Source organism: Sciurus vulgaris (assembly GCF_902686455.1).
Source record: "Sciurus vulgaris genome assembly, chromosome: 13".
Lineage (NCBI taxonomy): Eukaryota > Metazoa > Chordata > Mammalia > Rodentia > Sciuridae > Sciurus > Sciurus vulgaris.
Window position 1 is genome coordinate 57542097 of NC_136474.1, and position 255457 is coordinate 57797553.

General features: G+C 39.5%; 2 protein-coding genes across 5 annotated transcripts; one reads left to right on the plus strand and one right to left on the minus strand.

The window, feature by feature from the left end:
- Nucleotides 1-6293: 6293 nt before the first annotated feature.
- B4GALT6 (beta-1,4-galactosyltransferase 6) lies at nt 6294-123276 on the minus strand. 4 transcript variants are annotated; one of them, XM_079108753.1, is made up of 9 exons: nt 123142-123276; nt 107945-108061; nt 99396-99509; nt 87012-87136; nt 81079-81195; nt 72183-72370; nt 70746-70868; nt 70387-70488; nt 6294-6573 (listed from the first exon to the last, which is right to left on the minus strand). In XM_079108753.1, exons 1-9 carry the CDS (start codon nt 123254-123256, stop codon nt 6567-6569), a joined length of 1008 nt encoding a protein of 335 aa, XP_078964879.1. In that variant the 5' UTR covers nt 123257-123276; the 3' UTR covers nt 6294-6566. The 4 variants fall into 4 exon arrangements, with proteins under 4 accessions (XP_078964879.1, XP_078964877.1, XP_078964876.1 ...); XM_079108751.1 differs by lacking the exon at nt 6294-6573 and adding an exon at nt 65620-66230; XM_079108750.1 differs by lacking the exon at nt 6294-6573 and adding an exon at nt 66337-69893.
- TTR (transthyretin) lies at nt 35541-42025 on the plus strand. Its single transcript, XM_079108755.1, has 4 exons — nt 35541-35697; nt 36599-36729; nt 38759-38894; nt 41793-42025. The coding sequence occupies exons 1-4, from the start codon at nt 35629-35631 to the stop codon at nt 41898-41900; spliced, it is 444 nt and encodes a 147-aa protein (XP_078964881.1). The 5' UTR covers nt 35541-35628; the 3' UTR covers nt 41901-42025.
- Nucleotides 123277-255457: the final 132181 nt, after the last annotated feature.

Genomic DNA, 255457 nt, shown 5'->3' on the forward strand with positions numbered 1-255457 from the left:
ACAAGAAAGCTTTGCCTTAATGTGAGGCAAAGTAGCTTTTAAGACAAAAAAAAAAAAAAAAAAAAAAAGCAGATAAAGGGAGACATTCCAGAGGAAATGCTTTTTTAAAATTTTTATTTATTTATTTATTTTAATTTCTAATTTGAACTTAGCCTTACACTCCAGGGCTAGGCACTATTTGGCCAGAGGCTAGCAATTGGTGGCACAAATATAGAACATTTCTATCATTGTGGAAAGATTCTTTGGGAATTTAGAGAGGTTTTTAATTTTCTCTTTCCTTCCTGTGTAAGGCCCCCAAAAAGGAAACCCCAACTCTGTCCCATGGATCCACGGCAACCCCAATCAACCGCAGGAGGCGTCACTTGATGCAAACCACAAGAGGTGTTTATTCCAGCGCACTGGGACCCAACTCGAGGAGTCGAGTCCCTAGCAGAAAATCTTGTAGGTTTATAAAGGCAGAAACCACATATCGGGAGGGGTCGCACATGAAAGGGAAAAGGGGGACAAAGCTGCCGGGAAATTTCAAAGGGGGTCTGGGTTTGCTGATAACATGCAACATGTTTCACAATGTTTTACAACAGGGCGTAGATTCTGGTCAATAGTTTCTGGTAATCATACTGTTTGAGCACTATCTGGCTATCTGGCTCAATTTACCCTTTTATTCTCTGTTTGGGGCTGTTTCTTGGAACAGCTTTAAGGGCTTTGTTCCCATTACTGGGAGGGTGACCTTAGGGAGTTGAGATGACTGGGAGGGTGACCTTAGGGAGTTAAGATAACTGGGAGGGTGACCTCAGACAGCTTAAAAAAATGTCCATTCTTTCACCTGAAAATTTAGTAATTTTAGTCTATGAAATGAACTGACAATATACAAATTAACAGAAAAAAAACATACAAATTTATTACTATGCATAAACACAAAAGCCATACATAAAGCTTAAGGCTCAAGGAGAGGCAAGACGGTTGAACTTCATATAGAATTTAAGGCAGGGATGAGTTTGGGCTTGGGGCAGGGAGGTGGGCCGGCTACGGAATGCTGGGAGGTGGTGGAGGGCAAGCAAGGGACATCTTGTGATGCAGATGAAGATTCTGAAAGACCCTGCGGTGCTCTGTCTGGGCCAGGTCAGACCCTTAACCTCTTCCTGTTGAAAGATCTTTTCCAGGCAGAATCAGGGGTAAGAATCAGATTAAAAGCTTCTCCCTGCATTCTCTGTTTACAAAGGACAGATGTTCAAAGCTATTCTATTTCTTGGAAAAACCAACTTGAAATATGCTAAAGAAATCCACTTGGGGTGAAATATTTTGATCTCCCACAGGAACTTCATAGCTCTCGACAGGACAAACGCTCATCATCTCTTCTGTTTTCTTCAGTTTCTTCCTATATTCTGGTTACTTGGATTGTCAGAGTTCTTATTGTGTCGAAGGTGTGCTTATTGTTCTGTCCTTCAGGATGTTCATTAGGGTGTAATCTAGGTGTGACCCAGATGTCCTGCTGCCCCTCCTTACTGTTTTCAGCTGCTTCTAGCAGAAAGTTTGCTTTTACAATCCCTCTTGAGTTGAACCTTTCTGAAGTAATCTTGAGCTTTGCCATTCCCCCACCCCCTCCAAGGACCACCTCTTGCCCCAGTTTTAGTGAGATCTTTCTTAAAGAAAAGGCACTGGATTGGGGGAGAGAAAACAGACCTTGAGGTACTGATACCGTTGGTGATGCGAATCAATCAGGGACAAGTTCCATTTCCCCAGATGTGAAGATTGAACACCCAAGAAACACCGAGGCAAGCATTGAAATCAAGTTTTATTTAAAGGCTAGAACAGAGGTAGACTTCTCCACAGAGAAAGGTCCCCAGAGCCGGATATCCAAAAGAAGTGGGGATATCTTGTCCCCCTTATACATTTTAGAATTCCTTTATTCTCATGTCTTCCTTCTCCCCTTTTCTTGCTTCTCTCCTATCACCATCCTGTGTATGTGACCAGTGACCCAAAAGGTAGACCAAAAGGTAGAGTGATCAAGGCTGGACGGTAGCAGCCCAGGAGGTATTAATTAACAGCTCCTACAACTCCCTGCAGGGAGGAGCAATCCTGGGGCAGGTTACCTTAGCCTTAGATTGAGAAAGTGGGGGAAAGGCTTTGGAGATATCAGCATCTGATTTCCTTTCCTTTCCAACCAGACCCCATCATCCTGATCAGACCCAATTATTTATTATCTACATTGACCACCTTTTGTCCAGCAGCTTCAGTACCACAATAAGAGAAGTTGGAAATGCACAAAATACAAGCATCATAAATTCTTCTCAATGTATCCATCATAAATTCTTCTGAATGAGGCCCAAATGAAGTAGACTTGGCAATTAACTATGTGTATGTTCACCTACCAATTATTCACATTTCTTTGTTTAGAGCTCCTTTGAACTGCAGAAATATGGAGCGGAGTGGTGTAGCTCAGTAATAGAGTGTTTATCTAGCATGCATGAGGCCCTGGATTCAATCCCCAGCATGGGAAAAAAAAAAATGGAATAACAGAAGCACAAGTATCTAAGCCTGGAAAACATCCCAAAACAATCATCTCACCAAGTAAATACGAATGTTATATGCTCTGTGGCCACAAGATGGCACTATATATGAAGCAAAACAGGCAAACTTGATCAATATCCAAGCAAGGGAGAAAAAATTCATTACTTTATTAAGTTCATGAGCATTGCAAACTCACAAAGGTCAATACCTTCCTTCACTAACTATGCCTTCCCCAGCTAAAGTGAGATGTTTCAGGATTGCCTGGAAAATGAAGCCCCAATTATGGAATCTAATAAAACCTGTACTATTCTGTTTAGGTAATGAAAATACAAAAGGTCTTTCTGAAGGTCAGTCATGAATGTTTGGTTCTAATAAAAATGCTGCACTTCAGGGCTGAGGATGTAGCTCAGCAGAAGAGAGCTTGTCTAATATATCCAAGGTCTGGGTTCAATTCCTAATATTGAATCTATCCAATGGATTGATAAGTAACATAATCAGTCTGGTGTAGGCTAATTTTAAGAATAGATGATGACTATATTATTATTATTTTTTTTTTTTTTGCAAAACTAGACTCAATTAAACATTCGTAGAATTCTTACCATGTGCAAAGCTTTAGGTTTATTTAAAAAAAGACCCAACCCTTGCCCTCTCATAGCTCACACATGTAGCTTACTCTGAAAACCCAAACAGCCTGCAATAATAAACAACTCTTCAAAGACAGACGATACCGAGGCTAATTGGAGAGATTGTTCCTCTCTTAATTAGTCCCTCTTTGTCATCCCCAACCCCTCCAAGTGAAAAAGAGGACTATGTAGGAGGTCCTCTTAGAGGTAGGCTTTTCATGAAAATTGGAGATCATGTAAAACAGAGGAATCAGCCAGTTCAGAGGCTCATCTCGCACAGCTGAGGTCGACTAGTGGTGGCAAGGGGGATCAGGCAGTGGATGGACGGAGCAGAAGGTGTGGACAAAGAGGCAGGAAGAAAACATTTTGAGCAGCACAATCCCAGGATCAAGTCACAGAAAGAGCCATCAGCCTCTATCAGAGGGTGGGCAGGAGGTGGGAGGTTCTGTAGCAAGAGGTGGTGGGAGCAGAAGATAACTCCAACCAAAGGGAATGTTAACCATTAACCACTTTTTTTCTCTGACTTTTATTGATTTTTCCGTGTATTCTCGGTGCCTTTTTTTTTTTCTTTGCCATAAAGTAAATATTAAATATTATGTCAATAAGTTCACAGAACCAACAGAGAGGCAAGATATGGTTTTGGCAATATTTCCCCAACCAAAACTAGAAGACAGAATTTGACAAAAGGGTGTTTTCCCCCGCCTGACTTGTGAATTTGTTTATATGAAAGTCTTACAAAGTTAAGCCATCAAAATAATTCAGAGCCATTTATTTAGTGAATCCGTTCCATTGAAAACAAAGTCCTTGAAATTAGACTATTTCAGAAAACCATTGATGTATGTTTGGGAACATGACAATTTGGTGTTGCTTTGGTCTCCTTTATGAAATCACAAACTCTCCAAGTCAAGAACTTGGTTTTATTCATTCTTGTTCCTCAGCATATAACACAATGCTTTATATGGAATTTTTTGTTATTGTCAAAGTGCCCTCCCTCCCTCCCTCCCTTCCTTCCTTCCTTCCTTCCTTCCTTCCTTCCTTCCTTCCTTCCTTCCTTCCTTCCTTCCTTCCTTCCTTTCTTTCTTTTCTTTCCTTCAACAAAGAGTAGAACCCAGAGCATTACAAATACTAGGAAAGTGCTCTCCCACTGAGCTACATCCCCAACTCTTTTATTTTACTTAGAGACAGGGTCTCACTATATAACCCAGGCTGACCTCAAAAAGCTTTTGATTCTCCTGCCTCAGCCTCCCAGGCTGCTGGGATTACAGGTTTGTGAAGAAGGTGTATTGGTAGACATTTTCCCCAACATTCTTTTGGGAAACTTTTCACACACAAAGCAAATTTGAAGTAATTTACAGTGAATATTCACATTTCCACCATGAAGCTTTCATTGTTAACTTTTTACTATTCTTGCTTTATCACATACCTATTCAACTCTCTAGGTCTCTCATCATCCATCAATCCATATTATTTTTCTTGATGGATTTCAAATTTGAACAACATAGCCATAAATACACCTCCCCTACATACATCAGTGTGCATTTCATTAACTAGGGTTCAGGATATGTTTACAATTTTTTCTTCTGAGATAAAGTCGCATACCATGAAATACACCAAATTCAAGTGTACATTTGCTAGTTTGACAAATACATATGCCTCTGTAATCCCCAAAAGAAACAAAAAACCCCTTTCAAGATATAGAAATTACCAGCACCTTAGAAAAAACTAATGCTTCTTTCTGTTCAGGTTCAGATGCACTTCCGCCTCCAGAGACAACTTTATTTATATAATTAGCTAGCTAGCTAAGTAGCTAGTTTTCCCCTTCTAGATGTAAATGGAGTCCTACAGCATGTGCTTCTCAGATGGGCTTCCTTCGCTCAGCACGATGCTGTTGAGATTCACCTGTGTGATCTCTCAGCACACATTCCTTTTTGTTGGGAGTAGCATGGTATTGTATAGTTATGTCAGTTACTTATCTTCAGTTTGATGGATACCTGGGTTGTTTCTAGTTTTATCAAAAATAAAGTTATTCTGACCTTGTTCTAGTCTTGGTGGTCATATATTTTCATTTCTCTTGGGCAAATACCTAACTATCTGGGTCCTAGGGTAAGTATATTTAGACATTTTCAGAAACTCTTTTTTGCAAAATGTTGGGCAATTCTTGCCATGCTTTTTCTCTTTCAGTTTGTCAATTTAAAAGAAATCCCTGAGTAAGAGTCCCCATGGGTCTGTTGAATGCTATTCCCCTCACTTAATATTCCAGATCATTAGAGGTGAACAGCATCCACACACACTCAGCCAACAGCTGATTAGAGCTGGTGGGGGGGTAGGGGGTGGCGCTTAGTCCAAAAGTAGGCTCTTTAGAAATCCAGGAGGGTCTGGTTCAAAGATCTACAATGGAAAGCTAAAGAATAACTGGTCTAGTCATTCCAGTCTCTCTTTTTGAAAAGAGGCATTTGGTTAGGAAGTAGAGACAGAAGGAAACACACACACACGCACGCATGCACACATACACACAAAGCATTCATCAGATTTCTTTGAGTGACCAAATTGGTTATTGAAAAGATAGATAAGGACTCATGCTTTTCTGAAGAAGGATTTTCTTTTTTCCCAAAATCCAGGAGTTTCCTTAGAAAATTAAGAGAAATAAAATTTCCATAAAATCAGGTACATTCCAAGAAAGAACAAGAGAATCCATTATGTTATTGCCAGTGCAGGATTTAAAGCCTCAAACATCAGGAAAAGAACAGCCAAAACTGGGGTGAAATATAAAAACAATGAGTGAAAGATATATCAACACTACTCCCCCGCCATACTTACTCTACTAAGATGGCCATAATTACCAATCAGGGGACTAGAAAAAGGAGTAAGGTAAACCAAAATAAACTAGAAAGGAAACAGAAGGAATATAGAAGGAAACAAATTTTCTGAGTATTTCCTCCTCAATCCTGACATGGCCCCAATGATGAAGACCACCTGCACCCAGGTGTAGGATGTGATCATTCTAATGACCACCAAAAACTCGTCAGATTCTTGCAGTCTGGCTTCTACAATTTTACTTCAGGACATAATCGGACCATTATGAAAAACACGAATGTATACGGGTGTTCATCACAGCATTGTTTATTGTGTTAAAGTGTAACCAGAAGTTTACTGACAGTTCTTTCAAAATCTGCTCTGTGCCATGCAACACGTGGATTGAGGAGATGCTCTAGAGGTGAGACAGGGATACTGCCAAATTCTTTTTGGTGAGTGCAAAGATACAAAGGCACAGGGACTAGGTCTACCCACCACCACCCCTGGCCCACTTTTCCAATAAGCAAATCAAACGTGAAGCTCAAGTGGGTAGGCACACCTGCGCACGCTGCTAGGAAAAGCTTCCAGGCTCAGTGGCCTTTCTTGCTCAGTGGTTCTCATCTTGGTCAAAAACTGTTGTAGTCATCTTCTACAAAGGAAAATAAACATGCACTCCCTTCTGGAATAATGATCTGGAATAATAATGTTAGAGGATATCTAACACACAACAACAGTTACAGTGGTACCAATGACATGTGCATACGTCCTGCCTGCTTTCTCTGGACAGGCCCTTGCCAAGTGCTTCTCGTACCAATATCTGATATTATCCTCCCAGCCGTTCCAGCGCTGAATTCTATTTTCACCCCATTTTATGGATGAGTGAGCCGAGGGTTAGTGAGGCTACAACATATGTGAAGCTTGTGATTTGCTGCCTGTTTTTTTGCATCATTGAACATTCAGCCCTGGAGAAAGAAATAATGACAGGAACCAGAAAAAAAAAGCTAAGAAGGAGAGACTTTAGGAGCTAGGGAAACCATTTGTTTATTGCCTGTTCCAATCTTCGGATTTGTTGGGACAGAGACGGGTTCTTTAAACAATCCAAGTGCCAACGACATAGAAGAGGGTTTCTTTCCCCAAATACCCTCAACTATTTTTCAGCACTCCAAACAAAAGCACAGAGTAGAAATATCCATGCACCTATGATCTGCTAATCTGTAGCTATTGCTTAGCAACCAGTAACAAATAGAGGTGGGCTAAGGGCTGATTAGCATTCCTTTGCAGCAGAAAGATCAGAGTTATTACAAGGTACAGCCACAGCGGAGGCTGGCAGGGGCTGTAAAGGTCAGGCAAAGTCTCTGTTGGTTTGAAGGTTTTCCCTTTTTCTCCTTTCTTTTTTCTTTTTCCTTTCAGAGCAAAACACGTTTTCTTTGTTCCTTCGGTTTATAAAACTCATCAAAGTTCACAAATAAAAAAAAAATAATAAAACTCTTATATGATCTCTGAAAGAGAATAGTCTGCTTTTTGGACCAGTCCCTACTTGCTCAGTCTGAATCATTGGGAGACCTTGAACCCCTTTTTTAGACTCTGTAGCTGCTAAGTTTTCTATGCAGAGATCCACACCAGCCCATAATAATGAAAACCTTTTGCAAAATGCTTTGAAGTCTAAAAAAATTGAAAAGTCAGTGCTTTCACCAGTGGAGAAAATAACAGCAATGATAGCAATGATTTCCAACAAGTGAGGAAAACACATTTATATTCTCAAAGAGAGTTGAAACAAGCTTAGAAGGTCAACTAGCTCCATCATTCAATGGGGAACCACCTCCTCACCAGTGAAAGTGGAAGAGGGGGCCACTTATCATCCTTGGATATCCACTCCCAAAATTCACAGCTTCTGTATCCGGAAATTCTTCCTGAAGTCTCGCTGAAATTCCTCTTGCTAGTATTTCAAGCTAATCCCTTCTCATTCTCTTCATAAAGGAGGCATCAATCTTAAGATGCCTTAAGTGGTCCCCATGCACTATGTGAAGTGCAAGCATTCTCTGTTTTTGAAACTTCTCCTTTTGATGATCTGTCAATTCGAAATCTTACTTTCTTTTTTCCATTTCAAAGTTTCAACTCTATTTTTATCAGTAAAATTCAATTATTTCTTAAGTCCACTGATGGGGCGGGCAGGGCAGCAGTAACAGAAGGGATGTGCCACCTAGTGGCAAAAATGAGACAAAAAGGATACCAAACCCTGCTTTACCCTTGCGCCCACCTGGAGTAGAAGCAAATCCCGCCTTTCCTGTACTCGAGGTGCCGGAAACTGTAAAATACACCATTGGTTTAATATGAGAACAAAAAGGTCAAAAATGGAAACAGGTGTAATAAACGCATGCATCATCTGGATTTTAAAAACTCAAAGGAAAGTGAAGGGGTATTTAAAGGAAATACGGAGGTTGGTTTTTAACTGCTTTCCTTTCCAGCACTTGGCAGCTAATGAAGGGAGATGAACATGGCTGATGATGGTGATCACGACTCAGCAGAGTATTCCACAATTGTGCTGCAGAAAGAATGTCATTTTCCTGTGTAATAACCCGCGGAACGTGAGGTTCAAGAAAGGAGTTACCTTTGACCGAGGATCCAGGGTTTAGACTCAGGAGGTTGACTTCCAAGGTCCACAGTTGTTCTGCTCTCCCGAGTTTCCTTCTGCTTCCCCGCAAGCCCTCGGGCTTCCCAAGCGCACTCACAAAGTGAGATCACTCTCGCTATTCAGCTTTCCCTGTACCCCATTTCTGCTCCCCACTCCTGGGCACACCCAAGAACTTGAACTGTTCCAGCCTCTGGAACTGTTCCACCTCAGGCTCCTCTATGTCAGTCCTCTCTTTTCCCAAGATCTGGCTCAAACCCACCCCTTCTGCTACTCAACCTTCTGGTGACTTCTAGAGACATTTTCCTCCCCGCTTGTTAATTCTCCCAAAACCTGTAGAAGATCCCGACAGCTCTCTGAGTCCTTCACACTTAGGCATGGAGGACAGGAGGTCCCAGATGGGTGTGGAAGTGATACCACTAGTTACAAATGTTCAAGAACAACACCAGAGAAGCACCGAGGCAAGTGTAGAGTAGAAAGTAAGAAGTTTTATTTAAACAATAGTAAAACAGGCTTCTCCCAGGAGGAAGGAGATCCAAAGACAGAATCCATAGGATGAGACAGTCCTGTCCCTTTTACACATCTAAATTTCCTTTGTTCTCCTGCATTCTTCTCCCTTATCTAGTTCATTTCCTCACCCCCTGCACAGTGACTGGGAGGTGTGGGTGGAATGGCTGGAGGTGAGCAGGTGGGCTGGAAGGGCCAAGGTGGAGCGCTTGGCAGGGAGGGAGCGGCAGCCCAGGGGGCATTGATTAGCAGCTCCCTGACTGCTCAGGAGTTGCATCATTAACAACCTTTGGGGAGGGGTAGTATAGGCAGGTAATCTTGGTAATCACTCTGGAGACACGAACATTCCAATTTCCCAGCGGTGGTCTCCAACTTCCCCGACCCAAACTGGCCTCCATTTTCTCAATCCGACCCGATCACCTATCTACACTAACTGCCTGTCTTTGTTTCTTGCTTCAAAGGTACCCAAAAGACAGGAGAACCAGCAGATATATGAGGTCAGGAGATGAGAGCAGGGTAGGCAACTCATCAATGGAGGCAATATCAGAGGCCTTGGACTTCAGCGGCAGGGCCCAGCTATTGATCTTGTGAAATTAACCACATCTCCAGGGAGAGGAGCACAGGTCACTAGGGAAAGACAGGAACCAGCATGCTGGGGAGAGGCCTGTTCCACCAAGAGGGTAGGTAGGCTCCCCCTCACTCAGGAACACTTTAGAAAAATAGAGAGTCACAAAACAGTTTAACACAGCTCAGAAATTACTGCTTCAAGTCATCAGAGACAGAGCTTCTTCCAAGTTTTCCTTAGCAAGTTTAGTAGTCCCCCACTCCTTTCCCCTCCACTAATAGAAAAAAGGTCTCCAAACGTGAACTATAGAAAATAAATGAAGATGGGTGTGGAGACACACTCCTGTAATCCCAGCTCCTGAGAAGGCTGCGGCAGGAGGATCACAAGTTCAAGGGCAGCCTGAGAAACAGCAAGACCCTATCTCAAAAATAAATTTAAGAGGGATGGGGACATGGCTCAGTGGTGGATGGCTTGCCTAGCATGTGGGAGGCCCTGGGTTCAGTCCCCAGTAATGCAATAAACAAAGGGCAACTTTCTGTACATCTGAATTGCAGTGTGGATCAGTCAGGTCCTATTCAGGAGCAGAGAGTTCTATTCCAAGGGTATGGTGTGAGTTTCTCCTTTGGCCAACTCTAACTTTGGATCCATAAAGGATGGGAGATTCTGTAAAACGCAGTTCCTAACATAGCCAAAACTGACTGTGGAATCAACCAGTCCAGGTGTGTACATTTCAATCCTGCTACAGAATAACTTTCATGTCATTAGACACACACACACACACACACACACACACACATACACACACACACACACACACACACACGTAGAAGGGCTAAGAAGTGTGGGTTGAATTTAGAAAAAAGCTGTGGGAAGCCAAGGGATGAGGGGACTTGATACATTTTCTATCCAAAAGCCATAGATTGAACATTTGTCAGATGGTAGCTGGCATGTGACAGTCTCTGATGAGCAACATAATTCATGACTTAAACATGTTACTATATGCAAAAATGACCAAAATGGGGGCAATGCCTTTTATTAAGCACAGGTCAGTCAGGCATCAGAGGGGCACATTTTGGAGGGAGAAAATGGCAGGGGTCTGCAGCAAAAGTCAGAGTTTTATAGGGCCTTAGCAGAGCCAGGCCATGGGAGGAGATAGCTTCCTTTGGTGGGCTTTTGGCAGGCAGGTGAATTTCGGCTGAGTCATAGCAGGACAAATTTCAGCTGCAGCAGGGAGAGAGGCCTTGAGCAACCAGAGGTTACAGATAAGGGACATTGTATGCGCTCAGGGCCCATTGTCCTTCCTGGGGGATGTGATTTTCCATATCCTTCAGTCACTGCTACCAACATTTTCCCTAAAGCCTTCACTCTTCTTGCCAGAGTTCTCATTCCTTGTCAGTGAGCTCTCAACCAGTTCCTGCCATCTCCACTTACTTCACAAATGACTGCAGGATACAGGACACAGTGAGGAAGGAAGTGCCAGCTTCCTGTTTGTCTCCTATTTAGAGTTTTCGAGAATAGTTCTGGTGTGTCAAAATCTGTTCCTCCAACCAGGATAGGAAGCAGTTGAAAATCAGCGTGGCTTCGGTGTGAGAAATCACAGTGTGGTTGGGCTATATATTTTCTAGACAAGACCTTAAGGTCTCTAGAGCATTAAGATGCCCTGGCCAGCGGTGTCCTAATTGCCATTGCCCTGGACCGTCTTCCTTTCTGGCGGATACAAGCTGAAAACATCAGCCACTGGCTTTCCTACACACTCTTGCAGCCAGGACCTGCCTTGTGGCTTAATCCTGGCTCACAGGACCAGAGGAGAAGTCAAAGGTGTTTCTTCCTGATAAAAAGAAGCACCCTTCCTCTGGCCAGGCTGCTGCTGAACACATAATAGGGACAGTTGTGGTGATGGGTCTTGAGGGCTTTGGGAAAGCCAATAATCACAGAGAAACTGAACCTGGATAAAACGCATGATACAGTAAATACATAAACCCAACAGAGTCGTTTATGATCAAGTTTTAGGTGCTGTTCACGTATGTGTTTGACTTTCCTGCAGTCAGCAGCTCAGTAGGTTTGTTTACATCAGCAACTCCGCAGACTCATGAGTGATGCCCTGGGCTCTGATGTCCCGGTAGCCATGATGTCACGACAGCTATGACATCACTAGACAAGAGAATTTTCAGCTCATTTGTGTTCTGATGAGACCACAGACATACGTGTGGCCTGTCATTGATTGGAACATGGTTATGTGGCACATGAATGTATTCCCAAAGGGAGAAGTTTGAAAAGCAGATAAAACACCAATGAGAAATCAATGCCAGAGAAGGACAACGTCAAGTCCATTTGTATCCTAAACTCTTCTGTGGCAGCTCTAGTCGGGTATCGTATAAGTGGAAGTCACCTGCAGTAATTAAGGCGGCATTGCTGATGCCTGTCCATGGAGGATGTATTTGATGAGTAATTTTTATCATAGGACACGCTAGATGTTGTCATCATCAGTACAGGGAATGTAACTAAATTTCTAGATTTGGCACAAGTGGAAATTTCAGTGCCACCTATTTCGCAACTAAACCCAAATATTTAACCATTATTTTAAAGAATATTTATGAGTCATATGTAAGGCATTCGACTGTTCTTAATTCTGTGCATAACTGTATTTCACAATAAAAAGTAAGCAGGACCTTGGCACGTGAGTTTTGTTCATCATCCTTTTGGGTTGGGGACCTCCTTTGTGGTTGCAGTGCTGACACTGAATACACCTGTCTGTCACAGATCAGTCCAGCAAATTACCTAGGCTGAGCAGGAGGGGCCCAACCATCAAGCACTGACCTGTCACCTGCCTGTCCCTGCTCTCGAGCTGTAGCCTCTGCAGGTAGGTCTGCCCAGCAGGCCTTCAGTTCTGCTTCTCAACCCCAGGAATCAGTATCGCCGAGGGCCGCCCCTTCCTGTGAGCCCACCTGCAACCTGGTCTCTGACAGGGTCACCTTTTATGTCCCTACCCTTTATGTCAGTGTTTCCAAGCGTTGGACTGCACCTAGACACCAGGCTTGTAAACGTAGACATTTCAGGCATGGGTTATTAGAATACCTGTGTCACCAGGCTCCTTTATCCACATCACTAGGAAAAAAGCATCTGCCCCATTTTGTTTACTTCCACTCACTTCAATTCTACCTTTTATTTCCAATATTACCAGTTGGAAAAAAGGGGTAGTTTGATTCGATCACCCAAGAAAATCATTCTCAAATGGCCTCAGGAGCATATTTTTATTTTCATTTAAAGTTAACGAAAGATTATTGAAAACAATGGAAAATAATCATAAGAGGAAAAAAACCTAATGACTCAGAACGAAAAGTATTGCCATCACTAAGATGGCTCTTCAGGGGAGTGCTTTCTAGTAGGGCTATTTTTTTTTTTTTTTTTTTTTTTGAAGCAAATAAAAATCAAATCTTAAGCGAGAGAAGAAATGGCTGTGTGAACATAGAAGCAAATAGAAAATGAGACTCTTCCCAGTCTCGGTCCTCAGGTAAAAGAACAGCAGGACTGAGCCAACAGAGTGATTGCAACTTGGTGACATTTTCCATAACCCCACTGCCGATGGCCCCAGGGAAAGGGGGAAGTACTAACCATCCAGAAGTTTCCCTCTTGGTGTAGATTAGCTGAGATCCCTGTGCCCTGTCCCTACCCTTGATTGTTTTTTTCAGTACCCGGGACTGAACCCAGAGACTCTGTCACTGAGTTACATCCCCAGCTCTTTTATAGTTTTTATTTGGAAGCAGAGTCTTGTTAAGTTGCTGAGGCTGGCCTCAAACTTGTACTCCTCCCACCTCGGCCTCCCAAGTCACTGAGGTTGCAGGCAAGTGTCACCACAACCAGCTTTTAAAAGTCTTTCTTAACAGTTCTCACAGTTGCTCTTCCAAACCTGAGCTGTGCCCTGGAGAACGTCAGAGGGGAGAAGTAGCCCTTTCCTGAGTCAGCTGCAGGAGAAGGAACAGTGGGATTAAAAGTCCATAAGAAGCCTGCTTATGGCCAAAGTGCTATGAATGACCTGCCATGTTCCAGAGTCTTCCATGTGAGAGCTTTCTCTAGGTGAAAGCCCCTGTGGTAGCTGATTGCCCTGAGAGTGAGGAGCTTTCCTACATCTAATTAAGTCTGGGGACCCATGGGGTCATTATGTGGATCTGGGCCCTAAGTGGTTGTCAAGTCCCAGAGTTCTGCAATTCATTTGAGTTCTGCAATTCCTCTTTAAATGAGGAAATACATGCTCCAGGAAGGAAGGAATTCCTGTGTTAGGTGAAGCAAACCAGATAAAAAAAAATCCATGTAGTTGGAGAAGCTGAGGTTATTCTCAAAGCTGGGCCAATTATTCTAGTTACCAAACAAAGACATTTCCACCACACAAAAACCTGCATACGAACATCAATAGCAGTTTTGTTCTAATTTGTCATAGCTGATGCCAAAACTTCCATAAAATGAAGATGTCCTTCATAGGCGAATGGGTGAGCAAATGGTGTTGCATGTACACAATGCAATACTATTCAGTGGTCAAAAGAAATGAGTTGTCAAGCTATTCAAAGAAATGGAGGAAGCTGGGACTGGGGATATAGCTCAGTTGGTAGAGTGCTCGCCTCGCAAGCACAAGGCCCTGGGTTCAAATCCCCAACACCGCAAAAAAAAAAAAAAAAAAAAAAAAATGGAGGAAGCTTAAAAGCATATGGCTAAATGAAAGAAGGTTATCCCAAAGGTCTACTATGTGATTCCAACTTTAGGGTACTTGGAAATGGAACAACTATGGAGACAGTAAAACAAGAAGAGCAGAGATGGCCAAGAATTAGAGGGAGAGAGGAAAGAAGGAAGAGGAGGAATACGGGCAAATGCTCTGTATGATACCATGATGGCGAACACAATGTACAATGGTACATTGGCAAAACCTAATGTGAGAAATGAACTTGAGCTAGTAATTGTCAATATGGGCTCATCATGTTCCACACTTATAGGACTGGGCATGCAGCCCAAGTGATGGAGCACATGCCCAGCATGCATGGGCCCATCCCCAGCACAGGAAAAAATTTAACCATACTGATACTAGGTGTTAATAAGGGGAAGTTGTGGGGTGGGGGATTGGAGATGACGTGTGGGCTAAATGGAACAGATGGTATGTAGGAGGTGAAGAGCAAGGCCTGGTTGAAAGAGGGCAAGATACTGAGAAGAAGTTTCATTATAAGCCATTTACGTGTGAAAAGGACAGGACAGACTGTTTTTTAAGCAAGTGCTTTCCACACCTGGTTTCTTCCAGTCTTATCTCTGTACTTCCCATTCATATTTCTGTAAACCTAAAACGACTCTAAATAAGTCTGGCAATTTATTTTTTTATTTTTATTTTTTATCTATTTTTTGGTCCAAGGAATTTATTCCAGTAGAGTCCTACCACTGAGCATTTTCCTGTTTGTTTATTTATTTATTTATTTATTTTTGGTACCAGGTATTGAACCCATGGGTGCTTAACCACTGAACCACATCCCCAGCTCTTTTTAATGTTTCATTTTGAGGCAGGATCTTGCTAAGTTGCTTACGGCCTCACTCAGTTGCTGAGGCTGGTTTTGAACTTGAGATCCTCCTGCCTCAGCCTCCTAAATCACTGGGATCACAGGCATGTGCCGCCCACCAAGAGTAGTAAATTCTAGATGTTTCTCCGTAGATGATACTTTCATGGTTTTAGTTAAGGGCATTTTTGACCTCAAAGAAAGTAGCTTGCAATGAGCAGTGAAATGCAGGCAAGATTACAAGTGTTCTTTGAATTTCTTTAGGGTCTTCTTTAAACTACTTCCAAAGTAGATGAGAAAGCATGAGAGAGGGTGGGAGTTAATTCGTAGAAAATAAACAGAAGCAAGGGAGCTAGTTGTAAATCACATCAAGAGGAAAGAATTAACGGAACTAACTCCTGACAGGGTCCACTGAGGTTGATGTGAAGCTAGGAATTATGGCTCTAAGTGTCTCCAGTTGTCTGGGAAGGAAGATTCCTTTAGTAGCGCAGGTGCACTAAGGTAACTTCTGACCAGCTATTGACCCCAGTGCCACATTAACATGGGATTGACTTGTAGATGAAGCCCCTCTAAATAGGATGCCCCCATGACAGTTCTGGAAAGAACCCACTAAGATCAAATACTGCACCGCCTGAGGTGAAGGAGGAGTTGAACACCTGATGGACAAGGAGTACAGAAGGTGGTCCCCAGCTCTCCTGGTAAACATCAAATGGTAATAAATTTGGAGACAGCATTGTCTTCTTTGTCGTTCTCTGCCCAGAGATGGCCCACTCCGTCTTGAGTGTGCTCTCTGCTTGAGCCTCACTTTGCTTTTACTTTACTTTCACCTATAATAAAGTTCTCTTGCATGACTTTTCATATCTGACTTTACATTTTCTTTCATTAGAACACAAGAATTGATGTTTGGAGTTTCAGCCCCCTGCCTTCCTGTGACATATTGACCTGGTGGTGGACTGTCCTCTTCATGGTATGGAAAAAGTAACCAAAGTAACCGTGAGCAGAGAAAGGATGAACTTGATGTATTTCTGGTTTTTCACTATTTGCGTGGCCTTTAGTGTATAGCATAGGTTAATTGCTCAAATCTGGTGTCTCTGTTTCTCACTGGTAAATTGAAGATGAGAAGAATAACCACTTCACAGCGTTGTTGTAAGGAGTAAGTGTGCTGTGTTGAACATGTAGCAAGCCCCAAGCTTGCTAGGCATTGCTCTTCACAAGATGCTACAGCTCTCTGAACCTCAGTTTCTAATCTGGAAAGTGGGGAGTTTGTACTTGGTAATTGCTAACCTACTTTCCAGGCTGGGCATTCTCAATAAATTTCTATGATTTTGCAACTAAAGAACAGGTCTGAAGCTGGGCATGGTGGCTTGGAAGGCTCCTGTGATTTGGGAGGCTGAGGCAGCAGGATGGCAAGTTCAAGACTGACCTCACAAGGTCAGCAACTTTTATTTTGAGACCTTGTCTCAAAATAAAAAAGGGCTGGAGATGTAGCTTAGTGGTAAAAAGCCCCTGGGTTCAAACCGCAGTACTAAAAAGAAAAAGGAAAAAAAGAACAGGCCTAGCTGAAAAAAGGTAATATTAAACAGAGGCCTTCTGAGAAGTCATTCAAGGATACAAATGAAAGGGGTAGCTGGGCATGGTGGTGCATGCCTGTAATTTCAGCAATCTGGGAGGCTAAGGCCAGAGGATTGAAAGTTCGAGGCCAGCCTCAGCAATTCAGTGAGACCCTGTCTCAAAATAAAGAATAAAAAGGACTGGGGATTGCAGGTCACTGAGTTGCCTGCCATTTAAAGGGGATAGGTGGATGCAGCTCAGTGTGAAAGCGCCTCTGGGTTCAATCCTCAGTACCAAAAATAAATTAAAATAAAATAAAGGGATAGATCAAGAATTGGCTCTTAAACTAATGCTTTCCAGAGCTTGTTTCCTCCAAACCTTAGCAATCTTCAGTGATGCAGAAGAGGAACCAGAAACTCTGAGAAACCAGAAGCCCTACGAGAGGGAAATTGGCATACACACCCAGACAGTGATAAAAGCAGGATTTAAAAACAAGTCTGCTGACCCACAGCCATGCTCCTCTAGGGGAATCCAGCTTGCCGTCCACGTGGGGCGGGAGGCATGAAAACTCTAGGAACAACTCAGCAATATGGTGTGGCTGCTTGAGGAGTTTCCCCCTGGAAGAACAGAATGCATTCTGCTAGCGAATGAGAGAAATCCCAGAGATACAAATGTCCCCCAAAAGTGCAAAGAAGTCCAGAAAAATGGAGCTGAACGAAGAATCTGTTTTGCCTTTTTTGAGAAGAGGAGTATTTTGTGAGAGCCTCTCACGCAGGATTTCTTGCTGATTCCGCAGCTCCAAGAACTAAGAAGCCAAACCAACTTCAGGAGTTCCTGTGGCTCCAGAGATACCTCCCGTTCTTTGTACGCATCATTTTCTTTGTGTTCACAGCTTCCACTCACCCAGAGTAGCCCCTGCAGTTTGTGTAAGACTTGAAATTGCACCTTTTATACATTCATGTTCAGATTATCCTTCTTAAGAGGAACCAACCATTGTGAAATCCCCAGATAATCTCCCAACCTTATTTGCACTATTTAAAAAAATACATATTGCTTTCCCAATTTTTTTTTTAATTGCTTTCCAAGCACTACACTGAAAGAACCAGTGAAGTAAAATTGATGGGTTTTGGATGCCAAATCTTTTTTTTTTTTTTTTTTTTTTTTTTGTGGTGCTGGGGATCGAACCCAGGGCCTTATGCTTGAGAGGCAAGCACTCTACCAACTGAGCTATCTCCCCAGCCCTGGATGCCAAATCTTAACCAAGAATCCCATCAAAATGGTATGCCAAGGCCCCAGAATGCTCCTAGTTCCCCTCTAGCTCCAGCTCCCAAGTCCATTCCTCTTTAGCTAACCATGGGCGCATGCAGACAGCCCTGAAGGAAGAGCCAGGCCCTCCCAGGCAAGAGGAGGTCTGGTCAAGGGCAGCAGACACGGAGCCTCCCTAAACCCAGGTCAGAGCACAGACTGGCTGCCTTAAGTGGTTGGGTCTTAATTTCTCATTCTGTTCTAACAGCTACTCAGGCAGCATCAAAAGCAAGAACCGAAGGGCAAAACTGTGAAGTATCTAACAGAAGGCTCCATAGTAGTTTTCCAGAACAGTCATGTCCGGAGTCCTACAAACTGAGTAGGGAGCCTATTGACTATAAGCCCTGGATGGTGCAGAGGCCCAGGTTCCCTCTTGATCTGTTCTTCCAGTTAGCAGGAGCACACTGCTTCTGACTCAAATGGGCTCACGTGTGTTGGAGCTACTTGCTCTGTGCATTCTCTGGTAGAGATACAAGGAGGTCATAGAAGAGAGACAACAAGCTAGCTAGATGAACCAGTGGGAGATATGAGGGTGAAGGAGGAGAGGGAGGAGAGACAGAGGGGAGGAGGGAAAGTGGAGAACAAAGACAGGCTCTCTGCAGGCCAAGAGTCAAGCCCATTTCAGTGGCAGAATCCACCTCTTCCTACTCCCTTCTTCACTTCTGGGTCTTTGGTTCTGATAGTGGACTCCATTCTCATGAAAAGCTTTCCTCCATAAAATCTTCAATGCCTAACCCAACATTGGCATGTCTGTTTCTCCTCCCTAACCCCAATACTGGGGAATGACCCAAGGGCCCTCTCCTAAGCTCCATCACCAGCCCTTGTCTCACTAAGGGGCTGAGGGCCTTGTTAAGTAGCAGAGGTTGACTTGGAACTCGAAATCCTTCTGTTTCAGGGTCCTGAGTTGCTGGGATTATAGGCCACCACCACACCCTGCGGCCATCTCTGTTTCTCAAGTGTGTTGGGCAGTTTCGGTCTGAACCACCAATCAAGCAGTTTATTGCACACCTCTACTTGGAAGTATATAAACCCAGTTCCTGACACACTCTCTCAATGGGTGGTTTCATTTGCTCAAGGACAAAGTTATCCTAGAAACTTTCCTCACTGCCAAGACCTAGGACTGCTCTTCACCCTCCAGATGGGCCTGACTCACTGACTGAACTCTTCCCTGGGCATGCTCTCCTGAATGCAGGCCTGGTCAGGAGAGCCATGGAGGGCTTCCTCTTCAGGACACAGCGCTCTATTTTACCATCTCTGGGTCTCCTGAGGCAGAGGGGATGCATAGTTATGGCAAAGGGCCTGCCAGTCCTTTACCTAAGCATTTAAGGTGACATGGAGGTGATATTCATCCAGAAAAGGGTCACTATTTTTTTTTTTTCAAACACACACGAAATTAATTTATAAAAAAAAAAAACAGTCCTTTCAAGACATTGCTTTTTATTAACTTCTTGCCATAGATTTGCTTTTATAGGGGCGAACAGTAGAAATTCAGGTTTCAGCATTTATTTGACATTAAAAAGGAATTTCCCTATCATATTAGAGCAGGTTAGAATCACTGATGCAATGCAAATGCAGGACTCCTCCCAACTCACACAGGGGGGACGTGGGCTGCACACTGCAGCCCAGAGTCCAGACTCTGCATTTAGAAACAGAGTCACTGAGTCTTCCAAAAATGAGCGTCTGAATTCACAGAAGCTCAACGCTGAGGGCAAAGTTTAAACACGACTGATGCACCTGTCACCCTCAACCAATTTGCTGGAAGCTACAATCAGAATGTAAAAATATGACTTAAACAATTCTATTTTCGCTTACAGTAAACAGCAAGGCCCAGCTTGGCCTTCTCTTTCCCCAGAGCAGATTTTTCAGAGTCCCACCTTCCCATGGCCAGGAAGAGGTGAGAATCAGACTCATCACCTATCACAGCATCAATAGCTCCTCTCCCTCCTTGACCCAATTCTCTACCTTGATTTTAACAAATTGTCATATGTGATAGCCACCCAGCACAGGGAGTCCCACTGAAATAACAGGGACATCACTTCAAAGCCATAATAATTCCTTGCATTTCTACACGCTTTGTAAACCAAGAGGCGACTACCAGGTTAATTAATATAGTCAAATTCCAAGGAACTTCTGTGTTCTATTTTGACGGTATTGGCACTCAGGTCAAAAAATAAAATGAGTCTTAAAGTGTATCATGATAAAGTGATTGCTATCTAAAAAGCTGGGACTTAGAACCAGACAGCCATGGGATAGCAACTTCTCTGAACAGTATCTACAAGAAACAGAGCCAAAGATTAAATTGCTTGATAAAATGAAGGCAGAACTGCCAACTTCCCATTACACCTCTACCTGACTGGACTAATATTTATAAATTACTATGGGCCATAAACTGTGCTGTGCTTCTTATTCATTATTGTATTCAATCCTCCCTAATGGGCAGATGTAATTCTTGTCACTGTTTAACAGGGAAAGACACTAAGCCTCATAGACTGTGTAAGAAATCCCAGGTAAAGCAGCTGGATGTGACAAACTTGGAGTCAAACCAAGATTTTCTGAAAATACAAAGTTTGTGCATTTTCCACTATACTATGTGGCCTCTCGTATGAAATATTGTTTCTTTGCCAGGTGAGTGTGTGCAGATTTGGGTATAAGAAAGTGGGAAGATGCTTAGAAGGTTTTAAAAAGTGGTGGCACTAAAAAATACAAACTACCTCCTTCACACAGGAGTCACAGCTGAGTATTTAAAGCAATGTTTATCCAACTGACACTGCTTTAAAAAAATCAAGTATGCACAGACATGTTCCACTTGCTCATATAGGTGATCTTCTTGAATAATGCGCCATGAGTCACCATGTGAAGCTCCAAGTTCAGATGTATTAATATGTGGCATCTCTCACCCTTGAGGCCAAATGGAGGCTAAGTCAGTGAAGGACTCCAGGGAAGGGCCCTGATGCTAGATGGGAGAGCTTACCTCTCAGGAGCTGGCTCCAGCCCCACAGCTCCCACAAGAATGGGGATAAGAGATTGCAGATGCGGTGGCGGAATGCAACTGTGCTATTAGGAAAACAATAATCCACATTAGCCCACAGCAGCATTGACCTTCATGATGACTTTGGAACAGTTCTCAAAACTAAGCAATGGGGAAAAAGCCAAATGGGGCGACACATGACTCAAACAAAGCTATGGATAAATTGATTTTGTTTTTTATGCAAACATTTGTCCCAATGGAAGAATTATAGTGTTGGCATGAATATGCATTTAAAGAATAGAACCCGATTTGTGTTCCAAAGAAATTCTATTGACTACACAAGCAGCTAATGCCATGGTTTTCTTCTCTGCAAGAATCAGCACTCATTTTCTGAGTGACCTTGTAGTTTAAACTCTTCAGACATAAAGCACAATGAACAAATTGCTCTATTGAATTCACAAGTAACTAAAACACAGTTGCACTAAGCCATTATTTGGGTATTCCTTTGCCTGTTGAAATCTGGGTTGATCTTTGTGCACCAGGCTTCCTGAGCTACTAATATCTACAAATAGTACTTTCTATGCAGGTTAGAGACTCTGGTACAAAAGAATTCACGTGTCATGAATGATTAGCTTTGCCTCTCTCAACTTGGAACTTTGGCACCTGATTAATGGAGGTAAGGAGGTTCCTATTTGCTTCAGACACCTAGCCAAATGGATTTCTTTCAGAGAAAGGCCAAGGGTGGCCATGTACCTGGCCACTAGTCAGCCTATCCCTTTAATACCCTGAAGCCCTTTGCTATTAACCTGGCAATTTGACATCATTGTCTTTAGAGGTATTCACAGAGCCATAGAATGTGACTACAATTGAGATCAACTGACTCAAAATGTTACCTTATAAGAAAAAAAATATAAGGTTCCAGAGAGGTTAAGAGACTACACTAAGGTTACTCAGTTAGGAAGCAAAAAACAGGTTGGATTCCATGACCCAGACTTACTCCTGAGCATTAACTGCATCTATGAAATGGTTTTTCAAACTTTAGCATCAAAATTACCTGATGGCTTCTTTAAGAGTACCAGGATTCCCCCCACCCACCCCAGAGCAACAAATTCAGTGTGTCCATAATCTAAGTTTCTGGCAAGTTCCTAGAGAACACTGATTCTCTTGGTCTTGGACTCACACTTAGAGAACCACTAATGTATAATGTGTAGGTAGGAAGAAGAAAGAAGTTGCCCATTTGACCTCTAAAACAGAAACGATTCGTATTAAAATTCAAAATAAAGAAGTTGGTTCCAGTAAATTTGGTGAATTTTTCTTCTAGAATGCATATTTGAGGGGTTACTTTTGCCCATCCTGCTGAACCATAATAAAGGAACTTGAATTAGACTCAAATTTACAGAAATGAATCCTAAAGCAGATACAGAAGCCCACAGGTGCCTTGGGCGGCCTTGGGAGTGGGTACAGGCCAGCAGAGAGGAGAGTGGGGGCACCATGGGGGTGGAATGAGGAGATTTGGGACTCTGAGTCAGACTGGCATGGGCAGTCGAGAACGCAGGAAACTCTTAGGCGATTATTAACCTATGGTCAGAATCGGGTGGCAAATGGAAAGGGCATCACAAGTTTCAAGTTTCCATACTCTGAGAGAAAAAGCAGTCTAGCTGAACCGGAAGTAACTCCATTCACTTACTGAATCATTCAGTAAGCATGTATGGGGCAGTTCCTGTGTGTAGGGCCCTGCTCTGGGAGTTGGGGTATAAGAACGCAGGAGGCCTGGCACTTGCCTCCAAGAAAGAGAAATCGTGAATACAAACCGCTCTGATCAAATGCATAACTGGTTTAAGAGGTTTGCAGCCAGGGAAAGTGGTACATACTCATAATACTAGAGGCTCAGGAGGCTGAGGCAGAATAGAAAGGTCAAACCAGCCTCATCAACTTAGGGAGATCCTGTGTCAAAATTAAAAATACAGGGCTGGGGAGATAGCTCAGTTGGTAGAGTGCTTGCCTTGCAAGCACAAGGCCCTGGGTTCGAACCCCAGCACCGCAAAAAAAAAAAAAAAAAAAAAAAAAATTAAAAATACAAAGGGCTGGGTGGTGGCTTAGTGGTAAAAATACCCCTGGGTTCTATTCCTAGTGCCAAAGCGGGGTGGGGTGCAAAGCATTCACAGGAGGATGAACTTCTGCCTGGCAAAAATCTGTTTCAGACTTCTCTTATCAGGAAGGCTGGTGTACCTGAGAGTTCTGTCATTGACTTTTTATTGTTAAAGTCTCTTGGTGATCTCCAAATGCTGAAATCTACCTCACACTGGTGACCCTGAGTGCGCATCTCCAGTCCGGTTTCTTCCAGGCGCCATCTTCCAGGCCCTCCTTCTGGGCTGCCATCTGGAAATAAATGCCTGCATACCAACCCCTCACCCTCCACCTATCTTCCAACTCATTTCCCTTCCTATTTCTAGACTAGCTATAGTTTTACTATTTAAATGTGCTCCCAAGCTAAATAAAGCACTCAGGTCATCCTTGGCTCCTCCTTTTACTCACTTTCCATGTCTGATGTCTCTACAACCTCCACTTTCTACCTCTGAAACTGCCTCTCACCTGGCCTTTGTATGAACACGGTCTTCACCGACACTTTCCTGATGTTCACTCCTTCCGGCGGTTGGCAGTGTGAGGAAGGATGGACGAGGAAGGGGATGAGGGCACAGGGCTGGCCTGTTATAGGAGTTTGCCCAGAGTTCAGCTGGTATTTGAAGGACCGTTGCAATAAACAAAGATGGAGCAGAACCAAGTCATGGCCCTCTCTGAATGTCAGACAAAGGACAATTGGACCTTATTTGGCTGACCATGGGGAGTGAGAAAAAGCTTCTGAAGAGAGATATGATGTAATCAGAAGTGTGCATTAAGAAGATTAATTTGGCAGTAGCTTATAGAAAAGATTATATGGAAAACAGATTAGCATTAAGGAGATCAGCTGGGATGTAATGGCAGAAAGCTATATGATTAGCAATGAAAGCTGGAACTCAACTGGCAGCTATGGAAACAGAAAGAAATGGAAGAAATATTTTGGAAGTCAAAATGATATTGCTTTTTAAAGTCTGGTTCTAGGAAGAAGGTTAATTCAAGCATAACTCCTGAGGTTCTAGCCCTGACTAACCACAGGAACGCTGATTCCACTTGGAGAAGGGGTGAGGGGGTGAGGGGAGAAGGCCTGGGGAGCTCAGATTTAGGCCTGTTGAACTGGAGGCCCCACTGGGATGGCAAGAGCGCTGGGAGAGTCAGAAGGTAAGGAGGGGCCAGAAAGAAGGGAGTTGAATGCCCTACACGGAGGTGACAGAGCAGCTCTGGGAGTTAATGACCAGGGTGAAAGACACAGAACACTGTTGGAATTGATGGTAATAATAAGATCTTGAAGTTGAGAAGTCCTAAAGAGGAAGGGGCCGGAAGCTAGACTGCCGGCACCACTGTGCATGATGAGAGGAAGAGGCAAGGTAGACTAGCCTGCGGCAGAGAGAGGTGGCATCCCAGTCAAAGGCTGTAGACAGGTGGAGAGGAAGGTGTCACTTTGAAGTGACATGAATTAATTTTCAGGCATAGCAAAAAGGAGGAGGGAGGGAGTAGGAAATACAAAGAAGAGTAGATAATGGTTTCAGAAGAAGACAAAGATGAAGGTCAAAGTACTATAGAAGGATGGGAAGACTGGGAGTCTTGAAGAAATAATGAACTCTGTTCTAAGTCAGGGGGTAAAAGCAGGAGGGTCAGGGAATAGTTCACAAAAGAAATGATGTTTAAATATTTAGCCCAACTCTTCTTGTTTTTGACACGAGTGTGCACTAGGTTGCCCAGGTTGGTCTTGAACTCCTGATCCTCCTGCCTCAGGCTCTAGAGCCACTGGGATTACAGGTGTGCACAGTGTCATCCAACTTTAACCCAAGTCTTTAAAAATAAGTAGGAAATGCTACAAGGAGTCAATAAATTATGGGTATGGGTATAAAATTGCCAAGCAACAAAGAGGCTACCTGATAATCGAATGCATTTTTTTAGGGCAGGATTAAGATCATTGCATCACTTCTCCCTTAAGTAAACTTAGCACATTGCCTCCTTCCACAGACACTCTCTAATCTGATGGTGTGGATGGGGGTCACCAAGGATGGGGAAATGGCAGAAGACAAAGACAGACAGCATTGAGAGTGCCTGGTAAGAGACAGTGCTAGAAGGACTGACCTTGGGTCACTGGCTAGGAAAGGAAGGCAAGCTAATCCCAAACAAGAATGATGAGGGTTCCAGGGTCTCCTGGTCAGATCAGGGAACTAGTACCATTGAAGACAACTTGAGAGAAGTGCAGTTATTGGGAGACACCACATTCCAATTCTGATGGAGAGGTAGAGAGAGCACAGGGCCCTGGCTGAGGATAAAGGGGAATTGGTACAAGGGCATTGAAGTGATCTGGAACTCAATGGAAGGAATGGTTATAAGCACGAAGTGAAGAAAGGCTGGAAAATTAGAGGGAGGAGTTTACATCTGTATGGATAAAGAAGCATATAGCTGGTTTGTTTGTCAATTCCTTTCGTTCACTTAGTAGATCTTGGTGTCCAGTCAACTGGAAAAATCAGTCATCCTTCTCCATCTCCAACTGATGAAGTAGATCATCCTAAGAATACACACTCCCATTGTTCATTCTTATGGTCCACTGGTCCAGGACCATACCTTCCAGAACAAGACCTTGTTTTGTAAAAGCGTGTGATTTTTGCAGGGACATCTAACTTGAGGTATACCTGCATTGTCTCCTTAGCCTCTGCCTTTAAATACTCAATTACTATCCTTTTCATAATGAAATCTCCCACTTACTCAATTGCTATTTTGATCCACTGCCTTTCTTTCAGAGAGTCCGTCTCTAATCCATTGAGGTTTATAAACTGAAGAATCATTTCAACCCCTTCATCTTTCTCAACACCCGGTCCCCCAGGCACCACTCCCTATTTACATTATCTGTTGTATACACCCCTTCCTTCTATGATCAGTGGAACTCCACCAGCCCAGATTACTATTGTTGACATTGCAAGAGTGGTGCTCACTGAGTTCAGAGTGTCTCCAAGTGGAGGCCAGCTGGCTCTTTCCCTAGGGGTGTTACCAGGGCAAGTTTGCTAATTCACTGGGCTGATCAATGTCCAAAGTCAACTGTGGAGGCTCAGAGCCACAGTTTCATCAGAAATCTCAGAGTTGGATTCTCAGTAACCAAGTTTACAAACACTAAAGTATATATAAGAATTCCAAGGTAGTAATATTCCATAAGAAATTCAGCAGTCAGCTGGGCATGGTAGTACATACCTATAATCCCAGCAACCTGGGAGGCTGAGGTGGGAGGACTGCAGGCTCAAGTCCAGCCTCAGCAACTTAGCAAGACTGGGAATGTAGCTCAATGGTAGAGCACCTGTGGATTAAATCCCCAGTAATGGGAAAGAGAAAGAAAAAGAAAGAAAAAAACAGAAAGAGAAAGGGAGAGGGAGAGAAAGAGAGAGAGAGAGAGAGAGGAAGGAAGAAAGGAAGGAAAGAAGGAAGGAAGGAAGGAAGGAAGGAAGGAAGGAAGGAAGGAAGGAAGGAAGGAAGGGAGGGAGGGAGGGAGGGAGGGAGGGAGGGAGGGAGGGAGGGAGGGAGATAGAAAGAAGAAAGAGAGAAAGGAGAGAGAAAGAAAGAAAGAAAGAAAGAAAGAAAGAAAGAAAGAAAGAAAGAAAGAAAGAGAGAGAGAGAGAGAGAGAAAGAAAGAAAGAAAGAAAGAAAGAAAGAAAGAAAGAAAGAAAGAAAGAAAGAAAGAAAGAAAGAAAGAAAGAAAAAGAAAGGAAGAAAGAGAGAAAGAAAGAAAAAGATGAAAGAAAGAAAAAATGAAAGAAAGAAAAAGAAAAGTGTCAATACAAATCAGCATGGCAAGTAGGTTCTCTTTCTGGCATATCTCCATGGGAAGTCTTTGCAGCATTCTTTCTTATTCCAGGGAAAGTTCTGTCAATGAAACGAAATCTTCAATCCAATTAAAAAAAAAAAAACCCAATGCTACGATTTCCTGTTTATTTCCCTTCCTCTACCAACCAATTCCTGAGATGACTGCCATTTTCTTTTTGCAAGCTGGTAGAGTCCATTAGATTGCAGTTAAGCCTTGCTGGCCTGGATGCTGTTCTGTCTCTTTGTTAGGGTCCTTAAACTTGTTTGCATAAAATTAAATACAGGGATTACAAAGGAAATCAATTACCTAAAAATGCCATTTACGTTTTTTTTTTTCAAATTGTGACATAGCAGTATGTTATATATCTATATTAATTATAAAACTCAGCGCCAGATCTATTAGCTACCATAACTTCAAAGCAGTGATGAGCATAGAGGATATTTCCAAATAGATCTCTTAACTAGATGAAAATATCTGTGATTTCTATTGGTGATAAATTCACAGGTACTGCTAGTTATGACTTTGTTTTTTTTGTCTTCATTCATACTTTAAGGAAATGCTGGATTTTAATCAGAGGTTTGTAAAAACAAATACGCAATATTTTTTCCATCCGATTTGAATATTTTCTGATTTATACCCACAAACACAACAATTTGTGGACCTCCAAGTGAAGAGCTACTATTAGGATGATTTAGCATGGCTCTGTTTTTTTGTTTTAGTTTTTTGGCTTTTTTCATTGCATAGTGATTTTGTAGTGTTTTTCTTACATCTCAATTTCTAAGTTCTTGGGCAACCCATTTCATTTTGTGTATACTACCTACAGTTATCAGATGTGTTCTTCATCTTTTCAAGAATGTTCTTTTTTACATTTGAAAAATTATGAAATAATCACCAAAATAATGGAAGCAACTAAAATGTCCATTAAGTAGAAATGGATGAGCAACTTGTGGTAAATCCATTCAATTGAATACTATTCACAAAATGAAAGTGAATTATAAAACATGCAATTTCATGGACAAATGTTTTAAAGAATTATGCTAACTGAAAGAAGACAGATTCACAAGGCTAGGAGGGTATGATTCTATTTATGTGACATTGTGCAACAGACAAAACTGAAGGGACAGAATAGAAATCAGAAGTTGCCAGGGGCTGAGTTGGGGGAAGGAATTCACTACCAAAGGGAAATTTTTGGAAGAAAACGTTGTAACTCTTCATTCTAGTTTCACAACTCCATATATTTGTTAAAAACTCATATAACCGTATCCCTAAAACGGGAGAATTTAACTGTATGTATACTATAATGTAATATATCTTTTAAAAGTATGAGAAAATATATGCAGGACTTCACCTAATAGAAATTGTACTTTTAATATCCATTCATAGAGAAAATACATGTGAAGATAGGCTCAAGATCCACAACTTCAGAAGGACAAGGGTACCAGTAACCTTGACCTACAGGCTGGATGTGTCATGGTTTAGACATTAGGTGTCCTCCAGAAGCTCATGAGACAATGCAAGAACATTTGGAGGTGAAATGATTGGGTTATGAGAGTCTTAACCCAATGGAGGAGTGGGTATTGAGGGCATGTTTTTGAGGGTATATATTTTGTATCTGACAAGTGGTCTCTCTCTCTCTCTCTCTCTCTCTCTCTCTCTCTCTCTCTCTCTCTATCTCTCTCTCTCCTCTTCCTGATCATCACATGAGCTGCTTCCCTTCATCACACCCTTCCACCATGATGTTCTGCCTCCCCTTGAGTCCCGAGGAATGGAGCTGTCATGAACTGAGGCCTCTGAAACAGGGAGTGCCCAAATAAACGTTCCCTTCTCTAAAATTTTTCTTGATGGGTCTTTCAGTCATAGCAATGAAAAAAAGGATTAAAACAGATCCCCTGATACATTAGACTTCTAAGTGGCCATTCAGCCTCTAGATTTTCCTCCTCCAGCCTCCCTCTTTCTCCTGGCTCATCTTCCTAGTTTTCATACTGTCATTTGATCACTCAAAGTTCTCAATAAACCCTTTATAGACTTGTTATTGAAAGGGACTCTGAAGGTCATATACTTCCAACTCTAACCACTGAGGAGCCCTAAACCCAGTAAGCCTGACTTCTGGTCAGGGAGCTCCTATAAGGGTGCCCAATGGACTTCCTCACCTCACAGCAGAGTAAAGGGGAATAGCCTGAAATTACCAGAAGGGTTCATGTTCTTTCTTACAGGAAAAACAGGAGTTTCTCAGGAAAGGCTCCACGATCTGCTTCAAACTCTTTCTGGCTCACCCAGTAGGTTCATATGACCCATATGGAGGCATTACTATACTCCTTGTCCTAGGGCCACACCTGGTACACTTTCCCACTTATGCACCTTTGCTCATTTGGGTTTCATGTCTGGTTAGGACAGGTTGCCTGTCCTATAAGCTCAGTCCAGAGCAATTTCTTATCCTTCTCTGAAGAGGCTCTGAGAGCTCAATAAAATCAAAAGTAACAACAGCAACTATCATGAACAAAATCTTTGAAGACCTCAGTGTGCTATGACCAAAATTCTCAATCCATGTGTGACAAATGTTACAAAGTGATGGTGCCTTCTGCTCTTGGAATTGCCAGGTGGGACTTCAGGTGGCCGAATTCCCTGGGTTCATCGCCTCCACATAGAGCAGTCTCTTCCATCTATGTGAAAGTCCTATCTTGTCCTAGTGTGTGTGTGTGTGTGTGTGTGTGTGTGTGTGTGTGTGTGTAATTATGTGTCTAATTATTCTTATGTGTGTTGAAAACTTAGGGCAACACAGTATCCACAAGCTTCTCCTGCCAGATTCCATCAGATCCCAGGTTCCAAAATTGATCCTACTTTTAACCTGCTTCATCTTTTGTCTCCTTACTATTCCATTGCTTCCTGCCTGCTTTAAATCTTTCTCGCCCTTTAAAACTAATGCTTTTGACAGATTCTATACTTGGTGTCTGATCCTAGGTTTGGGGTTTTACTTGTTCCCAGGTATAAGTGCCACTAACTTCACCTTCCACTCCAATCACTTGAGGTTCTCAAATGCTCCCCCACTTGTATGGAAAAGAAGTTACACACACTGTTCCTCTTCTGTTAGGCAGATTATATTAATCCTTGATAATCAAGCTTAAATCACAGCTCTTCACATAAGATTTCCATGATCCCAAAGTCATTACCTCCCTGTGTGAATTGCTACTTCCTGTTTAATGGACAAATATATTTTCTTAATAATTAAATTACAAGCAACTCTAAGGCATATGTTTCTCAATAACTCCCACTGGGTAATAATGTCTGTCTCATTCCACCATTTTTCATACCCACCCTCCCTCTCATTTTCCTCTACGTAATCTAAAGTTCCTCTACATGAATGGTATGAATCTACATCATGCACAACCATAGATATGAAATGATGTACCCCATTTGTGTACAATGAATCAGAATGCAGTCTGTAAAAATTAAAAAATAAAAAATAAAATAACTCCCACTGTAGTGGCTGGCATGTTGATGCTCACTGGTTGCTTTTTTTAATTAGCTGAACTTATCTCTTTACTAATCATATTTCCAAAGTCAAAAGATAACATAAGTGGTCAAAATTTAAATCCTGAATCTTGGGACTCTGAATTATGGCCACAGAATCAGCACAGCTGATTTTAAGAAAGCTGAGGATATAGAGATAAGATCAATCAAATCTTCTTTAATTCTAGCTGGTGTTTTTATCCAAACCCCAGTGCAGACTTCTTATAAACACACTAAGCTATAAAGCATCCCAAGGATGTGATTGGAGAGTTGTCTGTCCACTGCTATCTCTCCATCATCATGGTCCATGCTTATCCTTCACAGATCACAGCCAGATAGGCCCACCTAAGTGCCACACACTGTCGAGCCTGCCCTGCCACACTCGCTGCAGGAGAGCCACAGGGCATAACAAAAAGAAGCTCAAGGACTGGGGTTGTAGCTCAATGAGTGCTTGCCTAGCCTGTGTGAGGCACTGGGTTTGAACCTCAGCACCACATAAAAATAAATAAATAAAATAACAAAACAAAATAAAATACTGTGTCCATCTACAACTAAAAATATTTAAAAAAAGAAACCCAAAGAAAATGTGCCAACTAGACAGAGAGTCTTGAACCTCCTTTTCTGTCTGCATCTCTCCCCCTCACAGTGTAGGCGGGTGAGCTTTGAGGGACTCTAGAATCTAAAACTCCAACTGCATCTAATGCCTATTTATGGATAAAGTCCTTAAAATACATATAATCACCAAGACAGTTGAAAACCTAGACCAAGGCAGGGGTGACTTGATTCAGTATATCATCTGAGCTAATGATATAAAACAATTTAAGCTCTCCCAGACAGAGGCAGCGTAGGTTCTTAAGCCAACAATGGGGCTAAGATCACTGCTTTTGATGATGTGACCCTCAAATAGACAGCATGCAAGATATCAGCTGTGGAAGAGTCTCGTCTTAGGGATTTCTCAATTCCTGCTCCCAACTAGGATGACTCCTAAAATTCAACCATGGAAGTGAAACCATAATTACTAAAAAATAAAAAATAAAAAAAACACATAATTACTAAAAAATAAAAAATATATATATATAAAAAATAAAATAAAAAGTACTAAATTACTTAGTACACCCTAAGTAATGTTTGCTATAACTTGGATAGTTATCTAGGCAAACAAGGAAGGCAGGGGACATACAGGAAAAGACGTTCTCAGTGTTTATGCAACACTCCCTGAAAGAAAGTCACACGAGATTAGGCAGACATAGCATTCCCGGCCTGGGAAACGGTGTTCTCTGCAGTGAGGTAAGGAAACTTCTCTGGCTCTCCCACAGCCTGGAGGAAATATTTTCACAAAATTAGCCAGGTCCCTTTGCTCCAATTCCTTCCTTCCCTAGCAACCATCTGACCATTAATTAAATTGGTATTATGGTTTTAAAATGAGTCTTTTATGATTTGCTTATCATTAATCAAACTGCTAGGACTTATCTGCCTCAGGGGGAGCTGACAAAATTGAATTCTTTAACTTGCAAAGATCCAGGGCCCCCAACACTGTCACTGCCCTCTCCCTTCTCCCCACACCCTGAGGCCCAGTCCAAGCACTTGACCAGCCATGTGGCTAATCGGCTTACTCACAGTAATGTTAGAGAACACTCCATGTGGACAGACCCCTGGCTAGCCGTTTGACATGCGCCCTCAGAAACTGAAGGAAGGAGAAATGATGTATCTATGATATTAAAAAAATTATAACAAATAAGGCTGTTCATTATGAGGGAGAAGGCCAAAGAATCTTAAATCAAGAGGGTCCTGAGTTGTTCATTAACCACCACATATTCTAAAGTAGGAGGAAGAATGTTGTTGTCAACAAATCAGTCTTCTTCACCTCCATTAAACATCTAGGTTGTAGCCCTATGGCCAGAAAGTGAAGAAACACAGTACATAGCTAAGAGGAGACTTAAACTTGTAGCTTAAATGTTGCTGTGTTCTCCTCTTGTTTCCAGCCCTGGATCCTGGTTGCCTGTAGTGTCACCATAGCTCACGCCCGGCATCTATAGCAACCACTTAAAATTCCAGGAATGTGGTGACCCTTGACCTCAACTCATCTGTCTCGATGGATTTCATGTAACCATTCTCTGAGAAAGGCCTTCACAAATTCAAATAAACATGGGAAAGGCAGATTCTCTTCTTTTGGGGGACTGTGTTTATCCACATAACCCTCTCTCATCCACAAACTGCCTCAGGCAAGAAGTAATGGACTTCTCTTGTACATGTCATTGCTCTTTATTTCACACAAGCATTCCTTTGATGAAGAATGCATTTCTTCTCTCTTTTTTCAATTCTTCCTTCCTGCCTCAGCCTTGTTCTCTCACCTAACATGTGCATGCTTCCTGTCCGGAAACTGTCTGACTTGGACTGCAGATTACCTATATTTTGATCTTCGATCCTCTGCACAAATTTTCTCTCCTCTTGATATTAAAAATAATCTCTATTTCTGTATATTTTATCAATGATTTTCAAATCAGACTCAGAAACCTCCTGTATTCTGAATTACCTCACTTGCTCTCCACCTCCTTGTCTGGTTCAAATTCAAATTTTATTAATGATTTCCAGATCGATGATGGTTCAGAAGGCAAGCAAGTCAAAGTGTCCAAGGGCATGTTGCTTGGAGGGTGCCCTAACGCAGTGACTTACAGAATCAAGCATTAAATGATGTCAATAGGATGAGGTGGCAGGTTGGAACTAACTGGATGAGATGAATTCAAGATCAACTTGAAAATGAGCAAAGCACAGGATGATGGATACTCTACAGTTGTTTTAGAGTTTGTGACCAGAGAGTCACAATGAGTAATGTTATAATGAAGGGGTGGGTCACAGCAACTACAATTGTAATGCACTTCAGGTGTGACATTTGCCCTATTCCTTGGGTTGATCTGATCTTATCTGGCTGATGTATCCAGTTTAATGCATGGCATTTGAAGAGGAACATCGTCAAAGGGAGAATGCCAAAGGACAAAGTTCTGGTGAGAATTCCAGGCACTATATCTGAAGAGAAAGCATTCAAAGAAGTAGGGATATCTATTTGGCAGAAAGAAAATAAGCTGTCATCCACTACTTAAATTGCTACTGAAAGACCAAAAATCACAACACAAATTTTCGAGAGGCTGGACAGAAACATAGACAAGGAAAACATGACATGCATTTAAAAAAAAAAAAAAAAAAAACCTCAAGTATGACATTGCCATCAGAAATGGCAGGCCATTTGGCTTGAAGGGAGGCGTGTGAATGAGATGCTGCTGGTTGTTGTCCTGTAGATGTGGGCCAACTGCTGCCATCTTTTCTGATTTCTTAAGACAAGCCAGAAATCCAGATTTTTATGCAACATGTCTCAATTTTAATTTTAGTAACTATTTCAAACTGTTTAAAGAAACACTGTTGTCTCTGGGCTGGTGGCAGCCTAGCGTTGCCAGTTCACAAGGTCTATAGGAGGCAATTCTTAGTTTCTACAGGGGGTAGTGCTAAAATGTATGGGTGGAAGATTTTTCTGGGTTGTGAAAGAACTTTGGAATATTTAGGATTCATAGTCAGGGAACAGACTCTATCCAGGTTCTGAGTAGTGGGAAATAATCAAGAGGATACTGGGTGACAATGTATGATATTAAAGAAAGGATTTTCTTCTTAGCCTAGACGTGGAACCAAATCATGTTACAGTCGCGCTTTTATAACAGGATCATGGTTTGCAGTGTATAAAATGCTTTCAAATCATCTTATATAAAAGTTACTAGAACAGTCCTTTGAAGTAGAAAAATAGATGTTACAAATGAGTCAAATGAATGTCTGAGATACTAAATAACTTACAGAATCATCCAGGACACTGAGTAGCAAAACTAGAGTCAGAAGACTCAGGGCCCCTTACTCCAAATTTAAAACACTTTCCACTGCTATTTCATTGTCAGACTCAGGCTATCAGATTCCAGCCCTAGTTAATGTTCTCCACTGGACTTGCTCATTATTCCTTTGCCAACCCACTCTCCTGGAGTCTCCTGCACACTCCATATTCCTAGAAGGCCTTCCTGTCCCTTTCACCACATCCTGAAAGTTCTTACCCTACAGGATTTCTCACTGAATTTCCAACCTGACTCTGTCAGCTATGTGAATGTTCCCCCAACTCTAGTGCTCCAAACTGGACTCAACCCTGATATGTATTTATCCAAAATGTTTGTCTTCTCTTACATATTTGTCTTTATAAGAACAAAGACCTGTCTTAATTATCCATGAACAAAGCTATACACACTAGAGTTGGTACTTAATAATAAATCATCTAATTATTATAATTCCTGGACTTGTAGGTCATCCAGGAGGAAGAAATGTTGTCAACTATAGCTTCTATTTCTCACAGTCATCTCTACCTCCTTCCAGATATTTTAATTCTGACAAAAAGCCAGCTGGGTAGCCTTGTTCTTGTATGCCCAGTGAGGAGACACAGTAAAGATATAGGTCTCTGTATTTCAGGCTCATCAATGCCAAATTGAAATATGCCCTTATTCCCTGGGTTGAGGTGAAACTTATCTGGGAAACACACACACACATACACATACACACAACACACACACACACACACACACACACACACACGCACACACACAATGTAGAGAAATCACTAAGCAGGGTTTCCAAATGACTTAGTTTGACTAAAACATGCTTTTGAGAAATAAGCACTGCTGAGGGTTTTTCTTGTTGGTACATGGACATGTATCTAGTGCAATGATGTTTTCTAATGCACTATTATTTAAGCCAGTGCAAAGAACTGTCACTCAACATAAAAAAAAAAAAAATTACAACTTACATTTGTCATCTAAAATGAAAGCAAAAATGTATAGCAAATGGGAAACATGCATAGAAATAAAAGAGGGGGGCAAAAATCCCAAGAATGCTGCTGCCTTCTGTCAAGCAGGGAGAGGCTAATTTTGATTTGTTTGGGTTGTGATTTAGAGATCCAGCTAGTCAAATGACCAGTTAAGAATATTCCATAGAGCTAATGTTCCAATGCTCTAATCTCTGTAGACAAGGTTCATATTTGTGTGGGTTACTTATTCTCTCTTTGTTGACTAAGTCAATAATCAGAATCAGCAGGTTTGGAGTCAGATTGGCAGGGATCAACAGCCTGGCTTGGGAAAAGGGTGTATATAAACCCAAAACCAAGAGCAGCCATCACAGAAGCCCACTAGGTCCTGGCAGAATGGCTTCTCACCGTCTACTCCTCCTCTGCCTCGCTGGACTGGTATTTGTGTCTGAAGCTGGCCCTGCGGTGAGTGTTGATTCTGTCAAGTCTTTTTTGGACATTGCAGATGTACATTAGATGAAGTAGAAGTGACTTCTTCCAGCTTTGGCAACCAGCTTATGTTACTAGAGCAAGAGTACTCAGCACCTACATTTAATATCATTGATTTGAACTTCAAAAACAGCTTACTGAACCAGAGTTTGGACTCTACACTCTTTTCCCTGTTGCTTTGGTGTATTAAGTCTGCAATGTCTAGCTCGTCAGTGTTCTCAGACACATGATAGAAATAAAGATACAATCTTAATGAAGCTGCTAATATTGAATTTTCATGAAAGCGTCCCTTTATAAATATTGTTAGGGGGAAAACTGAAGAGATTATACTCTGGCCCTTTGGCTAATCAGAAAATGTTTATTGATTAATGTTTGTTGGTGAGCAACATTCCAGTTAGATATCTGATTCTTAAATCCTCTGGAATAACTAACTAATACTACAAAATGAGTCAAGAAATACTCTGACATGATTTGACAACAGATAGTAAGAGGGAATTACCATCGCAACCACTTATTAAAATGATCTGAGGAAAAACTATTTGGTCCTATGGCACATTGCATCTTTTCAGTATTTCACTCCAATGGAGAGGCTGAACAAAGCAACTGTTCTCAGAGGGCCTATTTTCTCCTTTAAAATTCATTATGCACGTCCCTGGTCGATAGCAATGTGTCTGGAGGCAGAAACCAATCTTGCTTTGGAAACAATTATGCCTGTAATATACTGAGTGGGGAAGCTCATTAATTGTCAACACTTAAGTCACTGGTAATGGGATCAGCATGTACTTCCGGCTTTGTTGCGGATTTCAAACACCAGAAAGAATAAGTCCTTTCATTCTGGTTGATTTTGTTGACTTCTTACATGTCTCTCTGTGCCCAGGGTACTGGGGAATCCAAGTGTCCTCTGATGGTCAAAGTCCTAGACGCCGTGCGAGGCAGTCCTGCTGTGGATGTGGCTGTGAAAGTGTTCAAAAAGGCTGCTGATGGCACTTGGGAGCCATTTGCCACTGGGTAAGCTACCAAAGAACCCTGCCATGGGATCTGGTTCTATCTTTCTCACCTTTTTACTTGTTACAGCTGGGAGGTGGAGACAGAAGGATCATGAGGTTAAGCCAGCCTTGGCAACCTAGTGAGACCCTAAGCAATTTAGTAGATCCTATCTCAAAATAAAACATTAAAAAGGGTTGGGGAATGTGACTTGATGGTTAAACATTCCCAGGTTCAATCCCTGGTACCAAAAAAAAAAAAAAAAAAAAAAAAGCTCTAGGAATAGATTAAAAATGTGGACAGAGGTCAAGTGTGGCCTAAGAAGGATGACTTCCTCTTACTTTGCTTAGCTGGAAGTGACCAGAGCATCATTTAGGGTTGATGACATGAAAAAGGAAAAGAAGGAGTCAGTGACTCCCTTACTCTAGCAGGAGTCAACTTTTTCAGGACACAGACTACTTGAAGAAAGTGAGAAAACTATAGACGCCATGCCCAGAAAAATGCACAGTAAACACACACATACAAAAACACGTGTAATTTCAGGATCTGCATAGATTCCTTGGTGCCCCTAAGGTGACACCCATGTTGGGAAAATTCTTAAAATTTTAAGCAAGATGTACAATGAATGTTACTATATTAACAAAAGGAAAGGAATTGAGAAAGAGAATTGACATGACAATTGCATGGAGTTTACTTGGATCATGTAGAATGCAGGGCTTTTGTGGAATGAACACTTGGGAGCACCTATTTGCAAGACTGGCTGTTGTCAAGCTTAACAAGAAAAACATCTAGGAGGCCATGTACGGCAAATTTTGGCCATAGACTAATCTCTCAATCACCCGTCAGCATGCAAATATGACTCCTCACCTTCATTAGCCACTTTACCATTTTCATGGAGTTTTTCTACCTCTACTAGCAAGAATTTCAAACAAAATCCCTATTAGTAAACCTGAACAAACTAACCAAAAGGAAGAGCCACTAAGAATCCCTCAGCTCTAAGCAGAAGAGAAACTATGAAGTATTTCATCTCCTGAAGAAGAATTTCTGTTGGGTTTTAATTGAATCCCAAGATCTACTTCATGAAATTTCTTCATTAGGAAGATCATTTCTCTCTTGCAGTTTTAATTGAGATTTTATTTTTAAACTCACTTATGTTTATGTAAAATGCCAAGTCCAACATGAAAAGTGGTTAAGAGACTATTCTAAGTGGGAGATAGACTGGACATTGAAAGTATTCAGATGTTCATGTACCAAGACACACACACACACACACACACACACACACATACACACACACCACATTAATAAAAAACAGGGGCAGGCATGATCAAAATCACTAAAGACAGCTTCCATTTTTGTCTGTCTTAGTTTTGTAGTCTGGGAGCTATTTCTAACATTTCAACTATTGAGCTGGTACCTAAGTAGAAATGGAAGTTGCCAAGTATTTCATTGTTGGCGAAGAAATGCCAAAGAGATTAATTGTATAAAAGGAATAAGAGTCAATATAGGCTTTTCTGTATGCTTTAGATTTCCCACTGTGTGAACAAACGGTACTCTTTGAAAGGCACTCACGTGCCAGGAGGACATAAGTGATATTCTGCTGTTCTGGGGAACTGGAGAGTTGGAGCACCTTAGGGCCACTTTCAGTGTCCTGAACTTTTATCCAATGACCAACCCTGAGTCCCAAGATTTTTGTTGTTGTTGTTATTCTGAGGATAGAACCAGGGTCTCACACATGCTAGGCAAGTGCTCTACCACTGAACAACTCCTCCAGACCTTCAAACTTTTAAAATTAACATTACACCTGTATTTTTTTCTTATACAAACAAAAATCTACAATGAGCCTTTCAAAAAGTTTCTACAAATTTCTTGCCATTTGATTTCAGAGAGTTACTAGTTTTCTCCCTCTTAGTTTGGTTGAAGGGAAATACATATACATAACACATATATATCACATGCAAATACATAACACACACGTATGCGTGTGGTGCCACTTTGCTGTGTCATTTATTCCCTTTGTGCTTAACTTAGCCTGGACTTCTGTACCTTATAGGAAGACTGGGGAAACGGGAGAATTGCACGGGCTCACAACAGAAGAAAAGTTTGTAGAAGGCGTATACAGGGTGGAATTGGACTCCAAATCCTACTGGAAGTCACTTGGCATTTCCCCGTTCCATGAATATGCAGAGGTGAGTACACAGACCCTGGAGTTGTTTCTGGTTTTTGTTTTTGGCTCCAGGAAATGTACGGTTTGCACTCAGCATACCATGGAAGTGTCATAAGGAAAGCACTGAATGACCACAGGTTCCCATTCCCAAGTTACAATCAGAAATCCACACCCTGAGAAGCAAGCCCTTTTCTGAGTTTGGTGAAAACTCATTTAGCAACATGACCTGAACTTCCATAATGCTATTATGGTCTATTCATCCTATCTCATATGAATATTTGTTTATTTGCTGAAGAATTTTTAATCTTTGGTTATGAGGCAACTCTCCAGTCCCTACTTAAGGTGTTAGGTAACAAAAGAGAGGATGCATCTGGTTCCCCAGAGGTTTGGATACACAATTCTTGGCAATGCATAGACAGACAATAAATTCAAAATAATAATGGCAACACAAGAGATAAATTCACCAAATGTACATCATATGCCAGACACCATGGTAAATGTTTTCCACTAACCCATCTCAACTGCATGACCAACCCACTGAGGTCAGTCCAATTATCCCCACTTCACAGATGAAAGTGAAGCATGGGAGGGTAAGTGACTCATCAATGGTCATGTGGCTAGCAAGTGAAGGAGCAGGCCTGTTTACTACCAGGGGCCAGGCTGGTTTGGCCTCAGTGCTGGTGTCCTCATGCTGCCTCAGGAAGACTTTTTCCTGTGAGAAGCCAAGTTTAAAAAAAAAAAAAAAACAAGAAGCAGAAGCCATATTTGTAAACTTTGGTTCATTCTCTTCTTCTTATGAGATAAGGATCCTCTAGCAGTTACACATGGGCCCAGTCTCCCTGCCTCCTCCTTGTCTGAACTCTGTAAGTCATTTAAAACAGATGGCTGTCATGGAAATAGAATCCAGACATGTTGGTCAGAGTTAAAGATCAAGTAATTCCATCAAAAATAGCTCAGCATGAAAGGGAACCATTCTCTCTGGCTTAGTCATGGATGAGACTTTCAATTAGCATAGAACAGTTCTTTCAGTAGACAGTGTAACCAGGGAAACTGTAGGGGCCTATTTGACTTGTAGGGGCCCAAAAGTCACCAAGAGAGTCCCCTTTATCAAGAAGCATGTCTCTGGCTACTCCTCAGCCAGGCAGCAAGACAACAAGCTGAGCCAGGAAGCGCAGGGTCAGCTTGGGTGCAGCACAAGACACTCTTAGCTATACCCTTCAGCACTGGATCAGCCTCCCTGGGCCCCTTGTCCACCCTTGGTCAGCTCTAGGGACCATCTGAAAAGGTTTACCACTATGTTGCCCAAGACAGTGCTGCTCCTATTTGACTGATATCAGCTACTATTCACTCTTTTAGTGATCATTTCACCAACATTTAAAAAATAAAATCCTTCATGTGTTGAGCACTCTGCGAGATACTAGAGATTTGAAGGTGAAACGTACCCCTGTCCTTGGAATGGAAGGGAAGGGAAGGGAATGATATCAGACATGTTAGACAGAGTCATAGTCCATCTTGAGCCTGAAAGAATAAGGGGAGAAAGAAAGAGAAAGAGAAAGTAGTGAAGCATGTGTCCTCACACCTCACTCAGGGACGATGCATGGTGACATCAGCCATAAATAAGCTCCTTTCCTGCAGTTTCTTCTAATAAGCACCTCCCAGAGACGCACAGCCCTTCAGAGCTGGTCCCTCTTCCTGGCCAGTGACCCAGGTGGCCATATTAGACTTACAAAGGAAGATTAGAAAACTTCCTATGGAACTAATATGCCTCTGCTTCATGGAATTTTTGTTGTTGTTGTTGTTACAGACTATGCCTTTCACAATTTTAAGGGAAAATCAGGTGGGGCCAGAGGACATTATCACCAAAAAAGCTAGGCAATTTTCCCTATTTACTTCTAGGAATGAACCCCTAAGGGGTTCTTTCTCTTCTTCAGAGAAGATTCTTAGCAGGTTCTCACCTCCTTGTGCCCAGATGTTCTTTATATGTTCAGTTTGGTTCACTTAGATATTTTTTCCTCCTGTCCCTAAGTTCTCAAGGTTTGTTTCATATTTGGAATGAAAAGTGTATCCAATGCTCAACCCAGGGCCTGTACACAAAAATAAGTAAAATTAAACACCTCGTCACTGCCTGCCAGTTTTCTCCTGAATCAAATCACCCCCACGTACCTCCCTCCCATCACCTAGGCCACCCCAGTTCCTGAGTCTCAGATACTTTGATGACTTTGAGAAGCATGACTAATGAATTACAACAGCACTTTGATCCAGCTCTTCCACCATCTTTGTATTATAAGTAGAATCCTATAGTACTTTTAGTCCATATTTCATTTCTAGTAATATACATTAAAATATCAATTTCTAAGTTAGAGAATGCAAAGAAAATCTCTGGACTTGGAGCCATGAGACTTGCCTCCCTCGTAGGGCTGTGTCATTGTATGAACTTGGGTACACACTAATGCAGAAGTCTAGGTTTACTTATCTGTAAAATGGGGAAAACAGTCCCTATAGCTCCTAATTTCTAGTTCTCAAAGTAAGACTGTCCGTCAGCCTTCTCAGCCAGTCTCCAGTCTCTGGATGCCAGTATTTACCTTCCCCTCACTTTTCTCTGAAGCCAAGAAAGTGGACAAGAGACTTTAGGCTGTGACTCCCCTCAGTCAGGCAAGAGCCACCCAGACTGTGGTGTGAATTTGCCAAACAAGAGACTCATCATGCAGGCCGTAGAGAACTTTCTTCTGAGAACTGCACCAGACTCCGGAACCTTAACCGGCCAGCGTATTTGAATTTTTGCTTTTTGTTCTAATTGTTCCCCCAAAATGAGATAATGAAGTAAAAATAATTAATTTTGCACTGGGCTTCCAGTGATCTCTGACGGTGCCTCAGACCTCTGGGCTCTGTTACAAACAGATCTCACTGTCCTCTCCCCTAGGTGGTGTTCACAGCCAACGACTCCGGCCAGCGCCACTACACCATCGCCGCTCTGCTCAGCCCCTACTCTTACTCCACCACCGCCGTTGTCAGCAACCCCAAGGCATGAGGGACTTAACGGAGGGACAGGATCTCACACACCGACAGTATTCCATTTGTACAAAAGCAGTGTTTCCACTCTATAAACTATGTTAGAAGTTCGGGAAGAGACAATAAAATATTCCCATGAAAGCACCTCCCATTTCATTTGAACTGATTTTCTTTTATCCTCGTTTTTCCCTTCCCCTATTCCCTCTCTCAAAAAATCCAAATTTTATACCAAAGAAAAAAAAAAAAAAAAAAAAAAGCTGACAATTTTCTAGTCAGAACTCTGGGAGAGATCCAGATTTCCATGTCTTGCAAGCAAAGCACATATTAAGCACGATCTGCAGCTGTTAAAAACACACACACTGCAAATGAGAGCATCTCATTTTTCTGTAACCTTCACTGAATAGCAAAAGATGAATTGTAAGGGCCCATTTCTTTACTCCAGGCATTTCTTTTAAGTGCTTTACTGATTTTAAGAGCAGCGCAGATCCAGTTGGATATCTCTGCAGCAACTCAGCCCCTCTGATCCATCTGGCACAATCAGCTGAGTAAGGGACAAAATCACAAAACCCTCACACCCTTGACACACTTCGATGAATCCAAAATCCACGTATGGAAAACTTATCACGTGCCAGGCACTATTGCAGGTGCTCTAAGCATCAAGAATAAGACCCAGTGCCTGCATTTACTTAAAGTGCCGACAATCTTTTGAGAAGATAACTATGTCATCCATCTTGGTTTGACAGGGGCTATGGTACAAGGCACAGAGAGGGTATGAAGGAGGCAGAAGCCAACAGCCCAAAGAAGTCCGAGATTTCAGAAGAGCCATCACTCAATCTGAGTTTTGTAGTTAAGTCAAAAAAGGAGAAGGCATTGTAGGTAGATAGAATAAAGACTGGAAGGTCAGGTCAAGGAAAACAATTGGATAAAAAGAGGAAAGAGCTTGATTTGGAATGTTGAAGGGTAAGGGTATTAAGGTGGGTTGAGGTCGTGCAGTTATAACAAACCACCCCAGTTCTCAGTGGTTAATTTTCACTCAGCCAGGTCCAATACAGAAGTTTTTGCTCTGGCAACACAGCAGGGCCTCTTTCTTGTAAATGGTGACTCTGGGATGCAGCTTAATTTAGTCTGTGACTTCAAGGGTCACTCTGGTCACATCTAGCCAGCAGAGGGAAGAGAAAGAATGCAGCATTAGGCCTCTGTGGACTGACATCTGATTCAGACTGGCATTTTACTGTTCAGAGCTATTTACTGGATGTCTAGTCTGTTTTCTGTTGCTAAAATAGAATACCTGAGACAGGATGATTTATAAAGAACAGGGGTTTATTTTGGTTCATGGTACTTGAGGCCGGGAAGTCCAAGAGCATGGCCTCAGTATCTGCTCAGCTTCTGGTGAGGACCTTCGGCTATTCAACTCATGACAGAAATCCAGAAAGCAAATGGGTACCGGTGAAAGAGCCAAACCATGAGAGACAGCCTTGCTTTATAACAACCTACTCTCATGTAAATAACACAGTCCCTGCAGAGGAGAAACTAACTCATTTTGAGCCTTATCCCAGTGAGAAAGGCATGAATCCATTCATGAAGCTCCGCCCTCATGACCCCACACCTCCCACTAGGCTCCACTCCCAACACTGCCTCATAGAGGAATTAAGTTTCCAACACATGAACTTTCATGGGATGCATTCAAACCACGGTCTCATCTAGATGCACTGAGAAAGAGGGTCCCTGGCCAGAGACTTTTCCCAGGACAACTCTACATTCTGGAAAAGCAGCACTAATCTGAGTTGGTCAACACTATCTCTGCCACAGTAGGGTTGGGAGAGGTAGGAAATGAGGCCCAAGTAAAGGCCAGCTTTACCTGTCATCCTCTAGAGCTGGGGATTTATCTTAAAGGCAATATGGATCCATTGAGGGGAAACTTGACATCAACCACCCGCTGTGGCAAGAGCAAGGAGAGATGCTTGCATAGTCTCCAACCAAGATCCCACAGTGAACCTGAGCCGGACACATGGCTCAGGCCTAAATATCCTTATGAAGTCTTTCCATTGTCCTCCAAATTCAAATCTAATATCTTGATACTATCTAGCTGGCTGCATAGAGAAAGCAAGAAACTTGGACAGAATGGAATGTAACTTTGGACTTTTTTTGTTTTTGTACTAGGGATGGAACTCTGGGATGCTTAACCACTGAGCCACATTCTCAGCCCCTTTATTTTATTATTTTATTTTATTGTATTAAGTTGCTTAAGCCCTTGCTAAGTTGCTGAGGCTGGTTTTGAATTTGCAATCCTCCTGCCTCAGCCTCCAAGTCATAAGATTACAGATGTGTGCCACCACGCCCAGCTGGACTTTATAATATATATTGAGATTTCCTAAAATATGTGGCAAATTGATGTCTCTGATTTTATTCAATTTTGTTAGCAAATCCTTGCCCATATATGTTAGATTAATCCATATCAAATTGCCATTTTTGCAGATCATCATTATTCCTCCCATAAGAGGAAAATCTGAAGGGAGACACAAGGAGAGCTCCCTGTGAGGACAGAGGCTGAGGATAAAGTGATGGAGCTTCAGACTGGGACTATCAAAGATTGACAGCCATCAACAGAGCTAGAAGCAGGCAAGAAAGGATCTATCCTTCCTGTACATTTTTGGAGGGAGGATGGCCCTGTAGATACCTTGATTTCAGAAATCCATTCTCTAGAACTGAGACAATACATTTCTGTTGTTTTAAGCCACTCAATTTGCGACACTGTCAATGTAGCCCTTGGAAGCTAATATAGACACATAGGCTCCTATGGGGTTCCTCCAGATTTTATTATGGGTTTGTATTCATTGAAATCTTTGCCACTCTAAAAAGCAAAAAATTACATTTAATATTTATTTCAACCTTTTATTTTTTTTTGCTTAGTAATGTTGAACATATTGTCTCATGTTTATCAGGCATTCAAACGTCTGTGAATTTCATAACCACAGACATCAGTCACATGATAGAGTCTATTTATCTAATCCTGATTTATAATAACTTTGTGTATATGAAAGATATTATGAATTGTATTTTAAAAGTAGATGTGTTATGTAGAGGAACAGTTGTAGTTGTAGAAAACCACATTAGTCAAGACACCTTATATATCTAGGAGTTTACATTGTCTGCTTTTGTTTGTTTTTGCAACACAGTGGATCAAACCCAGAGGTGCTCTACCACTCAGCTATATCCCCAGCCCTTTTTAATTTTTGAGACAGCGTCCCTAAGTTGCCCAAGTTGGCCTTGAACTTGCAATTCACCGGATTTACAGGTGCACACCACTGTGCCTGGCTAGGGGTTTATATTGTCAATATATCATATTCTGTGCCCCGTGTTTGATAACTAAAAAGTCGCATGCAATTCACTGGTGGGGGTGGAAGAAATAATCACAAGGCAACATGAAAGAAGAATGGGAGAGGAAGAACCTAAAAAACACGTATTGTTGCTGCAGAATTATAGGCTAGCGAGGATAAAGGACAAAATTCAACTAAAAATGGCAAGGAGAGGGTGGTGTCAATACTCCACAGCCCAAGTCCACCAGGAGCACATCAGTGCACGTAAACCAGTTGTGCTTATTACTCTTTCCAACAAGAGGAAACACACTCCCAGAGATCTGGGAGGAGGCTCACTAACAGGGAGACAGAGAGGAACTGCCATAAAATCTGGACTTTGTTTGGGTGACACTGGGGAGAGACTGAGGAAGTGGCAGTGCACCCCAGGTTGGGCGCTGTTAGGAAGTGGGTGCAAGTCTACAACTGGGTATCTCCACGGCCGACCTGTGGGGAGGGCAAACCAGAGCCGAGAAAGCTGGTAATTGGTCAAAACGGCAGCAGTTACTCACTTCAGAGAGATGCAGGTGTGTGGTGTTCTGCAGGTTTCACAGTAATTTTGTCTTTGTGTTACTTTGTCATGGTCTCAGTGATCTTGTTAGATGCTGATGTTCTGTGAGATTGTTATATCCAAGGAGACAACACGGCCAGCTCTTAGAGTTAGATTAGCTCATAATAACATCGGGGCCAGCTCCTGCTTTTTTTTACATTTCCCTCTTTTGCTCAATGTCTATTCGGAATAGAAAATCAACAGAAAAATCAGTAATAGTTTTGTTGTGAGCTGTGAGAAGATTAGAGGAGTCTCGGGCCTCTTTTCTGGCAAGCAGGTTGAATGGACCAGCTAGTGATTACAGGCAGAAGCACAGATTTGTAGTCATAGACATGAAGTTCAACTTTAACCACCTTGAACTTGAAGTAGTCAGGCCTGTTTTTAATCTCATAACTTTGAAGTTGACATTGTATGCACACACAAAAAAGAAAATTAAGACATCGCTTGAAAATAAAAATTATGAATATGAAAACACTTCCTGAAACATTTTGATAGTCCCTGTCAAACAAGGAAATGTAGGGCATTTATGCCTCCAATTGCATTTTTCTACCAAGAGTGACAGCAGACGCAGCACTTCTTGAGAATAATTTCTCATCAAACCCTCAGTTTTACAGTCCTTCCTTTTACTTCATGGTTCGCAGAACACACCACTCCCTTAGCCCCATTACTTCTTCTTACTGCCTTTCAAAATGGAAATAAGTTCAAAATCAACTCCATTTTCCTGGCTCCCCATTCTCTCTGGGTTAGAATTGCCCCAGTTAATTTAAAGCCAAGGCAGATGGTAATTCATCTTCAGCAATCTATGCAAATGCTGAAGGTCTGTTCCAGAACCACTGTTAGCAAAGAGACAGGTCACAAGCAGGCTTTCTTAAATAAAGCCTGGAGATGTGGAGCTGCCCTTGGGCTCAACAGTCACCCACTGTTGCTGCAGCTAATGTCACTCCCCAGGAGGCTGGAGGTTATGGAACTGGGTAAGAGGCAAGGTGCAAGAGACCCATGCAGCTGCTTGCATGACCAAGTGTACACTGCACCACTGGCTTCCTCAGGAAGGTGCACTTGGAAAATACATTGGACACATTTCTAGAAAATAGTGCCTAGCACATAAGTAGGTGATTAATAAATTTGGGAGGGATACCAGGAATTGAACTCAGGGGCACTAGACCACTGAACCACATCCCCAGTCCCTTTTTTGTACTTTATTTAGACACAGGGTATCACTAAGTTGCTCAGCACCTCACTTTGCTGAGGCTGGTTGAACTCACGATCCTCCTGTCTCATCTCCCAAGCTGCTGGGATTACAGGTGTGCACCACCATGCCCATCTCAGTGATTAATAAATGTTTGAGCCCACGGAACAGGATTCCTTTCAAATATGTAGAAGGAATAAATGTTTGGCTCCAGGTAGGCAAAAAGTTCTCATCTATGCCCTTACAGACCACCTGAGCTTTCCACCAGGGTGTTTTGTTTTGGTTTTGGATTTTTTTTTTTCTGTCACATAAACATGCAAGAAATAGAATCAGGACCCATCAATATACAAGTGATTGACCAGTTTGTTAGGAAACACCAAAAAACTACCAGCTCCTCAGGGTAACCTAGTTCAAATACCGAATGCCAGATTGGACTGATTTCAAGAACGAAGACATTTAGAATACTCAAAAATAGAACCAGTCTATTTAAAATGTGCTTCTGAGTAGGCCCGGGACCAAAAAGATTGACAGCTAAAGCCTCAGGAGAGGTTTTGGACCAGGGTCTTGAAAGGCAGAGACCCTCTGCTGTTTCAGGCCTCCTGGTGAAGAAGCAGCATGAGATGGGAGCCTGGGCTGAATTCAGCCCTGCTGGGGGCAGAGCCCTGCTGGGGTATTTGGGGCCTGCACAGGGAGTCCAGACCCTCACGGGAAGCTGTAGTTCTGCTCAGAGAGGTGAGTCTTTGCCTGGGATTCCATTAAAGTGGACAAACACACAGAAAAATTCACGCATGCTCCTTAATGAATGTTCAGCTCCGTTCACTGGCACTCATTCATTCCATCTCCTTTTCCTACTGACCAGCAGTGGAAGTGATCTTAGCCCTGAGCTCCTGGAGTGGGGGAGTGGGAATAAGAAGTTGAGCTGAGAAGCTGGTCTAAATCAGTTTGTGAAATCCAATTTGCTAAGATGTTTACGGATGGGCAGGGGAACTAAAATCACCAAATCATAGGGACACCTGGGACTTTTCTTTTACAGAAAAAAAAGAAAATGTGGTGCTTCCCTGGAATAATGCCACCTGGCTGACTGGAAGAGAGTCATCCTCAGTGGGGAGCCAATTCAGGAAGGCAGAAAGTGAGCCTGCTTTCCCTCTGTCCCTCCCCGCCTACACACACACACACACACACACACACACACACCTTTTATTCAGTACTGGAGAGTCAATTCCACTAAGCTACATCCCCAGCCCTTCTAATTTTTTGTTCTGAGACAGGGTCTTGCTTGATTGCCAAGGCTGCCCTCAAACCTGTGATCCTCCTGCCTCAGTGTCCTAAGTGGTTAGGATTGCAGGCATATGCCACTGCATCTGGCTTTCTTCCTTTTATTTGTAAAATGGGAATGATCATAGCGTCTACTCCAGAGGGTTGTTTTGAAGACAGTTGTCACAGTACATGCAAAAGCTCTCACAACAATGCATGGTACATACTGAGCTCTCAAGAACCATAGTTAGTGGAGTAATATTAGCGTATGAACACATTAATATGATAAGTTCTACTTCACGGCAACTTTATTAGTTCTGCCTATTAACAATGTGTGGCCACTTCAACAAACACACCATTCTATCCTGGGATTGCCTTAATTTTTTTTCTTTAATAAATGAACAGTTCTTAAGTGTCTTAACTACATGGTTCAATAAATAATTTTATAAAGTATGTCTAATATATTGATAGGGTAGGTAACTTAATCCACATGGGCACATGTATTAGTTTCCTATTGCTACTATAATAAATGGCCAAATTCAGCATCTAAAAATAACTCTCCTATATTTCTGGAGGACACAAGTCCAGAACTTACAGTAGTCAGGTTGGATTCCTTTAGGGTGCTTCAGAAGGAATCACTTTCTTATCTTTTTTGGCTCTTAGAGGCCACATGTACTCCTTGGCTCATTGCCCCTTGTTATAAGGAAACCTGTGATTACCTGGGGTCACCCAAGTATTCCAGGAATATCTCCCATCTTAAGACCCTAAACTGAAAATCACACCTGCAAAGTCCTTTACCATGGAGGTGACACAGTCACGGGTTCTGAGATTCAACATGTGAACTTTGGGAAGGGGGCATTATTCAGCCTATGACAGCATGTATGTTTTCATTCATTCACCATAATTATCAAGCACCTACTCTGGACCAGGTGCTGGAACTGTAAAGATGCATGAAGATACAGGGTCTGTTTTCTAGGAACATGTTACTAGCAAGAGAAAGAAAGAGAGAGAGGAAGGAAGGGAGGGAGGGAGGGAGAAAAAAGGGAGGGGAAGGAGGAAGGAAGGAAGGAAGGAAGGAAGGAAGGAAGGAAGGAAGGAAGGAAGGAAGGGAGAGAGGGAGGGAGGGAGGGAGGAAGGAAGGAGGGAAAGAAGGGAGGGAGGGAAGATAAGAAAAGAAGCGAAGCAAAGCAAAGCAAGCAAACTGAAGGGGATAAAAGGAAGGAAGGGTAGAAAGAAGGTAGGTCAGGCAGCCAACCCATCAACATTGCCATTTAAGTATTCAAAATGCTGTGGCAGCCTGGTGTGGTGGCACACACCCATAAACCCAGCAACTCCAAAGGCGGAGGCAGGAGGATTTCAAGTTCAAAGAAAGCCAGCCTCAGCAACTTAGGGAAGTTCTGAGCAACTTAGGGAGACCCTATCTCAAAAAAAAAAGAAACTGGGGATGGTGACTCAGTGGTTAGTTAAGAGCCCCTGGGTTTAATCCCCAGTAGAAAAAAAACCGCTACAGTTGTATAATAGAAAAATGTGTTCTGCTTCCTGGGAAACAAACGGCCTCGTAGAAGGGACAAAATTGTGCTCGTTCTTGAAAGTTTATGTAGGAGGCACCAGGTAAATAAGTAGGAAAAAGCTATTCCTGAACAGAAGATGAAATAACCAAGAGACAAAGATTTGAGGTGGAAATTGTCAATATTCAGAGAAAGGCAAGTGATTTGGCCTAGCCAAAGGTTCAAATATTTCGTCTTGAGGGACAGAAGATTGAAGAGCTTAGTTAAGAAATCAAAGAAACAGTCCAAGTGATTGTGACCAGTGATCACGCCCGTGTCCTCTGCTCTTCTAAGAAACGGTGTGAGTTATTGCTCAGCAATAATCCTGTTAGGAGTTAGCAACATGTCTGATTTCCCAATAGCAGTATTATGTTCTATATTTTTGTTTACTGTATATTTTGTGTGGCTTTATTTGGTATTTATTTGTGTTTTGAGGTCTTGCAATGTTTTTGTGTTTCCGATGCTAATAACTGAAGTTTCTAAGACTGTAGAATGCAAAACTTTGACATGCTAAACTGTCTTATTAGAGGAAAATAAATCTGATTAAGAAAAAAAAAAAAAAAAGAAAGAAATCAAAGAAGCTAGGGAAGCCAGGGAAGGTCAGAGGGTCACCCAGCGTTTTCAGAGGCCCAGTCCCATAGCTGGAGCAGTCTGACCAGGGTGAGCTGAAAGGCTGTACCACCACCCAGAGGAGGGGTGGAAGCTTCCATCTGTATTTCCTTTTGTTTTAATGGATAGCTATTAAAAAGTAAAGGAAATGGACTGGATAACTTTAAAGTTTCCTTCCCGATCTAAAATTCTTGTGATTTCAAGATTCCTATTCAATTTGTTCTTCCACTGGGATTAGTAATTATGGAACTTCAGCTTCTGTGTCTAGAGTGAAATCACATTTCCCAGGCAATGACTTTTAAAAGGTTTTTAGAGAAGTAGGTACTAAAAAATCATTATCGAAAAAATTACTTGATTATGCCTTCCAATGTAGTCTAACATGCCTTAGTACAGCTTTTATTTCCTTACCAAAATACACTATTAAAGTAATGCCATATATTTTTCTTAGAAGTAACAAAACCCTTCAGACTAAGAACAATAGTGTGTATTAAACAATAGTGTGTGTTTAATTCTTTGGAATTAAAGTCTAGAGTCAGGAAATTGTTTCTAGAAAAGTTTATATAAAAGCTTATAAATTGTTTACTTCTTGAATTTTCCATTTAGTACGCTGGGACCATGGCCGATCATGGGTACCAGAAACTATGAAAAATGAAACTATGGGTAAGAGGGCACTACTGTAGATGTAAAAGATGCCCCAGTGATTCTATGTGAATCAGCACTAAAACCACTAGCCTACAGTATTATTCATTTGAACAGTTCCAAAACTTGCATAGCATCCAGATCAGCTTTCCCAGACTTCCTAGTCACAGAATGAACTAGATTCCTAGAGAATTGTTCCAGAGTATGCATAGATCCTCAAGTCCAGCTGAAACTGAAGCTGTATCTTTGAGAGTCTATATTCTAGACAAAAGGAATTGAAAACCAAACCAAACCAAACCAAAAACCTGAATCCATATTAAAAGGTCAACAACCAAAAAAATGAAAATTTTCATTTACTAAATACTTATTGAACCCTAGTTAGAAGGAACTGGTAAAAATGAAAAAGAAATGATTCTTGTCCTCAAAGATGTCTCTTCATTCTAGTATGGCTATTTTTCATGTAGATTTGAACATACCTGGTCATGAATAGCATATCTTTTTGATTGATATAATCAATATTGATTTTACTGAGGCCAAAACTTCTCCAAAAGATAAATAAGTGCACCATTTAAGGATCATTTCATTTAAGAAAACACAAATCCAGTTCAGCTAACTTGAATGACAATGGGATAAAGATCCATAGGTATCTCACAGAACACAGACTGAGAGCACAGTGGTGCCCACTAGGGACTCGATGTGTTGTCTCCAAGGCTACACTGATTTCCAGGATGAGTCTTCTTCATTCTTTCTCTGTAGAGCAGTTTATCTGCTCATTTAATCACACAGAAGGAAATTTGGGCTAAGCTCCAGGTATCATTCCCTGACATACACCCCATCCCTGACAATTAGCTGTCTCTAGTCTCTGTCCCTTCAAATTCCTGAGGAGTTCGAGTGGCTTGGCTTTTCTGTGAACTGTGGTGCTCCCTCTGGGCCAGGGACTACCCCTTATCCAGTGAACTGTGGCCAGGAGAACTACAAGGTATGTGGAACTCCGCTTCTGAGGTAGTTAAGGAAGATTGTCCAGGAAAGGACTCTGGAAGGGTGTGCTAATCCACTGATAGGGCCACCAAAGGGTAGATGCTATCTTTCTCACATTAATTATCAAATAAACTGTGTATGAAAAGAAAAATGCAAAATTAAAATAGGAAGAAAAAAACCACATACAACAGTAATCAAATGGAAGATTTCTTTATACTTCCTAAGATTAATCATTAAGAGCAAACTCATTATTATTTTGCTTTGCTTTGTCCAAATACTTTCTAAAATTTGTTTTAAATCAATTTTGGGTTAGATTTTTAAATTTAATATGACAAGGGCAGGAAACCCAAATCCCTGGGTTCGATCCCCAGCACCGCCAAAAAAAAAAAAAAAAAATTTAATATGATAAGCAAAACCATTTACATGGTTCCAATTCACAACCATATAAAAGATATTTGAGGGCTGGGGTTGTGGCTCTGTGGTATAGTGCTTGCCCAGCATGTATGAGGCACCGGGTTCGATTCTCAGCACCACATACAAATAAATAAAGGTCCATCGACAACTGAAAAAATATTTAAAAAAAAAAGATATTTGAAGGAGTCTCCTATCTTTACTCCTCAACCCCACTGCCATCCACCCCAAGAGACTATCATTTTTATTAGTTTCTGGTTTATCCCGCCAGTTCCTCTTTTGTAAAAAGCAGCAAAATACACATGCTTCTTTTTATTTCTCCTTCTTTCCTTCACAAAGTAGCGTTTTATGTAAAGTGTCTAAGCCTTGTTTTTTCCCCCCAAGGAATTCTATGTTCTCATGTGGATTTAACCTGGAAACTAATACACCTCGTGAGAACATAGAATCCACCCCTCCTCCTTTAATTAGCTGCAGAGTGCTCTACTGTGTGTGACCAGAACTTATTCGACCAGTCTCCTCTGGAAAGACATTCAAGTGCATCCCATCTTTTGCTGCTCTAAATAACACCTCCATGAATAACCTTAAACATGTGGTTTCATTCTGTAGAGACATGTCTTTAGGACACAAGCCTAAAAGGGACATTGCTACATTTCCCCTGCTGAGACAGTGATGTGAAACTGTGAGTTTTTCAACTCACAGTGATGCCTGAAAGTGCCTGGTTCTCCATGGCCTCATCAACAGCGTTGGTGAAACATTTGAATTTTTGGCAAAATCCAACAAACCAGCATTGGTATTTCAGAGTAATTTTAATCTGAACTCTTATAGTGAGTGGAGTCAGTCATCTTTCATATAGCAGCATTTGCACTGACTACTTTTTTAGATGATTACAGATGTACATGCATTTATAAAAAACAATACAGGGAGCTAGGGTGCAGCTCAGTGGTAGAGAACTAGCCTAACATGTGTGAGGCCCTGGGTTCAATCCCTAGCATGAAAAACCAAACAAAAACACAGCGGGATCTCATGTACACTTTACCTAGTCCTCTTCCCCATAACATCTTGCAACATGACAATATACAGCCAGAACACTGACATAGATACAACTAAGATGCAGCACAGTTCCCTAACTCCCAACAGACAGTGCTGTGTAGGAGATGTACATTTCCCAACTTCCATTTCCTGGCAGGACCCAGGTGATGCCCCTCCCTGGCACAGTCTTTGGGGGAATTCTGTGGGAATTTCCCTTCTTTTTATGTCATCTGTTAAAGACTTTCATTAATTTTTCTACCAAGTTTACAAGTTGATCATAAAGCATTTCAAGAGGGGGTTGTCCCTGTTGAGAAGCTCTTGGCAAGCACCTCCCTTACTTGGTATGTGGGCTACTTAGGGAAAGAACTTTATCTCACTCACACGCCACACCCAGCACTAAGCACAGTAGGTCCTTAATAAATGCCCAAAGTATTGAGATTGGAGAGTTTAGGAACCAGATGGCCAGAAGTTACTAAACAGGCTGAAAGACTAGACGTCCATCCCATGCAAATGACATTTATACCAAGGTCCAGAGGAAGCACACAATAAAGTGATTCTGTTTTGCCTAAATGAAATGGTCCCAGTATTTTATGAAGGCTGCAGGAAAATCAATAGCCACCATTTTTCTTGGGGCTAACAAAGATGGTGGTGGAAGACAGAAGAAAAGGACAGGTGAAGACAAGCTTAGGAGGAGGGAAAACATGTCAAAGAATGTTAGAATCATTGGAAATTCGATACATTTTTAAAACCACCTTAGACAGCAATTATATTCCAGAAGCAAATGGACACCTTTTCTTTCATGAGCCAAACAGGCATTTTCATCACCTGCTCTCAAGCTTTTATCAAAATATTAGTGTCACCAATTTTTAAAAAGCTTATTAAAAAATCAGTCTCATGTAACACTCTTGTGAGAAGGGTATTTACTTCTTGTTTGATTTTTTTTTTTAATTTAATAAAAACTATGGTAGTGAAACCTTTGCTTTTTGTAAACAATATCTATGTTTAAGTTAGTAAATATTTTGAAACTTTTAAAAATACATTGAATTAAAGAGAGACTGGATCTCTATTCAGATATATTTGTAGGTGAACCACAGATTTTCAAGATGGCTTTAAGTGCAAAAGCACAGGGCACTGGGCAAGAGATTGCCAAGGGCCACCACTGGGTCCCTGCAAATGATATAAAAACACCTCAGAAGACTTCTGGTCCTGGGAAGCTGACTGCCCCCATTCCAAAGAGGGACTAGATTGGTTAAGACTCAAGTGGCACAGGCCCTCCGGGATGGAGAAAATGCATTGAGAATGATTGAGGATGCCCAAAGTGGCCACAGAAGCCCTCATGTGAATTCGCCATCTCTCCTGAGGAATCTCAGGTAACCTGGGACATCATGGGTAAGCAAATCCAATTTCTTGTAGCTATGGGGACTACTTGCTCTGCTCTGACCACTTATACTTCCAGCTTTTTCCAGGTCCATTTTTGTGGTAGGCCTTGAAGGGAGAAACAAAAGAAGATACTTTACTCCTCCCATACCTTGCCCGTTTGATAATCTGATTTTACTCATGAATTTCTAATCCCTAGCTGTCCTCTCCCACTGCTAGAATGAGACATAATGGCAAAACTAGGTGCATTCTTCAAAACCCAAACATTTTTTGGGATTATTTGTGACCTTATACCTGAGGAGATTAATTCTCAAGTAAATCCTTTGACTTGGTAAGCAGGAAGCCCAGGGAAAGCTATTTATGCTCCCCCAGTACATATAACCCTAAAGGATCCTGGCTATTACCCAAATAAAAAACAATATCCTTTAAAGGAAGAGGCGAAAAAAATATATGGACTTCTTAAATCTTGCCAATTTCCCTGTAGTATCCCAATTTTGCCTGTCCTGAAACCTGGCATGGAATACTGGCTACAAGATATGAGACTTGTTAATGAGGCTGTGTACCCCTTAGTTGAAGATCCTTATATGTTGATCTCCCAAATACCAGGAGACTACTTGGTTTGTGGTGCTGGATCTCAAGGATAGATTCTTTTTTATCTCAATGCATCCACCATCCCAATATCTCCATGCTTTTGAATGGGAAAATCCTTTAATAAGGAAAAGATAATACTGTACATGGTTAGTCCTCCCTCAGGGGTCAGAGGTAGCCCTCATTTCTTTGCCCAGGCCCTGGCAAGGGACTTGAGGGTTCTCAAGCTCAAGCAGGGAGTGATCCTTCAATATGTGGATGACTTGGGGATGGTCTCCAAACAAAACACCATACAAACAATTTCTTGGCAGAAAGAGGGTACAAAGTATCTAAAAAGATGGTCTAGCTCTCCCAACAGAAGGTGCAATATTTGGGACATATACTAACTCCTGGAACCAGAAAAATCTTCCCAGACAGGATATGGGCCATTTGTGATTTGGGTCCACCAGTTACTAAGCAATAGCTCTGATCCTTTTGGGAATGGTAGGTTCCTGTTGAATCCAGATCCCAAACTCTTGCCTCATCACAAAACCCCTCTATGGAATCATAAAAGGTCCAGAATCACAGCCTCTAGAATGAAGAAAAAGAAGTGGTCTATGGAATAATAACACAGTCCCTTAGCCAGGTCACGGCCCTAGGAATACCTACCTAACTATGCCATTTACACTTAATGTGGCAAAAAGGGAATAGCCATAGGAGTCCTGACCCTAGGCCTGGGGGGCCAACCCAGGCCAGGGACTTATTTCTCCAAGAAACTAGATGGAGTAACCACAGGGGTGGCCAGGATGTTTGCAAGGGGTGATTGCCACAGCTCTCCTGGTAACAGAGGCCACTAAGATTACTTTAGGACAGTCTCTTGGGGTCCTCCCCCCACCCCAGATTAAAGCCACCTTGGAAACAAAAGGGGCATTTATGGATGACAGGAGAGACTCACCAAATATAAGGCAGTTCTCTTAGATAATCTCGAGTTAAATATCAGGACATGTAATACTCAATCTAGTTTCTCTAATGCCCACTGACCTCCCAGCTGGACATTCATGCAAGGAAGTAACCCTCCAGACCTATGCCAGTCTCAGACCTACCTGACCAACCCCTGCCTAACCCGGAGAAGGAGGAGTGGTTCACAGATGGTAGTAGTGTTTGTCTGGAAATGGTCAGAGGAAGGCTCAGTATGCAGTAGTTAGCCTAGAAAAAAATAATAGATGCTCCTTGCCCCGGGGACCTCAGCTCAACAGGCTGAGCTAATTGCACTAAATAGAGCTTTAATGAAAGGATAGGATAAAGTGTTTCTCTCTCTCTCTCTCTCTCTCTCTCTCTCTCTCTCTCTCTCTATATATATATATATATATATATATATGAACTCCAAGTACGAGTTTTTGGTGTTACACCAAAAACTATAAAGGAACAAATCTTGCAGCTTTTGAAAGCTGTGATTCTCCCCAAAATGTTGGTTTTCATAACACTGCTGGGGACATCAAAAGGATGTGTCGAAAGCATTCTGAGGCAACAAAAGAGCTTATCAAATAGCCAAGGAGGCAGCCATAAGAGTAAGTCCAACTCTGGTTATGGCTTTTGCTCTCCTTCCAAAGTACACCCACTCTGTATTCCAGAGGAAGAACAGGCCACTCTCAGGGCAGGAGCCGCTAAAGGAAAATGGCGGGAAAGGGGTGGACAACTTTATTCACCCATGTCCACTTGAAGGGAGACCATTGAAACCTTACATGACTCTTTCAACCTAAGGTGAGGGGCCACTCTTCATGGCTACCCAACTTTTCCTGGGTGATGGTCTAAACAAAACATTTGCAGGGCTTGCTCTCTTTGCTTTCATAACAACCCAGGGCCTAGGCTCCCCCAGTGGTTGAACCTATACAACACAGGAGAGCACACACAGGAGAAACTGGCAGATGGACTTGACCCATATGCTTGCTTGCCGGGGATTAAATATCTACTTGTCCTAGTGGATACTTTTACTGGGTGGGTTGAAGCCTACCCTACTAGGACAGAAAAGGTCACAGAGGTAGCAAAAACCCTATTAAAAGAAATAATTCCTAGATTTGGGCTCCCCCAAAGCTTACAGAGTGACAACAGATCTTCTTTCAGTCCCAGTTCACCAAAGTCCTAAGAATTAAATACCACCTACATTCAGCTTGGAGACCCCAGTCATCAGGAAAGGAGGAAAGAATCAAACAGACCCTACAAGGGGCCCTAGCTAAACTCTGTCCAGAAACTTCTGAAATACAGGAGACCATTGCTCTTATGAGAATTCAAAATGTACCTAGGACCCAGCTACATATCGGTCCCTTGTGAAATGCTTTATGAGCAATCCTTTCTGTCAAAAGAACTTGTGGCAGATCCAGCAACTGCTGAGCTCATTAAATACCTAACCAATCTGGGCAAATTCCAACTGGCTATTCAAACCATAGGAAACCAAGTCCTTCCAACTACTAAAGAGGGATGGGTCCTTTGAGAAAAACCTAGAGAACAGGTGTTAATAAAAACCTGGAAGAAAGGATCCCCAGAGGATCAACTGGGGCCAAGATGGAAAGGTCCCTACTGCGTGACTCTGGCTACCCCACAGGTATTAAAGTCTGTTGAGGGTGAAGTGCGTATTGCCCTGGCCATCGCACAACCCTCTTGAGGAAACTCGGACCAGTGGGCCCGTTGAATACCTCATTCCTTCTCAAGAAGCAACCACCAAAAAATAAGTGAATGTGTCCTGGTCTCTACCCCAGCTGAGGTGGGCCCTAATTTGGATAATTATTATCCTCTGGGGGTTTATTGTGTTTGGGATTCTGCTATTCCTAAGACTAAATTCTCAACCATGAGACCTGTGCTGTCTCTTTAAGATGGGGTTACCACTCCAGAGGACTGCTGTCATACCGAAAGCCTCGTTCTGCTTTTCCCCATTTCTCACCCTGACTCTGGAACTAACCCTTACCCATGGTCAGTAACTGGTTCAAGTCAGCATCTAGGAGGATTCTTGGATCCAATTTACCTGTTAAAAACTTTAAAGCTGGGGCTTGGGCTGTAGCTCAAGGGTAGAGCGCTTGTTTAGCATATGCGAGGCACTGGGTTTGATCCTCAGCACCACATAAACATAAACAAATAAAAACAAAGACATTCTGTCCATATACAACTATAAAAAAAAAAAAAACTTTAAATCTTACCCATCATTTCCTAAACAAATCAAATCCTGGGTTGGCTAAGTTAGACTATTAGATATGTCTGTCCCTGACCTCTATAGAAAACACTGCTATCCCTGTGCATACCCAACTATGAGCTACCAGCAAAAGGACTCTCCCACCTAAACATGAAGGTGGTCATACATTTCAGCTAATGACCTTAGATGATTTATACAACTTCCAAAAACACTGTAGGGCACTTCAAATCTCCCAGTCCTTTCAAAATAATCTTACTAAAACTTCATCTTACCTGCCACTATGGAAACCTACTACAACCCAAATGAGGCTCAAGTTCCAGGTGTCCTTCTGTATCCAGAGGGTGTAGGATTCTGGGTATCAACTTGGGAACATTAGAAAGTCATGTTTGCAACCATACCTTAAAAACTATCCCACGGGCCAAGCGCAGTGGCACATGTCTATGATCCAGTAGCAGGGGTTTCCTCTGATGCTTTGACCATATCCCTTGTGACTTTGTTATTTTTGCAATCTAACAGTGCTGGGGACTCGAACTCCCTTGTGACTTTGAAACTTACATGTTCTTTTTCTCTTTCCCAACCTTCTTCTCCCAGACTTTTTCCTCCCTGATCTTATTTTCTCTGAATCACTCGTTAAAAACCTCATTCCTGTTGATGGACAGAATCACAGGCTTTGGGACAGGAGTCCCCTGTTTCTCCTGTACTAGCAAAGCAATAAACCTTTTTCCTTTTCCTCAAAAGTCATGTCCTTTTTATTGTACTGGCATCAAGCACAAGGACCAAGCTTTTGGCAACAACTCCCCTCCTAGTAGAATTGGTAATAGCTGCAGGAGTTGGCACAGGGGTAGGGGAGCTAACATTTCCCTCTATTTCCAGAAGTTGTCTGAAGATCTTTCTGACAGCCCAGAGGAAATAGCAAAAAACATAATCACACTCCAAAATCAGAGACTCATTAGCAGCAGTCACTCTCCAAAATAGGAGACTTCAACTGCTGAAAAGGGAGGGGAAATGCTGCTTTTATGCAAACCAATCTGGGGTTGTTATGGCTGCAACAAAAAAATTTAACAGACAGCGCCTCCCGAATCTGAGAGCAATTGTCAGTCATGGGGACCATGGTCAAAATCGTGTAACTGGATGTCTTGGTTACTACACCTTTTGATGCTCCTCTGGTTTTGTTGTTTGGACCCTGCCTGTTAAATCTACTATCAGGGTTTATCTCTTCTCATTGAGAAGTCCTCAAACTCCAGCTCATAACTGTAGTATGGCTATAACAGATCCTACAAACAGACCCAGGTACTCTGCCATCTCATTTTGATCAGATAGGGCAAGAGATCTGTGAGTTCCAAATAGGTAGGGATATCAGTCCACTGTCAGTCTGAGGTAGCAATAAGAAGATGAGACCCCCCAGTCCCTCAGTCACCCAAAAAGAATTTTGGATCACTTCTCTCTGGGGAAATGTTGGGTAGGAGTTCAGGGACACCAAGATGGCAAAAGCAGGATATGAGAAAAACGTCACTGGAGGACAAGACAGGAAGATGAGTCATATCCCTGTTTACTGGTAAATTCCATTACCATGACAACTTCCACCATTTGTGGACTTATCACTATGAAAACTCCTGCCACAAGCTCAGTATTTTAAATGATTATTGGGGGGTAAAGAAGGCAGTAGTCTAATGAGGTTTTTAAAAGTAACCAATAGGAGCAAATGGGGTAGAATCTTCAATAGGTCCTTATAGGAAAGGGAATGCCTCACAGCTCAGCATGTAAGACACTAATTTCCAGACACTAGGGCCTTGAGCTTCTTCTTTTCTCTTGGCCCACCTTACAGTGTTACATCCACCTTCACCTTCAATATATCTGTACTTTGCCTGTTGCTTATGTGTGTCTTACTCAGTTCTTTGTTTGGAACACCAAGGACCTGGACCTCAACTGGACACCCCAACAATGGACAGGGTATGAAAGATGGTGTGCAACAGCAAGCACATGACACTGGCTCCTGGGGGCAGCTGGCAGGTATTGAGATGGACTAGGAATGAGAAGGTGGCAGTCTCTAGAGAAGCAGGCAGAGGTCATGTCGTTAAGGCCTGATGTGAGAACCAGAAATACTTGGACCTTATCTGTTGGCTGTGGGACTCACTGCTTTGAAAGGTCAATTTCTGTGGCATCTGGAAGATGGATTCAAAGAAGAAAAAGCCTTGTGGTACAAAGATGAGAAAATCTGGGAAGTTATTGAGGAAACAAAGGGCCAGGTGGACAAACAAGTGAGGTAGGGTCAAGACTACAGAGGAGAAAAACAGATGACTCAGGGGTTTGTCTCTTGAGTTACTAAATGGAGGAGCAAACAGGAAGCAGACTGGGTTTTGAAGGGGAATCTTGACAGATTCAGCTAAGGACAAAGTGAGTTTTTGTTTTTGTGAACAGATGGGAATAACCAATAGAGTGGTAATATGGGACAGAAGATAGGAATTGTGAGCTGGGAATCTGGACTTGGAAGTTTCCTTTGTAGGGGGTTCATGCAGGTAATGCTTTTGGAAGTACAAGAAATCACCTGCTGCATTTCACTATTTTAATTTAGTTAAAATTCGACAAGATCCTAATCCAATTCTTCAGTCCAGCTACTCACATTTCAAAAGTTTAAGAACCATGTGTGGCCAGTAACTACTCCATTAGACAGCACAGATATTGACAATTTTCATCATCACAGATCATTCCACTGGGCACTGTTACAAAGTGAGTACTGATCAACAGAGACAATGGGAAGAATGGAAAAACTACTTTGATGGCAATTATGTACCAGAGATAAATGAACACTTTGTGGAGGACATTCCAAGAAAACTCAGGAGAGACAAAAAAAATCAAATCCCAAAGCCAAGGTAGGAAGGAGAAAGCAGATGCTCAGGCACACAGGGGACATTTAACTTCTTTGGTTCAGAGCTGAGAGAAACTCCAAGTAACTGGATGCCTCATAAGTGCTACATACCAAAACAAGTGCTTCCCATATTGTCCTTAATTCCACAAATCTCTGAAAACACAGACCCTGGAAGCCAGTATCACATTCATACCAAACCAGATAAAGACATATCAAGAAAAGAAAACTACAGATCAACATCCTTGATAAATTTAGGTGCAAAAAATACTTGAAATATTAGCAAATTATGTTAAACAACATATCAAGAAGATTGTACACCACAACTTAGTTTTATTCCAGAGACGCAAGAATGATTTACCATAAGCAAAACAACAAATGTAATTCATCACATAAATAGAATTAAAGATAAAAATCACTTCATCATCTCAATAGATGCAGAAAAGGCCTTTAACGAAAGTGAGCACCTATTCATCATAAAGACACTTAAGAAATTAGGGATAGAAGGAACCTACCCTCAACATCATAAAGGCTATCTGTGAAAAAATCCAAGCCAACATCATAGTAAATGGGGAAAAACTGAAAGCATTTCTTTAAAAATCTGGGATAAGAATGTCCACTCTCATCATTACTATTTAATATAGTGCTAGAAACTGTAGCCACAGCAATTAGGCAAGAGAAAAAAATAAAAGGGATAAAAATAGGAAAGGAAGAAGTCAAATTATCACTATCTGTAAATAATATGATTCTATACCTAGAAGATGCAAAAACTACATAAAAAGGCTGCTAGAGCTAATAAAGAAATTTGGCAAAGCAGCAGGTTACAAAATCAACATACAAAAATCAACAGCTTTCCTATATACCAACAATGAATCTGCCAAGAAAGAAATCAGGAAAACAATTCCATTCATAACAGCCTCAAAAAAATTTAAATACCTAGGAATAAATCTAATCAAGGAGGTGAAAGACCTCTACAATGGAAAATATAGAACACTGAAGAAAGAAATTGAAAGAGACCTCAGAAGAGAGAAAGACCTCCCATGTTCATGAACAGGCAGAACTGATATTGTTAAAATGGCTATACTACTAATAGCAATATACAGACTCAATGCAATCCCCATCAAAATACCAATGACGTAATTCACAGTCCTAAAATTCATTTGGAAGAATAAAAGACCCAGAGTAGCCAAAGCAATTCTAATCAAAAGAAGCAATGCTGGAGGCATTGCACTACCTGACTTCAAATTATACTACAGAGCTATAGTAACAAAAACTGCATGGTACTGGCATAAAAATGGACATGTAGCCCAATGGTATAGAATAAAAGACATAAGAGATTAAACCCACACAGATACAGTCATCTGTGTGAAAATATGCCAACAACATACACTGAAGAAATGACAGCCTTTTAAACAAATGGTGCTGGGAAAACTGGTTATTCATAGTAGGAGAATGAGACTAGACCCACATTTCTTACCCTGCACAAAAATCAACTCTAAATGGATCAAAGATCTAGGAATTAGACCAGAAGCTATGCAATTCCTAAAAGAAAGCATAGGTTGAGCAGTCTAGCATACAGGTACAAGCAATGACTTTCTCAATATAACCCCTAAAGCTCAGGAAATAATGCCAAGAGTTATTAAACAGTATTAAATAGGATGACACAAAATTAAAAAGCTTCTGCACAACAAGAGATATAATTAGGGATGTGAAGAAAGAACCCACAGAATGGGAGAAATTCTTTGCTAGCTACTCTTCTGACACAGGATTAATATCTAGAATATATAAAAACTCAAAAAAACCAAATAACCCAACTAATAAATGAACAAATGAATTAAGCAGACATTTCTCAAAAGAAGAAATACAAAAGCACAACAAATTCATGAAAAATGTTCAACATCACAGAAAATTAGGGAAATGCAAATCAAAACTACAGAGATTTCATCTAACACCAGCCAGAATGGCAGTCATCAAGAATACAACTGGGCTGGGGTTATGGCTCAGGGGTAGAGCACTTACCTAGCATGTGTGAGGCACTGGGTTCGATCCTCAGCACCACATAAAAATAAATATCTTATAAAAAACTTTTTAAAAAAAGAATATAAACAATACACGCTGAAGAGGATGTGGAGAAAAAAGAACTGCTTTCACACTGTTGGTGGAACTGCAAAAAGTAAAACCACAAAGGAAATCAGTATGGAGGCTCCTCAAAAGACTAATGACCATATGACCTCCCACCATACCACATTTGGTACTTATCCTAAAGAATTAAAGCTATCGTACTATAGTGATACCTGCACACCATGCTTATAATTCACAATAGCCAAACTATGGAACCAACCCAGATGTCCATTAACAAATGACTGGATACAGAAAATGTGATATATATACACACAATGGAGTTTTATTCAGTCATAAAGAAAATTTAAATCATGTGATTTACAGGAAAATAAGATGGAACTTGAGAGTATTATGTTAAGCAAAATAAGTCAAACTCAGGGTCAAGGGTCATTATGTTTTATCTCATATGCAGAAGCTAGAGAAGAAAGAGGAAAAGAAAGGTGTGTGTGCTGGGGTGGGGGTGGTCCTCATGAAAATCAAGGGAATATAAGTAGGGGAAAGGGACCAGAGGCGGAAGGTTTGGAGGGAAGGGAAGTTTGGGGGAGTGATATTGGCTAAATTATACTGTTATACTGTATGCATGTATAAATGTATAACAACAAATCACCTTGTTATGTACAACTATAATACACCAATAAAAAAACGTGGGTAATAAATGTCAACAATGGGATTACAAAATGTGCTTGGAACTCACACAATAAAACTTCTTAGCAGGTGAAAATACAGAAAGAGGGTAGGGTTGTGGCTTAATGGTACAGTCCACTTACTGGTATGTGTGAGGCACTGGGTTTGATTCTCAGCACCACACATAAATAAATAAACAGAAAATAAATATAAATATTATATCATTAAAAAATAAGCAAATAGATCCTGATAAATATTTGCCACATTTCTTCTCATGACTATTACTGACAAATTTTAACTGTGTACCTTTTCCAGTTTTACTATTTACATAATTTCATATCATCACTGACCTAATTTCCTAGAATTCAAAAATACAGTATCCTTCTTTAAATATTACCCAAAACAATTTACGCAAAAGAAAAGCTTTTTAAACTAAAGCTAGAAACAGACTTAACATGAACCATGTTTTTGTTCAATGGCAAGTACTGTGCTAAGTATTCGATTAGAATTTCCTTGTCCAATAATTTCAATGATCTTTCAGTTGTTCCTATCAACCTAGATTGAGAGAGCAGGAAACAGAACTATAAAGCTTTAAATTTTACTAATTTCTCACAGCTAATGTCAGGGAATCCCTGAGCTCAAACGTAGAATCTAAGTCTGATTCCAAAGTCTTAATTTATAATTCTGACCCCACCTTCCAGAGTCCTCCTAAAAGTTTACTGCAAATTGTTATGATCCATTGCAGAAGAACATTTCAACTACCCTTCTGAAACATATACCCTTCAGTTATATGTTCAGAGCTGAGAAACTTCATATGCCTGGAGAAAAGCTGCTCAATAAACACTGCATTAGTGAAATAAAGAAAAACATTGTTTACACAGGACACAAACTAGCACCTCATTTGATGGCAGGCAGTTCCTCAGATATTTCCACTCCATCGGTTTTGAATTAACAAGATAAAAAATACCTGTAGGATAGGAGTGTCTGATAACCACTTAAGATTCTCTAAAGTGGGTTTGGGGATATGGCTTAGTTGGTAAAATACTTTCCTCACGTACACAAGGCCCTGGGTTCAATCCCCAGCACCACAAAAACAAAAAAAAAAAATCCTCTAAAGTATAGGATCTCATGATGAAACTGGGAAGATTAAATTAGCCATGAGTATCAAGTCTATCAAAATGTTATACGAATGTTTTAAGAAAGATTCAAGTTTTATTTTTCAAACCATATATTTTTCTTTTAATTGCAGTACAGTTGAGTGATAAATCATTTTTTTCTGAAGTCACTCACATCAAGAATAGTACACGGTCCTTAAGAGCTTTCTCTAAAAAATATTTTGGTCCAGAATATGTTCACAAACTGAAATACTGTGTTTAAAGAATATATATGTAAGTATGTGTGTGTATATATATATATATGGTTATAATATTGAGTTAGCCTGTTCCATCAGAGAATAAATTACTACCATGATATAGGAATCTAGGGTAGACTAACCTAATTGAATTTTATGACTTTAAATATTTAAGTGATTAAATGATTATAATTTAACAACTGGCTTTATTTGTGACATATAGTGGTCATATCCTTATAGATCATGCTATGTATAAAAATTAACAGTACTTAGAATTAATTATAGAAAAAGTTGATAAAAGTCATGATCTCACAATCTAGTCCCAAGTACAAATCTAGTCTCTAGGTATTTTCAAGATTTGTCTTAAAGATTTTCATGAGTACCTGAGAGCTGAAAAACGAACTGTCCATAATTCATATCAGCTTAGTTTACTGAAGTTTTGCAGGGAGAAGAAAATTTGTGCACAAAGTGAATTCTTAGATATTTGTCTTGACAGAAAAGATTACCAACTGTACTAATGAAAAATATTAGTCTTTTTTGAAGTACAAGCTATGATGTGATTGCTAAGTATATTGAACCATAACTGCCTTATACTTACGTTGTAACCCTAAAGTCAACCAAGACTGTCATCAATAACTCACTGGATATTCAGGAAGACAAATAAAAATCACCAGCTAAGCCGGGGTGGGGGTGGGGTAAAAAAAAGTTCCTGAGGGAAAATAAGTACATCATCACACAAAATCTTTAGAACATTATATTTCATAAAAGACAATGATAAAAAAGTACAAACATTTCCATGAGAAGCAAAAAAAAAGTACAAGAAATTAATAGCATTTATTTCAGTGCATTTATGTAGAAGCCTTTCATATCTTAATAAATAAAATAATTTTAAGTACACTTCCTCTTTCTGATAAATACCACAGTCATTTTTGTTCTCTTTGTTGGTATTCTTGCAAATCCAAGGCAATAAATCTAGAGTACTATTTATTTGAAAAGTACATAAAGGAATATAACAAGGATGAGTAAAGGCCAAATAAAATGACATAAAATCTGCTTTCACTTGGAGGGAACCTCCAAAAGGAGAATATTGCATTAGTTATTTTTCCATTTTGTTTTAAAGTGGGTATCAATATTTTGGCTGGGAAAGAAGTTCAAGTTTTTATCACACAAATTTTGTACTTACATAATATTGTGCACAAAGTTTTCTTAGTGAACATCTATTTCACAAAATACAAACTAAAATTTAAATTTAGACTTAAAAATATTCGTTATACCCTAGTTTTGGCAAAGAATTAAATGACTATCTTCACTGTGAATTAGACATAACATTACCACTGTGTACACTCTGCCCTTTTTTCTTCTAGTGACAGGCCCATTAATTATGATTCCTTCTCTAGTAAAAGGCACTATATATAATTTTACCAGTAGTGCCAATGGAACCTCTTAATGTCTCTATGTTCACATATATAGGAAATATGACAGATAAGTTATCAGAGGATGACTTTATAACCTCAGAGAGGTTTAAATTTGCTTGACTTGACTTGTTTAGAAATGACATAATACTTTCAAATAAGCATACCTGGCACTTCAACTGATAGAGTAGGCAATCAATACATGTTCATTAATAAGTCTACCAAACATACCCTAAAGAAAAGTGTTTGCATTTGCCATGTACTTGTTAATCTTTAGGAAAATAAACTCGTTGTCATACAATGAAGACAACTGGGCAAAGTTCTCTCATTCTTATGGAAAACGTACAAAGGTCACTGTTTATAGCCAAAAATAACTTTAGGTATGCATTCAGTATTTAAATCCCACTCCTAAACCACTATTAATGTCACAAGAAAATAAGGCAGATAGTAGTAGTACTGAATTCTCTAGAAAGTGAGATGTGCATCAAAATGAAAAGATATGGACAGTCACATTAAAATGAGAAAAATGTTTCCCTAATAAGACTGAGAAATTGTTAATTTTGCCCACCACTAAAATACTTGAGTATTATATTTATGCTCCTGTCCCCTATTATCTTGTTAGTGGTCAACAAACATTTGTTATCATTATCATTCTGCTTTCATTTCATCAAATTAAAAAACTATGTTGGCTTGTTGGAAGTGGAATGACCAGATACACAAATTAAGTACAAATATCTTAATTTTCAGGTTTGATTTTCACTATTTTGAGTACCACAAAAAAAAAAAAAACAAAAGATAAATATCTTGAAAGTATTTCTAAGAAATCAATGTGGGAAAATTCCAACATACTAGGCTTTCTGTTTTCTCAAAGTATAAGAATTTTGATTATTTCATGATTTGGATTGTGATCATTTATATCACCAAAACTGCCACAGAAAATGACACTTGAAAATTAAACTCACAATCCAAGATAAATAACCTTATTTCTGTTTGAGGTGAACAACCCACAAGGCAAATATGATTCAAACATTTTTCATGGGTAGAATTCTATCATTTCTCATTGTTATTGAAGATTCACTTTATAGGTATACAACTTTTTGTTTTAAATTTGTGAAAACAGCCAGGACTGGTGACACATGCCTGTAATCCAGGGAACTTTGGAGGCTGAGATAGGAGGATCCCAAGTTTGAGGTCAGCCTCAGCAATTTATCGAGACCCTCAGCAACTTGGTGAGACACTACCTCAAAATTTAAAAATATAAAGGACTGGGGATGTAGTTCAGTGGTAAAAAAAATGCCTGGGTTCAACCTCAGTACCTGCCCCTCAATTTTTTTCCTGAAAATATTCTAAAACATTTTAAAGAACCTACATAATTAATAAGTTTCAAAGTAAAAATATTGCTTGATTTTTGCCATGGAAAACTTTGCCCAATTTTAAGATAAATATCCTTGGTAACAGGTAGTTAGAGCTGTCTTCAGAAGTGTCATATTATAATATTAGCACATTTAAATAACTGATAATGCATTTAAAGATAACTCTTAAATTATACTTTAAACAAAAAATTTTAGTAATTAACACCTGATTTCTTGAAAATGAAAAAAAAAACCAGTTTGAATAAAACTATCTGACATTAAAAGGGTCCTTTTCAAAAGTGAAATTCTATAAGTCTGAGAATTAAAATTTGTTTTTATCTACTAAGCATTTATCTTCATAAAAATAGAACATTTAATTTCTTATCTAATAGTATAATTCATTTGTATAAGTACTACTGGGTTTTCCGTAGCTCATTCTTTAAAAAGAAAACTAATTTTTTTAAAAATGAAGATACTGGATTTTTTTTTTTTTTTTTTGGCTCTTCTGAACTTAGAAATAATAAAACTGCTATTCACTGTGAATTAAAAAAAAAAAAAAAAATACAGTGTATAAACAACCTTGGAAACATTTTTTGAGGCACAAAATCCCTGACACACCAGAGGTACATGAAAGACATTTAACATAAAGAGGTCCTTTATATCATGTCACATCACAACTTTTAAGATATTCTTGGTAATACTCATGCAATATGCATAAACAATATGGTTGTGATTTAGCAAAATCTGATGAGATTGCAAGCAAGGAAAAAAAAAAAAACAGGTAATCCTGGCAGGAAGAAAAGCTGTTTAAGTCCTTTCTTCTTTCCCTTTAAAGCCCTACAAAAGCTGTGACTTTTTCCATATGAGAGGCTGGAGATCTAAAGCTGAAAACTAGTATAACAGTTTACTGTATTAATTTACTGTCAATTATTGACAGTTCCTTCATTTCACACAAGGGTTAACCTTTGTTTAGTGACATAGATTTACAGTGTTTTTTTTTTTTTTTTCCCCATGCAAATAAAAAATGTCTATAAAAGTCCAATGAAAGCATAACCAATTACATGCAAAACTGTAACACATCTTATTTCTCAACAATTTGAACACATTAATTTACATCACATATGTACAAAGTATGTTTAAACGGAAATAAAAGCATTCTCTTGAATTAAATTATAGATTTCAGTATAAAAAACACTTTCTCTTTGTGGGGAGCTCTCTCAACTTCCAATCTCAAGCAATGGCTCTGGTTTCTGCAGTGCTCATCATGGGAAGTGTCTCAAAGTAGAGAGGAGGGGTGTAAGAAGGATGATGTATATAATCCCACACTGTAAACATTGAGGACTGCTGGCTCTTCTCAGAGATCAGGGCACTGAGACATCCAAACGCTGACCTCCACTAAGAGTGCACTCCAAGTTTATGATCCAGCACTGTGGTCTACCCTGCCATGAGAGCTACTTCTTTTAATAGTCTTCGATTGGAGCTAACTCTGGCATGAGGTTCACAGATATATTTGTATACAACCTATCAACCAGTATTTTTGGCGTGTATAATAAATTGTTCAACCCATCGATGTACTGACGCTCCTTAGAATACCTTAGTAATTTATACCTACAGTGTTAGAGGAGAAAAAGAAACAACAGAAACATGTTCAAAAAAGGAAAGCTGATGAGAAATATATTCCAGGTCAACTTACAATTAAAGCATTTAAAGCTCTTTACAATTTCGGGTTTTTATACATAATTAAAAATCTCTATACCATTATTCTAAATTAGTCTTTTTCCTGGACAAAAAAAAATTATTTTTCACTCTTACAACTTAGACATCTTGTGAAATAAAATGTGTTGTTTTATGACAAGGAAACATTTTAAAAACAAATAGTTAACTTAGTTCCTAAATATAACGTATATCTGGGTTCTTAATAATGTAAAATGTGTGTATATTTTTTTTTTTCACTTCACAACAAGCACAAAAAATACTTTCCTTCCATAGATAACATTCTCTTTGGCAGATTTTAACCTGTAAAATGTTAATGGATATTTTTAACCTTTCATCCATTTAATACCTTTAAAATGTTGGTATCTGAAGATGACAGTTAACTTACCGTCCTAAAAACTGGACTTCCCCTCGATGGTGATGAGGGATAGACTTGTATTTTCCTAGGTCTCCCTCTGGTCTGGTTACATTGTATCCAGCATAGTGAACTCTATAATACAATATAAAAATACATTTTGTGAGTTCAATTTCAAAATGCAAAAAAAAAGCAAAAAACTCTAATGTGTACACTCTCAATAATTTCAGAAGGCACGCCTAATGAAACAAGGAAGAAATGTAAAATATGATTTAAGAACTTCAAAATTTTTTCATCCCAAAGAATTCTTTCTTGAAGCAGGCAAATATGATTTACTTGATAAAAATGAAATTTACAAATTCTATTATCAAGGAATTTGTACCTCAACCTACCTGTTCCAAAGGTCATCATCTTCTCCTCCCCATCCCCAGAAAGCATTAGGAAAACCATTGATCTTTCTAAACTGTTCCACTGTCAGTCCACTTACACCACCAAAAAATTCTTTATATGGCAGACTAAAAAAGAAAGCAGGACACAGCATTCTATAAATGAAATCATAACAGTTTACCACGTGAGATCAAATTTTCAATCTTTCATGTGCTTCACAAAATGTACCTGTGTCTTCTAAATAAACAAGTAAGCAGATGAAATTGTATTCTGGAAAACGTAAAGTAAATCAGGAAACGTTTTTTACATTCTAGTGAAGCAAGTATATGTGTTATGTTAAACACCAAATAAAACATGTGGCAACTGAAATTTAAAATTTACTATCATTACTTTACATGACTCGAAACTGTGTTCAAAAACTATATAATATTCTCACAACAAAAGCAAACTTGATTAAATACATTCATAACTGTCAATGCAATGTTAGAGCATTCTAAACTAGTAACACTTTAAAAGTTAACTGAATTTACTAATAAATGCATTATTTATTATATAGAAGAGAAAAATATAAATTAGAAAAAATTCTTGCAGAGATACCCCAAGACAATAAGAAGAACACTGATCCTCACAGATTAGACCTGCGTTCTTTGATGTCAATTTAAGTTACTCTCACAGCTCTAATAACTTTACATTTTAAGGTATCTCTAATCAGAAAATGAAAAGATTTGTTTCTTCTAATTAAAGAACAAGTCAAGAAAGCATAATTTAGGAAGAAGATAACCTGCTGGGTTGTAGCTCAGTGGTAGAGTGCTTGCCTAGCATGTGTGAGGCACTGAGTTCAATTCTCAGCACCACATAAAAATAAATAAAATAAAGGTATTGTGTCCATCTACAACTAAAAAAAAAAATGTGTGTGTGTGTGTGTATATACACACACACATTTAAAAACATATTACTTAAAAAAAAAAAAAAAAAAAAAAAAAAAGATACACTGCAGAAGCAAGGACTTCATGTCCCTGAACCAGCACTAGAGGGAGGCAAAGCAGGGGCCAGCATGGGCTACACATGTACACGTGGCAGGCTCTGGGCATGTGTGATTCCACAGAACGGCCCTACAGATGGGCTCTATATTAACGAAAGGGAAACCAACCTTCAGAGGTCCAGGTAACTAACCAAGACCTACAAATGTGAGAACACAAATTTAAACCTATATGCCTGCCTGCCAGGTTCTCCTTTCCCCCACACAATACTCAAACCTCTACAAAAGGGAAGTGTCCCGATAGATGACAAACCACTCTATGTCCTGGCTCCTCACAAGGACAGGTTGGAGTTAAAGAGACATTCTCAAGCTCTCTGATTTAGGCGCCTGATGCTGCTACCATTTCAATACTACGACTGTCCAAGTACACTGTATGATGTGAGGAAGAGAGCACGCTACTTACATATACATGTATTTATCCAGCTTTGCTGCAAAGTGACGAGGCATTTCTCCACACCCATAATAGTTTCGGTCATTTTCAGGTAGATGATCCACATCATGGAAGATCACGCAGTCCCAGACACTGTCCTTCATGGCCTCCTTGAAGCCCACATTGAAGAGCATCGCACGATTAAAAGGTTGTGTGCCAGTCTTGACAGAGTAGAGAGAAAAGCAGAAATGCACTAAGACTTTGTCATTTTTTTTCCTACAGTTTTCTCATTTGTTGACTGGTGGGCAAATAACAATAATAACCACACCCCAATCAAATAGACAAGTCACGATGTATGTCAGAGTTTTTAAATGTAGCCAGGAGTCACTGAACAATGGAGATACATTCTGAAAACATGTCATTAGGTGATTTCATTGTTGTGTGAATACTGAAGGCTACATACACAAACAAAGCCAGTAATAATGTCACCAGGCATATAACCTTAGGGGACCACCCCTGTGATCTGCTGCTGACTGAAACATCGCTATGCAGTGTGTGACTGCACACTGGTTAAATTTACTTGCATTTGCGATATTTCATTCTTTATTAAAAGAAAACTAGATACTTAACTGTTATTATCTGCCAACTGGTACAATGTCACATTTACATAATAATATAATTTACATTTCTGCTTTACATCAAACATATCATGTCATAGATTATAACCAAAAAAATATATACGTTTTATTTTTTAGTGACACTTTCCATATGCCATCAAGACTAAGGCAGGAAAGTGAAAGCAACTCAAAAAGCAGTAACCTTTTTCTTCTTTTTGTCTCTACATCAAAGCCAAGGAGGTCAAACTCTGCATTACTAATGCTTATAATAAGGACCAAGAGCATTTTAGAGACAAAAACATCATAATGTACTATACAAACCTAGCCTCCTTTATTGCAACCATTTTCCTTTATTTGGAAAAATTCAATAAAGTACACAGACAAGAGTTTGTTTTTGTTATTCTTGCTTATAATAAAGAGAAGAGCATTGTAATGGATAAAATATAGAAGTATATTATACAAAACACAACTTCCTATATAGTCACCATTTTCCTTCACTTAATAATGAAATACATTAAAGTGTGCTGGCAATAAAAAAGGTATTACCAGTATCTAAAGAAAACTAAGGTACATTTCCCAATATCTTAACATTTCTCAGTTTTCCAAAACATATAAAAAAGGGTTATGACAGAAGTGAATGAGACATGAAAACAGAAGGGAGATCAGCAGAGTAAGTGAAGGGAACCAGGTAGAGAGAGGAAGGGAGGCTTGGAAAGAGGAAGTGCTGAGGAACAATACTGACCAAATTAAACTGTTAAATTGTGTACATGTGCAAATATGCTGTTATGTATAATTATAAACCACCAAAAGGAAAATACATAAATAAAAGAAAGTAATTGATCTTAATGACACACACTACTGTGCTGACTCAAGAGGGGGAAATGACTCATTTTTAGTCCTGGGTCTTGCACCAACTTGAGATCACAGAAATCATTTTTACCTGGTGCAGTGGTGCACACCTGTAATCCCAGTGGCTTGGGGGGCTGAGAAGGAGAATTGCCAGTTCAAGGCCAGCCTCAGTAACTTAGCAAGGCTCTGAGCAACTCAGCAAGATCCTGCCTCTTAATAAAATATAAAAAAAAAAAGGGATGGGGATTTGGCTCAGTTAAGCACCCCTGGGTTCAATCCGTGGTATCAAAAAAAAAGAAATCACTTTACTTTTTGAAGACTTTTTTTTTAATCAGTGAAATGGAGAAAATAAAAAGCAGGTAAGCTATAACATTACTACTGCAACAATGGCTTTTATAAATAATTTTCTTTTAAGATTTAAAATTTTGTTTTCACTAAATGTTGGCATAATACTCAAAAGGCTTATAATAAAAATAAGTCCTATGTTTAACCCATCTTCATCAGCCAAGATAATACATTTCAATTTTTCTGTTTATGCTAGTGTTCATCTCCATATTCTGAGGTAATGAGAAATTTGGTTATTTCTTGCCTTCTTACCATGGAAGTAGAAAAGGTAAAAATACCACAACTACTGTCCCTCCCTCCAGTGTCCCACTATAGTTACAGCACACGTTTTGGTTAAATCAGTAGAGTTTACTTTATTACAACTACATAAATATTTCTTTGGTGATGAATAAATTCTTTTCTTTGTTAAGCTGAGGGTAACTATTATTTTCTAAGTAACTATTATTACTTTGTGTAAAAGGTCCCATAGATATGCCCTATACCTATTAATAAGTGATGTGATCACAGAAACACATCAGCCCCTCTCTGTCTCCCAAGCTCAACTCCCCTGCCCTCATTTCTTGCTTATAGTTGGACTGGAACCATGTGTGATTATCATCTGGGGCTTCTCCTTCATGCTCTAAATCATGCACATCTTTTACCTGGTTTGCTTAATTTGCTGAGGCACAAAATACAGTAGCTCCCTAAGTAAAAGAGCTTGGGCAGGGGGTAAAAATGTGTGTGTGTGTATGTGTGCTTGTGTGTGTCTAGTCAATGACTGATGGAAAATGCAACTGTCTACCCCCACACATGAGCTGCCATTTTGTCTGGATAAAAACTTCTAGGTTATCAAACAACATACCCTATGTAAATTCATGATTACACAAATGGTATGCCTTTACTCCATGTACAAACAGAGAAACAACATGTATCCCATTTGTTTACAATAAAAAAAAAGACAAAAACAACAACAACAACAACAACAAAAAAAAAAAAAAAACTTCTAGGTTGAGAGTATGTGAAAGGTCCCAGGTTCAATCCCCAATACTACCAGTCTCCCACCAAAAAGAGAAAGAAAAATATTAGGCCAAAAATTACTTTGTCCTAGAATTTAAAAGGCATGATTTCATAATCTTTCAGTTATCAGCATTGTTAAGAAAATTCCTACATTTCTGATTGATTTGTCATTTTTCTTATAGATCCTTTTAAATATCTTTTTTTACATTTTTATTCTAAAATTTCAAAAGAACATACTTCATAGTGGATCTATGCTTTATTCATAAGTCCATGTGGGCTCTCTAAAATCTAGCCTTCATGTCAGGAAAATTTTCTTATATTTTTTCTTTGGTCACTTCTTTCTACTCCCAGAAATTTTTTTCTGCTCTAGTTTTTCTAGAACTCTGATTAGTGACTATATAGTTACCACTTGATGTACTACAAATCACAGCAAAATTTAATGGCTTAAAAATGCCAGGGGCTGTGGCTAGATCTCAGCAGTACAAAGCTTGCCTGGCATGCATAAGGCCCTGGGTCCCTCCCCCTAGCATGAGTGGGTGTGCAGTCATTTATCATGCTGACTGCTTCTCTGGAGAGAGAATTCTGGGAATAGAGAAGAGAGCCCCATCTCTACTGTAGTGTGCACCCAGCCTCAGCTGGAAGACTGGAAGGCTTGACTGAGGCAGGAAGATCCACTTCCAAGGCAGCTCAACTCACACGGCTGCCACGAGAATGCAGACAAGTCATTTCTTCCCCACAGACTGCCTGAGCACCCCCATGACGTAACAGATGGCTTCCCCAAGAGCAAACGATCCAAGAGAACAAGACAGAAGCAGCAATGTCTTTTATGACTTAGCCTCAAAAGCCACCTCCACAGAATTTGGTTCCTCAGGCAATTCATCCTTACTCCTGTGGACCCTCTTAGAGGGTGCTTATCCCCAAGACACACTGGGACTCTTAGATTCTCCTCTTTTCTTATCTTTGGGTTCTATCTTAAGAATTATTTTATCTTCCAGCTGTCCTATTGAAAATTTTTTAGTTATTACATTTTCATCTTCAAAATTACTCTTATTCTGATTATTCATTATGATGTCCTGTTTTTGTTTCACAGAATATTTTTCACTATCTTTCCTTTGCTCTCTGTAGATTCTGACTATGAGGTCTGTTGACCATCCTTCTACCTTAAGGATCTTCTCTGATTGTCTCTATTTTCCATGTTCCCTTTTTCTGCTTGGTTTAGTCTCTGTAGTGGAAGATTTCTTCAAAACCTGGGACCCTTGACTGCCTATTCACTTTGCAGAGTAAGGCACTACAAAACTAACAGAGTCTCCACTTCTGTACCCACGAATTGTTTGAAACCACTCTTGACTCACACCACATATACCCCTAAACCAAACTAAAACAACAAATATTCATTGCCCAGTGTCCTCGTGTCTGCTGCTCAGGAAACAGCAATGTCCTTCCCTATGCAAGACAAAACCCCTGGCATCATGTCTGACTGTCCATCACTCATGCTTCAAGTCTAACTTATCACCAAATAGTAACATTTTTAAAGCAACACAGCCCAAACCTGACCACTGCACACCACTACCACAGGAGCCCAAGTCACCATCATCTCTCCTACTGAAGAATGCAGACGTTTTCTAACTCCTCTCCTTGCTTCTTCCCGGTCCCACCTGCAGCTTACTCTCTACACAATACCCAGTGTCATTTTTTAAAACAGTAGTTCAATCATGCCAGTTCCTCACTCAAAACCCACCAGCATCTTCTACCTCACACATAGAATAATCCAAGTCCTCACACGGACCTAATCATTAAGTTCTTCATTATGTGCTTTTCACCCACTTTTCTGACTTCCCAGCATTCTTCATTGGATGCTCTAGTGACACTGACCTCCTGGAGCAATCCACACACCAAGCCTCCTCCAGCCACCCCCTCTTTCCATGCTGCCTGTCATCAGTGTGGTTGCTCCTTTGCCTTGTATTATTGGATGCTCTGAGCTCCCCTCCTCATCCCTCTAAACTCTCTAGATTAGGGCACCTCTCCTCGCCACCCTATGCCTTCAGTCTTAGCCCCAAGCTCCATCTGACAGATTATACAATTATCTCCTCTTTCCTCACCAACAGAATGAGGCCTTACCTGGTGTGTGCACTGCAGTACCACCTTTGTTGAATGAAGGCAACTGAACTGCATGGAGGTGATAGTGATGAGAAGCCCTATTTCCTTTGGAGACCTTCATATATTAGATCTGGAATCTTCTTCCTGGGCATCATCTATTTCTCTGATGAAGTCACCACCATTCATGCCCTGCCCCAGTTGAAGGGGTAGAGGAATTCCTACCTGATAGCTGTCCTCAAAAAGTTAGGGCAAAGGCCTGAGGGTCCCCAGTGCTGGCTGTAGATTGACTTACCACTGTCTTCAGGACCCACAACATAGCTGTGTCGACAGTCTGGAGCTTCTCATAGTTTCTCCAGAGGATAAACTCTTCATTTTGTATACAAGAGAGTAATCACCTAGCACTGAAAGCAAAGACAAGGAACTGGGGACCTCACGGTTTTGTAATCAGACTTCTAAACGATCTCCTCACCACAGCCTGGTACTTCAGCCTAACTTCTCTATTTCAAGAGGTACGGTTGGACTTCATTCTTGTCACAATCACCCTCTACAAGAACCTGGTTCTAAACATTCTCTGCTCCTGGGGCAGCTGTCAGTTTCATCACCTACTTAGAGATTTTTTTCTCTCACTTCCATTTTTGGAGTCTGGAAAGGAGAAGAGGTAAACCCATGCACAATCCTCCATATTCAACTCAGATTTCTGAGTTGCTCTCCAAATGCTTAACACTTCTCCTGGGCATCCATCCAGCAAAAAAATTAAAAAATAAAAATAAAAATATTCTTCTATTTCATAGATATGTGAAGATATTTTTAGTCAGAATCACACACTATCCAATGTGATCCTGAAGTAATACTGATCAAGGCTGTATTGATCAGTACAAGACAGCTGAGATTCAGGCTTAGCTTTGAAAGTACAAGTATAGGTCTTAGTTGTTTTGCAAAGATGTTGTCCTCAACTTCACAAAATAATTAGATGATACTAAACTCACAGGAGAGTATGCCTTGGAAAACACAGACATCTATGTTCTGTGCAAGTACATTATGGGGAACTGAAGTTTAAAAAAAAGGAAACTAGCAATTGGAAATACTAACCTAGAAATCCACAATTAAGGCTAACAAAAAAGTAGCAGAAAATTCTGACTTTTTATCAAGTAAAAAAGGTAAATTTTCTGAGTATGGGTTGTTACATTAAGAAGTACCCAGTCAAAAAAAAAAAAAAAAGTACCCAGTCATGATATACAACATTATACACACATAGAAGAAAACTTAAAGGATGATTTCCATACACAGAAGTATGTTATACTAAATACCAATTATTCCAGGGAAGAAAAGCAGAGGAAAAACATTGGAGTGGTGTACGGAAGCAGATCTGGAATCAACCAATAAACCACAAAGGAGTAAATACTATATAACTTAGGAGTAAAAATTTCAGTATCTGCTACCAAAAAGGAAAAAATAGTAGTATCACTAGGCTACTTTGTCTATTATTCTAATTTATCTATACAAAAAGAGGAAAATAAATCCTACCGGGTCTTTCTGACAAGCAAATTGAATGGAATAGAACAGAGAGACTGAAAATAGGCCTAATAGATGATACATATATGTTAACTCGTTTTCAACAAAGGTTCCAATGAGAAAAAGATAATGTTTTCTGATAAAGAGTGATAACTAAATAGGTTAAAAAAAATGTATTACCTCATACCATATATACAGATTAACTCAAAATGGAGTAGTCCAAGAGCTACAACTATAAAACTTCAGGAAGAAAACACAGAAAAGGTGAGGTAGCACATGCCTACAATCCCAGCAGCTCAAGAGGCTGATGAGTTCAAAACCAGCCTCAGTAAAAGTGAGGCACTAAACAACTCAGTGAGACTCTGTCTCTAAATAAAATACAAAATAGGGCTGGAGGGTTGGGGATGTGGCTCAGTGATCGAGTGCCCCGGAGTTCAATTCCTGGTCCCCTCCCCCCCAAAAAAAAACACACAGAAAAGCTTAGAGTACAATTTCACAAATAAAAAACAAAAAGCATAAGTTATTAAAAAAAATGGACTTCATTATAATTAAAACCTTCTACTTTTCATAAGACATTGTCAAGAAAATAACAGGGGGCTGAGGTTGTGGCTCAATGGTAGAGTACTTGCCTCACGTGTGCAAGGCACTGGAGTCGATCCTCAGCATCACATAAAAATAAATGAAATAAAAGTATTGTGTACATCTACAACAACAAAAAAAAATTAAAAAAAGAAAATAAATGGCCAAGCCACAGACTAAAGATAAATAATTGCAAAACTTAAGTCTTACAAAAGACTTAATACTTGAAAAAACAACAAATTCTTACAAACTCAGAGGACAATACAATTTAAAAATAGGTAAAGATTTGAAAAGTTTCCAAATAATATAGGTAGAAAGTAAATAAATATATGAAAAGGTGATCAACATCATGAGTCATGAGGGAAACACAAATTAAAATTTCAATAAGTTACTACTACAGATGCTCTAACCTGCCAAGCATTACCAATGACATAAAGCAATTGAAAAGGTCAGTATACATTAATATAAATTCCCATGCATCACACCCATATGAGGTAACAATGATAAGAGTGTTATAAGCTGGCAAAGAGACCTGATCTTCAAGTGTTATACTTTTTTTTAGATTTTTGAAACATCACTTTATGCACATTTAAAAAGAACATACATAAATTCTTCCTTATGCTTATACTTCACAGTCTTTAAACAAAGACAAAGACTATAAAATTAGATCAAGGTCATTTTAATTCTATGTAAACCATGTTCAGGAAATATTGTTTACTCAGCTTTAACAGTATCTGTTCAAAACAAATGGAATGAACTTTCTTGGTTTTACCATTATTTGCTAAATCCACTCTCTTCTGGTTATTTCTGTTTCTAAAAGAATCACAGACTCTCTAATTTGGAAGTAATCCTGGGCATCACATGGTTTAGGCCTCTATGCAATGTTCGGCTTTTTGACCCGTCAGTTCACTGGATGCCTATTTACGTGTCAGCTATTGAGATGTGTCCATCCACAGGGAAGGCTAATGCTCCAATGCTAACACCAGGCTAAGCAAGGTCAACAAATTAAATATGCGCGGCTACAACAGAAACAGACCAAATTCCTCTACCAGGAAAGATGACTTTCAAACACTACAAAAACAGGACAGCAAATATTCAATGTATACCATGTTTTTTCTCTTCCTTTTTTTTTTTTTTTTTAAAGGATTACTAACTGACTCTCATTCAGGTACCCTTGATTACCTAATAAAGTTGATTCAATATTAATTTTCAGGGCTAGCCAACAACTACTCCACAGTATAAAGACACCCTCAATCACGAACTATCTACGTTTTGCTATTAAAAATCACAATAAAAGATCTTATCTTTCATTTTCTATACTTAAGTTCAGAAACTGAAATGCTCTTTCAAAATCAAACACTATGAATGCACCTAAGGTGATCCTAGAATGCTTTAGTGCAATATGAAACAGGACTTTGAGTTACATTAAAATGTGCACTTGCTGAATCCAGAAGGCAGTACACGAGTTAAGTGCCCCAAAACAGTCTAAATTACAAAATAAAATATTTCTCAATTACATGAAACTCTACAAAGTTTTCAGGAATAAACAAAACTTATAAACCTAATGAAAGCATAAAATTGGACAATAGTACAAGTCAAATAAATATTAATCCTATTAAAATGAGCAGCTGTACAGTGGTTATTTGAAAATCACAGTTTGACAATCTAATGTTTATAATGTCATTAAAACATACCACAGCTATCATACTAAAGTCAATTCATCTGACCAAATTTTTAAATTATTACAAGAAAACTATAATTATTATAAGGAAAAAAATACAAGCTCAATCCAAAATATAACTTTACTGAACTCTAAAAACCAAAGATTTGCATTACCCCATTGATCTTAGCTAGACATTTTTAATCAAACCATATCTAAGAGTTTAAGTTTTGAAAAATATTAATATTGTGACCATTTTGAAAAATATTCTCACCTGTTCAATGACATAAAAGGCAAATTCCAGCCGCTGTTTCTGAAGCATTGGAATCAGGTGTAAGAAAAAAATTGGAAGATGTTCATGGCGATTACGGAAAGGAATGAGAACTGCCACCTTTAAAACAAAGAGTCGCATTTGTAAATAAGTATAGCAGCAAACCCTGGAGGTGAAGATAAAACAGATCCTTAAAAACTTCTGAAGGCTTCAGACGCCTACCCTCATGAATCTCCTCACCAGACAGGACAGTGAGCACACTCACCCAGGTGTGGCCCTTGCCTTCGCTGCTTATGGTCTTGGGAAGTTGGGAAGTATGGATGGGCTCTAAAGACAGGTAAGGATTGTGGTCTCTATCCTACAACACCATAGAAAATGACTGGAAGATTTTAAGAGAGTGATAAATACAATTTTGTGAGCACCAAGACTCCTATGGTGGCGGTATGAAGAGCAGACTGGAGAAAACCAAAACTGGACTCAGGGAACAAGAGGAAATGAATGCAAAGGTCGAGGCAAGAGGGAATGGCAGCCTGAAGTAAGGTGAGGGAGGAGGGGAGGAGAGGGACGTGGGTTCTCAAAACATGTAAGGGGTAAGTTAAGAGGATCTGGTTATGTTGGATGTGAGGAGTGAAGGAAAGGGGATGTAGCAAGAGAGACTTTTAGGTCTTCTAGCTGATCATAAACAGTAACTCTTGTGAAGGACATGACGTTAAGTGAAAAATGCCAGGCACAGGAGACCTCATGTTCTCCCTCACATGTGGAGGATGAAAATGTTGATCTCAAAGAAGAAGGAATTACTAAAGGTTAGGAAGGGTGAGAGGAGGAGGGATAGAAAGAGGTTAGGAAATGGGTAACCAAAGTATACTTAGATAAGAGGAGTAAGTTTTAATGTTCTGGAGCACAGCAGGACGACGATAGTTTGAAACAACCAATCGTGTATTTTATGATGAATTGGGAAAGAAGAGTTCATAGGCTCTAAACACTAAGAAATGACAAATGTATACATGGATACAGAAATGTTAATTATCCTGATTTGATCATTACATATTGCATACATACTGAATCTTCACACTATACCCCATAATTATGCAGAGTCCACTACAGAAACGCAACCATATCTAATAGGACCACAAAATATACATTAAGTTTGATAATTATTATTTTTCACTTAAATCAAATGTATGTATTAAGCTTTTGAGATATATTTGTTAATTTATTTTAGTGGTAGGAAAATCAGTTTAAAATGCAATTGGCAACAAAATTACGTTAGGATGTTACACTTAAAAGAAAGGTTCAGAGACAGTGTACAGAAAAGAAAGAAGTTTGTCCTTTATAAACCAAAGAAATTTCTGGGTATGGTGGAGCACACCTGTAATCCCAGCAACTCGGAAGGCTGAGGCAGGAAGGTCTCAAGTTCAAAGTCAGCCTCAGCATGGTGCTAAGCAACTCAGTGAGACCCTGTTTCTAAATAAAATACAAAATAGGTTGGGGATGTGGCTCAGTGGTTGAGTGCCCCTGAGTAAAATCTCTGGTAGCCCAAAAACAAATAAATAAAACAAACCAAAGAAGTATGTGCTCACCCAAAAAGCAAAAGAAAAATATGCATATGGAAACACAAATCGTTTCTAAGTACATCAATCTTTCCTTTAATATGAAAAAAATGAGCTGAGATTGTGCTTAGTGGTTGAATGTTTGCTAGCATGAGCAAGGCCTTGGGTTGGAGCCCCAGCACTGTCAAAATAATTGAAAAATAAAGTAAATTACTTGGAGTCCAGAAAAAACACCACCTTCACAAAAGGTATTACTACTACATGAAAGTAATAATTATTAATCATTAGTTACTCAAATCCTCTATCTCTTGATCCCAAACTTTTTCATACAACTTAGGTCTCTTTACAATTCAGATTTTGCCCTTAAAAAAAAAGCTAAGATGTTTTCTATGCTATTTTCCATAGCAATTACTGAGTCAGGTTGGTTTTATTATAGTTTATGAATTTTCTAGTAAATTGGAATTTATTAGAAATAATTGAAATTAAAAGTTTTCTGTAAATTCTGAAATTATTAGATTTTCAAAGATTCTAACAGTAAATTATATGTAACTAAGATAACACTGTGTCACTCTATATTCTGAATTTTTAATTTAATTTTATTTATTTTTATTCTGGATATTTAATACAATCTAAACTGATTATACCAGAAAATTATATAAGATCATTAAATCCAGAATTGGTTAAAATTTTTCCCATACTAAATAAACTTTACTAATGAATGAATAAATATAAATAATTGAGAATTCCTAAGTTTACTGAATCCTACTTGTAAAATCAAGGCAATATTAGATATTATCAACCCAAAACTAGTAACACTGAGGCTGGGGGGTGTAGCTCAAGGTAGAGAGAGTACATACTTAGCATGTACAAGACCCAGGGTTCAATCCCCAGCACAGAAAAGGGAAAAAGAAAAAAAAGCAGTATTTACCCATGTATATTATATGACCAGAATCATAAATGGGACAATATTATAAATTACTAAGTTTTATTTAAAAAGAGAACAAAGTATGGTTTAGCAAAATTAGAAGTGTCTAAATTAGAAATGCCACTACTCATTCTCCTTTAATGCTGACAGGACAGAAAGAAAAAAACCAAGGCTGATTGGACACTAAAGTTCTCATGTTTATATTAATGATTTTATATTGGGTAGGTAGGAGGAACTAACAAGATTCTAATATATGTCCCTGCCAGCTCTACTGAGAATTCCATTCCTATTATTTACCCCATCACGTATATCTTAGCTCAGGAGCCTGTGGACCTCGAAACTGCCACAGCAGTACTGGCCCAATATCCAAGGTGCCCTCCCTATGGTGCTGGCAGCTCCCTTCTGTGTGGGGAATTGCTAATGCGCTTGAGTGTGGTTGGTATATTCAAGGAACTCCTAAATCACATATAGCTGTTAAACCAGTTCACAGGTCACTCTTTTTTTTTTTTTTTTTTTCTCATCCAGAAACATTTATTTTACTTTCCAATTTGACAGGTCACTCTTAATACAGGAAATGATTAGTGAAATAAGGGAAGAGCTTGCCCTTCCTGATTTTGTTCTTGGCCGCAAGTTGGCTGCCAAAGACATAATATGAATGGGCTATATAAGTGCTTAAGGCAAATTATAGCCATTTAAGGGAAGAAGCTATCAAATGACTGCAGTCTATATTAATTAAATACAATTCGGCTAACTGATGAGTTGAATATGTAAGTATCAACAAAGGGAAAGTCCTAATTCTCCATACAATAAATTCCTCAATGAAGCACTTGAAATATAAAGAGCTGGGGTTTTGGGGGGTTTTTTTCAATCTTAGAAGTTAATTGAGATACAAAAAGAAATTATGAGTGTCTTGACAAATTCAAATAAGCTAGATTGACATTTAATAGCAACTAAATGTCCAAATTATGAGATGCCATGAGATTATGAACAATATGCCTAAAGCAAAGTTATTTTTATTAAAATAAAGTTAGATAATATCTTAAAAATTCATTTGGTATGCCCCTTGTAGTTGTGCAACAACATTCGCGATGGTTTACAAATTTATTGTCTAGAAAAAGACCTCAGTGTTCTGTGATCATTTATTTTAAGGTTTAATAGCCTTCCTTTCAGGATATCATACTTCTCTGTGCCCTAACTTGCTGTGTGAGCCATTCTGTTGATACAGCCCCAGTGGAGGTAGAGAACATCTGGTTATTATCTTCCGTAAAAACATTTCATCCTCCCAAATTCTTCCTCACCACCTCTTGTTCAAGCACAATTATCCCTTTCAGTTTATTCCTACCTTCAAACCACTAATCTTACAGATTTTATGCACAAATTTTATCCTTGCTTATTTTCTCCTAAAAATGCTATGAAGAAGAAAGGTATCTATCATATAAATTTCCTCCACCAAGTTTCTGTCCCACTTTCAAACTTGAAGCACATGACCAGTTATGTGCCCCTAAATGACGTAGTTTTAGATTTGGTGAGTTTAGGGCATATCTAGCTATTTGTCGCTGAGTTAGACTAGAGAAGGGACTGCCCTCATTCTCCTGTGGTGTTTTCAGTTCTGCCTGCCTCTTCCTCCTCATTTCTAGTACCTACAGGAACAATTCCCAAACTGGTGGCACTTGATTTTAAAAATGCATGTTTTCGCCCCTTCCCACTACTAGAGTCAGAATGTCTCAGGACTGAGTTCAAGAACCTGCATTTTTACTGACTGCCTTGGGGAGGAGTTCTAAAACAGATAGTTCTGAACCATCCCTTAAGGGACCTTGAACTGAAAGTTGTACTCGTGGCCTCAGCACAGGTAGCAGCACCACGCAGCTATCTGGTTCTTTATGCCTGTGTTATAAAATTTTTAAATCTATCTGGTATGGATTACAGGCAAAACGACAATAATTCTCAAGTTTTCCAATCCCAAATTATCCCACTAGTATGATATACTGTGCACACCAGAGGGGGTACATTATAAATCCTGTTCACATCTCAGCATCAACCTTCATGCCACTCTGTGGCCTGGATAACTGAGTGTTTTCTATTCCATTAGCATTCAATATATACACTCATAACTCAAGTAATAAAAACAATTTATTTGCCTAGGACATTTTTAAAAAGTGGAATGTATGTAAATTAGGCCATATTTCATACATTCAATGAATCTGATCCTGGAAAATAGCATAAGGCAATTATAAAAATAGAATACTTTGCAGAAAATTGTACTGAAATCCATTTAAGCAGATTCACAACTTGTTTGCGGCAACGAGAAAGGTGAGCATTCATATAATCACTTGTAGCAAAGTCAGGCATTTATTAGTCTCATAAAGTCAATGCAACAAAACTGTTTCACATCTACCTTGTACAAAATAATATGGTCTGCATTAGGGATGTAGATATAAATTGTATGCATTCCTAAACACAAAGCATTTTAAGGTCAATAAAGTCAAAGAATCTTTTTCAAGAGTTTAACAACATAAAGTTCTTTCTACTAGTACCAGTGACTTTTAGGGGCCGGGGGAACTAACATTCAAATGTTAGAATTTTATTAATATTGTAAAAGAGAAGTTGAAAACTATTCCCAGGCTAAGGTTATATCATAATCTTTTAGGATACAACTTTTGATTTAATCACTTGTATTTCTCATATGAATTGCACAAGTGTCATTTCCTATTCAAACATAACATACGCTTACTATCCATTTCGTAGTCTTGAGAACAACTCCAAACCAGGGTTTTCAAAAGTTTTAAGAGCAGAAGAGGCAGATCCATCCCCTTACAGATTTTCAAACAAAACATTAAACAGAATTCTGACATATAAAAAACCAAAAGCTGGCACTCTATCTTCTGAAACAGGTGAAGAGCCCAAAGTCCTCCCTTTCAAGTACTGCAGTGACCTCTGAGCGGCCTCTTTAGAACTAATGACGCAGAGAAACAGCTTGACAACCTCAATGCTGGACACAACTGAAAATCAGAATATTAATATCCTCCCAGTGAGTTCTCACAGCTCCAGAAATTGGTGGGGCTATGCCTGCAGGTGTCTGTAGTCATTAGGGACACCTGCAGGAGGCAGAGGACTCAGCCTCTCTCCCAAATAGAAAGGAAAAAGAAAGCAAAAGAAAAAACCAACCAACCAAAAGGGGGGAAAAATAAACCTGCCTTCCAAGCCAAATTCAAGTGACATAATTTTTTCTGAGGATGCCTAGAGACTGAACTCATGAGCAGTATGTTTTATACGTGCACAGGTACATTTACAGTCTTCACAAGTAACACCGTTAAATCCCAGTGGAACCATAAATGTCTACGCACTAAATACAGAATTGATCAACAGTGAATGATATTCCACTCTATATTTTGAATCAAGTGCAATTTGGTTTTCAAACGCATAGTAATAATCACATTACTTATTTAAAAAAACCACTTCACCTTCCACCTGGGTTTACAGTCTTTTGGCCTCCAGTGACCTCCTGGCTCGATATCCAAATCCTTAGAGAAGAGTTGATGAACTTCATCAAAACTGACTTCACTTACATTGACACTGAGGAATCCCCCTATAAACAGAAAACACGAAGAATAGTTTTAATATTTTTTTGCCTCTAAGATGCAAAACCAGTGACGGGTAGGATGATGGCATAACCTATTTACCAGCACAGTACGTTTTACTCTTGTTTTCACCACGTAATTATTAGTAGCACCTTTCACTTTCAGCTGACAAGTTGTATGGCCACCCAAAGAAAATCAAGTTCTTTACCTAACCTTTTGCTTTTAATTGGTTATTTAATATTTTTTGAAAAATGTTTGCATGTTGTTTCAACATAGCATATCACTGCAATTCAACAACATTCAAGTATCTTAAAACTATTTTTAGGTTCAACATTTTTAATACAGGGGACACAAATGAAACAGTACTCGAGAGTTAAATAAGCAGTCAGATTGGGAGCCGAATCCCAGCTTCCAATGGGGCAACTACTTAATCTTTCTGCCTTGGCTTTCTCCTCTGTCAAAAAGAGTACAACGATGCCTGTCTCCCACGGTGGTTATGTCCACTACATTAAACACAGCTGGCCCTCTGTATGGCCAGATTCCTGAGCCACAGATTCAACAATCTTAAATTGAAAACATTCAGGAGGAAAAACAGAATTGCATTTGCATTGATCATGCACAGACTTATTTTTCCTTATCATTATTCCCTAAACAATATAGCATGACAACTATTATAGAGCATTTCCATTGTTTTTGGTATAATATGTAATCTGGTTTTGGTATATATAAAGAGGATGTGTGTAGGTTATGAGCAAATACTACACCATTCTATGTAAGGATTTTCATATCACGGGCAGAGAGGGTCCTGAAACCATTCCCCCCAGATACTGAGGGAGGACTGTAACCTGTGAGATCAAGTGCCAGGCACTAGATAAAAAGCAATAAATGTTAGCTACTATCACCATTATCTATTGACATTTCTTTTTCTTTTTCTTTCTTTCTTTTTCTTTTTTTTCCCCCAATGCTAGGGATTTAACCCAGGGCCTCATGCATGCTAAGCATGCACCCTGCTACTGACATTTCTTAAGAAAGGATATTTGCAAACCCAATTCAACTTATTTGAGTATCTAATATGTACCAGGTCTCTTGGTACAAAACTGAAAAACCAGGGACTTCTAGATGTTCCTGGTCTAACAAGTAAGTGCTCACTCTCCAAATTATTGAATGTATATTACTGGAGATGCTCTTTACTGTTTTCTGATGTATACCTTTGAAATAGGAATGAATCTTGGATGAAAAACTATTTCCTTCAAGTCAGTCAAAAAGTGATACAGGAAGCCTCTGTATCTTCGCCTGAGCATTAAAACAGCTTCATGATTACTACCCACCTTCAAAGCAATACCGTCCACAGTGTTTTCAATGACGGTTAGTAGGATTAAACCACAATGGTCTTTTAACAGCAAAACTGTTAATGTCCACATAGGTACAAATTGCTCCGGAATGCCTTCCTGTCAAATTCTTCCCTCTAACTTCCTAATCTCATAAAATACAAACCAACCAATGTTGAGGCGTCCCATGTCAAGTCTACTGAGCCTCCTGGGGTCATGATTTCACATAGAAAGCACTCAGTTCCTCTCCAAAGAGCCCCTTTCCTCCTGCTACCCTATATTCTACAATGTTTTCATGATGGCCTCTCTTCCCAGTCTACTACCTTCTGATCAGGCAGAACCATCAGTAGCACTGAGGCATGCCAGAGGAAAGTGCTTTTAGTTGCAAATGCCTATGATTCCCAGAGTAAGCGAGGGGAAAAAAAATGCAATCTTCTAATATCTGCCTGTTCTACTGACAAATTTATGGTCCTATATAATGAAATACCCACCCTTTAGTGTAACAAGATACATACAAACTAATTTTAGAAAAATCAAATTTATGTAACAGAATGAGAGACCTATGAACTTGGAAAGAAAGGGAAAGTTAAATGTAAAAGTGATCAGTCAACACAAATACAGACCATCATGACTCAGCTGACAAAAACAGAATCTAGCACTGTAATCAAATAAAATTCACGCAAATAAATCTGATGCATTTAATAGTATGCATGGTTGCTAAAATGATAGTGATTAGGCTAAATAATAAGCAGTTCATGTAAGTAACTAAAGTTGGCATTCTTTATGCACTGTCAATCCAAATTTTTTTTTTTTGCAGCTTTATTGCTTCAACAGCTGTAATCATCATTGTCAGCAGTTTTCTCCAGCATCATCTGCAGTTTAATTACCATCTTCAATGCACATGCACTGCCAAATTGAGGTGCCTTATATCTTTCTCCTCAATGGAAAGGCTTTCCTGTGTCCCTCACTATTCCTGATGCCTGAGGTGCCTAAGTTCACCTTCCCTGTGACTGCCTCCCCATCCATACCCCTCAAAGTCTGTTAGCAGCTTTGCTCTGAGTCCTAACATCTTGCTGGCTGAAGACCAATGATGATTCAGTGGCACTGGGGTGGTCCTTCCAGCAACATCACTATGCTGAGGAGGAAGTGGGGGAAGAAAAGAGTCCTCCCAAGACAGGCACCGCCACCACTAGGAAAGTGTGCTCACAGAGCTTGAGATGGAAGACTGGGACACCAGTGGTACAGTACTCAGGAGTTAATAAATAAGCAGTCAGATTAACTGGAAGCTGAATCCTAGTCTCTATTGGGGCAATGACTTAAATCTTAGTCTCTGTCTTCACTTTCTCCTCTGTCAAAGAGTGCAATGATGCTCATCTCCCATGGTGGGCATATCCACTACATGAAATACCATTTGCCCTCAGCATTGGCACCAACTCAGTGAAGAAATCCTGTGCATGACCAGTGAAGGGAAAAGGGCATGCTACAGGAGGGGGCCAGGAAGCAGTACTCAGCAGATGAGCTGGTGGTGATGGATTATCCAAACTGCCCTCAGTGGAAAGAATCTCTCCTGGGAAATCTGTGGGGTTGGGGGGACCTAGGTTCCCCACCAAGCCCACTTTCATGTCATTTACATATTGGATATTCCCTCAGGTTTCACTCAAGTGTTCTAGAGCTTTAAGAAAACATTTGAAAGCATCTTCTGTGAATGAGACAGGGAAGCATACATCCTCCTTTAAGGTACTTGGAAAAAGCCACCTGCCTAGCCAGCCCCTTGATCTCTTCAAGGGCAATTAAAGAGGAAGGATCCACTGAACCCCACAGGACTCCCTTCACTCCCACCTTCACAGCCTGCCTGTGCTAAATCTGACAGCTTCAACCAAGAAGTGCTTCCTTTTTCCTTTTGGAGATCGCAAATACAAAAAATAAATATATTGACTGAAATCTGTTTTATCTGCTAGTGTGATCAATCTGTAAATAACATAATTTACTGGAATAAATTTCACTATTTGGAAGGTTGTTGGTGCTGGGGTCAGAAAGGAAATAGCATGAGAACCGAGTCTGGAGAGAGGAGGGGCTAGAGCCCCTGTCTTTATTCTCTTTACTAGAGAGTAAAGGTGAAGAATAGGGATTCCCAGACAAGGATAAACAACCTGTTATACAGCCAAGTCGATGTGACCAACTACCACTGTTCAATATGTAAATAATGTACTGTGCTACTGGTTATATGGGAACATTTATTATAATTCTCTAATGCTGAATTTGCAAGATATGGAATGATGTTTCCCTTTTCGGGAAGCTAGACTTGAAAGATCCTGAGCCTGTTAGGTATGCATGGGCCCAAATGGCAGGTTTGTGGTGTGGATTAAAATGTATCACATGACATGATTTGGGATTTTTTTCTATTAAAGTATAATTCTTAAAATAACAAATACTCAATACACATAAATTGCCTATACATACATTCTTTGTAGCATTTCAAGTAAAATTTAAAGCACATAATATATAGTCAGAGAGTTCTTTTCTCTATAAATCAGCAGTTTTAAATAATTTCTTCACTCAACCTAGGGCCTCTACTTTTTGGTATCAAAAGCCTAATTCGGACTCCTTGGCCTTTGTCACTGCTCTGCCCTCAGGGTTTTAAATGTACACAGTCCAAAGCTCTGGTGACAGTGTGAAAGACCTGAATTTCCCCCAGAAATGTCCCTTCGGATAAATTCCTCTCCAAAGTCAAAGTTGAGTTTTTATGATAAGATGTCATGTTCCCTCCTCCATTTCCACACTACCCTCTAGGTAGAGCTCTGAGGCTGAACAGTTATGAGTCATCCTGCCGTTGGTCACCTACGGTCCCCTCTGAAGCCAACATTAGCAACTATCTATTTCACAGGCTTTTCTCAAGTCTCTCCATTTCTAGAATTTTAAACCTCTGCTTAACAAATGACTTCTTACTCCACTATTCTTTAAGTGACTGAATCCGAGCATTCTAATCATGAGACAGTGACGGCTTTAGTAACGCAGCCCTGTGCCAAGTGCAGGCCTGGGCACAGGTGAGTGGGAACAGCAAAACTGGCGATGTCCATTCCTTTCCGCACTCTCCCCTCCTACCTGTATTTCCATTCCTTGGCTCTGTCAGGTGCTAAAATATGTCTTTAAAACACTGTGTAAAAGATGTGCCATGTGTAGGTGGCCCAAAGTAACAGCCCCAAACTGCCCAGGCTCTTTTCTCTCAACCTGACCACAGTACACAGTTCCTAACACCTGTTTTCCTCCCGTGCTTGTGGTTCTCCTTGATTTACTCTGAATGACTAACTGTAACCTCTAGGCAACAGTCTTTGCTCCCTGTTCCCAGCTTTGCCTCATAATCCAACCAATGAGCAAGGGCTTGCTCTACTCCTAAAGGCCTCAAACCCCTCATTAAACTTCTTCAAATTGTTTTCCTACTCTCTATAATAAAACTGACAACCTCCTTCAAAGTCATAATCCACATGTCTACACTCCCTGATTTCTGAGACACATCCATTCATGTTTTAGCATGCTAACACAGGGTATACCCTATAATGTGTGCATGAAATATACTGCTTCCTTCTTGTTCCCGAATAGTTATTATAAAATTAATAACATGTCTTTCAAGAAAATAGTTTATCATCTACTCCTACTGTCTTTTCAAGTGTGTTTCTAGAACCATTTAATTGCCAAGAAATGTCTATATGTTGCACCTCAACATTTCTTCTAGAATACGCTCCCAAGATCTTCATCCTAAGGAAACCACATTCTTCCCTTTTAATCTGTGCTAAGTGAAAGGTGCTCCTGATCCCAGGTCTATAGTCTTGAAGCCTGCCACAAAAGAAGGTCCTTACACAGACTCACAAGTGTATGTTACAAATCATCATTTACTTCCTTCCTGCATAAATTCACCTTTTAAAGTTTGTACCTGTAGCCACGCCACCTTCCCCATGCAGCCATTTCCTGATAGGTGACCTTCTTGCTCTGCACACCACCACTGAGAACCAGCTCTGCTTCTGCACAGTAAGAATCTCAGTCACCTGGCACCAACTGTCTGTCAACAGTGCCACCACTGCTGCCTCTCATAAAGCCTCCTTCCCTTTCAGCTGCCCACCACTCCCCTCCCACGAGATTCCCTCTGCAGCCTCATGAAGATATAGGCCTTTCTGCTGTATCTGTATTTTTTCTCTCTACCTATCCTCCAAATAAAGTGGTTTGTTTATTTGGGGGTATGCTTATTTAAAATGTAAATCCCCAGCCTCCTCAGCACCTGTGTCAATAGATGCCCAGGGCCATGTTGGTGGTCATCAACTTGATCTGGGTACATTTCAGCTACTTGAACTGCCTATCCAAGTCCTACCTGCCAGATGAAGACACCATAATCCATTCTCCAAGCCTCTCTGGCAGGAACTCACGAGGTCATGCCTATCCAAAGAGGACTGTGAAGCAGGGCGCAGCATGAGGAAAGGGGCAGTTTGCAAATCTCTTTCAGGAGAAGTAGAGGCAGAAGCATGTGGCTTTAGGGGCACCAGGCAGTGGCACCTTTTGTCTCCAGATCTGAACACTGCTGGTGGGAGCCAAGAGCTCCACCAAGGGGCAGAAGAGACACTTCACAAGGTGGCCAAGGCTTTGTTTCAGCTACTTAAGTTCTGAACCTAACTCTCCAGACACAGTTTTTTTCATAAATTCCTTATATTTATAAACCACATAAAGCATATTCCATGGTGTGCAACCAAGAACCAAGACTTTGCTATAGGTCTGGGGTTCAATTGTTAGAGGCCTAAATTTTTAACAAGCACCCCAGCTGATAAGGGTACAGGTCATCCCTGAACCACTCTCCTAGAAACAAAGCTCTATCCGGCCTTCACCCCAACACAGCACCCACACACTCACCATCACCCTAAATTCCCCTTCTCTTCCAGACCTGCCACATGGAGGCTGCGATCCCACCCTGGAGCAATGATTTTCCATTCTCCTATCCTCTATCTAAAAAAACAGTACTGAGGAAAACCACGTAAGCACAGATTTAATGCAATCGTTAGAGTGACAATAGTGCAATATTGCCATAAACACAGCAAACATTCAACAAAAACAAGTGTCACATGATGTGTGCATTTGGTCCTCATGGGGGCTTTCTGACTCCCCTATTTCTTTCCTATCAAAATTTTCTCAATATTTGTTCCTCCCTTTTGAGCTGCTCAGGTCAAAAATCCTCGGCTGCCTCCTCACACGCACAGAGGCCCCCACTTCCTCAGAACAGGAAGCAGCACCTTCTCCACTGCACTGCCACGTGGCCTCGGGCGGAGCCTCCTCCCTCAGCAAAGGCTTCATGTCTGGGTACTACTGCTTTCCTTTCACTTTCTCTAGAGACTCCTCACCAGCCACCCTCCCTTATACTTCTTATCACTCTTTTCCAGATCTTTTCTCCCCATAATGCCTAAAACCCACGCTTCTCTACCTCCTCCTGAGGAGTCCCTCCCGAGTCCCACCTCCCAGATCCCTCACCCCCATTCCCTTTCCTACCAAACTTTTTTTTCCAACTAGTTGTTATGTACGTCTGATTATTTTTCAGGAGTATATGCTTTACTTCTTACCCCAGTGGACTAAATAAAATTGCTTGCATTAACTTCCTACCTGCCAAACTCAATGGCCTTTCCACAGTTGCTCATTCTACCTGCTTCTTTGAAGAGGAAACAATCTCTTCTTGAAATGCTTTCCTCGGTGGCCCCTGGGACACTGTCTTCTGACTTCTCTCCATCCCTGATGGTTTCCTCTTCCGAACACGACTCGGCCCCATGAGCGCTGATCCTCCTAGGGCCCCACTCTTAGCTTTCTTCCAGTTGCACTTCCTCCTATCTGTAATCCAGATCTCTCTCATAAAATTGAGACCCCCAGTTAATTTTCCTGAACTTCAAACAAAACATGCCCAACCGAATTTATTAACTTCCCCATTCTCCAAATGTGATGCTTACCCTGTGTTGCTTCTTTCAGTTAACTGTCATCAAGTCAGGAAGCGAGAAATCAATCCCGGTCCCTCAGTCAGTCTTGACATCTGGCCGAGTATACAGAGCTGCTTTTTTGTGTCTCTTCCTCTCTCCAACACCATGGCCTTGGCTCATGCCCTTGTCCTTTCCTCTCCACCCTCCTTCCCCACAGGAAGTTCCTCGCTGGCGTCCCTGATTCCAGACTTTGCCCACACTCATCATTGTCCGACTTCTCATCTGATCATCTTTCTGAAGCCTCTCCTAGTCCATCGTTCATGGGCCTAAAGTCTTCAGTGGCTCTCCATTTCCCTATAGCAGTGTTTTCACTTTTGATTTTATATCACCCTTTTGGCCCCAGACCCTTTGAAAATTATGTACTCTCACCTGAGAGAAATGTACACAGGCTCATAAATCAACCCTGCATACAAGCTCAGGGCCCTGCTTCCCCTGAAGCCCATCTCACGGACACCCAGAGATTCCTTAGTGCTTCGCACAGGGCATTGTGAGTCCCCAACCAGTGTGGCCTCCTTCACACCCCGCTTACACCCCCACTTGGTTGTAGCATGCTTCCCATGGCAGGAACACACAGCCCCCTCAGGTGCTGATGGCCTTCTCTTGCAGCGACCTACTGAGTTATCTTAAAGACCCAGCTCCCATGTCCATCTCTCTGCTGTCTCCCCTTAGCCTCGTTCATTACCTTGAGAGTGGCAACTGCCCTTCTCAGGGTGTTGCCTATTCCTATCCAGCACGCCCAGCATCCTACCCTGCTTTGTTCCTCCTCTGCTGGCCCCTGTGAACACCCAGACCTGCTGCGCAGCTGCTGTTCAGCCATCGTTTCTTCACTCTAAAATGGCTGGCACATCTGTCTTTTTACAATAAACATTTGCTTGATGGCTTGTCATATAAAGCATTAGTTGAGTTTTTCTGAAGTTTGCCCTTTTTTTCCCCCCTTTGATGATTTTCATTTGAATTATTTAAATTCATTTTAAAAAGCCCTTGTAGTTTTTGTTATATACACAAGGTTAGCAACTACAGGAACTATCAGGGTTAATCCATAAACTATTCAACAAACAGCAACTATTCTACAAACAGCAGGAACAGGATCTATAAGTCATTGCAAATGTAATCTGTTTGAAAAGAATTAGAAGATAGGAAAACTTAAGGTAAGTCAATATATTTTAATGCAAAGCACACAAATAACATCTTCTATTTCTACCTCATCCAGACAAATCAAACTCCAACTTCCCTGCAAAGCATTTAATATTTTTTGCTCTAGATAGGGCAAAATTTCTATTTTACTTGGTTGGAATAGAGTGTCTTACATAAATCCAATAAAGCTGAAAGTGGATTTGCCCTCTAGAGAATCTGTAAATGTTAACAGTAACGAAGTAGTCACTCATGCTCTTCATATAAATAATATACATTAAAATAGATTTCACAGTGTAATTAACTAATACTATATATCAAACTGCTGAAATCCATGAAAAGTTTTTATTCTGAATTTCATTTTGAAAAATTCAAACTGAGTGGAAAACCAGTGCTGGTAGTCCCACTGCTACACTAGGGAAAAATCATAAAGATTTACAGTTAGATCATCAAGCACTTTAACTTCACTTTTGGCGATTATACATAAACTAAATACCGCTCAGACTTGAATGGTTTTCATCCAACTGGATCTTATTCTTACCTATATTCCCACTTTTATTGGAGGAGGTATTACATTCAGTTATTTTGTGTGATGCAGCATTTTACATTAGGTAGTTCATGATGTTGTTTTCTATGATCAATGGGAAATATTCTGTTAATTAAAGAAAATACTAAGGATGCTCAGTTAAGTAGAAAACACTATTTTCTCCTTGGTTTCTTATTCCTTTAATCATAAAATCTAGGTTCACTATTCAAAGAAGTAGGAAGAGAAATTATCAAATGAATGTCAACCAAGCTTTAAGTATTGCACTTCACTTTATCCAAATACTCTGAAGGTGATATTGTAATCTCAGATTCTACAGATAGGTAAATCAAAACTCCCCTTTGTACAGGTCACACAACCAGTGAAGGGACTCTCCCAGGTGGCTTATGCAAAATTTCTTGGCAGAAGCCTCAATATGAGGACTGTACCCATGGTCCCTTTTCTCAAGTGTTACCCATATGAGGACATATTTTCTACCAAATAACACAGTCCCCTGGCCATTACTACCTAGACATGTGATTGACTGGTGCTGGACCCAAAGCTGGCAGCCTAAAAGGAGGCCTGCCTTGCAAACATGGCTGACAAACCAGTGTGATCTTTCTTGCAAAAGAATGCAAGACTTTAAGGAAGGCAGGAGAAAGCAGTTACAGCACCAAGACTGAAAAAACGGCAGCCACAGCAGCCATGAGGCAATCCCTGGAGCACCAGGCCAGAGGTACTTACAATAAGCTACAGGACGGGGAGAGAGGAATGTTAGCACCAGGGGGCTGGCAGGCAGACGCTTTACAGCTGTTTAATTAGTACTCATAAAGCACTAATTAAGAAAATGGTAACTAAACTAAAGACAAAGATTTCCTAAAACCATAAATCCATGAATATGCATATTATGAAGAAGAAATTACTGTAATCAATATTTCAACAGAACATTACCCAGTGGTTTCAGTACTGCAGATAAAAACACTCATTTTTAGGAAAACAAGCCTGCAATAACAAAGTTATGACAAACATAAGGCCACAAAAATCTCTGTCAGCAGAGACAGCAAGGTCAGAATCACTCCAGAATATGTTTCTTTAATACTAGTGCCTAGGCCCCAGGCTAGATCAACAAAATCAGAAATTCAGAGGTCGGGTCCAAGGATGGTAAAAGCTTCCCAGGCAATTCTATCAGGCAGCCAGGGATGAGAGCCACTATTGCAGATGAGGGGGTGGGGGGAAGTCAAAGCTTGGCCCAAGGATCACATGCATTAGCGTTGAAATTGTTAGAATGAAAATTCTCAGCATCATCTTGGACCTATTAAAACTGAAATGCAAACAATGGCATTTGTGTTTACAAGACACAAATGCTGGCACTGTGTTTTACAAGACCATTCCCGTGATTCTGATAAATCTCCAATTGGAAAACCATGGTCTTAGATGGCACAGAAAAGTCAATCTTTTTTTTTTTTTTTTTAATCTTCAGGCTAGCCTTGAACTTATGATCTTACTGCTTTGGCCTCCTAAGTCATTGGGATTGCAGGAGTGTGCCACCATGTCCAGTCACTATCCTCTAAATTTGGAAAAGATATAAGTTTAAAGGACAATATCAGGGTTACTATCACATATTATATGCAGAGGTTAAGAACAAAATATTAAAATTATTAGGAGGAAATAAAGGTATTTGTATAGCTTGGGATAAGAAAAGGTTTCTTAAAAAAGCAAAAGCCTTACATAAAGTGACTGACATATTTGAAAATCATAATTTTAAACATTTATAAGATAAAAGACTCCATGAAGAAAATGAAAAGACAAGCCCAGGGGTGGGGGTGTAGCTCAGTGGTGGAACACTTGCCTAGCATGTGTGAGGCACTGGATTTGGTCCTCAGCACCACATATAAATAAATAAATAAAGGTATTGTTTCCATCTACAACGAAGGAAGGAAGGAAGGAGGGAAGGAGGGAAGGAGTGAGAGAGGGAGGAAGGGAGGCAGGAAGGAAGGAAGAAGAGAGAGAGGGAGGGAGGGAGGGAAGAAAGAGTGAGCAAGCAAGTCCAGGACTGTAAAAAAGATACTTAACAACACACAGAGAAGATAACAGGTCCCTGCAGGAATATAAGGACTCCTACAGATCAATACAAACACCTAATAACCAACAAGGAACCGATTAATATCATGACCAAGCCAAGTCACGGGACAGAAAACTAAAAAACAGATGTAAAATTTACTTAAGCCCACTAGTAATAATGAAAGTAAAAACAGTGAGATACATTTGTTAACCCATCAGGTTACTGAAAATCAAAAAAGTCCATCAATATCAAATTGGTACATTTATGGAAATATTCATTGGGCATATGGTATAGCTGCTTAGAACAATTGAAAAATACAGAAAAACAAAGCCAGCATATCCAGTAATTCCTTGACAAGCATATATGCACAGTAAAATCTAAACTACACATAGATCTACATTTTATTTATTATCATTATTTACTGATTACTATTTTGTGATCACAAAAACATGAAAACAACATAAATGTCCATCAGTTGGTAAACAGGCAAATGAAATGTGGTAGGTTTGTGTAAAAACACACTCCTCAACAGTTAAGGGAAATAAATCAGATCTGTAGGTAATAACATGGATAGTTCTCAAAAAAATAAGTAAAAAAAAAAAAAGCAAGTCACAGAGTGAAACATAATTTATAAGACCATTTATACAATGTTTTAAAACCTTAGAAACTATGTTTTTCATATATCTAGCATCTACCTAAGTTAAAAAAAATTTTTAAATAGCCTACATGAATACACACCAAATTCACAGAAGAGGAAAGGTGCCTTCTGGGGGAGAAGATGGAGAACTAGCTTCAGGATGATGGTCAAAAAGGACTTTGGTTTCATCTGTAATGTTCTAATATATCCAAAAGGAGACTACACCTTACTCTCTATAATGTTCTAATATATCCAAAAGGAGACTACACCTTACTCTCATAAAAGCTTTTGAAAGTATTTGGAAGTAAGCCAAATTAAAGTATTTAAATATGGATGGGAGAGATATGGGTATTTGTCATTTTCTCTTCCGTTATTTTTCTTCTACTTTTCAATCACTACCATCCAAAAAGGTGCTCCCCACCCCCTGCAAAAACAAAATAAAATTACATGCTGCATAATATGAACATTAGCACCCACAGTAGTGATCTGATTCTGATGTGTTCAAATCATGTGGCTTTTTAATTTTTATTATTTTTTTTTAATTATAACAAAAGTAAACAGACAAGTCAAAATTAGCTCACACTTACGCATGTAAGGCAGTTTTTCTGGACAGGGAAGAAATGGTGAATATGTGAAGTTTTCCGGGAGATATGTTGTTGTTTGAACAAGATAGTCACTTGAATTATTGCCTTCAGGATAATCTTGGAGAGAGAGAAGAAAGTTACAACCAAAATATTGCCTTCTGCTTTTGCTTTCAGTATGAAATGTCACTGTCACTGAGACGACTACAATATGCAATCCCCAGAAGTACTTAAAAGCAATTATCTAGAAAGAAGTAGAGAAAAGCAAACCGCTGATGGAATGGACCCCTGGCATGATTTCCCAGGAGAGGTCTGGAGAGCAGCATGGCCCCACCCTTGCACACAAACAGCGGTGCCACTTGCAACCACGTGAAAGCCTGTCCCCGCCCCACTGGCTGGGCCAGATCTGAAGGGAGTGCAGAGACACACCAGCGAATTCTGTCCACTTTCTCGCAGCCACACTCAACCCAGCACACTGCTAAACAGCATCTGAAGAGCAGAGGGGTGGGACTAATGTTTTCTTAACACCTCACAGTAAGAAAGAAAAAGATCCACCCACTCAACTTACTTCTTGAACACAGCCTACTCTACACCTTTAAATCAGTCATTCTCAGCCTTCCTGCTGCAGCTCCTAGGGAGCCCTGAGGCTATTACTACAATCTGATCCACTCTCCTTAGGGTCAGCAAGTTATGCTATCCACAGGACAATGGTTCTGAGCACCAAGTCCAAACCCCTGTGTTCAAATTCTTGCTCTTAACATGTAACTAGCTTTCAGGGTAGGACAGTATTCAGTCTCTCATCTCTGCCTGCCTGCTATTGTCATTTTCAGATTTTGATAAAATATAGTATCTAAAGAGCTTAGAATATGCCTGGGCCTATAAAAATATCCAATAGTTGCTGCTAGGAGTGACTGTCTTAGACATGAACACCTAACACAATATGAGACAATCAAAGCTTTAGGAGTCTTAAAGGTGGAGCCAGAGATTAATCCCTTGCTGGAGCAAAGTTCTGAAATGCAAATCTAAGAACTACAACCTGTCAGTTTCCTGCTATGGAGATTAAGCTGACATAAGAGAATACAATGCATACAGAGATAAGAGATGGAAGCAGCTGATTAAACTATTGTCTGTCTCCTGGATCCAACCACATACCACAGAAAATGAAAACGTTTGCTCTAGCAAACACTCTAGGAAAATGGGAAGAAATTCTTTCAATTTCAGTGATCAGCTCTAATGAGAGAGACTGTAAAAGTCAGACCCTCAGATTATGGGAAAATGGCAAAAGTATGCTTTTGAGGTATGTAAGCAGAGTCAGAGCAAACTAAGTGCTTCCCCTGTATACATGTTCATTCATTACCAAAATGGAGTTGATGGGGCTGCAGCTGGGAGCCAGAACAGCATTTTGGAGCAGAAATGCACCCCAACTCCAGGCCCACCTATGAAAGAGGGCCCTCCCTGCCAAGGGTGCCAAATGGAAGTTGATGAACAAAAGCTCCAAGCCAGACAAGAAGGTCCAGTTTCAAAGCCTGCATGGAAATCTCAGTTATTAATTTGACAAGGCATCAATAAGGTAGTAACTGTAGTGCCAGAAAAAGCCAACACCACAGAGACCAATGATGGTACAGCTGCAAAGAACAACTCCACCAGGAAGTAGGAAACCCCAGTAAGAGAACTCCCCCAGTCCTCTCTCCAGAAGCCCTGGAAAGCATCTGTCAAGGAAAATCCTCTAGGTTACATGGGGAGGAGAGATTTCAGTGGGCACTGTTTTGTGTATCAGGGATAGTGCAGGGCCACAGAGACTCCTCTTAAGAGCCCATTCTAGGTATCTCACCCACATGTATCTGAAAGACTTAAAGATGCTGTAAGACATAAAACGAGTAAGGAAGGTTCTGATTCTTTCCTTAAGATGCTTTAAAAAAATTTAGATATATATCAAATTTCAAGTCCTACTTTAAAAAAGATTTCACTTCTTATGCAGACTCTTACATTGCGAGTGGTAGGAGCTAATACTCTAAGCAAGAATTAGATTTTTGTCACCTCCACAAAAAAAAAAAAAAAAGCTAAGATCATTAGTAGTAACTTCTGATCAAACTCCTTAAGAGTTATTTATACGTTAGAGTTATTTACTTATCTTCAATCAACAAATAGATTTTGCTGCTTATTAATAATATAACAAACTTTTTTTTTTCATTTGGAAAACAAGATAAAGCATTCTTATTTCAGGGACACAGCAAGAAAAAAAATCACAAAGAGAATTCTTAAAAATTATGTTTGTCAAAATTTGAAAAAAAATCAAATCAAATAACTGTAATAAAGTCAAAGTAATCTCCCAAAATCTAGAAAGAAGAGAAAAAAAATTGGAAAACAAAAAAGAAAGGATGATAAAATTAGAGGATTCTTTCAGAAGCCACTAATCCAAATAGTTCCAAAGAAAAGGGGGAACAAAGCAAGAAGACAAATAATCAAAGAAATAATAGAGGAATATTTTGTAGAACCAACAAACAAGAGGTTCCATACTGATAGGCCCACAGTACCCAGAGAGAAGAAAAACTAAGCTCTAAGATGTTCTTTGTAAGATTTCATGATCCAAGAAAAAAAAAAAAAAATCCTAAAAGTCTCCAGAAAGAAAAGAAAAATTCATCCACGTATAGTATCTGTGATTAGAATGTTCATCATATTTCTCAAAAGCAATACTGGAAGAGAGAGAACAATGATGTAGGAATACAAAATCCTCAAGTGTGATCACTTCATGTTCCTAAACTGCTGGGGGAGGGGGGACAGAGATGCCTAGAAAGCTTAGCAAATGGAGTGGGGGAGGGGTGGGGGTAAAAAGAATCATTATTAAAAAGATTCACAAAACCCCATCTACTACTTCATTCAAGAAAACAAACCTCCCATGAATTATGTATGTATGTCTTGCTTCTGTAACAAGAACAGTCACAAGTGATAATTAAGAAACAGCAAAATAGGGATGGGACTGTAGCTTGGAATAGAGTGCATGCGTGTTTAACATGCTCAGAGCAAGGGGTTCAATCTAGGATGGAGGGAGGAACAGCAGAATAGACAGAAGATACACACAGAATAAACTGTTCAAAATTAAAAGTAGTTCTCTTTGAGGATTAGGACTCAGAGAGTGTGTGTGATAGGAGACTGCTGTTTTTGTTTGATCCTGGGCGGGTACAGTGGTGCACTGTAATCCCAGACTTTGGAAGGCTGAGGCAGAAGGATTCTAAGTTCAAGGCCAGCTTCAGCCAGTTAGTAGGACCCTGTCTCAAAATAAAATTATTAAAAAGGGCTGGGGATATAGCTCAATGACAAATTGTCCCCGGGTTCAATCCCCAGTACCAAAAAATTAAAAACAACTATATATATATATATATATATATATATATATATATATAGTTGTTTTTAATTTATATTTTATATATATATATACACACACACACACACACACACATATGTACTACTTAAAATTTAAGAAAATAACTTAGTTTGCTTTTCAATATGAATACATGAATGGTTAAAACAATAACTATAGAACAGCGAGTTCTTTTGCACAAGTTACATAGCTCTCACGCTCACGAGCTCTTACACTCAGACACAAAGTTCATCTTACAGCTTTTATTTTTGCACACGCCACAGAAAGAACAGAATGTGAATATGATGCTTTTTCTTAATCTCTTCAGTTAATTTTTCTTAAGCACCTACTATATAATACACATTTGTAGGAGCTAGAAATGGAAGTTAAATAATGTTGTCCTAGAGTCACTACCTTTATCTGTTTCAAAAACTCGTTTTCTTATGATACTAAGGCAGAAAAATATTAACGTTCTCCTGTATCCTCAAATGATTTCTTAATGTTGTATATTGATTTTAAATCAGAATATTTACTCTGCATAATTTACTAATTTTTGTCATTAATACTGGGGCCTCTCTTCTTATCCATGTGCTATAATTCTACAGACCGACATCCAACTCATTGAAATTTCAAGCTCTCAAACATTTCCACAAAACAAACTGCTAACAGTCACTCCCCCTGGGAAGTGTGGTGACAAGAAAACCAGAGGGAACTATTTCGCTTAGTTTATTCTAATGCCAGAATGATTGAATCTTTCATAAAAGAACACTTCATCACTTTTATCAGCTTTCAAAAAACACTTTTTAAAAAGCTTTAAAGACATGCAATATTATATTCACTTCCTTTCAACACAGTTTTGGAGCTAAACGTGTTTTTCTTGGCCACATCATTATAAATGATCCTAAGGAGTTCAATTCATTGTGAGACTTATATAAGTCTCACACCTCTGCACTCCTGAGTACTTTGTCCAGTGGTATTTACATCATCCCACTGTAAGATACACATGAGTCTATCCACCGCCTGGGTCCTTCTCTTTTCATTGAAATCCAATTGTCTTTGTTTCCTACCATCCAATAAAGTTGCAGGACATAGCAGGAACACACTGCAAATAAACCCTTTACAACTGATAATATAGCCAATAATGATTTAAGCTTTTGGAGATTATACTGTAATAAACCCATAAAATTGTGATTCCTACTAAAGTGGTTAGGTGAGCAATGTCCATCAAACATAACCACTGCTTTTAAAATAGAATAGAGTTTAAAAAGGTTATGCGTGTGGAGAGATCCACCACAACGCTGTTAAGAGGCAGACATTATTTCATCTAATGAATAGATGAAAACAAAATGAGTTTTGGGCCCCTTCCTGTTTCTTCCCATCCAGAACCACACCCAAAGAAGAGGCAGACAAAAAGAAAACCACTGGACAGGTCCCAACTCCACTCTCACTGGACCTTATCACTTAATGGAAAAGGAGAATGGGACCAAAGGACACCTTCTCAATGACTTTATTTCTTCTACAAAGGGTACCTTAAAAAGGGTGGCAGACATCAATGTTCATAGCTGCTCAATTCACAATAGCCAGATTGTGGAACCAACCTAGATGTCCTTCAATTGATGAATGGATAAAGAAACTGTGGTATATATATACAATGGAATATTACTCAGCCATAAAGAATGATAAAATTATGGCATTTGCAGGCAAATGGATGAAATTGGAGAATATCATGCTAAGTGAGATAAGCCAATCTCAAAAAAACAAAGGTCGAATGATATCGCTAATAAGTGGATGAGGACACATAAAGGGGGGAGGGAAGGATTAGTGTAAGGGTTAGAGAGGGGGGTAAGAATGGAGGAAGGAAGGACTGTATAGAGGGAAAAGAGGGGTGGGAGGGGTGGGGGAAGGGAAAAAATAACAGAATGAATCAAACAACATTACCCTATGTAAATTTGTGAGTACACAAATGGTATGCCTTTACGCCATGTACAAACAGAGAAACAACATGTATCCCATTTGTTTACAATATAAAAAAAAAAGGGGGGGGGTGGCAGAAACCCCTTGAGTTCTTTCCTGTTCACCACTAGCTTGTGCTGTCAGGCATATACCAAATAAGAAAGCAGGCAAGGTTATTTCTAACAAACCCACCAAGCCTAACAATGCATGACCCCATCACCTGCTTCAGTAATTATTCAACAAATAAGTCTTGTTTTCTTAATTTGACTGACTCTGCAGGCATCATTTAATTATGAGAATACATGATTTCTGCACAAAAATACATACCTATTTACATTTGATGCTGCATAAAGCCATGTAAGGTGGTTAAAACTTATTTCTGAAATCAAATGTACTTACAAATATAACAAGCTATCTACCTTTTATTGTTAAAATTTAAATGAGCCACTATGTATTTATCAATTCTCCACTAGGGCTCAAGTAGCCCTTTGTACACCTTATTGGCTAGATCTCCTTTTTGGGAAACTTTATATGTATTCATCTGTGCAAAAATAATAACTGCATTCTAAATAACTACATTTCTAGATCTCCAAGAGAAAGCTATATGTAAAGGGAGAATGTTTTTCCTAATCTGTGTCTCCTGTATCTAGTTAAGTATACAAACTACATTAACTGTTCGATAAATGCTGTCTAAATGAACCTGACAGAGCTTCATAGTTGCCTACTTTAACTCAATTTCCTTTCTCCTTAGGTAACAGAACCCCAATTTTATTTCGGCACCAATGTTCCCAGCTCAATGACTTTATTTCCCAGTGTACTTAAATGTGCCCGTGCGATTATGTTCTGGCCAGAGAGATGTATGAAGAAATACCATGTGGGACTTCTGGGAAGGCTCCCTAAAGGCAGGTACCCAATTTGTTCTTACTTCTTTCATTCTTTCTCCCTATTAAGCCAAATGCAAATACAAAGACCGGAGCCCCAGCAGCCAAGGCTGTGAGTTTACCGTGATACTATTTGGCAAAGCAGAAGACGCAAAGCATGTGATGACTTATGAAGAAACCTCAGCCACAGACAACCAACTTCCAGACTTTTACATGAGAACAGAAAGCCTCAAGTGGCTAAGTCACCACCTCCAGGCATCTGTTAGAACTCCACCCAATTCCTGACTTATGCTATAACTGCCTCCTAAGGACAGTTTTCCCATTAGTAAAGAAAACATATGAAAGGCTTTCAAAAGTTCATATTGTCATTATTGAAACTATAACTTGGTGAAGGGAAGAAAGGATTCCTCTTTCTTTTTGCATAATGCTAAAGGAAAGTTTGCCTTGTTCAGGTAATCATTTATCATTTTTCCTAATTAAGCTCAACATCCACACATAACTTATTCATATCCCAGGAAAAAAAAAAATCTATGATATACATACTTTTAATACTCATTCAAATACAGTAACCTAAACCTAATATTTCTTTTCAGTTGAACAGACTTCTTTTGTGTGTGTGTGTGTGTGTGTGGTGCTGGGGGTTGGACCCCCCAGGGCCCTGTGCATGCAAGGCAGGCACTCTACCACCTGAGCTATATCCCCAGCCCCATCAGTTGAACAGACTTTCAACAAACACTTTCACACTGGGTGCAGTAGTGCATGCCTATAAACCCGGTGACTCAGGGATTATGTCACTTAAAGGCAGGTACCCAATTTGTTCTTATTTCTTTCATTCTTTCTTCCTATTAAGCCAAGTGCAAATACAAAGACCGGAGCCCCAGCAGCCACTTTAGGCCATGAGTTCACTGTGATGCCATGTGGCAGAGCAGAAGACGCAAAGCATGTGATGACTTACAAAGGAACCTCCACAACAGCCACAGATAACCAACTTCCAGGTTGAGACCCTAAACAAGTTAATGAGACCCTGTCTTAAACTAAAAAATAAAAAAAGGGCTGAGGATGTGGCTCAATGGTTAAGCACCCTTAATAACAAATGGTTAAGCAATCCCTGAGAAGAAATTAAAAAACCAAACACTTTCACAACTTATTAAATCATCACAGCCCTAAAGGAGTTTTTAAAATATTTAGACTTCTCCTAAAATTGACCTCCTATTCAGTAGGTAATCAATACAGAAGACGGGCTAATGAGATTTTTATCATATTATTAAATAAATTCCACTATGTTGAAAGTCTTTCTAAAAGAAATTAAGATTAAAGGAAAACAAGAGTGTTTTGATTTGTAGCATTGAAAATAAATTAGGCAAATGACTAGAATGGATTTTGTAAAAGTATGGGTGATATTAAATTGCAAACTGGTACGCCACAGTCTTGAATTTTTTAGCAGGGTCTAAAACTACTTTATGCCTTGACATACTTTTGAGAAAGCACACTTATGGCTTGGAGGTAGACATTCTACTGAGAGGAGGCAACAGAGACAGCAGAACAGTGACTTCAGGTCTACAGTGGCCCAAACAACCACTGACACAAATTAAATATTTATTTTCAACCACTTAAAATGAGAACACAGAGCTCGCAACAACTGGCAATCCCACCCATCCCTTTGAAGTAGCACCAACAATACTCAGGATCCTGACACTGGGAAGAGCGCCGCAAAGGAGCGTGGGTACTCTTCCAGAGTAAGAAACCCATTCACACCACATTCACATTCCCAGCACCAAATCATTAGTTTGGCCTATGAGATCTTAACTTTTTGTGACTCTAATGCAGATTCTACTTCCAGATGACATTTAAAAAGAAAAGAGCAACTACTGATTTCCAATTTTATAAAATTTCTCCTTTAGCCCCTTAAAAAGTTCATAAAATTAAGAATATTCTATAATGTAAAATAATTAAGTATGTTCCAGAGAGAGGTGGAAAAACATTTTAGATATAAGAATAGCCACAAACAGTAGTGTGGCTCATTGAGATGAATTGATTATTCTTTGTGGTTAATTTAAATACAAAAGATAAACTGAAAAAGCAGAAGTTGCTCTGAATTTTATGTTTGCAGGAGTGAACTTTTAAGTATCTTTGCACCAAATCCCATCACCCTTGAAACCACAGCTTTATATATCCTAAAATATGGGACAGATCTGATTTGCATAATAAATTAATATACAAGTGTACTTAGCAGGACAAGTCTTCATCTCTAACAGGGAGTTCCTGGGAGGCAAAACCAGAGTTTAAAAGATCTAGTCACATGCTCTATGCCTATAAGGATAAGAAACAAAAGCCAAGTAAAGCAAAAGAGGAAGCAGTCTTACCTGTGCCATTGAGGGTGGCGTTTTTATTTGTGTACAGCCTGATCATATGTCCTATTGTTTTCACATTCTCTCTCAACATTATACCTCGAGCTTGTACCATAAAGAGGTATGTGTTGGCTATTAAAAAAAAAGGGGGGGGGAGCATAAGGATGTCGTTAACATAAGCTTATTTAATAAGATAATTAAATAATTAAAATGGCAATATCCCTCTACTAAAGAGACTAAATGAACAAATTGAAATATCACAATGAACTCTTTAACCATAAATTATTTTCTACTATTAAATGTACAAAGTTATTTCAAAAAATTACCTTATTTTAAATACTCAAACCAAGTCAGAAAATTTATTTTTTCTACTTCTATGTTAATCCCTTGAAACCAAAAATTCCACAAACATAAAGATTCTTTATATAATGATATATACCACAAATCATAATATTCGGTATGCATGAAGATCTTGCAATGGATCCTGTATATTTTCAATGTGCGTAGGAGAGAAGGCTGTTCTAGAATCAGTATCTATTTTGGTAATTTGTCTAAGAGTTAATTTCTTACCTTTCCATCACAAATAGACTTACCAAGGTTGTGAAAATAGATGAAATATAAAATTAATGTGCATTTTAAGATTGGTCACTTTAGTTCTTTGTGATAAGTGCTTTAAAAACAGCCCCTTAGTTTCTTCCTGGGGAGAAATGGGTAAGCAGGGAATTATAAACCCAGATCCCTTGCTGGTCCCCATTCTGCTACTGCAGTACCTGACCTGGGACACTGGCTGGAGCCCTCACTTTAGAGAGACAGCCTTGCACCAGGGCCTCTTCCACTCTACGCTCTAATCAGAAAGCCAGGAAGTCAGAACTCCAGTTAGGAAGCAGAAGTTCATTCCTGGGCGAAACCAAGACAAGGTTAAGAGAAGCCATCACTGAGCTCAGTAATGACACTTCAAAATATGAATGCTGAATGAAAAAGCAAACAAGGCCACCTAACTTTCCGGGACCTGCTCTACTCTCCCCAGGTGGCAGGGTGATAGGCAAAAGGTGACATTCACTACCTGTCTTCCCATTTTTATGTAAATGTGAACTTGTCCAAATACAAATAACACTGCAACCCAGCCTGAAATAAAATGAGTAGAGGAGTTAATGTTTTCTTTCACCTACAACCCATAAAAGATAAACAGAAGTATCCAGGTTTTACATAAGCTAACCGCAATTATCTTTAAGAGTATGTCTACCCACTTTCTAAAAAACAGTCCTATAATTAGATGTTACTTATTTAGGCTTGATTTTATTATACTGGGCTATAACTACCACAAAATTTTATTATATTTTCCCACTTGAATGGACATGAAAAAATAAATAAATGAAAGAAATAAGAAAACGAAAATAACAGTCATTTCAAAAATGTACAAAAACATTTGATAAAAGTCAAACTGATCTTAATAATTCTACCTAAACCAGGATCTAAAATTCAATTGAACAAGATGGGGAAGGGCATCAAACAGATCATGAACACCACCTGGCTGACAACACCTGGATGGTTTTTTAAAAAATCTCAAAATTATATATGACATTTGTTACCAGTGATGTAAATATCTTATATTTGTTCTATACCAAACAATACAAAGGCCACCACAGAGTAGCAGAACTGAGCCAAGGGTAAAAAAACAAACTTCCAGAAATGACACTGGCCTAAGCAAGGAATGCTTAGTGAGAGCATATGTGCATTACTATGTGTCTTGTAAACATAATTTTACAAAATTATACAGCTGGAGAGGTGCAGGGAGGTCAGGCCACAGCTATGCGGGTAGCCAGGGCACAGTAGAACAGAGTAAAGGTAGAAAGCAAGAACCAGATTCCCTGATGGTCACCAATAGGGAAGGCCGTGGGGGATACAAGAACAGGAACTCTGAATGGAGGACTAACTGCCTATATCTCCCACGGATGAAGAACAATGGAGGGCACAGGATTCTAAAGAGAAGGAAATGAATTAGCATTTACTGAGTACCCACTTTGGTCAGGCCCTGAGCTAACGACTGTATCCAAATACATGTAAATATTCACATAATTATATTTCATTTAGTTCTTATAACTGCCGATAGCAGAGTGAATGGAAGTCCCCAAAAAGATATGTCCACATCCTAATTCCCTGAACCTGTGAATGTTACAATATTTGGAAAGAAGTCCTAGCAGATGTATTTCAGTTAAGGATTTTTGAGATGAAGAGATCATTCTGGATTATCTGGGTGAGCCCTAAATCCAAGGCAATTGCTCTTACAGGAGAAAGGGAGAAGGGGATTTTTCACACACAAAGTCACGTGCACTAGAAAGGCAGAGTTAAGACAGAGGACAAGAGAGCTATGTGGCCACACCCACGCAAGGCAAGAGGCACACGACTGAGAACAGGCCAGGACGGTTCTCCCCAAGAGCTTGCAGAGTAAATGTCCTGCCAGCCTTCATTTCAGACTTCTAGCCTCCACAACCGTGAGAAAGTAAACTTTGTTTTAAGCCACTCGTTGTGTGGCGAGGAGATAAGCAGTCCTGGGAAGCTGATACACCATCCTTTCATAGCGATAATGAAAAGAAAAAACTCAAAAGTAAGTTATACAGGTAGAATTAAAAACTGAGGATTCAAGCACTGGTCTGAATGAGTGGAGTAGGGGGCAGTGAGCTGGAAGAAGTCACAGAGGACATGGAAGGACAAGGAGAAAGAGAAATCTGCAATGTAAAAAGTCACAAGGGAAGTGACAATATGAAGAATAAATCACACTTCAATTAATGTGAGCAGGAGAAAGCCAGAAGAGACATTTTAAAGTTACAGGAGAGAAAGTGTTGCCATATTATCTACTGAACATATATATAAGCAATATTTTAAAAAACAAAATACCTTGTATATTTACCCCTTACTATTACCTACAGACATCAGCTATCTCTGAATTTCTAATAATGCACAATGATCTTCTTCATATGTTTCATATGCCAAAAACTTATTTTCTTTCTACACTCAGGGCCATGTTCAATAAATCCCCAGATATCACTCATCCATGTTGGTAAAGGAAAATATATTACCTCTACTAATAGTGGTGTAAACCTCAGGATTAGGCTAGACTGAATATGTAATGCTGCTTATACTTTGCCTAGGAATAAGGTATTACTTAGACTAAAAACAAAAAATAAACTTTCACACTGTTCCAGGCTATTAAACAAACAACTCCTTTTATGTCAAAGTACTAATTAAACAGAGACTATCCTACCATTGTCATAGTAATACAAAGTCAGGTATGGGCTCAAGATCATCTGCTGTACAAATAATTACCAACCTACAGTGTCCTCCTCTCCACCTTTCAAGGAAGTCCTGGGCTGAACTTTCATTTTATCAGGCAGATAACAAATATGATGATCACCAACAGTACAGATCTATTTCAGATCTTAGCCAACAGCTCAAACTTTGCTGATATAGACACTAAAAATTAACAAGAAATTCTTCACAACAGGTCTCTTTATCCCTTCCATTCTGCAGTTAATGATTTTAAATTATGTCTGGAGATTATCTGTGCTTGAATACTGATCATGGTTAAACATTCTCATATAAAAATTGATTTTTCCAATGGTCTTATATTAAAGATTCTCAGGATGGAGAGGTGTTTACCCAACAGATATTTATTGAATATCTACTATTTACCAAGCAGAGCTAGGGAATAAGGGGCCCTGTGGATTCCTATATAAAGAGCCAAGATCCTTAAGAGGCACATACTGACTAAATGCTCCTTTGCAACAACCAGATCAGGAGTTCAGCCTATTTTGTATGTAGTTGATAATTCAAAACATAGACTTTGAACCCAGTGGTATGAGAACACTATCTAATAAGACAGCTTTGAGCCCTGTTGTTGATTTACTATGCTACTAACCTAAAATAATGCACAGCTTCTTTAGTTTTATGGGAGCCCAAGAGAGTTAATGAACCACATTGGAAAAAATTAGAATCAGGAGGAAATGAGGGAATCAGAGAAGGAAAAATGCAGGCAATTAAATGGATTTTAAAAATCTAATCAGGAAACTCAACAACATTACAGACTAAAAGAAGAAACTATAAGTAAACACACCTAGGAAACATCATAAAATTGTTAAAAATCAGTAGTTTCAGAGTACATAAGGTGAATGTGAAACAATTCACTTAGGAATTCTATTGATATGAGAAAAAATAAAGTGAGAACTATTTGAATTGTATGTTTTACAACTATCCCCAATCTTCTGTTTTCATAATTAAAATGCCTTTTGGAATTTTACTTTACTTATTCATGAAAGAAAAACAAGAAAGAAGCAGAGAAGGGATGCTGGGCAGAAAATTCATTTCAAAGATTTCCAAATCCAGAGCACATTTTCAAATCAGTAAACAAGGTGCCTTGTAATTCTCTACCTTCAGTCTCCAGATTCAAAAGAAAAAGTCCAATTTCTCTTCTATGACTCAACCTGGAAACTGCACTATAATTAGAAGTCCTAATTCCTTTTTCATTTTCTTAAGAGACTCAGTCTCACTATGTGGCCTGGCTGAAGAGATCCTCCTGATTCAGCCTCCCTAGTAGCTGAGACTACAGGTATACACCACCACCCAAGTCACTTAATAATCTAAAAGACAATATATGTGACATGGTTTCAGCAAAATCACACTAACATTAGCAAGCCTCAAATATAGAAAAACAAAACAGAATAGACTATTTCAATCATGATATCATGTTATAGCAACAAACCTGATATAGCTACTTAAAAATACTACCTTAAAGATACTATCATAAAGATACTATAAAAAGACTTTTCTAGCCAAATACTGGGAAATGTTATGTTGAAATTACTTCCTTGAGTAACCTGTAATGCTATACACTTGAGAACTTCTATTAATCTTGTTAAGTGAATTACAACATATCTTTCTAATAATTATAAACAATAAATAACATTTAAGATCAACCTATAATCCAAACCCCTAGTCACTGCAGTCTGATAAAGGAACACAAGATGCTAGCTGTCTTAAGCAATTTATCGTCCATTTTCTCTTCTGGAAGAAAAAAAATTCTTCACCATGATAGACAGCCACTTCTATCTTAGAACAAGTTAACCTGGTTTTCAAAATGTAAGATTGGCTCTATAAAAGACTAAATGGCGTGATCATCAATTGAGAAAAGTAAACCTATCTAGCACTTAATCCCCCCTACCACCACCATTTGGGGTGTTTTCCAGAAACATCGTTCCCAGACTGAAAAATTACCTGAGACACATATTAAAAATAAATCAGAATTGTACTCAGAATCTCGGGTGAAATTCCTTGGAAATAAGGTTATTAAAGCAGACCAACCTAACTATGGCTTAAACACATTAATATTTGAAAACCGTTGCTCATAGTTATTCTCTAAACATAATTAATAATATTTTTAACAAACCAAAAGGGGATTTTCCTTCTGTATTAGTTCAATTTACACATCCTCCTTCACATAGCTTTCAAATGCATGCACAATTCCTTCAGACCCTGGAGAGTCTATGTGCATCCTTAATCAACAAACAACACAAGGATTTTATGGAGACAAAAATTTTTACTAAATAACTAATTAACCTATAAAACAAAGATCCAAGCAAAAGGTCCTATTTGTTATGGGTGTGGGGAGTGGGGAGTTAATTAACAAATTTAATATTTAAAATGACTAAGTTTACCTTCCTAAACATTATGCTGGGCCCCATGTGACCAAAAATATGACTACTGATAAGCTAACTCCTATTTCAACTAAACAGGGTTTTGCTGTAACTTAAACCAAACTCTGATAAATTTTTTCTATGACCTAAAAGCAAGTGTGCCTACAGGAACGTGACCATGAAATGTAACGAATGGAACGGTTCCAAAGTATGATGTGTACACTAGAGAAGAGTAAGACTGGGATGTGCCTGACACTCCCTAGTGAGCCCAAGAAATGAAGTAAAAATTCCCAGTTACAACGAGAGGAAATGCAGTTTTCAAATGGCATGGTAATGGCACTGTAAGTATCCTCAGAAAAATCTGCTTTCAACCTTCAATTGACCTGATCTCCAATTTGAATCACTTCTATTACTTGCACATTATTCTCTTTATTATCCTGACAAAAGGCAGAAATGGAAGGAAAAGGGCTTTTAAATATTAAATCACAGTACTTTCCACAAATTAAAAATAATAAGAAGGACAAGCAGAGAAAAGAGAAGAGAGGAATGGATCCACAGGGCAGACTGCTGTGCTTAAATGGGCCAACTGCAAGCTCGGGCAATGGTGACAAAAGCCAGGATGGTCCAAGGCACTAGGATAAAACTGCAAAGGCTCAGAGCCTGAGGAACAGCCAGATGCAACCTAGGAGCCCAAGGTCTGTGGTGTACCTCCTCCCGCTCTTCTCCCCTTGGCCTTTCCACCCACCTCCACAGTTTTTACCTAAGACAAACAGGAAAGGCAGGCTTGAAAGGAAAAAGGAGGCCAGGAAGGACCGTGTGGGTGGAGGGGGGACAAGTGGCTGGGAAGCCAGGGTGCATGGAGTGAAGGGCACAAGGTCAACCCAGAACAAAGCCACAGAGTTGAAGGGATGTTAGCGGTCTAGCCCATCTCAAGCAAAGCATCTTACTGGCCCTAACAGGTGGTCATTTACCCTCACTTGAAAATGTGCAGGGAAAGGTGGGTTCACAGCCCTCTTATTACCCTAACTCCAGGTCAGTTTAGTACATTAGTGTGCATGTCCGTGTTTCTTAAACAATAAGCCTGATTATCAGTTTATGAGGTATGTCAGGAAAGTTTTATCTGTATGGTAATCTTTTCGAATAGAGTTTATATTTTCCCAAAATCTTCAATTTTCCAGAGCAAAATACATCAGTTCCTTCAACTCAGGCACAGGGGGATCAGGAACATGAAGGTGTGCATTTTGGCTCTTCCACCAAGCTATGTGAGACTTGGGGCAAGTGACAACCTATGGGAGTCTGTTTTTTCTTCCTTCTTCACACAAAGGCTAGCCCTACTGACTACGGTACTACAATACAAAGCACTGGCTACCTTTGGGGCTTTGCTCCTGGGGCTTGTCTCTCTACATTTTGGCACCAGAAACACCTATGCCACTGCACCCCTGTTTCTCATGGCCTTGGGCCCCTGCAGAGAGAAGCAAATGGGGACTGTGGTGAGGAAAGTAAGTAGTCACAGCTGGAACACCAGAGCATGACGCCTAGGACTAGTGCTGTAAGAAGCCTTGAAGCACATCCTAGGATAAACAGGCTTCTCACAGGATAACTGTGTTAAAAATGAATCAGAACCATGATTTTGGGGGCCTGGGAAAGATGCTGATTAAAGCATACCAGTTAAAAATGGCTTGGCTGGGTAGGAAATTAACCACCATATATTTAACACTGCATCGAAAGGAAAATGCATTATCTTCCCAACCAAATTCCAAAGAGGGTTTGGAATACTGTTGTGATTTGGATAGGAAGTCCTGCATTAATGATTGGACTGTGAGAGCCATAACCTAATCAGTCCATCCTAGTTTGAATGGACTGGGTGAATGAACCATAAGCTGCAGAGCCACAGCTAGAGGTGGTGGGTCACTTGGGGCATGCCTGGAAGGGTCCATCTTCCCTGTGGTCCCTTCCCCACTCTCCTCTGTGCTTCCTGGTGAGCCACAAACGGAGCAGCACTTCTCCACCACAGCCTTTTGCCATAATGCCCTGCCTCATCTTGTGCTCAATGCAGTGAACTCAGTTGACCATGGACTAAACCTCTGGAACCATGAACGAAAATAAAGTTTCCCTCCTCAGGTATTTTGGTCACAGTTACGAAAAGCTGACTAACACCAAATACCTATCATACACAGAGGTTAGGAGTTTCTTTTTAAAGTATTCACAGATACTGGCTTTTCTTATCTTTAGCAAACAAGAAACAGCAAAAACGATAAGACTGCTGCAAATAAACATACTACTACTTCTTTCGGCCATAATGTTTACTACATCTCATATTTATTCATAAAATACTAAGGTGCTAAATGGCATTTAGCAGCGCCAGATTTCAATGAATCAATAAATTACCTAATTTCCCACAAGACCACAGGATTTAGATTAATTTACACTGACACTACAGAGCTGAGTTACAGATGCTACTCGAGAACCGTAATCTGAATGTGGAAGGCCATCTCTAACAAGGCCTGCCACCCCCTTGAGTGTGGACCATACCCACTGACTCCTTTGCGGTTGTGGTACTCAGGATCAAACCCAGGGCTGCTCACATGCTAGTCAAGGGCTCTTAACACTGAGTTACCTCCCCAGTCCAGACTTCTTACTCACAAGACAGGAGAATAAGAAAAGGTAGCAGCATCTCCTGGGATACTTCCATACTATACGTGGACCTCCTCCATATTCTGACTGAGCCCCTATGATTCCATGTTTAAGAGTAACTAACTTAGTGAGTCACTTCCACTTGCAGGAGTGAGTTTATTACTCAGGTGTGCTGGGGGAGAAATAGATAAATGTCACCCACCTGTGTGCTAAAGACACTCAAAATCTCTCTCCTGGGCCCCAAGCCCATACTTCCATCTGCCTACCTACTAACAAATTCTTTGTGGATGTCCCACAGGCATCCCAACTCAATCTCTCTAAAATTAAAACAGCCCCCTCAAAACATGTCTTTCTGCATTCTCTCCAACTAGTATTCTGGTTGTCTAAGTTAGAATTTGAACATCATCTTTAAGCTAGTCCCTTTTCTTCAACTGCACTATTGACATCCTCAATTCTTCCTTATCAAGACTGATCCAAATCTAACCTTCTACTGCTTGACCAACTGCAATAACTTCTCATCTGGTGTCTCTGTCCCTGTCCTCTACACCCCATCATTCATACTAGAACTATTACTCTGAAACAAAAGAGTGCATTATTTCCCTTTTAAAAATTTTAGGTACTCACAACACAAAATCGGCATGGGATGTGAGGCCAGTAAAAAGGCCCAGAGAATAAAGATGATCCATACCATGGCCCGAATCAAAAGAACCCAAGTAAGGGGCCACACAGGTCAGAGGATTTGGTGAGGAGAACCCAAAAGAACTTGGGCAACACAAAGCAGACAAAAATAGCTCAATTAACCTCCAGGATATACAAATAACTCAAAAAACTGAACACCCAAAAAACAAATAACCCAATCAATAAATGGGCGAAGGAACTGAACAGGCACTTCACAGAAGAAACACGAAAGGTCAACAAATATATGGAAAAATGTTCAACCTCTCTAGCAACCAGAAAAATGCAAATTAAAACTACACTGAGATTCCATCTTGCTCTAGTAAGAATGGCAATTATCAAGAATACAAGTAGCAATAAATGTTGTTGAGGATGTGGGGAAAAGGGTACACTCATACACTGCTAGTGGGACTGCAAATAGGTGCAACCACTTTGGAAAGCAGTGTGGAGATTCCTCAGAAAACTTGGAATAGAACCACCAGTTATCCCACACCTCAGCTTATACCCAAAGGATTTTAAATCAGCATACTATAGTGATGCGGCCACATCAATGTTTGTAGCAGCTCAACTCACAACAGCTAAGCTATGGAACCAACCCAGTGCCCTTCAACAGATGAATGCATAAAGAAAATGTGTGGGGCTGGAGATATAGCTCAGTTGGTAGAGTGCTTGCCTTGTAAGCATAAGGCCCTGGGTTCGAGCCCCAGCACCGCCAAAAAAAAAAAAAAAAAAAAAAAAAAGAAGAAGAAAATGTGGTATATACACACAATGGAATACTACTCAGCCATAAAGAAGTATGAAATTATGGCATTTGCCAGTAAGTGGATGGAACTAGAGACTATCATGCTAAGTAAAATAAGCCAATCCCCCCCACCAAAAAAAAAAAAAAACAATGCCAAATGTTCTCTCTGATTTGTGGATGCTAACACACAATAAGGGGAACAGGGAAGGGAAGAATTAGACAAAGGGGAATGATTACACAAAGGGGAATGAGGGAAGGGAGTGGGAATGGAAATAGGAAAGACAGAATGAATCAGACAGAACTTTCCTATGTTCATAGATGAATACACCACCAGCATAACTCCACATTATGTTCAATCACAAGAACAGGATCCTAATTAGAATTAAGTTAGACTCTATGTATGTATAATATGTCAAAATACACTCTACTGTCATGTGTATCTAAACAGAACAAATAAAATAAATAAATAAAATAGTTCAAAAGAACAGAGCCAGGCTGGTCCAGTCAAAGCCAGGAGGCTAAAGGGCTATATTAAGAAAACTGCAGGGCAAATAGCTACTTTCTGAGGAGCCCAGAGATAAGCCCAATCAAAATGACAGGATGCCTGCCTATAATCCCAGGGACTCTGGAGACTGAGGCAGGAGGATCGGGAGTTCAAAGTCAGCCTCAGCACTTAGCAAGGCACTAAGTAACTCAGTGAGACCCTGTCTCTAAATAAAATACAAAACAGGGCTGAGGGCTGGGGATGTGGTTCAGTGGTCGAGTGCCTGAGTTCAATCCCTGTTACCCCCCAAAAAAATGATAGGAGGAGGATTAAGGGTGTGGCTTACTGACATATAAACCCGTATAGCATGCAGGAGGCCCTTGGTTTGATCCCCAGCACTGAAAGGGGGAAAAAAATCAGGGAGGCTTTGAGCAAGGACCTGACTAGCCACCTTGCCCAGAACACATATGTCTGCACATACACCTGCACCCTACCACCCAAAACCAACAACTCTACCACTCCCACCAGGGCACAAACTCCTTGGGGGGCCCAAATTACCCAGCACTCTGTCAGGTAATGTCAGGTAATTCCTCAACGGCCCACAGGAATTCAGACCAAAGTGGTCCAATTAGATTCCACCACTACCCAAAAGACAGAACAGTCTGCTAGTGTGTCTAGGAAAGGCCAAGGAAACCATCGAGTCACATGGACAGTAAAATTGCCACTCCCAGGGAGATTATCCAGTCTCCCCCATGATAGTGCTTCAGTGATTACAGGCACATCAATTTCTTTCTTAATCAGAGACATAGATAAAGCTGTGTGAGCCCAGAAACCTTTCCCAATCTGGCCCATCTAACACCCCACACCCTGAGTTGTAGCCAGATGGAACCATAGTACTCCCACTTTCTGGAAGCTTACTCATGCTGTTTGTTCTGACCAGAATCCCTGTGCTCATTCCAGATAAGTCCTAGGGATGACCCACTCCAACCACTAACTTCTCTCCACCACCTGCTTTCCAAGGACTTGCTACAGCTCTTCATGGGGCTCATCCCCATTGAACTGCTTCTGTCATCTATCTTTGGTACCTCAATGTCTAACTTCTCTTGGGTGCTCCATTTGTTGAATGAATTTTTAAGCTAGCTCATCTTCTCCTGATATGACAACAGGAAAATAACTAGATTATGTTGGAAGTTTTACTGGAAATAGCTTCCTACTAACTGGAATTCTATTTTCAATCCCATCAGGTAAAGATCTTGGAGGGAAACTGCATTCTTCTCTTTGCAATCATGCACAAAGGCCAACACAGGATGAAAAACAATTCATGACTCCTACCTCTCTGGGGTAGGCTAGGGCAGTGTGGACTTCCTATGGGGTGGTCAGGGGGAGGGTGCCTGCATCCAATTACCCTCCACACTAAAGTTAAAGACTATCCTTGCATTTCCTGCATGAATCAGTAATGTCAGGGGAAAAAAATGTTTCAAGTTGTTCCTAAAATAATGAGCTTCGAGTTCTATGGAACTCATTGTAGATGAAGACCCAAATAGCCCAGAAACTGCTGATCAACATCAACAATCAGTGGAAACTAAACGAAGTATGCCGTCTGCAACTAGCACACTGCAACCAGGTAGTGTATCAGCTCACAAGAGAGAGAGAGGAGTCAGGAACACGGGCAAAGGATACCAAAGGGTAACTAAAACAAGAAGGCCTGTCTGAGAAGGGCACCTGACAAACACAGATGTTGACATAATGTAACTGACACCTACCAAACAGGTTGAAGAGGTAGGATTAACAGAGATGGCTTAACAGCAAAGATTTGAAACATTCATTTAAAAGTCAACCAAAAGTCCTACCACATATATTTCAATCATAAGAAAATTTAGCCCCAAGATGCAATTCAGGCTAAAATAGGATGCATTTCAAGAAGAAATCACTGTATGTCTAATGAAAAACTCTAAGAAATCCAGCACAGGTAAAGCATTTATTTCTGCTGCCTACCAAAGTACTATGGTTGTCTCAACCCAAATCACATGTGCAATGAATGGAGTGTTGCAGTATGAACCCAACTAGCCACATTTTTCAAGGGACATCGTTTTTATTTGAAAGAACAACAGACACATCATGGTTAGACTTGTGTATCTGACCTACATTTTCTCAAATATGAAGAAAGTGAGCCTGACACTTCAAAAAAAAAAAAAAAATGGCATTGGTTGTCAATGATAAGAATTAGAGCATTCAAGCAAAAAAATCTGAATTTTGGAAAATCACTTCCCAATACTTAAAGATATGCAGATAAATAAGGAAGGTTTTGTGGGTTTTGGTTGGCAGGGGGGTTGCTTTGTTTTTTTGTTTGTTGCTAAGTGGCACAGGATTTTGAACCAGATTCAGTTTAACAAATTTATAGTATTTTATAAGTTTGGTTAAGTTTCTTTTCTAACTATCTTTAATGGGTTTTTGTTTTTGTTTTTCTAAATAACATTCACAAGACAGTAGTAGTTTAAACCATGTCAACCTAATTGTTTGCAAGAAAACTGCCCAAATTTTTGACATTAATATGATTGTTCTATGGGAAACATAAAGCACTCAGATAAGAAAGATATATTAGTATTTTACATCAATTAAATTTTAAGACTCTACAGATAGTATATTAATGCACTAACAAAAAAAAATAAAAAACAAAAGGATGACATCAAATAAAATCTGGAATTCTGATTTCCTTTGGTTAACTTTTCTTCCCCTACCCACCACCCCTCTGGTGAATTGAACCCAGGGGTACTTTACCACTGAGCCACATCTCCAATCCTTTCTATTTTTATTTTGAGACAGGGTCTTGCTAAGCTGCTCAGTCTCATCAAATTGCTGGGGTTGGCCTAGAACTTGCAATCCTCCTGCCTCAGCCTCCTTAATCACTGGGATTACAGGCATGGAACACTCACCACACCCAGTTCTTTGGTTAACTTTTTGAGTAATATAACTTTAACAAGTTAAATACAAAGTAACAAGTTAAATACAAAGTAAGAACATTGATATCTAAGAGCAAACAAAAAGGAAAACTAACTTTCTCCAAACTCAAAGTTAAATGCCTAATAAAATAACATCCCACTGAGATGTCCAATTTCTAAGAAATTATGTAAGTTAAAAAAAAAAAAAAAAGGCCACAGAATTAGGAATAAGTGTATAAGACTTCCAAAATTTGAAATATAAATAAATAACAAACCTTAAGGAAAGTCTTTGCTGAACATGTTGGTTAATATCAAGCCAACCGAGTGACAAGAAAGGGAAATATAACTGTTATCTACCAAACTAGCTAATAAGGTAAAATGAATAAGAGCTTCTTAATAGAAGAGATGTGAAACTTTGAGACCCATAAAAGGTACTCCTACACACATACATTTCAGCCCTAAGAGTTTGGCTCCAAGACATAATTCAGGCTAAAATATGAACTACTGTCAGTATTTTAGGCTTCAAGGGGGTGTATTTTGCTGTTGTGCAAAGAAACTGCATTTATGAAAAGTAATATTAAAATATCCATGCTTCTATAAACTCTACCCTAAAACTTCTATTTTGAGAGACATCAAGGTGTCAGCAATTCAGGAGTTCTCAAGTATCATCATCTGAGTGTATTCTTTTCTTGGTTGGGGGGGCAGGCAGGTGTACTGGGGATTAAACCTAGAGGCGCTTTACCACTAAGCCTCATCCCTAGTGCTTTTTGTTTTTTATGTTGAGACTGGGTCTCACTAAGTTGCTTAGGGCCTTGCTAAATTGCAGAGACTGGCCTGGAACTTGTGATCCTCCTGCCTGGGCCTCCCAAATCGCTGGAATTACAGGCACACACTACCCCACCTGGCTTTGAGTGCACATTTCTTACTTGAATCTAAAACTTTAATAAAGAAAAAGTCACATAGTGATTTTTTTTTAAGAAGTCAAACAGTCTAGATGAGGCTTGCTTCTTCCTTCTCCCAAACAATTTATAACAATAATCTATTATACCCAAGACAATGCCCAGATAAGAATTCCATCTCAAAATTCTGTAGGTGTTTTCATTCTGTAAGAGGTATCGCATTTTTAACCAACTTAGTGTCTAACAAGAAATGGTAGGAGATGAACACTGTTACTAACAATTTAACATTAAAAACACAATAACCAAGGAAAATTCAGAAAAGTTTTGAAAATAACAATGTATTTTAATATCCATATGAAATTATTATTATTCATTCATCAGAATAATTACAGGTTGGTTGTTTATCAACAAAAGGGAGGATGAGGAATTAGGATATTTAGTAAAGAAGCCAATACTACCTTTCAGACCAAAGGCCGAAAGTGCTAAACAGAAGGTTAAAATTTTAAACTACAAATTGCCTTACAAAATTAATCACTATTTTATCTTCGAAGTCATCCTAACAGGTAGCTGAGGCAACCTGCCCTTGAAAAGCAGATCCAAGAGTACCAAATAGTGGAGCACTGTTTTTTACAAGAGAACTCAGACCCTAAAAACTCCTGAAGTATGGCCCAAATGTTCACTGACCCCATTCTAAAAAAGTGACCTAGAACACCAGAGTACGTACGCTGTTGACCTCGATCACATTCCCTGCTGCCGGTTTCCCCGTCATAATTTTACAACCAGTTATTATATCTGAGGATGTTTGGATAAAACTACCATTAAACACTGAGCTTAAGCGTAAAGATTTGATATTAAATGGATAAAGCGATCATGAATACTTTAGAACGCGACCAGAGCATCCCGGGCCATCACACCTACTCCTACTATGTCCATTTAATGCAATATTTTAAGTTATTTAAACGTACATGTACAAAGTGCACATAGCAAAGCCATGCCCCCAAGCAATTTGACACGTCTGAAATAACAGTTCAAATAAAATGCTTTCTGTCGGCCCCTGTTTATACAGCCTCCAAATCCCACAAGTAACAGCCTTAACGTTCCGCATTTCCTGCGCTGTGATCAGGGGAGGTGAGGGTGTGTCTCGGTACTTACCGATGCCCGGAGCCACATAGATGAAGTAGAGACACGACGAGGAGAGGGAGAAGAAGAAGATGAAGGCGAGGAGGGAGCGATTGGAGACCCGCATCATCCGCCTGAGCACAGACATCTTCCTCTTCCCAGCCAGCAGCTCGGGCTGCGCTCTCAGGCCGGATTCGGGGCCACCGTCCAGGCCCTAAACTTCCATGAATGTGCTAAGAACCCCGAGAATGCCGAAGGTTCCGCGCGGAGAGGCTCTGGGAAGAGGCCCCGAGCGGGAAGGAGAAAGGGGAAGGAAGCGCACGGAATGAATGGGAGGCCGGAGAGCCGGGGAGGAGAGGCGCGGAAGGACCACGGGGAAGGGTGGAGAGAGGAGAGGAGAGTCCGGATGGGGGTCCGGGGGACCAGAGGACCTGAAGAGGCCGAGGAAGGGCGAGGACGCGCGTTCTCTCCGCCAGGCAGCGGCGGGAGGAGGGGCTGCAGGTGGGGAGAGGCGCAGGCTGCGCGCCGCGGCGCCCTGCGGAGAGGGACAGCTAACTGCAGCACGCCGGGGTGGCCCGCGGCTCCAGGTATCCGCCCAGCACGGAGCCCCGCGCTACCGGTCCAGCCGCTCGCGTTCGCTCGGCGGGCCTGCGCCGCCTTCTCTGGGCCGCGGCGTCTTGTGCCTGCGCGGGGTTAGCGTGGGCGCCGGGGCCGCAGCCCGCTCACGCGACGCGCGAGGGCCCGCGGGGGCCCTGGGGGCCGAGGAGCTGGGCGCTCGCCGGCGCGCAACCTCCACCTCATGCCGCGCCGGACCCCGGCGCCCTGCGGCCGCCTCGAGAGCCAAGCGCAGGCCAGGGCGGCGTCCCGGCCAGCGGCGAGCGCGCTCCGGCTCCGGTTCCTGCCGTTGCCAGCTGCCCGTCCGGCCGCAAGGGCGGCAACGGCAGCGGCATTACCGCCGCCGGCAGGGGTGAGGCGCCCCCGCCGGCGCCGCCTCCCGGACACCAGGCAAAGATCGGCCCCGAGATGCGCGCGGCAAGCAGAGGTGGGGAGCGCGAAGAGAAGGAGGCCGTACGCCGTCGGAGCCGCTTTTGGGCCGGAGAAGGGGGCGGACCTGGAAAGGCGGGGGCGCCTCAGAGGAAAATCCGGACTGGCGGGCGCGCCCAGAGACCCCCGCAGGCTCCGCCCGCTCGCTCGGAACTCGGCAGGCGGCGCTGCGTCGGGACCCGAGGAAACCTGGAGCCCCCGCCCTCCCCTCGCCAGAAACACCGCGCGTCCTCATTGGCCCGCTGCGCACTACGCGGTGCAACCCCCTCCGCGCCGCGGGATCAGGGCCCCCGCCGTCTCCTGCGTCACCGCCGCCCCCGCCGCCTGGGGACCCTGCGCTCTGCCAGCCGCACTGGGCTGGGGAACGCGTCCCCACCTGGCTTGCGTTCTACCTTAGGAATCGATAATGAAGGATCATATACCTGGAGGGAAAGGGCATCTCGAGAAGGGATTTCGATGGTGTCATTTCCTCCCAAAATACTCGGCGAAAAAGATGTATTTTCTACCTGTATTAATAATTCCGCTCCCCATCCCACCCTTCCGATAGAAATACGCTGTCGGGGTGCGGTATGTGCTTTATGCTAGGACTTGCCTTCACTTCTGAAGATGGACACTAGGTAGTCCCCCTGTAGCTCTGTGCACTCCGTAGGACCCTGAGCGCAGCCGCCCAGCTTCAGTAGACAAGCTATCCAGTGCTTTAATGGACCTTCTAGGCCATGGGCTATCTGTGTTCAAATGTTTTTTCCTGCCAGCTAAATTAGTTCGGATCCTTAGATCATTTTTTTTTTCCCCCAACAAATACGTACAGCCGTAATTTACTTCTTAGTAATACAAGTAGAAAACCATTAATTATGACAACCTGATATTTTAACCAGCTATTTAAGAGTATGGGAACTCTCTCTAGTGGATCAAAAATAATAAAAGAAATGTATGGTGTAATAAATGTAGAACAAAGCTACTGCCATTATTTGCTCGGTATTCCCAGATTGAACTATCCCTTGATCGCCATCAAGTTTGGTACCTTCTTACCAAGACTCTTAGGCCTTAGATAGTCTCGGTGCTATGCAAGGTGGAGCCTGAATCACCCGGGCTTATAAAGCCAGGCCTTTTATTAACTGTAAGACTCCTAGCAAGACATTACTCTCCATGAACCTCTCTTAGTCCTCAAACTGGGTGTAATACCCACTATACAAGGCTGTGCAATGAAGTGGGATATCTAAAATACTAAGCATAGTATCTGGCACAGAAAGAGATTCCCTTACATCCCATTAGTTCCTAGGATGGACTCACCAGTTCAAACTCATTTCCTTTTGGACTACTTGAACAGTTACTTAGTTTGTCTAGCTAATTTGATATTTAATGTGAAATGTAACATTTTTAGATGTTTAAGGGGAGTTAAAATGCAAAGTCAGCAACATATTAAATAAAACACTTGTAAAAAAAATTAAACAAAAGAAATTTGAACGGTGAGGAAGCAAAAATTGTGGTATTGCCCTCCCCTTGACTTTTCATCTCTATTTGCACCAGTTCATCTGATAGTTTACAAAGTTAATGCCACCAAATCATTAGTCTAGATAGAGTTCCATACCTTTTCTGGCCTACAAATGGACTATGGATCCCAAGCAAGTTTGACTTTTTAAAGAAAAGTTTACAACTAAGAGGGAAGTATTAACATCTTAGAACTTTAGGCTTAAGCTTCTTGTAAGAAATGTGAAGTCTACCTTCAGATGTGCATAGATGACTGCCATTGGTATCTCTTCTCATTTTAACCTCATTCCTTTTGGTTTGTCTTGTCAGCCAGTGCATCACACATTTGTTAATACTGGTTCTCCCCTGAAGTAAAGCAGGACTTCATCTATTGTACCAGGAAGCAAGGTCAAGGATACAGGCATTGTGAGAATTATATTAAATGAGTTAATGCCTTTAGAGGGCCGGTTACATGCTAATCAATACTGGAAATTCATTAAATTTAATCTTCAAAGCTCTTCTTTCTGTCTCTTTCAGCAGAAACAAGTGATGTCTTTTTGTTAAAACACCAAATTTCCTAGTCAGTCACCTACTAAGTCCCTCTCTAAAAGTCTGAGGGATGCCTTGAGATCTCAGCTCTTTTTTTCTTTCAGGGGTAGGGTTGGAACCCAGACTCTCATACTTGCTAGCAAGCTCTCTACCACTAAGCTACCTGCTCCATACCCCTCAGCTCTTTTTTTAAAGTAGAGGAAATATTCAGACCTAAGAAATTCTGAGTCTTTTCAAACACACATGATCAACAGATATTTCTCAGGAGTCAGATAAGCCCCACAGCAGAGGTGTAACCACAGAAATCTAAGAATTTTAATTTTTTATGACTTTGAAAAGGCCTTAAAACTTGTAATAGTAAGAATAACTTACAATGGTAAGACAGAGTAAATTTTATTTAATCGCTTTGTTCTAAATTTATTACATCATTTCTTTTATTAGTTTTGGTCCACTAGAGAGAATTCCCATACTCTTAAATATTTGGATAAAATATTAAGTTGTCATAATTAATGGTTTTCTATTAATAAGAAGTAAGTTACAGCTAGGAGCAGTGGTGAACCCCTGTAATCCAAGCAGTTTGGGAAGCTGAGACAGGAGGATCACAAGTTCAAAGCCAACCTTAGCAATTTAGTGAGACCCTATCTCTAAATACAATACAAAAACAGGGCTGGGGATGTGGCTTGGTGGTTAAGTGCCTCTGGGTTCAATCCCTGGTACAAAAAAAAAAAAAAAAAAAGTAAGTAAATTACAGAGACTACAATCAAAACAAAAAAGAAATTATACTAGTTTAATGAAGTAGGTGACATTCTAGTTGGTTAGTTTATGCTGTCTGAGGTTGAACAATATTCACCCAGTGTTTTGCACATGACTTCAGAGACACACACACGCACGCATATGTACATATACACACATATACATACATACACACACATATATTAGAGGGAAAAGGAATGAAATAGTGTATAGAATTTCACTTTTAAGATGGGCATACTGGGGATGTAATGAAGTGGTAGAGCACTTTCCTAGCATGGAAAAAGGCCCTAAATTCTATCTGCAGCATTGGGTTAGAGGTGGCCCTCAGGTGGGGGCAGGGAAGGCGGGAAGAAAAGAAAAGAAGAAAGAAAGAAAAGCTAGAACTGGTGGCACTTGCAGTTTGTAATCCCAACTACTTGGGAGGCTAAGGCAGGAGAATTGATTGCAAATTCAAAACCAACTGGGGTAACTTAGTGAAACCCTGTTTCAAAATAAATTTTTAAAAGGACTGGGGATATAACTCAGTGGTAGATCACTTGCTTAGCATATACAAGGCCCCAAGTTCAATGCCCAATGCCAGAAAAAGAAAAACAAAAAGATTGTCATTTTTAAGATTGATAAAAGTTCAAACCTCTGTATTAACATCACTGAATAGTCAGGCACAATGGCACTTGCCTGCAATCCCAGAGGCTCTGGAGGCTGAGGCAGGAGGATTGCAAGTTCAAAGCCAACCTCAGCAACATGGGAAAGCCCTAAGCAACTCAGTGAGACCCTGTCTCTAAATAAAATACAAAATAGGGATGGGGATTTGGCTTAGTGGTTGAGTGCCCCTGAGTTCAATCCCTGGTACTCCCTGCCAAAAAAAAAAAAAAAAAAAAAAAAAAAAAAAAAAATCACTGAATAAATATAGTAATTAAAATTTTTCCAACATGTGGTCTTAACATTTGAAAGTCAGCTAAGGAAATTTGTTTGATGGATTGTATTTAGACAATTGAATTTTTTAACATATAATGGAATGTAGATTGTATAAAAGTTAAACATGGGCATGATTCATCAAATGAAATATATTTATTCCAAAATGTGGTACAGAAAATTCTTAAGTAAAAATTTCATTATAAATATGACCAAAATTCTGAAAAAATATATTTTTCCATTTAATATTTATGTTATACTAAACAAATTTTATAAAATAAATCGGTCATATTTAAGAGCAAACATGATCACTTTAAAACCAGATTTTAATAATCTTATGCAATATCTTGAAGTAATACAGTACTTTATGATAACAAGGTATTGTAGTTAAAATTTAAAAATAAAACCACTGTGAGGATCCTACTTCAGTGTTTAACCCAAATTTCATACTAATTTCAAAGTTCTGTAGCTCCTTCATCTTAAATCCAAGATCATTCTTTTACATCATGTGAATGCCCTATAGGATTTTTCAAAGTATTCAGATCACTTTCATATCATTTTCAGAAGAGCCCTTGGGGTAGGAACGGCAAGTATTGCTATGTCATTTGGGGATGAGGAAACTAGAGCTCAGTAAGGTAAAATAACTGGCCTGAGGTCACATGGTAATAAGGCAGCCGAGCTGGGAACAGAGCCAAGATGTCATCAACCTAGTTCCATGCCCTTTGTGCAAACCATACCAGCTCCCTTCTTCACATGGGTTACTTTGCCTATCAAGGCAATGTTTATGTGTAGTGTGTATTTTCATTTTCTAGAAAGAAATCTATGTGATCCATCTTTCAAGCATTCTTTACCAATTTTGTGTTAGGCATTTGTCTTAGGAAAGTATATAAATTGTACTGTATTTGAGGACTGGGGGTACAGCTAAGTGGTAGAGCACTTTTTAGCATGTATGAGACCCTGGGCTCAATCTCCAGCACCTCAAAAAAAATAATAAAAGCTCTAAATAGTACACTGTGATACATAAAGTCAAGGCCCCACTGTCTAGATCTTGCTTATAATCAGTTGGCAAATCAAAATGAGAAAGTTAGTAGATTGTGTTATCGTTGTTCATTCTTTTACTTGGCTTAATGCTGGGTTTATTCAACAGATTGCCAGTTTTGCCTTAAAGAGAATCTGAGCTGTCAGACAACAGCAACTGACTGACCCTGACTGAAGGCCAGCAAATCCTAGGCTGACTGGAAAAAGAAACCTGCCCAAGAAAAATGAGAATTTGTTCAGGAAAAAAAAAAAAACTGGATTGGAAAGTAGGAGAACAGAAAAGGATAAGCAGAGATAGAAGGTTCGAAGAATACCAAGCCACATAGAAGGTGGTGTACAGGGCCTTCCATAGACAGGGACAGCCTTCAAGCACCTACCAGGTTAGATGTAGGAGGTTGCCTTCACTCACCTGAAGCCTTGGCTGCCTGGGTCCTACATGGGCCCCTGAAGACCAAAGGCAATTAAAATCTTGGTACATGCATAACTCAAATGCACAGGTGTTGTGCTCACCAGTTGGAGAATTCAACCTGACAGAGAAAGTTCATCACACACACACACACACACACACACACACACACACACACACACACACACAGGTACATACAGGGAGAGAGAGTGTGCTTCCGAAGAGTGGCTAATCCTGAGTGTTAACACATATATCCTTGTTTAAAAGAAGGGGAAAAAACATGATTTCTTGACACAATTCAAAAGAGACTACCAAATAACCCATTGTCATTTAATTTTTTAGTCATTTCCTGAACACATTTTTTTGATATACACTAGTATCTCAGAAGCTATTACAAAAATAAGGCAATAAATAATTATTGAATGAGCATATTCACACACTCTTTAACCTCTTACATAATTGTGCATGACCCTTTAAAGTTTACTATAACAAAAAGTACAAGTTTTGTTCACCTTACCTCACCGGGAACATTATCAAAAGGCCATCTTCATAGGATCATAGCCATCTTCATAAAAGTAAAAGATAAAATACATAGATGAAAGATAATATGTTATGAAAGTATTCTTCTAACATATTTAGAATCTTATAACTAGCTGACAAAAACAATCCAAGTAATTTAATTATGATACAGAGTAACTTTTAATAAAAATTTCTATGCCATTTTCTATCCATTTATTGTCATATAATGACAGGATTTTCTCAGACTCGTCTTTTAGTGATTAAATCACTCAGGAAAGAAAAAACTACTCTTGAAGCTTTAATGTGTTAATATTAAAGTGAGAAATAGGATTCAGTTATACTCAATGAAGGATTTCAGTGTTTCTGTGCTTGAAAAGAGAAATCTGAACTATCAATATCCTCACTTAAGCTAAAATCCACAGACTCGTAGTCACAGGAAGGACTATGTTAATGTAAAAAGACATGTAAAAAGTAAGAACTTTAGGTATGTCAGAGCTATCCAAAAGAAGGAAGTCAAATCCTATTAGCCTGAAAAGTATGACTAATACTATTTCGCCATGACCAAGGAAATGACCCAGAAATGCAAACATCTGGCAACATTACACAAATTATTAAAATAACCCAACATATTAGACCAAAGAAAAATACAGTGCATTTTTTAAAGATATTTATTTAAATATACCACAATTTATTTGCCTAGGCTATTATTTGTGAATGAGCATTGCTTTCAATCTGAGTTAACAGTGAATAAAACTAGCATAAACAGGTGCACATACGTATGCATTTCCCTTGGTGTTATACCTAGTAATGGAAATTCTAGATTTTATGATCTATGTGCACTCAGATTTAAGAGATAAAGGCAAAGAGCTTCCCAAGGTGGTGATACCAATTTATACTCCCACTTGCCTCATTTGAGAGTTCAAGTTGCTCACATTCTCATCAACACTGACAGCAGTCAACCCTATTACTATTAGCATTTCAGGTAGAATGTAGTGATATCTCATTTTTTTTAAATAATATAGTTGTAGATGGACACAATATCTTTATTTTTTTAATGTGGTGCTGAGAATCGAACCCAGTGCCTCACACGTGCTAGGCAAGCGCTCTACACTGAGCCACGACCCCAGCCCGATATCTCATTTAATTTGCACTTTTCTGAGGTTTAATGGGATTGAGCAATTCATATACTTATTGGCATGCAATGTCTTTTATACAGGCCAGGAAAGCCTTTGATACAATTAACAATTTCTAATGTTAAACTTGTCATAAAATAGGGAACAGAGAAGATGGTCATATTTTAAAAAGAGCTAGTTCAAGGTGCATCAACATGATTACTGTAGAATTAGCCCCATCTAAGTCTTGAACAAGATATGGGTTAGCAAGAATTAGCCAAAACACTTGGATGAGAAAAGTAAGAGGTAAAAATAAGCCAGGCATGATATCACATCCCTGTTATCCTAGTGATTTAGGAAAGTTGAGGCAGGATGTTTGCAAGTTCAAGGCCAGCCTCAGCAACTTAGGAGTCCCTGTCTTAAAATAAAAAGCAAAAACATCACTAGGGATGTATCTCAGTGGTAGATAGCACCTGGGCTCCATGCCCAGTACCAATGAAAGGGAGAAAGAGAAACAGAAGGAGGGAGAGAGAGAAAGGGGGTAAAAATAGTGGAAAGAAACTATCATTATCGGTAGGGTATATGATTAATGGGCAAGAAGCATTAGCCAAAAACCCCATTATTTAAAACTCATTATTCAAAATTATTGAATAGTCAATCAAAAATATATGCACACTTATATAACATTGGGTCATATTCCTAGAAATTAGGGTTCCAACTGAATTTAGTTATATGGGTTTCTGTAGTTCCTGTGGAGAAGTATTTTAGGCATTTACTTAAGCAAGTATTCAATCATCTCAGTTTCTCTTCAAACTGTCAAAAGACTGCTATTAATCTCCTAATTGTCTTTATTCTCTGCTGTCTCAAGTGTGTCTTTAAAAGCATCACAGGTTGTCAGCAGATGAATTCTAATCTAGCACCTATCCTCTTCCCTTGTTCTTTTGTAGTAGGTAGAGGACCACAGTACCATAACTTTGGAAGTCAGAGGATGAAAATTTTGTTTACTGGGCCTCAAAATAAAAATCTGGAAGGAGAGGCTCAAGCAGAGGAAACACACGTTGTAGAACCACTCAGCTCAAGATGGTTTGGATTTTGCTTTGGTACTAGTTGCATTTGGTAGCAGTATAGTGCACAAATACATTACAAATGAAATATGGTGCTCAGAGCATGGAGAAAATCTCATTAACAGGATAATAAGAAGACAGCTTAATATAGAAGTGTGTATAATACATATAGCATATCCTATTTTTTAAAATATCATAAGTAACAAATGAAATATAATATAGCAAATTGTATTACAAAATTGATAAAATTTAACAGCTTACCCCATACAAATGTTACCCTGTGAGATCATGTAACAAATACCAACAAGATCTCAAATGCTATTGCAACTATATATATATATATAGATAGATAGATAGATAGATATAGATATAAAATACCTAAGGAAATGCATAAAACCACCCTGAAGGAAAAACATCAGCCACAAAAAGTAGAGACAAAAAGAAGACCAGAAAGGATGGGAAATTCAGTATTATAAAGTAGTGGATTCTCCCTAAATGTGACCATGAGTATTGGAGGATGACCAATCTAGAAAGTTACAATCATTTATCCCTAAAATAGGTAGTTTAAGACAGGACTGTAAACCTGCTTCCAAGACAAGAGACAGCGCCATAGCTAAATAAGTCCTTGATTGATTCTAACAATATTTATGATCATTACCAGTTTTGCTTCTAGTATTCTTCACCTGTCTAGACATGAAAAATATGTTTATAGTTAGGGTATGTAAGAAGATGGATCTATCTTTAAAGAAATGAAGTCTTTCCTTCAGGGAGATGTAAACAGGAACAGTTCTCCAGGTCAGTCTGCTGGAGTCCAAAACTTGTACTTATAACCAAATGTCTCCTTTGCAGCTGGAGTACTTTTGCTTGAACTAAGCATAACCCCTTTACCCAGAGTTGCAGATGTGGTCCAAGCAAGATGGACTTCTTGAGACACACCAGTCTCTTCAGGATAATAGAGTGCTAGATGGAGGATGACTGCTCTGAGCCTCTTCAATCTCTGCACTGGGTTGAAAGAGACAATGTACCAAGGAGAGGACTTGAGGAGACTTCAGACAGAGTCCTTTGCTATACAATTTTCAGCACTGCTTAGAATAAATTACAGCTGTGGGAACATTTGTTCACTCCGTTATTTGCAAACTGGCAATTATTACTGAGTTATAATTAACTTAGGTTGTGGTCTTGATATAAACTGTCTTAAAATAATCTATTTCAATAAAAATAGTTTCCCCATTTGTTCTGTATGATAAGAAATGTAGGTCCAGGAGCCTAGGTAGATGGTAGAGCATTTGCCTAGCTTCCATAAGACCCTGGGTTCAATTACAAGCTCTGCGAAGGAAAGAAAGAGGTCGGGGGGCAGGGGAGAGAGAGAGAGAGAGAGAGAGAGAGAGAGGGAAAAGAAAAAAAGAAAAAATCTTCTCACCTAAAACACCACATTACCAATTATGAATCATCAAAACAATAGGTATAAATGACCACGTTTGGTGATGCACACCTCTAATCCCAGCGACTTGGAAGGCTAAAGCAGGAGGATCGAAAGTTCAAAGCTAGCCTCAAAGGCCCTAAGCAACTTAGTGAGACACTGTCGCAAAAGGAAAAATAAAAATGGCTGGGGATGTGGCTCAGCAGTTAAGTGCCCTTGGGTACCAAAAAAAAAAAAAAAAAAAAAAAAAAAAAGATAATTTTTATAACTAAAGTCAAGAATACAAAACAACCAAAATAAATTTTATACCTCTAATTTTACATGCCACTTATTCCCAGACCCTATACTTCTAAACTATTAATGGTGGGATAATTTTAGCATATGAATTGTGCAGTGATTTTTAATTTTAAACATTCTTAATTAACTTTCTGACCCCGACTTGCAAAATGACATTAAAATCTCCTAAGAGCCTTTAACATATGGCAATCGTTAACTATGCTGTACCACTGTTACGGTTTAGATTTGCTCCCAAATGCTCCTGTGCTAAGGCAGGAGTGTTCACAGATAAAATGGATTGTGAGAACTGTAACATAATCAATCCATCTGTTTCAACAGACCAGGTAGTATCTGAAGGTAGGTGGGGCATGACTGGAGAAAGTAGGACATTGGAGGCAGGACCTGGGAGAGTTCATCTTCCTGGTGGTCTCTTCCCCGCTTCCTCTCTCTGCTTCCTGGCCAGTCACGAATCAAGCATTCCACCATTACCTTCTGCCACAATGTCCTGCATCACCTGGGGTCCAGAACAATGGACTTAGCCAACCATGAACTGAATCTCTGAAACTCTGAGCCAAAATAAACTTTCTCTCCGCTAAATTGCTCTTGTTGGGTATTTTGGTCACAGTGATGAAAAGTTGACCAACAACTGTGGAGAGGGAATATTAATGTTTGAACTCTTAAGTCATTAAATTAGGGGTGACTTTGTTCCTTTTTAAAAAAAATTTTTAGTTGATGGATATTTATTCATTTATTTATATGCAGGGCAGAGAATCAAATTCAGTGCCTCACACATTCTAGGCAAGCACTCTACCACTGAGCTGCAACCCCAGCCCTTGTTCCTATCTTTAAGAAAAAAAAATTTGGTAAATCCTCCATTGCCATAGGAAAAGGGGGCTAAAACCTTATTTGTAGGAAGAAGGAAGCATGTTATTAAAAGTTGAACTGGCATAAGTGGTTTCCTGTTTTATGAAATGCCACAAACCCTCATAGAAATTAATAAAACATCTTCCAAGTTACCAGAGAACATCTATAACCCTGAAAAGTCATGCAGGAAGAAGGCCTAGGAATATTGTCCACTGTCAGGAAAAAAAAAAAAAAAAAAAAAAAAAACTAGGAGAAGATTCTGCTCAGAACACTTAGGGCAAAACTTAAGGGCAGAATACTCTCAGGTCATGGAACCCCCAAGAGGCAAGACAGCCTCTTCTCCTGGAAGGAGGGGCTGCATCTGGGCTGCCTGGAGAGCCTCCTGGCTCCTTTTGACAGCATGGGAAAGAAGAGGTGTTCAACAAGCAATGCACACACACGCACACACACACACATAGCATTTCCATAACAAGCAGGCTATCGATCTGGCAAGGGGAGGCAAATCTTGAAAAATATGCAGCCCCAGCTGCCAATATTTATAAGTCAAAGAGTAGTGAAAGCTAAGTCAAAGGTAACCACACTTTTATGTTTACAGGAAAATCGTATCACGCAGAGATTCATGAAAAACCAGTGCTACTTCTCCTAACCTGGAATAGAATCACGTCATGGGACAAAATGCTAATAAGAAAGCTTTCATAGGCAACATCTTGTAATCCTGCTGTGCCTTAGGGCACTCCCTGGCCTGCAATCATGACTAGAACAGGAATAACTCCATTCAAAAAGAACTTATCCAGAAGGAACCAGGGTAAAGCACAAAAAGAAGTAGAGGAAAAAGAACATGATGTATGAAAGGTAGATAACCACTTATCAGAAAAATTATACCAAGAGTGAGATTGAAGCCAATGTGTTAAACATCAAAAGAATTCTTACACACACACACACACACACACACACCATCTCTGGGAAATACAGACAGACTTAGAAGGGCTCAAGAAAGCAGAGGCAAAATGAGCTGGCATACTGGAAAGAAAAAAAATTGTAAAAGATCATCATATTGTCACAAAAATCATGGCCACGTGGAAAGCAGAAACAAAAAGATAATAGATATTCCTGAAAACACAATTAAAGGTATGAGATAACAGGTTTGAGAAAACTGAGCATGGGAAAATAATGGAAAACAAGTAAACACATTTCAACATATGCACATGTGGTATTACTGAAGAAAACAGAGCAAATGTGGGCTGGGGATAAAGCTCAACTGGGAGAGTTCTTGCCCCACAAGCACAAGGCCCTGGGCTCAATCCCCTGCACCACAAAAACAGAGTAAGTGCAAAGTGATATTTAAACTAACTAGAAAGGAAGAGGACCTCTATCTTCTAGATTCTGTTAGCTTCTTTTATTCACATCATGTCATCATTTTTAATCAAGTTATATTTCATTGCCTTTTTCTCTTCACTGTTTTCTACATTCTATTATTTTATTGATTTTATTAATTATATTATTTTATTGATTATCCATTTTAACATGCACAGCTATTTTTATTATTTTAAGTATTTCTAAAATTATCAGTGAATATTTCACAACCAAAGATCTAGAACAATTTTGCTTCTCTCCAATGAGCCTTACCTGCCTATTTTATTCAATTTGTTTTAAAGCCCATCAAATTGCTTTTTAACGAAGGGAAGGAGGGGAGATAGGAATAGGAAAGACAATAGAATGAATCTGACCTAACTTTCCTAAGTACATGTATGAATACACCACGATGAATCTCACCATGGTGTACATCCACAAGACTGGGATCCTAATTAGAATAAGATATATCCCATGCTTGTATAAATATATTAAAATAGACTCTACTGTCATGTATAACTAAAAAGAATCAATAAAAAAAAATAAAAGAATCATATAAAAAATAAAAACATAATTGCTTAGGCTACTAACAAAAGGTTAAAAAGAAAACTGCTGAGATGGCTCACTGTCAGGCGCCTATCATCCGCCATTTGCCTGCCTCTCACCTGTCCATCGCCTGCCTTACACCTATACATCACCCAATTCATGAGAGAGCCTCCCAATTGTCCGACAACAGTCAGCAAACTGATCACCGACCACCAGTGGAGCACCAGCTGCCTGCTGTTTCCTGGAAGTTCACTGTTACAGTACCTGCAGGTTTGATTACACGTGGCTACCGCCACTTTGAGACAATAGCCAGGCCCTGTAGGACCCCTGGAGGGACTGACTGAGCCCCGTCTCCAGGATCCATCAGCCCAACTGATCACTCCCTGCCTCTGGGGCCCTCACATCCACTGCTCTCCGCCACCAGGATCCCCAGACTGACTGACTGTGCCCTATCACCTGGACCCCAGACCTACTGATTGCACCCTGCCTCCAGGATCCCGCAACCACACCAAACACACCCCACCTCTGGGACCCCTGCCTGACCAACCACACCCCACCTCCAGGACCTCCAGTAGACCATGTCCACACCCGAGCTGCAGCTCCCCATTTGCAACGCATTTGGAAGCCAGAGCAGCCATCTTGGATAATCCTGGAAGCCAGAGCTCCAATCTGTAGATGGGGCAAATTCCATCCATTGATCTCCCCTTAAAGAAAAGGTTTTGGAAACCTATAGGGCCACTATAAGCCTATGGGGGGAATCTGTAATGCCCCAAATCTGCCCTGCTAGAGGGGAAGATACATGAACAACATGAAAAAACAAGGGAAGAAAATGATCCAAACAAATCTAGGTTCCATATTAATAGACTCCAATGACAGTATGGTAGAAGAAATGTCAGAAAAGGACTTCAGATTATACATGATTAAGATGATTCCCGAAGAGAAGGATAAGATAAGAGAGCAAATGCAGGCAATGAGTGATAATACCAATAAAAGGTTGAAAGAGCTCCTGCAGGAAGCAAAAGATCATTTCAACAAAGAGATAGAGATTCTCAAGGAAAAAAAAAAAATGGAAATCCTTGAAATGAAGGAAACAATAAAACAAATAAAAAACTCAATGGAAAGCATCACTAAAAGACTAGATCACTTGGAAGACAGAACCTCAGACAATGAAGACAAAATATTTAATCTTGAAAATAAAGTTGCCCAAACAGAGAAGATGGTAAGAAATCATGAACAGAATCTCCAAGAACTATGGGACATCATGAAAAGACCAAATTTAAGAATTACAAGAGGCTTACAGAACACCAAATGCACAAAATCACAACAGATCCACACCAAGGCACGTTATAATGAAAATGTCTAACATTCAAAATAAATTTAGGCTTTTGAAGGCTGCAAGAGAAAAGCATCAGATTACATATGGGGGAAACCAATACGGATATCAGCAGACTTCTCAACCCAGACTTTAAAAGTTAGAAGGGCCTGGATCAACATATTTCAAGCTCTGAAAGAACATGGTTGGCAACCAAGAATCCTATACCCAGCAAAACTAACCTTCAGATTTGAAGATGAAATAAAATCCTTCCATGATAAACAAAAGTTAAAAGAATTTACAAATAGAAATCTTGTGCTACAGAATATTCTCAACAAAATATTCCAAGAGAAGGAAATGAAAAACAACAATGTAGGTCAGCAAAGGGAGGAACTACCTTTGAGAAAAATCCACTCAAAGGAGAAACCAAACCAAGTTAAAAACCAAAAATGACTAAGAATACAAATCATATCTCAATAATAACCCTGAACGTTAATGGCCTAAACTCATCAATCAAAAGACATAGACTAGCAAAATGGATTAAAAGAAAGACCCAAAAATATGCTGCCTGCAAGAGACTCATCCCATAGAAAAAGACATCCACAGACTAAAGGTGAAAGGATGGGGAAAAAACCTACCACACACATGGATTCAGTAAAAAAGCGGGGGTTTCCATCCTTATATCAGATAAAGTGGACTTCAATCCAAAGTTAGTCAGAAGGGATAAAGAAGGACATTTCATACTGTTTAAGGGAACCATAAATCAGGAAGACATAAGGATCATAAATATTTATACCCCAAATAACGGTGCATCCCTGTACATCAAACAAATCCTTCTCAATTTCAGGAATCAAATAGACCACAAAACAATAAATCTGGGTGACTTTAACACACTGCTGTCACCACTGGATAGATCTTCCAAACAAAAACCAAACAAAGAAACCATATAACTCAATAACGCAATCAATAACCTAGACTTAATAGACATATATAGAATATTTCATCCATCAATGAGCGAATTCACTTTCTTCTCAGCAGCACAAGGATCCTTCTCGAAAATAGACCATATGTTATGCCACAAAGCAGCCCTTAGGAAATGCAAAAAAATAGAGATACTGCCTTGTGTTCTATCAGACCATAATGGACTGAGAGTAGAAATCAATGACAAAATAAAAAACAGAAATTACTCCAACACCTGGAGACTAAATAATATGCTATTGAATGAAACATGGATAACAGAAAATTCTTAGAGGTCAATGAGAACAATAATACAACATATCAAAATCTCTGGGACACTATGAAAGTGGTACTAAGAGGAAAATTCATTGCATGGAGCGCATACCAGAAAAGAATGAAAAGTCAACAACTCAATGACCTAACATTACAGCTCAAAGCCCTAGAAAAAGAAGAACAGAATAACAGCAAAAGTAGTAGAAGACAGAAAATAATTAAAATCAGAGCTGAAATCAATGAAATTGAAACAAAAGAAACAATTCAAAAAATTGACAAAGCAAAAAGTTGGTTCTTTGAAAAAGTAAACAAAATAGACAAACCCTTAGCCACACTAACAAAGAGAAAAAACTCAAATTACTAAAATTTGTGATGAAAAAGGAAATATCACGACAGACACCACTGAGATACAGAACATAATGAGAAGCTACTTTGAAAATCTGTATTCCAACAAAATAGAAACTACCGAAGACATTGACAAATTTCTAGAGACATATGCTCCTCCCAAACTGAACCAGGAGGACATACACAATTTAAACAGATCAATATCAAGCAATGAAATAGAAGAAGCCATTAAACACTTACCATCCAAGAAAAGCCCAGGACCAGACAGATTCTCAGCCGAGTTCTACAAGATCTTCAAAGAAGTACTCATTCCAATACTTCTCAAAGTATTCCAGGAAATAGAAAGGGAACGTACCCTACCAAACTCATTCTATGAAGCTAATATCACCTCATACCGAAACCAGGCAAAGACACATTAAGGAAAAAAAAAATTTTAGACCAATATCCTTGATGAATATAGATGCAAAGATCCTTAACAAAATACTGGCAAACCGTATCCAAAAACATATTAAGAAAATCGTGCACTGCGATTAAGTGGGGTTCATCCCTGGAATGCAAGGATGGTTTAACATCCGTAAATCAATAAACATAATCCATCATGTCAATAGACTTAAGGATAAGAATCATATGGTTATTTCAATTGATGCAGAAAAAGCGTTTGACAAAATACAACACCCTTTCATCCTCAAAATGCTAGAAAAAATAGGGATAGTAGGAACATACCTGAACATTGTAAAGGCTATTTATGCTAAGCCCATGGCCAACATCATTCTTAATGGAGAAAGGCTGAAAGCATTCCCTTTAAAAACAGGAACAAGAAAGGGATGTCCTCTTTCACCACTTCTATTCAACATCGTTCTTGAAATACTAGCCAGAACAATTAGACAGACTAAAGAAATTAAAGGAATACAAATAGGAAAAGAGGAACTTAAGCTGTCATTATTTGCTGATGACATGATTCCATATTTAGAGGATCCAAAAAACTCCTCTAGCAAACTTCTAGGCCTCATCAATGAATTCAGCAAAATAGCAGGCTATAAAATCAACACGCATGAATCTAAAGCATTTTTAAACACAAGCAATGAAACATCTGAAAGGGAAATGAGGAAAACAACTCCATTTGCAATAGACTCAAAAACAAAAATTCTTGGGAATCAATCTAACCAAAGAGGTAAAAGATCTCTACAATGAAAACTACAAAACATTGAAGAAATTGAGAAGTCCTTTCAAGATGGAAAGATCTTCCATGTTCTTGGATAGGCAGAATTAATATTGTCAAAATGGCCATACTACCAAAAGTGCTATACAGACTCAATGCAATTCCAATTAAAATCCCAATGATGTACCTTACAGAAATAGAGCAATCAATCATGAAATTCATCTGGAAGAATAAGAAACCCAGAATAGCTCTAGCAATCCTTAGCAGGAAGAGTGAAGCAGGGGGTATCACAATACCAGAACTTCAACTGTACTACAAAGCAACAGTAACAAAAATGGCATGGTATTGATACCAAAATAGACAGGTAGATCAATGGTACAGAATAGAGGACATGGACACAAACCCAAATAAATACAATTTTCTCATACTAGACAAAGGTGCCAAAAATATGCAATGGAGAAAAGATAGCCTCTTCAACAAATGGTGCTGGGAGAATTGGAAATCCATATGCAACAGAATGAAACTAAACCCATATCTCTCACCATGCACGAAACTAAACTCAAAATGGATTAAGGACCTCGCAATCAGACCAGAAACCCTGCAGATATAGAAGAAAAAGTAGGTCCAAATCTTCAACATGTTGGCTTAGGATCAGAGTTCCTTAACAGGACTCCCATAGCACAAGAAATAAAAACAAGAATCAATAACTGGGATAGATTCAAACTAAAAAGCTTTCTCTCAGCAAAGGAAACTATCAGCAATGTGAAGAGAGAACCTACAGACTGGGAGAAAATCTTTGCCACTCATAATTCAGATAGAGCACTAATTTCCAGAATATATAAAGAACTCAAAAAACTCTACGCCAAGAATACAAATAACCCAATCAACAAATGGGCTAAGGAAATGAACAGACATTTCACAGAAGAAAATCTACAAGCAATCAACAAATACATGAAAAAATGTTCAACATCTCTAGTAATAAGAGAAATGCAAATCAAAACTACCCTAAGATTCCATCTCACCCCAATTAGAATGGCGATTATCAAGAACACAAGCAACAATAGATGTTGGAGAGGATGTGGGGAAAAGGTACACTCATACATTGCTGGTGGGGCTGCAAGTTAGTGCAGCCACTCTGGAAAGCAGTGTGGAGATTCCTTAGAAAACTTGGAATGGACCTACCATTTGACCCAGCTATCCCACTCCTTGGCCTATACCCAAAAGACTTAAAATCAGCATACTACAGAGATACAGCCACATCAATGTTCATAGCTGCTCAATTCACCATAGCCAGATTGTGGAACCAACCTAGATGCCCTTCAGTTGATGAATGGATAAAGAAACTATGGCATATATATACAATGGATTATTACTCCGCCATGAAGAATGATAAAATTATGGCATTTGCAGGCAAATGGATGAAATTGGAGAATATCATGCTAAGTGAGATAAGCCAATCTTAAAAATACAAAAGACGAATGATCTCACTGATAAGCGGATGATGACACGTAATGGGGTGTTGGAGGGGGGCAAGAATGGAGGAAGGAGGGACTGTATAGAGGGAAAAGAGAGGTGGGAGGGATGGGGGGAAGGAAAAAATAATGGAATGAATCAAACATCATTACTCTATGTAAATGTATGAATATGCAAATGGTATGCTGTTACTCCATGTACAAACAGAAACAACATGTATCCCATTTGTTTACAATAAAAAAAAAAAAAACTTGGAATGGATCCACCATTTGACCCAGCTATCCCACTCCTTGGCCTATACCCAAAGGACTTAAAGTCATCATACTACAGAGATGCAGCCACATCAATGTTCATAGCTGCTCAATTCACAATAGCCAGATTGTGAAACCAACCTAGATGCCCCTCAATTGATGAATGGATAAAGAAACTGTGATACACACACACACACACACACACACACAATGGAATATTACTCAGCCATAAAGAATGATAAAATTATGGCATTTGCAGGCAAATGGATGAAATTGGAGAATATCATGCTAAGTGAGATAAGCCAATCTCAAAAAACCAAAGGACAAATGATCTCATTGATAAGTGGATGATGATACATAGTGGGGGGTTGGGTGGGGGGCAGAATGGAGGAAGGAGGGACTGTACAGAGGGAAAAGAGGGGTGAGAGGGGAGGGGGGAAGGAAAAAATAACAGAATGAATCAAACATCATTACCCTATGTAAATGTATGATTACACAAATGGTATGCCTTTACTTCATGTACAAACAGAAACAACATGTATCCCATTTGTTTACAATAAAAATAAATTTTATGAAAATTAAAAAAAAAAAAAAAAAGAAAACTGCTTTGGTTGCTGCCTTGAGTACTAATACACAGATTTACCTGAGATATTTTGCTCATTTCTATTTTCACCATGACTTTTTGCATTTGTTGCTTCATGAAGGCTCATTTTCTTGCTTCTTAAAGCCTGTCAATTGTAGTTCTAGCAGTAAGGCCCTGTGAGTATTAAACTCTCGGTCATATGTATAACTTTTCTCTCACTAAGTGGTTATTAGCTTGGTATAGAATTCTAGGTTGATAGGTGCACCTTTGAAGGTAAAATCTTTGAAGGTATTGTGGTCATTGTCTTGTGGTATCTATGGCTTTAATGTGTCTGATTGTCATTCTTTTGTAGATAGTTTCTATTGCTATTGCTGTTGGTCCCTTTTTTCAGATTTTCTGTGATTTCAATATTACATTTCTCAATTTATCCTGCTAAAGACTTGGTGCATCATCTTTCTTAAATTCTGTCAAGTTCTCAGTCATGAATTCTCTGAATATTGCTTTTCCTCCACTCTATGTACTACACACAGAGCAAAAACCAAACCCACACCCATTTGTACCTACTAGCTCACATTGAGTCTAACCAAGATAAGACCTTCCATTTTATTAAGCGACTGATATTTTAGGAATAATTTCTATCATAGCCTATGACAACTAATTAATTAGACTAGTAAAACAGTTGAACAGATTAAAAATTCAGAATTAGACACAAATGAATATGGACATTTATTATATACGGCATTTTTTCAAATCATGTGGAAATGGATAAGATTAGTGAAATGGAGATGGAACAATGTTAGCAACTGAAAAACTGAGATCTGCTTAATTCTTTGCACTAAAAAGTTCTAGGGAGTTTAATGTTTTAAACTCAAAAATATAAAAAGTAACAACTGCAAAAATACTAGAAGAAAAACAGGGTGAATTTTTCAGTTGTCTTAGAATGGGGAAGGTTACTAAGAAAGACATTAAGAGAAATGACTGATAAATATTGAATTTTTTTCCCTTGGAAGTTTTCCACAAGCAAATTTAGAAATCAATGACAATCTAAATACAAATATTTGAAGTGCATGATAAAGACAAAGGCTTAATTTTCTTAATATAAAAAAGCACTTTACATATCAATAAGAGACACAGGGGAAGGGAGTTCTCAGGGAAAAATATTTTTAAATAAATGGAAAGTTGTTAAACTTAAATATTTAATGTGCAAATTAAAATGGCAGTGAGATACCATCTTCCACCTATGGTTTGGCAAAGACTGTGCTATATTGGCAAGACATTGTTGTTGGCAATATAAATGAATACAAACTTTAAGGGGGGTAGTTGTCAATATTTATTAATATTTTAAATACAAAATCTCTTTGGTACAGGAGTTACTATTTTTAAAAATTTTCCTGGGGCCTGTGGGTGTATAGCTCAGTGGCAGAGCATATGCCACTGGTTTAATTCCTAGCACCAAAATAATTTAAAAATAAGTGAAAATAAAAATTGTCCTGCAAGTCTGTTTATATGTATATGCAAACATATATGCACAACAATATGTATTTGCAATGATTTAAACATAGGATGACTGGAAACAACCTAATTTCCACCAATAAGGGACTGGGTAAATAAATTACATCAATGTAATTGAAAATTACTCCTGTAAAGGCCTAAGGTAGATTTCATATGAGTTAGTACGGCCTGACATCTGAGCTCTAGAAAATTATGCTCAGGTTGTATCTTTGGGAATACCTGCAAGCAATCCCTCAAGCTCAATAAACTGAGTTTTATAAAGAAGCTATTTATAAATTGTGGGTGGGAGGAAGAGAAACCTGATATTATGAGGTACGGTGACCACAAAAAGTCCTGAAAAAATGAGATAGGCAAAGTTACCAGAACTCGAAGGAGGAGTGCTAGGGGAAGGAAGTAGTTAGGGAGAGCAACCAATGAAAACTCAGGAAACCAGGCCAAGGCCCACCTCTCTTCTCCGGATATCTTCCAACATAAAGCTAAAGGTGGGGAATCTAAGGAAGCATTCCCAGTGGATCTCTAAGCAGGGACAAGAGGTAGAGAGTGAACTGGGAGGGTAAGTGGCAGGTATACAGCAGCAGAGACCTGAAGAATTGAGGCCTTTTAGATAGGGAGAAAGGAAATCATGTTGTCTCTGCATTGTCTCTTTAACTATTGAAACATGTTTTAATCTTATGCACGTGGTATTTTTTATTAAAAAGCCAGCGGGTGGCAGTACTTTTTATAGGGAGGGGGAAGAATTATCTTGGGAGTGGGTAGAACTGAAGATTGAACCCAGGGACTTACATATGCCAAGCAAGGGCTCTGCTCCTTGTAATGTACAAAGCACCTCCCCCTGACCTTTCCGGTGCAGCCATTTCCCCGCCTCCCAACCACTTGTCAATCTGTGAACATCCTAGTTAGCTATTGGTTCATCAGTCAGCTTGCAAGTAACCTTCTCTGATATTGGTCCCCTGTTAGCCCGGTGGAATTCAATTGCTTTATGGTAGCTACCCGCCATCTTTTCTCATTCTTCTGTCTCTCCTCCTCACTTTTTCTATCCTCTTGCTTTCACACTCTCTCTAGTGTGTGCCCTTTCTCATTTTTTTTCTTTTCCTCTCATTTTCTCTCTTACCCTCCATTTGCTTAATAAACTCCCTTATGTGATTTTCCGTGTCTAGTGTGGTTTCTGTGGGATTCCTTACACTCCTGAGCTTCACCCCCAGCCCAAAACTCTAGATTTCATTTTTTATTTTATTTTTTTTGACGGTAGGGTAGCAGGGATTGAACTCAGGGGCCCTCTCCAGCCCGATTTTGTATTTTATTTAGAGACAGGGTCTCCACTGAGTGGCGCCTGAGCCTCCTGAGGGGCTGAGATTATGGGCGTGCACCACCGCACCCTGCTCAAAACCCTAGTTTAACAAAGCATCTTGGGAGCCATCCTAGCTGAGGAAAGAAACACTTGTGAAACAAAGGAGCAAGGAAAAAAGGGGGAAACCAACTCTCTTTTCCTAATAAACTGTTAATAATTTGGAGAGGGAAGGAGGAAGCCCAGGAATGGGAAGAAAGTGAAAAGTGAAGAATTTAATTAAAAGGAGGATACAAGGATACAACCTTGAAAACTCTGGGTAGCTGAGACCTGAGTAGGGAAAAAAAAAAAAAAGAGAGTACAAGGAAGACACTAACTTCTACCAACAGGCGCTCTAATAATACTCAGTTTTGTGTCACGCCAATCCTTCAGAAACTCCAGCCTCACTCCTAGTCTGTATTTACGTGGTTAGTGTGGGTGGGAGTCGTTAAAGGAGAGGAACTCTACTTTCTGTCTGGATTGTCTTAGGACTGAGAATCAAGAAAAGCCTCAGTTGGACAAACACTGAAAAGAGATTTCATCCTCAACCAGAAATTGGAACAGAGCCTGATTCCAGAAAACCTAAGGCCTTAGAAAATCTTTAGTAATATAGGAGAGATGTTGATTCTCATCATATTTGAGGTTGAAGATCAAACAGTCTTAAGCAAACAGTAAGCCTGGTGACCTGTGCAAGAAAGGAAAAAAAGATAAGAAAAAAAAAAATATATATATATATATTTATATATTAAGGAAAACTAAATGTATTCAAGACAGACCTTACTCAGGATTCCCACAGTTATCTAAGAGTTCATATTGATAAATACATAAATCTCTGGAGTTCAACTGCTTTGCCTTGGCTTTTTTGCACATCAGCAAGGGTGAGAAGTTTAAATGTCATTCTGGAAGTTGATTGTCAGTACTTTGTTTCAGAAAAGGCTAACCATCAGATTTTTTTCTACTTATGATAAATCATGTAACCAGACCCAGGATTTTAATCCTTGTTTACTGTCTCTGTTTTCAACAAATACAACATCAAGGACAACGACCAAAAAATGAATGTACAAAATGGGTCCTACAAGTTTTGCAGTTAATGATAAATCAGAACATTAAGTAAAAGCAATAATTATTATTACTAATCTTACAGTTAGTATTAATCTGAAGAACCGAGAGGACTCCAAGATAGTTAGAAATAATAGACTAGATGAGCCTAAACTTATCTAAAACTTCATAAGAACTCTTGTATCAAAAAAGGTAACTATTTTTGGTTTGTCATGCCTTAATAGAATCTGAAAGTCAGGTTTTCCTAAGAGTGACAGTGGGTTTCATCTTTCTTTAGAAAATATAATGTGTAGGTTGTTGCTCTTTCCTTAGCAATAATACATATTTGAATTAACCAATTGGTTTAGGAATACCAACAATGCTCTTAGAAAAGTTTTTTTCATATTTACATTAAACAACTTATAATAAGCAACCTCATTTGTAAAACACATATGATAACCAATGGGGTAAAGTGACCCAGAGTCTTAGAGAAGTGAAAGGAGTCCCATGATTAATAATTAACCTACAGTTTGAAAGATACAGAGAGAAGTGTACATAGGCATGCAAAGTTAAATATTTATTGGTATAACTCTACCCTAATATTGTTGACTTTCCAAAAGAATGTGGCATAACCCATAACTTGAAAAATCACAGCTATAATACAATGCCAAACCAGTTAAATAAGACAAATAAGATGAAGTCAGGTAACAAATATGTAATCACATGAATGTAGTTGTTTTTAATTTATACATGAGGATGTAGAATAGAGATGGCCAGCTCAAACTCAGGTCTTTTTACTGCCTTATAAAATACATACAGTTGAGCGCATATTTTAGTAGACTAAAATATGCTCTAATGCTCTACCAAATTAATGAGGATAATAAAATACTTACACTTGCTAGGAGATTCTAATACTTGGATAAAAGCAAAGAGAACTCAGGATGAGCTTTCAATGTCATCCTGGGACATTGTTTAACCAGCCCACTCACGGATTACTTAATTATGCAGGGTAATGTTGTTCCTTTGTTTGATTTGTACAGACCTTTATGTATAATTTATACATGAATCAAGAGTTTAGACTCTGTGGAGTTAAATGTTAACTTGTAGGTAGATCCAGTGGAGTTACAAGTAATTTCCTTAGGGTAGAAAAGTTATTTTTTTTAATTGTACTATAGAACAATCTTATTAGAACATTCCTCTTAAATGCTAAAAACACTCAGTTCCTCAAAATACTCTTTGAACAGCTTTGTCCTCTTACTAATTCCATCACTAATGAATTGATAAATCTTTAACATTTATTCATCCTATATTGGAATGAGAATCATGATTTTTAGCTTTCTAAAAATTATATTTAGACAGGTAGTTATGGTGGCTAAATGCAACAACATGCCTAGAATATAGTAAAAACTCAATATATATTAAATTTTATTAACTTCCGTGTCCCAATCCCTCCAACATTGTAAGAAAGAAAAAAACGCAGCACTATTCACAGAAGGAATGGATACACATATGTATGTGGTGTGTAAATATATATAAATGTAGGTGCATATGTACATACACATAGATATATTCATATATATTCATAAGCAAAGGGAGTATATGTATATACATAATATATATGGGGTTTTTTGGGAGGTGTACTGTGGATTGAACTGACAGGCACTCGACCACAGAGTCACATTCCCAGCCCTATTTTGTATTTTATTTATTTTAATGTGTTTTCACATTCATCAAAATTTACCATCAAGAACCTTACATAACTTATAAAGAATCTCTTTATTCCCATATTCCTATGGTCAACTCTAATGTTTTTGAAAGTAAATAAATAACAAATAACAATGCACTCAAGCCTGATTTTGGCTGAGAATCTCAAGTAGAAAGTACCTCATAGACCCAATCAGAAATAGCACGAGCTGAAGAAATAATTCATTTGGAGAGCACTCACCTAGCATGCGCAAGGGCCATGGTTCGAATCCCTGGCTCCTCAGAGGGAAAAAAAAAAAAAAAATCAAAGAAAAACAAACAAAAAGAAATAGCAATAGCAATGTTACTAAGATAACTTCCTGAGAACTGTACTGATTCAAGAAGAGATACTTTCTGAGTGCTTTGAGGGAATTCCAAGGGGGGATGGGAGGAGGCAGAAAGAAATAGCATAGAGACACATACACAACCAGAACTACTGTGTACTTTTTCTCTCTTTCTTCATAGGAGTGGTCACATGGCAAACAGTCTGGGGAACTATTCACCTCCCAAATAAAAATATGAAAATCAGTTTTTCCTAGACTTTTTATTCAGGGACCCAAAATGGTTAACTATAACCATAACTGTAAGAATTGGCAAATTGATTTAAAAAAAATTTTTTTTGTCCTTAATGCCACATAGGAAACAGAATCTATTTCTCACTCTTAATTAATTATTCACTCACATTCCAAGATATCGTAGTGTTACTACATAGCAACAATATATTTCATGATATTTGAACCAAATGGTGCATCTAGCCCAAAAGATGATCATTTTATTTCTTTCTCATTTATGACTTCTGATCAACTTATCCCATTAACAATTATAGCTGTTGCCACAATGAGAAAGGTGAGAAGAGAATTTTGTATTCTCTGTTGTATAAGAGGTTAATTTACAAGATAAGTGAAACATGTGCTATCTGTAATTTACAATGTTTGAAAAGAGAAGGCTCAGGGAGGAGATGAATAAAACATTTTCCATGTGGTAAATTATTTAAATGATATTAATTAATTTAATCCTCCTCAGAAGCTTCTCTGACATTGTCATTTAAAGACAGGGGCTCCTTGAGATTCTAGATGGCAGATTAGAGGAAAGCTGCATTTGCGGTTGCTCCACAGCTTGGCATTTGGGCAGTGAAATTACTGCTTCTCACTGAGGTAGGTGAAAAAGGAAATTCACTGAAAGTCAATACCAGATAAGTCAGAGTCTCTTAGAGACCCAGAAATTCAGGTTCATTGAACAAAGAACCAGCAATGGTACTGATTAGCTGCAGAGGGGAGGGATAGCACAGAGATTCAACGCAACAGACAAAGTTATCATGTAGATCAGAAAAGCAACCTGAACTTAGATGATCCAGAGGCTGCACAGCAAACTGATGTTTGAAAAGTGTTCTGTGTTGCTGAACTGGCTGCAGAGAGCTGAGTCATCTTAAGATGGTCATGCTGCAGCTGCTGCTGTGGGAGTCAGTAAACCACAGCACACATTGCCATTCTGTTCCAGCAAGCACCTACTGTGTGGCCTAGGGTGTAACTAGCAGGATGAGACTGAAATAGGCACAGAGAAGATTGTACCCGAGGGGATTCAAGTCAGAAAAATGGAGGGGAGTGCAATTCACTTTCCCTTTGAGCCTGGTGGCTCACATGACCAGCTGAAGAGCTTCTGGAAAAGGAAGGTGTGAGTACACTCAGGGACTAAGCCCGGGAAGGCTGTATTCATGGGAAGCACAGTGTGTGGGGGATTGACTCCTTGGACCCTGGAGTAGAATTCTTGGAAGGCTCCTGAGATCCAGCATCCCAGAAGAACATCTGCCTGGCTCTAGGGGTGTGTTGATCTAATTTCTCCAGAACAGATACTGCCCAACGAAGTCCCCAGTCTTACTTAGACTTAAGCCCCACCTTCCTGAACTCCACTCATAGAACTCTGCAGCAGCCCCACCCTGGGAGTGCATTGATCTGGTTAGTCTGTGCAGACAAAACTCCATCTGACAGTACTACCCATTCTACCCTAACTAGTATGGGTGAGAAGGGAACCTGAAGTGTCCTGTTGTTTTAGGACACTCCAGCTGCCAGCTGGGTGAGCAACAAAAAAGAGGAAAGAGTTAACAACCCCCAGCCCTTGCTCTTGCTCTCTTCTGGTACACAGCCCAAGAAGAAAATAAATTGGGGGGTGGGTACCAGGGATTGAACTCAGAGGCACTCGACCACTGAGCCACATCCCCAGCCCTATTTTGTATTTTATTTAGAGACAGGGTCTCGCTGAGTTGCTTAGTGCCTCACTTTTGCTGAGGCTGGCTTTGAACTCACGATCCTCCTGTCTCAGCCCACTGAGATTACAGGTGTGTGCCACGGTGCCCAGCCCAAGAAGAAATTAAAGAGGAACAGTTGGACAGACGCAGTGACCACCCATCCTCTTTGATAATTTTGACTACCTCAGTGGAGACAATTCTCTTATTTTTCACTATGGATTTGTGTGTGTGTGTGTGTGTGTGTGTGTGTGTGCGTTCTTGCTGTGCTGATGGGTTTCTAGGAATAAGTAAATATGTTCCTCATATGTTTATTTTCTCATTTTTATCATTTTTAATGAAGTTATTCTTTCTTGTCTTGAGGTTTAGGATTTTTGGTTTGCTTATTGTTTTGTTTTATTCCTGTTTGTTCATTTCTTTTATTTCTCTTTCTCTCTATTCTCCCACTAACAGCCAGATTCTCTTGTTCTCTCCCCCTTTGCTTTTTTTCCCCCCATTTTCTCCTCCTCCATTATAAACACCACTTGTCTATCTCTTCTGCATTTACTGTCTTTACATTTTGAAAGTTTTAAACTTTCTTCTACCCTCCTATCCTATATTCTTTTCTCTTAATGAATTGTATTTTTTTACCATCTTTTAGAACTATTTGGTTTATAAACTCCTAGCCCCACCATTCATGATGGTGCAGTGATTGGTACTGTGGATGATATAATTGACATCTGCTATTGACTTTAATGTCTGATCGAGTTCATGGCTATTTATTATTTTTGCTGTTAGCAATTCCAGTCCCACCATTCCTGTTTTTGTGGTAATCGGTGTTATAGATGTCATAGTAGGCATTGGGTATTTATTTTAATGTTGTATATTGTTTGCTTTGGTTGATGCTATTGTTTTTACCCCCTTTTCTGTCAAGTGCTGGGAATCCACAGAAATACAATTTCACAGTATAGGGACTCTGCTGCTGAATGAACCCAGCCAAAAAGACAGCATACTTTGCTCTACACATAAATTATTCAAACTCAAACTTCATTTATACTTCAATACAAAGAATAGAAGAAATAAAATCCCCAAACTAATGAATAGACCCTGAGTAGAAACTTCTGGAGGGGGGGACCCTCAGGTCCCACTCATGAACATCCACTCCTACAACAAAAACAGAGAGAAATAACACAAAGGCCGTAGATACCACAGGCAAACACAGTCTCAGAATGAAAGTGAAAAGATGGAAATTGATATACCATAGAAATGGAGCCCCCAAACATGCAGGAGTAGCTACTCCTTTAGCTTCAAGCCAAAATTAATCAGAGACATATGTTACTCAATAGAGATAAAAGGAACAATTCAACAAGAATATATAATGATAGTAAATGTTTATGCCCCAAATGTTGGTGCTCCTAATTACATAAAACAGACACTACTCAAATTAAAGACTAAGATAAATCCCATTACAATAACACTGGGTGACTTCAGTACACCTGTCTCACCAATAGATAGATCATGCAGACATAAACTCAGTAAAGACTCTTTTCAGACCTAAAAAATATTATAAATCAAATGGATGTAATAAACATCAGTAGAATATTTCATTCCAAAATACTCAAATGCTTTTTCTTCTCAGGGGCTCATGTAGCCAAAATAGACATATTTTAGACCACAAAGCAATTCTTAGCAAATCCAAAAAATATATATAAATTCCTTGCATCTTATTGGATCATAATGTAATGAAATTATAAATCAACCTAAAAAACCTTACAGAAACTACATAAACATATAGAGGTTGAACAATATACTTCTGAATGCTGGATGGGTGATGTAAGAAATCAGGAGAAATTTTAAAAGTCTTAGGATTGAATGGGAATAGTGATACCACATACAAGAACCTCTGTGACACTATGAAGGCAGTTTTCAGAGGACAATTTATAGCTATGAGTGCCTACATTAACAAAAAAAAAAAAAAAAAAAAAAAAAAAAAAAAAAAAAACAGAAAGATCCCAAATAAACAACTTAATGATGCATCTCATGGTCTCTAAAAAACAAGAACAAACCAATTCTAAAACCAATTCTAAAAATAGAAGCAAGGAAATAATTAAAATCAGAGCCAAAATCTATGACATAGAGAATTAAAAAAATAAAAAGGATCAATGTAATTAAGAGTTGGTTCTTTGACAAGTCCTTAGCCAAACTAACCAAAAAGAGAGAGAGAGAGAGAGAGAGAGAGAGAAACAGGGAAAAACAAATTAACAAAATTAGATATGAAAAAGGAGAAATCACCACAGACATTATAGAAATCCAGAGGATCATTAGGGACTATTTTGAGAACTTAAACTCCAATAAACTGGAAAGCCCAGAAGAAATAGATATATTTCTAGACACACATGACCTGTCAAAATAAAATCCAGAGGATGTAGAAAACCTAAATAGACCAGAAACTAGCAATGGGATAGAAGTAGCAATAAAAAGCCTTTCAACAAAGAAAAACCCAGATGAATTCTCAGCTAAATTCTACCAGACCTTTAAAAAAGAACAAATGTCAATGTGCTACAAATTTTTGCACGAAACAGAAAGGGATGGAACACCTCCAAATTCATTCTATGAAACCATTATCACACTTATACCAAAACCACATAAGGACACATCAAGGAAAGAAAACTACAGATCAATAACCCTGATGAAATTAGATTAAAAAAATCTTAAAATATTAGCAAATCATACTCAACAATATATTAAGAAGATCGTATATCATGACCAAGCTGGTTTTATCCCAGGGATGCAAGGATGGTTTAACATATGCAAATCAGTAAATGTAATTCATCACATAAATAGAATCAAGGACAAAAATCACTTAGTCATCTCAATAGATGCAGAGAAAGCCTTCAACAGAATTCAGCACCCACTCATGATAAAAACACTGAAGAGACTCAGAATAGAAGGAATCTGCTTCAACATTATAAAAGGTATATATAAAACACCCAAAGCCAACATTATAGTAAATAGGGAAAAATTGAAAGCATTTCTTTTAAAATTTGAAGCAAGACAAGGAAGTCCACTCTCACAACTCCTACTTAACATTGTACTAGAAATTCTAGAGAGCAATTAGGCAAGAGAAGGAAATAAAATGGATTAAAAATATGAAAAGAAGTCAAATTATCACTGTTTGCACATGATTTATCCTAAACTTAGAAGATTCAAAAAGATCCCATCAGAAGACTGCTAGAGATAATTAACAAATTCAGCAAAGTAGTGGGTTACAAACTCAACATACAAAAATCAATAGCTTTTCTATATGCCAATAATGAATCTGCTGAGAAAGAAATTAGGAAAACAATTCTATTCACAATAGCCTCAAAAAAAAAAAAAATAAAATGACTAGGAATAAATTTAACCAAGGGGGTGAAAGACTTCTATGATGAAAACTATACAATATCAAATAAAGAAATTGAAGAAGACACAGAAGATGAAGGACTTCCCATCCTCATGAATAGATAGAATTAATATTGTTAAAATGACCATCATACTAAAAGCAATATACAGATCCAACGCAATTCCCATCAAAATACCGATAACCTTATTCACAGAACTGGAGAAAATAAAGGAAAAGGTCTTAAAATTCATTTGGAAGAATAAAAGCCAAGAATAGCCAAAGCAATTCTAAACCAAAAAAAGCAATGCTGGAGGCATCCACAATATCTGACTTCAAATTATACTACAGAGCTATAGTAATAAAAACTGTATGGTACTGGCATAAATACAGACACATAGACCAGTGGGACAGAATAGAAGACACAGAGACAAACCCAACGGATATAGTCATCTGATCCTTGACAAAGGTACCAAAAACAAACATTGGAGAAAATTTAACAAATGGTTCTGGGACAGCTGGTTTTCCATATGTAGAGGAATAAGACTAGACCCTTATTTCTCACTCTGCACAAAAGTCAACTTAAAAAAGATCAAAGATCTAGGAATTAGACCAGAAACTATGCAACTCCTAGATCAAAACATAGGGTCAATACTCCAGCATATAGGCACAGACAATAACTTTTTCCCTTAAAAACTCAGGAAATAATGCCAAGAATTAATAAATAGGATGTTCATAGCAAAACTTCTGTATAGCAATGGAAACAATTAAGAATGTCAGCAAGACATTCCCATCAAAATACAAAGTGGGAGAAAATTTTTGCTAGCTACTCTTCTGACACCAGATTAATATCTAGAATATATAAAGAATTCAAAAACCTTACACCAAAAAAACCCCAAGTAATTCAATTAATAAATGAACAAGTGAATTAAGCATACACTTCTCAAAAGAAGAAATACAAATGGTTAACAATTATATGAAAACAATGTTTAATGTCATTAGAAATTAGGGAAATGCAAATCAAAACTACATTGAGATTTCATCTTACACCAGTCAAAATGGCAGTCATCAAGAATACAAACAACAAAAAATGCTGAAGAGAATGTGGAGAAGAAGGAACACTTTTATACTGTTGGTACAATTGTAAATTAGTACAACCACCTACTATGGAAATCAGTATGAAGGCTCCTCTAAAGACTGTACATGGAACCACCATCTCGCCCACTCCATACCACTCCTTAGCTTTTATCCTAAAGGATTAAAGTTATCATAATAAAGTGATACATGCATACCCATGTTTATAGCAGCACAATTCACCACAGCCAAATTATAAAACCAGCCTAGGTGTCCATCAACAGACACTTAGGTGGTATATATACACTACACAGTTTTATTCAGCCATAAAGAAGAATGAAATTATATCATTTGCTGGAAAATGGATGGAATTGAGAACATTAAGTGACATAAGCCAAATTCTGAGAGTCAAGGATCTTATGTTTTCTATCATCTATAAAAGCTAGAGAGAAAAAAGGAAAAGAAAGGTTGTTTGTAGTGGGGAGAAATCTCATGAAAATCAAAGGGAGATCAGTGGAGGAGAGGAAAAGAACCAGGGGAAGAGAGGAGAGAAGGGAAAGAGAAAATATTGGGGAATGATATTGTCCAAATTATATTGCTACAATGTGTGCATGTATAAATGTGTAACAATGAATCCCACCATTATGTACAACTGTAGTACACCAATAAAAAGTATGAAAAAAATAAAGAGAGGAGCTCCTGGGAAATTTCTGATTCTAGTATTTTCCCCTAATTATGAATGGTTCAAAATAGACTCATTAAAAATTCAAAATCAGGAAACCTCTAATACCACTTCAGTATACTGCCTCTATAGTCTTTCAGACATATTTACACACATACCTGTTACATAATACATTATATTTTGCATATATAATATGTTATATACTATGTGTATGATATATGTTACAAAATAAAAGAAATTATCTTAAATCTTTTTTTTTTTTTTTTTTTTTTTTTTGGTGCTGGGGTTTGAACCCAGGGCCTTGTGCTTTACAGGCAAGCACTCTACCAACTGAGCTATATTCCCAGTCCAAATTTATTATTCTTTAACCTGACTTTTTATTCAACAAATTGTGCATATTTATCAGTGTTAATTTGCATTGATCTGCATTATCTTTTTCCATGGTTGCATAGTATTCTCTTGCATGAATTTATCATGATGTAATTCACTGCATCAATGAACAGATTTCAATTTACTTTAGGATCTCTGTGAAGTTTGATAATTATCCCACAGCCAGCATCCAGCTTCTACATAGAATCATGCATCACATAAAGTTTTGGTCAGTGATGACCACATACACAATGGCAGTCTATAGATTATATTGCCTAGTGACATTGTAGCTAATTTAGTTCATGTAAGTACGCTCTATAATGTTCACACAACAATGAAATCACCTAATGTTGAAATTCTCAGAATGTAGGCCGGTCATTAAGTGATGCATGATTGTAATTAGATTTGGAACACCTGTGTGGGACTCAAACATCCACATTTTTAAGAGTATTCATCCAGGTGCAGTAGTGACTCCCAGAGGCTCAGGAGGCTGAGGGAGAAGGATCCTTAGTTCAAAGCCAGCCTCAGCAAAAGCAAGGTGCTAAGCAACTCAGTGAGACCCTGTCTTTAAATAAAATACAAAATACAAAATAGAGCTCAGTAGTCAAGTGCCCCTGAATTCAGTCCCTGGCACCCTCCCCCCCCCAAAAATACCCTAGTGCAGTTGAAATTATGCAAGCTACTTTTTAAGGACTTTTTTGATGATGGGCATCTAATTTTTATTTTTTTATGTATCACATTAAAATAATATTTGCACCTGAAAAGAGATAAAAATAGAAAGGGGGGAAAAATCCCACTTTTCTCTATCTTTCTTCCTTCCCTCAGAATCTGACCTTCCCACTTCTTCATGTTGCATAGAAGGAAAAGTAGTAAAGATTAGCTAGATCCTGGGAGAAAATAAAGAGAAGAAGGAAGCTGGGCAGGGTGAAGAATTCAATAGAAGATGATGAGAGATTTTGGCAGAAGGAAAGATGAAATAATGTTATCAAAAAAAACCCCCAAAATTCATTTATTCAACTAATATTTTTAATTTGATATAAAATGGTCATGGCAATGTGGAAGAGAGGCCATCCTTGCGTTTTGAAATAAGCACATGAAAAAGAATGAGACTAAGTTTGCCATTCTAGATGTATCATTATGCAATAGGAATGCCTGGTTTCAATAGGCTTCTATGTATCTCGTTTTCAAAACTGTTGCAAATTTAATTGTAAGCAGCAGGTGGGAGCTGAATGAGCACTGGACTCTAGTGCTCCTTCACTCTGCATCTCTGACAAGCAAGTTAATATCTCTGTGCATCTGTTTCCTTATCTGTAAAATATGCAAGCTAAATTAATCTATAGCCCCTTTCAGCTCTAGCATCCTTTAATTCCATGAAAGAAAAAAAAAAAAAAATTCACTCTGTAACCAAACCCATTTCAGTATTCTAATTTAAAAACCTATGGACAATGGAGTAAGTAACAATGAGCATTCCAAATCCCTTAAATATATAGCCTACTGTAACCTTTCTCATCTGAGGTACATCAGACTCCAACCTCTTCTGAAACACCAGAGAATCTATTAACTAAAGTTTTAATACTTCACTGGAAATCAATCTGCAAAATCTAGTAAGTAGGAAAATGATACCTCTAGAATATCAACAATTGAAAACAAGTTTCAATCTAATAGAAAATTTAGGCTCAGACTCAAAAGACTACCCAGCAACAGCTCAGGGACTTTTCTCAGAAAAAAAGAAATGTGTAAGTTGGTAACTGTGCCTTTCTGATTAAGACAATTGTCTCGTAACAGTAAAACCAAACCATACAAGTATAAAATAAGAAAGGAATGCCTAGAGTAAAATAAATACCACATGCCAGGTGCGATGGCACACACCTGTAATCCCAGTGGCTCAGGAGGCTGAGGCAGAAGGATCAAGAGTTCAAAGCCAGCCTCAGCAATGATGAAGCACTAAGCAACTCTGTGAGATCCTGTCTCTAAATAAAATACAAAATAGGACTGGGGATGTGACTCAGTGGTCAAGTGCCCCTGAATTCAATCCCCCCCCCAAATAAAGAAGAAAAGAAAAATAAATAAATACCACATAAATTTTAAATATTTGAATAACAACAAAACTTAAAGCTGATGTAAATAAACAATGCAGTGGTCACATGCTATCAGATGGGAAGTTTCTGCCTGCTCACTTTCCTAATGTATTACCATGACTTCTCTTTTAGTGGGTTGAATGATGGCCTTTCAAAGATATGTCCACTGAAAACCTGTGGTTGGGACCTTAGTTGAAAGAAAAGAAAGAGAGAGAGAGAGAGAGAGAGAGAGAGAGCGCTATGTAAATACATATGTAAATACAACCTGCAATTTAGGGTAGCCTAATCCAACGGCAAGTGTTTCTGTAACAGAGAAGTCAATGTGAAGACAGAGTCAGAGATTGGAATGAAGCATCTACAAGCCAAGGAAAGTCAAGGACTGCCAACAGCTTGCAAGAAGCTGGGAAAGAAACCTGGGATGGCTGCTTCCTCAGCACCACCACACGGTACCAGTTTGTGCACACCTTGATTTTGAACTTCTGAGTTTCTAGCCTCCAGAACTATATAAGAAAAAAATGTTCGTTGTTTTAAAACACTTAGTTTGTGGTAATTTTTCAAGGTAGCCCTAGGAAACCAATACAATTCTTTTAAAATATAGTTTCCAAAAATAGTGATCTGCTCAGAGTTCTGTACACGTATATACTGTACCCGCATATAACATAATCCTCAAGTCTTTTAGGGATTAAGTGATCTTGGCCTAACTCTTACTTCAATTACCTGTGACAGTAAAAACAAAAACAAAAAAAAATCTTCCCATGCCTGTCCTGTGAATTCCCATGTGGGCTGCCACACTGAGTGGTGCAGTCTTCCTGACTGGAAGAACTTTTGCAATGCACAGCATGCAACCACTGGCATTTCAAAGCTATGCACCCTGCCATGGCACTATCATGCCTCTTTCTTGCACAAAGATACAACCCAGTCCCAAAGAGACATCTTTTTAAATTTTATACAACAGTGTTATGTCCTCAGCAATGATCTTGGTAGCTGTCACCATCTGTTCTGTTGCCCTGATCCTGTGGTTTCAGTTCTCCTTAAGACTGCTATCTACAAATAATTCCTAAACATCAAGCATCTCTTAGGCCTACTAATATTACAGCTTGATGATAACGCTTAGAAAGCAGAGCCCTGAATATTTGTTCCCAACACCCTGCATTTAGCAAATAATGAAATGTTTGTTTCCTAATAATTTTTCTCATAACCAAATATCCTAAAGGGATTATAGTCACTTAAGTTTAAGCTCCTGTTACTTTCCAAAAATAAATAACACTAAAGGCTAACAAGTTCTCCTGGCCACTACCACTTTTGACGACTTAGACACAAGCTATAGCAGACATAAATTTTCTTATTTACTTTTGAATTTCTGCAATAGTTTATGGTTTCCATTTTTTTTTTTTTTTTTTTGCGTGTCTATTGGTTCATCTTCCTTCCTTATATTTTTCTCAGACAGTATCTTTTACAAAGATCACTTTCATTTCCTCCTTCCTAACTCCCTTCATTATATTCACATTTATATTCATTGCAGTATTTTTAAGGATTTTTAGTGATGCTATCCTCCATCTGAATTTGATTTCTTTTTTATTTCTGGTTCCTTTTCAATTCCAAATTAAGAATACCACTAAACATAGAACAGAGTATTAATAAATCTGTCATCTCAACAGGCTCAAAATGCAATTATTTTCTTATGAGGTCTATTAGATTGTAGCTAAACAAGTTTAATTCTGAAAACATGCAAAATGTCTTTTATTTCCTCCATATAGACTACAACACTTTATTTTTGATTTATTAAAAAGAAAGATACATTTTTCTTTTCATAATTTAGTTCTCACCAGTTTCTTTCCAAAAATTGATGTTTTAAATATAAAAATTATAAATCAAGTTAAAATAAATTAAAATAAACTACTTCCTGAATTTTAAGTTTATTACTGAGCATGGATTAGAAAAGCGTTTTACATACTTCATTTTGTTAGGATTGTGTAACAACACTGTGCAGCAGAAGCCATTATTGACTTTATGTTACAAATCGAAAAATTAAGGTTCTGAGAGGTAAAAAGAATTGCCTAAAGTTGTCTACTTAGAATGTGATGAATTCAGTGTACAAACCTGCTAAAACAGAGGTTAAAGCCTTTGATCTCCTGGATTTGACCTCTTTTATAATTAGTCTGAGAAAGTCACCTTCTGATATCTGCATAAGAGACCTTCTAAGATCCAAACTCTTTAAGTAAAATTACAAGTTTAATAAATCTTTTTCATAAAGGTGACACCATTTTTTTTTTCAAATGACAGTTCCCAAAACCAAATGCCTGTGGCAACCAGCAGACAAAATAAAAGGATGAAACAGGCAGGCATAAGACAAAACAAAAGCAAAATAGCTTCTGATAAGCTCAAATTAATTGGTGCCTTCAAGGGACTGTTAGCCTGGTGTTGCCAGATATCCTGTCGTTTTGTTTTGTTTTTAAAAGCCTAAAATTCAAGTCTTCTCTTCAAATCTCTTAATTATTAAATGTCCGCAACTAAATCAGGTTTGTTTTTCTAACTACAAACTAAATAAATCTATGCAGCCCACAGATTATGACTCTGGTATAAACTGACTTTGGCCCTTAAAGCACATGTCCAACTTGGTAGCCCTGGACTACTTGCAACTATTTAAACTCAAATTTTAGTTAAAGTTAAATAAAATTTAAAATGCAGTTCTTCAGTTGCACTAGCAACATTTCCCACATTCAGTCACTGCATTGGTTGTGGCTACTATAATGGTCAGTGCAGAACATTATGATTGCAGAAAGTTCTGTTGGACTGCACTGAACAAGAACAACAAAAGAATCTTTGCTGTTTATCTATACTCAGCCATGATTCACCTGTTCGTACTACAGTGTTAAAATTACTGGCCTCGGGACCATTCCTGACACTCCTCGCCCACCTGAGCAGAGAGAGGATAAACAGACAACCCACCTGGCTGGGCTTGGCTGCAACAGAGAGCAAGTCAGACCAGGACCATCTGGGAAGCAGGCAGAGTACATCTTCCCCTTTCCACACAAACCAGGGCCTGCTATTCTCTCTGTTCACCCTCAAATACTTTTTTAAGGTGTTTTTTAAAAAAATATTTTTAGTTGTAGGTGGACACAATACCTTTATTTATTTGCATGTGGTGCCTAGACTCGAACCCGTGCCTCACATGTGCTAGGCAAGTGCTCTACCACTGAGCTAAAATCCCAGCCCCAAGGTGTTTGACTATAGGAAAATATAAATGATTCTTACCTGATGTTTCTACAGCTCCCTTGGATGTTTACATTTACAACATACAAAATTTTAAGAGTGAAATGTCAAGTTTAGAGGAGATGCTGAAGCAGGATATTTTTATCCTCATAAGAGAAGACCATGATCATTGCCCGCCCTGGACCTTCTGAAATCTTAGACAACCAGCTCATTTTCCTGGTTTTATGGCAGTCTGTGTTAGGATGGGTAGTTTCAAAAACATACTGCCTGTGAGAATCACCTGTGGAAGGTTACCAGCTTTAGCAAGTGAAAATACAAGATTCCCACTTAAATTTGAGCTTCAAATAAACAATGAATAAGTTTCAGTGAAAGTATGTCCCATTCAATATATATATTTATCTGGAAATCCCATAGAAATGGCTTTATAAAAATAAAATTTTATGCTGGGCACGGTGGCACACATCTGTAATCCCAGCAGTTCAGAAGACTGAAGCAGGAGGATCATGAGTTCAAAACCAGCTTCAGCAACTTAGCGAGGCCCTCAGCAACTCAGTGAGACCCTGTCTCTAAATAAAATATTGTTTAAAAGGGCTGGGGATGTAGCTCAGTGGTTAAGCACCCCTGGGGTCAATCCCCAGTACCAAAAATAAATAAATAAATAAATAAAATTAATTTTTTAAAATGTTTGTTTTTTAATTTTTTTTAAAAAAAAGTTTATATTTGTAGATGGACAGAATGCATTTATTTGTTTTTATGTGGCACTAAGTTTCAAACCTAGTGCTTCACACATGCTAGGCAAGCGCTCTGCCACTGAGCTACAGCCCCAGTCCTGTGTTTATTTTTTTTTTAATTTTTAATTTTTTTGGTTTTGTTTTGTTCATAGTAATTCTAATGTTTATTCAAGTTTAGGAACCCTGATCATATTTAATTTACCTGCCTCTGGGCCGCGTTTTATTCTTAGCTAAAACTCCATCTCCTACAGAACTGACTTTTTTCAGTGGATCCACAGTCTCCCTTTAGAAAATATGAAGCTACACATAAGTGATGCCTTAGTTACACTACTTGTCATCCAACAACCCTGTAATTGTGTGCAGAGGGGAGCGAGAGATCAAGCCAAGAATCTCCCCATTTTGCCAGTGAGAAACTAGAGGCTTAAAGCCTTAAATTTTTAAGGAACAACTAATGGTATGGCAAATCCAGGACCCAAACGTAGGTCTTCTGGGCTCCAGGTCAATGCTCATTTAAGTATTTGGCACTGAGTGGGAAAGGATGGCGATTGTAAGAGATAGCGGATCGTTTTCAGGGAAAGTGTGGCTAACTAATTACCACTCCCTGGACTCAGAGTCCTCTCCCCACCAGTCAGTTATGAAGCTGAAGAGGAAGATCTGGAACTGGAATTCAAAAGACCCCACATCTCAGAAATTCAGCATTCTGAAGCAGAGTTCAAACAAATCAAAATAATCTAGAAATCAGTTTGGGGGCTGGTGATGGCAATGATGACCGAGAAAGCCTGCAAGAATGTTTTATGCTCAGACGGTTGTTAAACTGAGTCATGAGATGGGATGCCTGTAGTTTACCTCAACCACCAAGTTCACACCCTGGAATTTCCTCGCAATAAGGTAATGAGTAGCTCTGCACCCGACCTGCCCCAGGTGCTGCGCTGTGGCAGCGGGGTCAGAGAAAGGTCACCGCTATAAAGGGAGAAGCAGTAAGAAGCCGTAAACCCACACTCCCAGGCTCCCAGGCTCCAGAAGAGATGACTAACACCCCAGCTGAATGCCTGGGCTGGTGGCAGAAGTGAAGTTGCTCCCAGGATTCATCTCTAGAGGCTCTTTGAGAGCAATTCCTTGGAGGTACCCATGTCGTTATGTTAGGGTCCAATATCGACTGGTCCGGATATCGACTGATCCCCAGAGAGTCAAAGTGCACACATGGTAATGCAAGACACACAACGAGGTTTTATTGCAAGCTCGTGCCTGGACCGCAACCAGCCTCTCAGACCACTGCAATGGCTGAGTGGCGAGCGGCCCGAGGGGTGAGAAAGCCCTCTAATTAAGAGATTTCCAAGCATTCACACACAAAGACCTGTACGAAATTGATTAACATTTGAACAGCTAAACATCAGTCCTCCTCTGCTTGGGTCCTGCCAACCTATTTGATTCTCATTGGGTCCCGCCAGAACTGAACGGTCCTAGAGGAAGAAGGGAGAAGGGAAGGGGTGAACTATGCAGAGTCGGGGCTAGGCCCCCCTGTCCTTGATAGATAAGGTTTCCAGGCAGCTGCACATTCCTCAGACAAATATCTCTTAACAACCTTGATAAGCACAGGGGCCCTGCAGTCCTGTTTGTCCTGTACTGGCTCTTGAGGGTGCAGTCCAAGCTGCCTGCATCCTGGTGATTAAGACAGTTAGCTGCATAGAGATCACCCTGTTCTCAACAGTTACATGTCTATAATTACAGGAGCATCGCTATGTTTCCAAAAGAGATGCCTTCTATTAAAAAAAAAAAGACAGTGAACTGAATTTTCAAATAAATCAGAGAAGATGTAGTATCATCTATCCATTTGAACACTTATCTCATGTTTAATCTTTTCTATAAGCTTATTATTGAATCTTGTAATATCCTTGAGTACTGATGCTTGGTACCCAGTACAGAAAACTTAATGCATGATTGCTCAATCCATGTAGAATGCAAGGGATGAGAGCAGAGGACATTCCATGCTGTAACTCAGTCAGTACTCTTTTTTCTTTCTTTTTCTTAAATTTGTTTTAATTAGTTATACATGATAGTAGAAAGTACTATGATATATCATACATGAATGGAGTATAATTTCTTATTTTTCTGCTTGTATATGATGTAAAATCCTACCAGTAGTGTAGTCATATATGTACATAGGGTAATAATGTCTGATTCATTCTACTATCCTTCCTACCCGCTACCCCTCCCCTCCCTTCACTCCCCTATACCTAATCTAAAATAACTCTATTCTTCCCTAGTCCCTGTCCCCCTGCCCTTATTGTTAGTTAGCATCCACATATCAGAGAAAACATTGAGCCTTTGGTTTTTTGGGATTGACTTATTTCGCTTAGTATGATATTCTCCAACTCCATTCATTTACCAGCAAATGCCATAATTTCATTCTTTTTTTTAAGACAGTAATATTCCACTGTGCATATACACCACATTTTTTTTTAATTCTTCATCTGTTGACGGTCCATAGTTTAGTTGGTTCCATAGTTAAGTTATTGTGAGCTGAGCTGCTATAAACATTGATGTGGTTGCATCACTGTAGTATGCTGATTTTAAGTTCTTTGGGTATAAACCAAGGAGTGGGATAGCTGGGTCAAATGGTGGGTCCATTCCAAGTTTTCTGAGAAATCTCCATACCACTTTTCATAGTGATTGCACCAATTTGCAGTTCCACCAGCAATGCATGAGTGTACCTTTTTCCCCACATCCTTGCCAACATTTTTTGTTGCTTGTATTCTTGATAATTGCCATTCTGTCAGTCAGTACTGTTAATAACTGAACATTCCTTATGGGGCAGAGCAAATGAGTTATTATTATAGACACTTGACCCTCATTACAAAACCTTAAATATAGAATCATTCTAGACTTTAGTAATCTCTAAAGCACTTGAAAATGCCCTTGAATGTAATACTATTACTTTCTATTGCATAGAAAAATGCACAAAATACTCAGCTTTCTTTTTCACCAGTTCATGGTAATACAATGGAGAACATGTTAATGGTTTGAGATACAAAAAGCCTAAGGCATTATTTTTCATATTCAACCAGGAAAACACCTAAAAAAATTTGTTTTCTTAAAGAAGCCTTTTGAGTGGGGCTCTAAGCAGTATGTTGTTGCCTTTAACCAGCCATCGGAGTTAGTAGAAATAGGATCCAAGAGCTTATGTGTTGATCTAAAATAGTCATCCCACATGGAAATTAAGGGATCAGATGGCCTCACAAGTTATTTCCAGACCCATATTACAGTTGCTAATGTACACTTACCAAAATAAAACATTAAACAGATATTCATTCCTACCCCTAAGTTTGCAAAATTATCATTGAAAGAAAATAGCTAGGATATAGCTAGTGAGGTCCATGTCTCACTGCATCTATTCTAAGAACATGATGAAGACCACTGATCAGTTAGTCTCAGATTTTGCAGTCAGAGTTGCTGGGTAACAAAGAATGTGTGCAGAGGGGAGTGAAAGATCAGATGTCCAGGCCTGCAGAAGGCCGGCCTGCCCTGTGAAACTGGACTTCAGGAAGGAAGGGCAGGGAGGGCTTTCTAGAAACCTCTGCTCTTAGAAACCCCACTATTGGCTAGAGATAAAGGATGGCCTTGAAGTTTGCACAACATAGCCTTACTTACTTTCTCTCAGTCTTAAAAACTTAATTCTCTTAAAAAAAATAAATCTCTGTCCTGGGCGATCCTATTTGCTGTCACAGATGGCCCCTTTATGCTAAGAACGGACAAAATGTATGTTGGAATTAGTTGTAATCATTTTCTTTCTATTATTTCTTCTAGAAGTTTGAATCTGGTTTCAGTTAGGTGACCTACCTAACAGTTCAAATGAGATATAAATACTTCGTTGTTTGGAACAAGAACGACAAATAGATAGTTGTCCCACGTACAGATTCCCATCAGGACCCACAGGATCAAATGCCATGATGGATAAGCGATTGTGTCTTGGGCGTGGAGGGGAAAGAGCTGGAATGTGGACCAGGTTTCACTATTCTCATCTTAGCATAGGACAAATCTGACGCTCGCAGTGCATTTACTACATGGCAATGGATTCAGTGATGAAATCCAAAGCCGTTCTTTTCATAGTGAGGAACAAGAAAATGAAAGAAATTATCTCCAATAATACTGAATACTTTCTGAAATGTTTTAGCCAAACAACTAGAAGGGGAAAGAATTATGTGCCATAGATGTTGAAAAGGCAATGACAAAAATTATCTTATTTTCAGATGACATTCTGCTTCCTCCCAAATTTAGAAGAACTACCAATAACAGTTAGACTGAGCAACAGAAATTATTTTTGAAAAATAGCTAATAGGGCTGGGAAGATAGCTCAGTTCATAGAGTGCTTGCCTATCAAGCCCAAGGCCCTGGGTTCAACCCCCAGCACCGCAAAAAAAAAAAAAAAAAAAAAAAAAAAAAAAAGCTAATAACCAAAATTAAGTTTAAAAATCAGTAGTTAGGAATTTCAGGATAAATGTGACCACCTCAGTTGGTGTTAACTTTATGGAAGTCACACAAAAGCAGAAAGGAAACTAAATAAAATTTCACATACTTTATTTCCAATAAAGCTAGAGATAGATGTATAGGGCAGACTCCAGAACATGTACAATTCTCCCCGCAGGGACTGGCTAGAAACTGAGCGGTGAGGAGAAGCAGCTTGCTAAGAGCACAGCAAAAATATATTTCTCGAGAATGAGGAGCTCATCTCACAAGGAAAGTATGTACTTTTTGTTCACAAGTGGAGAGAATAGGTTAAGTAGAGGGAGAAGGTAAGTCAGGAGCAGGAGTCTTCCTGAACCAAGTTTGATTCCAGGGGTGGACTGCACAGTAAACCAGACGGATAAGCCACCTTTGCCCGAAGAACAGGCTTCCTTCAGTATCCTCCAGGATGGGTTCCAGGACCCACAGATAACAAAATCTGTGGACTCTCAAGTCCTGTACATAAAATGGCATTGTCTTTTCATCTCACCTACACACATCCTCCTGTAGACTTTAAATCATCTCTAGATTATTTATAATGCCTCACACAATGTTTACTCTGTATAAATAATTGTTATACTCTGTTTCAAGAAATAATAACCAAAAAAGTCTGTATATGTTCAGTACAGATGCATTTTTTCCCCACCGTTTTTGATCTGCATCTGGTTGAATCTGCAGAGGCAGAACCCATGAATGCAGAGGGTCAAATGTGGTCCTTCTCTGAGGCTACAAAAGAGAAATCATTCAATGATGACACAGAATTAAAACCTGGCCCATTGATAGAAAGATAATAAAAGAAAATATGTGAAAAAGACCAGAAAATTGAATGAGAGATCATCCACATTTATCAGAAAACTGTTCCTATGAAGCTATTGAAATTTGTGACCATGCATATCAACATGAATTTTAAAAACTTACAGAATTTGTTTTGTGAAGGAATACAACAAAGCAGAAACCGCAAAATTCAGGGAAGAAAAATAAATAAAGTATTAGTTAACTAAAATAGAACATAAGTTGGAAGAATTTTAAAAGCAGAATGAAAAAAATGCAGAAAAGAATGTATTTAAAGGAAAACAAAATAATAAGATTTTAAGCACTGAAATGGGGACAGAGAAAAATAAAAGTGAAAATTTGTATAATCTTGCAGTAGAAAAAGTCTTCCTAAACATTACCAAAAAAGACAAAAACGATAAAAAATATCGATGTATTGATTATATTAAAGATCAAATATTTCTGTTTATAAAAAAATAAGTTCTGGGAAACATTTGAAACATATGATAAAAATCGTTATTCTTCAGATCCACAAACACATCTTTTAAATCAATAAGGAAGATATAATACTCAATACAAAAAATAGAGGATATGAACAGATGACTCACAAATAAGAAATAATGAATGTATGAAAAATTGTTCAACTTTACTAATAAACAAAGAAATGCAAATCAAAACAATGACAGCATTGTTGGCTATTGGAGTCATGAAGATTAAAAAGAATGGAAGTCCCCAGTAAGATGAGAGTGTGGGGACAGCATATTGACACAGAATTGGTATGAACTTCATGTGACACTGTTGGTCCTAGTACTTGTACACCTGGAATTTTCCTAAAATATTTTTAAAAGGTGCATAAATGTGCACAAACTTGCGATTGTTTTCTAAAAAACACATTTTCATAACATCCAAGAGTTGGAAAGACATGAATAAAGAGATAACAAATAATATTGGCCTGTACTTAACAATACAGTACCATACACTTAAAATTTTTAAATAAGTAAATAAGGGAACTTAGACACACACACAAAAGATATGCACAAAGTCAATAATCACATTAAAGCTTGTTTAACAAAATGAATAATCCGTGAAATTTAAATTGAAATCATAATAAACTCATGCCCATAGAATATCTAAAATCAAATACACTGAAAATACCAAATGATAGAGACTGTAAAATGGCCAAATGACTTTGGAAAATCATTGAGCAGTTTCTAAGAAAGTAAACACACAAGTACCCTACAACCAGAAAATCTTCATCTAGATATATAAGCAACAGAAATGGAAGATTATGTGCCCACAAAACACACAAAGCTTGAGTAGTAGTGTTTAATTCAAAATACCCCCATAAAAATGGAAACATTCCAATGGAGGATAGACAAACATTGTGATTTTTATATAAAAAAGAGAATTAATTATATTTCAATAAGTCTGTTTAAAAGTGAATAAATAATGAATTAAAACATACTATTTAATAATAAATGTGGAACAAAAACATGCAGAAATCACAAAAACATTTAGTTAAGAAAAAGAAGCCAGACATAAAACAATATGTACTTTCATCATTTTATTCATACAAAGATCTTGATACCAATAGCAATCACCTCTTTAATGAGAGTTACAATGTGGAATTGGCTGGAAAGAGGAGCAAGGGAAATTTCTGGATGATGCAAATATTTATATCTTTATTTGTATAACGGTAACTCGATGGCATACATTTGTGGAAACTTATCAGACTATCTGCTTATGATCAGTGTATTTTCTGCATGCAAAATAAGTACATACCTCAATCAATAAAATAGCTAGTTAAAAACATAATTGATAAAATTATGTATTCATACAATAAAATACTATACATTTAAAATGAGCATGTAGATCTCTATTTATTAACTTGGAAACCTACAATATATTATTAAATATAAAGTATAATACAAAACAGAATGGAGAATACTGTTTTTATAAAGAAAAATAATTTAAATACTTATGTGGGTATGAATGGCAGCAAAAAGATAGGCAGAAATGAAACTACTGAAATATTAAAACTGGTGATTACTGGGAAAATATTTTATGATGAGTTTTATTACTTCAATAAAAAATAAATTTAATTCCATATTTTTAAAAAGCACACAATTAAAACATTACAACAACATCAAAATAATAAGACCAAGGTCTAAACTCAAGGGGGGCTATTTGTGCCTCCCTGTCCTTCCCACCCCAGTTGGCAATGCCTGGGCACATTTTTTATCACCTCAATTAGGCAGAAGTGATTGTGGCATCCAGTGAGCAGACTCCAGGGTCAACTTACAAAGAATCACAGAACCTAAAATGGTAATAGTGCCAATGAGAAAACCTGGCCTATCTAAGTGGAAACAAGATAGGCCTGTTTGTAAGAAAGTAGTGAACATGTGTTTGTTGGCTTCTTATGATTAGCAGTACATGTATGATTACACATGAATGGTATGAATCTACATCGTGCAGAACCATGGAAACGAAAAGATGTACCCCATTTGTGTGCAATGAATCAAAATGCAGTCTGTGAAAATAAAACAAATTTTAAAAAAAGAAAGAAAGAAAGAAATGTGTCTGGGCATTTATGCCCCCCCCAAAAAAAAATTTTCAAAAACTGTAAGTCACGCATCACTAAACAATGGGGATATGTTCTGAGAACTGTGTCATTATGCAATTTGGTCCTTGTGTAAACATCATAGAGTATATTCACACAAATCTACATGGTAAGGCCTGTTGCCCTGACATAGGGCCTTTTGATGCAGTTAGAGACACAGTAAACACAAGATGTATGAGGCTGCTGCTGGTATAACATGACCTAATGTTTTACATGAAACTTTTTTCTTTTTGTAAGTAGGAATCTACTCTAAAACAATAGTTAAGAAATGTAGCATAGTAAGTGCATAAACCAGTAACATAGTCATTTATTATCACTAGCAAGTGTTATGTGCTATACATCATTACAAAGCCTATACTTTTAGACTACTGGCAGCACAGTAGGCATGTTTATACCAGCATCATCACAAACATGTAATATGTTATATTACAATGTCCTGTCAGCTATGACATCACAAAGCTACAATGTCTCTAGGCAATATGAATTTTTCAGCTCCACTGTCTATGCGAACCATTGTTGACTAAAACGTCATTATGTGATGCTCAGTGGTTCTTAAGTTGTCTCACATTCAGGATCTGCATAAATCCCAAAGGCGTCCAAACTCCCTCCATGCTTAACACAATGCTCTCCACATATCTGGAAGGATGGTGCTTACAGATTAGCTGTACAAAGCCACCAAGAATCAGGCTTGACTTCCACGTCAGAGACGAGACCTGCAGAGGCTGAATTCTCTGAGATGGATGTAAACCACCAAGAGGGTAACTGTGACATGTTCAACTCTTGGAGTCCTCCCTAGTCCTGAGGAAAGAAGCTATTGCTAGGAAGGGCACTGCTTATTGGGGAAACCAGTTTCATTTCTTTAACCTTATGACTCATACAACCAACTGCTTCCCAGAAGAAAGATCTGGATTTGGGGTGTTTGATAACCAAAGTGGCTTTGTTTTGTCTCTAGTAAGCAGTCACCAAGGTAAGTTTTAGAAGAGAAATGATTTTCTATGTTCTTTAAGCTCCAATTCATATATCAAGATTCAATCCCTGCTGAATTCACCATTCAGCCAGGTATAGGAAAAGCTAAGGCTGTGCTGTAAGGGAGACTCTGCCATGTAGGAAGGGTAAAACTGACACATTTCATTTCCAGAGAAGGTGAGAAGGAGAAATAGAATCAGTGGGAAAATGCACCTCTCTGGCAACCTGCTACAGGTCAAATTCCCAGAGTGGAAAAGGCAGTGATCATATCCAGACAAACATGAGAGAAAGATGGAGCTAGTTGTTTCCTTCACTGTGCATAGCCTAGCGGCATGGAGATCCTCCAGGAAAAGGTCATGTTGTTTCTGATAGGAAGAAAACCAGGCAGTTGAAGGGGGGAAAAAAAGCTCATTTCTGAGTAGAATGTGCCATGGGTCCTGACACTGATATGTACCCTGAGAAGGAACAAAGGGGCATCAAGATGACCAGCAGATTCGGCAAGGATTTCAAAATGGTGGGCAAATGGCAAGTCTTCAGCTACTCTACCTTCATTGGATCCAACCCTGATAGGCATGACCTGTCGGTAACACTTCAGAGGACACCAGTTCCAGAGCAGGAACCGGGGAGGGTACGGGATGGCTCTCCCTGCCTCCCACCCCATATGGGTTAGTTCTCCCTCAACTCCTTGCTACCATGACGTTCCTTGAATCCTTCCCCAAACCCAAATATATCCGGATGTCATTTTGGAGAAAAGGAAAGAAAAAGAAGAAATTCAAAGATGGAACATTCACTTGAGACATTGTATGAATTGAAAAAGGACCAAAGTCATGTAACTTGGCAACACGTGTGCATGCATGTATGTATGTTTCTGTCCATCTTCACTATCTATAGCACAGGGTCCTCACAACCAGGGTTAAGTTAGAACATGAGAGAGGCATGTTTACTTGCATATTTGAGCAGTTATTGGTAAATATATTTCCCCTTTGCAGACTTTTCTCCAGAACAAAACCAGGCTGAGAAGTCCACACTTGTGCAGAGGCTCTGTTAAGAAAGGCACTCTGATTTTTTTAAAGCTAGTGGAGGGAGTTGATGGCGTGTACGTTCCATATCTTTCATTTGTTTTACACACACACACACACACACACACACACACACATTATGGAAGGATATATAATATCGGGCAATATTAATTGGGGGTATAAGATTATCCTTTTGCAACTTTGGAATTTGGTGTCACCCATCATGAAAAGTAGTCAATTAAAAGATAAAATAAAAAGGCATACCACAAAACATTTTAAAGAAATCCGGGGTGGCCATCCCTATTACCATGAATCCTTCTCCCTGCAGTGCCCCCTGGTTTCTGACTGCCCCCTAGAGGCTGCCTAGAGAAAAATCTGAGATGAGTGTTTCTGTGACCTCCTCCCTGATCAGCCTGGCTCCACTTAGTCTAGTAGCACAGGCCTCAAAGGACTGCTTACAGGGTGGTTTTCCTCTGGTTCCATGCCTTGGCTCTATCTGGCAACAGAGGTTCTTGTTCAGTTGGCAGTCAGTGGTTATTACAGTGGGAAGAATCAGGATCTGAGTGAACGGCAGCACTATTGAAATCTGTTTCTTAGAAACAGAATCACATATTAAAACAGAATTGAGTCAGTCTTAAATCACTAATGGAATACAGATACTTTTTTATTAACATATTAATTTTACAAGTTCAGGTGTTTCACTGTGCCATTTACATTGATGTATATCTAATATTTCTTTATTACTCAATTTTCATCAAAAACAAAGTTGTGGAGTAATTATTCATTTATATTTATGTGTACAGTTTTTGACATATCAATGGATCACATAATAGTCATGATGTTGAATTTTAAATCCTGATGCACTCAAATCATACAGAAAGGACTTTTTAATTTCATGTTCTCACTGCATGCCATAGCTGAATAATAAAAAAGAAAAAATAAATTTTTAAACAATGCAATGTTTTGAAATTTAAATATATAATTTAACAACATAATACAATTTCCACCATTGCATGTTATTAATATTTTTCATATCTATGTCCAATTAATTTGTTTTTTAAAAAATTAAAACTATTTTGTTTTTGCTGATTAGAAAATTGAAATATTATTGACAATTTTGAGAATATAAAAAGTTTAACGATATTGGTAACATTAACTAAAACAATATGAAATTGACTACAGTAAATTTTAAGTCAATGCAAATATTCATGACTTTCAAGTCTTCTCTATAAATGTTTATTTAATCTTGTTTTAGTTGCTATTAAATTTTTTGCAGATTATTATATAACAATATATTTTAATAATGGATTAGAAGAAGCAATCTATCTTATGGTTACTGTGTTTTTACTAATCATGCCCGAAGAGTGTTAAGTAGTTAGGAGAAGACAGATTGGTTTAGGTACTCTGTAAATGAAGTTGAAGATACACCCTGATTTTCCAGAACATAAGCTCTCACTGGTATCTCTCTCTATGATCATTAATGCTGATGTTCACCACGGTCCTTTCCTAGACATTGTGTCTTCTATACGCTCTCAGTGCTGGATCCTTGCATTCTCCTGGTTTGGTTGTCACCTGCATGGGGTACACTGGATCACAATATCTAATTAGTTGAGCTCCAGGATTGCCCATATGGTTGCTCCTTGGATGCATCAAACTCAATGCACTTAAAAGTGAACTCACAATTGCCCACCCCCGAACTGCTCCTTTGTCAGTACTCACTGTCGCTCACTTAGTCAACCCAGAAGCAGGGAGCATCCTATGTTATTCTCCCTCCTTGTTGTTACATCACATTTCTTGTCTGACCAAGTTTACTACCAAAGTATTGCAAAGTCTCCTGTCTTCCATCAGGCCCTAGACATCTCTTTTCTGCACTTATTCAATCACTACTTAGAGATTTTGCCTGACCCCCATCTTGCCACCCTCTGCATCACCCACAATGCAACCAGAATGATGGATCCAAAATGCAGTTCTGGAGAGAAACTAGCACTTTAGATCATACCATTTGATCTAAGGAAAAGCATAAATCCCAATAATCCTATTATAGTTTCTGGTTTATTTAAAATATTTTTTAATATATAGAGGAAAAGGCTAGGGATGTGGCTTAGTGGTGAAGGACTTGCCTAGTGTGCATAAGGCCCTGAGTTTAATCCCCAGCACCTTAAAAACAAAAAGGAGACATTTGTGATTGATAAATAGATGTTCATAAGGCAGTTTCTGACTTCAAATGCCTGACATAGAAACATCTCTTACCTGGAGATGGGTATTTCATTGGAGAATTCAGCTCCTCCTGTTTCCTACTGAGAACAGGGCCTCCCATTATACAGTATCTGGTACACTGAGATCTGTGTGAGGGGCACCCCTCTACTGCCACCTCCCATTCTCTGCTTTCCATTTCCTTCCCTTGCTGAGGACAGTGGGAATCTCTGCCTCCTCCTGATACTTCTGGGGACTCTTGTATGACTCCCTACTACCACTTAGGTCCCCAGGACCTTATTTAACTGCTTAGAGTTTCTACCGATGCCCTAAGAATGTTTAAAACCTCCCGGCTGATGCTGAGACTCTACAAAGCTACAGAATCAGAGTAGGCTGGGGGGAAGGGGGGGGGGGCGCGGAGATTGTGAACTGGTCCCACCAATGAGACCCAAACTAATTTTCTTATGGAAATAATGCTATGATTCTGGTTATGGTTGATACTATTAATGATACAAAAATTAAGCCACGTGCGGTGGCACATGCCTGTATTCCCAGCTACTCTGGAGCCTGAGGCAGGAGAATCACAAGCTCAAGGCCAGCCTGGGCAACTTAGCTAGATCCTGTCTTAAAATAAATATTTTAAAGGGCTAGGGATGTAACTCAATGGTAGAGTGCTTACCCAGCAAGCACAATATTGAAAGACAATCCCCAATATTGAAAGACAAAACAAAAAAGCCCTCAAAATAACAACAACGTTAAAACATAATTAAGTTCAAAGGTGCTCACTAGGACTTTGAGAGTCGTTCTGTAAAATTGAAGTATTACATAAGCAGTGAGGCTGTGGGAAATATTTGGAATGTAATCAGCTAATATTTGAGCCCAAATAAATGAACCTGAGAATTGTGTTAATGTTTAGCTTGAATTCTTTAAAAACAAAAACAAAAACAAAAAGTCCAAAACTCCACTAGAGGCACTGCTTCTGGGAACTGTAGTATTCATTTTTACTAGTGCGTGAATTTTCAGATATTTTTTCTAGCACTCCAGAGCAATGAACATGGCTTATATTCAAGGGTTGTCGTGTTCCCGGAATTCCAGTGAAATAGGACTTAAAATGTTTGGAGAAGTGTAAATGATGCTCCCTATCTGAAATCAATTTCTAGTGTTATTTTTCTCACCCCTTTGTTCCAGCCCTGCTGGATTTCTTGACGTTTCTTGAAAATGCGAAGGTCATACCTACCTTAGTGTATTTCCATTGTCTAGAATGTACTTCCCAAGATTTTTGCTTGGCTCCCTCCCTAGCTGCATTTGTTCTCCCTCAAGAAAAACACAGTTGATTACTCAATTTTAAAAAGCCTCTTCATGGGGCTGAGGGCATCATAGCTCAGTGGTGGAAAGCTTGCCTAGCATGTATGAGCCCTGGGGTCCATCCCCAGCACCACCAAAAATAAAAAAAAAATTAAAATTAAAAAAAAAAGCCTCATCCTGCCTAACATCTTTGCTCTGCTTTATTTTTCGTTAAGACATTCGTTTACTATACACACACACACACATACTTGTTTTCTGCTTCTCCAACTAAAATATAAGGTAAATGAGAGCAGAGAATTTCTCCCTTGCCTCATGGCTAAAACCCCAACCACAAAGTAGACTCCCTATATATGAATGATTTTGAAGGAATCAATGAATTAACGTAATTTATATTATTTCTTCTCCCCTTTCTTGGTCAAATTTATTAGATTTCTAACTGTGCAAAGAATAGTTCAGTGGTCCAGAGAACAGACTTTTGAATCCAGTTGGAATTCTGGCCCCAGCATTTATCGACCTTGGGATTCTGGATAAATTATCTCACCTCTCATCTCCATTCCCCTTTTATTATACAGCAGCAAAGAATCATCCTCATAGAGTGAGATGACATTAAATGAGTCAGTGCATAGAAAGCACCTAAACATGGTGCCTACATATTGTTTAAATACTAATAAACTCATGGTTTTATGAGTTCTGGTTTGTAGGTACTCATAAACAGGGCTTTGCTTCCTAATATATTTCTACTTTTATGATATGTTTCTAGTGTGTTGGATTGTTGTAAAGGATTCTAAAGTTAGTTCACTGGTGGTTATTTGCTCTAAATTTCCTGATAATTTTGCTTGAATGTCCCATTATTTTCCATTTGTTGACCATTTTAATGAATATATAATCAAGTGTTTCCCAGGTACAACTGGTAGAGCAATTTAAAAGAGAAAAAAGAGCCTATTGGTCGGGCTTCACTATTTAAAAAATTCTTCTTGATTTTTGTTTGTTTGTTTTCTGCAGTACTGGGGATTGAACCCAGGGCTTCATGCATGCTAGGCCCCCACCCCAAATTCCTCTTAGGTTAAATTAAACATCACTGGTAACCAGAGAAGTGTAAATTAAACCCACAATTAAATATCATTTTGTGCTTGTCAGATAGCTATTATCAAAAAGATAACAAGTATTGGTGAGGATGTGGAGAAAAAGGCACTCTTGCACACTGTGGATGGGAATGTAAATTAGTGCCCCCATTATGGAAAACAGTATAAGGTTAGTTTTTTTGTTTTTTTTTTTTAATTCAAATTGAACTACCATATATTCCAGGAATCCCACTTAGAGTATATCGAAGAACATGAAATCAGTATGTTGAAGAGAAATCTGCATTTCCAAGTTCATATGAGCAATATTCACAATATCCAAGATATCGAATTAACCTGAGCGGACAGAAGAATGGATACAGCAAACACAGTGGAATGCTTTTCAGTCATTCATGATAACATGGAGAAACCTGGAGGACATCATACTGAGTGAAATAAAAAGGCACAGAGAGACAAAGATGGCATGGTCTCCCTTATATATGCAATCTAAAAAAGTCGAACTTATTAAAACAGACGGTAGGATGGTGGCAGCAAAGGAATTGGGGGACAGGGAGGGTTGGGAGGTGCTGGTCAAACAGGACAAAGTTTCAGTTAGATAAGATGAATCAATTCTGAAGATCTAGTGTATAGCATGGAAACTACAATTAATAATAATGTATCATGTGTTTGAAAATTGCCGACAGTAGATTATTTCTCATTACCAACTAATAAGTACGTGAGGGGATGAATATAATTAGCCCGAAGAAATCATTTTATAATGTGTGCACATCAAAACAGTATGTCTTATATACCATAAATATTTATGATGTATATATAATTTTATTTATCAAATATGTCTTTATAAAGCAGGGAGGAAAAATAAAAAGTAAACACATACACAGATAGAATGTTTTAGTCAGCTTTTTTTGTTGCTGTGACTAAAGGACCCGATTGGGACAACTGCAGAGGAGGAAAAATTTATCTGAGGGCTCACGGTTTCAGAGGTCTTGGACCATAGAAAGCCGACTCTATTCTTTGGGACTTGAGGTGAGGTTGAACATCATGGTGGAGTGTGGCAGAGGGAAACAGTTCGCATGTTGATCAGGAAACAGAGCAAGAAACTCCACTCTCCAGATACAAAATATATACCCCATAGCTATGCCTCCCATTAACCACTTCCTCCAGCCACACCCCACCTGCTTCCAGTTATCACTCACTTAATCCTATCAGAGATTAATTCACCATGTATGTTAAGATTCTCACAACCCAATCATTTCTCCTCTGAACCTTCTTGCATTGTCTCACACATGAGCTGTTGGGTGACATCTCACATCCAAACCATAAAATAGAACTAAATCACTTCCACTTAGAAATATAGGTAAAAAAAAAAATGTTAAATAGCCAATCAAATTAACAATGTATTAATGAACCACTATAACCATGTAAGGTTTGACTTAGGAATTCAAGAAGAGTTCAAGCACTAGAAAATCATGATTTAACATTTCAAGAATATTGAATCCTTGAAGGAGAATAAAAATAACTGGCACTATAAAGTTCAACTAGCTATTCTTTATATTTTAAAAAGACAGAGCAAATCTTCCAAATATGTCAAAGTTTATTTACTCAAAATCAATAGTAGACATTTTAAATGCAGAAACACTAAAAACATTTTTGTTAAAATTGAAAAAAATAATGTTTTCTATTATCACTAAGAGTCAACGGTGATGGAAGTATTATAGACTATGCTGTAAAATAAGAGAAATATTCAGTCTAAAAATGAAAAAAATACCCTTTGGATACCATTTTCTATCTTGTTTATAAGTGAACTCAGGTTCTTTAAAGGACCTGAAAGCACATATTAATTTCTTATTACCACAGCTGTCCCAGAAAAACAGGTCATGAGCTTTCTCTATTTATGGCAACAACTGAATGTGATTGGAGGTAGATGGGCCAGGTGTCCAGGACCAGGCCTTCAGGGGTTGAGCTACTAAAGATGTACCTAACTTTCTAATCCTTTAAACATAGGGAGTGAAAATCCAGTCCCATGCTTATTTATCGAATGCAGCATTGACTCTCAAATTCAGACTGTTACATTATACTGCAATTGCCTCAGTCAGCTAATTTTATCAGTAGACCGATGACCAAAAGAAGGTATTATTATAAAGTGATATTTGTTCACCAGGTGTGGTGGCACATGCCTGTAATCCCAGCAGCTCCGGAGGCTGAGGCAGGAGGATTGAGAGTTCAAAGCCAGCCTCAGCAGAAGCAAGGTGCTAAGCAACGCAATGAGACCCTGTCTCTAAATAAAATACAGAATAGGGCTGGGGATGTGACTCAGTGATCAAGTGCTCCTGAGTTTAAACAAAAAATTAAATAAAATAAAGTGAGATTTGTTAGTAGAGCATCAAGCCCCCAAATGGGATTTCCAGTGGCCATAGTAGAGCACAGCAACCTCACAATTCTGCCTCCCAGCCACAAAGCTATTTAACCCAGGATTTTTTCAAATGCGTTTCTTTAAGAAATCAGATCATTCATTATAATTAATTTGGCAAGCAATGACAGCCAGCTGCTCAAGCAAGATTCCAAATTTTCTAACAATTGAATAAATACTAATTTATTTGTTTGTTGATATGATTATGGAATTAGCAAAATGGCCTGTTCCTCAGCATGAAAAATTAAGATCTAAATTATTTCATTATGGTTATTTCTGTAACAAGCTACAAATTAAATGAAATGGAAAGTCTATTGTTCAGATACCAAAAAAAAAAAAAAAAAAAGAAAGAAAGAAAGAAAGAAAAAAATTTAAAAATTCATTTAAACATAGTTTGAAACTTTGACCTGCAGGTTGTGATCTTCACGTGTTCTCCAATATACATCTGTTTTTCTAATACTGGTACTCACATCCTACTTTCTTTCCTGTTTTTTTTTTTCAATGCATGGTTGGGGACTGAATGCAAGGCCTTCTACATGCTAGGCAAGTGATCAACTGCTGAGTTACATTCTCAGCCTTTCCACATCCTAGATATCTAGTCTCAAATTACCTTCTCCACATGATCAGAAAAAAAAAATGTTTTATAAATGGAGTCTCACTAAGTTCCTGAGGATTGCCTCAAACTTATAATTCTGCCTTAGCTTCCCAACTAACTGAAATTATAGTTCTTGCCACTGCAACAAGCCAGCTAGAATTGTTTTGTTTTGTTTTTGTTTTTTGTACTGAGGATTGAACCCAGGGGTGCTTTATCACTGAGCTACAGACCCAGTCCTTTTTTAAAATTAATTAATTTATTTTTTATTTTGAGATAAGTTCTAAGTTGCTGAGGCTAGCCTTGACCCTGGATCCTCCTGCCTCAACTTCCTGTGTCACTGGAATTATAGGTTTGTGCCTCCAATCCTAACTGGAAATCTTATTTTTAATATGATATTCTTCCCCTGTGCTGCAAACTGAACCCAAGGCCTTGTAAATGCTAGGCAAGGGCTTTAACATTGCTCTAAGACACCCCTACCACGTGATAAATTTTCATGAAGACTTCATATTTTATGATCTCTATGTACATTTCCATTATTTGCAACGGTTTCTCAAGATTCCAGGAAAGTGTCCAAGGAGGTTTAGATGTATTGTTTTCTCATCATTTAGGCTTAAAGGAGATTAAATGACACTTTGTGCAGAAATGACACTTTGCCTCGGAAGAACACCTTGTGTGCAGTTGGGGAAGGAGACTGCTCCTCTCAGGTTGTTCTCATTTCCATGACGAGAATGGCACCATGGTAATAACAAGTCAGGCCTCTCCTTCCTGCCTCTAACTGCCTGCTTCCCTTGAGGCAAAGACAGAGGCACTTGTTTGAAGACTGCAGGTACAAAGCAGAGCCTCTTGGTGATTCTTCCTCAGTCTTCCTGCAGGTTCTCCATCCCTCCTTTAGTTCTTTGCTGAGTCATGATTAGCAAGGAGTAGGAGTATACCAGGGAAGAGCCTTGGACTTCTCTTTGCATCGGCCCTGGGAGCCCACATCTTCTCTAGTGATCCATTAGTATGGAGGGCAGAGTGCTGCCTCCATAGGCTACAACAACAATACAAATGGCAACAACATACAACCAGAAGACAAGTCCCACCACCCAGGATTACTAAAACCATTGTCAGTTTCATCCCACATTTAAGTGACAATGAAAGCCTTTCCCAGTCATATTTAGGGGACATAGATTGGATTTTCCAGGGTAGCCTAGCAGCAGATCTCACTGGTACGTCAGTGCATACCCAGCTGGCAGAAATGATTACTGCTCTGTTGTAGGTGTTTGCCCAGTCCACAGTGGTGTTGGCAAGGACACATCTATGAATGAAAAGACAAAGCAGTAACAGTCACTAGTACAGATAAATCACATCCATCTTGAAGACTACATGCCAGCTTTGAGCCCTGAAAAAGCACAGTGGCCACCTGTGGTGGCTTCCCTGAGAGGGCAGGCTTTGTGTGTACCGAAACTGGGGGATACATAATTGATCAAAAGGAAATGAAAATGTGCCCTTTAAAAATCTGGGTCTCCAGGTATCCCACTCCTTGGTTTATACCCAAAGGACTTAAAATCAGCATACTATAGTAAAGCAGCCACGTCAATGTTTATAGCAGCTCAATTCACAATAGCTAGATTGTGGAACCAACCTAGATGCCCTTCAACAGATGAATGAATAAAGAAACTGTGATATATATACACAATGGAATACTACAAAGAGGAATAAAATTATGGCATTTGCAGGTAAATGGATGGAGTTGGAGAATATCATGCTAAGTGAGTATGTCCTTTGGGTATAAGCTGAGGAGTAGAATAACTGGGTCAAATGGTGGTTCCATTTGCTTTTTTGGTATTAAGTTTTTTGAGTTCTTTATATATCCTGGAGATTAATGCTGTATCTGAGGTACAGGTGGCAAAGGATTTTCTCCCAGTCTGTAGGCTCTCTCTTCACATTTTTGAGTGTTTGCTGAAAAGAAGCTTTTTAGTTTGACTCCATCCCATTTGTTGATTCTTGGTTTTACTTCTTACACATTAGGAGTCTTGTTAAGGAAGTTTATTTCTAAGCTGATATGATGTAGATTTGGGCCTACTTTTTCTTCTATTAGGTGCAGGATCTATGGTCTAATACCTAAGTCTTTGATCCACTTTGGGTTGATTTTTGTGCAGGGTGAGAGATAGGGGTTTCATTCCATTTTGTTAATTTTGTTACATATGGATTTCCAGTTTTTCCAGGACTATTTGTTGAAGAGGCTATCTTTTCTCCAGTATATGTTTTTGGCATCTTTAGTGTAAAATAACTGTATTTATGTGGGCTTGTTTCTCTGTCTTCTATTCTGTGCCATTGGTCTATGTGTCTGTTTTGGTGTCAATACCATGTCATTTTTGTTACTATAGCTCTGTAGTATAATTTAAGTTCTGGTATTGTGATACCTCCTGCTTCACTTCTCTTGCTAAGGATTGCTTTGGCTATTACTCCCAGGGCTTTTGCCACAGGACTTTCTGTTGATACAAGCACAGCTCTCAGTACATATCACTATGGGGGATACTTCATTTGGTACCACCGACCAGATGGTGCATAGTTCCCCTCACTGTCTACTTTTTTTTGCACCAGTATCAAGCCAGACAATGTCTGCAATGTCTATCTCTGACTCCATGGTTACCATGGTCCACACAGGCTGGGGCCATCAGTGTACTAAGCACTAGACACTGTATGTACCTCACCTATAGATGCTTGTTTCTGGTTCACCTACACCTAGTACTTCTTAGAGTCTCATGTCCTTGCTGGCTCCTAGCACACCTGGCTCTTCTATATGCCTCCATGGCATTGACGTTTTGCAAACCTCTGCTATAAGGAGAAGTGCTAATCCCTCCATTTTTAGGGTGCTACACATAATGCTATTTATTTATAAATATCACAGATGTAACAGCAAAGCAGCAAGGGACTTTCCTGACCTCCATCTAAATTGTTTTCCCAAGTCCAACTCCACTTGACAGGTGGAATGTAGTAAATTTGGTTACCTGGCCTGTCCCTGCCAGTTGCCCCCTGGAGCCTTTGGCTGCTATTGCTTCCTTTTATGCATTACCAATGGCCAAGCAGGTGTTGATCCTCCTCCTCCTCTTCTGACTCTATCATTACTACAGGGGAGACTGAGGGGTATCTTCAAGATATAGAAATCCTCCTCCAGTGGCGATACTCTGGTTTTCAAGGCCTCTTCCTTATCTTGCAACTTCCGCATCTTGGTAGTTTCTTGTAAAACTGCATTAGTTTTTGCTCTCAGAACTGTAAGAAACACCCATCCAATGGACCCAGAGGTCACGCGTGTGGCTTCTTAGGCCATTTCTTCATCCTGTCTGAATTATCTCTGCTGTCTTTCCCCTTGGCCCTGAGCTTCACCACTATATTCACATTCTACCTTACTGAGTCCATGTTGCTCACAGGGAAATCAGAAGAGCCTTTTCTGTGCTCATAAGGAATCCATCCACAGGATCCCAACTCTCCACAAGAGTCCATACTAATAGGACTGAGTGCTACATGCCACTCAGTGGCCACAGTTCCCTCCTCCTCCACCAGAGTTGAGGCATCTCTCACCTGCATGGGATCCTGCCAACTATGTCAATTGCTGTGCAGAGGCTTAGACCCTGGGAAACAGATTTGTGATTCCAGCAGATGAAAGAAGATGTGAGGAGCAGTTGGGAGAGTAGACATGCTTTATTTGGCAGTGGCAGCAGCCCCAGTTACAATAGGCCCCTGAATCTTTCCATTAGCTTTTTTATATGTAGAGCAATATGAAGGCACATTGTCAACAAGTTACATAAGTAAGTGCATATTCAGAAGCATGTTTATGACCTTGAGTACATATGTTGAATTGGAGTGTTTATGAACTTGGCTACATACTAAAAACACAGCCCACCGAAAGTCTTGCCAAGGGAGCCTAACTATTGCCATCTTGAGCCTATCCTACACTTTCCTTTCACGTTAAAGGATATTGGCCAAGGTTGGGGGAGGGGGCAATAGAAACAAGAGAACTGAAATTCTAAACAAGTATCTAAGTTCAATACTAGACGTCACCTTACTGATATTTTGAATTATGTATTTTTCCCAATCTTCTTTATGTTCTTCCTTAAAAAAAAAAAATGGATCCAGGCATGGGGACATGCCTGTAATTCCAGTGGCATGGGAGATCAAGGCAGGTGGATCACGAGTTCAAAGTCAGCCTCAGCAAAAGTGAGGTACTAAGCAACTTAGTGAGACCCTGTCTCTAAATAAAATACAAAATAGGGCTGGGAATGAGGCTCAGTGGTCAAGTGCCCCTGAGTTCAATCCCTGGTATGAACCCCCACAAAATAATAATAATAAATGTCAAATATTTTACCCTAAATTATCCTCAGTCAAATGACTGTGCTTTTTCTTTCTACCTGTCTGTCTAGGCTCTGAGAACATTACGTTCAAATTACAGTAACCACATGGTAATCTAGAGCAGCAGTTCTCAATCTTGGATGCATAATAAAACCATTTGAAAGACTTTTTAAAACTACCCCTACCTGAGCCCCTCCCAAATATTCTGATTTAAAGGGTAAAAGGTAGAGTCTATATTTGTTTAAAATTAAACAAATGGGTGGTTCTAATGTGAAACAAAGATTAGGACCCTCAGAACCAGTGGAAACTGGCTTCTGAATTTCAGCACATATTAGAATCACCAAGACCCCTCCAGACTTAGTGTAAGACAGGAAAAGCAAACATTGGTTTTCCTTCTTCAACACTCACACTCAACACACTCCTGAGACCAAGTGTGTGGGTTTCTCCCACGCTAACCAATTCTCTTTCACCAGCTGGGTGTCCTATACTTCAGTCGAATTCCAACACTAATCAGAGTAAATGCAGAGCCCACAAGTTAAGATATTAGGCCCACAAGACTGTCCAATACCAATTGCAGAGAGGAGGTCCCCAGGTTACCCACAACTTATGCTGGACTTGGCTACAAATCAAAGACTCCCAATGATTCCCTTCTTGTGTTTGATAATTTGCTAGGATAGCTCATAGAACCCAAGAAAGTAGTTTATTTATGGGCAGTGATTTATTGCATACCACATATTAAAGAATACAAGTGAAAGCCAGATAAAGATATACATAGGAGCTGCGGATATAGTTCAGTTGGTAGAGTGCTTGCCTCACATGCACAGGGCCCTGGGTTCAATCCCCAGCACCCCCCACCCCCCAAAAAAGAGATACATAGGGTGCAGTGTAGCAGGGTCTGGCACACAAGTACCTCTGCTCCTTAGAATTAAGATGTGCCATCCTCCCAGCGCACAGATATATTCTACAACAGGAAGCCCTCCAAACCCCATGGTTTGTGGATGTTTATGGAGGCTCATCACATAGGCATTATCAATTACGAACTCCATCTCCAGCCCCTCTCCCCGGAGGATGAGGATGGGGCTGCAAGTGCCAAGCTTCTAATCGTGGCTTGGTCTTTCTGGTGTCCAGCTTCTATCCAAGAACCCACCAAAAGTCACCTTGTCAGAACAAAGGACACTCCACCACTCAGGAAATTCTAAGGGAGTAGGAGCTCTGTGTCAGGAATCAATTGTCAAAGACCAAATATTAGAACAAGGGTGCACTTGTCACTCCTATCACTCAGGAAGTTATGAGGGTTTTTGGAGTTCTGTGCCAGGTACTAGAGGCAGAGCCCAAATACTTATATATTATTATGTCACACCTAATCAATCAGAATTTCTGGAATCTACCTCATTTTGTTTTGCAGTGCTAGGGATGGAACTCAAGACTTCCTGTACAGTAGGTGTTTTAGTCAGCTTTTGTGTTGCTGTGACCAAAATACTTGAGAAGAACAACTTAGAGGAGGGGATGTTTATTTGGGGCTCAAGGTCTCAGTTCATAGATGGTCAACTCCATTGCTCTGGGCCCAAGAATAGGCAGCATATCATGGAGGAAGGGCCCACTGGAGAAAAGCTGCTCAGCTCATGGTGGAATCAGGAAGTAGATAGATAGATAGATAGATAGATAGATAGATAGATAGATAGATAGATAGATAGAAAGATAGATAGATAGATGATGGAAGAAGAGGCCATAGGGAAGATGCACCCTTTCAGAGCACTCCTTCAGTGATCCACCTCCTCTAGCTATGCCCCACCTGCCTACAGTTACCACCCAGTAATTTAAAATAGGATAGACTGATTAGGCTATGGCTCTCATAATCTAATCATTTTGCTTTGAATCTTCTATATTAACGGGAGATTTGGGGGGACACCACAAATCCAAGCCAAGATACCAGACATGTGCTCTACCACCAAGCTACATTTCCAGCCCAGAATCTGTATCTTTAAATAATCCAAGTGAGCTACAGACATGGCATTTAGAGGTCACCAGAATTGACGTCTACTTTCCTCTCTTATATCCTCCGTGATCTTCTCAGACATGCTATTATCACATCATGTTTGCTATGCAGGATCTCCAGTTTAAGCCCCAATGATTTCATTTCTAAAGTATTCTAATGGTCAGTCTTTGCCTTCCTTCAGTTCCTCTTGAACAGTGACACAGATTTGCACCAAAAATGTAACGTTGCTGCAGATGTTTTGACAGGGTGTACATTTTATCACTTTGCCACATCAAAGAATTCTATGGAAACATAAAGCTGCTCTTTAAAAATCAACTTAACATTAAGTACAAAACTGCTGAGAGCCATCTACGAACGATGTGTGTGAACCGAGTGACATTTGAGCCATAGGCAGGGAAGTTGCTGTCTTGGGAACTCCCAGGTGGGTGAAATCCACTGGTGTGAGACCACCCACTTCATGTCGGCACCCGACCTGCTCACCGCTCAAGTTTTAGCACAGCCTTCCTGAGATGGGTGTAACTTGCCAAACGCCAATCAACCTGTTTACTGCAAGACCCCTGCCACACCAGGAAATAAGCCCTGAAACAAAACTCCTCCCACTGAACCCTTACCCCTTCCTTTGATGTACTCCCCCTTAAATAAAGAATTGGGTCCTTTTTCAGTTGTTCGGTTCCAGTTCCTATGAGGACTGCAAGAGTCATGAGGTGCTCCACTTTTTGAATCTAACTTTTGGCTTTGTCTCTAGTCTTTTACTGATTATTTCAGACTTTTCATTTTCTCAGGAGGCTCACACCGTCTGAGCAGGAACCTGCTCTGTTCCTGTTTTGTGACTGTGCTGGCACTCAGTCACAAAATGTCATCAAACATTCCTGGTCCTAGTCTACCCCTAACTTTCAACCCATTTGGATCAGCTATGGTTTGGATGTGGTCCATCTCTGCCAAAACTCATGTTGAAAGTTACTTGCCAATGTAAGAGTATTGAGAGGCGGTGGGTCCTCTATTATGTGTTCAGTGGGATGATGGGATTAATATAGCCTCTGCAAAAGTGAATTAATATGAGAGCAGGTTGTTATATAGCAAGGCTGGAACTTCCTCCCTTCACACATGTGCTCCTCTTCCATAAATGCCCACTTGTCCCTTCCACTTTTCTACCTGAGGCCCTCACCAGAAGCTGAGCAGACACGAGTGCCATGCACTTTAATTTCTACACTCATGAGCTAAAATAAACCTCTTTCCTTTAAAAATGACTAAGTCCCAGGTATTCTGCTATAGCAACATAAAACAGCGTAAGACAGTTTTGCAGGCTTGGCCCTGGCCCTTATTTCCCGCTCAGAGCCATCAGTATATGTAACTCCTTCCCTAATTCCACAGGGAGTCACCTCATTCCTCACTCCACCCCTGATATCTACGCCAGGAATATACATCAGCAATGGTAGGAGGCTCAGGGATGTGGTGAAGATTGCTACTTTGCAGATTACTTGGGGGTCTAGAAGTCTGAGAGCTTAGTGATTCCTCCCCACCACCACCACCACACCCCCCCCGCCCCACACACACACATCACACCAAAATCCACCCCTGCCAAGGTTCAGACTCCACAAATTCTAACAAAACTGTGATTGTAATGTAATATAAAGCTGCTCCCCTGCCCTTTCCGCTGCAGTCATTTCCCCGCCTCCCCACTACTTGTTAGTCTGCTTGCAAGTATCCTTCTCCGTTATTGGTCCCCTGTTAGCCTAGCGGAATTCAACCGCTTCACGGTAGCTACCCCAACATCTTTTCTCATCCTTCTCTCTCTCCAATGCACTTTCTTTCTCTCTCCTCCTCGTTTTTCACACTCTCTCTTGCATGCGCCCTTTCTCTTTTCCTCTCATTTTCTCTCTTATCCTGCAGGGAAGACACTCTGTTTGCTTAACAAACCCTCTGATGTCAATTCCCATGTCCGGCATGGTTTTCTGGGTTCTTATAGTGATTCATGGTATAATTCAAAGTGCCACATCCGCCACTCTTTGAGGAGTAAATTGAGCCATGGTACGAGGTGTGTCTGGTCACAGGAACAGAAAGGCAAGAAGTAGAGGAAGAAAGAAGAAAAAGAAGGAAAGCTGGAGTAGCGTGCAGTTCAAGCTAGTATTGACCATTGCAAAGAAGGCTGTGGAATTAAGAGCTAACTTCAACCCATTGCACAGGACTTGCTCAGGCTTCTTCACTGGAGGAGAGCCCTATGTTTCTGAGAGCCTCACCTTTCTGTCCAGCAAGAGCAGCATCCCCAAGACAGCAGCTCCACCACCTCAAATGCCCAGGGGTCCCATCCATCAGCCTTGGCTTCCCCACAACCTGACAACTTTGCTGATCTTCTTTACTTGTCAGATTCATCTTCTGTTCCATTCAAACTCCCTTCCAGACATATTATTTCACATCCCTTGAGTAATGGCCTCCTCTGCCTCTTCTTCACTAATTTCCTTGACAACATGCAACTTTCCCAGTGTGCATGATTTCTGCTCTTTCCACCCTTGTCTCTCTCTACAGTCTTCATTTCTTCCCATTAATGTTTCCTAATCTGCATGCTCACTCGAATACATTCACTACTTTACTTCCCCTTAGCAGAGTAATCTGTAGAAGAATAAAATAGATGAAATCTTGTAGCCTTTCTTATGCTGATTCAGATTGCAGGATTGAAGCACATTCTATCAATATAACACAATAGGAGAAAGAGTAATCGTCTGCTGACATGACACAAATTCTTTCAGAAGGTGATTGAGAAAAGCAAACAGTCTGTTCTCTTACAATTAAAACATACTGTGGAGCATTTCAGATATATTTCAATTTCGCAAATACAGCATAAATTCTGTGAGCCCAGGCAGAAAGAGAAGCATATTTTTATCTCAAGTAAGTTAAGGCTATTTCCCAAGTAATTTTCAAGGGCTATAAACCGCCAAAATCATCAGCAAATTTGATTGCAACATTTTATTTATTAAGAAATTTCTCCATTACAAATGAAGTTCGTTATTAGCTTCCACAATAATTACTGGTCCATAATTAAGTGACACAGGATAATACAGAGCCAGTACATTAGATGTAAATTCTCATGCACACTATTATAATTTCACACAATAACAACTTAAGTCGGCAGGCAGTTGAAAACAGACTATAAATTTTTCAAAAATACGATTCCTAGCCAGGCGCCACATCCTACACCTGTAATCTCAGCTCCTCGGGAAGCTAAGTCAGGAAGACAGCAAGTATAAGACCAGTCTGGGCAGTTTAGTGTAACCCTTTCTCAAAATAAAACCTACAAAATAAAAGGAAAACTGGGCTCAGTGGCACACACCTGTAATCCCAGCAGCTTGGGAGGCCGAGACAGGAGGATTGAGAGTTCAAAGCCAGCCTCAGCAAAAGTAAGGCACTAAGCAACTCAGTGAGACCCTGTCTCTAAATAAAATACAAAATAGGGCTGTGGATGTGACTCACTGGTTGAGTACCCCTGAGTTCAATCCCTGGTACCCCTAAATAAGTAAGTAAATAAATAAATAAATAAATAAATAAATAAATGCAATGTTCACTTTTCAATAAATGTGGAGGAAAAAAAAGCAAACATCACCCATTGCTGCTGCCTGGTACACAGTGGTCACTCTATGATAAATTATCACATGTTGTATTGAAGCCATCTGCTAGCCAGGGCTAGCATTCCATTCTCCCTAGTAATAGAAGCCTCCACTCTTTCTGAGAGAAAAACTATTTCTTCAAGGACCAGAGGGGTTGCTTCCCATCTTTGGATGTTGCATGATCACAAGTAAGTTTTTTTTCCTTTCAGTTCTGCCTATAAAATTAGAACTTCAGGCAGGTCTTTCAGATTTCATAGATCAAACAAGAAGGTTTACCTGGAACCTCATAACATCATGCTTTACCATGCCATCACTTATGTGGCTTCAGTACACCCCAGGAGGGACCAGGCCCATTTACCCTTCTTGGACCTATCTCTTTCCTCTTTCTTCCTCACCTTCACCCTCATACCCTTTTACTCCCTCTCACCCCCACTCTAAAATGGATAAAGTTAAATTCTTAATATATATTAGTAGCAAAACAGACCCACGAGGACCCTGAGTTCTCCTGGACATGAGCTCTGAGAAATCAAAAACCAGAATTCCTGCTCTGATTGCTAGCATTTTATAGCTATTACAAAATCAGCAATTACCAGGGAGTGGTGAAATCATTCACGGGATGATGGTGAGAGAAGTATGTGTAGCAGAGAGGAAGTGGGAAGGTGGCCTGAATGTAGTACAGACCCCTACGCAGCAGAAGAGCACTAGTTACCTCTGGAAGAGAGTCCAAGTTTTAGGAAGAGGTAGGAGGAAAAGAAAAATTGTAATAAAGAAATTTCATTTAGCCTATTTTACATCGGAGGAAACGTAAATTAGTATAGCTACTATGTAAAACAGTATGGTGATTCCTCAGAATGTTAAAAATAGAACTACAATATATTATACACTTGAAAATTGATAAAAGATTTTTCCATATTGTTATTGATGTATTATAATTGTATACAACGGTGGACTGGGATTGGTGGCATAGCCCTGTAATCTCTGACTCCGGAGGCTAAGGAAGGAGGATAACAAGTTCAAAGCCAGCCTCAGCAATTTAGCAAGGCCCTAAGAAATTTGGGGAGATTCTATCTCAAAACAAAATAAATAAATAAAAATTGCTGGGGATGTTGCTTAGTGGTTAAGCATCTTTGGGCTCAATCCCTGGTGCCTTTCCCAAATGGTGGGATTTATTGTTATATATTTGTATGTGCACACAATATAACAATATAATTGAATCATTATCATTCCCCAGTATTTCCCCCTTCCCTCCTTTTCTCACTCCTCCTGGCCTGTTTTTCCTACTCTCCTGATTGCCCTTCAATTTTCATGGAATCCACCCACTTTTCTTTTCCTTTTCCCCCTCTAGCTTCCACATATAAGAGAAAACATGAATCTTGATCTTCTCAGTTTTGCTTATTTCACTTAACATAGTGTTCTCCATTTCCATCCGTTTTCCTGCAAATGACATAATTTAATTTTTCTTTATGGCAGAATAAACTCCATTGTATACATATATATACCAAATTTTCTTTAAGGAGAAAACATTTTAAATGTTCTCACCATACACACACACAAGAAGTTGCAATAGGTATGTTAATTCATCTGATATAATCATTTCACAATTCACATATCAAAACATCATATGTATACCACAAATATATGCAATTTCTATTTGTCAATGAGAAAGTAATAACAGGACTGGGGTATATATAACTCAGTGGTAGGGCAAGAAACCCTAGGTTCCATCACTAACATGGCAAAAAAAGAAAAAAAGTAATAATTATTTTATTGGTGCATTATACTTGTACATAATGGTTGAACTTGTTGTTATATTTTTGCACATGCACACAAATCAACAATATAATTTGAAAAATATCATTCCCCATATTTCCTCTTTCTCCCAACCCTTTTTTTTAAGAAAAAAAAAAAACCTGTATCTCAGAGAAAAAAAATATTCCCTAAGATGGAGCAAAGTATTTCTTCTCATTTAAAAGTAGGATTCTCTTAGACCAGAAACCCTGCACCTACTAGAAGAAAATACTCCATCATGTCAGCTTAGCAACCAGGGTCTGAACTCAAGTGGTTTAAAATACTCTTTCAAGGTAGAAAACTTTATAAGTATTTATATTATATGTAAATGTAAATTTCATTTTTATATATAATATAAGCCTTATATATAACAACATATAAATAAGCTTCATTTTATAATGTTTATATAATAATTTAAGGTGGCCACAGTAAAGAGAGAGTCTTGAATAAGTAATCTCTGGTTAATAAGCAAGGTTTTACCCAGATAAGCAATGTATTGTCTCCAAAAAATTGGTCTGTAAGAATTTCCTGAAGCAAATGTTGAAGTTATTTATTAGTTTGCAACCTTATCTTTTGTGGGCAGGTGACTTCAGGAACAAAAATGAAGTCATGTTGACACAGGAGGTCCACAGTCCTTTCAAAGTCACATTGATGCCATTGTAACAAAAATTTATTTTAAGCACTTGCCTGTGTTAAAACTAATGGGTGTTGAAGGTGGAGAGGAGACATGGAGAATCAAAGAATGGCTGAATTGTTCCACATAAGACAAAGCATGGAGATACTCAGAGATGGAGCGAGTGGAGGAGCCTGGCAAAGTGGAGGAGGTGTAGGGGGCACTGGTGATCAAGAGGAATAGTTTGGTGGCATGAGAGTAGCATATAAAAAAGAGAGAATAAGACAGGAAACGGAGTGGATCTGAGGGGAACTGTGAAGATTGGAACGGAGGGGAAGGACTGTTATCCAAATATGATTACTAGGGTGTGTGTGTGTGTGTGTGTGTGTGTGTGTGTGTGTGTGTGTGTTGGGCAGTATAAATTCCCTGCTTCCAAATTCTCAAGAAATGTTTGATAAAGTCTTGCATAGAACCGGATTTGTGTTTCTTTCATATGTATAAACCATTCATAGATTGGACTCCCAGGGGGACTGGGACATTTAGATTGTTCTTTAGAAACAGTAAATTCTGCATGTTTATTCTGAGTCAATCTTCACTAAGTGACAGGTCTGCTGGCTGATTCCAAGATCACTCTAAGAGACTGTGTAAGTCAGCTTTTTCACTTTTTGTGACTAAAGGACCCAACCCGCACAAGTAGAGGAGGAAAAGTTTATTTAGGGGTTCATGTTTCAGAGGTCTCAATCCATAGACAGGGCTCAAAGTGAGGCAGGACATCATGTGGAAGAGTGTAGTAGAGGGAAGCGGTTCACGTGATTATCATGAAGCAGAGAGAGAGACTCCACTCACCAGATACAAAATATATACCCCAAAGCCATGCCCCAATTCCCACCTCCTTCAGCCGCACCCTACCACGTCAATTACCACTCAGTTAATCCCTATCAGGGGATTCACTCACTGATTTAACCCAATCATTTCTCCTCTGAACCTTCTTGCATTGTCTCACATGTGAACTTTTGGGGGACATCTGACATCCAAACCATAATAGAGACCCTGATAAGAAAAGGATGAAATTTGAGGTTACAGTTAGAAAGTTTAATCACAGGTGTCAGCATAACCAATCTAAAAAGAAAAGAGTCATCAAAGAACAGGAGAAATAAAATGGGCAAAATAAAATAAGGTTATGATACACAATCCATGAAATCATTAGAGAAAAACAAAGAACGGGCAAAGACTAGGAAGGAAGAAGTAGACATCTGGAAGGAAATAATAGCCAAAGGATGAAAGCAAAATTAACAATTGTAAATGTCAAATGAAAGCTAATTTCATACCAGAAGTATATAGGGAGAGAAACAAAAGTGAAATAAAAAGTAGAAAAGAGAATAAGAATAATAGTTTCATGTCTTGAATGCCTATCATTAGATGACATATTAGGTGGCCTATTAAGCATTTTATTTCATTAGTAATTTTTTAAAAAACCATTTGCAGTAAATATTGCACTATTTTCCAGATAAAAAACCCCAATGGTCACTGACCTAAAGTAATGGAAATTGTCAGTACATAGTGAGGTTTGAACACAGATACATCTCATTCTAGAGCTTATGTTCTTTATTACAAGTAGTTTGTACTGTTATTTTGGTGTATTATTGTAAAAGTACATGGGTGACAGCTATCATCATTAACTATAGATTCTGATGACAAGAAAATGACTTACCCTGGTGCAGAAATATCAGGTGCCATCATCCTGACAGAATATTAGATAAGGTTCATGTTACTATGTGAACCCAGAGTCCTACACATCAAACCAAAACATAAACATAGTTCCACACCACCAGTGTCTGGTTTGTGAGAAGGAACTCTTTTAGAACAAGCATGGCAATTTATTCTAAATGAGCTGAATAACATTAAAACCAGGCTCATCCAAATATCCCTAAAGTCAATAAATCCCTAGACATTCAAAGCATAGACACTCTTTCTTAAATCATATAACCTTCTCCAAGAAAGCCATGAAGATGCTTTCAGTCATTTTTCTAAGGAAATGCCACTGAAAATTTTTCAAATTATCATTTTTTTTAAAAGTTATCATACACAGTCTGCTTCCTGGTGCCATGTTCCCAGTTGCTTTCCTCTGCCACACAATTCCACCATGATGTTTTGCTTTACCTCAGGCCCTGAGGAATGGAGTCGGCCATCAATGGACTGAGACCTCTAAAACTGTGTACACCCAAGTGAACTTTTCCTCCTCTAAAATTGTTCTCATCAGGTATTTTGGTCACAGTAGTGAAAAAGCTAATGAAAACAGAAATTGGTGCCAAGAAGTGGGGTCATTGCTTTGACTAACCTGACTATGTGGATCAGAAGCTTTTGGAACTTTTTGGAATTTGTGAGAGGAATTTTGAAGCTAGAAATGCTTTAGATTATTATAAGCCAAGCTTAAAGGGTGATTCTTGTAGGAATTCAGAAGATAGAATGCAATTAGGACCATGTACAGTAAAGACAGGGCTCATGAAGTTTCAGAGGAAAAAGAGGACTCTATTAGAAATTGAATTAGAGGCCATTCATGTTTCATTCTGGCTAAGAAGTTGTCTGCATTTGCCCATATCCTGAGACTTTGTGTGAGGTTCAATTTAAAGTTGATGGATTAATTAATCTGGTGGAGGGACTTTCAAAGCAGTACAGCCTTTGGAGAGTGGTGTGGATATTGTGGGCAGCTTTTAGCCAAGTGTATTGTGATAATCAGGAGTAGAAAGCAGGAATGAAAGATTTGAAAAACTTGTAGTTTGACCAGAAAACTGAGCAAACCACAGCTAAGGAACCTGTGTTTGCTAAAGACATTACAGCCACTAAAGCTAAAGATTTTACCCAAAGATAATGGAAAAGATGCTCGAGGGCATATCTGGAATTGGCAGGATCAGACTATCTCAGGCTCAAGGAGATAAAAGTAAAAATTCCTTTGAGAAGAGACCAGTGGGGCACCCTGTTTTGTACAGAGTGACCTAGAAAGTTGTTTCAATATGCTCAGAGACTGCTGACCAGAGTCCCTGAGGTTTCGCTATTGCTCAAGATGGCAGCAGCCAAGTGAGATGGTGCACACCTGCAATCCCAGCAGCTCCGGAGGCTGAGACAGGAGGATCACAAGTTCAAAACCAGACTCAGCAACTTAGTGAGACCCCATCTCAAAATAAAAAATAAAAAGGTCTAGGGATGGTGGTTATGCACCCCTGGGTTCAATCCGAGGTACCCCCCAAGAAACAAGATGGTGGCAGACCACATGGTGCTGTTCTGCAGGAAAGCAGAGTGCGGGAATTAGAGGGTTACAGAGGCTTCCATCAAGATTTCAAAGGAAGGCCTGGAAAGCCAGGCAAGGTGCAGCAGGTTCAGAGTCCCTGCAGGCATCTGCTGAGTGGATGATACATGGAGATGTGAGAAGGAAGCCAAAACTGCAGAGGAGACCCGCAAGATTAAGAAATGCCAGTACCATGGAAAGTCTGCAGAGAAAAGCTGCAGGAATCAGTCAGAGACAAGTCAAGAGAGAAGCCGTGTGGATTGCAACCAGCAAAGCCATGAGGGTGGAGATTCACAAACCCTTTAGCAAGAACATGCTGCCATGTTCTCCAGATGCCAGACATGAAACTACAGGACGTGTTTGTCCAGCTGGATTTTGGTCTTGTTTTGGTCTCATCCCTTATTTCCATATTCCTATTTCTCTCTTGCAGTATGGAAATATATACTCTGTACTTTTTTATATTGGATATATGCAACTTGCTTTTGATTTTTACAGGGAGGGGCTCATGCTCAGAGTTTGCTTTGAGTCTTAAAGGACACTTTAGGCTTGGACTTCGGGGCAATCTTGGAACTGTTGACACTATGGGACTGTTGGAGGTGGACTAAATGTATTTTGCATTGTGAAATGAACATGAGATTTTGGAGTCCAGAGGTAGAATGTTATGGTTTGAGTGTTAGGTGTCCCCCAAAAGCTCATGTGTGAAACAATGCACAAAAGTTTAGATGTGAAATGATTGGGTTGTGAGAACCTTAACCCAATCAGTGAATTAATCCCCTGATAGGGACTAAATTGGTGGTAAATGCAGGCAGGTAGGCTGTGGCTGGAGGAGGTAGATCCCTGGGGACATACCTGTGGGGTATATATTTTGTCTTTGCTGAGCAGAGCTCTTTTTTCTGGGTGCCATGTTCCCAGCTGCTTTCTTCTGTCACACAATTCTGCCATGATGTTCTACCTCATCTCAGACCCCAAGAAATGGAGTGGGTCATGTATGAACTAAGACCTCTGAAACTATGAGCCTCCAAATAAACTTTTCCTAAAAAATAAAAAGCATACACATAGCAAGAAAAGTGGCTTTGAGTGTAATATTTTAGGAGAACAAAACAAACATGATATCTAAGACCATAAAAGCACAAGAGCTAGGAGCTCATATTCAACTGCTCAGGCCTTGGAATAATTTTTTTAAAGAAAAAAAAATAGGTGTGGAGAGGAGAATATGAATAAAAAGTAAAAAGTTCTATACACTACATAGAATTTTAGTGCGGGAATTTTAGTGTCTGAGGTTTTAAGAGACACACATTAAATGACCTCAAGGCCCATAACTCTTCAGTTGGTATTTTCAGTAGTGACAGATGTGAATATTTCATGTATATGTAAACAAGAGGAAAGGAAACCAAAATAGGCTCCCTCCCAAGAACAGTGGAAGACTTCAGCCTACGGAGTAGACCGCAGCACCTGCTACCTCACCTGCTGAGGTGCATTGCCTACTCTCAGAGTCAAAAGACAGCTTCCCTGTCCATCACTCTAAAGAATGGCTATAGGGCATTCCTTCCACATAAATCATACAAACTTCTAGTCCTCTTTAAGGTTAGTGAAAAGAAATGATTAAAAACCTTTTCATGGAAGGAGAAAAAAAGTTTCAAGCATTCATCTAATTGATTTTGGTAGCAATGACTTTGATTAGAAATTTAATTGCTTTGTGTTGCAAAGATAGCACCTTGGGGGCTAGAAGGATCTATTGGTTTTCTTTGCTTACCTTTCTCTCTAATATTGATAATGGATTCTCAGTGTTACCATAGCCCTTCTGTCAAGCAATCACAATGTCATGAAAAACAGAATGTCCTTCATAGCTCCTGGAAGCTTTTCCTAACTCCTTAGTCCAAATGAGGACCCTTCTCTGCATCACACTCTATACCCAAGTGTGGCACATGTCTCACAGTACTGTATCCAAAGTTCACTAGGTTTAAGGCTCTCTCTCTCTCTTTCTTTTTTTTTTTTTTTTTTTTTGGCACCAGGGATTGAACCTAGGGTTGTTTCACCATTGAACTATTTTATTTTTTATATTTTGAAACAGGGTTTCGCTAAATTACTCAGAGCCTTGCTAACTTGCTGAGGTTTCAAATTTGCAATCCTCCTGCCTCAGCCTCCCAAATTCCTAGGATTACAAGTGTGCATCACTGCTCACATATTGTTTAAGGCTTCCTGAAGATACAGTCCACGTCTCATTCAACTTTGAATCCCCAGTGTCTCAGCATATGGTGATGTCCTCATCAGTTGAATAACGTTCATGGCTTCTGAATTACTAATGAGTCAAAAACATGATTCCAACTGATGTAAGCAACTCTAGCAGGTGTGGATAAAAGAAGGAAGGGGAAATAAGAAAGAAAGAAAAGAAAAGAGAAAAAAATTGCAATTGGGGGCTGGAGTTGTGGCTCAGTGGTAGAGCACTTGCCTGGTATGCGTGAGTACCTGGGTTCAATACTCAGCACCACATATGAATAAATAAAATAAAAGATCCATTGACAACTAAAAAAATTTTTTTTAATTGCAATTGGTCAATTTTCAAAGCAATTATCCAATGCATCTGCACCAAAAGAAGTGGACTGTGAAGAGGGGAACAATTCTTGATGCTCTTCTAGGTTCTAGTGGTTTGGGGTAGGGTTTATCTTCTAGTACCCACTGTGCCTGACAAGTCCAGGATGAAAAAAATGGCTTTCCTTTCTAAAGGAAGAAAATAAGAGGAAGAAAGTGAGGCATGCAGAACATCTTGGCTCATGCAAGTGAAAATTGAAAAGTACGGGAGCAGAAGTCACTTCAGGCACTAGCGCTTGTGTCTTCCTCCATGTACATATTTCCCAGCTCCACATGCCTCAGTTCTGACTTCATTTTCCAACAGTACCACTCTGGGACTTGAAGCTTCTGTTCTGCTGGTTTAGGAAACAAGAGTGAAATGATTCATTTTATGGGAATGCATGCCAAACAGCCCTAGAGCTGTCTTACTGCAATTACTTGGGCCTTGGGTCCATCCCAAGTGACGAGCATCTGGAAGGAATTTGGAAGTGCTCCCCTTGGGGGCACACAGCCCATTCATATTGGAGCCAGCAAGAGGAGCTAGAAAATTGTTTTGGAAGTTGAGCCATCGCCACCTTTTTTGACCAAGTTTGCAGTTTCTTGGACAATATAATTATACAGTTTTTAATTGAACCACTCCATGGACCAATAACTAAAGCCAGAGGAACTATTCAGCTGTGGTCTTGGATTTCAGACTCTTTGATTGTGAGGGTTTGCCTCTTAGCAGCAATCCCGCTACCATTCCAGCTAGTCCTCAACCTATGGTCTGCTCTATCAATCCAGCTAGTCTTCCACCTATGGTCTTCCTACCAGCCCCTGGGAAGAACCACCCATTGTCTGCTCATCAATTTCCTCGCCTCTTGGTTATGTCACAGTTGGTGGTTCTTTACAATGGAGGCAATTGTCACCTTTCTCAAGCTACTAAACATCTGCCAGATGTGTGGGAACAGCCTAGAAGGAAAAGAATGAAACTTCTTTCTAGTCCCTATCTTAAGTTCTGATGTGGTTTCCACCTTCTAGCATCTGCTAGAAGTGATTTTAGCCGAGAACAGAGAATTTCACTTTTTAATTCAAAGAAGCTTGAGATACCTAATATTCTAGATTGACTGATATAGGAGGAAAGGCCGTCACTTAGCAAAGCTGTCTTGCCCCCCCTTGTTGCTTTCAGATGGTCCATTTCTAACCAAACTCGTCTCTCTGGTAGAAACTTACCAAAGGCTACAAAATACATTCATCTTACTCTGACAGCCTATCATTTTTCTGACACATCTCTGTAACTCTCAACCTCAGTGACCACACTGAGCTCCAAGATAAAAGAGGTGAGTTCAACCAGCTGCTCTGCAACCACATAACAGAGATTGCCAGTTCCTGTGCCAGTTGCCTTATCCCATCTTGACTGAGTCAATTCCTGATTTTACCATCTCACCTCCAGATACAAATTTAGGAATCATTCAGAGTTTTATATTAGTTTGTGAGGGCTGCCATAATAAAGTACTATAAACTGGGTGGCTCAAACAATGGAAATGTATTCACACAGTTCTGGAGGTTGGAAGCCCAGGATCAGGTGTCAGTAGGTTTTAGTTTTTCCTTGGCTTGCATATGGTGACTTCTTCTGGTTCCCTTAAATGGTCATCCCTCAGTCCTGGTGTGTTTGTGTCCTAGTCTCCTCTTCTCATAAGTCCCACTCTACTGACTTTGGTTTATCTTAATTTCCTCTTTAGACACCCTGTATCCAAATACAACTATGTTTCAAAGTTCTGGAGTTAGGACTTCAACACTGGGCAGGAGCACAAGTCAGTGGATAGCAAGCCTTTCAGTGATAAAACAACCTTCAAATTGGTTTGAGCAAAAAGAAAGAACATGCTGTCTCATAACTGAAGAGTCAATAGGGATAGGCTTAGTTGGATGCAGACGCACGTAACAGCAGCAGGAGCCACCTGTCTCTTCCTTTGACCAAATCTTCCCATATTGACTTTCTCCCCATGGTGTGATGATGGTCACAGCCACCACAGGTACAATCTGTTAGTTTGACAACATCACTTGAGACAAATTCTCTTTTCGAATAATTCCAGAAGTTTTGAGAATGGACTCATTGGCTTAACTAGGTTAGGTCATAGGTTCAACATTGAATATCAGGTCACCCCTTAAAAGGGGGGTGTGGCTGACAGAGCATCAGCCCCATCCAAAGCAGATACCCTTAGATAAAAGGCAGCCCTGAATGCAGGTTAACATCACAGACTCAAGTTTGACTCCAGAGTTCAAATCCATACTGATTGGCCATGTGACTTTGTCAAGGTATCTAACCTCAATTTTATAAATTAGGGATAAAATAGGAAATGTTCACCTTTCTTTTTATTGTAAACAAATGGGATACATCTTGTTTCTCTGTTTGTACATGAACATTTGTGTAATCATACATTTACAGAGGGTAATGGTGTTTGATTCATTCTGTTGTTTTTTTCTCCCCCCCCCACCACTCCCACCCCTCTTTTCCCTCTATACAGTCCCTCCTTCCTCCATTCTCGCCTCCCTTCCACCCCCCACTATGTATCATCATCCGCTTATCAACGAGATCATTTGTACTTTGGTTTTTTGAGATTGGCTTATCTCACTTAGCATGATATTCTCCAATTTCATCCATTTGCCTGCAAATGCCATAATTTTATCATTCTTTATGGCTGAGTAATATTCCATTGTATATATATACCACAGTTTCTTTATCCATTCATCAATTGAGGGGCATCTAGGTTGGTTTCACAATCTGGCTATTGTGAATTGAGCAGCTATGAACATTGATGTGGCTGTATCTCTGTAGTATGCTGATTTTAAGTCCTTTGGGTATAGGCCAAGGAGTGGGATAACTTGGCCAAATGGTGGTTCCATTCCAAGTTTTTTAAGAAATCTCCACACTGCTTTCCAGAGTGGCTGCACTAATTTGCAGTCCCATCAGCAATGTATGAGTGTACCTTTTTCCCCACATCCTCGCCAATATCTATTGTTGTATGTGTTCTTGATAATCGCCTTTCTAATTGGGTTGAGATGGAATCTTAGGGTAGTTTTGATTTGCATTTCTCTTATTACTAGAGATGTTGAACATTTTTTCATATGTTTATTGATTGCTTGTACATCTTCTTCTGTGAAGTGTCTGTTCATTTCCTTAGCCCATTTGTTGATTAGATTATTTGTATTCTTGGTGAAGAGTTTTTTGAGTTCTTTATAGATTCTGGAAATTAGCGCTCTATCTGAAGTATGAGTGGCAATGATTTTCTCCCACTCTGTAGGCTCTCTCGTCACATTACTGATAGTTTCCTTTGCTGAGAGAAAGCTTTTTAGTTTGAATCTATCCCAGTTATTGATTCTTGCTTTTATTTCTTGTGCTATGCGAGTCCTGTTAAGGAAGTCTGATCCTTAGCCGACATGTTGAAGATTTGGACCTACCTTTTCTTCTATAAGATGCAGGGTCTCTGGTCTGATTCCAAGGTCCTTGATCCATTTTGAGTTGAGTTTTGTGCAGGGTGAGAGATAGGGGTTTAGTTTCATTCTGCTGCATATGGATTTCCAGTTTTCCCAGCACCATTTGTTGAAGAGGCTATCTTTTCTCCATTGCATATTTTTGGCACCTTTGTCTAATATGGGAAAACTGTATTTATTTGGGCTTGTGTCTGTGTTCTCTATTCTGTACCATTGATCTACCTGTCTATGTTGATGCCAGCACCATGCCGTTTTTGTAACTATTGCTTTGTAGTATAGTTGAAGTTCTGGTATTGCGATACCCCCTGCTTCATTCTTCCTGCTAAGGATTGCTTTAGCTATTCTGGGTTTCTTATTCTTTAAGATGAATTTCATGATTGCTTGCTCTATTTCTGTGAGGTACGTCATTGGGATTTTAACTGGAATTGCATTGAATCTGTATAGCACTTTTGGTAGAATGGCCATTTTGACAATATTAATTCTGCCTATCCAAGAACATGGGATGTTCACCTATTATAACCCACTTCTATATTTCTCACTATACAAGATAACATATCTTATTTTCTCTTCATGTTGACCAAAAGTTAGAAATCATTTTAACCCTGAATAGCCTTACTCAGAAAATGGCAATTACTTTGGAGCCTCTTTGACATTACTGCCAGTAGAGGAGAAAGAAAAGGAGAGAAGAAAAACTATATTGGTTGGAATGTTTCCGGAAGCAAGCAGCAGAATATCTGCTAAGATAGAAAAACAATAAAAATAATGATGTCTCACTTACCAAGAAGTGCAGAGGAAGGCCAGCCAGACTCATGGAGTCCAGCAAGGCCATAGTTCTGACAACATCTTTGCCATTCTTTTTTCCTTCTCCCCGGGCACGATGTCAGCTGCAGAAAACTTGACCATAATGTTGTCTGATGACATTGTTCGAAGGTCAAAGAAAAGTCTATTTCTCTTTGTAACATGTTCTTTTTTTATACAGGAGGGCGATGTGACCCCAGACTCTCCAGCAGACTTTCCCTTCCCTCTCCTTGGCTTCATGCCCCCTTTAGAGCCACTATTGGCAAGAAGCATATAATTGCTACATTATGTGATACCAGCCTGGAAATATGACTCTCAAAACAAAATTGGTGTTCTGTTAAGAGAAAATAGAAGTAGCCGCTGGGGAGGTGACCAATGGTGCCCACTAATACAACAGAATAAGACAGGAGAGGATATAAGATGGCGAACTAAAGGGAGGTTGCATTCCATGTTGCTCTGTGACTTGGGATTCAAACAGAGGAAATACTGTTTCTCTGCGCGGCAGCTGTCACTGCCCACTAATTCCTTGCTGTTTACTCCTGATTTGTCCACCAGGATCGCCCACAGTCTGCCAACATATTGCCTGCCTTCTCAGCACAGATTGCTCACTGACTGCGACCTATCATCTGCCATGTGTCCATTTGCTGGTCTTTCACTTACCCATCGCCTGCCACTAGATGTTCACCCACTGATAGCCCACTGTTAGCCTGCAGACGGCCCACAGACTGCAAGCCAATCACCTGCTGCCCACTGCTGCCTGGAAGTTCATTGTCACAGTACCTGCAGGTTTGGTTACATGAGGCCACCGCCATCTTGGGACACCTACAAGGGCCTTCAGGTTTGCCACTGCCACTGCTGCCATCTCAGAATGTGGTCACCTCAATCTGGGGATACTGGCCAGGGCCTGGAGATATATTGGGGTACCTGCAAGTCTGATTGCACCTGAGGTCTTTCTACTGGGTGTGCTAGTGGCCACCATCTGGCTGCCTCTTTGCAGGGCTGCGCATTTGTGTGAGCACATGCCTGGTGGTCTCTCTGCAAGTTGAAGGGGCCATTGAGATCTTGGGACTACATCAAGGCAGAGCTTGGGGAAGTATAAACATAACATCTTACATTACTTTTGTTCCCTCATTGTTCATCATTTGAAATGGTAAATGCTTTTAACAAACTTATTGTTTATATTGAACACCTTGTTTCTGTTTATTGCAATGAAACTGCAGACACCTTAATAGAAGTTATTTGGTTTAAGGTTATATATTGTTTGGATTGGGTGCTGTTAATATTGGTCTCCCCCTTAAAGGTGAGGTACTGGAAGCCTTCAGGAACACTATAAGACTACAGGGTAGAAACTGCTGCCTCAGCTCCATATCACTACATGGGAAGACACATGAACAACATGAAAAAAATAAGGAAATAAAGCACCTCCAACAAATCAAGATGTTCCAGCCATAGAATCCATAGACAACACAGTAGAAAAAATGTCAGAGAAGGTGTTTAGAAAATACATAGTTAGATTGATCTTTGAAATAAAGGATGACATCAGAGAGAAAATACAGGAAGTGAAAAATCACTTCAACAAAGAGGCAGATTATAAAAAGGAATCAAGCAGAAATTCTGGAAGTGAAGGAAACAATAAATGAAATTAAAAATTCAATGGAGGACTTGGGTTGTAACTTAGTGGTAGAGTGCTTGCCTAGCATATGTGAGACAGTAGGTTTGATCCTTGGCACCACATAAAAATAAAACAAAGGTATTGTGTCCATCCAAAATGAAAAATAAAAAATTCAATGAAAAGTATTACCAACAGACTAGACTACTTAGAAGACAGAACCTCAGAAAATGAAGACAAGTTATATACTCTTGAAAATAATGTCAACTGCACAGAGAAGATGGTAAGAAATCATGAACAGAATTTCCAAGAAATATGTGATAACATGAAAAGACTAAATTTAAGATTTATCAGAATAGACAAAGGCATGGAGATATAAACCAAAGGAATGCACAATCTTTCAATGACATAATATCAGAAAACTTCCCAAATCTAAAGAATGAGTAGAAAATCAACTATAAGAGGCTTACAGGACCCCAAATGTACAAAACCACAGCAGACCCACACCAAGGCACATAATAATGAGAATGACTAACATACAGAATAAGGACAGAATTTTAAAGGCTGCGAGAGAAAAAAATCAAATTACATATAAGGGGAAACCAATTCAGAGCTCAGCTGATTTCTCAGCCCAGACCCTCAATGCCAGGAGGTCCTGTAATAACATATACCAAGCTCTGAAAGAAAATGGATGCCAACCAAGAATTTTATACCCAGCAAAATTAAACTTCAGATTCGAAGATGAAATTAAAATCCTTCCATGATAAACAGAGGTTAAAAGAATTCATAACTAGAAAGCTTGCACTACAGAATATTCTCAGCAAAAAATTCCATGAGAAGTAAATGAAAAAAAAATGACAACCAGCAAAGGGAGGAACTACAATCAAAGGAGAAACTAAGTCAAGTTAAAAACCAAAAATAAACCAAAATGACCGGGAATACAAATCATAGCTCAGTAATAACTCTGAATGTTAATGGCCTAAATTCATCAACCAAAAGACATAGACTGCCAGACTATATTTTTTTTTTTAAAAAATCAACAATATGCTGTCTTCAAGAGACTCACCTCCTATGAAAAGAGATCCACAGACTGAAAGTGAAAAATTGGGGAAAAATATATCACTCACACGGACTGCATAAACAAGCAGGGGTTTCTATCCTCATATCAGACAAAGTGAATTCCAAACCAAAGTTAGCAGAAGGGATAAAGAAGGACATTTCATATTGCTTAAGGGAATCATACACCAACAAGACATAACAATAGTAAATACATATGCCCCAAAATGGAGCATCTATGTACATCAGACAAATCCTTCTCAATTTCAAGAATTAAAAAGACCACAACACAATAATACAGGGTGATTTTAACACACCTCTCTCATCACTGGATAGATCCTCCAAACAAAAACTACACAAAAAAACTATAGAGCTAAGTAATATGATCAATGATTTAGACTTAACAGACATATATAAAGTATTTCGTCCATCATTGAGCTGATACACTTTCTTTTCAGCAGCACATGAATCCTTCTCTAAAATAGACCATATGTTATGTCACAAAGCAATTCTCAGCACATACAAAAAAATAGAAGTACTACCCTGCATTCTATCAGATCATAATGGAATGAAACTAGAAATCAACAATAAAAGAAAAAATATAAGCTACTCCAACACCTAGAGATGAAATAGCATGCCATTGAATGATGACTGGATAGCAGAAGAAATCAGGGAGGAAGTTAAAAAAAAATACTTATAGGTAAATAAGAACACCAATACAACATATCAAAATCTCTGGGACACTATGAAGGCAGTCCTAAGAGGAAAGTTCATTACATTGAGCTCATGCACTAAAAGAATAAAAAGTCAACAAATAAATGACCTAACATTACATCTTAAAGCTCTAGAAAAAGAAGAACAAATCAACCGCAAAAGCAAAAGGCATGAAATAATTAAAATCAGCTGAAATCAATGAAGTTGAAACAAAAGAAACAACTAAAAAAATTGGCAAAACAAAATATTGATTCTTTGAAAAAATAAAATCAATAGGCCCTTAGCTACACTAATGAAGAGAAAGAATAAGAAAACTCACATTACTAAAATTTGTGATGAAAAAGAAAATATCACAATGGATACTACTAAAATACAGAAGGTAATTAGTAACTGCAGAGAGCCCTAGGATGGCGGCTGGCATTGGGCCAAGAGGTGGCACATAATTAGTTTTACACTAATTATGGCACGATCTACTTTTGCCTGATTAGTTAATATCTCCTCTGCGCTAGTGGTCAACAGATGTTCCTCATTCTTAATTGGTACTGTGGTGCATGCTCCAACCATCCTACTTAATCCTAAGCTGATTGGCTGCCTTTGGTATATAAGACATTCTCTTCCCCTGGGAGGAGATCGCAGAATGAAGGTTGCAGTTCACAGAACACAGGACTAAGCAGACACCTCCAGATCGCAGGTCACAGGACACACCACTAAGAAGCACCTCTGATAGAAAGCACCTCTGAGAGCACGCATCTCTAGCACACACCTTTAGGACGCAGGATGCAGGACGCACCTCTAAGAAGAAGCAGTAGACCTTTGATAAGCGTAGCCTCTCTGAAAGAGTAGCATCTCTAAAATTAAGCAAAGTCTCTCTTCCTCTAAGCAAAGTCTCTCTTCCTCTCAAAGCCTCTCTTCCTCTAAAACTAAAAGTAAGCAAAGCCTCTCTTCCTCTATAAACTAGCGAACAAGCAAACAAGCAAGGAAGTAGCCTAGATAAAGTAATAGAAGTAGTTCAGTTCCAGTCCACCTCCAATAAATTACTGTGAGATTGTTGCTGCGGGCGGCAACAAGTAACTATTTTGAAAATTTATACTCAAATAAAATAGAAAATTTTGAAGATATCAACAAATTTCTAGAGATATGTAATCTAACCAAACTGAAGCAAGAGAACATACACAATTTAAACAGAACAATTTCAAGCAATGAAATAGAAGATGCCATCAAAAGCCTACCAATCAAAAAAAGCCCAGGACCAGACAGATTCTCAGCCCAGTTCTACAAGACCATCAAAGAACAATTAACATCCATACTCCTCAAATTATTCCATGAAATAAAAAAGGATGGAACCCTTCCAAACTCATTCTATGAGGCTAGTGTCACTCTGATATCAAAACCAGACAAAGATCCATCAAGGAAAGAAAACTTCAGACCAATATCCTTGATGAACATAGATGCAGACATTTTCAATAGGATTCTGGCAAATCACATACACAAACATATTAAAATGATAGTGCACCATGATCAAGTGGGGTTCATTCCAGGGATGCAAGTTTGGTTCAACATATGGAAATCAATAAACATAATTCATCACATCAATAGACTTAGAGACAAGAATTATATGATTATCTCAATATATGGAGAAAAGTATTTGACAAAACACAGCACCTCGTTATGTTTAAAACAATAGAAAAATTAGGGATAGTAAGAACATACCTCAACATTGTAAAATCTATCTATGTGAGGTTCAAGGCCAACATCATTCTAAATGGAAAAAAATTGAAAGCATTCCCTCTAAAAATTGGAACAAGACATGGATACGCTCTTTCATCACTTCTATTTAACTTCATCCTTGAAACTCTAGCCAGAGAAATTAGACAGAAGAAAGAAATTAAAGGGATATGAATAGGAAAAGAACTCAAACTTTCACTACTTGCTAATGAAAAGATTCTATATTTAGAAGATTAAAAAAAATCCATTAGAAAACTCCTAGAACTAATAAATTAATTAATTCAGCAAGATAGCAGGATATAATATCCACACCCATAAATCAAACACATTCCTATACATCAGTGATGAATCTACTGAAGGAGAAATTAGGAAAACTACCCCATTCACAATAACCTCCAAAAAAAGCTTAGAAATCAATCTAACCAAAGAGGTGAAAGACCTCTACAATGAGAACTACAGAACACTAGCAAAAGAAATTGAAGAAGACCTTAGAAGATGGAAAAATTTCCCATGTTCTTGGATTGACAGAAATAATATTGTCAAAATGGCCATACTACCAAAGCATTACACAGATTTAATGCAATTCCTTTTAAAATCCCAATAACATTCTTCATAGAACTAGATGAAGGCGCCAAAAACATATATCAGAGAAAAGATAGCCTATTCAACAAATGGTGCTGGGAAAACTGGAAATTCATGTATAATAAAATGAAATTAAACCTCTATCTCGTACCCTGCACAAAAATCAACTCAAAGTGGATCAAAGACAGGTACTATAACAGAGACCCTGCACCAAATAGGTTATGGTTTGATTGTGAGTTGTCTCCCAAAAGCTCACGTGTGAGACGATGTAAGAAGGTTCTGAGGAGAAATGATTGGATTTGGAGAGTCTCAACCTAATCAAGGAATTAATCCCTGATAGGATTAACTGAGTGGTAACGGGAGGCAGGGGGGTGTGGCTAGAAGAAGTGGTTCATTGTGGGTGTGGCCATGGGGTACATATTTTGTATCTGAAGAGTAGAGGCTCTCTCTCTCTCTCTCTCTCTCCATCCTGATCACCATGATATAAGCATCTTCCCTCTACCATACTCTCCCACCATGATGTTCAGCCTCACCTTGAGCCCCGAGGAATGGAGCCAGACTTCTCTGGACTTAAACCTCTGAAACTGTGAGCCCTCAAATAAACCTTTTCTCCCTGACAGTTGTGCTGGTTGGGTCATTTAGTCACAGTGGTGAATAGCTGACTAAAACGTAATAGAACAAAAAGTAGGCCCAAATCTTCATCATATAAGCTTAGGACCTAACTTCCTTAACAAGTCCCCTCAAGTGCAAGAAGTAAAATTAAGAATCAATAAATGGGATGGATTCAAACTAAAAAGCTTCTTCTCAACAAAGGAAACAATAACAGGAAGAGAGAGCCTACACAATGGGAGAAAATCTTTACCACTTGCACCTCAGATAGAGCACTAATCTGCAGGATATATAAAGAATTCAAAAAATTTAACCCCCCCAAAATTTTAAAAACCCAATCAATAAATGGGCTAAGGAACGAAAAAGACACTTCACAGAAGAAGAAATGCAAACATATGAAAAAATTCATCTCTAACAATTAGAGAAATGCAAATCAAAATTACTCTAAGATTTCATCTCACTCCAGTCAGAATGACAATTATCAAGAATACAAGCAATAATAAATGTTGGCGAGGATATGGAGGAAAAGGTACACTTATACATTGCTGGTGGGACTACAAATTGGTGCAACCCCTCTGGAAAGCAGTATGGAGATTCCTTATAAAACTTGTAATGGAACCACCATTTGACTCAGCTATCCCACTCCTCAGTTTATACCCAAAGGACTTAAAATTAGCATACTACAGTAATGCAGCTACATCAATGTTTATAGCAGCTCAGTTCACAATGGCTAAACTGTGGAGCCAAACTAGGTGCCCTTCAACAGATGAATGGATAAAGAAAATGTGTACATATACACAATGGAATATTACTCAATCTTTAAAAAGAATAAAATCAAGGCATTTGCTGGTAAATGGATGAAGTTGGAAAATATCAGGCTAAGTGAAATAGGCCAAGCCCGAAAAACCAAAGGCTGAATGTTCTCTCTGGTAAGTGCATGACAATATATAACGAGGGGCGATAGCAGGGGGAAGAGAAGAATGAAAGAACTTTGGATGGTGTAGAGGAAAAGGGGGTGGGAGGGGGTGGGGGATGGAAAGATAAGTAGAATGAAACAGACTGTATTACCCTATGTATATGTATGATTATGCAAATGGAATGAATCTACATTGTGTACAACCTTAGAAATGAAAAGTTGGACCCCATTTGTGTATAATGAATCCAAAAATGTCTGTAAAAATAAAAAAAGATTTTAATAAAATAAAGAATGAAATTATGGCATTTGCAGGCAAATGGATGGAATTGGAGAATATCATGCTAAGTGAAATAAGCCAATCGCAACAACCAAAGGCTGAATGCTTTCTTTGATAAGTGGATGCTGATCCATAGTGGGATGGGGGGTAGGGAAGAATGAAGGAACTTTGTGCAGAGGGGAGTGAGGTGGGGATAGGAAGGACAGTAGAATGAGGCAGACAGTATTACCCTATACACATGTACGATTACATGACTGGTGTGACTCAGCACCATGTACAGCCAGAGGAATGAGACGTCATGCTCCATTTGTGTACCAATGTGTCAAAATGCATTCTACTGTCATGTATAACCAATCAGAACAAATTTAAAAATTTTATGTAAATAAATAAATAATTTTAAGAAGAAGAAAAAGGAATAGAGAGGGAAATCAAATAGAAAAAGAAAAGATAGAGATATATAAAGGCAGGAGAATAAGACCACAAATGCTTCAAGGACCACTCTGTGAAGGAGGTAGAGACTCCTCTCCCTGCATTTGTCCTTATTATTGGTCATCAGTTCCTCAGCAGGACTGTGATTCCCACCAAGGACAGAAAACACAGTGCAGCTGATAAAGCCTTGGCCCAGTGTATTAGCTATCTATTATTGCATAACAAAAATACCCCCAAGGGCTCGGGATATAGCTCAGTTGGTAGAGTACTTGCCTTGCAAGCACAAAGCCCTGGGTTCAATCCCCTGTACAGCCAAAAAAAAAAAAAAAAAAAGAAAAGAAAAAAGAAAAAAGAAAAAAACCCAAAATAATCCTAGTGGTTCAAAACAATAATAAGCATTCAAGATCTCTCACTGCTTATGTGGGTCAAGGGTTTGGGGATAGCTTGGGCTGAGCTGTTCCCATTTAAGAGTTCTCATGATGCTCAGGCAGATGTTAATCCAGGCTGTAGCCATCTAGAGGTGCTTTCTCCAAGATGCCTCATCCATTCACATGGCCAGCAAGTTAGTGTTGGTTTTTGGCAGGAGGCCTCAGGCCATATCCACATGGTCTCTGCAGAGGGCCACACAAGTTTTCTTGCAGCATGGTGACTGGCTCCCTCAAACTGAGTCATACAAGAGAGAAAGAAAGAAGTGATGATGTCTTTTATGACTGAACCTTGGGAATTATACAGCTCTACTTCTATCACATTACATTTGTCTGAAGAAAGTCAGTAAGTCCAGCCCACATTCAAAGGAGAGGGAAAAGCCTGTGGAAGGGGGGAATTTTAACATATGTTCACCAATTTGTGGGTATGTGTTAACACCATCACAAGCAGCTCCCATGTCAGTTCACCACGGATCGCTTAGCATTCTTCAGGTTTGGAAGGACTCAGATTTAACCCCTTGACCACCTCCAGTCGGATGCTCCCAGTTTGGTCCTTTCCTGAGAGAGGTCCATTGTTTCCAAATTACTCATTCTTACACACTACCTTATCTTTGCTTGTTTGAGCAAAGATAAGATGGTCAGGAGCCTGCCTACCTATCTGCTTTCCTTTTCTTTCTTAATCCATGATCCTCATTCAGGCATTGTGAAAGGTAAAATCATATATGAGACATGCTTAAAAGGTATTCTGATTTAGAGATTTCATTCAGAATATTATAATCCCACTCTCCAGCCAGGCAAATTGATTAAATATTTGAACATGGCAAATGCAAATTCAGGTTTCAAGATATTTACATTAGAGTTAACACTGTGCATTGATAGCATCAAAACCTAGTCTTACAGAGTGATAAGTCTTAACAAATGAAGCTCTTTGGCTTGGAATGGATACAGAAAAAGAGCGAAAGAAGTGGGAAATTGAGCTTAGGGATTTTGTGAGGTGCAGCCAGGGCTTTGAAGGAATCCTTGGAAATCATAAAGGGAAAACATTTAGAAACAGAAACATTCTCTAAGTAAAAGGATGTTCTAGGATGATTGGTATTGGCGCAAAGATGAACAAATGGATCAATAAAACAGTATAGAGAACCCAGAAATAGAGTCATAAAAATATAGTCAACTGATCTTTGGCAAAGAAGCAAAGACAATTCAATAGAGAAAGCATAGTCTTTTCAACAGATGATTCTAGAACACCTGGACACCCATATGGAAAAACAGTGAATCTAGACATAGACATTATGCCTTCACAAACTATAAAATTAGAAGATAGGAGAAGTTCTTGGGTTTGGCAACGCCTTCATGGATACCACACCAAAAGCATGATTTTTTTTTTTTTCTTTTTTTTTTTTTTGCGGTGCTGGGGATTGAACTCAGGGCCTTGTGCTTGCAAAGCAAGCACTCTACCAACTGAGCTATCTCCCCAGCCCAAAAGCATGATTTTTAAAAGAAATTGATAAGTTGGATTTCATTAAAATTAAATTAAATTAAAATTGCCAACTTCTGCTTCATAGGAAACACTGTTACAAGAAGGAAAAACAAACAAGCAAATAAAACCCACCGACTAGGAATGTATCTTTGCAAAACACATAACAGGTAGAGGATTGATATTTAGAATGTATAAAGAACTTTTGAAACACAACAATAGGAATACAAATCATTTTTCAAAAGGCAAAAATCTAAACAGATTACCTCATCAAAGAAGATATGCATATGGTAAATGAGCATATGAAAGGATGCTGAACATCGTATGTCATTAAGATATTACAAATTAAAACAACGAGATATCACTGCAAACTTATCAGAATGGCCAAAATCCAAAACACTGACAACATCAACTGCTGGTGAAGATGTAGAGCAACCAATACTCCTTTGTTGGTAGTGGGAATGCAAAATGGTACAGAGCTTGGCAAAATAAAACATACTTTTAATATATCATCCTACCAACACACTCCATGGTACTTACCCAGAGGAGTTGAAAACTTATGTCCATAAAAAACAGCACACAAATGTTAATAATAGCTTTATTCATAAATGCACAAACTTGGAACTAATCAAGATGTTCTTCAATAGGAAAATGGACAAGGAATTGTGGTTACATCCATACAATGGAACATTATTTATCAAGAAAAAGAAATGAGCTATCAAGCCACAAAAATTATGGAGGAGCCTTAAATGCATCCTGCTAAAAGAAAGAATCCAACGTGAAAAGGCCTCTTTCGTTTTGTTTTTGTAGAACAGAGTTCTAACATTTATTAAACACTCTGTGTGATGGTGACCAGGCTAAGTACTTCACTTGAAAAAAAAGATTTCACTGTAAAAGCCCACACACTGAATGCTTCCAACTATATGACATTCTGGAAAAGGCAAAACTAGGAAGACAATAAAATGATGAGTGGCTCCCAGGGTTTAGTGGGAGGGATGAATAGGTAAAGCATGGGTAATTTTTAGGGGAGTGAAACTATTCTGTAGGATATAAAGGTGGATACATGTCATTGTAAATTCATCAAAACCCATGGAATGTGCAGCACCAAGAGTGAACCCTAATATAAGCTATGGATGTTAGCTAATAAATGTATCAGTATTGGCTGATCAAATGTACACATATACCACACTAATGTAATAATAAATGAAACTCAGGAGAGAGTGAGGAGGGGGTTTATAGCAATTCTTTTTACGTTTTGTCAACTTTTCCTATAAATCCAAAACTGCACCAAAAGTAAAGTTTATTAAAAACAATAGTAACAAAAGTATGTTCTAAACATAAGTCAGCTGACTTAAAAAGGTACAATGCCTTCAAGACAAGATTATCAAAATCATAACCCTCATAAGGAGAAAACCTAGATAGGATTCTATCTGCTGTGAAGCAGATGGTGCTTTGAATTTGCAGATCTGGAAAGGCATTCAAAAGACCATAAAGTCCTGGTTCCAGCTCAACTTTCAGCCTGTAGAATAAACACCTGCTGTGCTTGTTAAATAAAATGCAGGTTCCAGGCCCCACCATCAGGTTGTGAGTCAGTGTTAGGGCTTCTGGGAATATGTTTTTGTAACAAGTTTCCCCTGTTGACTGATGAAAGATGGTATTAGGAAATTTGTGGCACAGCTTGGACCAGAATCTTTAGAGATCTTTCCAGATTTTCATTGTATTCTAATAGAAAATGATAAATGTAAATATGAGCAAAGCAGACACTTATTTAGAGCCTGAAACTTTAAGACTTACTTTTGTTTCAGTCTAAACCAATGGTCAAAGGGGAAATACTGCCTTCCATGCCCTCTGGGACTAAATTTTTATATCTTACACGCTTTAGCCTACTCCAGTTTTAGTGCTAATCTTATGAGTTTTTAACACATCTCTTTCTTTGACCAGATTATGAGTATCTTAAAAATAGGAACTGTATTTATTCATCCCTGTGACCCTTAGTAGGAGGATCTGTTATGTAATGGAAATTTAATAATATTTATTGGGTAGATATTTGGATCAAAGTTCCCTTTCTGAATTTTCAAATAGAGGAGAATTTACAGAGCTAACATGCATGATATTTTTAATCAATATTGCATGACATTTTAATTACAGAAAACAACATAATAGCCTGCCAAAAAAATGGGCAATTTTTGTAATCAAAGCAGTTAAACTAATATGGGAAATAGAGCAAGTAGCATTTCCCAGCATGGCTTCACTGTGGCATCTATTACATTAAAAAACATCTTTTTAAATGATTAATCCCAGTGCTAATCAAAGTCACCAATAGTTTGTTTGAAGCCCCAACACTATATCCCAAATGAAACTTGCAGTTCCTCCTTCTATAGAATTGTCAATACAGTCACGTGTCACTTAACAGCAAGGGATACATACTGAGAAGTGCATCTACAGGTGATTTCACTGTTCTGTGTACATCTTGGAGTATACTTGCACAAACTAAGACGGCTGAAATGTCACCAGACATTATTGTATTAATATATATGATCCATCCTTGACTAAAACTTTGTTATGCAGCACACAACTATGCTTTCACTACAATCTCCATTTGGGAAATGGACAACATTACAAATGTGAATTTGGAAAACCTTTGAGCTCCCACTCCTAGAGAACCAGTTAATGGCATCAGGGACTGGTCCAGGTCCTGTATAATTGGAGAATCTATTTATGCCTAACATCCCAACAGAAGTGATTCTTCCTCACAAAGACATAGTCCAACTTTGAAACAGGACAGAGAGTTCTCAGCAGAGGCAGAGGAGAAGCCATAGCCCTAGGTAGCCACTCCTGTGTATTTGTAGCATCAGACAAGCAGAATTTTGAAAGACATATAGGAGAGAATATTCTTTGTAAAACTGAGATAGATTCAATTCCTAAAGTAAAGTAAACGCGGGTATTTGCAGATGTCAAGACTAAGAAGACTAAGAACTATCTGCAAATGGAAATCCATAGTTTCTTGTTTGAAACCCTGGGGGCAGGTGTGTTTCAGAATTCAGAATCTACCAGATTTTTTTAAAGCAATACAGTGAAAACCCAACAAATACAATGTAGAGCATTCCTAGCAGTATGTATAGTATCATAATGCAGTAGTCAACATATTAAAACTTGTACTTCAAATGATCACTGACACCAGTGTGGCACAGTAGAGTATGCCTAACCCCCTGCCCACCCAGGCAGGCCTGGTGGTGTTGTCAATTAGATAGGGCAGTTTTACTGCCAAGTAGGTTTCATTTTCAGAGTTTTGGGGACTTTGTGTGGATACTAGGCAGTTTATCACTGTAGTAAAGAGTAAGTTATTGTAACTAATGACAGGGAATAGTGACATGAGAAAGAGAAAATATTTAATATTAGTAGACTCTGAAATAAGACCCAACCAGACAGGAAAATTGACCATTTTCGTGGCCAAAGGTTTCATGATATCAAACCAGAAGCTGGTTTTAGGAACAACTGTTTCTTTACAATTGCTTTGTTACAGAGAGATGAAAACCAAGATGACTCCACATTTGTGGGGCGGGGGAGGCGGTCCCCAGGATGACAGATGCTAGCTCTCTTCCTTTTAAGAACTTCCCCCAAAACTTGACTAAGTATGTTATATGACCCCAAAAAGAAAAGAAAACCAAGACTTTCACTTTAGATCATCTCTGGACCTATGATTGGTTTAGGCATGAGGATAACTAGGTGCTTTACTCTTTAATGTTTTCCAAGGCAGAGTCCTGAAGAGAGCAGGTGGACCAAAGGACAGTCTGCACTTTTGACCATTTCATGTCTCTGTTGTAGGCTGGAGCAAGCAAGCTGAGAGCTTGGCACATAGGAAAAGTTACATGGATTAATACTGTCACAACTGTGAAAATCAATGTTTATCCTTGGGAGCATACTCTGTGTGTGTGTATGTGTGTGTGTGTGCGTGAAAGAAAGAGAGAGAGACAGAGAGAGACAGAGAGAGAGAGAGAGAGAGAGAGAGAGAGAGAGAGAGAGAGAGAGAGAGAGAGAGAGAGAGACTGATTGATTTCCCAGCTACCCATTGGAAAATCAGGAAAACTGAAGAGGCATATCTGTCCAACACTGGCATGGAGCACACATAAGGGATCAAACTTGAAGTGCCAAAGCCCTCAATGAACAGTTCTGTGGGATCAGGGTTAGAGAGACACATTTGTTTGAGCTGCTTAAATTCAAACTTTCCAATTTCACTGAGTGCTAGTGCTCATGAAGTCTAAGTAAGTCAGACTTGGTACATCTGCTGAGGAATATCACATCTTACAAGTTACTCAAGATGGTGACGGGGTTCAGGATACACTATCCCAAAGTAGGGCACCTTGGCATTTGAGGAAAGAACAGAAGCAAGAGGGACACTCTGACCTGCTCTCATTATTCTCCCTGAAACAGGTCATGAAAGGATTTCCTGGCCCTCCTCTGAAGCAGATGACAAGCCCTTCATGTGCCATATACCTAGAGGGAAGAAATGTCACCCAGGGACACAGAATAATCTGAACAGCCAGGTCTTCCTATATTACCCAATTTATTGCCATTAAAACATTCCCTTTTGTCTTTAATCATATCTCTCTGCAAATACTTCTTCATCAAACTTATCATAAAAACACTTATTTCCGTGTTTCTTTGTGTCTTCAATTCTGAAGGTTCCTGTGTCACATACACATAAATTAAAGTCGAATGCTTTTTTCTTGTTAATCTTTTAATATAGTTGCTTTGGCCATGAACTTTGTGATGAGTAAGAAACTTTATAATGCAAGGCAGGGATGGCTAAGCAGGGGAGGCATACTGGAGCCAAATAACTGTGCTCTGTCAGGGCTTCCTGAAGTGTGAAGGGCTTTCAAGAAGACCCCCTTGGAGAGGGGATTAAGATTGAAGGGGTTTTGCAAGGGGCACCCCTTTTGATGGTTTTACATTTTGGTGCTTTTTATTTAGACTTCAGGGAAATTAAATGAAGCTGTTATTGATATGGAAGAAATAGGAGATTGTGGTTCAGGAATTCTAGGGGGTTACAAGCAGGAAAGTGAACAATGACCCTCGGCAGACGTGGAAACAGTTAGACACAGCAGAAATCAAGTGGATGACTCAAGACTGTGCATGAATCCAATTTCCTCCTTCCCCAGAATCATGAGCAGGATTTCCAAACTGGTACGCAAGCAGCAACAGAGCTGCTGCTCCTCTAACCATATTTTGAAGATAGGCAGACACTGAACACTGGAGGAGGGAGGGTAACCAACTCTTGGATACCAGCGGGAGAGGCACATGTTTTGATATGTGACATATGACTACATATTAATGCAGGGTGAATATATATCAACACATATTGAGATACATAATAAATGATTATATATTAATGTGTGATGAAGCATTTATGGTTCTTCAATCTTAAAATCTTAGCATGTGCAAGGCCCTAGGTTCAATCCCCTTCACTGCAAAATAATAATAGTGTCATCCTCTCCGAAAAAGCTAAATTTAAAATGTCTCCAGACTACATCGTAGATTGCTGTCCGGAGCAGGAGCTCCATCTGACTGTTTTCTTTGAGATTCAGCTTTCAGAGTAGACAAAAAATGTCTCCAGATTTTTGCTGGCAGTGTTTGGTATTCATCACATCAACAGAGGTAACAGTGATCAGAAGTTTTACTGGATAACTATAACTCCTAAAAAAAATTACAGGGAGAGCTGGGGATCTAACTCAGTGGTGGAATGCTTACCTAGCATGCATTAAGTCCTGGATTCAGTCCCCAGTACGTTAAAAAAAAAAAAAAAAAAAAAAAAAAAAAAAAAACTACAGGAAGGCCTATACTTTCTAGGGTAAACCTAGTTAAAATAAATAAATATATATACATATATATATATATATGAAATTCCAAATTATAGGGAATTATCAAGCATCAAAGGTTCTTATCATGGTGCTATTATATTAAGAGAGTCCATCACTTCAATTATAGCTTTGTGAAATCATGAGCAGAGAATTCAGCTTCCTTATGCATAAATTTCCGGTCTATAGTGACTGTGATATAATAAAGTGGGTGTTCCCCTAACCCACTAAATGTGTGATAATTTGTTGCCCAACAATTCTCTGAGCAATAAAAGAAAACTGTATATTTGTTGACCTTCTTTCCTCCAAGTTTAAGCTATTAAATCTATTGAGTGAATTTTTCATTTTAGTTATTGTGCTTTCTCATTCTAGAATTTTCATTTGGTCTTTATTATAGTTTCCTTTTCTCTGTTTATTCATTAAGACTATATTTTCAAGGACCTGAAAATATTCAAACAGATTTTAAGGTATTTGTCAAATCTAATATCTATTTAATTACCTACTTTTAAATACCATTCACATTTTCTCATTCTTTTGTATGTCTGGCAACTTTTTTATTCTTCAGTGGACATTGTTAGTAATACATCTCATAGATTTTGAATATCTCATTCTAAATAATGTCAAGTTGTTCTATTTGAATGATAACTATGGTTGATCACTTTGAAGTTACATGGGCTCTTTAGTACAGACCTGTGAAACACTTGTGACATTTACTCACAGGATTCAAATTCCAACCTTAGCGTACCTGGTAGATTTTGACGAGGCTTGTTTTGGGGGTTTTCAGAGTAGTCTAGAATAGGCCTTGCTCTAGGATATGATCCTCACTGCTAAGATATGCCCTTTATGAATGCCTGGGATATTAATGAAGTTTCTCAACTCTGACTGGAGTTGAATTCTACTATCTCTCAGCATGGTTCAATTTGTAGTAAGTTTGCCACAGACTCAAATACATAGCAGGACTCTCTAGTGAGCCTCATAGGTATGACAGCAAAAACACAAACAGTAAAAGCCAAAATAGACAAGCAGGACAACATCAAGTAAAAAGCTTTTTCACAACAAAGAAAACCACAAAGTACAAAGACAACCAATGGAATGGAAGAAAATATTTGCCAGCCATACATCAGATATTAATTTTCAAAATATATAAGAAATTCCTATAACTTACTAGCAAACAATGAATGATCTAATTTTTAAAACAGGTTAAAAACTTGAATAGACTAACCTACCTACCTTCTTTCCTTCCTTCCTTCCTTCCTTCCTTCCTTCCTTCCTTCCTTCCTTCCTTCCTTCCTTCCTTCCTTCTTCCTACCTCTTGTGCCCCACCCTCTCTGTGCTGGGAATTGATCCCAGGAGCACTATACCTTCACTAATATGCATCTTAATGTTTTCCATTGAAGTATTTGTTTCATTAATAAATGACCTCAACATAAAACTATGAGGGAATAATAATCATAAAATTCCAATGTCAGCAAATGTCACTCTGTTGATTTAAACAAAATTAGCTGAAAGTTTCCTACCCACAACTTATAAGTCTAATGTTCTGCAAAGATGTCTGCACACTCCCTGTGACTTATCTTTTCATGGCTCACTGGTCCTGCTCTGACTGGACTCATCAGCTATATATTACCTCTTGTATGCCAGCGTAAATGTCAGATTCAATTCAGCGTATATGTCAAATCCTTGTCCTTGGTTTACACATACAAAAACAAACAGACGGGCAGACTAGAGGGGGGCTGCGTTCCTTGTCACTCCGTAACTCTGGTTTTAAGCAGAGGATATCTGTTTCTTGATGAGGCAGTTTTTGCTGCTTATCAATTCCCTAGTGTTTACCCCATTTGTCTGCTGTGATCACCTGCAGTCTGCCAGCATATTGACACCTTTTTTGAGTACAGATTGCTCACTGTCAGGCGTCTATCATCAACCATTTGCCTGCCTCTCGCCTGTCCATCGCCTGCCTTACACCTATCCATCACCCAACACAGGAGGTTCACCTCCCAATTGTCTGACAACAGTCAGCAAACTGATTGCCTACTGCCAGTGGAGCGCCAGCTGCCTGCTGTTGCCTGGAAGTTCACTGTTACAGTACCTGCAGGTTTGATTACACATGGCTGCCACCATTTTGAGACAGCAGCCAGGCCCCATAGGACCCCGGCCAGACTGAGCCCTGTCTCCAGGATCCCTCAGCCCCACCGATCACTCCCTGCCTCTGGGGCCCTCACATCAACTGACTGCTCCCTGCCACCAGAACCCCCAGACTAACTAACTGCACCCTATGACCGGGACCCCAAACCAACTGATTGCACCTGGCCTCCAGGATCCCACAACCACACCAAACACACCCAACCTCCAGGACCCCTGCCTGACCAAATGCATCCCGCCTCCAGGACCTCCACCTGACCACAGCCACACCTTGAGCTGCAGCTCCCCATTTGCCAACACATTTGAAAGCCAGAGCAGCCATCTTGGATAATCCTGCAAGCCCTATCTCCGATCTTTAAGTGGGGCAAATCCTATCCTGAGACACCTGCTGGAGGCTTGAAGCTCATTGTCAGGTACCTCTCATGCATCAGGCTACTGAACACTGGGAGGTTGTATTACTATATGACTGTTATACTGTAGATTTTCTTTTTTCTCCTTATTGAAAAAATTTAAGTTTTTATTTCTTTACTTTTCTTGCTCTCTTTTCCTTTTGTTTACCTGTTCCCTCAGAGTCTCTTTCTCCCTTTTTTGCACGCTAACATCCAATTTCTTTTGATTACACTCTCACCCTTTCTATTATCTAGAACTTCTGTATATTCTTTTCTTATCCCATTAACAGCCACATTCTACATCCCTCTACATTCTCTTTGTCCTCCATTAGAAACTGCAGACCTTATTGCAAATCTGTTTGTTTTACTGAAGATAATATTTGAACTCATTCTGTTTATTATGACAATTTTGTTATTGTCCTCATAGGGGCTATTTGGTCTAGGATTGCATAGTGTCTGAATTGGGCACTGCTAATATTGATCTCCCCTTAAAAAAAGGGTTTTAGAAACCTATAGGGCCACTATAAGCCTATAGGGGGAAATCAGCAATACCCCAGATCTGCACTGCTAGAGGGGAAGATACATGAACAACATGAAAAAACAAGGGAAGAAAATGATCCAAACAAATCTAGGTTCTATATTAATAGACTCCAATGACAGTATGGTAGAAGAAATGTCAGAAAAGGACTTCAGATTATATATGATTAAGATGATCCGTGAAGCAAAGGATGAGATAAGAGAGAAAATGCAGGCAATGATTGATAATACCAATAAGCTGAAAGAGCACCTGCAGGAAGCAAAAGATCATTTCAACAAAGAGATAGAGATTCTCAAAAAAAAAAAAAAAAAAAAAAAAAAAAGCCAAATGGAAATCCTTGAAATGAAAGAAACAATAAACCAAATAAAAAGCTCAATGGAAAGCATCACCAAAAGACTAGATCATTTGGAAGACAGAACCTCAGACAATGAAGACAAAATATTTAATCTTGAAAATAAAGTTGCCCAAACAGAGAAGATGGTAAGAAAGCATGAACAGAATCTCCAAGAATTATGGGACATCATGAAAAGACCAAATTTAAGAATTATTGGGATTGAGGAAGGCACAGAGATACAAACCAAAGGAATGAACAACCTATTCGGTGAAATAATATCAGAAAATTTCCCAAACCTGAAGAATGAAATGGAAAATCAAATACAAGAGGCTTACAGAACACCAAATGCACAAAATCACAACAGATCCACACCAAGGCACATTATAATGAAAATGCCTAACATTCAAAATAAAGATAGGATTTTGAAGGCCACAAGAGAAAAGCATCAGATTACATATAGGGGGAGACCAATACGGATAGCAGCCAACTTCTCAACCCAGACTCTAAAAGCTAGAAGGGCCTGGAACAACATATTTCAAGCTCTGAAAGAACATGGTTGCCAACCAAGAATCCTATGCCCAGCAAAACTAACCTTCAGATTTGAAGATGAAATAAAATCCTTCCATGATAAGCAAAAGGTCAAAGAATTTACAAATAGAAAGCCTATGCTACAGAATGTTCTCAACAAAATATTCCATGAGGAGGAAATGAAAAACAACAATGTAGGTCAGCAAAGGGAGGAACTACCTTAGAGAAAAATCCACTCAAAGAAGAAACCAAGCCAACTTAAAAACCAAAAATAAGCCCAAATGACTGGGAATACAAATCATATCTCAATAATAACCCCGAACGTTAATGGCCTAAACTCATCAATCAAAAGACATAGACTGGCAGAATGGATTAAAAAGAAAGACCCAACAATATGCTGCCTGCAAGAGACTCATCTCATAGAAAAAGACATCCACAGACTAAAGATGAAAGGATGGGAAAAAACCTACCATGCACATGGATTCAGTAAAAGAGCAGGGGTTTCCATCCTTACATCAGATAAAGTGGACTTCAAGCCAAAGTTAGTCAGAAGAGATAAAGAAGGACATTTCATACTGCTTAAGGGAACCATATATCAGGAAGACATAACGATAGTAAATATTTATGCCCCAAACAATGGTGCATCCCTGTACATCAAACAAATCCTTCTCAATTTCAGGAATCACATAGACCACAACACAATAATTATGGGTGACTTTAACACACTGCTGTCACCAGTAGATAGATCTTACAAACAAAAACCAAACAAAGAAACCATAGAACTCAATAACACAATCAATAACCTAGATTTAATAGACATATATAGAATATTCCATCCATCAACGAGCAGATTCACTTTCTTCTCAGCAGCACATGGAACCTTCTCAAAAATAGACCATATGTTATGCCACAAAGCAGCCCTTAGGAAATGCAAAAAAATAGAGATACTGCCTTGTGTTCTATCAGATCATAATGGACTAAGAATAGAAATCAATGACAAAATAAAAAACAGAAATTATTCCAACACCTGGAGACTGAATAATATGCTATTGAATGAAATATGGATAACAGAAAACATCAGGGAGGAGATAAAAAATATTCTTAGAGGTCAATGAGAATGACAATACAACATATCAAAATCTCTGGGACACTATGAAAGCAGTACTAAGAGGAAAATTCATTGCATGGAGCGCATTCAAGAAAAGAATGAAAAGTCAACAACTAAATGACCTAACATTAAAATGAGTCTTGGTGTAGATCTGTTGTAATTTTGTGCACTTGGTGTTCTGTAAGCCTCTTGTATTTGATTTTCCATTTCATTTTTCAGGTTTGGGAAATTTTCTGATATTACTTCATTGAACAGGTTGTTCATTCTATTGGTTTATATCTCTGTGCCTTCCTCAATCTCAATAATTTTTAAATTTGGTCTTTTCATGATATCCCATAATTCTTGGGGTTTCTGTTCATGATTTCTTACCATCTTCTCTGTTTGGGCAACTTTATTTTCAAGATTAAATATTTTGTATTCATTGTCTGAGATTCTGTTTTCCATGAGATCTATTCTGTTGGTGACGCTTTCTGTTGAGTTTTTAATTTGGTTTATTGTTTCTTTCAAGTATATCTGTTTGTTTGTTTGTTTGTTTCAGAATCTCTGTCTCTTTATTGAAGTATTCTTTTGCTTCCTGCATTTGCTCTTTCAACTGTTTATTGGAGTGATCATGCATTGCCTTCATTTGCTCTCTTATCTCATCTTTTGTTTCATGGGTCATATTAATTATGCAGATTCTAATCTCTTTTTCTGTCATTTCTACTGCCATGCTGTCATCGGATTCTATCAAAATAGCATCTTGGTTTGTTAGGGACACTTTCTTCCCCTGCTTTTTTCATATTGTTTCTGTATATTCCCCTCTAGGAGTGAAGATCTGAGGTTGAAATTTTCCCCCTGCAAGCTTATTGTGAACCTGCAGTCTTCCAGTATCTCTCCTTTGAGGGGGAGATCAATGTTAGCAGCACCCAATACAAAGAAAATGCAGCCCTGAACCAGATAGCCCCTATAAAGACTTTAACATTATTGTAATAAACGGGATGAGTTTGATTATTATTTACAATATTTCTAGTGGTGAATGAAGAGAATGGGGAAGGGTGTAGGATGTAAGTAGTAAATAGAGGTACCTGTCAAAGGACCTCCAATCTCCTGTAGGTGTCTCAGGAAGGGAGCTGTCCTTCCAATGATGCTGGCCACACCCTCAGGAATAATTCAAAATGCACCAGCCTCCAAAGAAACTGGGGAGTCACAGAGCAGGTGCGCCGACTTAGCATGGTGGGGGGCGGGAGTGCAGGCAGGTGCAGTGTCCAGCGTCCTTCTGCAGCAGAGGCAGGGGTGGCAGGCAGGCCAGAAGTTTCTTTTAAAATGATATCAGGAGGGAAGTCATTGGAAAATAGGGAATGAAAGGCACCAGCTGACAGAACTTCAACTCAAGAAGAAACATTTTTAACAAAGTCATTTTTTAAAATATGAGCAGAAATATAGGTAGTAAAATAACACTAGATAAGAGATTTAATGTGATGTTTCCCTATATATTTCAGATATCATTATGTTTTGTTATTTTGTCTTAGTGCATCATATATTGCTATGATTGAATACTACAGACTGGGTACTTTATAAGAAATAGAGGTTTATTTCACTCAGTGTTTTAGAGATTGTTCAAGAATATAGAGCTGGCATCTAGTGAGGACCTACTTTCTGCACCATAAAATGGTAGATGTCACATGGCAAGACAAGGCAGGAATTCTAGCCCAGGTCCTCTCCACTTCTTCTTATAAAGTCAGTAATGCCATCATGGGGACCCTACCTTCATGAAATCATCTAATCCTAACAACCTCCCAAAGGCCCCACTTCAAAATTCATTAATATATGCATATGGATTTGAAGATTTCAACCAATTAAATTTGGGGGAGACATTCAAATTATATTCAAATCGATTTATAAATCATTTAAGTTATTTTGATTTTTAAAAACCCTGTAATTAAATACTGGCATTGCTGGTCATGTAGTTCAGTGGTAAAGCTGGTATTTACCATGTTGAAACCCTACATTCAATACCCAGTATGACAAAAATAAAAAAGAGAAAACAAATGATTATCATGTGATGGGCTGACATATCTGACTCCATGAGAATGTTATAGGCCAGACTCTAAGGGAAATGACTAAACAGACTCCATTTTGCTCTGACACTCCATGTTATGTAGGAAATAAGCTTCTCCCATGGGAACATCCCGCCTCTGTACCCATCATCAGTTACTTAGTGTGACATGTTTAATAATATACAATGGCAACTCCTATGTAGTAAAGAATTGCTCTCTTTTGATTCCTATTGCTCCTAAATAATGTACCATGTAAACGGTAATTGTGTGGTAATTGTGTTAGCAACCATTCTTTAGTTTGTACCTAGGTAAGGGTCAGTTTCACCCACTTCCCCCTCTGTCGATGATCTCATGATGTTAATGTGTAATTTCGAATCATAGCAACAGACACTTATGATTAATGTGAGTTTTGGTATAAGAACCCCTACAACCCTGTGGTTGGGGCTGTTCTCCCAATAGCCATTGTTTGGGGCATTGTGTGAGACAGTCAGCCAGCCAGCTTAATAAAGACACTCAGATTTGGACTTCTCAATGGTGATCGGTCTGTTCTTAAGTTGCGCCCCATAACAATCAAAAATCAGATTGCATAATGTTTATAACATAACAAAAGTAAGAGGAAGAATACAAATAAAATCAAAAATTGCAAATACAGCATATTTACCCCATGATTTCATTAATTTTGCTCCTAAGATAATTACTTAAAATACTTAGATAAAATAGTTAAAATAATAAAAAAAAAACCCAACATGGGTGAAGATGATAAATGCAGTAAGCAGAGAGCTTCACCATAACTGACTTTCAAGAGCAATGTTTTTATTCCACTCTCAGAGGTGCCTGGGAGCTATCTGAATACTAATCACAATTCTCAATGAAACAAGAAATTCAGCCTCTTGGCAATCTCTATACCAGAAAATCTATCAGGTAGTTCAAAACAATAGCCATTAAATTTATGAGACACTTAATGTGATTCTTCTCCAATGCATTTCTGTGAATCTCATTTTCTCTGTATTGTAGTCAATGACTTTTGTTTGAAAAATGCAACAGAACATTTCTAAGTACCTGCCACTTCCACCCACTCTCCAACAGCCTCTATCTGTTCTTGGAATATTGCTCTGAAAGGGAACAAATGAAACTAGGAAACATCCAGTCCTTTCTCTCAATCAAGTGACCACTTTGGTTACTCACCATTCTCATAGGGATATTTAAAAAGGAAAGAAAAATGGTGAAAGTTGCTCTTTGTGCATCTCCTCTGATCATCTATAGAGATCAGCATAGTTTTGGCCCAGTCTGGGTTTTTCAAAAAACCTGAATATAATAGGACTTGGTGGATCCCAGGAAAGACCCATATCCAACTAGGCCCCACCTCCTACACCTCCCAATAATGCTGTCAAATGATTAATCCATCAATGGACTAATGCATAGATAAGATCAGAGCCCTCATGTTCCAATTACTTCCAGTTACTTTGAACATTGCTGCATTGGGGACCAAACCTTCAGACTCAAATATGAGTTTTTGCGGGGGACTTCATATCCAATCCACAATAATAGCTCAACAGGAATGTGAACTACATGGTGTATGCATTTGTCAAAAATCATCAAATGTACACTTAATATTTGTACATTTCATTTTCACCTGAAGGATAATAAAAGTGAAAGATAATGAAGATACTTATATGTATGCTGAAAGGGTAAGTATACTGATACTTTCAATTTATTTTGAACTGCATCTAGAATATAAGGTGACTTGATGGGCCCAGAGAGGATGGCTAAATAGAGAGTAAAATAAATAGAGATAATAGAGAGTAAAATAAAATGTCGACGTTCAAATCTAAGTGGCACATAGACAGTGCTTACTGCAAAACTCTTCAGGTTTTCTAAATGCAACTGACGATTAGCCACAAAGGGCTATGAACATCTCCAAGGACAGAATAGGTGGCCAGGAGATGCTGTCAGTATGGAAGGTAATAAATGGGTAGTGAATAATGAGAATGGACTCACTGGGGTTCATCCAGGAAGTAGAAACATTGCATCTCAAATATCAGAAAGTACTTTTGGGGAGGGAATGTTTTATGGAGAGATAGGGCTGTAGGTTTAAAAAGTAAGAAGAGAGCAGAGTTGGGCTTGAATGGGGTGGGATGGATATAGCTCCATGGTAGAACACATGTTTAACATGCACAAGGCCTTAAGTTCAATCCCTAGCACCAACACACACACACTCACACAAGAAAAGCGGCTTCCTAATGATTGCATTGAAGCCCCACCTCGACCCCCCTCTAGTATATAAATCTTGAAACTTAATATTAAAGGGGTTTCATTTGTTGTAATCAGGTTTGAGGAGAACAAAGATGACGTTATCTTGTGCTCCTGAGAAGAAACAGGCAAGTTCACACTGCAAATGAGTGGCAAGACTAAAATCCAAAACCCAGATCCTGTACAAACAAGATCTGTGCTTTTTTGTCCAGCTTTCTCTTGACATTCCTCTTTCCTCCTTCCTTCCAAAGCCTTCCCCTTTCATTCCTACCAACTTGGTACTGTTCTTCATGGCGTTACACCTGGATTTTAAGGGAAATATTCAGAAACATCACAACAGTATTTTTCTACCCTGTACCTTCTGTGAAACAAGTACTATTTATTTCCCTTGGGATTTTTCATCTAGGTAATGGCTGGACTAAAGAATTACAGTCCCTGTTTCTGTCCCCATCCAGCAAGGTGTTCTCTGGCAAGGTAACATTATATATCCAGGGGTTCTGGGAAGAAAAGGCTGAGAAGAAAGAGGAATAACTGTCATTTAATAACTGAATCGTGAAGTGGTGAGGCAGAACAGACTCCCTTTGTCTCTGCAAACATGTTACCTGATGAGATGGGAACTGTGTGGGACCACACTTTTTTTTTTTTTTTTTTTTAATTTTTGTTGTTGTTGAAGGATCTTTATTTCTTGATTTATATGTGATGCTGAGGTTCGAACCCAGGGCCTCACACATGCCAGGTAAGGACTCTAACCACTGAGCCACAACCCCAGCCCCAGGACCACACTTTTTAAACATTATTTTCCTTACTTATGTTCTTCAGGCTTCTTGACCCTGAAAACTTACAGGAAAAAAAAAAAAAAAAAAAGCTTCCAAGTTGAGAAGGGGGACTCTGAAAGGAAACCAGACCAGAATACAAGATGAACTTCATTCACATCAGAAATCACAGGCAGGTCTTCGTTGTTAAGCAAAATTCTGGTAGGCTGATTTAATGGGGGACAGCTGGGTCAAAATGGGGTGAATTGTGCTGAAAGAAAACATTTTGCATCTATCCTCCTTTCCTTTGGGTCTAAATCAGGACCTGACATTACCCATGCAAGCGAGACAAACATTTAATGTCCTATATTTGCATAACGACTTTCCATTCATAGCTCTGGCTGTCCCAGCTAATTGCTTTCGAATACTTCTGCTACATCTGTTGGGTTTTACCACTTTCTAATCAAATCAAAATTCTCAATTCCAGCCATGTCCTGGGTCACCTCTATAAAATTTTGGAACATGGGTTGTAAGAACCAGAAGTCACAGGATTTGCCTGGTGACAGAGGATGTGCTATCTGGGAGAAGGTGGTAGCCTAGAAAGGACAGAGTCATAAAAAAAAAAAAAAAAAAAAAAAAAAAAAAAAAAAAAAAAAAAAAAAACTCCTGGTTCCTGGGTCCTCTGTACTACTGGAAGGAACTTTGAACAAAGCTTTATTACTTCCCATTGTCCTCACTGGGTCTTCCTCTGGGTAGAATCTACAATTCTGTAAGTTACCCCTCCAAGTAACCGAGAGCTGTCCCAGACTATTGGGAGAAAGGTCTGGTGCCTACAAGCAATATAATTCAAATTCTGGACTAATTCTGGCATTTTCCACTTGGAGTTTTTCCTCTGTCCCTGTGGCAGTGCCAGCTGAGAGCCCTCTGCTCTGCTTAGACAGGGTTGATGATCCTGTTCCATGACTGATAACTTGCCCTGTTAGGTGGAGCTTGGCCTTATCCCAGAAGCTAACGTAAAGTCATTGTGATAAGATAGAAAGTTATGAGGACAGTAATCAGTTGATCTGAACTCCACACCTAGTTGGCTATGACAACTTGTGTGACCTTGGACATTTGGCTCTAGGGATCATTTCATAATAATGACAGAACAGTAAGAAATAGCTACCAGAAGAGCTTAGTATGTGTCAGAGCCTGCATTAAGCACCTAGCATATTTTAATTTAAATACATGTAAAATAATAAAGTAAGCAAAATAAAAATAAATAATTCTTATAACAACCCCACTGAAGTTTAACACATCAATTCTTATTCTCATCTTTCTTTTTTTTTTTTTTTTTGAGAACAAATGAATGCATTTAGCTATATTTGGTCTATAAAAATGCTTATTAGAGAACTTAAAATCTTCAAGGATTTCATTTTAGGCAACAGCATATAAAGCATAGTTACTGTCATAACTGGAAATTTCTCAGAATAGCAAAGATTCCCTTACATAAATCAATGCCTTACTTATTACAGATGAACTCCAGTAAATACAATAGGAGAACAGCATCTTGGAAAGCTGAATAGGGTTTGACCTAGGACAGAATATAGTTCAGATTTATTTCACTAAAACAAAAAAGAAATCAATTTGAAAATTTAGTGGCACAATCAGAAGTGTGTCAAGGAATAGCAGAATATTGTTTCTAAAATTAAGTGTGTGCATGTGTGTGTGTATGTGTATGTGTGTTCATTTTTGCCAGCAATCAATGTTGCGTGGCTCTCTGGAATACAGAAATAAGGTTAACCTTTAAAAATTACACTCTTAAAATCCATCACAATATATAACTCTAGACTGCTGGGAAAAAAATGGCTAAACTACAAAAAGCTTTTCTAAAAATGAGTGGTTAAGGATATAGGGGCAACGAGGGTGTTTCCTTTTCTCATCCAACCTAAGGGTCACAGCTGATACTCCTATAGGGGTTATAACAAAAGATAGGTTAGCAAGAGAAAAGCACAACAAATTTATTAATCAAAGTTTTATGTGACATGGGAGCCTTCAAAAATGCGGACCCAAAAATACAGGGAAAACCTTTTTTTATATGTAGGTTCCATGAAGGATAGAACCTATTTTAGAGATGAGATTGGGGGAAAGGGGAGGATCTAACGGTGATAGACTAAAAGGGAAATTCAGCCAGGTCTGTCCAGATTCTTCTTGGTATTTTCGTATAGTATTTCGTATAGTATTCCTTTCTCATGGCAATAGAACAAAGGTCTTACAGGAGACCTTTGAAGGGAGCAGGGAGAGGGTCAGAGAGGGAACTTTCTAGATTTAATGGCTTGCTTCAAGGAAGAGGAGTTCTAGTTTCTATGATCTGCCTTAGAAGAGAGGGATTTTGGTTTCAATGAATCAGTTTAGGGGGAGAAAGGACAAGAGACAGGAGGGCGAAAGTTTGGGAAGACCTTACTTCTGGGACCCTTCCAGTCTCCCTCCATTCAAAGAACTCAGCATTCTGGGGTACCATACTCTGGACATTGTATTCTAAGCCCCAACAAAGATACGCAGCAAATCAATGTCCATGAAGAGGATCAGGGTATGTTTTCTGGAAAATATTATTTTATCAATAAATTGGGTGATTTAATGTAGATATTTTGCTGAATAAATGAGTAATAAATGCTATAAATAAATGAATTAAGCCAATGTAATGATAAAATTTCAGTAAAATAATGTGGGTGATAATTCAATAATACATGTCAATATACTTCATAAAGAAAGCTAAGGAAGCTCATGTGAATGGATCCAGAAGAGTGGAACAGACTAGATTGGGGTTCATGAGGTACTCCTTTCTTCTTAAGACAGGAAATTCATGTGATTTAGAACCAAGCCTAAGCAAAATTAATCCTCCTTAATAGGAATGGCAGACAATTTCTTTTTTCTTTTGCAATAGTGGTGGTGATTTATTCCAGATTCTCATGCAAGTGCTCTACCACTGATGAGCTATCCCCAGCCCAACAGGTTTCAATCTGTATGCTAAGCCCTGATCATTGATAACAGCTACTCGAAACACTACATTTTGAAAGGCTGAGGTTATTGCTGGATTTTATATACAACATGCACTGTAACCAAGATGCAGAAGAGGTCCTGTACAACCGACTATCTGTGGGTTCCACTCCATGGATTCAACCCACTGTGCATCAAAATTATTTAAAAAATAATAATTTGTGCCTGTGCTAAACACATACAGACTTTGGAGGCAGGGGTCTTTATGTCCTAAAAAATATAGTACAACTACTATTTACATAGCATTCACACTATATTAGATATTATAAGTAACCTAGAGATGATTTAAATTATTTTTAAGGATGTGCATAGGTTAATATAAAGGCTTTAATATAAAGGTTCAAGTTCTTTATATTAAATGGCATATGCACATATACTCTACCATCTTGAATCTTTGCATATTTTAGTATCCACATGGGGTCCTGGAATCAATCCCCTGCGGATACCAAGGGATGGTTGTATTTATCTTCCAGATGGAAAATTATGGACCTACATTATCTGTAAAGCCTATTAAAAAAGACTACTTTATTTGTTTAGATATAAAAATTAAATGATCTGATAAATAATTCAGTTGCCCAGAGTGGGAGTTTTAAAATGATCTGATGATGATGTTGTGAAGAAGCCAGGTACATAAAAAGGTCACTTATCAATATTCCAACCAATGGCCCAGCTCAGATCTCAGACCATGCATAGCATCAACTACCAGATACAAGAGAAAATGAACTTAGAGCAGTTCTAGCCCCCACCCTTCAAATCTCCCCATTGAGACACCAGCTACTGTACAGTAGAGACAAGGCATCTCCTCCGCTTTACCTGAATTCCTGACCCACAGAAACTGTAAACAATAATATCTCATTATTATCCCCCAAATTGGGATAATTTCTTACTACCTAAGAGTCTTGAATTTTATTAACACTGGAAAAGAAGGTCCCTCACTGAAAATGAATCAATTAAGTGCTAATTGAATTTAATCTACAGGAGTCTTTTTCACTAGGGACTAAATATCTCTGGGGCATTCATAATCAAATTACTGATTCTATAAAGCTGAAAAACAATACTGAATTGTGATGGTCACACGGAGGTTGTAGCTCCTTAAAAACCCAGTGCCATCTATTATCACACTATAACACTTTCCTCAAAAATAGCCAGATGAAGCCTGGCACCACAGTACACACCTGTAAGCCCAGAGATTCAGGAGGCTGAGGCAAGAGAATCACAAGTTCACAGCCAGCCTCAGCAATTTAGCAAGGCCCTAAGCAACTTAGTGAGATCCTGTCTCAAAAAATTAAAAGGATTGGGGATGTGGCTCAGTTAAGGGCCCCTGGCCCCTACCCACCCCCAAATCTCTTTTAGTGGAAAATCTACTTGGAAAATTGAGGATTTTTTAAAAAAATAAAATCAGAACTCAGAAATGTGTGTCAAAATCATATTCTAACCCCTGCATCTGGGTAATCCTCTCCTCACCACCCACACACATGCCACACAAGTGATGTCAGAAAATACACCCAATTTCTATCAACCTCTTGCAGTATTTTAACTTGCCGTTTCCATTTCTTTGGTCACACACTCAGATTCCCAATTGTCTTACAATGACAGAGCTTCAGAGAGTACTAAGTGCCCTCTCATCTCCAGGCACAGGACTGCTGTTCCTACACAGGGAGCAGACAGGTGGTTATGAACAGAAACTTCCAGGTCCTCTTTCTCTTCAAGCCCAGATCCTGACACCCATGTTGTGGAACCAGCGAGCTGCATTTTCTTCTTTTGGTCCCAATTCAGGCACCGTCTCACAAGACACGGAAGTTCCCAAAGCCCTTCCATGTTAAATGTCACTTCCCTCTATAAAGCAAGGGGGAAGGAAGTGAATTGAAAGATAAACAGGAAATTCCTAACCTGAAGATACTTGAAAAAAAAAAAAAAAAAAATGGAGAGGATAGGGATCTGCCACTTTCTGTCCCCAGGTTACCATTAGGGGAAAGAGACTAAAGGATGGGCAGAGAGGCAACAGCATCCCCACCCCCACGGGCCACCCTCTCCTCTCTCTTTTCCCCACCTGTTCTCTTTGGCCACCTTCCTTCCTTTTTATGGAATTTTCCCTTTGCAGCTCTATCTCCTTGAGAGATGTGCACTCAGAATTCTCTAAACTCAACAATTCTTTGAATTCTCTGCCCTTGGGGCTGAGAAGGTAGCTCAGTGGTTGAGCACTTGCCTAGCATGAGCAAGGCCCTGGGTTCCATCCCCAGCACCAAAGGAAGTGGGGGTGGGGGAACAACCAGAAAACGCTGTTCTCCCATAAAGAAACCATCACTGAATACCTAACACAATAAGATGGGTTATTTGAAGTGGCCGCTACTACCCTCAGGATGCCATGGCCAGCTGCCTGGTGTTGCCCAGGCGGTTTCAGGGACTCTCCTCCCTCCACTCCCCCACATTTCTTTCTCCTCTCTTCTTTACCTCTGGAAGACATCCTTTCTGGCCTCCCCTCCACAGTCTCCCTCTTGCCTTTATTTCCCTTCTTCCGAGACTCATTCCTCTCCCACCTTCAGCTGGTTGTCGAGGAGCACAGATCTGACTCAGGTGAGGCCAAGGAGGCCCATGCCTAGGATTTGTGATCTCAAGACCAAATGAAAATCTAGGTTCTACCTGTAGAACCATAGAAGGCTGGGAATATAGCTCAGTGGGTGGAGCGCTTACCTCGCAGGCACATAGGCCCTGGGTTCAATTCCCAGCACCACCAGAACAAAAAGAACCACGGAGGCAAATAGAATCACATAGTAAATTATAGACACATGGAATCATGAGAGAACTAGAAGCCTAGAGAAACTATAACAAGTAAAAGGATTAGAGCCATTAGTTTCTAATTATCTCTGCTTAGACTCGATTTGGTTTCTTTCACTTGCAACCAAGACTACAAAGAAATAAGTTACTTACGTGAGCACTTAAAATCAGCCTCAATAAATACCACTCAGATCATGTATTCCTTCAAGGCTCCATTGGCCAATAAATGCGGGGCAGACTCCAACTTCTCACCTCCAGGCACATGGCCATTGTCATGGCAACAGGTCTCTGCTAAGAAAATCTGTTTGGTCAGTTAGTACATGTTACCTGCAAGCAGATCTAAGTCAAGGTAACAGATATTTCACTTTTTTTTCCCCCCAGTCCCTAGTCTTAAGTAAATCACGTAGGGTGGTAGGAGGTTGGGGTAGGGGGAGAAAGCAATGCCACCTTGACGGTGAACATAATCTTTTTTTTTTTTGTCTTTTGAAGGAATCTCAATTATTGATGAACATTATTATAGTCAAGACTTTTAAAATAACATGAATAATTTTGAAGAGTCCATGCCTTTGCTTCCTATTAGTATGCACTGTAGGTCTGGTTTCTGTAAGCATAAAATGGAGCTGCTGGCATCAAACTGGTAGGGTGGTCCATGCCTATAGTCCCAGCATTTAGGAAGTTGAGCCAGGAGTTCAATTCAAGCCAGCCTGGGCAACATAGAAAGACTTGGTTAAAAAAATGTTATAGGCATATAGGTTACCAAATAAAGACACAATAAGTAAGACATCCAGAGAATATGGTTTGTTTATCAGTGTCAGAATGTTAGAAATATCTGGGTGTCACAAAAAATCAGACACATGCTTAAAAGTTACTCCGTAAGGCAAATTTTACTTCTGCAGAAGGGTGTGGCACTGACCAGCCAGGCAAGTAAGCACAGCTGGGAGGGGGTACTCCTGTTTTTCTCTCTAATGCAGCACTGCCCTTTGTTCAGCCCGGAGGAATTCAGGGTTATAGTCTCTCTGATTGGCTAATTTTAAATTGGGGTGGGACAAGGAAGAGTTATAGTTATGATTGGCTCTTTAAGGACACCATACACAGGCCTGGAAGACTGAGGACAGTGGGATATTTGAGTTGGGGGTTGTGACCTAGGTATCAGAGTCTGCATTCCTGGCCAAATATGGACATAGGTGGTACAGGTAGGGAACTCAAAATGACTATATTTTAGCTGTATGATTTTGTAACTTAAAATGGCTCCATCTGACCACACATTGTAAAATTTAAGTTCTAGGTTACAGTAAACAGGTTTTTATTACATATTGGGAAACTCAGACTACAGGTTTAACTTCGACAGAAAAGAAAACAATTAATCTTACAAGAAGTCAAAGAAAAGCAAAATTCCATGCTCCATGAGTCAACTCTGAAATTCAACTCCTGCAGGGGGCCTTTACCCTGCCTCTGATGGCCCATCTATTTCTGACATGGCACTCAGTAAGACAAAGTCACATAGGGTCTGCCAGTTACACTACCCTCTTCTCGGAACAGTAGCCAAATGAGTTTCCCTCAGATAGAAGCCAAGGGCACTCATTCATGAGGTGTCCTGGGCTGAGACTTCTTTCCAGCAGGGCTGTGAGGAAATAGATCCAGTCAGATCTTCCTCTTGGATTGTTGGCAGGTGACACACATGCAGAGAAAAGGCAATTGTCAACAGCAAGACCTGAGAGCTTCTCAGAGAAAGGGCTGTAAATCCATAAGCAGAAGCCACAGAAGGGTGGAGAGAAGCTTAGGCAAGGGTAGAAGCGGCTGGAGTTGCTAGAGGTACTGGAAGCTGAAACTGAGCACTAAAGTGCTTGAAGCATGAGAACGGGGAGCAATGTGTGGGTCCACTGAGGGATGAGTGACTGCCTTGGACCCCAAATGCAAGGACATTCTCGGTCCACAGGACTGCAGGGTCAGTAAGTGGGATGATGTCTGCTTCTTGACATTCTTGAGTTTCCTGGGATAAACCCTATCACCTGAGATGCCCTGAGATGCCTAATTCACTCCCTGGTTTCATTTCTTTAAAGATAAAAAAGATAAAAGGACAAAAGAGAAACATATCCTTTCAAGGACCAAAGCCTAGATTTTTGTGGCAAGAGTTCAGTCACCATCCTCCTCAAACATCCTTGGAGCTTGACTGTCTTTTATGTTTCTTTATAATAAACTTTTTACCCTTTTTCAAAAGATAGTTCAAAATTCACAATACTTTTGTATAAATGTATTTAGACTTGCTATACAGTCTTGATCATAACCAGTTTTTAAGGTGTAGCTAAATTTCCCATTTACTCAATTAATTAACTTATTTATATATTTTTGTGGCACTGGGGATTGAACCCAGGACCTTGTGCATGCTAGGTAAGCACTCTTCACCAAGCTACATACTCAGGCCTTTGTATTTTGAGACAAGATCTTACTAAATTGCCCAGGCTGACCTTAAACTCAAGATCCTCCTGGCTCAGCCTCCCAAGTAGCTGGGATTGCAGGTATGCGACCCCACACTTGGTCCAGTCATTTTCACTTTTTGGCTAAATATATGATTTATATTAAATTTTTATATGTATTACTGATTCAGAAAAAAACCTAGGAATCATTATTTTTCTATCCAGCCAGAAAAATGACTTTGTTTCAATTATCCAGAGTATTGATCAAAACAATTTTATGAAGAATTCCAGAACTGAAAATTACTTTTATTCTTTTTTCTTTTTTGGTGCTGGGGATTAAACCCAGGGCCTTGTGATTTTGAGGCAAGCACTCTATCAATTGAGCTATATCCCCAGCCCCTTGAAAAAAAAAAATTCGGTTTACGTTTCAGTCATGTTTATTTAAAATCATTGTAAACTAGAGGAATAAAGCTGTCCTTGAGGTCTGTATTGAAAGATCCCTTTATAGGTAAAAGATGGAGACGGTTGGCAAGTCACCGGAGAAGTCCGCTTTATTACAAGATGAGGCTTACATATATACTCTTGGGACTTCCGGGTTAAGGGAGAAAGTGACGTGTAGGTTTCTGATTGGTCCGGCTTGCCACCGGCGGGAAAATAGGTGGCGGGAAGCCGAGACTTATGGGAAGAAGCCGCCGCTCAGGGGCCATCTTTGGTGTGGATCGGACTGCATATGGAACCTTACATTCCCCCCTCTTTGGTTTATGGGAATTCGGGACGTTGATTTTCAATCTGGCTGCTTCCTGCTGATCAGGGGCGTCGTCAAGGGGCCCAAGGCAGGGGGGGTTGGTTGTGAGGGGAGAACAGTCATTAGTCGGGTGGAGGAGCCATGCATCAGTGTCCAAGGTCCGTAGAAAGGATATTAGCCTTGGAAGAAGTTGGGGGAAGTCCATCATAGCAGGATGTCACCAGGCGTTGTTCCCAGTAGGTAGCAGTTGATAATTCCTGAGGAGAAGCTGGTTAAAGGCTTGGTTAGAAATTTTTTGTACTTGGTCTCTAACGAACCTTATGAGACAGGGGAGGAAGAAAATGATGCAAAGAACTCCAATAAGAGGACCTAATAGAGGGAGGCAACTACATAATTTTTCCCTGTGGTGGTCACTGCTCCCGGGGTTGAGGCCCCTTTGCAAGTTGCACAGGGTTGTCCATATAGGGTTTTAATGAGTTCCAGTTTGTTGACAGGTGGACCAAATCCAACTAGGGTCAGGGAAAAGAAGGGGAAAAAAGCAGAAAGGTAGGAAGTTATCATTCCTCCTGAATGGATGAGAGGCGCGAGAGACGGAGTTTCAAAGGATTAGAGGGATCCACGGAACTGGTATAGATGTTCGGCTTGCCCGTATTTATAGGGTCAGGATTCAGAGGAGTAGGGGGTGAGTCTCCTTGGTCAGCCGGGCAGGGTTTTAACCTGGAAATATGGATCCAAGGAGTGGTCTCGTTAGAAGGTAGGATGAGTTTAGCTGCGGTGGGGGTACTAAGGATTACTGGGTATGGTTCCAGCCATTTAGGAGATAAAGGTTCAGGTGTGGTTGGTGGAGTATAATAGGCAAGATCCCCTGGGTTCAAGGAGGGAGGAGGGGAGGTTGCAAGAGGACGGGGAAGTAACCAGTAGGAGAGGGAGGCTGAGGGTATTTGGGATGTTCAGGGAGGTAGGAACGATTCCGGGGGGTACAGGAGATCTTCCATACATCACCTCAAAAGGGGACAAATTGGTAGGTTTCTTTGGAAGTAAGCGTAGTTTAAAGAGTGCCAGAGGGAGGAGGCGAATCCAGTCTAAGTGGAGTTCTAGGGAAAGTTTGGTGAGAGTCTCCTTTATGGACCGATTTGCTCTTTCAACCTTACCTGAGGCCTGGGGACGATATGGGCAGTGTAGATGCCAGGGTAAGGCTAGAGATTGAGAGAGAGATTGGATTACTTGAGCTGTGAATTCCGGTCCGTTGTCCGATTGAAGGGAGGTAGGCATCCCAAAGCGTGGGATGATGGAGGTAAGGAGGTGATTGGCGACAGTGGAGGCCCTTTTGTTGGTAGTAGGAAATGCCTCAATCCAGCCACTAAAGGTATCTAGGAAAACTAGGAGGTACCGGTGTCGGCAAACAGGAGGCATGTGTGTGAAATCAACTTGCCAGTCTGCCGCCGGAATGGAACCGCGGGCTTGATGTGAGGGATATGGGTAAGGAACTGTAGTGGTGTTAGGGTTGGTTCTTGGGCATCCGAGCCGCGTGGGTAGTTGGGACGCTTGTAATAGCTTGTGAATTAGGTCAGAATTGGTAATGGTGTTCCCACGAGTTGTCATAAATCCTCTCTCTTTCCATATTGCCGAATGGGAGAGGAGTGTGTGGAACACATATTTAGAGTCGGTGTATAAGTTTAGGGTTTTCCCTTCGGCCAGAATGCATGCTCGAGTTGCCGCGATAAGTTCAGCTTGCTGATTGGTGGTACCCGGAGGGAGAGGTTGGGCTTCTATAGTGGCTGTTAGGGAGACTATGGCATAACCAGCTTTGGGGGCTGTTGGACTTCTATATGAGGATCCATCCGTGAACCAATTGTGATCCGCATGGGGTAAGGGGCCCTCGACAATGGTAGAGGGAGAATGAGTTAAGGATTGTAATGTTTCTAGACAGTTGTGAAGTGGAGGCTCTGGGGTAGGGTGAACAGGAAGAAGAGTGGCTGGGTTGAGAGGAGAACAGGATTGAAAGGATATAGAAGGGTTTTCTAAAAAGGAAGTAATTAGGGCTAAAACTCGTGAGGGGGGTAAAGTATGCAGGGACTTGTAAGCTAGGAGATCCTTTAGATGGTGTGGAGAGCATATAGTTAAGGGGGCTCCAAAAGTAAGTTTAAAAGTTTCCCGCTGTAGTTTTTGGGCAGCTGCAAGGACCCTGAGACAAGGGGCCCATCCCCTTACTGTGGGGTCAAGTTGTTTTGATAAATAGGCTACTGGGGCAAATGTGGGGCCCTGCATTTGTCCCAGTACCCCTAGGGCCTGTCCCTGATTTTCATGAACATAGAGAAGAAAGGACCTTGTTAAATCTGGTAAGTGTAATGCAGGGGCGGATAGGAGTTTGAGACGTAGGTTATTAAAAGGCGTTTTAGGAGAGGAGGGGAGTGGTTCATTTGGGTCTCCTTTAGAGAGATCGTAAAGGGGTTTGGCTAAAAGAGAAAAGTTAGGGATCCAAGCACGGAAATACCCTGCTAAGCCCAAAAAAGAGAGAATTTCAGCCTTGGTTTTAGGTACGGGCCAGGACGAAAGGGCTTGTTTCCTGTCAGTTGTAATGGATTTATGTTGTGGTGTGAGTAAGAACCCTAGGTAAGTGACTTGGGAGGCTGAGATTTGAGCTTTAGAAGGTGTCACTTTGTATCCATGTTGGGCCAAAAAGTTAAGCAAGGCAGCCGTGTCCTGTTGAGAGATATCCCAAGAAGGGCTACAGAGAAGGAGATCATCAACATACTGCAAAAGTGTGGAAAGAGGACAAGTGGGGTAGAAATTTTTGAGGTCATGGGAGAGGGTCTGTCCAAATAGATGTGGGCTGTCCCTAAAACCCTGAGGAAGAACCGTCCAAGTGAGCTGTTCGGAGTGTCGTGTGTGGGGGTCAGTCCATGTGAAGGCAAAAAGGTCCTGTGAGGAAGGGTCTAGAGGTACGGAAAAGAAGGCATCCTTCAAGTCCAGAACTGAGAAGTGAGTGGAAGAAGCTGGGATGAGAGAGAGTAGAGTGTAGGGATTGGGAACAAGAGGGTGGATGGGTATGACAGCGGCATTTATGGAGCGGAGGTCCTGTACCAAACGGTAGGAACCATTGGGTTTTTTAATACCCAGAATGGGGGTGTTATAGGGGGACTGAGTGGGACGTAGATATCCTTTGTGAAGAAGGTCAGAAATAATGGGAGAAAGTCCGAGAAGGGTAGAGGTGGTTAAGGGATACTGAGGCTGATGAATAAATTTGGTAGGGTCCCGTAATTGGATGGAGACTGGGGGGCACTGAGCTATGGAGGGATTGTCCGTGTCCCAAACTGAGGGGTTAACAGGGTGGGAGATACGTGGATGTGAGGAGGTAGGATCCTGCAATAGGGCCATAAAAAAGGAAGTGGAGGCATCGAAAAGTGAGAAGGAAATAGACGCCTTGAATTGGGAAAGAATGTCCCGTCCCAACAAGGGAATTGGGCATTGAGGCATGACTAAAAAGGAGTGGATAAAATGTGAAGAGGAATTCTTAAGGCGACACAGAAGTGGGGGAGTTCTGAGTGGATATATGCGTTTCCCTCCTACCCCGACAATAGGAGTGGAACTAGGAGTGGTGGCACCATGGAACTCTGTCAAAAGTGAGAAGGTTGCTCCTGTATCTAATAAAAAGGTGACAGACCGGCCATCCACTACAAGGGTTACCCTAGGCTCACGAGTGGTGATATTAAGGGTCGGGTGTGGCCCAGGGCTCCGTCAGTCCTCCTCAGCCAATCCCACTATCGGAGGACAAGAGGGGGGCATTCTAGCGATTGGCCCTTCACCCCTTCGGGAGAAGGGGCAATCGGAGCCCCAATGTCCTGTTTGTTTACATTTGGGACAGGGTTTATTGGGGGGGGCCGTGGCTGAGGACAGGAGCGTGACCAATGACCCTCTTTTCCACATTTAAAGCAAGCTCCAGGAGGGGCCCTTGTAGGGATCGGGAATTTCTGTGAATGGGGAACAGGATGAGGAGTCCCCCTGATCATTTGAGCAACCATTAGTAAATCAGTTTGCCTGGCCTTATGCCTTAGGCGTTCTTTTTCGTCATCTCGTCCATGGAAAACCTTAAAGGCCAGCGACAGAATCTCACTTTGAGGAGTTGCCGGTCCATGTTCCAATTTTTTTTAATTTGGCCTTAATGTCGGGGTAGGACTGAGCTAGGAAACTGGTCATAAGGATATGACGGCCCTCATCTGTGTCCGGGTCCAGTGTGGTATATTGCCTGAGGGCCTGAGTAAGCCTCTCTAGAAACTCAGTGGGGGTTTCATCCTTTTTTTGGATAATTTCCTGGACCTTCTGAAAATTAACTACTTTGCAGGCTGCCTTCTTTAGGCCCACAACAAGACACGAGGCAAACCGATCTCGGGCTTGTATGCCTTGATTTGTATTGTAGTCCCATTGTGGATAAAATCCATTGGAATTCCTTTATGTAAGTGGTAGGATCAGAGGAATAGGAGCCCAATTTGTGCTCCATCTGAGATAAATCAGCCAGGGAGAAGGGGACGTGGACACGGATAATACCTTCAGCTCCAGCTACCTCCCTTAATGGGACCATAAAAGTGGGAGGGGCCGGAGGGGGTCCATGGGAGCGCGTGAGCGGCGGGCTGAAGGAAATAGGTGGAGCGGTGGGTGTAGGAGCTATGGGCGCCGGAGCCAAGGCGGCGGGGAGGGGGGGGGGGAGAGGGGAGGAAGGTGGCTCCGGGAGTATAGGGTTGAGAGGAGGGGCCCTATAAGGGGGAGGCTCATCGGCGGGGTCAAAAGAATCAAGAGAGGAGGATGGGGGAGGGGAGGACAATGGGGAAGCAATCTTAAGGGATCTCCTTCCACTTGTTCAGGCGCTGGCAATAGTTGAAAAGGTCCCTTAAAAGATTTGGATCAGAATTTTGTCAATAATTTGGGTTTGATGTCAGGCTTAAGGGAAAGAGGTCCAAAATTTTTGAGGAGACACTGGAGGGGCGTGTCTGCCACCGGGGAAGATGGGGAGGTCCCCATGGTTAGAGGGAAGAAGGGTGTAGGGAGCGGAAGACCTCGGGCGAGGAGGGAGCAGTCTGCGAGGTAAAGGGCGTCCCCAATGCCTCGAGAGAGACCCGGAGGGGGATCAATCTACAAGGTAAAGGGCGTCCCCAATGCCTTGAGAAGGATCCGGAGGTTCCGGAGACGGAACGGAAGGGAAAGCGCGATGGAGATCGTCACCTCGATCGCTATTCCCAAAGGGGTAAGGAACCCGGATGGCCACGAGGTTACCAGTACTGGATTTAGGCAGTTGGAGAGGAAAGGTGACTGAGGTTCCCCGGGGGTAGATTAAGCTCCTCACTCCTCATAAAGTGTCTTCTATTGGCCTCTTTTGTGTTCTGACGGAAGGGCACAGGGGTCCACTGTGACCATGAAGGTCGTGGTGGGAGGTTGTCCCCCCTTAACTCAGCGTCGGGAGGCTACCGGACGGTCACGGCTAGTACTCCCGCGTATAGCTGAGGTAAGGTGTGCTCTTCCAGGGGGGAACTTACGAATTTTCGAAGCCGGTGTTGAGTGTCGAGAGCTAGCGCCGGAGCAAGAGGACAAGGGTGGCCTGCCAACAGAGGAACGGAGTGCCGTTGAAGGCTAACTCCGTCCCGGGTTTCGGCACCAATAAAAGATGGAGACGGTTGGCAAGTCACCGGAGAAGTCCGCTTTATTACAAGATGAGGCTTACATATATACTCTTGGGGCTTCCGGGTTAAGGGAGAAAGTGACGTGTGGGTTTCTGATTGGTCCGGCTTGCCACCGGCGGGAAAATAGGTGGCGGGAAGCCGAGACTTATGGGAAGAAGAAGCCGCTCAGGGGCCATCTTTGGTGTGGATCGGACTGCATATGGAACCTTACAATAGGAAAGGATACTCTTTAATATAAAAAGGGTTTTTTTTTGGGGGGGGGCGGATAACTCAGAGAAATATTTATGATTTTAACATCTGGCATCAGAATCTCAAATCATGGAATTGTCAAAGATTATCAAGAATGTCAGGTATGACTATTTTTTTATTTTTAATGAGGAAGCTTCAGAGGGGTCCAAATTTCACATCTAGGTCAATGCTGATGGGATGGTGGCAGGACACAAGGATGCAGACTCCACATGCCCCTTTGACCCTCAGTCTGTGTGATGGGCTGACAGGTTTGGCTTCATGGAAATGTTACAGGTCTGGCTATGTGGGAAATGACCATACAGACTCTATTTTGCTCTGAGACTCCATGTTATGTAGGAAATGAGCTTCTCCCATGGGAACACCCCACCTCTGTACCCATCATCAGTTACTTAGCATGACATGTTTAGCAATACAAAATGACGAATTCTTATGTGATAAAAAATTGTTCTTTTGATTCCTATTTCTCCTAAACAACGCACCATGTGAATGGTGATGTTAACAATGATTGTGTAGACATTAGTAACCATTCTTTAGTTTGTACCTAGGTAAGGGTCATTTTGACCCACTTCCCCCTCTGCTGATGATTTCATGATGTTAGTTTGTAATTTTGAATCCTAGCAAGATACGTATGATTGATGTGATTGTTGGTATAAGAACCCCTGCAATCCTATGGTCGGGGCTGTTTTCCCAATAGCCATTTTTGGGGCACTGTGTGAGACAGTCAGCGTCCGGCTTAATAAAGACTCTCAAATTTTTACGTCCTAGTGGTGATAAGTCTGTTCTTAAGTTGCACCCCAAAACAGTCTGGACTGTTTTGAAGAAGAAATCCTCTTCTTTAAACAGTGGTTGCATAAGTGCAACCAAGCTCCAGTTCCTTGGAAACACGTTTTATAGATTTAAAATTAAGTCTCCTTGTTTTAATCAGGCTCTCTCTAAATTAAGATCACTTTTTCGTTCCTTGTTCCAGACTACTCTATATTGGAGGATTAGGTATTTGTAAACTTTTCAGCCACATTTTTAATCTTTAGTTTACCCACAAATTGTCTAGTTTCTTTATATCTTCTTCCATGAGACTGAGCTAGGTCAGTACCATTAAAGATTCAAGTCAGAAAACTCCCTTTACACTTTTTAAACATTTGGATTTGCATTTGGCTTCCATTGTAGTTCACCTGCCAGAAGACAAAGGACCGATCTGCCAACTGAGCGTTCAGATCTATGTAGGGGTATTGCTTTCTGTAAATTGATGAATAGATATATACCTACACATTCACCCCAGCGTGTGTGTGTGCATGCGTGTACACCTCAGTCTATACAAGTAATAAGTGTTTGGTGAAAGAGCTTTCTGAGAATTCGAGGCATTGGGACAGTATTGAAAACAGTGAACATAGAAGAAAGGTGTGGGGGATCTCATGGAAATCAAAGTGATGTGAGTAGAATAGAGGAGAGGGACCAGAGTGGGGGGAGGGGAGGGATGGGGGGAAGTGCTGGGGAGTGATATTGGCCAAATTATATTGTTATTATATGCATGTACAGATATGTAACAACAAATCCTATCATGTACAACTATAATGCACCATTAAAAGTGTAAAAAGTGTGAAAGAAAAAACAAGAAACAAGACAGTGAACATGACCAAGGGAAATACTACTTTAGGAAGGCTCTTGGAAGTGGCAGCCAGTCTGACTCTGGCACCAGATAGCCCCTCTGTAACACCTGGCTTAACATTCAAATTGGCAATGAAAAAAGATTCTATGTTCTAAGAAAATTTAACAAATGAAAACTTGAATTCAATCTAAAGCAACAAATTAGAGGACTTAATTTGTATAAAACCACATAATCAGTTGCAACTAAATAGGGACATTGTTTTGATCACTGCAAAGAATGTTCATTTTCAAAATAGCTATTTCTGTGGATCACTACATATACACATACATGTATTTTAATATTACAAAATAGAAAATGCATATCACACACATACACATACCTGTATATGACATTTTCTACTTGGCAAATGGAGGATATATGATTTTAATTCCCGTCACCTCAGAATTGGCTAAAGTTCAGAACTTAATTTCTCCAATTAAAGCCAGCTTTTCTCTTTTTAAAAATGTATCCTCCTATGTTATATCATTCCATCCCAGAAAAAAATGAAAACATACTGCAAAATGGCCTGGCGGTGTAGCTCAGTGGCAGAGTGTGTGCTTAGCATGTATAAGACATTGGATTTAATCCCTGGCACACATTTGAAAACAACAGAAAAACCCCAACAACAAAAAAGCCAACAAACACATAGTTACAAAATATGAGTGTTCTGATAGTCCTGTCCTAAATAAGGTACTGAAGGTAAAGCTACTTTACTTGGCAAGAGTTAAAAATCCTCAATAATATAATCCATTCTCAAATGGGGAAATTCACACTAAATATAGAACATTTTGAATGCATGCAAAGCCAAAATGGTAAGTAAGAAGGAGGAAATAACAAGCTGTGAAACAGGTGTCAGCTTCTCCAAATAGAAAAGTTTCTGTGAATATTTGGAACCCCAGAATTTCTTTCTCGGTCATTCGAGGATAGAGATTACAGAACGATTTGCTTTATCTGATAAGCACTCTGGTTATCATCAATTGCGGTGTTGTACCAACAAATAAATGCCCAGCCGCAGACTCAGTTCGTGATGTTACACTAGACGGCATGAATATGGTTCCTGGCGCTATTCATAGTGCTTGGTCCTTGGCTTGCAATCCTAACAATTTCTCCATGAAACACTCCCTTTTTCGTTTAAGATAAATTCTCAGGGTAATTTTCCAGGAGTATATTTTAAGAGTGTTTGTGCTACTCTGTTTCTATTTGAGACAGGGTTTTGCTACAGTGCCCAGGTTGATCTTGAATTTCTGGACTCAAGGAATTTCTCTGCCTTAGCATCCCAAATGTGGCTCGATTCACAGGAATAGCGCACACCCCCAAACCCCACTATTGCTATGACTAACATTACTCCTTCCTTCCTTCCTTCCTTCCTTCCTTCCTTCCTTCCTTCCTCCCTCCCTTCCTCCCTTCCTCCCTTCCTCCCTTCTTCCTTCCCTCTTTCCTTCCTCCCTCCCTCCCTCCCTCCTCCCTTCCTTCTTTTCTTTCCCTTTATTTTTTTTTCTCTTTTTCTCTCCTTCCTTCCTTCCTTCCTTCCTTCCTTCCTTCCTTCCTCCCTCCCTTTCTTTCTCTTCCTTTCTTTCTTTTTCTTTCTTTCCTTTCTTTTCTTTTCTCTCCCCTCCCTCCCTCCTTCCTTCCCTCCTTCCTTCCTTCCTTCCTTCCTTCCTTCCTTCCTTCCTTTCCTCCCTTCCTCCCTTCCTTCCTCCCTTCCTTCCTTCCTTCCTTTCCTCCCTTCCTCCCTTCCTTCTTTCTCTCTCAGTAATGGGGATTGAACTCACAGGCATTCTACCACTGAACTACAACCCCAATCCATTTTACTTTTTATTTCGACCAGGGGTCTAAGTTGCCCAAGCTGGCCTTGATCTGCCTCAGCCTCTGGAATCAGGTTTTACAGGAATGCTACACCGCACCAGGCTCAAGACAGCCTCTTAAATATTCAAGGGTTTCTTAAGGGACACAATGGTGGGTGGCCTTCTAGGGAGACAATTCTCCAGTATCTTGCATTTCTGAAGGCCACGTGAGCCAGAAGCATTACCTACCTTTTTGTTTCAGACTACATTTTCCTGGCTGTTTGTATAGTGCGTGAACAGCCTTGGAAAATAAGAGATCTGTCTTCTTCTGGAATTGAGAGCTGGTTGCTTCTTGTCCAGAATAGCAAAGCTAATGTCTCCCTCTGCAGTGAAGCTCGGGCAGATTTCCTTGTGGTCCATTTTAAAAATATTTTATAAACTGCATTTGGACTCTATGTTGCCCCCACAATCAACCAATAAAAGACTATTAAAACAAATAGATGACTAAAAACTGGATTTTAAACTTTAGTTTAAATTTGAAAATTTGGCCATTTTTGAATGATTTCATTTTATTATGAAAACAGACTCTAGTTTGGGTTCTTGTCAACACCAACCAAGACTTCGCTTAGTTCTTGTTTACTGCTAAAGTTAATAGTACTGATTGTGCTGGGTTGGCCCATCAAGGGAAAGCAACGTGGGAAAAGCTGCAGCAGAAAACTGTTACCTGCCCAATGGCTAGAGGTTACCCCAAAAGCCAGAGCAGCAGCTGTCCAGACAAGCACAGCCCGGGTGGACTTATGGTGGGGTATCCTTGTATGTAGTGAGGGGAACCCCTTTAAAGATTAGATTTAAAAAGTTGACTCTGGGAGATGGAGAATTCAGAGGTTAACTGTCTATAATAACAGTGCTCTCACATCAACCAAATTAACTGCTGTATTAAAAACTGGAGTTGGACATGTATGTGAAAATGTTCAATATCTCTGATAATCAGGGAAATACAAATCAAAACTACACTGAAACTGGGCACAGTGGCAAATGCCTATAATCCCAGCAGCTCAGGAGGCTGAGGCAGGAGGATCTCTTCAAAGCCAACCTCAGCAAAATTGAGGCTCTGATCAACTGAGACCCTGTCTCTAAATAAAATACAAAATAGGGCTGGGGATCTGGCTCACTGGTCGAGTGCCCCTGAGTTAAATCCCTGGTACCGCCCCCACACCAAAAAAAAAAAAAACAAAAAAAAAACAAACAAAAACCTACACTGAGATTCCATCTCACTCCAGTTAGAATGGCAATCATCAAGAATACAAGTAATAATAAATGCTGGCTGGGATGTTGAGGGAAAGGTACAACATACATTGTTGGTGGGACTGCAAATAGTATAGCCACTTTGGAAAGCAGTGTGGAGATTCCTCAACCACCAAATGATCCAGCTATCCTAATCCTTGGTATTTATCCTTGGTATTAATCTAAAATCAGTAATACAGGCATACCAACATTTTAGCAGCACAATTCACAGTAACCAAATTATGCAACCAGCCTAGATGTCCATCAATGGACAAACACATAAAGTGTTGTGTATATACACAATGGAGTTCTACTCAGCTATGAAGAATGAAATGATGTTATTTGCTGTTAAATGGATGGAAATAGAGAACATCATGCTAACTGAAATAAGCCAGACTCAGAAAGCCAAGGGTTGTTGGGGTCTTAAGCCCCCTTGCTCTTTTCGACCAGTGACAAGGGAAGGGGACACTCCCCAACAAGGTCAGACCGGGATAGGTAGGGCCGACTGACCGGCTGCTCCCAGCCCTCTGGGTGGAGGACAATCAGACTCGTCAGGGAGACCAGTCACAGCAGGAACTCATTTATTGAGGAAATCACACAGCTTTTATGTAGGGTGGGGGCTAGGCGGGAACCAATCAGCTTAAAGGTCAGCAAGGCAGGGGGTGGGGGGTCACACGGGCAAGTCCCATGGGACTATATGGCAAGCACGAGCTGATCACATCGGAGGAACTGTTACTAACCAATCCCTGACGGTGGTCGATTTATCTTCATTTACCTTTGAAACTGACTTTGAGGCCTTGATCTTGCTCACCCACCAGGGAGTAAGGAGTCAGCCTGAGTTAGTTAACGTGTCATTAGTCCCAACAAAGGGTGGAAGGTTTTCTCTCATATGTGGAAGGTGGAGCAAAGTAAGGGGGCCGGGAAGTGCAGGAGTGGATTCCAGGAAAATAGAGGGAAGATCAGTGGAGTAGAGGAAGATGGAGGGGGAGGAGAGAGGGAGGGCCAGGAAAAGGCAGGACATGCAGAATGAATTTGACAAAATTACACTATGTACAGATATGATACCAGAGTGAATTCTACCTTTATGTATATCTATAAAGCACCAATTAAACAGTGAATAAATAGAAGGAAGACCAGTACAGTAAAGGAAGAGGAACTGGGGAGAGAGGGAGGTATGAGTGGAGAGAAGGGAAAAAGGAAACACTGGAGAGTGAAATGGAGCAAATTATATATCATGCATGCAGGACGTTGTCAAAATGAACCCCATTATTATGTATAACTATAACGCAGTAATCAAGGCATTAAAAAAAGAAATGACAGGGGCTGGGGAGATAGCTCAGTTGGTAGAGTGCTTGCCTTGCAAGCACAAGGCCCTGGGTTCAATCCCCAGCACCATAAAAAAAAAAAAAAAAAAAAAAAGAAATGACAGACTTTTGAGGTGATGGAAATGTGGAAATGTTGATTCCCTAATTTGATCATTTCAAAATTTTATTCATGTATTGAACTATCACATTATACCTAATAAATATATACAATAAAAATTTTTTAAAGAGAAAAAAATGGGTGTTGGACTGGGGATTTAACTCAGTGACACCAAATTTGTCTATGTTCAAGTCCTGGGTTCCATCTCCAAAACTGCAAGAAGTGTGTGTCAGGGTGCCTAATAATAAAATATGGCACACCAAACCAGCCTGTCTCCATAAATGTACCACGTTGATCTATTCATTGAACAAATATTTTTGAATATATACTCTTTGGCCAGGCAAAGATCCAGAGGCAGAGGTATAAAAATGAACAAGACTCCTACCCTTCAAGGATCTTAACACACAGGGAAGAACACACACAATTGGTAATGGCAACAGAGTTTTATTAGTCAGGTTATGTTCAGCAAAAGTATTCTGTGGTTTTAGTAAGATTAAAGTTTCTTTCTTTTACAAGAGAGAATAGGTAAACAGCTCCAGGCTACTCTGTAGACTCTACAATCATCAGGACTGTGGGTTTCTGCTAACTTGTTGCTCCATTCTCAACACGAGACTTCTTCACTGTGCCGAGAGATGGCTCTCAGCCATCCCAGACTGTGGCTTCTGGCCAACAGCAAGAATTTTAAAAAGCAAGCAAGCATACTCTTTCCCTTTTAAGCTACTTTTCAGAAGTTACACTTCCAATCTGGAATCTAGACACATGGACACATCTCAATAGAGTGCTTAACTGTAACAAGCCATGTGCCAACTAAATATGTGGGGTTCTACCAGGGGAAAGAAGCGAATGGGAATTGTGGGAGGACCAGCATGTCTCAGCCAAGCATGAATTACTCGATGTTGCAGGCAACACCCTGGAACTAGGGAAGCTACTTCTGAGGATTTCAGGAGGCTTCAGGAAGAGATGAAACTAGAATGCTGAAAGGCAACTAGGGTTGCCTTGAGGTGTGTAGAGAAGGTACATTCCAGGGAGGGGGAAGAGGTTATACAAGGACCCAGAAGTAAGAGAAAGCATGGTGCTCTGAAGAAGCTGAAATTCAAAAAAATTTTAAAAACCCAAGCACTGAACACCCGGCTGAGTCAAGATGAATCTACACTAAATCCATCTGGCAGGAGTTTGGATTCTCCTTTAACAAAGGGAATTAACTTGATCAGATTTGCACTTTGGAAGGATACTCTGGTTGTAATTTGGAAACTAGATGGGAGATGAGGTATCCTGAAAGTGTGACCCCCATTAGGTAACGTTCATAGTAAGCTAGATTGGTGATTACAGAAACCTGCACTCTTAAAAGAGCAATGGGAAAGGAGAAAAGTAGATAAATTCATGTGACAGGAGGTAGTATCAACAGGACGTGGTAGTTAATCAGATATAGAGAATGAGGGAGAGGAGGTTAAAAAAACTCTCAGTATCCTGGCTTTGGTGAAAAGCTGAATAGTAGCACCAGGTACAGAGATAGAGAAGTTGGTAGGAGTAATAGGGCTTGGGAAGGGGAGGGGAGCTCAGATCATGGCAAATTCAAATGTCTATAGGACCTTTAAGTGGTGATGTCTAGGACTAAACCTAAAGGGGGGCGGGGAGGGAAAGAGATTTTGGTTGGATATCCATGATTGATAATCTTGCTCAACATGGTGGATTTAAGCTTATATTTAAAAATAACTGGCAAATGTGTGGTATATGCATGTTATCCAATTCTAACTAATAGATATGGAAAATGAAAAAATCCCTTGGACTTGGGAAAAGGGAGTGCAAAAGAAGGCAATGCACTGACAGCCTTCATCTCCCAAGACAAATGTTTTCCCGGTGTTGGCTGCAGACAAGGAGGTGTTCCATCACCCCTAACGTAACAGTCTCTAGGAGGCATTAATCTCCTTAAAGTAAATCTTCTCCAGACACTGCCCACAGACTCCCAACCCCAAAAGTTCAGATTCCTGAGTGCCCAAGAACACTGATATGCTCACTAGAGCACCCCTCAAAATGACTTACATAAACCCAGTCCCTTGGATCAGTGGCTCCTTTTCCACCAGGAAAGGGGTTCACCAGTGCCATTTCATCCCTGCATCCCCTGTTCCCGTGTGAAACTTTGTTCCTGAATAAACAGCTGAGATGATTCGTGAGGTTTGCATCCTGCCGGTCTTTTTTTTTAACACTACCTACCTATATTGCAGATCTAAACTTACATTTTCAAATAATTATAACAGGCAAATGAAAGTATAAAGCATCCACTTCCAAATTTCTATGCATAAGACCATAGCATGATATTATATGACATTATTACATCGGCCCTAATTATTGTGCAAATCAGAGTTGTAGTTATCCATTTCAATTGACTTGATACATTGTGAAATATGCAGCACAAAAATTTAGCTGCTAAGCAGTCTCAATTTTTCAAATACTAAACTTCAGAATTTTGAATCTTCCCAAACTGCAATTCATTTGAGACTAAGAGCCATTTCCTAGATGTTAATTAACTTCCTTGGGGCTACAATTCTGTTTTTCACAATAAGAATAGCTTTCTAAAGAATAATATTAGGGTTAGCTTTCATTTATTAACAAGACTATTTTAAAAGTTCTTGTTACTCTGGAACCTTCTATTATATTACCATTTCTTTGTTATCTTTATATATTCAACTAGTCCTTAAGCTCAATTAATTTTTTTAGTTCAATTAATCCTTGAATGTTTATCCTAAAAATTCAGGAGAAAAGGCATTTTCCCTGTCATTTTTCTGATTATTAACCCAAAAGTCCACAAAAGGATAGAAATTTTAAAAAAAGGAATAAAGGTATAGGAGTAGGCTCCAGGGTGCACAACTATATCCCAGCTACTTGGAAGGCTGAGGCAAATTTAAGGCCAGCCTTGGCTACTACACCAAAACCCTGTCTCAAGATAAAACAAAAAGGGCTGTGGATGTATCTCAGTGGAAGAGCTTTAGCCTAGCATGAGCAAGGTCCTGAGTTCAATCCTTGGTACCAAGTATTATAATTAAAAAAAAAAAAAAAAAATCTTATTTTCCTTTTTTTTCCTTCTTTCAAGTGGGAACCCCATGTTGTGCACAAATAATCAGACCTGTTGATGGGTCCTTAAAGAAAATTGAGTTTAAAAAGGAAACAGCACCAGAGATGTTGGAGGGAGCTCAGCGACAAAGTGGTTACGTGGCAAACCTAAGGCCCTGGGTTTGATGCCCAGCACTGCTGTAAATGAATACATTTTAAAAAGAGGTGTTGGAAGAAAATCAGAAAGCCACTTTCCTCTCTTTTCATTTCTAGCATGAAACAAAGATGAAAGTCTCCCATGTTGGAGTGTGAATTGGAAGAAAAACACAGAAGGTGGGCTGGACAAGAAGTCATACTGACCAGCCATTTTTCTAAGAAAATAATCTTGCAGTGAGTTTGGGTGAAGGCAAATATTCAGCAGGAACTTCTACAGCTGTTAACCTTGGTTGAAAAACAGCAAAGGTTAAAATTACTCATGTGTGCAAGTATAAAACTCTTGGTCATGTTGTTCTCTTTTTGAAGTATTCATTTCATTTTTCTCTGATATTCCTGCAGGGAAGTTATCTGAATGATATTGTCACAGCAGAGAAAATGTAACTGAAGATACATCCATAAAAACTTAAAAAACTTGGTGAAGCAATCCCATTTATGTAACAAGAACACAAGAAAGAAATCTAAGATCACAAGGACAAGATGATGAGATGGACCTGAAAAAAAAGTGAGAAATAAAAATATAACCAGTGTACTAATGAAATCTATATTGCAAGCAATCCAGCAAAGTCCTTGATTGGTTTTTACTTTTTAGAAATGGCCAAAATGCAGTAATAATGACACAAGTAAACCTTAACTGTTCTGTAAAAATAAATGGATTGTTAAAATTGGACTCCTTGTATATTCATTTTCACTAATGTCCCAAAGTCCAGGAAAACAAGACAGAAAGTATGCCCATTTTTCGAAGTGCTGTACTATACAGCTGATGAAGGAATTGCAGAGTCAGCATCCAGTATCCAGTTGACTCAACATTCACCTCAAAGGTATAAAAAGGATGAAGTTCAGAGGCCTAGAGGGCTTCAAAGGGACTTCATCAACAGTTTGACCTGGATCCCATGGAGAATGTAGAGAACAGGGTTAAGTGCCAGGCACATTGTTAGAAAAGCCTCAAGAAACTGGCTTGTTGCTCTGAACAAAGAAAAGGGGGTACATTAGGAATAGTCTGCATTTTTAGTTTGCGGGGACTATGTACTGATGTGAGCCACAAGAGAAAGCCACACTGCAGTTGGCTTTAAAAGGAAATGGGGAGTCTGAAGCCATAAACAGTCCTGCAAGCAAGGAGGTGCTGCCTACATTTGGTGAACTTCAGATGAGAGATCTCCAGTGACAGGGGTCTTCCCAAGAACACAGAAAATATCCCAATAGTCAGCTTTAAACAACTGTCAAGACCAGAGTGCTCACTGTTGGTGGGTAAATTAGTACAACCACTGTGGAAATCAGCATGGATGTCCCTCAAAAGACTAGGCATGGAAACAGCTTATGACCCAATTATACTGCTCCTCAGTATTTATCCTAAAGAATTAAGAGTCATTTTACAGTGATACATGCATACCCATGTTTATAGCAGCACAATTCACAATAGCCAAACTATGGAACCAGATTGTCCATCAACAGATGGATAATTAAATGTGATATATACACAATGAAGTTTTATTCAGCCATAAAGAAAAAGGAAATTATAACATTTGCAGGAAAATGGATGGAAATTGAGAGCATGTTAAGCAAAATAAGTCAAACTCAGAAGGTCAAATGTCATATGTTTTCTCTCCATAAGTGGGAACTACAGAAGAAAAAGGAAAAGAAAGGTGGGGGAGTGGGGGATCTCAAGAAAATCAAGGGAGACCAGTAGAGGAAAGGGACTAGGAAGTGGGAAGAGGGGAGAAAGAGGGGAAGTGCTGGGGAATGATACTGGCCATTATATTTTGTGCAGAAGCCATCAGTGCTGGATCATTCTCCTTCACCTTTGCTTCTACTTAGTCATTTCCCCCAAATCCTGGAAGATGCAGAAGTAGCCAGGTATATTGAGACAGGAAGAAGCACAATGGAAAAAGGGAGAAGCTGGTCACCTTCCTTCCCAGTCGAAGCTTCTCTGTAGAGAAAAAACTTCATAAAATTCAGAATGCTAGTTATTTAACTGCTTGAAAAGTTTAATTGTTGAAATCAAGGCCTTTCTTAAAGTTTAAATCAACTGGAAGACACTGGCCAAAAGAGTCATGGTACTCAATTTTTCATGAAAAGGGCCTGGTAAATTTAGATGAGTATACTGGGGAGGGAAGAGGCACAAGAATAGAAAATTTTTTTCCTGCCCTATGTATCCTGTGGAGACCTGTGTTACATTACATTAAGATATGAATTTTGTTTCAGGAACAGATCAGGAGATAGAGAGTGAGGTGCAGGAGTCAGACGATGACACAGACTGTGAGAAAGTAGGTCAATAAGAAATGATGAGGAATGATAAAGGTCACCCAAGGACTTTTAGAAAATCTGGATGTCTGGTGTTGTTTCCAGAAGCTTTGTGCTGTGCTTTGATGCAGAAAACTTCCATCACCACAAATCTTGAAGATTTTGTTAAATACAGAGTTTGGATCACTGGTACTAGAGTAAAACGGGATGAGATAAGCTTAGTCCAGTTCAATATGAGTGATGTAAAATAACGACTAAAATCTGTGTGAGAATATTTCAATTGCTTGTTATTAGAGAGAAATGACCCCCAAAGCATCATTTAAAAACAAAAATTAACCACATTTTTCTTTAATTTCCAACTATTAAGTATCACATACTGCTAATATCGAAGGCAAATGGTTAATAACAGCATCGATGCCAAATTGCATTCCTAGTGCCCTCTAGTGGACATGGTTGGTTTCAAGAATCACTTGTTAGGTTTCAGAGAAACCTTCCAAGATTTCAGAAGGGAATGCTATCACTGTACTTTCTCCTCCTTTATTCTCATATTGTCCAAGCCCCCAAAATAAAACAGCAGGCTTTCTCTAAAGTGATTTCAGCTCACTCTCCTGCCCTCTGCTCACCTCTTCTCTGCACAATCTTCTTGGATTCCTGCCTTCCCCACATCTCTACAAAGGTTTGTAGTAGAAACTTATGATAACTTCTTAAAATTTAGCATTAAAATTTTCACTTAAGGAAAATTTGTAGTATTCTCTTTCTAGTTATGCCAAAAGGGGTTTCATTTGCACTTACTGTTATTTATATAATTATTTGGAGAATGAGAAGAAAGATTTCAATTTGGACAGCTGCCATGATCCTAGGGCCACCTGAAAGTAAATACTCTGGTTTTTGTTTTTGTCTTTTTTCCCTTTGTCTGAAAATATGTTTCACTCCCATTCTTTCTTATTTTTAATTCTCATTCTTGATGGGTAATCTCACTGTATGGGGCTGTGTCTTAGTAGTTATTTCCTTTCAATCCTTTGAAGATATTCCACTGTCTTCTGGCTTCCATCTTTTCTGTTAAGTCATCTATCAATTTAATTATTGCTACTGTTAAACGAAGTTTTGGGGCTGGGGCTGTAGTCCAGTGGTAGAACACT

Bases quoted from the DNA above. Each gene is read 5' to 3' on its own strand.
- B4GALT6 (XM_079108750.1), bottom strand. From the start codon at position 123,256: ATGTCTGTGCTCAGGCGGATGATGCGGGTCTCCAATCGCTCCCTCCTC. The intron at 87,137-99,395 runs GTAAGTGTGAGC...TTCTGTTTATAG, and splicing joins AGAAAAACTGCCTTACATGC to GGGGATTCCTCAGTGTCAAT. The intron at 70,869-72,182 runs GTAAGTAGCGTG...TTTCTTTTTTAG, and splicing joins CTGGATAAATACATGTATAT to TCTGCCATATAAAGAATTTT.
- TTR (XM_079108755.1), top strand. From the start codon at position 35,629: ATGGCTTCTCACCGTCTACTCCTCCTCTGCCTCGCTGGACTGGTATTT. The intron at 35,698-36,598 runs GTGAGTGTTGAT...CTCTGTGCCCAG, and splicing joins TGTCTGAAGCTGGCCCTGCG to GGTACTGGGGAATCCAAGTG. The intron at 38,895-41,792 runs GTGAGTACACAG...CCTCTCCCCTAG, and splicing joins CGTTCCATGAATATGCAGAG to GTGGTGTTCACAGCCAACGA.